General features: G+C 39.4%; 1 protein-coding gene across 1 annotated transcript; it reads right to left on the bottom strand.

The window, feature by feature from the left end:
• Positions 1–7,067: 7,067 nt before the first annotated feature.
• Positions 7,068–167,931, bottom strand: EDIL3 (EGF like repeats and discoidin domains 3). The gene is made up of 10 exons (XM_075727116.1): positions 167,783–167,931; positions 154,173–154,204; positions 152,255–152,386; positions 124,660–124,773; positions 96,373–96,554; positions 70,925–71,080; positions 69,694–69,838; positions 63,347–63,531; positions 21,293–21,448; positions 7,068–7,217 (listed from the first exon to the last, which is right to left on the bottom strand). Exons 1-10 carry the CDS (start codon positions 167,929–167,931, stop codon positions 7,068–7,070), a joined length of 1,401 nt encoding a protein of 466 aa, XP_075583231.1.
• Between the last annotated feature and the right edge of the window lie 120,427 nt (positions 167,932–288,358).

Here is a 288,358-nt window from a genome sequence, read left to right on the forward strand (position 1 = left end):
AATAGAAACAGGACATATAACAGTTATGGCTTCCATACAACAAATCCTAATTTCTCCAATCTGTTCTGCAAGAAATAGAAGAAAATAGTGAGCACAGGGGCAATATACTCAAACCATCACTGACCTTACCCACATCAAAAGGTTCACTAGAAATGGAATTAACTCTTAGGCTCACTAATGAGTGTCCTGATGCACACTGAATTTATTTGGGCAGTTCCATAAATATTAGAGAGAACTACAAGTATTTCAACAACATGGAAAGTGTAATCAATCTTCTGCTCCCTCTTTGCTCTCTCTGTTCCCACACCTATTCAAAGCAAATTGGATGACACCAGCCTGTAGAAAATGAACTTTTATATATATATATATATGCTTATATAGTCACATAAGCAATGCATGGTTTAATTGCTTATCCAGAAATTCTCCATCAGTGCCTCCCCTAATGAAACTGTGAACCTGTTATAGTAACATAAGTCACATGTAGTAAAGGAATTTCTCCAAGTCAAAAATAGCAAAGGCAACACCCTTCAAGAGAAAAATACGACAGATGTTTAAAGTGAAGAAAGAAGATTCAGACAAAATACTTTTCTATACAATTCAGTATGCATAATTCTATACCCCAGATATGATTTATGTTTTCCATTTAAAGTTGTGGTCGTTGACCCCAAATGTCATCTAAGTCCCACACAGCTGCTGGGTCACTCTCTTCCACCAGCTGGACAGGGTAGAGAATAAGAAGACCAAAAGTGAGAAAGCTCATGGGTCAAGATAAAAACACTTTAATGAGTGAAGGAAAGAGGGGGGAAAAAAACCCCAAAGCTACCAAGTGTTGCAAAGGCAATCAGTCATCACTTCCCACAAGCAGACTGATGCACAGCCAGTCTCCAAGCAATGGTTACCTTCCTGTACAGCTCCTTCCGAGCAGTGCAGAAAGGTAAATCCATTCCAGCTAGACTCAGTACAAAAGTCTGTGGTGTATCAGTTCATAATGTCTACATCATATTGTCTGACACTTTCATAAGAACATGCTGTATCACTTTTTAAGGGGCCTTTGACTCTGCTTCAATGGATCACATATATATTTTATGCCCAACAGTCTGTGTACTTAATTGTATTTATTGTGGTCAAGGCAATACAATAAATTTCTCTACAGCTCCTACTGACTTGCAGCATCTTGCAGCATCCCAGAAAACCACTGTATTTCAAGATGTTCACTGAGTCTGCTTTTGATTTTCCAGTCTGATGCAAATGTTTAGTGACCTTTCCTACCATCTTTTGAGGGCTAATATCCTTCATCTAGTCATGTGGCCATCAGAAATGTGCCTACTGACCTATCATCTGATGTGCAACCTCAGATAACCACAATGCATTAGCTTGTAAACCAGCAAGAAAGCACCATCAGAAACATTATCATGATGAACAGACTGTGCTCTGATCATTCTCTCCATTTGCTGTGTCCCACCTGTGTTTCACTAGGTTATTCATGCTTCTTATACATACCCATGCATGTGGAGCCTACTTCTAAACAGATATATACTATTTCAAAACACAACTGGTATTGTTGCTAACATATATTGGTAGAATATGTTTTGCTGGACTCTCAGCAAATTAAATTGTGAGACCAAGACATGTTTCCATGTTCTTATGTTCAGAGGCATTTAAATATATATGTACAGGTCCCCAAATGCTGATACCAATATGTATCATTGAAAGATAATTTGCGATAAATGCAGTTATAAAGCTACTCAACAATGTTATACAAGTCTGCCTTTTATGTTTTATATTCTTAACCTAAAGCAGTCTTTCACATCCTGAAGTGTATTTCTCTATTAAGAACATTATGCAAATTTTAAATAAGAAAATAAAAAGGTTGTATCAGTAAAATTATCTTCTCTTTTGTCCTATTTTATTTTATAAGGTTAAGTGATCACAGGTCACAGAGATCACTAAGTGAACAGATTAACCTCCTGTTATTTGAATCTAAGGTAGAAAGTAAGTGTCATTGTGTTTACCACAGAAGTATCAGAGACTATGGATTTTGTAATGATGTAGAGTGTTGATATGCATGTTAATCCCTTGAGCTCATTAGCAGCAGGTATGGGAGGAAGGACATTGACAAATAGTGCTATTCTGAAGAGAATTACTCATTGCTTTCTCTCATTGTCTTCATTAGAGTTCCTGGGGATATACATTATGAAGAATGAGAGGAAAAATCACTTTTCATTTCTTCAGGAACAGGTCACGTGTTTCTTGTAAGAGTTGCAATTTATAATTAAAAGTCAGAAAGATTCAAGATATATTTTTTCAGACATTTATGGTTGAAGTGCTAATATTCAGCCATCATTCACCAAGAGTAATCCTCTTTTTGTACGCACCATTATATTCTCATTTTTATGACCGGTAGAGATATGTCATCAGAAAAAATTGCAACATCAATTCTATGACTTTTCTGTTGAGAGATGATACGTTGTTAGTGTTCAGACCACATATTTGGCAGACAAGGTACCTGTCATCAGTGCATACTCATGGATGTTTTTTATCTCCAAAAGCAATTTGTGGTGAAAGGACACAAGCTGAAATGGGTTTGAAACAAAAGCATGTATATCTATGAACTTACTCGGGATCAGTAAGGAGTAAACTACTGAAGATCCATCTCTCATAGGTACACAAAACTTCAACATTTTTTAAAAATCTCAGTGTTTAAAATTGGGAGTGAATGGCTTTTCCATGCACTCATTTAACCTCTAGGCCTCCTCAGAAATTGAAATGATACAGTTAACTAAACTGAGAAATTTTGGGAAGTGGGCTGTACAGCAAATAAAGTGAAGATAGGCGAGGGTGTGAGCAAGCACTGGCCCTGCTCTGGCATCTCTGCTGGAAGCCTCACAGTCTGTGCTACAGCCACTGTTTATCTTTTCGGAAATTAATTTGCTTATGCAGGAGTGGAGAAGAGAGGATAAGGTTTGATAAATATCCCAAGAAATTTGACTTAAAGGAAATGAAATTGTCAGTTTACCTTTCTGGTGCTCATTCAGAGAGCAGTAAGATAGAAAAATATTTTTAGACTCATTCAAACCTTTGCTTTTTTATCTGAAAGAACAAAGGGAACACATTGAAGGGAGCACAGCAGCACAGTTATTTTGCCAGAAACAAACTTACCTACCACAAAGACCCCGCGAATGAATCCAGGAAAATGACACATCATATCTCTGTTCCACATTTGCTGCCAGTGAGGCTGAGATAAGTTGCATCTCCTTCAAGGTATTGCAATGTAAGTGCTTCAAAAATGACCTCATTTTTCAAAAGTTTTATTGTTAAGTTTGAAGACTAGACAAGGTCATACTGGTTTTACATCATTCTACATGATTTAAGTATATACAAAACCATTTGAATATTACACAGCTTGAAAGGTTGCAAAGGTCATTGTGTGTGAGATACTTCTGTACTTACTGACACATCAGAAGCCAGCACTGAATATTATAGTTCATATTTGTTGTATAGCAAAGATACACTCATTTAGTATCCTTAGTCTTCAAAACAGACACTAATTTGTATGCAGCCATTCCAAAAGAGAAAGTCAACCTCAAAAACAGAGCCAGTTACCGTGATAAGCCCTTAACAGAACACAGATAAAATGGAGCCTTGTGCCAGTGCTTTATTTCCCAGGCTATAAACATAGCACATTACAGAGCTGCAGAAAGGTGAAGTCTGCCTACAAATTCTTAACTGGTTCAGGGTGAAATTTAATTAGGAGAACATTCTCAGTCTTGTTCAATGCAATTGTTACAAATAATACAGAAGTCAAGGATCATTTCAGAGTGTTTCTCCATCCCCTCTTAAAGGGACATATCCTGCACTTATTTCTGGTTTTGGGATGCCAGTTGGTTTTCATGGGACAGTACAGCTGTGTTAATTTATAACTTGTCCCTTATGTCAATGGTGTTCACCAAGACAAGAAAATACAATTAAAGGAAAAAATTTTGATTCTAGACTGTAATTTAATTTTCATCTGTTTTGTTAAATCTGAATCATTCCACAGAAATCAAGAGTTATTTCAGACTTATACTGCTGACACTGGGAGCAAAATTTGGTACTATGGCTGCACAATGCCATTTAAAGAAAACTTCTTAAACTGAATAATTTCATTAGAAAAAGCTCCAGTAAGTTGATTGTAAGGGCATCACATTTATGATTCTTTTATAAATTATCACAGAGTGTTATCACAATGGATATGGAGCTTTCTTTGCAGGTTGTGAAGACTGCTTGCTGATAAAAACTGACACAGGACATAAGGATGAAAATACTCGACTCTAAATTAATACAAAATAAAATTACTATGTTAGGTATTATGACAATGCTTTTTTGTATGCAGATGAATGGATAACAGTTAAATTACTAAACCAAGAAAGAGTAATTCAAAATCAAAATTGAAGTTGTAAAGGATTAATAACATGAAAAAAATCACTTAAGAACACAGAACAAATATTTCAAAAGAATGTTAAAACAAGTTGATAAACTAGGGAACCTAATTTTCAGAAATGGCCTTCCATTTTTTGGGTACAGTTGACTTGTGAAATAGCTACATGCTATACATGCTATTTTTCATATCTGTAATTAAATTCAGGGTCAACTGCTCTCCCGTAACAGGAAAATGTTTTTGGTCCTCTTTAAATATTCTGTGTACCCTAAAAAGATAAATATTACTCTCTCTTTTTTTTTTTTGTTTTTTTTTTTGTAGAGCCTAAAGTGCAAAACATGGGCAATAGGTAATTTAGGAATACTTTTGTCCTCCCTTATTCAGAAATTTTTTTGCACTTTAGAAGTACCATCATGATTGACTTTCTCTTTAAAATTGCTCATTATGCTTGAAGACCACTCCATATATACATCATTAAGGAATGCTGTTAACACAGTTACAGACAAGACAGTAACAGTCTAGTGGTTCTTGTTATGCAGCACAAAGTAAAAAATAAAGAACAAACTTAGCAGTGTTGCACAGGACCTCAACATTTCTTACACATACTTTTACCTTTACAAGACTCTTCTTTAGAAGTCTTTAAATGTCTAAGCCTTATAAAATAAATACTTGTATAAATACAGTTTAAGGATTAAGTCATTTTATAGAGGCAGGGTGTTCTGTTTCTTAAAATGTGACAGTTTAAGTGACACTATCAGAAAACCGCCACCAATATATCCCCAATTCTTGTATGTAAAATTCCTGGCTGCTATTCTAGAGTCTTTCACAGTTCAATGGATAATATATTTTGTCTGTGGTGGAGAATGTGTGATTAAATGCAGGTTTTTGAAATCCAAACCATTTTGTTTCCAAAGTAAACTTTGCCCTTTGCAGACTGTGGGCCAACTAACTGTTTGCCTGGGAAGCAGTACCCAGGTTCATACTTCAGTGTTTTGGTGAGAATGTAATGGTGACAAAAAATAAGTTCAGTGACATTTGTTAAAACATGCAGCTGTACATATATCTATCTTTCTCTCTCCACGTCAGCATGTTATGAAATTAAAGGGTGGCACTAATCCCAAATGCTGTTATTTCAGGTAACAGATAAAAGGTCCCCTCTATCCTTGTCCCAGGATTTTTTTAGACTTTGGTGCTACACTAACATAGTCATAGGGCACCTTATTCCAAAGAAACTCAGAATGCTTTACAAGGATTGGTATCTTTATCTCTTTCATCAGGGGAAACTGAGGCATGGGGGAAGAATGTCCCCCTTACTGCTCTACTTTTCCTCTTAAAACCTACTTTTCCAACTGGGGTTCTTGCTGGTTATCATGTTGTTAAAACAACATAGCATGTATGAAGCATTTCTGTAGATGAGGCATGATAAAAATTAGCCTCCCTGTGGCTCACTGGCATATGTCTGAAAAGACATAGTTGGAAGTGCAGGGTCCCCCAGGCACAGCACAGCTTCGATGAACTCCTTTGACACCTCTTGCCTTCATGCCTGGGAGGAAGGCTGTGACAGCCAACATAAGAAGAGCCTACTAAGAGAGTTTCCTGGCAGTAAGGGAGTCATTCCTCCTGTGTGTCTTTTAGCACCTGATTCCTTCACCCCACATTTACCTCCTCACAGAAAGTAAGGAGGTTTCTGAATGAAGTAACTGGGCAGGCAGATCTGTCTATAAGGTTTTGTGCTCACTCCTGGGCAAGTCACCAAACAGGCTCAAGATTTCTGATGCGCTGTGTGCCTTTACCTATGTGAGTACTTAAGATGAGATACCAGAAGAACCCTGGCATCTCATCTCAGCCTCCCTGAAAAAGTGCTTCTCAAGCAGAATTAATAAACTTTGGCAAATTCATTAATTTCATAATATACTGATAACAGATTTTGTTCCATATGCAAACAGGTCACCTCTTTCAAGGAAAATAACATCAGTGGTGATACTAAACAGAACAGATGGAGGTCATGTCTATAGCATGCAAAATAGAGAAGGAAAATGGGGTTAGTTAGGAAAACCCTTTAGGTGCATGGACTCTGCTGTTCAGATGAAAGTGATGAAAGGTAGCTTGTAATATTACAGGTACTGTGTTTTACAGTAACACAGAATATCTTCCAAAATATATGTCATAAATACTGACAGTGTTTGATAGGCACAATTACTATAATGCAGTCATCCCCAAGTAAACTTATTGCTAAAAGCTGCAGTATCACTTTTTGCAAGTAAGATGACAGTATGATTTATGGAGAACTCGTCAGCCCAATGTTTCTAAAGCTGCAAATGAGCTTTGTCATGCTATTTCTCTTCCCTTGTAAAAAGGATGCTGCTGTTTTTCCCTAACACGTTTCAACTAGTGTGAACAACTCAAAGGAAAACTAGAAAGATAATTCCACAGCAGAAGGGACAACACTAACAGATTTCAAGGACAAAATCGAATTGGATCGTTTAAAGGGCAGGCTTAGACCTCCTTGTGAAAGACAGTTAGCGGCCTACCATAAAATGAGCACTTGTTCATGAAAAACCCACTCAGCATCCTACAGGCTTTGCACAGTTTTTTCTACGGAGGGACTTTTAGCTACACTGAGAGCTGCGATGCCTAACAGAGATCTGCCTCAGTCCTCCGCTGTGCAGCCCAGCAGCTCCGACCGCAGGGTGATCCTGCCATACCACGACCATGGGAGGATGCGGACGTGTCGGGCGTAGATTGGAGGGTCGATGACGTTCTTACGGTGCGTGTCATTGTCAAAATTTCCCTGGAACACCTGAAGGGCAAGTAATGAGAAGGTTTAAGCCTATGTGGCTTAAGGAGCAGGTGTGGTACACCCCCTGATGTCCGTGGGCACCTCCCTGATCTCCACGTTAAATTTTGATCATCTGAGCACCCAACTGATACTGCAAAGAGCACCTGCCTTTGCTAAGACCTGGGTATTTCCTTGCATGCCAGGGACCTCAGAGCTGGGTATGAGTGTGGCACGCTCAGCCACGGTGCAGATTTAGCTTTCAATTCAAAGCTTAATCTGCTGTTCTGCCAATACCCAGGGCCCCACTCTAAAAGTTACGTAAAAATCATTAACATTTAAAAAATTAAAATGTCTTTTTACTTGGCATTTGTATCATGTCAAATTAATCCCAGGAGATCCTGTTATTTTTTCCAACAAAGTAACATTAATAATTAAAGTTAAGCAGAATTTTTATTGTATCACTTATGAATGCAGCTTGGATGCAACTATATAAACCCTTGTTTATATATATAAAGTTAGTGATTATCAAGGATACTATCTTCTTCTGTCTAACAAAAGTCAGCATATGGATTAAGGTCATCAGTTTTGGATCAAATTAAAAAATCCTAGCATGGTACAGTGCATGTTACAATGTTATTTCCACTAGTATGGGTTAACTAATATGTAAATGAGTTCCCAAACAGCTGTGTTAAAGCAATGCTGGATTTTTCCCCTGGCAGCCACTATTTAAATTCAAAGGCCACGGCACCACTTTTGGGCAAAATGATCAAATTATTCTCTTGGGATATTTTCAGTTTATCTGGGAAATGTTCATTCTCTTCAAATGTCAGCCAATTCACTTCTCATTTGTAAAACCAGTATTTGATGGCTTTTTGACTTGAAATGATTGAGTTTTGTTTGCATCATGCAGAGAAGGAATATGGACCTCCTGAAGAAGGGCTTATATGACTGAATTAGTGCAGAATGACAAGTTTCCTATAAGTTCTTAGGAAAAATGTCAGAGGTTGAATTCAGAAGAGGCTGATCTACTATTTTAGCCCTTAAGCTGTTTCTTTCATGACATGTTTACAAAGCTCTATATGAAAATCTTCACTTTTTGGTCTCTATGCTGCACATTTTCTTTGAATTTCGAAAGCTTCTCTCAAGTGCTATCCATTTGGCATCTCAAACAAAACATGTATCCTCCACAAGTGATGCTCTTTCACAAGTGATAAATTTCCCTTCTCATCTGGCATCTCACTAACACAGAGATGGGAGCATTAAAGCACCTGGGAGTTAAGACAGATGGATAAAATTGCAGAAAGACTGACCACAGAAACAACAGTGCTGTGAGTCTAAGGAAAAAGTGTATTTACCACAGAAAAAATTGTTTGTTTGTTGCCCAAGTACAGTGTTGATTACATAACTGAGCTGTAGCTTGGGCTAACAGGATTGCACCTGAATTTTGATTTCATTTGTGGCAATATAGAATACAATAAAAGGCAGTAAGCTTATTATTAAAGTTACAGAGCGTCACACTCCAATGTACAATCTACAGCTAGGAAAGCTTACAAGTAAATTTTTTTCATTTGATTTCTTGTGCATGCATGCAATATATCTGTTCATATTTTTTACCAAGCTAGATGATAAGCAATGCAGAACTGCACACAATTCTTTTCTTTTGTTCTCTATTTTATTTTCCCTACGGAAGATGTATTTCAGAGAGAACATTTAAATGAAGGCTTAGAAGAAAAAACATTGTTGTTTACCAGAAGAACCCATCTACAACCCCAGTATTCATATCTGCATATAGCTATACAAAATATATAAAAGTATATGATGCAAACCAAGCAACAAATACAGCTGAACTAGGTAGGGTTATGTCATAGAATCATAGAATCAAAGAATCATAGAATCATCTAGGTTGGAAAAGACCTTTAAGATCATCCAGTCCAACCATTAACCTACACTACCAAGCCCACTCTAGACTAATCAAGGGTAGACCAGACTAAACCATATCCCGAAGTGCCACATCTACCCGTTTTTTAAACGCCTCCAGGGATGGGGACTCCACCACCTCTCTGGGCAGCCTGTTCCAATGCCTGACCACCCTTTCCGTAAAGAAATTTTTCCTAATTTCCAGTCGAAACCTCCCCTGGCGCAGCTTAAGCCCATTTCCTCTTGTCCTATCGCTAGCTACTTGGGAGAAGAGACCAACACCCACCTCACTACAACCTCCTTTCAGGTAGTTGTAGAGAGCGATAAGGTCTCCCCTCAGCCTCCTCTTTTCCAGGCTAAACAACCCCAGTTCCCTCAGCCGCTCCTCATAAGGCCTGTGCTCCAGACCCTTCACCAGCTTCGTTGCCTGCCTCTGAACACGCTCCAGCACCTCAATGTCTTTCTTGTAGTGAGGGGCCCAAAACTGGACACAGTATTCCAGGTGCGGCCTCACCAGCGCCGAGTACAGGGGGACAATCACCTCCCTGCTCCTGCTGGCCACACTATTCCTGATACAAGCCAGGATGCTGTTGGCCTTCTTGGCCACCTGGGCACACTGCTGGCTCATGTTCAGCCGGCTATCTACTAACACCCCCAGGTCCTTTTCGGCCAGGCAGCTTTCCAGCCACTCCTCCCCAAGCCTGTAGCGTTGCATGGGGTTGTTGTGACCGAAGTGCAGGACCCGGCACTTGGCCTTGTTGAACCTCATACAGTTGGCCACAGCCCATCGATCCAGTCTGTCCAGGTCCCTCTGCAGGGCCATCCTACCCTCGAGCAGATCGACACTCCCACCCAATTTGGTGTCGTCTGCAAACTTACTGAGGGTGCACTCGATCCCCTCATCCAGATCATTGATAAAGATATTGAACAAGACTGGCCCTAAAACAGAGCCCTGGGGAACACCGCTCGTGACCGGCCGCCAACTGGACTTAACACCATTTATCACTACTCTCTGGGCTCGGCCACCCAACCAGTTCTTTACCCAGCGAAGAGTATGCCTGTCTAAGCCGTGAGCTGCCAGCTTCCCGAGGAGGATATTATGCGAGACGGTGTCAAAAGCTTTGCTAAAGTCGAGGTAGATGACATCCACAGCCTTTCCATCATCTACCAGGCGGGTCACCAGGTCATAGAAGGAGATCAGGTTGGTCAAGCAGGACCTGCCTTTTGTGAACCCATGCTGGCTGGGCCTGATCCCCTGGTTGACCTGTACTTGCCTGTGGAGTTCGCTCAAGATGAACCTCTCCATAATCTTCCCCGGCACCGAGGTCAGGCTGACAGGCCTGTAGTTCCCCGGGTCCTCCTTCCGGCCCTTCTTGTAGATGGGCGTCACATTGGCAAGCCTCCAGTCATCAGGGACCTCCCCTGTTAACCAGGACTGTTGATAGATGATGGAAAGTGGCTTGGCAAGCTCCTCTGCCAGCTCCCTCAGTACTCTCGGGTGGATCCCATCTGGCCCCATAGACTTGTGAGTGTCCAGGTGCCATAGCAGGTCATTAACTGCTTCCTCCTGGACTATGAGGGCTCCATTCTGGTCCCTATCCCTATCCTCTTGCTCAAGGGCCTGAGTACCCTGGGGATGACCGGTCTGGCTGTTGAACACAGAGGCAAAGAAGGCGTTAAGTACTTCAGCCTTTTCCTTGTCCTCGGTGACAATGTTCCCCCCCACATCGAGCAAAGAATGGAGATCCTCCTTGGCTCTCCTTTTATTGCTGATGTACTTATAAAAGCATTTTTTATTGTCTTTTACCGCACTGGCCAGATTGAGTTCTAGCTGGGCTTTTGCCTTTCTAATTTCCTCCCTGCAGGACCTAACAAGATCCCTGTACTCCTCCTGAGCTGCCCGCCCCTTCTGCCAAAGGCGGTAGACTCTCCTTTTTTCCCTGAGTCCCCGCAAAAGCTCCCTATTCAGCCAGGCCGGTCGATTTCCCCTCCGGTTGGTCTTACGACACACGGGGACAGCCCGCTCCTGCGCCCTTAAGACTTCCTTCTTGAAGAGGGCCCAGCCTTCCTGGACCCCTTTGCCCTTCAGGACCGCCTCCCAAGGGACTTTCCCAACCAGGGTCCTGAAGAGGGCAAAGTCTGCCCTCCGGAAGTCCATGGTAATAGTTTTGGTGCCCCTCCGCTTAGCATCACCCAAAATTGAGAACTTTATCATGTCGTGGTCGCTAAGCCCGAGACGGCCTCCGACCTCGACATTTCCCACAAGCCCTTCTCTGTTGGTAAACAGCAGGTCAAGCGGGGCACCTCCCCTGGTAGGCTCGCTTACCAGCTGCATTAGAAAGTTATCCCCCACATGCTCTAGGAACTTCCAAGACTGCTGCCTCTCTGCTGTGTTGTATTTCCAGCAGATGTCTGGCAAGTTGAAGTCCCCCACGAGAACAAGGGCTAGCGATTGCGACACTTCTGCCAGCCGCTTATAGAATGCCTCATCTACCTCCACCTCCTGGTTGGGTGGTCTATAGCAGACTCCCAACAGGACATCCGCCTTTCCAGCCTTCCCCCTCATCCTTACCCATAAGCATTCCACCTTGTCATCACCACTGTCAAGCTCTATGCAATCGAAACACTCCCTAACATACAGAGCCACCCCACCGCCTTTCCTACCCTGCCTATCCCTTCTGAAGAGCTTATAGCCCTCCAGTGCAGCACTCCAGTCATGAGAGTCGTTCCACCACGTTTCCGTGATGGCGACTATGTCATAGCCATCCTGCTGCACAAGGGCCTCCAGCTCCTCCTGTTTGTTGCCCATGCTACGTGCATTGCTGTACATGCACTTAAGCTGGGCTGTCGATTTTGCCCCCAATGTTGCCATGCCGCCCCTGGGCTCCTTACTAGCGGGCCTGTTTATATCCCCTTCCCCCTTCAAACCTAGTTTAAAGCCCTCTCAATGAGTCCCGCCAACTCTTGGGCGAGAATCCTTTTCCCCCTTGGAGACAGCCGATCTCCATCAGCCGCCAGCAGGCCCGGTGCCGTGTAGACCTCCCTGTGATCGAAGAACCCAAAATTCCAGCGATGGCACCAGCCTCTGAGCCACCTGTTAATCAGGTGAGTTTTCCCATTCCTTTCAGTGTTCCTTGCTACCACTGACGGGATAGAGGAAAACACAACCTGTGCTCCCGATCCTGCGAGCAATCGCCCCAGTGCCCTGAAGTCCCTCTTCATTGGCCTAGGACTTCTCTCTGCAATCTCGTCACTGCCCACCTGTATAACCAGCAGTGGGTAATAATCGGAGGGCCTCACGAGGTCAGGCAGTTTCCTCGTAATGTCCCTAACCCGGGCCCCAGGGAGGCAGCAGACTTCCCTGTGGGATGGGTCCGGGCGGCAGATCGGGCCCTCAGTTCCCCGCAGGAGGGTCCTTTACTTAGAGCAGGAAAACAAGAATTAAATTCTATTTCTAACTCATACATGATTTCATTAGTACTTGAAGTCAAACTTGTGAATGATTACATTAGCACTTGTTGTTAAACTCATCTGTTTCAGAGGTTAATTTATGCAAATCTGAAATTCACTTTCCCTCAAATTTCAAGATAGGTGTTCAAGAAATTAACTAAACATGCTAGATCAGAAAAAGGATTTTAGGGAAATAAATTTATCAGAAAGTGAGGGAAGCTTTGTCAGCATCCACAAATGTGACCTGCATGAAATATAATATTCTAAGAGCCAATTTACTGGATTTTTTTTGCTCTGGACCCATGGCAAATTTCGTATGGGAAAAATGTATTCTTTGTCACTCTTCATTTTACTTCAGCCTAAGTTCACTAATGGAGTCAAGAAACTTGGAAAGAGCAGGGAGGACAAAGGAGCAAACTGGTACATCTGACTTATCAGTAGAAAAAAGCTATTTCTGTAGCCAAATGCAGCTGTTGCTTTATGCCCAAACAGTCAATACTAAATGAACCACCTAAGCATCTGAAAGCACTTGAAGAGCCAGTAGCCTCATACCAGAAATGTTCACTCCTCACATTTCTGAGAAGTTTGTTTCTGTATACAACACCTTTGAAGACTGTAAAATTTATTAGCATTTAAGAAGCTGATGTTGGAATTATGATATATAGCTCAATGTAATTTTTCAGATGAAAAAAATGCTCAATAAAACCCAAGCTGATTAGTGGTCAAGGAATAAAGAGCAGAGTGTAAGTTATTAACATGTCAGTGCATAAAGCCAGTACATATCTTCGAGTTCTGGGTAGGTGCAGATCTGGTCCTGCCTTATCTCAAACAGCAAATAGGTAGAGTGAAGTGTCAAGATGGACACAAGCACAGAATAATGTCCTTTTGCAAATTATTAAATGCAGTAAGTCTCTTCAGCCTGAAAGGAGATATGATAGATGTCCATAAAATCATAAGCGTCATGGAGAAAATCAATAGTGGGCAATATAGCACTGTCCCCTTACCAGAGCCACAAGGGGACAAGGAATGATAGCAGGTTTGTCCTGAGCCATCTAAAGGTCACGGTTCCCCACACAACACATAGTTAAACTGTGGCACAATTTCCACATCCTTTAACTACTGTTAAAGATAAGATAAACTGTTAGGGGCAAAATCAGCAGGGACTATTAAAAATACAGATAGAAGAAAGCTGGAGGCTAGTAAAGTACTGGTGAAGGGTCTGGAGCACAGGTCTTATGAGGAGCGGCTGAGGGAACTGGGGTTGTTTAGTCTGGAGAAGAGGAGGCTGAGGGGAGACCTTATCGCTCTCTACAACTACCTGAAAGGAGGTTGTAGTGAGGTGGGTGTTGGTCTCTTCTCCCAAGTAGTTAGCGATAGGACGAGAGGAAATGGGCTCAAGCTGCACCAGGGGAGGTTTAGATTGGATATTAGGAAAAATTTCTTCATGGAAAGGGTAGTCAAGCATTGGAACAGGCTGCCCAGAGAGGTGGTGGAGTCACCATCCCTGGGAGTCTTCAAAAAACGAGTAGATGTGGCACTCTGGGACATGGTTTAGTGGGCATGGTGGTGTTGGGTTGATGGTTGGACTGATGATCTTAGAGATCCTTTCCAACCTTAATGATTCCTAGTTTTTACTTTCATTATAAATAATCCAGCCACCAAGCCAGGAAACATGAAATTGCTACTCTACCCTTAATTGGTTTAGTGGTGGACTTGGTAATGTTAGGTTAATCGCTGGACTTGATGATCTTAAAGGTCTTTTCCAACCTAAATGATTCTATGATTGATTCTATGATTCTAAGGTACACTAGGGAAGAATAACAGCTTTATGGTTTTTATTTCTTTAGTCATCTGTTACAGGATTCTCCCTCCCTTGCACAGAGCTTCAGCCTCACCCAGCCCACTGGCTCCCATGTTACAAGGTGCCTGTGTTATTAAGAGTGGACCGAAGCTCCTGCATTTTGACAGTCCTGTTGTAGAATGTTAAAGATTTTACAGTGGATATATCTATTTATGTCGGTCTGCATACTTAAAAATTGTAACTTGCTGAAACATTTACTCAGAAGCTTCAGCAAGTCTACACATACACACCTGACATGCATATGTACAGCTCCTTTGTAGCTTAGTCTTACAGCTGCTATTAAAATAAAAAAGTAGAAAATGCATGCTGTTGTACTTTTAAGTGTGATAACTTATTTTATGATCAGTTCATGCAAAAGAGAACAAAAACCTGGAAAATATGTACTGATATTCTCTGCAAAAAAGATTTCTGAAATATAAACAAGTCTTGTTTAGAATTGTGTCCAACAAGCAGTTTGGATGTCTTGCCTTCAAACATTCACTAAGATTTTTCAATAGAACTGTTTTATGGCATAAGCAGCAAGTCTGAATAATGGCAATGTAAATTGATTCATCTTTTAAAAAGAAAACTATTGTATATTTTATGATAGAATCATTTAGAAGAAATACCTGAAGAATAATAGCTTGGGAAAAGTGGAATTTATTACAAGTGATGTTTGCTTTGCTCCAAATGTAGAGCTGGAAACCAGGTTTTAGGGCATGTCAATTAACAGGTAGCTGCAGTGGGAAGGATTGTTTGTGGTGCTGTGCCAATGGTTGTGTGAGGAGGATGAAAATTCACTCCACAGAGAATCTTTCTGGATCTCATGTCTTGCAGAAACTTAAATTGCATGAAAAGTCTGAATCAGCCATAGCATTATTGGTTCCTGCTATTCATGATAATGGCTGAGAATTGAGACTTTAATTTTCAAGCCTCAGATGGTGAAGTTACTATGTTGTCTGGTGTACCTTAACCATATTTTTTATTCTGAGCAGAATATTTTAAACATGTTATTTCATGGAGCAGTTAGTCTGGCTTATATTACAGGCAGATTATTTCAAAAGAATAGCTAGACCTAGCTTCTGTTTGGAGTTTGCTTCAGTGCAGATCTAAAGAAAAAGCTGCATGAAAAATAATTTTTGGCAGCCTTATTCCTTTATTTTGGCAACATTTTATTTCTTTATTGCTATTCACTGAAGAAGACTCCTGACCTTAGCCATCCTCCTTTCTTCTTCAACGAGCACTTTTCTGCAGACTGGCTGAAGAGTCAGGAGTTGGTTGGCACGCAATGGATAGCTATGCAAAAGGGTCAAGTGCCAGGACAAGGACTGTTTTTTCCCTCTGTATGATGCATGAATAAGAATATGTATTACACGACCTTTATTATTTCTTCAAGTTCAGAAAAGGTATCAGGCAGATAAAACTTTTAAACTTGCAAAACATACTATCACATTCTTGTTAATTTTTCCACTTGATCTATCTGGTGATGCTACTAAATGGGAATTTATTCCACTGTACATAGTTTATAAATGCTTTATGACAGACAGTTCAAAGCCAAGTAAAAAGAGAAATACTTTGAAGACCAACCTCTCTCCAGAAATGCTTACAGAAATTCACATAGAGACTGTTAATATGAGCATGTTGTCTTCCTTCAGCTCTTAGTGTGGTATGAAGGAGAGAGATATGTGTGCTGGAGGCACAACCTAGAATGAGTACAGCTAGATCTTTGTCTGATACAAATCATGTTAACTCAGCTGAAAGTAATAGAAGTGACTCATAATTTAAACCATTGCAGAAAAAAAAAATTACTGTTGGATTAGAAATATTATTTTAAATAATAGCATTAAATAATAATAATTTAAATAATATTAGTAAAAAAGTGTTCTTTAACTGTGCCAAGTATGTAGATTATATGTAGGAATTGAATCTATCAATGTAAATCAGGTGTTATAATAATTAAACACCATATAGAAAAACCATTCGCAAATCTAGCAGGGAGATTTTTAACCTGACATGATCTAACTTTTCATTTGTAAGTAGGTCCTGTCTTCTGTTGCTATGGCAATTAACTAGACTTGCAAAGCATATAACTTATAAGTAGTTCATCATTTTGTGCACAAATCCAGTGGCCATTTGTGTACTGGACATTGTCTACCTGCAGCTAATTGCACTGCTGATGGCTAATGATGACTGACAGTACTGCAGACTGCTAGACTCCTTTAGGCTAATTTCAAATGTTTTCATCTTATTTTAAAAAACGGCCTCTAAAATGCCATTTGGCATTGCAGCTGGCCGTGAGTTATCTATGGCAGGCTGTGCAATTTATAAATCACATGTGGAATGTGATTAAACAAAAAAAAAAAAAAAGAAAAGGGTCAAATTTGGTTTGGATGTCCTTAGCTTTGGAGACATAGTGAGCTACTGACCTCTAGTTGAGAAAAACAAGATCGCTATTAGCTCTGGTCCTTTTTCTAAAATATATTTTCTTCCTACTTGCCAGCCGGCAATGTAATTTATTTTGCTTCTTGAAGACAACAGGAAAACCTTTCATATTTTTCCAGGCAACACATTCAAACTATTTAAAATGAATGAGAGAGGCTTCACTTTTTAAAAAGACATGTTTTTTTTATCCCAAGTACCTTTTTGCCTGCATTCATAGAAGTTCAGCACAGATGTGAACTCAAATGACCGGCCGTTAAAATAGCAGAAGCCAAACAGGAGCTGCAGGAGCCACTGTTCTTGGAACAGCTTTTCCATTTGAAATGGTGCAAAGAAGAAACTGAACACCATACTTCCTTCTGTTTGAAACAACTGATTTGTTGCAGATTGATCAAAGATACAGGCTGCACATAGTGCACTTACAAATACAAGATACCAATATTTTTTTTCCTTTATAAAACAACTTCACAAATGATGAAGAGGCAGAAATGAATGCCTTCAGGAATTGACTGAGATCCACTGATACATTAGGACTCATCCTGTAAACTGCTGAACAGTGAGATGTTCAGCACCAGACAGGATTAAGCTCTCTTACTTCAATGTGTTTCAAAGTTACAATATTCATTGCAAATCATTATTACCAGACTACCAATATCCCCATAATTTCTGTGTCTGAGACATTCTTTTTATTTTTGCTTTTCCAGAATGTAAAATGACATATTTTGTTAGGACTTCAAAAGTAGTTATTTCTCTTTTATCCTGTCTTCCTTTCCCTGAAATTTTTTGGAACCATCTTTCTCCTAAATTATTGGATGATTGTACACGGATCACAGGATTACTATAGGATGAGTAAATCACCTGCAGAGGAAATAAAACAACTATATATTCTATCCTTCATAGAAGAAATCAAGATGTTCAGTTAATAAATAGAATGAATGAGGGTAAATTATGAATTATTTATGCTTGCTGCTGTTGATAGTTGCCAGTATCTATCTTTTATCTCCCTTCTGTACCTCCAGGGGACAGAAGAAACATGAAAGTTTCACTTTGCTGTGAAAACATGGTTTCTTCTACAGTGTTCTTGCATTTTGGGCCAGATTCTGTTTCTTAACTTCAGCTAAGGAAATTGTTGTGGATCCTGTGCAACGATATTACTATCAGACAGGACCAATGATGATATTTCCTTTCTGTTCCCCATGGATGAGGCACACCATTGCTTTTTCTTCGGCTTTTTTTTATCTTTGTTTTTATTTTTGTTCCACTGCACACAGGCCAGAGTGCGGCCAGTATTTCTGATGCTATACACATTCAGAGGGCAAATCCCACTGGAGTGGTCATGAAGGGTTTGGTGTCAAACTGGAAGGTTTTACTGGGTGACGTTCCATGCCTCTGGTTGAATGCAATTTACGTATTCTCAGTAATGAAATGGATAATGGAAATAGATTTGCTTGTTAAAAGTGCAGATGTGGCCAAGCTTTTCCCATTTTGAAAAGTGGGATCAAAATTCAGAGTGGCCCTGACAAATTGAAGAAATGCACAGAAGATCAATGGTGCAATTTAATAATGATGAGTAGCAAGCCAAACCTTAGGAAGTCATAACCAATGTCACAGGTACAATATGGAGAATGGTGGAGCAGGCAGCAGTTCTGCGCTAAAGATTGCAATGCTAGAACAAACTTGGGAAACCACACTTCAGGAAGAGCTGGTCCAAGCAGAATGATCTGAAGCTGAGAAAACATACCCTTTGAGGAAAGACTGAAAGAATGAAGATTATTTTTTCTCCAAGAAGAAATTGAGAAGAAATAAGTTAATATGCTTCAGCAAAAACAAACTGTCTAATAAGAGGAAGACAGAATCAGGTTTTTGTGTCCTCTGAGGGCAGATGTACTGCAGGGAAGGAGATAAGCAACCTTTCCACCTATGAGGATATTTCAACACTGGAATAGGCTGCTTATATAGTAGATTTTTTTTATCACTGGCTATTTCTACAAACATATTAAGTAATAATCTCATGGAGAATGGTGCAGGATATGAGTATTGTATGAGGTGAAGGACAGGTGAATTAATTAAGCCTTAGTTATAACAATGAACTCTTTGCACGTACTCCTAGGGTGGCAGGAAGGGACTTAGGGGTTGTTGAATCCCATTTTCTGCTGAGAAGACCTTAGAGGGAATGGGAGGAGAGGAGCATAGTCTCTTCATAGGTTAAGAGGTATATGTTTAGGTGCCGTCAAGAAATCCTTTCCAGTACTACCTCCTATAAAGTTTTCCCAAGTTCACTGACTGACAGCCAGCATTTCTGGAATGTCAGGCTCTGTCATCAGACTTTTGACTTCTCCAGACTTTTGTCATATGCAGAAAATTAAAAACAGTAAAGATATTTTGGATTACTGTTTGTGTATCAAAGACTGAGGTCTAGACTTGTATCAAGCAACCTTGTTTGTTTATTTTGTACAAATTTAAATTCAGAAGTTATAACTTCTAATTTCCAGCTAAGTGTATTTGATCTCACTGCTTTTAATTGCTCTTGATTTGTTAAAGAATCATAATGAGATGCATCTATTTTATTCTTAGGGATGTTAATTAATATGGGATGTGAGATGTTTTAATAAGACAATGATTAAGAGTTTTCCATTGTTCTTAATGGACTATACATATAGCAATTAACAACCTAGCTGATGATGAAAGCAAAAAGAATTTAATTGCCTTGGAAAATGTTATAAACAAGTCTAGACTGGAACAGTGCTGTTAAGTGAGAGAGCATTTTCTTTTAGATTTGCTTGCAACTTTTATCGTGTTTCTCACCAGAGACTTGAATGCATGTTTGTTCCCTTTTTCAATAAAATAAATGCAACAGTTTGCTAATAGAAGTTTGACTTGAAGAAGGCATTTCTTTCACACTAGATCTTTTGCTTCTGTTTTTAAATGCCATGGATTTAAAATGGGATGTGTACAAAGTACTGAAGTGACCATCTGTCATTTATATTGAATGCATTTATGGTACGTCTGTGAAAGATGAGTTGCTTGTTTCCAATTTTTATCTGACAACCAATTATACTAGACACATCCATAATCACTGGTGTCAGGACCGTCTCAGTTGGATGACTAAAACAACTGATTTTGTTTTCTCTATCTAAAATCCTTTAGAATTTGATGGGGAAAAAATCTCAGCACAAGCTAAAAACACATTTGGTTTTTAACAGTGGGACTTTACAGTGTCATCTTTGGATAATAATCTTACAAATGTAACATGTCTATGCAGACACATACATACAGTTAAATACATATTTAATCCAGTAATTTAGGACACCTTCCCTTAATAAATGGGTGTACAGTTGATCAATCATTTAAAATCAGTGACATTTAAGAGATGCAGTTATCTAACCCCTCATTAATAGATCTACCTGTACTCATACAAAGTATATCAGTACATATCAAAAGCTTTCTCATTACTTAAAAAAAAAAAAAAAAAATTGACCTGTATGAAGGATATTAATTTTTTACTGAAGAATTTTTGTTTATTCTAAGAAAAATATGTACAATTGGGAATATTTAGCACCCTGAATACAGATGTTAAAACCACCAGATTTGAGACATGCATTATCAGATGTATCAGCCACCTGGTATTTTTATTAATATATCTTTTGTTTCAATCAGACATAATCCCACTAAGATACTTAATAAATAATTCACATTTTGTCAGCTTGTTTAACATTTCCCTTAAGCAATGCATATGCTGTAATCTCTTTCTTAACACCTGATATTATGAATTCAGGTATTTGCAGTATAAAAGTGTTATACAGTTTAAAAGAAAGGTATAATGAATAATATCCTAAATAACACAAGAAAAGTTAAATGCTTCCAGGTAAATCAGTCAGCAAACCTATACTTTCTCTATGCCTCTCATTAAACATTTGCAAAGGAAGTTGTGAAACTTTTTATGTTTTGTTTTCATTTAATAGTATAATGAAAAATAATCTTTCCATTGGGTATTTGATTCCCTAGTGATTAATTTCCAGGGGAAAAAAAAAAAATCAAACCAAAATGGCTAGGTAATGAGGTACACTAAAGATGCGCTTTACAGAAAATTACAGAAAATAGTGCATACTTATCAAAAGATGCAACGAGACACTGTTTTTGAATATACAAATAAACTGCTATTTATATACCTGCTCCTCTACAGTTAAAGGAAGAAATAATTCCAATAAATGGAGAACTGTAAAGTTTTATGTCCCACATTTAATAGCATTAAATCAGGTGCATTGCACTGATGGGTATGATATTACTGCACTGTGAAAGTCATTGTGTTATATGACTCTTTTTTATTCACCTTGACTTATATCTGTGGGATCCTATGCATATGAAACCCTATAAAGCAGGCAGCATGCAATAATCTACAGGCTTCCAGCACTGGAGTTACTACAGATGTAGTCCTCTGTAAACACTTTACCTTATCTTTCTTTTGTTTTTCATCTTGGTATATGATCCAGTGCTCCCCATCATTACTGTAAGCAAGCTTGTAGGACCCCACAAACTGGACATGACCAAAATCTTTAGCTCCTTGGGTAATTATGCCAGTGATTTTTGTAGGGACAAGCAGGTCAACCTAAATAAAACAAAACAGAAATAAAACACAACACAGGAGAAAGTTATTAGAACAGTTTCTGTTTGCAGTCTGACTTTATACCGCACCAAAGCAAAATGGTGCAGTGTGTCACATATTGTTTGCAGACAGTTCTTGGATGCAGGCAGGAAAAGACGGAGTTGTTATGAAGTCCCTTAGTGCATGGTGAGAGAGGACTCAATCCAAGAGGTGGCTTTGCACTGCTTTGCAACCATGCCCACTGCATGCTGACACCATAGACAGTAACTTTCCTTCTTCAAGCTCCAAGTCAATTTATTTTTGTTTTCTGTTTGTTACTTATTGTTTATACCACCTAATGGCACAACAGGGCTAATCTCATACAATTTTCCATTGTGCTAGGTGCCATACATAGCCTCCACTGCAAATAATTTGTAGCCAAAAGGTGTTCCCATGTGCTCCTAATAATCACAATACAATATGCCAGAAGTTGATTCCCCAAGTGCCTTTCCATTTCATTTGCAGTAAGTCTGTGCTTTACTAAGTCTTTTAAAACATTTGCTATCACACCTCGTTTCCTGCTGAACTTTTCTCTCTTTAAGCCTTTATTTCTTCTTCTACCGCTAAAGCTCTGACTTTTTCATTCCTTCCTTTTTTTTTTTTTTTTTTTTTGAGTTCTTTATTTCTTTATTTTATAATCTTAGCACAAGACTTTTAAAAATGCAAGACAGGAATCTTAAAGCCTAATAAAATCTGAGCTTTCAAGTGGTTTTCACATGGGTCAGCAAATCTGTGATCAGTTCTTTTGAACCAGAACCCAACACTGAATATAACAGATTCAGGCCAGATGCCTTGGATTAAAATGACAAGGAAAAGAGTACAATAACAGAAGTAAATTGACCTAATAATGTATTTTTAGAGGAAGAATGGAGGAGTTCCCTATGAAAATTGACATTTTCTTGAAATGCGAAGGTAACACTGAGGCTTCATTCTGTGTCCTCCAGCAACGTGGCAAGCCAGTAAAAAAGAGAAAAAAGGTAAATATATTTCAAAAAATAAATTGCTGTGAAAGAGTTAGCATTTTTGATATTGTCCATTAAATCAGGCAAGAGATACTAATAGTAAAAATATTACAGTAAAATGAGAGGGGTACTGAACTCCATGAGAAGATAAGTCATATGTTTTTACAGCAAAAAATTAAAAAGAGAAGGTGAAGAAATAAAGAATCTCTGGCTGATCAGATGCTGAAGTCTTGTGATTTTGGGAAGCTGAGGCCCCCTGAGCAAACTAGATTTTGACTGGAATGTGGGGCAAGACAGAAGAACAGATGTGATACAAAGCATAAGAAATTAATCATGAGAAGAGAAGGAAAAGTAAACAAGCATAAGAAGCCAGCTAGTCCAAGCTCATGCCTTTGAAAGACAGACACTACCGTTTGGACTCTGTAAAGAAGAAAACACAGAAAAGTGTAAGAGTACATTTACAAGAAAAGAAGAGGAAAAATGACTCTTTAGAGCAGTCAGACAAGGAATACTGGAGATCCCTGCCCCAACATTTGAAGACAGGTAGCAAATAATGAGTAGCAAATTCCTTTAAGAAAAGGAGTAACTCTTTCTGTTTTTCTTTGGTCAATGGAGAGAGAGACACTTAATCAACAATCACTCAGAGCAGCAGTCCACTTTGGATGTTCTCATGGACTGCTTGAAGGGACTTTATTCTTCTGTAAGGAGTGCAGGGGGGCTTACTTCCGTAGACTAAGTGGGCCTCTGTGAAATCAACACTGCTAATTAGTATAGGTCTTTCATGAATTAATAAACACCAGTTCTCCAGACCTTGTTTCCAAATATTTTGGAGTCTAAATGAATAGTCTGTTTTTCAAAAAGGCTGATCTGGTAAGGAATCAGTAATTGGTCCACACTTCCAGGCAGCACTTGAACTAAACATTTCAGAGTCAACTTTAGCTTCCTTTAAAAATATAAAATATAAATAATTCTAACATTAGCATTTTCCAAGTGTAACCTATTTTCAGCAGAGAATGATTCTTATACTAAAAGTTAATGTCTCTCCTGTAAACTTGAAAAAATGCCTCCATAAAAAAGTTGTTTATTTTTAAAATGTTGAAAGTAATCTGACAGGATTTCACAAATATTTAACATGGCCATGACACAGAGTATTTCTCATTGAAATTCAGAACAGGGAGAAAAAATCCTCATTAAGATTCAGGGGATTTAAAAGGTAAAATCACAGTAAGTCTTTATTATCACACAGATCCAGTGTTAATAAAAATGTCCCAGTAACAATTGTTTTGTGCTTATAGGACATATCCTGTGGCCTTGTACTCTTGTTCAGAAAAATGATGTGGGAAGCTGAAAGGTAATTTGGCATATCTTCAGTCTTTTTCTGAAAGACTTACATAGCACTATGTAGAATATGTGTGTGTATTATATTTTAAAAATGAAAAAAAAAAAGGAAATAATGAATAGGCAGACTCTGTTGTAGGTCTTGACAATACAGACAACACATATTGCTGGAGATGGAGGAAAAGAATAAAAGGATACAGCACCAGAATCTCCTCATACTTTAGTATCTTATGTACTTATTTATTCATAAGCTGATGAGAAGCCTTCAGGCAATAATGATTGCTATTAACCTAGCATTAAAGAAATATAGCTTTTACTCTGTTGCTTTATTACCTTCTGCAAAGGGTTAACACCCTTGGTTTCATTCTTCCTATTTAAAGTACTTTAGAGCAGAAAGGTGAGAAGAATTTACCACAATTTCTAGGCAAAACATCTGCATTAAAATAGCTTTAACGCAAGGCATAACTTCCCATCACGATGCAGAACACATTTACTCAGTTAGCGCAGATTGCAAGTAACAGGCAATCAAACAAATTACCAGGGAGAGAAGTTCAATTAACACACAACCACTATGTAGTCTTGTGTTGGTTTTGTCTGGGATAGAGTTATTTTTCTTCATAGTAGCTACTATGGGGCTATGTTTTGGATTTGCGCTGAAAACAGTGTTGATAATACAGGGATGTTTTAGATATTGCTGAGCAGTGCTTACACAGAGTCAAGGCCTTTCCTGCTCCTCACCCCGCCCCACCAGCGAGCAGGCTGGGGGTGCACAAGAAGCTGGGAGGGGAAACAGCCAGGACAGCTGACCCCAATGGACTAAAGGGATATTCCAGAACATATGACATCATGCTTAGCACATAAAGCTGGGGAAAGAAGAAGGAAAGGGGGCATGTTCTGAGTTATCACATTTTGTCTTCCCAAGTCACTGTTACATGTGATGGAGCCTGGTTTTCCTGGAGATGGCTGAACACCTGCCTGCTGATGGGAAGTACTGAATGAATTCCTTGTTTTGCTTTGCTTGCGTGCGCAGCTTTTGCTTTACCTATTAAACTGTCTTTACCTCTACCCATGAGTTTTCTCACTTTTACCCTTCCAATTCTCTCCCCCATCCCATGGGGGTGAAGTGAGCGAGAGGCTGTGTGGGGCTTAGTTGCTGGCTGGGGTTAAAACATGACAACTCTTCAAAGCTGAATGTGATTAACAGGATCAGAACATGACTTTGGCTTTTTCAGTGCAGCAGAATTTAGAACGAGGTAGAAGTAATTAGTCTGTGACTGACAGGATCATTAGCTGGTTACAAGAAGAACCATGGTTTACAGTTTAATATACATTTCTACAAGCAGCTGATCAAAAAGCAGTTTAACATCTTGTGCTGGAAAGAACTCTCTTGGGCTATAGCTACTCTCTTTGTACATATCTGTTTCCCACCTTGCTTCAGATGTTAAAGATGATTCAGTGTGATTTGGAGGAGAATTAATTTAAGAAACACACAAAGATAAATTCATCTGAATAGGAGACATTTTTAATGAACCACTGCACAGATGAGCAGCATGAACTGTGTGTCAGTGTGCAGTTAAACGTTGAGTGACTAGTACTTGTACTGTAAGTAGATCTTCTTGATAGGAGAAAACAATCACATGCATGCTCTGTCCTTGCTCTGAGTAGTCTGAAGCTAATCTCAACTCAGCTTCTGACTATGCATATGTGCCCAGTCTTCATACAGCTGCCTTTGCACCTGAACTCCTTGAAAACTGCAACTTATAGATACAGAGACCTTCCACCTGGCAATATTCACTTCTCCCAAGAGAAGAAGCATAAGGATGAGACACTTGTATACATTTGGGACAGCTGCCCATAAACCAGTTTGGTTCTGCAAGCAGTACAACTGCATTTGCACACACTGTGCTTAAGCACAGCTATACTGTTTCTGGACTCAAGATAGTCCTCATGGTGATGCACTGCCTACCACAACCTACTGGGTTGGGTCTCTGTTACATCAGGAAGCTCTCAGTACAAGTGGAGTAGATGTGCCATGTAGTATCAGCCATAACTTTCTGAACATCCCTTCCCCACTCCCAACACACCTTTTCCCTCTTCTACATACTTGGTGGAAACAAGTTCCAGGCATTTGCTGCGACTATTAAGAAAGCAGGACGGCACATGAATGATAAGCCATGTGTGGACAGGACTCAGGAGAGGAAGTGGGTAGCTTTCATGAGATCACATGTGGAAGCTGAGTGACCACACAGTTCAAGTAGTCTCTCCTGGGACAGAAATAGATACTGTGACTCTGGCTTACAAGAAGACAAGCCTCAAGGAGATACAAATTCCAGAAATCTCTAGCACTTCAGACATTAACAGGGGAGGTGGATCTAGATGGCCCTACATTGCAACTGGATCTGGGGACCTTGCTTGACTGGGGGGCTGGACCAGATGACTGCAGAGGTGCCTTCCAACCTCAAGCATTTGTGATTCTCTAATACCCAGCAGAATGCAGCCACACTGCCCAAAGCTTTGGAGACTGGGGAATGAATAAGCACAGGTAGGCTGCATTTACACTGACAAGCAGCACAGTGCAATGGGTGCAGATCTGTAAAACAAAGCAACTGATATGGAGAACAGGACGTCTACACAGTGTGTGCTGCAGGGTTTTTACTTCCAGCTAGTCTGGACCAACTTTTGAGGCATGTCTTTTGGCTTAATTTCACCTGAAAGGAATCCATTTCATGCTCTGTAACGATACTCCATCATGTGAACCAAAGCATGAAAAGTGAAGACAGTCTTTAGAAATAATACACTCCTTATCTACACTGTAATGTTAAAGGAGAAGAAAGAACCCAAAGAATCCAGGTGGCACCAGGTCCTATTTCACAATGAAGATAATGGTAAAATGGATCACTTGAGCTTCAGCTGTGCATCTCTTCATCTCAGGACATACAATCTTGGCTTCAGTTCAAAGATGCAAAGGAGAGAGATGGGCTGGAAGATTTCAGGAGTCCTGAGAGTTAAGGTTAGTTCAGTAATGTTTTTTAATAATTATTTAAAATGTTAATTTTAGTCCCCTCCTTGTACAGATACTATGTTTCTGCTCCCAGTATAGCTAATCCTATGCCCAGTTTTTTTTTGTAATTTTAGAGATGTCATTTTTCTGACAGGTTTTCTTTTATTTACCTTTGTGGTTTTTGTAGACTGGGGGTTTTTTTATGACTTGTTGCCAGACAATGCTGATTAATTTCCGGGTAGTTCTACTCTGTTTGGCAAATAAAAGAGTCCTTGGGACTAAAAACATGAGGGATCAAAAAGAAACAAAGCTGGGTCCAAAGCACATGAGAATAAGAGGGAAGCACTGCCAAGGTGGAGGCAGTACTTACCCTTAAAACATTGAAAAAAGAAGTCCTGCATGGTGTCCAGCTGCTACTTCACCAAGGTGCAGATCTGCCTATCACTTATGCTGGTCTTGCAAGGAAGTCTCAGGTATTTTGGGATGCTTAAGGTAGAGTTAGAGACTCATGGTTGGGTACCTGCACCCCACCAAGACAGTATAATGTACTTAAGCTGTCCTGAGCAGGATCACAGAGTGCTTTGGGTTGGAAGGGACCTCTAGAGGTCATCCAGCCCAACCCCCCTGCAGTGAGCAGGGACAGCTTTAACCAGACCAGGTTGCTCAGAGCCCCGCCCAACCTGACCTGGAATGTTTCCAGGGATGGGGCCTCCACTGCCTCTCTGGGCAACCCATTCCAGTGCCTCACCACCCTCATTGTAAAAAATTTCTTCCATGTGTCTTATTGTATCAGATGTGGGTGCTTAACATTCTCCTCCATTCCCAAACCCTGGAGATAAAAGGAAAATTGGTGACACTACAGTACACTTGTTGCAGATGTGCAACATCTATATGTTTCCAACAACATTTCAGCAGCATTTCTTCTTTATAAACTATGAAGCTTAGCATTTTGGGCTGTTTTGCAAAGGCTCATATAAAAAAAAACCACCAAAACAAACAAACTATAATCCATCACGTCTAATTGCATATAAATTGAAGGAAAAAAACAACCCAGCAACTATACAGTATTGGTAGAGAAATCTAATTTCCATTGCAGCACCATAAGTAGCAAAGTGTTTTTAGTATAGTCACTTAAATATACACTATTAGGGTAAATATGTATTAATAAAATCTGACAAAAAATACAGTAAGAAAATAAGTTATGAGACAAAAGGAAATGCTTTAGAAGAAGCCATAATAATTTGATTGGAAGAAGCATTTCAGAGCATTTTGTTCAATATTCCACTATAAAGGATTTTCATTCTTTCTAAATAAAATAAAATAAAATGTATTTACATTTAATTGGATCTGTATTAGCTAGCATATGTTTAAAATTAAACAACTTCTCATGAAACCAGGTACAGATGGGTTGTTTTCAGATGAAATAAGATTGGAGTGCCATTCCTTTTTCTTCTTGAAAAATGTGGGGTTTGTTTTGCTTGCTTCTTTTTCAGTTTAAGTTTAGACCTTCAACATCTTTTTAACATTGTTAAATGTTAACATAGTGTTAAATATTTAACACTATATTTTTAACATCTGTATTCTTCTAGGCTAAGATAATAAATATGACTCTCATTTTCTTATTTACTCTTATTTGCCTCATCGTAAAGAACACATTCCCTCTGAATTGCTTTATGACTGCAGCAACTGCATATAAAGAAACAAGTTAGAAAGAATACCATGTATCATCAGCTGTCCCCAGTACAATTTAAAAGTGAGAAACTGGAGTGTGAGGTCTGTCACTTGAAATCTCCATGGACTGTCAAAAATACATCTCAGGCCATTATTCTGAAATTTTTGAAGTGAAACACATGCACAAGCTCACAGGTCACTTCATTTCCATGAGCAACTTCTTAAGGAGCCACTATTGCTTAAATAGTACAGACTGTGAATCCTTCATTAATGTATTTATGTACTTAGTAATAATGGTTATATAGGTATTATGGGAAAAAGAGAAAAAAAACACCTGAATTACTATAGCATTTTTTCAGCATTTTAGTAAAAATTCAGATAAATCAGATTTATATGGCCAACCACATAGCCATTTTAAAAGCAGCATCTATTTCTTCAGCGAAACCTTTTATAACCACACTTTCTAAATGATGACTAATCTCATTTTATTGCTATCTCAAACCTAATATGTTTGGTTTTTTTTTAAAAGTAGCAAATTTTAGCCTTAGGATCTGGATTTTCAAAAGTGCCAAAGAGATTTGCTACCCATTTCCTATATGAACAGTAGTTGATGTTCTGTGGTCATAGTATCAGCACATTGGTAAATCCCGCCTGCAGCACACACAAGATAATACTGTTTCCATACTGATCCTGCAAACTGGAATGACTTCTGTGAGTGTCAGTAACTCCCATAACTTATCAGGGAGTATTCATGTCTTCATAGGAAATGGCAGTAGCAAGTCCAGGCCTGAACATAGTCTGAAGTAAAAGAGAATTTAGTATTTCAAAACAATAACATCAGTGATGATTAAATCTATAACCTTTTCTCCTAACACTGAATATTTCACTTCTGTGTGCAGGAGTATTTTTACTGTAAATGTGCTTAGAGGATTTTCATAGAGATGACATAGTTGATTGCCTTGGTCACCAACAGTCAAGAAACCATTAATAAAACAGCAATAATCTCTATCTCCTATGGAATATTCAAAGCTTATCAGTCCTTGATGATGCTAAGAGATTTAAAAATAGTCCATTAAATTACCAGTGATTAAGCAGGCTTGGACATCTGGTGGAGTCAGAAGAAGCTTTTGAGCTGCATTAATACACTTCAAGAGTTGATAAAATCTGTAATACCACTCTGTGTTAGATCAATCAATTGGAGTTCTTGTGGGAAAGCCAAGGACAAAACAATAGTTAGCCATTAAAAAAAAAAAAAAAGAGAAAAAAAATGAATATGATAGTGAGTAGTTCATGCTATAACACACTCACAGGGTATTATGCTACCTTTCTGTCAAGGTCTTCAGCTGAACACTACTGCAAGCAGTGATTGTGCAGTACACTTTGCTAATCCTAGCACCTAGATATGGCTAGAAATAGATATGGAAACAGGGAAACAATTTCATTTACATTCAGTTCCTTACATAATGGTACATGCCTTTAAAATCAAAAGTTGCATAAAAGTGGATGATAATAAGAAGTAGCTTTCAGGAGTGTAATTTCTGGAAGATATACTTTAAAGCAGTTATTGATAACTGATAACTTTTGATCAAAAGCTTTTGACTATGACTAAAGATGAAAATAAAGCACAGAAAAGAACAATTACCAAAGTAAAAAAAAAAAAAGAAATTATGAAAATTATCGACCATTTCCATTTCTGTTCTCTTTCCTCTTATCTATGAATAAGGAACAGGTCATTCTGAGATGCTACATGGGCATGCTCCACTCTCTTTACATTACAAGAAGAGCAAGAGAGGAGTTCTGTTACCTCATCTTATTTTACTAAAATATATCTCAAGTTGATAAGCAAATTTATCAGTAAGATTTCCTGCATGCCAGTGCTGTGGACTCTGTCTCAGTGCGATTCCCTAGTTTTCTGTTAAAGACCATTGCAGGGAATCTCAGGCGCAGAAGTGGGTAAAACAGCACCAAAATACTGGCAAAACAGATAGGAGAAAACTTGAAATGTAAGCAGGGGAAGTGTGGTCTATTTAAGTGTAAATTTCAGAATGACGCTTCATAACCAGAAATCTGAAGAGCGAGGAAGTTAACATTTTATATCAGCACTTCAAAACAGCATCAGCTTTTGAACTGCAGTCAAGACAGATCTAGGTATCTCAGATTTCATTTGTCTTAGGTTTTCGGTGCACTATGGGTTTCAAACTGAAATCAAAGACTGGTGATGCAATGCCTGGGAAAGCAAAATCCTTCCCTACAAATGAATTACTGCAACTTCTGCTTGGTTTTCTGTAGGGATGATGAGGCGACACCTTTTATTAGAGGACTGATAAATATCTTTGTAAAAATGTTGGGATCATAAACGGACTCACCTATGCATGAGCAACTCATTTTATTTTTAAAATGAAAAATAATGGTGGTAATATGGAAGTTCATTATTCACCTATTCATTTTTTCTCAGGCGATTAATAATGTTGCAAATATTTTCTGCAGTACCTAAAAATGTCCCAATAATCTATGAGTATCTGGGCTATAGTTCAGCAAGTAAACTGAAGACAAGCTTGCACACAAGATACTGCAAAGTGACTAATAATTAATAGAATTACTGAACTATTGAAATACTAAAAAGCTCCTGGCTGTAAGCAAAGTTAAATCTGCCTAGAAGATAATTGGGGTTTAGGCTGAAAGTTTACCCTTGTATTTAAAAGCTCTGAGTGCATAACTCTTATTTTTGTAGGAAATGCAGCCAAGACAGCATTGTTCAGCCATTCTTTTTAAGAATGACTTTGTCCATCTGTCAGCCAGAATTATTATGCATAACCTGTTTCATACAGCTATGCTGCTGTAGCTGTAAACTAAAAATGTCAAAATTGTGCTACCAGACTTTGAAAACAACAGTAAGCTTCTTTTTTTTTCTTTTCTTTTTTTTGTGTCCCCCCCTGAAATTATAGGTCAGGGTTTTGTTTCCAGTGATACACTGTTAATGACCAGCAGAAATACACAAAACTGGTACACTACAATGCAGGAATTGGCTTTGGCTTTTTTAGCTAAAGAAGTATTTTTCCAGATTTACAGAAGAAATCAAGTTTCTTTTTCCTTTTAGACTAAATGGCTTGGCACTTCTAAGGCAATAAACTTGTAATGTACTGGCTTGAATACAATTAAAAGGTCTATTAATCTTCTTTCTCCAGGACATAAGAAAGATTATCTGTTATTAGTCAAAAGGCACCCGGGAGCCCCTATTATAGAGCTTCGTAAATAGATCTCTGGTCAAAATAAGACTAGGCTACTGGCAGGACATATCCAACCCTGGGACTCAGTTCTGCCTTTGATCTGACACAGATGTATTTTCTTGGTTTTCAAAACACCCTGTAATGCTTATCGGCTTTCTGCACCTACTGTGGAGTGCGTGGAAAGCACAAGGCATGACTGATTTAAGGGATTAACACTTTGCTAATATTGTTGACCAAGCCTGGAGTTATATGGGGAAATATTTTCCTGTTCCCCCAAAGCTTAAGAAAAAACCCAAATCACTTTGTACTCTCAGAAATGGAAAGAAAAACACCCTGAAAGATTTGTCATGAAAAAGTATGCTTTTGAAGTAGTTGATCAGGCCATTAGGCCTGCCTTGCCCAGGTTCGGTTTCTGATCTAGGTAAGGAGAAGAAGGGTCATGAGAATGGACTTCCACATTGCAGATAAAAGTGACAATTGAATAATTTTTACCATTTTTACCATGTATTCAATTTTAGAGCTTTCGTGATGAAAATTCCACAAAAAACCTGATTTGACTGGGAAATATCATAGGAATTTTCAACAAAGAACTTAGATTAAATGAACTTCCAAACAGTTCAAAAGCACATTTTGAACTGGAACCCATAGATGCAGTAGCAATTAATTCAATCTGTACTATATTAAATTAAATAATAAGTAAAGCTGATCTGGAACTACAGCTTTAGTTTTTGGATGTGATTCAGAATTTGTCTCTGAAATACAAATTATATTTTTCATAAAATTAAAAATTTCACCATTTTAATGGTGATATGAATTTCTACTGAAGAAGTTCAAAATTATCTATCAAGGTTTTTCATTTTCCTAAGGACAGATATAAAAATAAAAATATGAACTCCAAGGTATTTTAAAGTTAACTTGATAGCAAAAAATAAAATGCGGCATTTTTTACTTAGAATGTTTTCCATTTATTTTCTTAAAAATGGAAAGAGCATCTCAATTGTTGAAGGATTTTTTTTTTTTTTTTTAAATTGACAGATAGTCCATCCTTTGTACTATTAAATAATAATCAATCATGTACTGATGCTTTGGCACATAGGCAACAGGGTAAATCAATGCAGACAAATTATTTCCTAAGCTTATCCATACTCTTCTCGGCTTGTAAAAGAAAAGGACACTGGTGGTCTGTGGACATGGATGTTGGTGGTTGAAGTTACAGCTATTTTGGAATTAAGTGTCTCTTCTTATGCCTCAATGGACCATAGAATCATAGAATGCTTTGGGTTGGAAGGGGCCTTGAGAGATCATCTAGCCCACCCCCCTGCAGTGAGCAGGGATTGAACCCGTGACCTTGGCATTATTAGCACCACGCTCTAACCTATTCCTTGGGAAAATGACTGACTATCTGTGGCTGGCCCCTACAACTAAAATTAGTGCTGAACAATGTTATTATTTTTTTCTTCCAATTTATAAAATTAAAACACTCCTGCTTTTGCACCCTAACACATGTGAGAACATAAAAAGAACATAATACAGAAGGTTAGCTCATAAATATATCTTAGCCTCTCATCCAACACTACAACAGGATTTACAAATTATTTTATAATGCTAAGAAACCTAGGATCTAGCTCACTGAGGCTTGAAACAATTTAAAAACTAATGACTCCCCACAAAGAACACTGGACAAAATACTGCCAGGGTTATAGAAAGGGATCTGCAGCTAGAGCTTTTCTTTTTGATACCCCCAGAGGCCACCAGTGGTCAGGCAGTAACCAGAACTACACCATTCAAGGGTCAAACTGGACCTTCTGGGAGGGTGCACACAGGTTTTCTGAGCCTGCTTGGTCTTTTTATCCTTCTCCTTCACTTACCTCCAATTGATTCTTCATTATGCTCTACAGTACTTCCACTGAAGTAAACGACAAACAAACCACATGTGCATGTTTTTTGTAACTTAAAGACAACCTAGAGTAGGTTCCTACACATAAAGCCTCACTAAACCCTCCTAAAATAGATAGAATTAACTCAATGATTGTTAACAGGCATATCTTTGAGATGACACTTGACAGTCACATTGTAGATACATTAAAAGTATTAAACAGTATTACCACCATTTCCAGTATAAATAACTATACATATGTTCTAAACATCATGCTTGTTGCTTTCTATGTTTAACATATTAAAGATTTAGACAACAACAAATGTTATATAACTGAGCAGGTTAGTAAAAACATTTGAGTCATTTTTTGGTATAGGAAGAGTGCCAGAATATTTGTGAAATTCTACATTTGCACATGCCCACACAACCCCTACTGACATCTGTTACAGCTAACAAAAAGCTGCACACATACCACAGAGGGTGAAGTCTGGTCTGCCATAAAACAGCAGAAAGATAGGAGATGATCAATTATTAATGAAGTCAAAATCTTAACGTAAAAATTTTGAGCACCAACACATAGAGAAGTCTGTGAAATCACAGCATTAAAAAATCTGAAAAGAACATATTTTCAGCTATGGGCAATGTGTTGTAGATCCATCAGATATTTCTTGCTTTTTTTGTTTCTCCCTTGTGTTCCCAGTGTTCCCTTCTCAAAGATTAATCCCTTGAATGGCTGATGTCGCCCTTGCTCTTTCAGGTGGGTATAAGTCTAATCTCTTAAAACCCAGTGTTTACTGTCAAAGAATCTCCACCTTTGATGAAGGCTTGGCAAAACCAGAATTTTTCAGTCAACTTTAAGCATGTGGGAGATGTTGTGACACATCCACTTTCATACTTCGGTGGTTAAAAAATAATCTTAAACATATAAATCAGAGAAATAAGTTTGAACATCTACCAATTGCATCTGCCAGGAAAAAGTTTAGATAAAAACATGTCTTAATGTAAATTAACTTCTACTAGAAAGTAAAGCATTACATTGGCTGGCAGACAGAAATAAAAGATCTTTGGCTTATCACCGCAGCAGACTGTCTGCTAAGTAAAGTTTTCTATCAAGAATTCAAGTAAAAAGCTACCGTTATGCAGTTTACAGATTTTCTTCACTGATTTTCTGCACTGACTGTAAGTAATGTTTCTCACTAATGCACTGTGATTCCATGGAGTGGACTGTTTCCTAACTATTTGCTCTGTAGGCAGCAGAAAATATACCTCCATTACTATAATGCAAATCAGCAGTAATTTGTGTACTGACTTGCAACAGATTATTGCACTTATATCAGATGACTCAGTGAAAGAAAATAATTTTCAAATTTGCTATGGTATCCAATAGTGAAAATGTTAATTTTTCTCATACAAAATTGTATTTTAAAAAACACAGGCATTAATAGAAAATTTGTATTTTTTAGAGCAACAGCATTTTAAGTATTTTTCGTCACTGACTGATTCCTAGCAAGTCTTCACAGAAAGGTCTTCACGGTGAGGCTAAAAAGACACTCCTAAGGTTATACCCACCGTGAATATAACTGTCCTGTTTTTTCCCAAATGTCATGTTAAACTGACCAGATTTAAAGGCATTGTAGAACTGGGTGAGAATATTCTGCTCGGAGCAGAATGTAACTGCATTGTATTTTAGTTGGGATTAAACAGTGTCTTTGTCTTAGCCCTGAAAAAACAGAAAAAAGGGCCTGATTACCCTCTTTTATGTGTACTAATGTGCTTATCCCCATAAACTTCAATGACAACCTTGGCTATAGGCACTGCATATGGGTACAGGTGTTAGAGATACTGAGTTCACAAGAAATTACTAGCTCAGTGAACTTGACCTTCTTATATCACAGGCCAGAGGTCTCACCCCAAAACTACAAATCAGCCCCCAAGACTATTTAGATTAGATATTTCAGCTCTTCTAAACTGTAAAGCCATGGATGAGGCAGACGAAGTTCTTCCTACACATACTTTTGATTTGAGAAGGACCTTGCTGAACAGAAGGCAAGGGGGTTCACATAAACACATAAGGGTTACCCTGATTTAAAAGTACTTTGTGACTCTCCATGGTAAATGGTCCATACTCTATCCTGAACAACAGCAACAGGGAAGACTGGGAAAAAAGAGAAAGTATATACTACAAAAAGTATTGATCTTCTTAGTGGCTACTTGTCCTGGTTTTGGCTGGGATAAAGTTAATTTTCTTCCTAGTAACAGGAATAGTGCTGTGTTTTGGATTTAGGATGAGAAGAATGTTGATAACACGCTGATGGTTTAGTTGTTGCTAAGTACTGCTTATGCTAGTCAAGGACTTTTCAGCTTCCCATGTTCTGCCAGGTGCACAAGAAACTGGGAGGGGGCACAGCCAGAAGAGTTGATTCAAACTGCCCAAAGGGCTATTCCATACCATACGACGTCATGCTCAGTATAGAAACTGGGGGGGGTGTGGGTGTGGGTGTGGTGGAAATTGGCCGGGGAGCAGCGATCGCTGCTCAGGAACTGTCTGGGTATCGGTTGGCAGGTGGTGAGCAATTGCATTGTGCATCACTTGCTTTGTATATTATTATTACTGTTATGTCTATATTGTTATTATTATCATTGCTATTTTACTTTATTTCAATTATTAAACTGTCCTTATCTCAACCCAGGAGTTTTCTCACTCTTACTCCTCCGATTCTCTCCCCCATCCCACCGCGGCAGGGGGGAGTGAGCGGCTGCATGGTGCTTAGCTGCTGGCTGGGGCTAAACCACAACACTACTTTGTACACAGCAGCGGTTTTGCTGGTAGTGCTGAGGTGAAGAAAATAATTCCTAAATTAACAACAGAAAAGCTAATATATAAATTCCTAGTATTTCCAGAATTACAAATGCAGGCAGATTGTATGAACACTGGTATTATCTGCTGTATTCAGTAATTTATTTCTGAGGTTGATAATCCTATGATGACTGCATTTTGTACTTAGGTTTGAAAGAGATACTTGGTATTTATGTCTGTGATTCTGCTGGTGCACAAGGGCATAAAGGTCAGAGGCTAAATCAGGGCAGAGCATTTGGGCTTTTAAAGTTATCTTCTCTACATTTCTTTACTTCTGTTTTTGATTACACATTCAACTGCAAAAGAGAACCTTAAAGAAAAGCAGTTTTATTTTGCTTGTCCAAATAACACACAGTTGAAATGGGCAATGGCCATTTAGAAAGCAAACAAAAAAAATGCCACACAATCCCTTCCATTTTCCTGGGACTTCACATAGTTCATGAAAGCCTCATTGACTGAGATGGTAGTGAAATTATCTGCAAGCAGAAGTCTGGCTGCATTTTGATTGCTCAGAAGCCAATTGGAGTCTTTACACTGGCAGGATTTTGAAAGAGCTTTTATTTGAAACGTTGTAAGATGGCACCAGCTCTTGACAGCAGGTGGAAGGAGCAGCCTGTAGAGACTCTTTTGCTGGCTGTAGCTCAGCAAAGCATGGCAAAACATCACAGACGTGCGTTGTAGCAAGGAACGCAATTTATTCCTGATGCTACACACATGCCTCATGTAAGGCCTATTGAAAACTCTAAAAGAAATTCTGTTCAAAGTTTTGAAAGACGACCTCATTTTTTAATAAGGCAACTCTTTCAGTGCATTTGCATACATTTGACAAGTTGTCTTTTGTATGTTGAAAGTTGTTTGTAGCCAAAAAGTGTTCTTTCATTATAGAAATACTTTTATATATATATACACCCACATGTATGCATACTTACATACACAGATACATACATTCAAAAGATACTGCCTTTTTGCTTAACATTTTTCACATTGCCTGATCTGTAAAGTTGCTACTTGGGTTACACAAGCATAGTCCCAGACATACTCCTTACTTCAGTTTTCCATCAAAATTCTGAATTATTTGTCCTCTGAGACTAACCTTACTATAGCATTATGTGTCCCTATGTCAGGGATATACTTATTTATTTATGGTAAAATTAATTGTGGTCACGTGTAAGCACATGTGGAAGAAACAGCAAATTTAAAAAAGCAAAACATTGCTGAAACCAAGTAGGAAAAGTGAATTTATTGAAGTAGAAGAAATCAAAGACCAGGAGATATGATGTAGGTGATAAAAGGAAAGAAATAGTAATAAAATTCTGCAGGATTGTGTGGCTGTTTTAACTGGGGCAGCTGTAGCTAAAAGCTCACACCCATTGCGTGAGGAAGTTTCACTTTCATTATGGTGCCAGCGACATGGATACTGGATGATATTATGTCCCTAATATTCTTCACCAAAGCCATGTGAAATATTAAAAACATGTATTAACATTATTTTTATTTAGTCTACATTTAATGTTTCCTTCTGTAGGCCGTGGATGCCATAGCCATACACTATCAGAAAACAATGCAGTTGTATTTAGAAGGCTGATGCTTGGTCTAAACAAAACACTTTTCATGTTCCAGTATTTGCCAGTATTGGATAAATAATTGAGCCTTAGAGCTTCACTGTAGAAAGCACCTTCTGGAGAACATTTGTGACGACAGCTTCTACCCCTGAGCACCCACAGTGACAGCACATGTAGCAAGCAGACAGCTGACACCTTACCTGACAAGTTCAAACTATTCTACGAGTTTACAGTTCAGTATTATTAGAAACGAAAAATCACCTGTCAGTGCAGCTCCATTTTCCCATTTTCTCTATTTGTTTCATTTTTGGCCTGTGGAAGTCCTTCAGAGCAAATTTAAGAGCAACAGGATACACTTAGTCCTGTGCTGGCCCACTAGCTACAGCCAGGAATGCCTCGGTATTCCTTGGAAGTAGAGGACACTGACAAAATGAAGAATGTGATCTTCCTGTTAATGATGGCAAATATATCAGTTGGTCACATACAGAACATCTATTTCCTCTGCAAACTTTGCCTCAGCTACATTCTTACTGATGCATGCAAATGATACGTTATTTGTTATACACATCTGTGTTTCCTCAAATATTTTTGGAATACTGTAGGAATATCCTTCTTTTATCATTGCCTTCTGTACCAGTTTACATGCACTTACTCTTACCCTCTCTGAAAATCAACAAAAATAATTTATGCCAAAATAAGACAAAAAAGACTTCATAAAATTTTACCAGACACTGAAAATGTATTTAACCTGTTGACAAGTGCATTAGTTACACATAACTCACATCATGTATGTCTTAAATTCACCACTACAACAGTAAGAAGAGTACTGCATACCAACATTGTATTTCATTTGTTCACAGTGTTCATAGTTTCTCAGGCTGCATATCAGAGAACTTAGGCTTATTTCTATACAGCAGACGAAATGCAACAACCCTGGAGAAATATGGAACTAACCTTTTTGAGTAGAAAGTGCTGAACTAAAATAAATGAGATAGGACTTGCCAGTATTTTTATGTACTATTTAATGTAGAGCTCTGCAATATATACTTTTAGCTGCACAAACTCCTGGAAGAGCTAAGCCTTTTCTAAACAGAGTATTAAATAAATAAGAAGGGATATGACATATGTTTTTCTCTCCCTAAATGCTGATAATTTTATCTCTACCAAATTCTACCCCTATTGTTCTAAGGGTGTCTCTGCATGCATGCAAAGAACACTCATAGCTATGTACACAGCCCAACTCTAGCTCTATTTTTTTCCCCACTGAGGAGTAAAACCAACAGTTTACTTCTTAAAGGTAAGTATTTAAAAAGTGGTATTTGCTATTTTTCACTTATTGCTAAAATGTGTAACTCATAACAAGCTCACCGCCATAAACCTTCCTGCAGAGATCTATTGCAACACTAGCTTGCACTTAAGTACAGACTAGAAACATGTTATCATAACTGGAGATTAAATACATATAACTGAAATTGATGGTTAAGGTAACAAAAATAGGTACCATAAAAGAGAAATCAGTTATGATGTAACATGCTGTAATTGGTTTCCCTGATATTAAACAGGTTGTCTCAGAATTAAATCTTTTTCCCCAAGGTACCTGTGCTGAACTAGTGAATGCTCAGACTTCCTAGTTTAATAATTTTGCTCCTCTTTTGATGTGTAAATATTTACAATATATGCAGCATAGCTGATGTGAAATCTTGGCATCTGGCTGCCTTGTGATTTTATAAAAGCAAAAAGAGCCAAAAACTTGCAGACTGTTTGGCTAGCTGCAGTGATAAATACTGATTAGCGATAAATGACTCCACTGCCATGGATGCCTTGAGTACTGCTTCCAAAACACCATGCCCTACACATTGTATCTGCCCAAAGTAATGCAGCAGCTCTTATTATTAAAATGAAATATCTGCCCCCCTGCTTTTGATACGTAGGTGTCTGTGATCTTCATGAGTCATGAAGGAGTGGAAGGACTTGGGAAGTGCTGCGATAGAAGAACATTCCTCCTCACAGGGAAGTCTGCTGCCTCCCAGGAGCTTGGGTCAGAGATATCACTAGGAAACTTCCCAGCCTGGTGCAGCCCTTGGGCTGCTACCCGTTACTGCTCTTCCATGTGGCTGGTGATGAAGATGCAGTACGTAGCCCAAGGGTGATTCAAAGAGACTTCAGGGCCTTGGGGTGGTTAGTGAGGGAATTTGGGTCACAGGTTATTTTTCCTCCCTCCTTCCAGTTGTGGGCAGTGACATTGGAAGGAACAGGCAGACCCAATCTATTAATACATGGTTCTATGACTGGTGCCACCATCACAACTTTGGGTTTTCTGACAATGGGACAGCCTACACAGCACCAGGCTTGCTGGCGTCAAATGGGAGCCACCTTTTTCAAAGGGGAAAGAGGGTCTCAGAAGCTTGCAGGGCTCATTGACAGGGCTTTAAACTAGATGTGAAGGGGGAGGGGGAACAAGGGCTTGCCTGTGACAAGCTGTGGGATGATACACAATGGTTAGAGGGACAGGGTGCTACTATGAGCCCTCAACCTGTTGCCAAGAGGCGTGCTGGGGACACTGCAGCACAGTCGAAGTCTTGCAGAGATGAGGTGGGGGCTCCTGAGGTAGTAGCAACCAATAAGGAAACCTCCATGAAACACCTCAAGGGAAACAAGGGGTGTTCCACTAAGAAGGTGACACAGCCAACAGCCCAGATGAAATGCCTCTGCACAAACACACACAGCATGGGAAACGAACAGGAGGAGTTGGAAGCTACTGTGCTGCTAGAAAGCTATGACCTGATTGCCATAACTGAAACTTGGTGGGACAAATCCCATGACTGGAATGTGGCTATCAATGGTGACAGGCTGTTCAGAAGAGACAGGCGAGGAAGGAGAGGCAGAGGTGTTGCCCTCTACATAAAGAAATCAATACAGTGTGAAGAGCTGCCCCTGAAGAATAGCCACGAGCAGGTCGAAAGCTTATGGGTAGGAATCAGAGACAAAGGCAACAAAGGGAACCTTGTGCTTGGTGTCTACTACAGGCCACCTGACCAAGGGGAGCCTACTGACGAAGCCTTCTTCTTCCAGCTCCAGGAGGTTTCACACTTGCAGAATCTCATCCTCCTGGGGGACTTCAACCACCCCGACATTTGCTGTAAAAGCAACACGGTGAGCTGTAGGCAATGCAGGACATTCCTAGAATGCATTGAGGATGACTTCCTAAGCCAGGTAATAGACACCCCTACCCGAGGGGATGCAATACTGGACCTGATGGTCACCAGTGCAAGTGAGCTCATCATTGATGTCAAGGCTGGAGGCAGCCTGGGCTGCAGTGATCATGCATTGGTGGAGTTCACACTCCTGAGGGATATCGGAAAAGCAAGGAGTACAGTCAGGAACCTAAATTTTAGGAGAGCAAAATTCCAGCTCTTCAAGGAGTTAGCCAGAAGGACGCCCTGGGAGACGGTCCTCAGGGACAGGGAAATGAAACAGAGCTGGCAGATCTTTAAGGACACCTTCCAGAGAGCACAAGTGCTCTCAGTCCCCAAGTGTAAAAAATCAGGCAAGGAAGGGAAGAGACCAGCATGGCTGAGTCGAGACCTGCTGGTCAAACTAAAGAGTAAGAGGGAACTGCACAGGCAGTGGAAGCAGGGACAGGTGTCCTGGGGGGAATACAGGGAAATGGCCTGGTTGTGTAGGAGGAGGTCAGGAAGGCCAAGGCGAGGATGGAGCTGAATTTGGCAAGGGATGTAAAGAATAACAAGAAGGGCTTCTACAGGTATATCAACCATAAAAGGAAGGTTAAAGAAAGCATACCCCCCTTGATGAACAAGAAAGGCGAACTTGTATCAATGGACGAGGAGAAGGCTGAGGTACTCAACAACTTCTTTGCCTCGGTCTTCACTGGCAACCTCTCTCCTCACCCCTCCCAAATCGATGGACCACAGGTTGGGGAGCAGGGGGGTAAAGCCCCTCCAACTGTAAGGGAAGATCACGTTCAAGACCACCTGAGGAACCTGAACATACACAAGTCTATGGGACCTGATGAGATGCATCCCAGAGTCCTGAGGGAAATGGCTGATGTAGTTGCCAAGCCACTCTCCATAGTATCTGAAAAGTCATGGCAGTCAGGTAAAGTCCCTGGGGACTGGAAGAAGGGAAATGTTGTGCCCATTTTTAAAAAGGGAAGAAAGGAGGACCCTGGGAACTACCGACCTGTCAGCCTCACCCCTGTGCCTGGGAAGACCATGGAACAGATCCTCCTAGAAGCTATGCTCAAGGACATGGAGGACAGGGAGGTGATTCGAGACAGCCAGCACAGATTCACCAAGGGCAAGTCCTGCCTGACCAACCTAGTGGCTTTCTACGAAGGAGTGACTGCATCAGTGGACAAGGGAAAAGCAATGGATGTCATCTATCTGGACTTCTGTAAAGCCTTCAACACAGTCCCCGGCAACATCCTTCTCTCTACATTGGGGAGATATGGGTTTGATGGGTGGACTGTTTGGTGCATAAGGAATTGACCCCATCCAGAGAGTCGTGGTCAACAGCTCAATGTCCACATGGAGACCGGTGACAATTGGAGTCCCTCAGGGGTCCATACTGGGACCAGTGCTATTTAACATCTTCATCAATGACATAGACAGCGGGAGCGAGTGCACCCTCAGCAAATTTGCAGACAACACCAAGCTGAGTGGTGCAGTTAACATGCCAGAAGGATGAGATGTCATCCAAAGGGACCTAGACAAGCTGGAGAGGTGGGCCTGTGTGAACCTCATGAGGTTCAACAAGGCCAAGTGCAGACCTTGGTCCTGCACCTGGGATGGGGCAACCCCTGATATCAGTACAGGCTGGGGGATGAAGGAATTGAGAGCAGCCCTGCGGAGAAGGACTTGGGGGTACTGGTGGATGAAAAGCTGGACATGAGCCAACAATGTGCGCTTGCAGCCCAGAAAGCCAACCAAATCCTGGGCTGCATCCAAAGAAGCGTGGCCAGCAGGTCGAGGGAGGGGATTCTGCCCCTCTACTCTGCTCTGGTGAGACCCCACCTGGAGTACTGCGTCCAGCTCTGGGGCCCTCAGCACAAGAAGGACATGGACCTGTTGGAGCGGGTCCAGAGGAGGGCCACAAAAATGATGCGAGGGCTGGAGCACCTCTCCTAGTAGGCCAGGCTGAGAGAGTTGGGGTTGTTCAGCCTGGAGAAGAGAAGGCTGCGAGGAGACCTTATTGCGACCTTCCAGTACTTAAAGGGGGCCTACAGGAAAGATGGGGAGAATGTTTTTAACAAGGTCTGTTGTGACAGGAAGGAATAATGGATTTAAACTAAAGAAGAATGCATTTAGACTAGTGTCGTGGTTTAGCCCCAGCCAGCAACTAAGCACCACGCAGACGCTCGCTCACTCCCCGTGCCCTGGTGGGATGGGGGAGAGAATCGGAGGAGTAAGAGTGAGAAACACTCCTGGGCTGAGATAAGAACAGTTTAATAATTGAAATAAAGTAAAATAGTAATGATAATAATAACAATATAATAATGGTAATAATAATAACAATATACAAAGCAAGTGATGCACAATGCAATTGCTCACCACCTGCCGACCGATACCCAGACAGTTCCCGAGCAGCGATCGCTGCTCCCAGGCCAACTCCCCCAGTTTCTATACCGAGCATGATGCCATATGGTATGGAATAGCCCTTTGGGCAGTTTGGATCAACTCTTCTGGCTGTGCCCCCTCCCAGTTTCTTGTGCACCTGGCAGAGCATGGGAAGCTGAAAAGTCCTTGACTAGCATAAGCAGTACTTAGCAACAACTAAACCATCAGTGTGTTATCAGTATTCTCCTTCTACTAAATCCAAAACACAGCACTGTGCCTGCTACTAGGAAGAAAATTAACTCTATCCGAGCTGAAACCAGGACAACTAGACATAAGAAAGAAATTTTGTACAATGAGGGTGATGAAGCACTGGAACAGGTTGCCCAGAGAGGTAGTGGAGGCCCCATCCCTGGAAACATTCCAGGTCAGGTTGGACGGGGCTCTGAGCACCCTGGTCTGGTTAAATCTGTCCCTGCTCACTGCAGGGGGGTTGGGCTAGATGACCTCTAAAGGCCCCTTCCAACCCAAAGCATTCTATGATTCTATGATTCTATGAATATTGATGTTGTGGAAACTTTAGACACCTGTCTGGAAAAGAGATGTCCAGCAGCAAGGTGGTGGCTTCTGCATAGGGTTGCCATGCATATGCAGAGGCATATGGAGAGGAGGAGGCAGATGGCCAACCTCCCTTCAAGGCTTCCAGCACAGCCGCTCATGCAGGCTTTCACAAACACGATTAGGAGCCTGCCCTAAATGTGGGTGTGACTGAAATGGATGAAAAGATGGGAGGCAAGAGGACAGGTGGTAAAGACATGTAAATGCAAACCTTTGTTTATTATAAGGGGCTGAAATATCCACAAGAAAATTACAGCAGGATTGGCAACATGACTCAGGCTGCTCCTGTTTTCAAGTAAGACTAGTTATCTTAATATGAATTCTTTTTCAGGGTAGGTAGGTTGTACTGGATTTTTCTGTACTAAGACTGACTTAACTTTTAACATGAGTCTGGCACCTGTGTTACTTTTCTTTGGTAAAATGCTTAAAAGATTCTGCCCTTTTTTGTCTTGGAAGTGACAAACTTACATTACAAATTCAATATGCACCTCAGGACACCCTCATCTGCCTGCAAATTCCCACAATTTTGGCACGGTAGACAGAAGTGCAACGGTGTGGATTACAGCTATTGTGCAAAGTCTCTCCACAAATTTGAAAATAAATACAGATGCCATTAGTGACAACGTTTTTTCCCACCTCAGATCGGTAATTCTGATTTGATTTCTACTCTGGCTGTGTGACCAGTGCATGACTGCAATGTATCATCCAATCTAATGTGATGCATCAGATCAATGACTTTGAACATTATGTAAGGCTTTTGATGTATTCTGCAAAAACAGCAGTCACTTCACCCCTTGTGATACAGCTAATCAAGAACAGCTCATCAGGTCTTGCAACATGTTCCTAGTTCCCAGAGGAAGACAGCTGCAGCCACAGTCACCTGGAGCTTCTGAAAGGAAATTCAGACTCTGTTAACCTAATTCTCCAGCCAGGGAAATAGGCAAACAACTTTTCTTGCAGAGGGGTTATGAGCAGAATGAGGAAAGACTTCAGTCTGCAAAGCTGGTGAAAAGTAGGTAACACAACTTTTGCTGAGAGCTCTGAGCACCTCACCAGGTCATTCTGCATGAATCTGAATTTCCAGCCAGTGGCCTCTTCAGACTCAGGTGCTCTCAGAAAGGCAGCACTGCCTAAAATGCTCTGCAGAGCACTTGGAGCTTGTTTGTGGTGGGACCTGTGAGCACACATACTCAAACAAAACCAAAAGAAAGCTGAGTCACTGCTAGACATTATTCAGTATGTGGGATGGACAATGTAATAAATGTTAAGTGTGTACAGAACTCAGTAAAAATAAAATGTAAATGCATTGATAATGCTGTTAAGAAAAATTATATATTTTCATAAATATTTCTATATTTGTTGAAATCTGTAAAAATGTATATATGCACAAATATGTACTGATTTGGAAACTTGTACAACAATCAACGCAAAATAAATATGATGAAGAGATTAAACTGTAAAGTAAGGTATCTAAACAGGTCTTCAAACATTAATTTGCAGCATCCATGCAATATCCATTGATCCACTGTACAAATGAAACCCTTCATCCCAGGGAAAAAAAAACCAAACACCTAGAAAAAATACATCTTGTAGGCAACATTTCGTCCTCCTTCAAGTGATGACAAGAACAGATATATATAAACACCTGCTTGTTCTTTGTTGGGTGGACAAGCTCTTATTTCCATGCCAATTTCCTACTGCCTCTTCTGCTCCCTGTGAGATACCCCCACAGTTACTACAGTAGCTTATATTGTTACTATGGAGTGTCAAACATTCACTGTTTCCTCGTAACACCTTAGCCTAAATCACACATTTTTGTTGCTGTGAGTTTCAGGTAATACAAAGTGCTTTCACCTTGATCAGAGTGAAACACAGCAGAATGAAAAGTCTTTCAGCTTCTGTATGAGCAAGAGATTCCTATGAGTTCTCACGAGAAAATTGAAGCTCTTGTTGCATGAAGTTACTCTTAAGTACATGTTACAGTGCTCACACTTCTAAATTCACTCAGCTATACTTCCTGTGATATTTGTAATCCAACACTAAATTCTGCATGTCATCCTGATTTGTATAGTGTGTTCTGACAATGACATTTTACAGGTACTATTAAAGCAGGTTCATTTAATAATGGTGGTTTTGATAATAAGAGTCATGCAGACTTGGGTAATCAGATTTTAAATCTCTATTTTTTTTCCCTGCCAACATTTATAGAGGACATAGCTAATGATGTTCTATGCCTTGATTATATACTTAGCAATATGCCACAAACATGTTTGGATGTTGCAGTAAATTAAGCTTTTTGTACGTAGACCTCTATCATCATCTTGCTTATTCTCTACTCATTTATTTAACCAGGCTGAAAACTATTGTCATTTATACAAATCAAAGCTACTGTCAGTACCTTTAAAATTTCATTGACTGTCAGTAACACTTCAAAATTCTTCTGTAGAAAAGCATCTTTTGTCCATTTACAGAATAGCTCTTCATTCCTTTATGAAGTGTAAACGTGTCTGTGCAATTTTACTTAATAACAGAAAAAATATTGTGAAGATTGCTTGATGCTATCACACGTAATTGTAATTTAAGAGTTTAGAAATATTGATGATGAAACAATTAGGTAATATAAAATGTAGTGTTCTCCTAGCTACTTGCTTAATTGCTTATGTAGTTAATTCATTCTATGGTGAAGGTATTTCAGTTATATAATGCAAAATAAAGCACAGTGCTTGACATGAAATATATAAAAATCAAAAGAGGAAGACACACACATAGACCATTTGTAAGATATAAGGAAGCCCCTTGGCAGACCTCAAGTACTTCTCACCCTGTTCTAATGCAGTTCTCATTGTCCACCTGACAGTGCCTTAGGGACCTTTTCAGTCCAGTGTTGCAGATGAAACCAGCAGATCTGCTAAAAACAAATTCCAGATACTTCACATTATCTGTCCACACAATCAGGTTGCCCTGATTGCCTACCCCCAAGTTTTTCTCCATTTCCTGTGGGCCAGCTGGAAAAGGCATGTATTAATTTCAGGGGACAGCATGCTTGCACAATACTGTTCTTGGCATTGAAATTATGGTATAGGAATATATTTCTGATTACTCCACTAACAATATTGAAATAAAATCAGTTGGATAATTATATTAAAATGACGTCAAGTAAAAATACTTCATGACAAGTTGGGGTAGACTTAATCTCAACTAACTTCTTTTTTTCAGAAAGTTAGGCTCCTATCCAAAGCCAGCCATGTCAACTCAGCAGAGGGAATGGAGAGTCAATGGAGAGAACAGCCTCCTCCAGAGAGCCATTCCTTCTGCATCTCCCAGATAGGCATGTCAGGAAAGCAGTAATTGCTCTTTGCCTCCCTTTAAGAAAGACTAGAGAGATGGAGTGCCAGTGACTGACTTAGATTTAGCTAAATAGATTTAGGAAAAATACAGACACACCTGTACACAGTAAGGAATTATACTGAAATGATCTTTTTACAGGATTATAAAACAGGAAAAGTCTTATTGTAAACTGGAGCAACAGTTGCAGGATATGATTCTGCAGAAATAAACCTGAAAGTTCTATAATATTAGAGTAGCATCCATAAATAAGTCTTTTGACATTATTCCTGAGTCAATCACATTATGCAAGCTCAGTGGAGAAAACTATTTTGATTGTTATGACTACAGAAACATGTGCCCCATATTTGGTCTGAAAAAAAAAAAAAGAAAAAAAAAAGAATACCATGTTAATGAAATATCATTATGCTATCCCAACCTTCTTGTTCACTTTATTTTTCCCTTTCCTTGACTGTGGTACCTTTTGCTTGGATGGTAAATGTCTCTGTACAAGACCAACAGAAAAGGACAAGCTATAGTGGTGCAAAGCAAGGGCCTGGTATCTGGCTTCCAAAAGTGGCCAAAAGCAGATACAAAAAGCAAAATGTATACATATATGTTGGCCTAATACACCTGCTGTCTTGATTAATTTTCAGGTAAGGGAATTTCTTGAGCCTCATGTGTTTTGTTTATTTATTAATTCCTAATGGACTTCTTCCTGTAAGAAGTGGATGAATTCATGTCCAGTCTCCCCTTGAATTCAAGTCAACTTCTCACAGCCACAAAACCATTTGTCAGAATTTCTCTGGTCTATCATGGATTGTGTAAAACTACCTCCTAAAACCTGACTCTCACTGTTGATGTCCTCTAGTTCTTGTCACTCATACTTCCCTTATGCATGCACAACAGGCGTATTATCTACTTATGGGCAGTACAGAGAAGAAATGGGGGTGCAGAAAGCATGAAATTCCTAAATTCTCAGTTCATAGAGTCTATAGGTGACTAATGGTATGGACTACCACTACATTAGTGAGCTCAATGCTAGCTCTTTATGTGGATATCTTTCCTTTTATTTGTATAAACTTGCCACCTGCTAATCTCATGTGACCCCACTTGATTCTTATATTGTGAAAAATACTGCATATTGCATTCCCAGTCTGGTTTCTCCATACTCTGTTCTGAGCTTTTTTTTGTTATGTTTCATATGGAGAACGTAGAAGATTGGTCTCAAAGATAAAAGAAACCCCACAACTCAAAAACAAATTAGTAAAAGTCTGTCAAGTACTTTAGGCCACTGAGCTAGAAATCTTTTACAAGATGGTATGGACAACGAATCCTGCACTTAACAGGAATGATTGCTCTAGTAGGGTAGAGGTGTATGAACAGGGGTCGCAGTGCATGACACTGTTTACTCCCAGTCATTATACATTATATCATTATATCATTCATCCATAGGAATGTACTGTGGCAAAAATACACAGAAATAAATACCAGCATTTACACTGACTTTGCTACGTTCTGGATTAGACTCCTGATACTTAGTTTTGAAAAAAATTGATTCTTAAATCTCAGAGTGAAGAGTAGCATGCAGCCACCCATATCTGAACATATACTAGCTGGCTTCTTCTACTTCTGCTTCAAGTAGACATTGTTTATCTTGAATATTAATGTTTCTGTAAAAAAAAAAAAAAAGATGTTACTGAAATAGGTTAATTAATGTCAGTACCTGAGCTGTAAAAATCCTCCCAAACAGCTCCTACACTCTTTTGTGGGCAAGGTGGTTCTAAAGTTGGTGTGATAAAGTAATTCATATAATAAAATAACAGATCTGCCTGCCTTTGTTTTTATCCCGGCTACATGATAATTAAAATCAGGTGCAACGCAGTGAAGAGATCTATTTTACAAACAATGCCTTTTTCAAATCATGGCATTGAGTTTCTTTTTATGCATTTCCCTTTAATCTGTGAAATAATGGGATGATTCAACGCAAAGTGACAGATGATCAAACTGTCTAGAAAGCTCCTCATACAGAGTCTCTATTCCCATTTTAAAGACCACATCACCTAAATGGCTGAAGTGCAATGCTCAAATGAGATTTACAGTTCTCTCTAAAACTGAGGAACAGATTAAATTTGAATAATTAATTTTAATGTTTTCATTTATTTTCTTGTGCATTAAAGTTTAACTTGCTTATATCTTTTAATGCAGAAAATAAAAATCTAATTTCCAGAATTCAGTTCTTGTTTCAGCCAAAATGAAATGGAAAGGCTCATGCAGTGTCGGAAGAATGCAGTGTAAATTGATTAGCCACAATTTCTGCCATCCAAGTGAGCTTCCATAAGAGATGACAGACTTTTTTAAATCACAGAGTTAGATGTTACTCAACATGACAACATTCATTTTCAATTGCTCCATTTTTTCCCACAATGCTTTTATTCCATTTGAAGTTTGACTTTTCAGAGGGTCAAAAAATACAACACTGTGGTCCTTCGCTACCAATCCTTTCTTGCCCTGATAGTGGGTGTCATTATTGTTTCATTAGAACTAAAACCAGATAACATTTTATGACATTTTTCTATAAGAGTGGAATGCAATCAGAAAATTTAAAAAAATATAGTGGAAAAAGATTGCACCCTGCCCATATGCATCTGCAGACATACAAAGTAACTCAGACATGCAAAATTCTCAAAAGACCCTTCCTTCATTCTCTTGTGTTTTGTTTATGATGTATATTTTAAATGGAAAATTATCTTAGAATTACAAAAAAAATATTTTTCTTTTATATAGAGAGTCAGATTGCTTTAGTAACACAAAATTACATACAGTAGGATGGGGAATAAAGAAAATAAAGGGAACCATGTTAAAACTCTCTGATAATAACCCCCAAATAACTTTTAAATTCTCATAAAACAGAGATTTAATTTTTAATATCAAAAGACTTGCTAGGACTATGAATTATTGCTGTGAATCTTGGAAAACAAGACTTCTAAGCTCCTCTCAAATAAGAACAACCCCTCTGATGTATTTTGGAACACAAAACAAATCCTACTGTGGTCTTAGAAATTTATATTGATGTATATTTAGGGGAAGTGAAAAGAATAAACAGTTTGGTGGCAGATGTTGTGAAAAGCAGTCAACCACAAATAACTACACTAGCAGCTGTTTTAAAGAGAGATACAAAGGTATCTATGAGGTTTACATTGAGTAAAGCTACTTCCAGTGGAGATAGAGCTGCGGGCAGGAATCAGGCAAGATTGTCTAAGGAACAAAAATAAAGTATCATTTGTTCGTTAGTCACCAGGCACCTCTCTACTGGTGGTCAGGCTATCACTCCCATTAGCTCATTTAGATTTAGCTCACATTCTCCTAATGTGTGATGTCCACATGTTTTGATTGAGGTTCACCCCATTCATTGTACATGTATTAGCATGCAACACACATTTATATACAGAAGAAAATCATGGTATTTCCAGAGATCCTGTTGACATGGATGAAGAACCTTCACAGGCTCAATGAGAGACACTGAAAATAATGTGGCTTTCTGCTGTGGTGGACTTGTGTGACACTCTCAGCTATATGACTGCTGTGGTCTGAGGCCCCTATTGAGTTTGGAGGCATCTATGCTTTGCCAATTCATTTGGTCACTGAGTTTTATAGTCTCAACATTGCCATGTAAGTTAGCTGCTGAGTCAGTAAACCACTTTCTAACAATGTCTTTACTTTTATTCTTTGGCTCCATGAAACAACATCAGCTGAAGCTTTCTGGTACTTCTCCAAAAATGCAAGTCTTTAGCTACTCCTCCAACACGCTAGTGAGGTTTCTAAAAGTTCAGGATGCTCAGCGTTATGTAGGAAAACACAAAACTGAGTCCACAGTATTTACATATCTGCTATATAGCTGCAGTGTTTGAGTTCAGTGTAACTGAAGTACAAATAAGACAAACTGAGGAATGTCCCAAAGTAAAGACAATAAAAATAAATTCAGATAAAGGAACATACAGTGAGGGTCTGTTGCTATATTTATAAATACTGTATTGCACCTTTGCAATATTTTTGATGTTGCCAAAGGGAGATCATTAACCATCCGTGGTAAGGCCTTCAGAAAACATTCTGATACTTTTCTTCTTAATACTTCTTAGCTGAGAACAGTATTGGTGTGTTACATTCTCATTGCCTCTTAACAAAGATGAGCCATTAAGATAGGTCTGAATATTTTTACTTTTGTCATTAGAAATAACAGATCTGTGGTTTTTTTACCGAGGTGTTTTCCTTTTACTAGATATATATATAGAATTAACTTCTAATTGTCATAATATTTTTCATCTTAATTATACAAAAAAGAAAGGCTGGGTTGAAATAGGATTAATAGGTCTTGTGATTTATGAAACATGAAGCTTCTAAGGAGATCACTTCAACAACAAAAAGCAATTAAGACTTGGTTATGTATGCAACACAATTAGGCAGGAAGCACTTGTAATCCCAAGGACTAACTTTTAAAGTATGCATTCCTTTAAAATAACCTATTATCTGACTTATTTTAGAGAAAACTATTAAATGTGAGCACAAGCACTGTCAACACACATATTGTCTCAGCTCTTGTCCTGATGTCAAAGATGAATTATAGATTAAAAAACATGGCTCCATTCTGAGAAAATTTGCCTCTATTTCTATCTTTATGCCTGTTGAGTAAGTCTCAACTCCTGTGAGTAGATGTGCACACAGACACAAGCCCAAAACCAGTGAGGAAATTCCGATGAGAGCCTGTTCTGATACTCAATATTGCAAGTCTCAAGGTGCTCTTGAACAAGACCCAGATAATTGAAGAAATGTTTAGTTGCAGTATTTTTGTGTCTACTGTGATTTCCCTTTTAAATTCTCCTTCTCTCACCTTTTCTGCTAAGATTTTTTTGTTATGTCATGTTTTCTGACAGGGAAACTGCTCTTGCATTACTTGAGGATCAAGCAGGATGAATGCTGTTCAGCAGAGTGGAAAGAGGGTCTTGCACAACACACCTGAGTTAACATGGAAACCAAAACCAAAAAAGCCAAGCTATTAAGTATTCTGCCGAGACCGACACTAAACTATAATTGGTATGTTATTGGGGAAAAATACATGCTGAAACCTATGAACAGGCTAAGATTCAGAAACAGTAAGAGAAATGTGCATATATACTTTATGTGATGCTTTAACATGCTGTCGTGGTTTAACCCCAGCCAGCAGCTAAGCACCACGCAGCTGCTCACTCACTCCCCCTACCCCAATGGGATGGGGGAGAGAATCAGAAGAGTAACAGTGAGAAAAACTGCTGGGTTGAGATAAGAACAGTTTAATAATTGAAATAAAATAAAGTAAAATAGTAATAATAATAATAACAATAATATAATAATAATAGTAATAATATACAAAGCAAGTGATGCACAATGCAATTGCTCACCCCCCCCGCTGACCGATACCCAGACAGTTCCCGAGCAGCGATCGCTGCTACCCGGCCAACCCCCCCCAGTTTATATACTGAACATGATGCCATATGGTATGGAATAGCCCTTTGGGCAGTTTAGATCAACTCTTCTGGCTGTGCCCCCTCCCGGTTTCTTGTGCACCTGGCAGAGCATGGGAAGCTGAAAAGTCCTTGACTAGCATAAGCAGTACTCAGCAACAACTAAAACATCAGTGTGTTATCAGTATTCTCCTTCTACTAAATCCAAAACACAGCACTGTGCCTGCTACTAGGAAGAAAATTAACTTTATCCCAGCTGAAACCAGGACACATGCTGAGATAGGCCTGTTTGATTCTTCTGCTTACTGCTAGGTAAACGTCAGCCTGGTTAAGCATGTTTCCTCCTCTGAAGAAGAAGGTTGCAAGGTAGTTTGTTGCCTTATAATTTAGATTAAGTTGAAGTTCCTTTGCCACCACTACTTCTTTGTGTCTCAATTTCATTATTTACTTTGCAAAAAAGATACAATCTCTGTTCATTATTTGCCAAGCTAGGAACCAATCTGTTTCTATCTACTTTATTAGGGAACAGAATAAGAAAATGAATAGAAGATTTTGAATAAACATGTTCTGAAGTCAACCAGAATCTTGTAATACAGCTTCACTATGTTTTTAAAGTGGTGTAAAGACTAAAATCATATGAATGCAAAACTGAGAGGCCTATTCACTGAAGAATAGCTTTCCAAGACCTTTGTATATTTTACTCATAAGATTTTGACAGATACATGAAGAAAATTATGTCTTGCTTAGCCAAGAAGTAACATTTGGGAACAAACATGCAGGGCTAATAAAAATAACATAGTTCAGTTAATAAAGCATCGAGCTATCACAAAACAGAACTAGACCCAGTTCCACTCTATTCTTTTGCTTTCATCCTGCACCAGCTTTTGTCTCATCTGGTTTTACATCAGGTATTTTTTGTTGCTTAAAGATAATTGACCTTGTCAAGGCCGCTTCATTTCTCTCCCTCATCTGTGTTTTCTTTGTCATCCTTTTGTCTTGTCAAGACTGAAAGTATTGTGGGGCAGCAACTGCGCCCAATTGTGCTTGAGTCTAAAACTAATTCAGATGTAGCTACAGAAATAATGAACAGTTTTATGAGGGAAAAGTGGATGCTATTTTGAAGCACTGCCATGGAAGAAGAATGCACGAATAAGAAACACATTGGCATCCTTTCCTTCTGTATCACTATCTAGCCAATTTTGCAGCCATTTTGTTATCATAAGAGAGGACAAGGAAAATACAGTTTTGTTTCACAAACAGAGACAGAACATTATTTCAAATCAGTGGAAAGGATAGCTAGGTAAAACAGGCAGGAATTTATACCAATGAAAAACTAACATCTCTCCATTAAAATTTAATGCATGCCATTTTCAGAAGGTGCTGCTATAAGAGAGCAAAATTTCCACTGTAAACACACAATAACAAAAAATACTTCAGATTCAAATCCTATGTACATCGAAATTCAGAGCCACCAGAGAGTTTTCATTGACACTCCCACTTTAAAGCAAGATCAAAACCTGTTATTGTAATAGGAAATGGGTCATTATTCAATTTAACTTTCATCTGCAGGGGAGTGATACACAGAGAAAAACTAGAAGTCAGTAAGGGAAATGACAGTACTCTCTTGCAAAGCTTTAAAGCTAGACATGATTCAACTGCTTACGGAAACTTCTCAGACAATTTTTGTTAGTGATAATGAATTTGCTATGTTTCACAGATAGGCTCTGGAACACTGAGTTAACACCTCATTTTTTACTGAAGACTTAACAGAGAGAGTAGGGAATATAATTAGCTGAACAGAGTAGGACTTTGTGCAATGAAACATTTTTATCCTATAAAATCTTAACTGTAGCTGATTTACAGTTCAGACAGACTCTTTCCTTTGTACCTGTTTATGAAGGTGTTGTCATACAAATTTTATCCCAGGAAATATTCATGCTGTATCTATTTGTTGCATATTTCCTGGACACCTTGCAACAAAGAGCTTCTGTATTCTACCTCTCCTTCTAACAATCTCCTTGTATTAGGCCAGAGTAAAATCAATGATTCTACCAAGGCTCTAGACTTTGCTACCTAAATCATAGAATCATAGAATCATAGAATGCTTTGGGTTGGAAGGGACCTTTAGAGGTCATCTAGCCCAACCCCCCTGCAGTGAGCAGGGACAGCTTTAACCACATCAGGCTGCTCAGAGCCCCAGCCAACCTGACCTGGAATGTTTCTAGGGATGAGGCCTCCACTACCTCTCTGGGCAACCTGTTCCAGTGCTTCACCACCCTCATTGTAAATTGTAAATGATAAAAAACAGCCTAAATACAGCATTAAAAAGGCAAAATAAACCAAGATTTTATGCTGCCTTATTTAATTTCAAGGCTTAAATTAAATTACCACTATAAACATTTCCATAAAGTGAATTGCAGAAGAAAGCTTTGCAAAGTCAAAAGCAATTTAGGAAGGGCAATGCTGGAATGCACAATTTAGTAACATTATTAATGTGACTAATACATTTAACTTGAAATTATTTTGTGGAAAAACTCGGTTAGAGAGTGACCTCTGGAATGGCCGTCAAACATTTGCTGGCAGGTAACTACAACTAGGAAATGAAGGCACAGCTCTTAATACAATTTCTCTAAGCTATGTGTTTGTTAGTAGCATTAAAAAAGCATTGGCAACTTATGGAGAGATCAGAGTTAAAAAAAGAAAAAAAAAGAAAGCAAAAAAGCTTGCTGTTCATCTCGAGCTACGCACTGTCCTAAAAGCAAACAGTGACCATCTCGTTGCAAACTTAAGTCTATGGTTTATGGGCAAGTGAAGAAGTCAGTAAAGCAGCCTGTTTGGCATTCTAGCCTAGGCAGTTCAAAGTAGAGAAATTCAACGGTGTGCAATTTAGAAGTGGGTATCTCTCTTTACCTGTTTTTGTCTTTGACTAAATCACTTGGAACTATTTGTCCATTACTACCTTATTGTACCACTGGCTGTTTTTTATAGGGAAATCTATAACCTGCCTTGTTATGTTGCTGCATCTTGTGAACTATCAGACTGTGTGAACAGAATATTACTCTGTGAAGCTCCTCATCAAGGTAAGCATAAGACCAAGAGGTGCCAAAGCTGAGTGTCAAGTTAAGTCCTTCAAGCAGAAAATGACAGCTGCCTTGCCAAGAACCACAAGAAAAGAAAAAGATGACTTTGAGTTGAAAAGATAAAATGACGAATACTGAGTGTAAATAACTTTTCAGTATCCCAATAAAAAGCATGGCACAAAGAAAGGTTGATCTCTGCACGACTTGTCTTTTGACATCTGAAATCTGAGAACTCACTTTTCTACTTGTGAGAAATTATAATTAAAAAAACAGTACCAACTTTGCATGTGAAGAATGAGAGAGACATTTTGTTGCTGTACATGTAAAGGACATCGATTCCTTTCCTGATCTGTTGGTGATGGCTGTGGTTTATTGAAGCTGCAGAGAAAGATACATGCCCTTTGTTTATAATGTGTTATAATTAAACTTACAATTCCCATAGAATACTGTATCTTTCAAAGACCAGTCACAACATACTGCTTAGCAGTCCAAGCCTTCTAGAAGTCATGTAATTTCCTCATTATGTTAATTACTAGATTGGTCTTAAACTAACATTTTATCCTATTCCAGGTTTGGGTCTTTCAAGTCCTTATTTAATTAAGATGTTGTTAAGCATTTGCTTTTTTTCCAGAGTGTGGGTGTTAAAATAAAATATTTAAGCTGGTGGCCAGACAGAAACCACTTATTTGGCTACTTTAACCAGTGTTGGTATTAATGCTTGCTTTGCTAACCACACAATTCAAAAGATAATTGAACAATCCACACAATTTTCTCCTTATGAGTTGTTTTCAGCATTTAGGAAATGCTACAGTATAGTGATTTCCTATCTAGTAAGCCTCTTTAGAATTCATTACAAATAAATGGGTAAACACAACAAAAACGGGGAGAAAGAGGCAGGTGCAATAATAGACGAGAAGCAAATACCACATGAGAGACCACAAACAACATACCTTTTTTTTAGTGACAAAATGAACACCAACATTAGAATAAGCTCAGCTAAGCAATGTAAGATGAAAAATAATGTTCTTTTCCCATATTAAAAAAGGGAAGGATTCACCTCACGTAACTTTCATCATTCAAAAATTCATCTTCTAGTTTAAGCTAACTGTCTATATCTCTTTGTGGCTAACAGAGCAAAGGCATATCTCCAGGGTGATTCATAACAGGAAACTTGAGACACTTACTTTAGGGTAGGATGAATTATTCCCTGACAGTGCTGTCCTCTTTCCACTGACTATAGAAGGAGCCTAAGCAACTCATTAGAAATAGATGTTTTAAGATACCTTTAAATTGCATATGTAAATTTTATATATAGAATCTGTAAAATTAAAAATTACTGAAGTTTAGTCCCTGTGCCTCAGGTTATGTACCCAGTAACTTTGGTGAAATGCAAAAAAAGGTCTGGGTTGCCTCTCCAGGCTCATGTTAGCTGTGCTCTGCAGGAGACTGCTGGAGCTGACATAGCATTAGGCATGGTTACCCTCTGTCTTCTTTTAATCCTCATTTATCTTGGTATTTAGACAATTTTGGATGACTTGTGTTGGTGGTGCAAAGCACAACACATACCACTGTCAAGTTCTGTAAATACGGGAGAAATGTAGCACAAAGTCTACTTTCTGTAAGAATAATCTTAAGAAAAACTGAGTAGATGCTGGGTCTGGTTTAGCCTTTAAATAATAACTCTTTCGTTTGATCATTTAGAAGCTTAAACACTGTAAATAAATGCTAGACAATGAAGATAAGTATATCCTATGATGGCATGAGACTTTGTAGATAGAGATGGTTTTGCATATATATAACAAAAAGTGAATAAATATTTGGAATACAATTTTGCCTTTGTTTTAAAACAAGAGACTTTGTGATGTAAAGAAGGCGATAATGTATTATACTGAAAGAGTAAGTCAATTGCAGCACTGAGACAATTGTTTTCTAACAGCATTAATGAAAAATCTCAGTAATATTGTCTAATACTGGAGATTAGGTTGGCAGGAAAATACCCAACCCAAATGTATTATATTACTGGAAATCATCACATTTTAAAAATGTGTACGTATATATAACAGTTGTTTTGTCAATCTTTAAACAATCTGCTATCTTTATCAGCAACTGTTTTTTCCCTAAGTGCTTAGCTGATTCCATCACATAGAATCAGCAAAAGAAACATTAGAATAAGACATTGCTTGTTGCTTCACTCTACTGTTTAAGGCAGGGATAATTTTCTTAAATCATCTGAGCTCAATGGTAACTATATAAAAGAACTGTGGATAAATTGTACCAGGTTTATCACTCATGCACATCAAGCTGCAGAACCTTCCACTAGTTTTGCAGCAAAATACAAGCTAAGTAACCAGATGAAAGTAATTTTTGCAGCGAGTAAACTGTTTTAAAGTTTCAACTACAACTAGAAACATAAAGGTACTGCAGTGCTGCTGGTGACCTGAAGATAATATGGAGATATAAAAGGAACCTCAGCAGGCTTCCAAGATGGGCATCCTTTTCATCCAGCTGTGCTCTGCAGAGATACAGGCCTTCAAAAAACCGAGCATATCACTGGTTTTAAGATAAAATATTAACAATATCCATGTACAATTAAAAAGTTAGAACTAGGATAATATACAAAACAATTTATGCAAAGGAGATGGTGGTGAGGGGAGAGGGGAAGAAAGCTCCAGCTATTTGGAGACACCAAATGAATTGATATGCCTCAGCTCCAAGGAATATTGCAGAGGACAGTAGGTCAGAGAAACAGCATCAGAGAAATTACTTGCTGAAGCACCAGGCAAAGGACAAATGGACAAAGGCATTAAAGTACAAGGTGTTGCTGTCCTTAGGCAGTGAGAGAGAGTGGAAAATCAATACAATGATGGATATGGCATCTGCTGACCTAGCAGAAACAAGGAAATATTTTAAAACACCAAAAATTTTAACTAACAATAAATAGAGAAAAGGGAGTTTAAGCTGCTGTCCTGATTTCATAATTTATAACTGCAGAAAATCAGTAGTAGAGTGGGAATGGATTTTGAGGAAAATGTTAATTCTTTTGAATGACAGTCTTGGCTAGGAAAATGGGACACAGAATGGTGAAAACCTGTTTACAAGAGCAGTCACCAAGCATCTGAAAGAAATAGAAAAATGGAGTGGTTCATCTTCAGTGCGCTCAACAGGCATGTGCAGGTCAACCAGGGGATCGGGCCCAGCCAGCATGGGTTCATGAAAGGCAGGTCCTGCTTGACCAACCTGATCTCCTCCTATGACCTGGTGACCCACCTGGTGGATGAAGGAAAGGCTGTGGATGTCATCTACCTGGACTTCAGTAAAGCCTTTGGCACCGTCTCCCAGTGAATTCTCCTAGGGAAGCTGGCAGCTCAGGGCTTGGACGGGCGTGCTCTTTGCTGGGTAAAAAAATGGCTGGGTGGCCAAGCCTAGAGAGTAGTGGTGAATGGAGTTGAATCCAGTTGGCGGCCGGTCATGAGCGGTGTTCCCCAGGGCTCTGTTTTGGGGCCAGTCTTGTTTAATATCTTTATCGACGATCTGGATGAAGGGATTGAGTGCACCCTCAGTAAGTTTGCAGATGACACCAAACTGGGTGGGAGTGTCAATCTGCTGGAGGGTAGGATGGCCCTGCAGAGGGACCTGGACAGGCTGGATCGATGGGCCGAGGCCAACTGTATGAGGTTTAACAAGGCCAAGTGCTGGGTCCTGCACTTGGGTCACAACAACCCCATGCAATGCTACAGGCTTGGGGAAGAGTGGCTGGAAAGCTGCCTGGCCAAAAAGGACCTGGGGGTGTGGGGTCGACAGACGGCTGAACATGAGCCAGCAGTGTGCCCAGGTGGCCAAGAAGGCCAACAGCATCCTGGCTTGTATCAGGAACAGCATGGCCAGCAGAAGCAGGGAGGTGATTGTGTCCCTGTCCTGTCATGGAAAGGGTAGTCAAGCATTGGAACAGGCTGCCCAGAGAGGTGGTGGAGTCCCCATCCTTGGAAGTGTTCAAAAAACAGGTAGATGTGGCACTCTGGGACATGGTTTAGTGGGCTTGGTGGTGTTGAGTTGATGATTGGACTGATGATCTTAGAGATCCTTTCCAATCTTAATGATTCCTAGTTTTTACTTTCATTAAAAATAATTTAGCCTCCAAGGCAGGAAACATGAAATTGCTACTCTACCCTTAATTGGTTTAGTGGTGGACTTGGTAATGTTAGGTTAATGGTTGGCCTGGATGATCTTAAAGGTCTTTTCCAACCTAAATGATTCTATGATTCTATGATTCTATGAAAAGTATTCAGTAGCAGAGAGAGCTGCTGGAACTGATTATTTGCATTAGGTTTGGTACCAAACCTGAACAACTATGTTATTCTGTATCACCAAACTGCATAGATTTCAACTGCGACGAGTATAGAGACACTAAGGAGGTAGGTTACCTACGTTAATGGAAGTTCCTGTGCTACGAATTACGCCAGGTAACTGACATGGCTTCTGCAGCATCGTCTTTAAAGGAATGGCAAGAGTGCCTTTGAGCAAGCACCTGAGGAAATTCAGACCCAGATTATGACTGAGCTGGTAAAGTAAGATTTTGGTCATCTAATCTCATTAACTTTTCCCCCACATCATAAAAATACTTTCTTCCATTACTAATGATGGTGTTTGGTGTAAAGGAGTGTTGTGTGGGGAACCTGGAGTTTGTGAGTGAGTAGAGTCTAGATCACAACAGATTTTTCAACAATGGCAACACCAATAAGTTGAGTATTCCTGAACCTGAAAATCCACGGTCTGTGTTCAGAGCCACATAATACTTCGTATTCCTGCCCTCTGGAGCTGAATTATGGATATAGCAATCCAGAACACTTTAAAATAAAGGACATACTTGTTAATGGCTGCATTTTTAAATACATAGAATTTTCAGCATTTTCCTTTTTGAGAGAAAACCAAGTAAAATAACCTCAGCTCATGACAGAGAAGAATTTATCTCTAGGCTTCATCCAAAAGTGCTGTGAACTGCCCATAAGTAGCAAGTAGCATTTATGCATATGATGGAAGCATCACCTCTCAGCAACCATTATCACAGCAGGTGCTCTGAGGTATGTGTCAGCACACAAGCTTTTAAACAGAGGAACAGTTGATAGCAATGGCATTTGGGCATGCATCCCCCAAAATAACTGTAAGTCAGAACAGAACTGTTCAAGTCATCCACATACCATGTACTACAACAATAATTTTTAAAGGCAATCAGTAGGCTTTTAGCCAATCTCATAGGCTTTATAGTGAAAATTGTAAAAGATAAAACAAGTAAGGCATGTGGAGAAAATTCAAAAGACATGGAAAGCTAACACTGTGAAGTATCATATTGGTAGGCCAGCTACTTTGGCAAAATCCAGAAATCTATGTCTTACTTTAAGCCCATTTTAGGATACCATGGAATTGCTATTGGGATCATCCCTTGTAATACATAATTGCTGAGGGAAAAGGGCATACAAATAAGTTTGCTTTCACATGGTTTTTCTTACAACTATGTTTTGACTAAACTCTATGAAAGCAGCATGATGATAAAATTGCAGTCAGTGTGTTAAAAGGTTACAATAAAATTCGCTGAGTTTTAAAGAAAAAACAGCAAAGAGAGCAACAATGAATTTAAATGAAAGGCATGTCTGTCTTACAGAATTGTTACCTAGACTAGAAGCACGTGAGCCCATCTCTACTCGTGTACTGAATTCAAAACAATCAGCCTATAGTAGAAGTTAATGACCACTTTAAGCACTGAAAAAACAAGTGGTTTTAATACCCCCAGTTTTTTTCAAACAAGAAATGTTATCATACTGCTTTGGAAAAATATTGTAAGTACAATGACTTCCAGGAAAGGGTAAATTTGTCATATTCTTGTGAAGTTACTGAACCTATATCATAGCCACATGACAAAAGAAATAAAAGACAAATATTTCTTCACAACTTTCTTTTGACCAGATAAAAAATGTATGCCTGATACTTCAAGGACTCGCAGAGACTGGGCAAGTGGTCAGATTCAATCTGCAGGTTCAGGTAGGTTCAAGTATAGCAAGACTTAGAACAGAATGGAAAATTTTAGAATATAAGAATTAACTCTGCAGCCCCTTGCCATCTGTAATTAATTAAAAATTCACTGTCACCTGCAGGAGGAATAAAACACCACAGGATATTTCTGTGGAGTCTCTGCCCATGCGTGGTTTCTTGGTATCACTGATGGGGCTAAATATGATACAACTACCTCTCTTATATGTGAAGAAACATTTTCATCTGCTTCTCCACCATAAAACACAGCAATACAATCTTCCTCCTCTCCAGAAGTTACTAAGTGCTGTTTCAACAAGCTGCTCTAAAAAACTTCCAGCAAATCCCAGGATCTTCAGTTATTCAAATGTTAAATAGACAAGGCAACTGCTCCTTCCTTTTATTATGTGTGTAAACTTGGAGAAAAGATAGGAATCATATTGCTAAATTGCTTATCAACTGTAGGTAAAAAAAGCTAATATGTCATAATTTATATGTGAAAAGATTGCTGGGGGTTAGTAGCCACGTCTAGTGCTATTGAGGCTTCCCACTGAGAACTGCACTGCAAACTGGCAACTGACTCAAAACACTGCTATTTTCAACAGTTCAAAAAATGTAAATGTGTCAGCAACTGGTCAGATAGGCTTCCATACCAGTGATTTATTTCTATCTTTCACTTTAGCGTACTACTGACTTATATAAATCACTCCCAGGCTGAAAACCCCCATGCACAGCTTTATAATGAATTCAAGTGCTGAATCAGTCTTGCTAGCTTCAGAGAGGTGTCAGAAGATAATTTTGAGCAGTCTCAATTAGACAAAAATAATTTCTATGGGCTAGATTTGCTAATGTGCACAAAGCTGAAGTAAATATGCTTTTCCAGGGAGCTTTGAAAGGACAGAAGAGGGGAAAAAAAAAAATCATCTCTCTCAACAAAAGAGGATAAGCCAGTGAAACAGATCTGCAACTACTATTTGTGTCCATTAACAAAGGAAAATTCATGGCTACTGGGCAACTCGTAAGATTTGGCTAGTGGAGGTGAAGGTTTCTGTGAGCAGGGTTTTCTGCAACTGAGGTACCAAAGACATGAAGGTTTGTGTCAGCTATTCTAGCTTTATCATCTACATGTGGCAGAGTTAGGAGAGTTACACTCAGAAGCTGAAGAATATGAGTGTAATCCTAAACCAGTCAACCTTCCCCATATCTGAAACATAAAGAAGACAAACATTTGGGAGAACATATGTGAAACTTTACCTGCAGCCACTGTGACTGGTCATTGTGGCCAGAGGTCCAGGCATTAACTTTGCCTTGCTTGTCCAGCCGGGCTTTCCTGGGCTCCCAAGCAAACATGTCCATGTTGAGTGTTCGGAAAACACTAGAGGCAGTAATTTGGTAGTCCTGTATATGTCCTGATTTCATCCCCAGGGGTTCAGAGCAACCTGGAATAGCAAAATAAGATCTGTGACACTACCTACTTATCCCTGTAGGTGGTTTAGGTTTTCACTTATGGAAAAGAAAACTAGCAATTCTCAAAGAAAAGTCTTCAATCAAGACTATTGTTGGAGGGACTTGCAAATAAACAAACGAAAAATAGCCAATTCAAGGCATTTTATTTCAACACTACCTTGGAAGAATCAAAAAGAGGATAGAGAATTCAATGTGTTTTATCCTGCATAAATTTATGAAGGCAAACAAACAGAAAAGATGACTTTCATCTCTTCTTATCTTGGTTTTGTTTTCCTGTCCAGCAGCTTGCTATTGTTTCCCTTATTCAGTTCGATTTTATCATGCTTTTATGCCATATCACATCAACCATGTGTTTGCCTACTGAGGAAACATTACCTTTTCTCAAAGCCACTGCTGAAGCAAAATGTCAACAAGCACTGAGCCTTCTACACTTTTGAATTACTTGACACCTAGCCAAAAACTTAGAAAGCCCCAACACCCCCTGACAGTGGAAGACTACAGAAAAACAATTGTGAAGGAGAGAGAATAGTAAGAGATAATCACTTAGGGGAAATCAAGCGTTAAAGGCTTATTTGTTTAAACCAGGTGGGTGTCCCACATCACAGAGTTATTTTGATTGTAGTGAAAGATAGATTTTGGGCTTCTCCTTTCTCTGTTGGGCGTCCATGCAAAAAAAAAAACACCAAAAAAAACCAAAAAAACAACCAAAAAAGTAATGACTGACTCTTTGTTCCTCTACCTTGCTGTTTTACACTGGAAACACAGAAGGTACATTTGGACCCAGAAGAGAGAAGAAGCAAGCTGACAACAGGAGAGACACCCTTTGAGAGCAGCACTGTAACAACAGTACTGGAAGCCAAGGGAGGTAGGCAAGCTGCATGGTTTTAAGATTAAGAAAAATAAGGAAAAGACAGGCGAGTCAAGTGGCTGAGAGTGAGAGGGCTGCTGAGAAGTCAGGAAAGGTGGATTTATGGCTGGGTGGAGTAATGTTTAATGGTTGTTTGAGGAAAAGGTGAAACATGCAAATGGGAACATAAAAAGAAGCAGTTCTCATTTCCTTCCTGCCCCAGCTGTCAAAAACATGCATGTGTGCAGTTGTCCCAAAGTTTTCACTTCACAAATTTCACGAGCCAACTTAGTTCAGTAGCTGACCTGATGCAGTTAAATTGCAAATAATATTTTAATATAATCTAACTCATTGAGTAAGAGTGTGCCCAGGATCTAACATACCTGGTTTTGCAAGGGTGCATCATCACTGTGAATACACAGAACCTTGACTTTATGTATCACTGGGGAGGTTTTCCACCTGACACTCACATCCCATTTTGCTGAGCTGGTTCCTATCAGGTAATCATTTGCTGAGTAACCAGCTGTGTTTCTTAGAGCACACATGTAAATTGTGAAGGCTTTCCTGCCGGGACCATGACCCTCCTCAGATGGTGTCTCTTGATAGAGCCAGAGCACTATGTGGCCACTTAATACACCTTCAAAGTTCTTATTTTGTTTTTCACTTTACTGGGGCTAGATATCAAAGCTGGTTCTCTTTTTCTTAAAAGTCCATTTCCTCCACAGTATGTTTACCCAGATTTAAAGACCTGATTCTTTCTTAGTTTCTTTGATATTATTAGCAAAGACTTTTTGGTAGACTCCACTTTCTCTTTCTCCTACAGGTTTAACACTGTCCTGGTTTCAGCTGGGATAGAGTTAATTTTCTGCCTAGCAGCAGGCATAGTGCTCTGTTTTGGATTTAGTAGGAGAAGAATGCTGGTAACACACTGATGGTTTAGTTGTTGCTAAGTACTGCTTCTGCTAGTCAAGGACTTTTCAGCTTCCCATGCTCTGCCAGGTGCACAAGAAACCGGGAGGGGGCACAGCCAGGACAGCTGACCCAAACTGACCAAAGGGCTATTCCATACCATATGATGTCATGCTCAGTATAGAAACTGGGGGGAGTTGGCCAGGGAGCAGCGATCGCTGCTTGGGAACTGTCTGGGTATCGGTCGGCGGGTGGTGAGCAATTGCATTGTGCATCACTTGCTTTGTATATTATTATTATTATTATTATAATATTGTTACTATTATCATTACTATTTTACTTTATTTCAATTGTTAAACTGTTCTTATCTCAGCCCAGGAGTTTTTCTCACTCTTAATCCTCCGATTCTCTTCCCCATCCCATCGGGGCAGGGGGAGTGACCGAGCGGCTGCGTGGTGCTGAGTTGCTGGCTGGGGCTAAACCACAACAAACACACAGAATTAAATGGGATTATTAAAGACTCAAATCAGGAAGGAAAGGCCAGGCCCTTTGTGGGGGGTCTAACAGCAGGAGCAAATACATATTACCAGAGACTAATAATAATAATAATATGCTCTTTAGTGTAGTAACAACTGTATTTAAAATTTGAAATACTGACATGTTTCATATTCAATAAAAAATAAACAGAAAACAGAGTTAATTTTGGGGAAAAAATGGAAATTGCACAGTCTTGTCTGTAGAATGAACTACCTAGTTCAAAACAACAACAAAACAATTTTCCTCGGAGTAGGAGGGAACAATTGATAGCACAAATCAGAGAGACTCATCTGTTGCTTTACAGAAGTACTTTGCTTATTATTCAATTCTGAAGTATCACTCCAGGATCACAAGGGCTGTCAGCAAGAACGTTTCATCTGAGGAATCTGAAGGAAGTTCCTGACACAAAAACATGGGTTGTCAAAACTGTTTTTCAGTGCTGGTCCAATCCATCAAAAATAGTTCTCTTTTTTATGAGTATTATTATTGATTTATGAAACAACAGATGTGTCTGCTTGTGTGTTGTGCATGTGTGCATGCATTAATGGGATTTTACACACGCCTTCCTTCTCCAGTGCCCCAAAGGAAGGAGGAAGACAGTTGTTTAAGGTAACAGGAGAACGTGAGAACAATGAGAACGAGAAGAGACAAACATGATGCACACAGATGGCAGAACAATGTCTTAGTGCTGTGCCACAGAGAGCAGCAGCAGACCCAGTCACTTCCTTGCTCCTACGGCACCCTGCTGCAATGACAGAAGATATTAACTGTTTATTTTGATAGGTGAGCTATAACCTAAAGTGCAAAGGACAGAATCATCAAACTAGTACAAAATTTTGTGTCTGTAGATAGTCATGCCTCATAGAAGTGTATTTATAATAATGCTTATGACTCCCTGGGGCATCTCCTCTTCATGACACTGTATCTTCTTTAAAATTGCTTTGCAATGTCCCTGCGAAAGGATTCAATCTCCCTTTCCCATTTTTACAACCTGTTAAAGTTAGTGGGAGCTGATGTAGACTTACTTATGGCTATTCTCAGTGGAGCATCTTAGGTCAAAATGTTTGAGATGCTTTGGATATCACCATCTGTGATAAATGATATCTGATAACTCTATGTTTAAACCTATCTAGGTATAAGTTTGCAATTACTTCTTGTTTGATCTGGCTCAATGAAACAGGAGCAGTGAAATAATGAGGATGAGTGTGGATTAGCGTCTGAAAATTGAAAGAATCCACACGAATGTTATTCTCTGTTGAATCTTCTGAGGGCACAATATTTTAATCTTCAGCCTGCATCCTGTACCATGCCTCTCATCTACCTCTTCTTTCAAGAAAGCTGAAACCCTCAAAGGAAATATTAAATATCCAATGCAGTAGAGGCAACATCTCAAATGGATCTGCATGCAAAGGTCTACATGTGTCTTGTCTTGGGCCAGGATTCATGCAGTACTGGCAAAAGCGGCATAGGTCAATTATTTGAGGGCAAGGGTGATTTTGTTTTGATTAATACTGTGATATTTTTCTTTTCTGAAAATCAAGAGATGTAGAAAATTTTCTAACTATTAGTGAACATAGGATTCCTTTCCAGATTAGACAGTGCTGAAGACGAACAAGGGGAGGGGAATCTAGCATTAAATGAAGATGTTACAAAGTCCCCTTGTACGTGAGTTTGTTTGAATGGTACCTATAGATACTGTTAGCACAGAGGAACAGTTATCAGAGAACAACATGCCAAAAAGAGGAGAATTAAATGCTCAGAAGATTATATAAGTCTCACAGGGATGGTTAAGTTCCAGGGACCAACAATCCTCTGCAAGAACTGACAAACTCAGAACACCAAGAATTTGCTGAATCGGTACACCAACATACACGAGCATCAACAATGTATGACATGGATCACATGCAAGAAGGCAGAGTCTGCTATATGCAGATGTTTCAGTGTGTGAGTGAATTGCATGAGTGACTGTGTTGTGTGAACAGTTATCTGTTTTTAAAAACACCAGCTTGATGCTACTAATAATAACAGCTTAATGAATAAAGGCTTTCTGATAAACAGTAGCTCTGATCTCTTTCTCCCCCCACATCAATGCTCTATGAAGGGAAGGGAATTTACAACACAGAGATGTGCAAAACACAAGTAAGGCAGGAACACAAGGACATGAAAATTAATGCCTAATTTATTGATGACCAAGTCCACAAGCATTGATCATGGTTTTCAATAAGATCTGACCATAGGTCATAGAATCATAGAATCGTTCCTGGTAAGTAAAGCTATATATATTGAACATTTTGCTGACATTTGTCCTGAGAATTAGTTTTTATGATGATCTGGTGCTGCGAGACAGTCTCCCTCCCTTCAGTAGTGACTCTCTTCTCTAGCACCAGGACTTGTTAGAGAAGCCAGACTTCTCAAAGCATTTTTCTGCCTAAGACAGACCACCTGGAATTAGAGTGAATTAGTCTGTCGTTATGTATAGTTATACTCTTCTTTCAGTAAGATTGAAATTGTTCTGCTGAGCCTTGGCTGCCTGCAGTTCTAAGAAATGATGACCTTGAAACTGTTAGAAGACCACTGAAATGAATTCACTTCAGTAGCTTTCACAGTTCTTTGAGCAAAACAATTCCTGGTCATTCTGGCAAGAACTTACTTTAAATTGTGGTTCCAGAAATGGAAGACATAAAAAAACCCACCCCAACCTAATAGACTAAAGCAGCTAGACAGAATTTTCTATTTGCTCTCAAACCTATCTATATTGGAAAAGGGCTACAGTGAGATTAATGCATTAACTTTTCATTTCTGAATCTGGTTTTGATGCCAATAGAGGACTGAGAATTATTTAACTCCAGCTGTTTTGATATATTATTCGTGAACTGGATGACTATTGTTTGTACAGTAAGCAGGCAGACACATAAAAATAATTCTTAAATTAATTCAGTGGAGCGCTCCCACCAGTAAAAGGTTGATCTCTTGAAAAAGATAAAAAATTTACATGCTCTACTGAATTTGTAAGGGAACATGGTTCTTGCAGAGAGTGGCTGGGGGTCAGGCTTTACATTTTTGAGCTATAACTTCTGCTGCTACAAACCTTAAGAGGGTTTATATTGGCTCCACTTGTTCATTTACTTTTTGCTATGAGATGCAATCCCTGCTTCTGCTAGAATTCCACAAAACAAATCTAAACTGAAATCTTGACTAAAGCAGGCCAGCAAAATATACCTTACTGCACTTTGAGCGGTCCTTGATGGCAGCTGAAGCACCCCTGTCCCTCTGAGGATGTCACACAACACATCGGCGCGGTCACCCAGCAGCCAGGAGACATTACTCAAATCAGCTTTGATGCTTGCTTCTGCTGTGACTCTGCTGCACAGCACTGCACAAACAGCTTTGGCTCTCAGAAACAGTTTTCAGCGCTTAGTTTAGGCTGTGCTGAGTGTAACAGTGAGTTAGAGACTCTGCCTCATGGTCTGCTTAGTATGTAACATAACAGGTCCTGATAGCTCTTGATAGTTATTAAAACTGCTGTAAGTGGCCTTTTCTAGGTCGCATGTAATTGGAGGCCAATGAGCACAGAAAGATTTACAAAGTGTTATTAGATTGCTACCACATTACCCTACTACTATTACTGCCCTACTGCAAACAACTATTATCACTTCCATTATTTAGGTAAGTGTTGCTGCTTATATAATTTACATAAAAAGAGATAAGTAACTGTCTGGATAAACTCAGCCCTGCCACCTTCATTTCACTGTGAATAAACTGCATGCAGTTTAGACCTTGGGCACAAAAATGCGCTGCTTTGTGGTTAACTTCTGAGATGTGGTGATTGCAGAAAACCCACCTGACAGTTCACAGCCTAGAAGTTCCATTCTCAACGTGCAGTGTCTTCTGCACACCTGGGGATACAGCCGTACATATTGTGACTTAATTGGAGGGGTGAAGGAGTTAGCGTACGGGGTGTTGTTGTCCACGTTTCCACGAAACACCTGTGATCAAATAACATACTCATAAAAATGTGCCAGGAGGATTACTGGAGGTTTAGTTGATTTCCATGTCTCAAAAATATCTACGTTGTTCTTCTGGCCTTTCCTGCACATGTGTCTGGAAGTTTGTCCCAAATAGAGGCTGTTTTAGCATTTCTAGTGCCCAATGTACAAGTTCTTAAGAAAAACATACTGCCATTGGCTTGCATCGCCATGTGTTTGCACCTGCACTGAATCAAGACCTCTATTTTGTCACTCCTAGAAACTGAAGCTACTAATGCAACTAAATTATGTCTTCTTTTCTAATTAGTGTATTAAACATTCCCAACTCAATTTAGCCTGCAATTACTTATGCAGATTGACACTTATCTTTTTCCCCTCTACTTCAAGGACCTGATCCAGCTCCCACTGAAGTACACTGTAACCATCCCACTGATCGCAGGGGGAGCTGAATTAAACCTATAAGCATTATTCTGTTCACTCCTTACTCTAACCAGGTATGCTTGTACTTTGTTTTCTTCCCTCATTATATACCTCTTCACATAGCATTTTAATTTCCTAATGAAGAAACTATATCTAATGCTGCAAAGTGCCTTAGTTCTATCTTAACTTACAGAGTAAAGGGATTTTTGCTGCTTTGTATGCACAACTCCATAAAAAGTAAGTGGTAACTATAAACTGTAAATACATACTTGCTGCTGGATGATACTGTTTCTGTAGTACAGAGATTAGCACTGATGAATGGGTTCTATGCTTTTAAGGGTTAACACTAATTTGCCAATGTAATAAAACTAAATTGAAAATAGTAATGAGTAATTACTAGTAAACTAATTAAAATGAAAATCAGTTAAGTGTAATAAACAGGATTATTCTAGCCTTGGGACATAGTATTTATACAACCATCAATTAAAGTATAAGAAATTCTTAGAGAGAAAGTGCAAATTTTTTTAAGGGTTTTTTTCAGAGAAAAATAATAAGGCAACCTATATCATACTGTCAGGCAGTTATGCTTATCTCCTAGAGATACCTCATACTTCTGAAGGCAGCTAAACCATAAGACGTATTCATATACAGATGACTTAATCTTACCATATCTTCACTTGTGCCTTTTACTTTGTACATTGTCCACGACTTCCCATCATTACTGTATGCAATTTTGTAAGATTTTACATATTCTGGACTTCCAATCCTCTTGGCACCTTGAGTTATGACTCCAGTGACTCGCATCTTCTTCTGCAGGTTTATCTGAAACAACAGCACAATGTTGTCACTAACCACCTGCGGGACACAATTTTTATTCTAGATTCCTTTTTTTTTTTTTTGAATGACAGAAAGGAAAAAATGTAGTGGTTGCATTTAAGTTACTATCTTTACACTTGCATTAATTCCTTTTATCCTTCATTCATTTTGTGTACATATGCACATAAATAAATGAAAAAAATTGAACCAAAAGCCTGTACTATGCTTATGTCTTCATGTGTATGTGTACACACACATATATGTATGTATTATTGATATAGAGGATGTTACTGGTATATTACTAGCATACAGCGTATTACTGGTATACAGGATTGTTGCTATATATTTCCTTCCTAAAAAGGAAATGCAACAGTGTGATAATTTACCAAAGGCTGAATCTTCTGTTCTGTTAGAAACCAATCTGCTATCCCATACAAAAGAGACACAGTTAATTTCAGGTCAAATTTCTTTGTGAAAGTAAAAATACATGAATGTTCTGTAAAGCAAATAGACCTTTCCTTGATTCTCGCTGAAAATTCATATATGTAAAGGTCATAGTTGAAATGCTAATCCCAAAACAGTCAATAGCAAAATTTCAATGGCTATCAACAGATACAAACATTCCCTTTGTACTTGCCCCAGTTGACTGCAACATCTTGAAATACAAAATGAAGATGTATGGACAGTTCAACAATATTCAAACAACCTTAATTTTGCCTTCTTTATCCATCTATGATATGGGCAAGACAACTATATTCCCACAAAATTCAGAATCTGATGTTCAAATCAAACAATGCTGGCATCATCAGCCTTGTCCCTGCAATGAAGTCAATCATGAAGCAATCTGTGGCAATTGCACTCCCACCTTCTTGCTGGTAGGCAGCTGAAGTCTGTAACTTTTGCACCAAATGAAGCTTAACAAAGAGGTGTCATACTGTGAGAATTGCGTGAAGATGCAGGCAGATGTGTGGCAAAAGGAGACAAATGGAAATACTAGAGAGTAAACAATTGGGACAACGTAAATAATACATTAAACTACATTAACACTTGCCTCCTCCAAATTAATCTTATCTCTGCCCCTAGTTAGTGTAGCTGACCCAGTGCACCCCCTCCTATTTGGGATAGCAGCCACCGTATAGGAATTTGGAGAGTCAGAAACAGATCATGTATCTGCTGTTCAAATACTTTAATCTTTATACTTGATTTTTACAGTCAAGATTTTCTCTCACTTGGTAATGTAATCTAGCCTCTGTTAAGGATGTAAGATCAAACTTCAGTGTTTCAATAGGTTCCTGTGTACACAAGGGGAAAGTGGAGAAAGACAGACTTTTACTACTGTTTTTTTGAGGGAGTCTAGCGATTTCTCTGCTACTTATCTGATATAGTTGGGCTTCTGATATTTTCTTCTGAAGGCAAAAGAGATGTCAGCGTAGTTTTACCATAGTTCTCCCTATAACAAATTACTAAACACTCACACACCTTTAGAATAACGATGAGTATTTTAAAGGTTTGGACCCACTGAGAGAGGAGAAGCCGCCTATAAAAGATCAGATTTCTTACACGATCTTTCTCACATATACCAGAAAACTGCAGGAATTTTTGCAATTGCAATGGGGAGAATGGACTCAGACCAGAAATCTAGACAGGTATAAATTAGAAGAGATTCCGGCCTTTTTACAGTCTTGGGAAACCTTCTTTTCCCCCATTCCAGGTGTCCCAGAGGAAAAAAAAAAAAAAAAGACACATTATATTTGTAAGAGGTCAGCTCCAGAGATTACTATCAGCCCCCTAACTACATTAAAAATAGTAACCAGTTAGACTTAAAGGTTTCTGGAAGTCTCTTTTGCAGATTTCACTCTCTGTATGGAATTTAAGAAAATTAATAAACAGGCAAGTAAAACAATTTTTCATATATTTAGAAAATTGTTAATAATTAAGTGAACACCATCTCCAAAAACAAATTAGAAAGCACAGTCAAACAGAAACCAGCCATTGATTATCTGCCTTTTGCATATACTGACTATCTTCATATTTCACTGTTTGGGAAAAGGAACATATAATGCAACACCAAATAAGTTTTCTTTGATCCAGTTATGCATATACCTAATATTCTTTCAGCTTCATTCCCAATTTTTCTTTTTCCAGATAATAATTTTGGGGAGTTTTTTGGATGAGACTTTATGTGGAATTTCTTTTCCCCTGTTTACTTAGAAAGAGTGATTTCTAATGAAACCATGGCTTTAACCACTGAATGTTATATTCCCACACTGGCTCCCTTCTATGTCCCAGCCTCCATCTCTAATGCACAACAAATCAACCACTGCATTTCAAGAAGCAAAACAATGACAAAAAACCCACCTAAAAGTAGTCTGCCAAAGAGTTTAATACAATGGTTGAAACTCAAACTTGAAAAAAAGAAAAGTCTTACTGAAGGAAGGGAAGATTTGGTCAGATAATCATAAAAATGAAACAAAAATTATTATTAAATACTCATTTAATGCACATACTGTTTAACCTGTGTTCTTTGAGTTTCAGGAAGTAAAAAACCTACCTTTTTTCTGCTATATACCAGCCTGCTCTATACCTTTATCTGGATAGCTGTACTTATAAGCTACACAATTATATTTACTTTGTTTTAACAGAGAGAAGCTTTCCTTTTAGAGGTTTCTTGATCAGTAGCCATACTCTGAGCCACAAGCTGAGATTTAGCTTTAGGCAGTATTGAGCTTGATACAACACAGGAAATAAAAACAGGATACTGTGTTTTGCAATTAGGTCTACATACTCTGTCAATGTTTTCAGAGAAATCCCAATGAAAGGGGAAAAAAACCCACTTTCAAATCCCTGCAGCTTTCTTACATACAAAATCCCCATGGGGCTAGCCTCATGCCTGTGCTAGCTCCTTTCAGTGCATATGGGTACATCAGGAATTAATTGGTCCTTTGTGTCTGGGTTCTTTTATGTATTTTAAATTTTTCACGTCAGAGCTTAGCAAAACTCAAAATATTACAACTGTTCAATGACTATAAAGAAGCAGGTGCTGAAATCTTTCTTACTTAATGTACTTCAGTAGGAAGCAAAGATCTGCACGTGAAATGTGAACTAGCTTTTTAGCACTAAAAGCATTTTCAAAGGTATTTCTCTGTGGTAATTGTGAAGAAAAACAACTTAGGAAGCTCTGCTTGTGGATTCAGATCTAGGACAGAATGTTATATATTCTAATTACATGGGTGACTGTGTTTTAAAACAGAGGTGAAAGTCAGCAGGATAAGAACAAGAGTTTAACAGATCTTTTTAAAAAAGGTAATAGCTTATCCAGTTATAAAGGACCCCTTATCATTACAAAGATTAACTAGAAAGAGTCAAAGATGATAGAAGATCAATAGTATTTTGAGGGATTTACCTCAGTAATTTAAGTATTAATGCATGGTAAAGACCTTGTAAGAAGATACTTGCACAAAAATTTGAGGAAACTACTTACAGAAAAAAGAGACTAATCAGTTCTACCTGCACTACTTAAATTTAAGGTTATTTTGAGAGTAACGAATTCAGACTTAACACTCAGCCCCTGTCCACGAAGCTGTGTTCAGCCCCAGCTTAGAGGGTGCTCCTGGGTTCAGCAACTTCCATGGGACCTAATTCTCCCAATATACATCAGAGATTTGGCTGTAATATTCACAAGCAGATCTGAGGATGCCCGATGCCCTACATCCTCATGGCATGAAGCATTTTACGAAACTTGGGTAAGGGGTAAGGTGCCGTTTAACACTGTAACAGAATCTGCCTCAAACGGGTTTTGCATTTCAGTGAGGAAGTTTTCTGGGGCTAGAATAAATGATGAACGCTGAATGACTCAGGTAAAACTGCATGTAAAAGAAAGCCAGTAGTCTGACATCAATTCAATTAAGTCTGATGCTACAAGAAACAGATTATGTCTACACAATATATGGTGGGTGATGCAAAGTCACTGTGCTGATACTGAGAAAAGCACAGTTAGAGCACAGGCATGGCTGTCAGCTCAAGTTAATAGACAGTGCCAAGGGACAAGATACAGTACCTCAGAGTCAGTGCAGTATACACTGTCAAAGGCTGAATTCATGTACTGCCAGTCACTCGGTTCCTTCTATATTATGTCATACAGCTAAAGCTAAGTAAAAAGAAAATCACTTGAGGCATACTCCCTCGAGTGTGGTGTGTGCCCAAGAGCTGGGGAATAAAATCAACTCTATCAGTTTAAAAAGTTCCCAGCAGTCCTTGAAATTTCTTTTAACCTTGTTCCTTTCAACCACCACAATCATCCTGACTCCATGATTAGAGCATTTCTATCATCCCAGCAGGTTATAGAGTCATGGCCTCTTTCAACAGGAGGGGAAAAACTAACTAGCATGCCACATTTCCTGCTGTCAGCACTGATTCTGTAGGAGTAACTATCTATTAAGCAATTTTCACTAGTGTACTAATGTTTTTGACTGCAATGACTCACACAAATCTGTTGTAGGATGCTAAAACATTCAGTTGTCTGAATGACAAAGACGTAGTCAATCAAGATTTTACTGGAACTTGAAAAAATCCATATCAGAAAGGAAATAAAACAAATGAAAAAGAATATTTTCCCAAGAGAAAGTGGCAATATGAACAAGGTAGTTTTACAAGTTCCTGTAGATTGTACAGTGCATCATTTTCAAAGGCAATTCAGAACCAGTCCTGCAAATCTGCATGGTGTGTGTGTGCAGCTTCACTTTTACGTGAGTAAACGTAGGACCATAACACAGGAGGGAACTGCTTCGTGCTTGTCTTCCATAAACAGTCCAAAGGGCTCCACAAAGACCAAAACTAACTTCCCAGCATGCTTAACAAACCTTAGACTTGTAGAAAAAAGACTAAATTCACAGTCATAATATGTCACATAGTACAGCAGAGATTAGGGTCAGCACCAGTGGAAGAAGTTCATATTTCTCTTCAATTTGTGATCAAGTATTAGTATATTCAGTGTGCAGAAGCTATTATCTTGACAAAAAAGTTAAAAAAATCAGTTGCATATGTCTCATCTACATTATTACATGCAGGAGAGGAGAAGAGGGATGAGAAGATGGAGCAACTTTAGGAAGACACCATATATGATGCTCCTGCCCAGAATACATAACCATATTCCCCTCATTTGTTATTGCACTATTAGCAATAACACCACTAACATTTCATACAGAACAGGTTTGCCTGAAGTATACCTTAACAGCAAGCTTCCAAGAAATGCTCAGATTAAAGCCTTTGGGAAACATTGGGTCTTTGAGATTGTAAAAGTAGTTTTACATGAGCCTTCATTCATAAACAGAAATGCAGTTTATGGAGAACTATGGTGTTCACCTGTTTCAGTTACGAGCTACAATAGCATTGCTATAAATAATTCTCCATCTTTTCTAGCACAAAGTATATATATTTTTACTAATACTCACTATTACTCGTATAAAAATAGGGTTGAATAAAGGATCAAGGTTGTAGTGGCATTCAAAGATTTACCACAGCAACCCTTCCCTGATGATTTCATCAGTTTTTGAAGGATTGAAACTTTTTTTTGTCTTTTTTTTAAAGTCATAATTCTGATAAAGCTAGATAGAAAGCACCCACAGAAACATTTTCTGTTGAAAAATAGGGACACTTGCCAATGGAAATGTTTGTAATAAACTCAGGAAAGGATTAACCTGACATGATTCCCTCTATACTGAGAAACTTAGTGAGCTTGAAAGCTCCCTCACACATTTCCTTTTCTGTCTTCAAGCACTAGAGGCCCTGAACACAACTGAAGATTGCTGTTTCACTGATGTCATGTCAAGAGCAAGGGGCTGCAGAGCAGGACTCGGCATGTGATGAGGTGCAGGAAGGTCAGAGCAGGTCAGTTACTATTATCTTCCCTGTTGCAAAGCATTGCTGGCACCTGGATGTAAGGTGCTCATATATCTTGCTTGTCTGTGGCTTTTTGTTACTTTCCTAATCAGCACTGTCAGCAGAGCTTCTCCAGATTTAGCTGAGGGCATTAATGCAGTCAGCATAGTAGCAGTGGTATGTGTTTTAACTAGCATCCAGATTAGGTAACGCAGTGATGGTGGCACTCCAGCTGTTGCTGCCATTCTGGAAGGGGTTTTATTACATGGACAAAAGCCAACATGTTTTATGTTATAATTGTGACAGTCTAGGAGAACTAATATGGTCATTTGCCACAGGTCACTTTAGAAACAATAATTCCTAACATGATTGCGGGATTGTACTTTGCAGACAAACCAATTAAACAGTCATTTATTTCTGATCCCAAACCCTTTTTGTTTTGCTTACATGGATGCAGATCCAGCAAAGTCTCTTCACAACTTTGCTATTAAATCCTCTGTAAACTCATCGTCCCAATACTGTTGTTTCCAGAGTGCCTCACCAGAATATCATATCTTATGGTAACAACAAACATCTCTCAGGTCTTCCCTGTACTCACAGCTTAGCCCTAGCCAACCATCTAAAAGTAACTCATCACCTTTTCTATCATCAATTAGACTATTTACAAGCTTCAAGTTAGGCATGCTGAATCAGAGACACAAACTGGCCCACTAATTTAATTTGCCTTTCTGTGAAAAGACCAGAATAAAGGTTAAACCCTACTTGTACGTGTCCTGGTTTCGGCTGGGATAGAGTTAATTTTCTTCCTAGTAGCAGGCACAGTGCTCTGTTTTGGATTTAGCAGGAGAAGAATGTTGATAACACACTGATGGTTTAGTTGTTGCTCAGTACTGCTTCTGCTAGTCAAGGACTTTTCAGCTTCCCATGCTCTGCCAGGTGCACAAGAAACTGGGAGGGGGCACAGCCAGAAGAGTTGATCCAAACTGCCCAAAGGGCTATTCCATACCATATGCTCATGTTCAGTATAGAAACTGGGGGAGTTGGCCTGGGAGCAGCGATCGCTGCTTGGGAACTGTCTGGGTATCGGTCGGCGGGTGGTGAGCAATTGCACTGTGCATCACTTGCTTTGTATATTGTTGTTATTATTATTATCATTATTGTATTGCTATTATTATCATTACTATTTTACTTTATTTCAATTATTAAACTGTTCTTATCTCAGCCCAGGAGTTTTTCTCACTCTTACTCCTCCGATTCTCTCCCCCATCCCATCGGGGTAGGGGGAGTGAATGAGCGTCTGCGTGGTGCTTAGTTGCTGGCTGGGGCTAAACCACGACAGTATGAAAAACATAACCACAGGGATTGTTTGGACCACGTAATGCTAATATGGAGGAGCATATGTTATGAATATTTCCAGAAAGCACTCCCTTAATTTGGCTTTTGCTGAGAACTTTCACTTTGTGCCTCAGAGAGTTTACATAATTAGACAGACTAAAAACTTGGTTGGTCTGTTTCTTCTTATTATTAAGTCATTATTTCAGTCCCAAAGGTAGTACTGATGAATGCCATTAACTAGATTACATGAATTATTCAAATACCAGCATGTTTAGACTATCATCTAAAGAAAAGGCCAATAATCAATCTCCCATTGTTCGGAGGTTTGTAGCCCTGTAAAATTTCATCTTATTGACAAAGTATTGATTAAATGGGTATAAACTACCTAGAATTTAAGGCTAGCTAAGAAACACTAAGGTCATTTATCACTATTATTAATTCCTTCATATACCTTGAACTTGTGAATACTCTTCCTTTCTTTGGCATGCTAATGCCTCCCAGAAAGAACTTCCCCAAAATGTCTAGAATAATTCTTAAAGTACCAGTCAAAGAATGTGTAAATAAAAATATCAGAGAAAATACCCATATGAATTTCCACTTGTAAAATAGTTTTGATTAACGGTTTGTAGAGGTTAGAAGGTAGGAAGATAGACTCAGGTCACAGAAACAAACATGCACTTTTCTTTTAATCCTACATGAAAACCCTCTTTAGGGAAAAGAAGTAAATTCAAAAGGTACAATACTGAAATCACCATGAAAATATACTCAGGGAAAATTCTTAATGTGCCTATTGCAAATATGTGAAGTACTTTATGTTCCATCCTTTCCATTTGTTTTTAAAGCATTTAGGTAGATGCACTCTAGTAAAAACTCTGATAACAAATATGACCTGCCCTGAAGCCCAACAACGACAACTGGGAAGAATTCCCATTCTGACTTCAGTGGGCTTTGTCTAGGCCGTATGTAACTTCTCAGACAAAAAATGTTAAGTCAGAAGGAAATGTGCTAGAAAATGATAAGACTGTTGCCCAGATGAAGAAATCCTCTTCATCAGTTTTGAATATTAAAGCTGAACCTGGAATTAAACCCATTTGTTGAAAGATGGGAGCTAAAGCAAAAACTTCCCTGGCACTGTGAGATCCCTACTGGAGTTTTGTGATCATTACTGTCCTCGTTTCAGCTGGGATAGAGTTAATTTTCTGCCTAGTAGCTGGCATAGTGCTGTGTTTTGGATTTAGGATGAGAATAATGCTGATAACACACTGATGGTTTAGTTGTTGCTAAGTACTGCTTATGCTAGTCAAGGACTTTTCAGCTTCCCATGCTCTGCCAGGTGCACAAGAAACCGGGAGGGGGCACAGCCAGGACAACTGACCCAAACTGGCCAAAGGGCTATTCCATACCATAGGATGTCATGCTCAGTATAGAAACTGGGGGAGCTGGCTGGAGGGCAGTGATCACTGCTTGGGAACTGTCTGGGTATCAGTCGGCCAGCGGTGAGCAATTGCATTGTGCATCACTTGCTTTGTATATTATTATTACTATTATTAATATAGTGTTGTTACTACTACTACTACTACTACTACTACTACTACTACCATCACCACCACTACTACTACTAATATTTTAGTTTATTTCAATTATTAAACTGTTCTTATCTCAACCCAGGAGTTTTTCTTACTCTTTCTCTTCCGATTCTCTCACCCATCCCACAGGGGCAGGGCGGGGGGTGAGCAAGTGGCTGCATGGTGCTTAGTTGTTGGCTGGGGTTAAACAATGACAGTCCTTTTTGGCGCCCAATGTGGGGCACGAAGGGTTTGAGATAATAACAAATTAACCAGAGTGTATTAAGGAATCTGTTAACAGTTGCCAGTCACAATATTAGTTCATCTGATCTGCACCATGCCCCTGTTTTCGCTCTACATGTTAACAATTGGTGTTGGTTTTTGCAGTCTGCTGTGCTCTGCAGTGATTAGTGATGTTTTGCTTGGGATATTTGTTATTAAAACACTGACCTTGAGCATTGTTTGGTATTTGGGGTTTGTACTGAAGCTAATGCTGTACTTTGGGTACCACCTCACAGAAAGAATTAACAATTATACCTCCTCCTCTGAGAGGTTTGTTGTGGAGGAAATACAGAATGGCAGCTGCGCTACCTTCTTCTATGATGTTTCCTCCTTCATTACAACTTTTCAGTATCTTGAACACCCCTGGGCAGTTAAGATACTTCTATTGATACTTCTTGGGAATATTGTTTTGGTTTTGACAAAGGTTAGTAAGCAATTTAAGAATATCGTCCAGAGATTTACGCCAAGGCTGGAGAGTTATGAGTGGCAGGGTGTGTAGGATAGTATGGGCAAGTACCTAGGACAGTGGGCACCTCTAGTGTTTTGGAACTTCACCCCTGAATAAGTGCAGAACCCTGAAGAACTAGTAAAATATTTGGAAAAAGTATGTTGTCACCCTGGCAACTCCAGAGAGACAGAAATCATTGCAACATGCTGGGGGCCAGTCCATGCCTATCGAGCCATGGTCAACACAATTCAGTACCCTCAAGGGAAAGAGAAGGTCTCTGGATCTGATGACAAGACAACAGGCACTGTGGCCACTCCAACCCCTGCCGCAGGCACTGCAGCTCCTCCAACCACAGCCACAGGCACTGTGGCTACTCAAACCCCGGCCACAGGCATTGCGGCCACTCCAACCCCAGTGACAGGCACAATGGCTAAACCAGACAACCAATCCGTGCTGGTATCAGTTGCCCCTATACAAAAGAAAAAATACACAAGAAAATCAGCTTGTTTAGTAAGAGATGAAGATGAACGAGGGCCATCATGGTAACAGGATGAGGAAGAGGCAGAACCTATAAATAAGATGGTAACCACCCGACCTGTATCCCTGAGTGAGCTGCAAGATATGCGAAAAGATTTCAGTCGTCATCCAGGCGAGCACATCTTCACCTGGCTGCTCCAATGCTGGGATAACGGGGCCAGTACCCTGGATTTAGAGGGTAAGGAAGCCAAGCAGCTGGGATCCCTTTCTAGGGAAGGGGGCATTGACAAAGCAATTGGAAAAGGGGCAAAAACCCTCAGCCTCTGGAGGCGACTTCTGTCAAGTGTGAAGAAAAGGCATCCCTTCAAGGAAGATGTTGTATATCGCCCAGGCAAATGGGCCACCGTAGAGAAAGATATCCAGTACCTGAGGGAATTAGGCGTGCTGGAGGTGATTTATAGTGACATGAACAATGAGCAGTTACCCAAAGATCCAGATGAAGACAGGTGCACATGACCCATGTGGCGGAAGGTGGTACAGAGCGCACCAGCATCGTATGCCAACTCGTTGGCAATACTGTCCTGGAAAGATGACGAGGCACCAAAAGTGGATGAAGTGGCTAGCCGACTCCAGGAATACAAAGAAAGTATCTCTTCCTCCCTACGGGCTTGTGTCTTGGCTATGGAAAGACTGTCTCGAGAGTTCCAGCAACTCAAAGAGGTAATGTCTTACTCCCCAGCTGTACGAACCAGTATATCAGCCATTAGGAGTCAATGTCCTCATGTGCAAGAGAGAGGATGGAGAGGATACACACCATGGGGCACCCTGTGGTTTTACCTGCGTGACCACGGAGAGGACATGAGGAAGTGGGATGGAAAATCCATCTCGACCCTAGAGGCACGGGTGTATGAGTTGCAAAGAAAAACTATTACAAAAGGCGGTTCTCCCAGGAAAATTGCAGCTCCAGTTTCCAGTGAGCAGTTACCCAGACGGAGTAAAAGGGCTAATTTTACTTCTGATCTTAATCAAGGGACTCTTGATTCACATATACAAGAAGTGAACAACAAATACTATGACCAGTGTTAGAGGGGCCCTGCCTCCAGCCAGGTGGAGGAAAGGGACAATCGGGTTTACTGGACTGTGTGGATTCGATGGCCTGGCACATCAGACCCACAGGAGTATAAGGCTCTAGTGGACACTGGTGCACTCAAACTATAGAGGGGCAGAGCCTATCTGCATTTCTGGATTGACAGGGGGATCCCAACAGCTCACGGTATTGGAGGCTGAAGTGAGCCTAACTGGGAATGAGTGGCAAAAGCACCCCATTGTGACTGGCCCAGACGCTCTGTGCATCCTTGGCATAGATACCTCAGGAGAGGGTATTTCAAGGACCCAAAAAGGAACCAGTGGGCTTTTCGTATAGCTGCCTTGGAGATGGAGGAAATTAAAGGTTGTCCACCTTGCCGGTCTCTCAGAGGACCCTTCTATTGTGGGGTTGCTGAGGGTCGAAGAACAGCAGGTGCCAATTGCTACCGCAACAGTGCACAGGCAGCAATATCGCACCAACCGAGACTCCCTGATTCCCATCCATAACCTGATTCGTCAACTGGAGAGCCAGGGAGTGATCAGCAAGACTCGCTCACCCTTTAACAGTCCCATAGGGCCAGTGCAAAAGTCTAATGGGGAGTGGAGACTAACAGTGGACTATCGTGGCCTGAACGAAGTTACACCGCCGCTGAGTGCTGCCGTGCCAGACATGCTAGAACTTCAATATGAACTGGAGTCAAAGGCAGCTAAGTGGTATGCCACAATTGACATCGCTAATGAGTTTTTCTCAATCTCTTTGGCAGCAGAGTGCAGGCCCCAGTTTGCTTTTACTTGGAGGGGTGTTCAGTACACCTGGAACCGACTGCCCCAGGGGTGGAAGCACAGCCCCACCATTTGCCATGGACTGATCCAGACAGCACTGGAACAGGGTGAAGCTCCAGAACATCTGCAGTACATTGATGACATCATTGTGTGGGGCAATACAGCAGGAGAAGTTTTTGAGAAGGGAAAGAAAATAGTCCAAATCCTTCTGAAGGCCGGTTTTGCCATAAAACAGAGCAAGGTCAAGGGACCTGCACAAGAGATCCAGTTTCTAGGAATAAAATGGCAAGATGGACGTCGTCAGATCCCAATGGATGTGATCAACAAAATAACAGCTATGTCCCCACCAACTAGCAAAAAGGAAACACAAGCTTTCTTAGGCATTGTGGGTTTTTGCAGAATGCATATTCCAAATTACAGTCAGATTGTAAGCCCTCTCTATCAAGTGACCCGCAAGAAGAACAATTTCAAATGGGGCCCTGAGCAACAACAAGCTTTTGAACAAATTAAATGGGAGATAGTTCATGCAGTAGCCCTTGGGCCAGTCCAGGCAGGGCAAGATGTAAAGAATGTGCTCTACACCGCAGCTGGGGAGAATGGCCCTACCTGGAGCCTCTGGCAGAAAGCACCAGGGGAGACTCGAGGTCGACCCCTAGGGTTTTGGAGTCGGGGATACAGAGGATCCAAAGGCCGCTATACTCCAACTGAGACAGAGATATTGGCAGCACATGAAGGGGTTCGAGCTGCTTTGGAAGTGGTTGGTATTGAAGCACAGCTCCTGCTGGCATCCTGACTGCCAGTGCTGGGCTGGATGTTCAGAGGGAGGGTCCCCTCTACACATCATGCAACTGATGCTACGTGGAGTAAGTGGGTTGCACTAATCACACAACGGGCTCGAATAGGAAACCCCAGTCGCCCAGGAATCTTGGAAGTGATCATGGACTGGCCAGAAGGCAAAAGTTTTGGAATATCACCAGAGGAGGAGGTGACACGTACTGAGGAGGCCCCACTGTATAATAAATTGCCAGAAAATGAAAAGCAATATGCCCTGTTCACTGATGGGTCCTGTTGTCTTGTGAGAAAGCATTGGAGGTGGAAAGTTGCTGTATGGAGTCCTATACGACAAGTCGCAGAAAGTGCTGAAGGAGAAGGGGAGTCGAGTCAGTTTGTGGAGGTGAAAGCCACCCAGCTAGCTTTAGATATTGATGAATGAGAAAAGTAGCCAGTCCTTTATCTCTATACTGACTCATGGATGGTGGCAAATGCCCTGTGGGGGTGGTTGCAGAAATGGAAGCAGAGCAACTGGCAGTGCAGAGGCAAACCCACCTGGCCTGCCGCATTGTGGCAAGATATTGCTGCCCAGGTAGAGAACCTGGTTGTAAAAGTTTGTCACGTAGATGCTCACGTACCCAAGAGCTGGGCCACTGAAGAACATCAAAACAACCAGCAGGTGGATCAGGCTGCTGAGATTGAAGTGGCTCAGGTGGATCTGGACTGGCAACATAAGGGTGAATTATTTATAGCTCGGTGGGCCCATAACACCTCAGGCCATCAAGGAAGAGATGCAACATATAGATGGGCTCGTGACCGAGGGGTGGACTTAACTATGGACAGTATTGCACAGGTTATTCATGAATGTGAAACACGTGCTGAAATCAAGCAAGCCAAGCGGTTCAAGGCCCTCGGGTATAGTGAATGATGGCTGAAATACAAATATGGGGAGGCCTGGCAGATGGATTATATCACACTCCCACAGACCCGCCAAGGCAAGCTCTATGTGCTCACCATGGTGGAAGCAACCACCGGATGGCTGGAAACATATCCCATGCCCCATGCCACCGCCCGGAACACCATCCTGGGCCTTGAAAAGCAAGTCCTGTGGCGACATGGCACCGCAGAAAGAATCAAGTCAGACAACGGGACTCATTTCCAAAACAACCTCATAGACACCTGGGCCAAAGAGCACGACATTGAGTGGGTGTATCACATCCCTTACCATGCACCAGCCTCTGGGAAAATTGAGCGATACAATGGATTGTTAAAGACTACCCTGAGAGCAATGAGTGGTGGGACATTCAAACACTGGGATACACATTTAGCGAAAGCCACATGGTTAGTCAACAGCAGGGGATCTGCCAATTGAGCTGGCCCTGCCCAATCAAAACTTCTACGTACTGTAGAAGGAGATAAAGTTCCTGTAGTGCACATGAAAAATATGCTGGGGAAGACAGTCTGGGTTACTTCCCCCTCTGGCAAAGGCAAACCCATTTGTGGGATTGCTTTTGCTCAGGGACCTGGGTGCACTTGATGGGTGATGTGAAAGGATGGGGAGGTCCTATGTGTACCTCAAGGGGATTTTATTTTGGGTGAAAATAGCCAATGAACTGAATTGTATGATATTAATTGCTATATAATACTGTATGTTATCTCTTTTATGGTTGCTATATGCCACATGTATGGCATTACAGTAAGCATTACCCAGCTTAATGAAAATGAACTTTGATGAAACAGTGTTGAAATGAAAACTGGCTTCAGCATGCAACAATCCAGCACTGCACACCACCTCTCCTGCTCTGAAAGACTGTGATGACAGGTGGAACCCAAAGTCATAGACTAAATGAACTCAATGGACATTTTAAAGGGATGGCCCATAGATAAAGGGAATGATATCTGTGTGTATATATCAAGATAGGGAAAGTGGTGGTGATTAATTAGAATGCATTGGAAAGGGGTAGGACCTGTGTGTGACATAGATGGTATAGAATAAGGGATGGATACTGTCCTGGTTTCAGCTGGGATAGAGTTAATTTTCTTCCTAGTAGCAGGCACAGTGCTCTGTTTTGGATTTAGCAGGAGAAGAATGCTGGTAACACACAGATGTTTTAGTTGTTGCTAAGTACTGCTCATGCTAGTCAAGGACTCTTCAGCTTCCCATGCTCTGCCAGGTGCACAAGAAGCTGGGAGGGGGCACAGCCAGGACAGCTGACCCAAACTGCCCAAAGGGCTATTCCATACCATATGACGTCATGCTCAGTATAGAAACTGGGGGTGGGGGTTGGCCGGGTAGCAGCGATCGCTGCTTGGGAACTGGCTGGGCATCGGTCGTTGGGTGGTGAGCAATTGCATTGTGCATCACTTGCTTTGTGTATTGTTATTACTGTTATGATTATATTGTTATTATTACCACTATTATTTTACTTTATTTTATTTCAGTTATTAAACTGTTCTTATCTCAACCCAGGAGTTTTCTCACTCTTACTCCTCCGATGCTCTCCCCCATCCCACCAGGGCAGAGGGAGTGAGCAAGTGGGTGCATGGTGCTTAGTTGCTGGCTGGGGTTAAACCATAACAGCTTATTTTAACAGACTGGGAAACTAAAGCCACTTAGTTCCTCCACCAGAACAAACCCAGTAAGTGGTAACAGTGCTATCAAATGGTGCACAAACAACCTGTGCAGAGAGTACTTAACCATAGTTCACTACCTTGTCTTTCTTTTTATGCAGCTTATCTACAGAAATTGTACTGATTACTACTCTAAAGGAAGGGGAAGAGTCTGCTTGAAGAGTGGATCCACAGGACATGATTGTCATGGCCTGTGCAATGGGCAGACTTCTTTTCCTGTGTAATCCTGGCTGCATCAGCCTTGGGAGATGCTGCAAATCCCACTATTCAAACGAGGTCTGGATTTTTTGCAAGGACTCCATGAGGAATCAGTGACACAGTAGATCTGTATTTGCAGACTCCTTGTGAGTAATCACTTCTCATGCTATCACACTTTAGCTACTCTTCCTCAGCCAGTAAGTAAATGCTGTTTTCAGTTGCTAAATAACTCACAAAGCAGTATTTTAATTTTTATAACACTGATCATAAAATACACATCTTGACTCCCCTTCTTTCTTGGTCAAGATAATCCTAACCATCATATACCTACTTAAAACTTTCTTTTCCAATGACCCTGGCAGCCACAGCTGGCTTTATGCTGCCTATCATGCTGACCATACAAACCTTTTGCTCTTCCTGTGTGTCTGCAAAAACCTTGTCTAGTTAGTGCAGAGTCTTTTTAGTTGTCTGTTTACTGAGGACCCAAAGCACATTGAAGTTCCAGCTGTAACTAGGACTTCTGACTGATCTTGTATTGCTGCTCATAATTAGGGTAACTGTTAGACTGTGTTCATGTCATGACAAAATTTGTGGGAGAAAGACAAATGGGAAAACAGGAGTACATGAAAGCAATCCTTCCCACATATTGTCATCTTTGAGAATAATCTGTTAGTTGCTATGAGACTGGCTGTGTAAGAAGAGAGGCCAAGGTTTTAGATGGACACAAGTGGACTAAAGAGGTAGATCAGTAAGCACACAGGGGACAGATGTTTTTGTGACTGCTGAAAAGACTATGCCACTCACATTTTCTCCACCCACAGATACTACTACAGAAAATAAAAAGTTGGCTCAAATGATTAATCCCTCCTGAATCTTAAGAAATTGGCTGAATATTGGTTGAATCACAAGCACACTCATAATATGTTTTTCATTATCTCTTGAAATTAAGAATCAATAGACAAAAAAGTTGATACATAAACACAAAAGTTACCCTTAAGTGAGACTTTACAATCATTTTAATTATCTCTGCATTTGTCTTCAAAATACTTTTTCCTTCTACAAAAGCTGGCAGGCAATAGATTAGATTAAAAATGTTAAATCTTGCTTGCTTTTGTGATAGACAAAACCCCCTTAAAATCTGAAAAGTCTCGCTAAAAGACTCAAGAGTTGAATGATGTCTCTGTTTTAACCACTCATGAAATAAGAAGTTTATAAGAGCACAAGAGTAAAATACAATTCCATTTTTCAGTCCACAGAACTGATGTTCCAGTGAAATTAGAAGGTCTTTGAGATGACAAGAACATGTCATTGTTTCCAGGTGAGGTCAAGGAGTGTGGGTTTACTTTAGCCCTTGTTTTCTGTTGTAGTATCATGGTGCTGGTGACTTCCCATACTTCCGACAGCCTATATAAAACAGTAACTTTTCTCCACCAGCTGTAAATTGCAGAGAAACGGAGGTGCAGCCGCAGATCACATGCTTGCTTCTCCACAGCTAGAGCTGTATCAAGGCTTTGCCTCTATTTTCACCAGGCAGGTTGCTCTGCACTTCTGTGACCTACCTACACACATGTGAACTCAGCATATATGTGCTGCTCTGGGGCTGCTGACACAGAGGTAAGTGTATATACATGCTTATGTACCACACACACAAAAATCTTAATATATTGGCTTGTAATTTTACTTTTTGATGAACTTTGTTTCCTGAACCTTAGCTGTAATGAAGTAACTTGAAACAGCTTTTTCCTGAAGTCCAGCCTAGCACAAGTGTAAATATGAGTGAGGATCATTTGCTTTGCTGGTTTTGAAAGTGAGTGTTTACAGAATAAAAAATGACTTGTTTGACTATCACATATCAGCATAGTATCATCTTACAGATGTAGATGCTGTCTTCCCCACAGGAGGACTATGGTGCCCACACATCATTCCATTTCAGTTGGTAAGCCACTGCATAGGTGCTGGGGAATCTCCACATGCAGCTTATTACTGATGCAAGAAACTAGACAGACACAAGTTGGCTCATTTCAGTGTGTCACCACTTGCTGGTTTGATTACTTTTAATATCAGGAAGGTAAATGTGAAAAACCATTGTCAAAATAGGTGGTGTTACAGATGCATGAAACAATCCATTTAAAATCACTGTTACATCAGTCGTTCAGCCATATTACATGGAGTAATTAAGGAAAGCTGGCACACAGGCTGACAGAACATGTTATGGATAGTTGTCATAATAGCATCAAGTTTCAGTTGCCATGGGGATGTTAACTCTGAACTGACTGGTTTTGTGTATCCAAAACCCCAATCAAAAGTTGTGTGAATACATCTGTGCGTGGGTGTTTGTGTGTACAAAGAATCAAACTAGGAGATATAAGATGATATCAAATAGATACCAAGATATGGGACACAAGGGAATATCTGGATGATTACACAAAGAAATAGGCTCCCAGTCCTTTTGTTTTCTTGCCTGTTTCAAGTACATAAATTATATTTTTAGCCTGTAAGCTAAATGTATAGGTGTTGAAGGAGACCTGCAGCGAGCAGACATTGGTATTGAGTTCACTGAAGTCAGTGAACTTATGTCAGACTTTGTCTAGCTGAAGACCTCTTCTAATTCCTGCAGTTCAAAGGTCCTATGTGGGACAGTTTTGAGAGAATTCAACTGCACTTTCATTATTAGTTTCTGTTCTCCCCTGCCAAGGGCTTTCAGGTACTTACTGCCACCTGTCAATATTCCTCAAGGAAATTCTCCTATGATATTAAGTCAAATTTTGGAGTTTGACAAAAAATGCAGAGCTTTAATATTTTTTTCAGCATTTAACCTAGCAGATTAAGTCTTCCTATATGGTTTGAGTCACCTTACATGATGACTCTGAGATTGTATTTTGTAAGGTTCAGTTGGCCACATTATACTAAGCTGAGAGCTATATTAAGTAATATTAAATATCTAATCTATGATGACAGGTATTTTTGGAAGCTGATACAACAGTACTCATGAATGAGGAAATGAACTTTGACAAAATGAATGGTTTGGCAGATGGTAGTTTGCTTAAAGCTCTTACTAACAGATGTTTGAATGAATGTTCTGCAAGATCTCTGTGTATTTTGGGTTTTATCATTTTATTAGCAAATAGCTATCACCTGGTGTATACTTGCTCTTTGGAAGTTCTTGATGTGGAAGCTGCTAATTTTTTCCTTGCCTTTTTTTGAGGAAAAAACCTCAACACTTTATTGATTCCTGCTTGGGGATAAGAATGACGAAACTTAGAAAGTCTTTATTATAGGTACGTTTTTTGTGTGTCACAGAAGTTATGATTAGGTTTGTGAGACTCACAGACATGCAATTAACTATGCCAGTATTAGGGACTGCAAGTCCCGAAAATGTGAGGCTGAGTGCCAGAGGTAGGATTGAAACCACAGGTGGTGTGGGAGACACTTGTGTAAAAACCAAATTAAGCCACAAATAAAAACATACATTCTACCTAACAGAAACATTATTCCAATATATTTAGACTAAAAAAGAAAAAAAAAAAAGGAAAAAAAAGAAAAGCATTCTCAGTAATTGCTAAATAAAATACCAACATGGCTCCTGGAGTAGAAACTAGAATTTAAATTCTTACAAGGATGCAAATCACTGTGCTGCACAATTCTTGTCTTACCCCACTGATTTTAAACTATCTTAATGTAAAAATCATAACCAAGAACAGATCAAGACCCTATTATTCCTCAGATATCTTTTTAGTGAATGCTGTGTACAGGCAATACGTAAGGAAGACTCCTGTACTCTGTTTTCTCTGGATGAACATCACCATCACCTATGCAGCATGCTGACTCTGTGAACATCCTCCAAGGCACTGGACATTTCCATGCATTTCATGGGGTGCCCAATGTATTGCTTGCTAATTAATCACTCTGATTTCTGCTGCAGGAACAAGTTTTTATAAGAACTACATTTTTGTGGCTCTAACTGTACTTAGTTGACCTTAAAATTCTAAATTATACAGGGGCTTGGGAAAAATTTTACCCTCAATCTGCTCAGGTAGATCCCTTTCCATCACAGATCACCTTTTTTATTAAGTGTCTCTACAGGAAGACTATTTACTCAGAGTTTCAAGAAAGATAATGAAGACATTACCTCAAAACTGTGCAAAGTTATTAAAAAAGAGAGAAGTATTATTTAAAACAGGTGCACTGGGAAGGTAAAAATAAATAAACCCAGTGCACTTTATTTTGAACTAGAATACTAATATATTCCGATTATCCGTTAGAAGTTGGTCACCTTTTCCATCAAACTGTTGTAGCTCAAAATATGGAGTTTCATCTTAACTTTAACATATAGTTTCAGAAAAGCCATTTGGGGAAGAAATTAGAAAAATACTAGAAATGGAATGCTCTTTTCATATATTCTAAATAAGACTTCTAGCTTTTCCATTTTGAAATCACATTTGATATTCAAAAATTGACCCCAAAAAAGAATAAAAACAGGAACTAAATATTTTGGATATTTGTATGCAATTAAAAAAAAAAAAAAAAAAGTGCTAACTACCCAACCTGAACCAACTTTATTTCCCATTTTTTGATTCTGCAACCAAACTGAGCAGTCTAACTGTTTTGTAAATTAATCCTCCTCCTTCTCACAATAATAAAATTAAATATTTGAATATTTTATTTATAAACCAATTGGTAATCATACTGATGTCTCTGGAAGTTCCTGCTATTTTAACAAGGGATAACCAAATAGCTTTTTTATTTTTCTATTTAATAACTTATATTTAAATACAACAGTCTCCAGCAACAGTTCAGGTGTTCAAACATAGCTCCCACGTAGTGGTGTGATATGCAGTAACTAGTTCAATTTCTTAATATTCTCCAGATGTATGGTATGCCCAAATCTGCTTTTGGTGGCTGTGGATTAATACTGACCTTGTAAATACAATTTCCATGTCCAAAAGACCACAAAGCACTTCAAAAAGAGCTGGTAGTCTCTTGTACACCATTAATATGATTGCACCATCAGGGACATTCCTCACAGGGATCCTCTTCACAATCACACTCAGGGGATGAGCAGAAATTAAGGATCTCTTGTTCTCAGATGTGATAGCTCAGTCATGGTGCAACAGGAACAATTGCACGGGAACCAGCAGACACTGATCTTGTCCACTCCTTGCTTAATCAACTGGTCACAGCCAGGACCAGGAAATCAAATTTACCCCATTCTTTCCTTAATCAAAACTTTTCCTGTCCCCTCCTGGCTCGAAACATCACCTTTGCCAACTGTACCAATCTTTGCTGTGTAATGCTTCCTACCAGACTTCACTGTACACCCAGATTTTTGCTGTCTAGCCTTAAATCTAATACCTTCTACCCTATATCTCTTCTATGCCTTCACCCACCTTCTTTCTTTGTTCTAAGACTGTCATGTACTTCTGAGGTTGATATTCTTAGGACTCCCTGGTACATTGACAACCCAACCCAGCTCAGACCGCCCTGCGATGCAGTGGCAGGAGCCACCGAAGCTCTGCTGTGAGCTCTGTCTCCACTCCAGGCTCCCTGATGCAGCTGGGATAAATCTTATTGTTGTTGGGCAAATTAACATTTAGGAAGGCTCCTCTATGGACTGAGAACCCATTGCACTGGTATTATTTGCAGAACAAAAAGACCATACCTACTCTAAAAGTCTAAAGAAGCAGGACTATTATCATACAGGACAATATTCACCCACCTTGCCTTCTCATCCCTGAGTATGGTTCCTCAACATGCATCATTCTTCCAAAGTTACTTATACAACTTGACTGCATGACTTAGGATTTCAGTACTGTAGACCAGTCCTTATATTGCTAGTTACACCAAATTATTCTACATTGTCTTACAGTGTTCTTCACAACATTCCAGTTTATGCATTTTTGGCATATACACCATGGCTGACACCTTTGTGTATTACAGGAATAATAACTGCAGTGATATAAAAAGGTTAATATTTTATGGAAGGAAAGGGAAACCAGTTATGAATAGGGGAAATATGAGTTAAGAAATATCAGGTTTGGGTGGTGAAGCTGGGAGAGGAGAAGTGTAAGGTATAGGCATGGATCTCTAGGTTAGAAATCACTAGATTTCTAGAGGAGTAACATTTAGAACATCCTGTTAGCAGGTTTGTGTTAGCAATTAGCAGTTATTATGACTTTGGATATGGTAAAGAGAGAATATAAACAACAATCTTGCCCATGGCCATCTCTATTCTCATCCATACTGCCTTGAGAAAATATAGGTATGATGAGAAAAATATAGATATGTGCAAGAAAAGAGTACAGATGAATTGGAATCAGAATAAAAAGAAACAGCATATTTTGCAGCCATGAATGAAAAGGACAAAAGGGAAAAGAGAAAGCAATGTTCTCTTAAAGAGTTTTGACAGAAAAGACTTGTTACTGGAACAGACAAAGTGACCATTTTGGTTATATTTCAGGAACAATTAATGAAAAATAGAAGTGTGGGATTTTTTTCATTGTATTTGGAAACATTAAAAGTTAGTGTCACTAATAAAGTGTTAAACAGTATACACAGGTGTTTTTTTATCACAGCCAACCTATGAGGAGAAACAGAGGTCAGCAGAACTTTAAAAGGAAGATATGACTTACTCTGACTTTAATTTGCTTTCAAAAACATGGTCACTGACCCTTTAAATCACAAGCCAATTACAAGCATTGTAGTGCCATTACTAATTACATGCTGAGAGTGTAAATTTAAAATGGCAATTTCAATTTTCAGTTCATTGGGAGAATGGAGGAAAATGAAATTGCATACTAATTAGTTCATGTGTGTCAGACACCTGAAAGATTAGAGAAAAAAACTCTGCACTCATTACAAGTGAGTTATAAGCAAAACACTCAAACCTTTCATTTACCATAAATAAAGAAATTAAATGACAAAGAATATTGATAATGATGGAACAAGGCAAAAATAGCTACAGGCCTGTACATAATTATACTTTGGGGGAATTTGCCTATTATACACAGCTTCCTTTAGAATTCATCTAGCATTACGAACTATAAGAGGGTAACAGGCTACTGCTTTAGGTTCACTGCTCTAAATGTTAATTTACATTTCCTAAAAATGGAGTTTCTGGCTTTGTAACTTTCCACTTAATCTCTGCCAAACATTCACACTGTTTTTCAGGGGCCTTCTTCTGGACCAACTACTTCATCACTAAGACCAACATGGAAAAGGTCCCACAGAGACCCACGCAGACCCCTCACATTAGGATCTGGGAAGAAGCTGGTGATACAATAAAGAAAGTAAAAACTCAGAGTAGCCTAGAGTGAGCATTTCTCTCACAAGACCAGAAGGAAGGTAGCCAGAAACTTAGCACAAATCAGAATGGGCTGACTTTTTGTAACCTTTCACAAATCATTATAAGTATCTCCCTGGCCATTATAGAAGCTGTGCAAAAATAAGATACGGGATTTCTGTTTCTCCTCTCAACTGTTCACCCATATAAGGGTCAGGCAATGTCTGTCTCTTACAGTGTGTTTCACGCTTGAAGAACAAGACACTGCTCTGATGTAAAGAACTACTATGCAGTGCATAAAGCGTGAGTTTGTGGAGGTCTGTATCCTTGCCAAATCAAAACAGGGTTTCTGCAGGAGACTAAAAAGCACTTTTTCTCTATAAGTATCATCTCCCTGACAAATTTAGATTTTGTGTTCCCAGGTGTCTTAAGGAGAAAAGTCTTCAGAAAAGGAAAAAAAATACTCTCAAGATTTAAACGTCTGTTTTTAAATCACAGAGTGTTTTTATTTTTACTTTGAATTAAAAAGAAAAATAAAATACTGCGAAAGTTTTGTGAAAAGTACAGACCAAAGCTTATTTTTAAAGAAAAATGAGAAGAAAAAGGAAGGAATGCTGGGTGCTTAGTACACATTAATCAGATCACTTAATTAGCTTCTAGAAAGTCCTTACATACTATGGCTGTCAAAATTACAGAATAACCTGCATGGGAATGGCACTACCTAGATTAGGTCATTAACTCCAAAAAAGAACAAATTGTTAAAACCTGATGCCATGGGCTGAGATTTGTAGACACATTTTCTCCATTGGTCCAACCTTCCTTCCAGGTAAGAGCAAAGGGAAGACTTTGCTGGGAGCAAAGTCCAAGACAGACACAATTCTGGTCTGGGTAGAAAGCTGCACATCTGCTGGACAGCTGCCTCCACAGTAGGTGGTGGCTTTGCCAAGTACAAACATGGAAGCAACAGACCATTAGCCATCCCCCACCCAGTTCATCTCCTAGTAAAGACATGTCTAGGGGGCCAATGCTAAATGATTCTGAATTTTTTCTCCAGCTCATTTAATAAAGCCCACACTCTAAAGCAGCCCAAAAGCTACTGTAACACTGACTTTTTCATTATCCATTAAAGTTACATTAGCTTTCTACTCCTGTGAAAATAATTCTGCTCAAGTCCCTTAGTGTTATTCTTTCCAGTTCTTTCTCAATGTATAAATTTTACAGACTCCTTAAGCCCTCTGGTCTTCGTGGAAGAAAACTGACGTAAGATACATTGAAGGGCCTTTGCGTTTTCACTCTGCAGTGAATAACAAACAGTAACACCCGCTTCATTTTTCAGAACTGACAAAATCCAGCACTCTCACTATACCAGTTTCAGAAAACTTCATGAAACAGCACTTTGTGGCTTCTCTCCAAACAAGAAAAATGAACAGGTAATCCTGTATGCTTTTTCCTCACATATCTGAGAACTGCTCAGAAAAAATCACAAACGCTAGTCAGCACAAAAACTTGAATATGAACAAAAATTATGCCATGTACACAAAGGTAATTTCAAGAAGAGTGTGTCTGACACAGCCAAGAGACATGTGGACAGTTTGACTTACTCAGCACTGGTAGACAAGATGCTCAAGTACCATCTTTTGCTACTCCTGTGGTGGGTTCACTGGGAGGGAAGCACTGTCTTCACATACTGACTACACTCATTAGCTGAAAAGGTTTTTCAGTAAGTATCTAACATTACCTTTATCAACTAACAGCTGAAAACGCCAAAGCTTAGCTCAATTCACATATCATGAAAAGAAAACACCATAAAAGTAAAAAGCTACAGCAATCACTAAGTAATAAGTATTTTCATTAAAATACAGCCAAAGGACTTCATATTCACTGGTTCAAGACTTATACTGAAGTCATTTGCTGGGCACAGAGAAATCCAGTCTACAAAGAGGGCATTGCCATTTGAATCATTCTAGCACTAATATCCTTGAGTGGGAATGAAAAAAATGTGTCTTTTCAGCCTCACAGATGTGTTTGAACTAGCAGCTATTTCAACCTTAATTAAAACAGTTCTTGTTACTTCCAGAATGATGCATACAATACTTAACCTGTGTGCCCAGAGCAGCTCAGAAGAGAGGACAAACTATTCCTGCAGGCTCTGGTATGGCCAAAACCACATTAAAACACTCTAGAATTATGCCCAAGGAAGGTTGCATGTGTCAAGGTATCTCCACCAAGAGATATTGCTGCTAAATGCTCCTAAGGACCTAATGAGCAAATGTAACATATGTGGAAAGCATCTTCCTTGAAAAGGGTATCTGTAAATTTGCTTCCATGGATTAGAGCCACAATAGAACATATGCATGCATTTTTTTTAAATAAAAAGATTTGTGCATTTGTAAAGTTGATATTATTATTGTTTTGCAAATAAATAGTCCCTTTTAGCCTAGGCTACATTTCTGACATTGAATAAGAATCTAGCTGTTAGTTTACCACTTGTCTTCATCAGTTTCTTAAGTGACTCTGGCAATTGAATCAAGGAGATTTTTTTTTCCTCCTCAGCTCCATCTGTTACCTGAATCCATGGCCATCTGTCATTTTCTGCAGCAGTCCAAGCATTCACAAGACCCTTCTTATTAAGTCGTGCATAGTATGGGTACCATTTCTGGAGTCCAAAAAGAGCTCGATGAGTGGATGATGCAGTAATTTGTTGGTTTGACACAATTCCTCCTTCTATCCCTAGTGGGCCAGAGCACCCTGCAAATGGAAACAAGAAAATAAATGAATGCGACTGGAATGATCAACTCTTCTGAGTGCCAAGTGGCTGTAATTACAAATAGCATACAAATAGATCCAAAACATCATGTCAAATACTTTATTAGAAGAGATTTAAAGCACTCAAGTAGCATCTTCTTTTTGTAAAAATGAAAAAAAGGTATAAAAATTTTGCTTGTAAATAACTATTCCCATTGTGAGATTAATGAAATCGATTAAGCTTTCAATTTCTTTTAGTTTGTTCTAGCTGAAAAATTGTGAGTTGGGGTTTTACAGGTACACTGAAGGAGAATGATCCTTAGATTCAAATACTGAAATAGTTGCTAAAAGTAAATTTAAAATTCTGTATTTACTGCAAAGTTCTATATTGCTGCTCTTGCTATAGAGGTTAGCATTTAGCCAATATGCTACATGTTGCTATTGCAATTATCTTTAGAAATACGAAACTAGACACATGATAATGTTCAGTTACATTAAAAAAAGTTAAAGTTCTTATACATCTAATCAGCAAACCACAAAGTATGTATTTAACTGTAATGTTCAAATGTTCATAATTTTATGTGGTATTCATCATTAATTTATTCACCTGAAATACTTGTAGACATAATCTTTTTTAAAGTCAAGATATTTCTCCATAGATTATTTTCTGAAGCCACTCCATTTGGGTACAGAAACAAGAGCATTCAGTTATTGTGAGCAATCTGAACAGTGAAAATGTTGAAAATTCATTATATACAAATGTTTGGCAGTATACCTACTATTAAATACCTCCACGCATTTCCAAGCAAATAAGATTTTTTTTTCTCAACTCAGTTTTGATGCAGAGTATGAAGAGAAGCTAATTGCAGGGACTACTGTAGGAGCTAATCTTGCTCAGTTGCCCAAAAAATATTCTGCTTTGTGGGTCAACTGCACTTCAGCAATGTTGAGCACAACAAGATAGAGCAGATGTTTACTTACACTTTAGGTTTTCTCAGAAGCCTGGCAGTGTTTCACCTTAAGCAGTACCCGAGAATGAACTCTGAAATGGTACTGCTATGAAATCCTTACACCATATGGGCAGAAAGTCACAAATAATTTAATCCCTCATTAATTTAAAATTACAGAGAAGAAAAAGTGGCCACCGTAATTTGCTCCTCTCAGCAGAAGCTGAGGCAGGGAGACAGTGCTGGGAGTCACTTGCAATACAATCTTGGGTATTGTGTGTCACTGATAATGGAGACAAATATAAACTAAATTTCAGTTTTAAGTTTATTATGGAGCAAGGGCCACAGACAAGCATGTGCTTGTGCTCTGAAAAGATAAACTAAAAGCCCCAGCAAAGTGTGGTTCCAAATCTGTTATTTCTTAAATGCAAAACCTGGTTTACTTTCAGGATACGCTTAAATGAGATTTTGAAATAAATGACTGACTTGCACCATACAATGATTTCACCCACATTTTTAACAGTTGACAAAGCTCAGCTAGAATCTAAAGTCCTAGTTCTACTTTTCTGTGTCATGTATCACCCAACAACAAAGGTGATGCATTCAGCACTTGACTAATAAATCTGTTCATGCTGTACAAAACATAACAAAATGCATCTCTTTCCTGCTGCTGTGCCAGCTACATAGTAATGCCAGAAGAAAACAAATTCTTTGTCACCAACATAGGCAGGGACTATACAGGATGTATTAAAAAAAACCCACCAATGTTGCAAAAGTGTCATTTTCATTGTGTTATCAAGCATTACTTAAAAATTGAAAGGCCTATTCAAAACTTAGCTCTGTTTCTGAAATCTTTTCATCTAATCAGAATAAATTCCTGTCATATCTGCTTGCAAGCCAAAGGTAAACTACTCTATTCCCTAAGAAAATTGCATATTTTCAAAATTTTCTTATATCTGCTTATTAAAATGTCTTTGTTTTTTCATGTTGGAAAAGAAAGTGCACACATGTGTCTATATGTATGTGTAACTCACAAACACACACACCTACATGCAGGACTGATTCCAGCTTACCATGACATTAACCACCCCTAACAGCTGGTATAGATTGATAATTATTTAAAAAGAGAGATGTGAGAAAACAGAAGGGAGGTTTCCAAGGGGAGCTTAAAAAGGAGGCATGGAGGCATGGCAAGTGTTTTAATATGGACATAGAGCATACAGCTATGTTCTTTACAAATATTCTCCTCTCACAGTGAGGAGCACAGGGATGAGGACACCTGCCAGCCCTGCTAGAGTTATTCAGTGACCTAATGGGGAAAATTTGTGCACAAGGACAGAACCCCAGCATGGGTCAGGGCCTGTTTTGAGTGGGATCCAGAATAAGGGTATTTGGCTTTAGCAGATAATTTTCAAAAGAAGGACATGTATTTGATGATGAAACCCTTGATCTCCTATAGACAGCTTTGGCAGACTTGGAAGAGATGTGGATGTCCATTGGTTTTGTTTATCATCCTTTGTTTAAGGTGCAAAATTTTCTGGAAAGTTTTGATTTGAAGGCATGTTATTCTCATGCTTGAGATGCATTAAATGGTATTTGAAATATGTGTAAATTTCTTACATGAGAAAGGCAAATTTTCCTTTCTAAATTGAAGGCAGTTAAATTACCAAGTACAGCACTTACCTCCACTTTGTCAGCTATGACCATATATGGTCAGAAGCATTTACCTTACTTAGCTTTAGGAGGATTATTCCTGAAATCCAAAGCAAATCTCTCTACCTTCAGGGAACAGGGACTTCATTGTACAAGCTTCTTATTTTAATTGCACTTCCACTCTTGGTTTGTCATGTTTGTTGTTTTTTACATGTGAGTTAAACACACAGTTTACCACTCCTAAAAATTAAAACTACCACATTAAAGATACTTTCTACTTTGGTGTTCAGTTCAAGAATAATAACATGAGATGTGTAGGAAATATAAGACTGGTTAATAATTTCTAAATAATATTAGCCTTACAAAGTAATATATACGTACACACCACTAAGATCTGTCTTTAGATGACCATCTTTTTTCACCGCCCTGTAGGACATCAGATCATTCTCATGAGATGTGAAGACTGGATTAAGTTTAAACCTGCTCAAGACCTGCTTGTAGGTCCAAGCCACAGAATTTGCAATGTAATCCTAATCTGACTATAGCAGTGCTGACAAACTGAGCAATTTCCTAGGCACAGGCCTGGCAGATGAGTCTTGAGGAAGCCCATCCAAGTCTATCTCTTCCTGAGACATAAGATACCTCCACATATATCATGAAGGGTTTTTTTGAGAAATCTTACCTTGAACTTGACCACATTGAATTTAACCTTCTGTTTCACAGCCAGGTCAATCTGTATTTCAAGATATTTTTAAAACTCTTCAGTCCATTTTAATAATGCTAAGAACATTTCTTACATTATCAGAACATTTTGCTCTCTTGCTTATTTATTGAACAGCCAGGACTTCAGCAGAGGTTTTGCTAGGACTCTGTGAGTAAGCTACTTCCACTGTTAAAACTGCCCATTTACACATCCTTACACATCCTGTTCTTTATTTTTAATCATACATTATTCTACAAGAAAACTTTTCAATTTAATTTCTTTTCTCAGTTGAAAGGAAATAGCTGAACACATTTTTGGATAGTCAAATACCGTACGGCAAATGGACTTTCCTTAGCCATATGCTCATTAATTTATTTGAAATACTCCAATAGATTTGAGTCATGCTTTCTCCTTACTAAAGCTCTAATGAAGCTATTACTCTAAATTCCCAAGAAATTTACTTTGCCTGAAAACTGTCAGCTGAATAACCTACCTCTGGTTCCATCAAACATGTTATATCAGTTAACGACTGGTTATAGACTAGCTTCTGCACAGGATATTCAACTTGAGACACAAACAATACTTTCCTTCAAGTTAAGATATCAATTATTTCTTTTAGTGTTTAAGGGCTGTGAGATGCCATTGACTACTAACAATGAAGGAAACAAGCAAATGCAGCTTTTGGAGATTGTTTGTCTTTTAAATAAAACTGAGATACATATTTTGCAGAACAAGTACAAGCTGTATTGTATTTTCTTGTTATACATCTGCTTCTATTAAATCCACAGTTCATTTAACAAAAATCATGACAGCTTGAGAAACTGCAGTCTCCAAGGGAGTAATAATATCACTACAGTGACTCTGTACAATTCAGTCTGGTCAACATCAGTTATTAAATAGAAAAACATTTTTATTAGTTATGCTGACACACCAGGGTATGACAATCAGGCTTCATGCAAGAAAGCAAAAAAAAAAAAAAAAACAACCAAAAAACCCAAAACCCCAAACAGCGATTAAAAAGCTGCTCGGCAGGTCTGTGATACAGATTCACAAGGAAGATTTTGTCATCTGGAGCTGTTATTTTAGTGTCATTAAACAGCATAATACTAACTTCAGCAATATTTTTTTTGATCCTACAGTGACAAATGGTGTGCATTAAATAAAACCCTATTGATGCTTCTCTTGTTCTCATCAAACACAAACCAATGCCCACAATGCCCCATTGTCCATGAAGTGGACAGAATGGAAAGGTGTACCAATAAGCTACATGGTTGTGAATGGATCCAGTGAAGGATGGGAAAAGTCAGTAACACAGGAAAAGGGAAGGATTCATTTATATCTTTTCAGTTCTCCTAAGAATCCCCACAAACCCACATGAAGATGGCATGGTTATAAAAATGCCTTGAAGGCTTCTTTTACAATCTCAAACTCAACTAGATCTGAAAAGTTATGTACCATTTTGCACCACAGAGCAAATGATCATTAGTCCAGATTTCACTTATAGACCAAGGGTATGGGTAATCAAATAGCTCTCCAGACAAAAGATGAGTTCTGCATTTCCACCCTTATCTCTTACAACAATAAATCCCACCAGCTGAACAAAAATATTTGTGCAAAAGGAAATAGAAGAAGATGACAGTTAGCTTACTGTGTTTTATACTGATATCTCTTCAGAGGTAAATTAGAATAGGGAAATATGTCATTGATCCCCCCTCTTAATAGCGGAAGGACAAACCATTTTAAGATAAAGAATTACCACAGTAGGAGATAATAAGCAGAAAACACAGGGTAAACATGTTACTTGAGTATATTTAATTTGGACTCCTGCATTTATGTCAGTCCACAAATTTAGCAAAACCTCCAAACGATTTAAAAATTGCTTGAAAATGTGAGGATTATGCCTCTGTAAACAGAAGATTTCTTGTTATTGATGATGAAACATGCCTGATTCTGCAGCATGAATATATAGCTTTCTTTTCCTCTGTTGGTTGGTCTCTAGCTAATGTCATCAAAACAAACAGATGCAAAATTGAAGGAAGGCAGAAAACAAATCTGCCTAAGACATTTGCAATCCTGTCTTTCTCCAAGCACCTCATTTTCTGGAATGAGATTACTGTGGCTGTGCTTAGCATAGCATGGTAATTGTGCAGAACACAAACCCTGACAACGGGATTACAGATGACCTCTGATATTGCAGTAATTAATGCTGGTACATGCATAAGCTCCCCAACATACAATCTAGGCTTCAGCCTCCTAATTTTTATTCTTGTTCCTCCTGCCACCACACATCCTTGCTCAGTTTGTTCTGTCAACGATATCTTTCTTCAGATAACAGTGAATTTATTTTTATAGGAGCTGGTTAGATGGACATGGACAATCATTTAGCAGTCTGCTAATAAAGTGCCCATCCATATGCAATGTATGAAGCAATGTTCCTGTAGGGCTTGTTTTTTCACAGCCATGACAGATTAATGATAAAATCCTTTCTACTTTGTAAATACTATGTAAAGTGCTTTTGCAGAGAGGTGGCTGGGAGACACAGCCTCCCTTCCTACTAGAGGTGTCAGTGGACCCTCTCATGGTTTTAGTGACATGATGGTCCCCATTTGCCAACTTGACCATTGCACAGTGGGATTACAGATGACCTCTGATATTGCAGTAATTAATGCTGGTACGTGCACAAGCTCCCCACCATGAAATCTAGGCTTCAGCCTCTTTCTTCTTCTCCTTGTTCCTTCACACAGAGACTTCGGCTTTCTGACCCACAAGAATTTTCCCACACCAGCCAGCAGTCCCCAGGGTGTTTCACATTCCTCTGATGGTCATCCAGAGGGATCTTCTACACTGAGCAAGTCTGCAAAAACTTACACTTCCATCATAGCGCAGGAGCATATGGACATGGCGGCTCAGACACTGAAAGCAGATTATGTCTTTTTTATATAGTGCTGTGTCTGAAATAGAGGGTTGATATTCAGGACTAACTTGCTTAGTCCTAGTTTGGCAATTTCTCCATTCTGCTCTTTAAGTAGAATGGATAGGATTGCAAATTCCACACAAAATCACAGGGATTAAATCTGGGGAGCGGCAACATACAGCACAGTTGAAGAGGGGACCTATCCAACAGGAATAGAATTAAAGGAAGATACAACTTCTGATTTAGAAACTCCCTAAACTGAAGACTGCTGTAAGCTGGGAAAATACAATGGGAGAACCATCACTTAGTGCTTGTCCCTTTTCTTACACCCATTCATTAAACATTCACCTCAGATCATGGTCCAAGGAAGGACTATTGGACTGTAATCAGACCAAGCATGGTTATTCTTATGCTCAGAAGGAAGGGTACATCTAAAATCTCATATCTGTGAAGCTGTAATCAGAAAAATCACATCCACAGCTACGTTTGTGCTGAATTCCATCATGTTAATGTTATTGACAGCATCCCTAGGCACGTTCACAATGCTTTTAGTGGAACTGGCCTGGGAAGAGGACTTCCAGAATGAAGACACGCTGTTTGTGGATCCCTATCAGAGAAAACCATGGCTTCCAATGATCTGGAAAAGACTCTATCCCAAGACATGTCAACTACATCACAGCCATGCCATTCCTGACAAATATTTGCTGAATGCCTTTTTTCAAATGCTCCAGTAGTGAACATCCAAGAATCCCATTTGGTGTTTGACTGAAGTGCAACATGAATCTTTCTTATTCCATTTATTATTTCTTGTCCTGTTCTATGGATGTGGACAACAATGGCCTGTTATTAAAAAGGCCTTTAGTGTATCCGTCTCCTCTCCTATTCTCTCTTCTACCTGGGGTTGCCAAATAATCACAATTTATACCAAACACATGGCGTAGCACAAGGTGTGAAGGAGCCCAGCTGTCCTTGCTGTATGGGTTATTGGACCAAATGGAGACACAACCCAAAATGCAGAGGAGAGTTTAGAACCCAGAAAAATGATTGGCTGAACCCTGACCGCAATGCACCATATAGCCAATTTACAGACGCAGCAGAAAACTACTGTCACTCCATTCTGATTTCAGAAAGGACACACACCATTGTCTAACCACCAAATACAAAATGCTTCCTCTGAGTTTATACCATTATTCAAGTTACAGCATTCAACAATTCACTGAGACATGTTACCATTATTTTATTTTGTTTTCAAGCAGTGATATGACTTAAAAAAATATATAAATTAAATTATATTGCAGTAAGGAGTTAGAGGAGTTTAGTTTCTCAAACTCCTCTGCTGAGCTCTTATATAGAAGTATATTAATCTTTATGTGAAAAATGATTTTACATTTCAAGTTGGCACTGTGAAAAATAACATTTCTGCCATGTTTGAGTAGTGACATTAACCAGTTTTACATAACTCATAACTATTTAAACACTACTACGATCAATCTGAATAAAACAAATTATGGAGTAACACTAAAAAAACTTTTCACAAGAATTAATTTACATTCTTATTATAGAAGTTAAATTTGTGGGGGCTTTCAAGTCATACTACAAAATAATTGACATGTGGTCATACTTAACACACTTAAGGAATGGCAGACACAGAAGCCATAGACCCTAAATGCTGCATAACAGTAACTGATTATTACTATTATCTCAGATTGCAATGACATGAAAAGATATGTGATTCCAAATTCTACTTACCATTCCCAAGATTTTTTTGGTGGATCTGGACTTCACCAGCTGTGGGTGGAGGAGATTTGTGCAGTTACGGATCTGTTAATTACCTCCTTTGCTTCTAACCATTGTAAATGGTTGTGGCACAGAGTACAGCCAATTAACAATTTAAATATAACTTAGGCATGTAACAATTAAATTAGGAACCCAGCTGGATTTAAAAATAATCTTTTCTATTTGCTGCTGCTGAAGCCTATGCAATCCGTGCACTTCTCCCCTCCTTGGGTATTCACAGAAATATTTCTTTGGAGAATACAAGAAAACTCAGCATCTTTCCAGCTATGTTAGGGCATTTGCTAATGAGACACTGTATTCTGTGGAAGTTCAGCCTGATTTCAAGATGGCTACAGACAACTTCTTTCAGAGTTCCTTGGTTTTATATTTACATTCATCGGCTGGTTTTTTTGGTTTTTTTTTGTCTATGGAGCATGTAACAGACAAAAACCTTACCTATGTAGCAAATACTGTAGTATATCCCCTCTTCTCCCTAAGTTCATTCCAAAGGACATGTTTCTTTCTGTCACAGGGCAACATTTGTACTAGAAAAACCAGTAATGTTTAAATAGAGTGGATGAATAAATCTTAAACTGGTAATATTACAAATTTCAGGAACTGTCAGCACTCCCAGGAAAAAAAAAAACACAACCTAAAGAATATTCATACCAGTCCTGCAAAATGGGGAAAATCACTTGGAAAGCTCATATTCTACCTCTCAATGGGAGCGACCCACTGACGCAAATGCACACTCACAGTCATGCTGGCTGGTAGGAATGTTAATTTCAGAGGTGCTAATTGAACAGGAAATCTCACTGATTTCCTTTATAACTTTTGTTAAATCCTATCAGGAGAGGTGACATACCTGGATTCTGACCAGCTGACTGTTTTGAAGCCCTGCCTGATTCTCTGAATTAGTTACAGGAACCACATGCTGATACTACTTTTTTTTAAAAGTGCTAAACAACGACTGCTAATTTGATGACAGCTCATGACATAGGTATCTATGTGCTTAATGATGCTTCTTCTCAAAATCCGCCTGTTCCAAAAAGCAACTCTGAAAAAAAACAAACCCAAACCTTCTCTTGGAAATAAAACTGGAAAGACAAGATATAGTTACACTGAAAGACAATCTGCATTTTTCTAGCAGGTCTACAATGGAAATCAGTGGGATTACAACATAAATGTAATTAGCATTCCTGCAAGCCAGCCTTACAATGAGAATGTTCATTTGCCAGGAGAAGAGTATGTGTTTTTTCAAGTGGTAAATCTCATTTTGCTGCCTAGAGACGTTCTTTCTGTCTTTGTGGTTGTTTTTTTTTTTCCTCATCAGAAGAGCAACTGTTCCTAAAAATGACAATATTACTTGTTACAAGATGTATTCATAGAAATTGTTCAAAAACTACTAGCGGCACTAATATGAATTCTGCATTACAATGGAATGCATGTTCTTCAGAAAGAAGTAAAAAGATGGCAATATCCTACAACATACTGCCGAAGTGATATGCTAAATATGAGCTATATCCACAGTACTGAACACAAGCTGTCTGCAAAAGACTGTTATTTAAATCTGACTACCCAGAAACAACAGTTCTTATGGCCTCTAAGCTGTTTCCATCTTCTTCTATAACACATCTAACTTTTTAATAACTAGAAATTCAGATATAGGCATTTAGATCTTGTTCCTGGAAGCTACCTGATGTAGGTATAACCTTATATTCATGTAAAGCAGCTTTAAGGATCAGGGCTTGAAGCCCTGTTAAAAATACAGAATTAATTTAAAGGTCATGGACTTATATCAGGGTGGAAGAAAATTCAGAATGAAGATTCAAAAAGTTATTTTTGCTTATGTGCAGTAAAAGAAGTCTTTCATTGCTACAACAGTATAGTAAAATGAACTGTAGTTTTTGTGACTCTGTGGTGTATTATAAACATAAATCAAATCTGTATATGTACTTCTTTTTTTTCTTATCCTTTTATTCTTCCTTATCAACATCTCTTTTCACCATAAAGAGGACATTATTCCAAAGTGTTTATATTTAGAAATAGCTAACGAAACAAAGCAAACATAAGGAATACAATTCATGTGACCCAGCTTCAGCCATCTGAAAGTTACCTATCTACTCGGAACTAGCTGCTTAGGCTCTTTCTGTCATCTGTGGGAAGAAACAGGTAACAGTAAACCATGATTTCTATTTTTCCATTATCTATTAAGAAAGTGTTAAGACAGATGTAATCATCTTTTCTGTTTCTACTGACAAAGGAACAAGCCTAGAGTACTATCTTCAACTTAGTGCCTATGTTTAATGGGCTAAAATTAAGTGAAATGAATCAGGTTCATTTCACATTCAAGCACTGAAAAAACATTACTTTAAAATAGATGATGATACATTTTTCTGCAAAGCTAGATTTACTAGACAGTTAACATACTTGGGCTTCATGGAAAAGAATCTTCTTTTAAAAACAGATGCAAAGGAAGAGATGAGTATAACAGCAAATAAACAACATTCCAGACTGATTTTTCTGTTGAAAAAGATGATCACAAGAAGGTTGATGTGACTTTGGAACTGGAATTGCCAAGTGATTCAAGTTGAAATACCCACATCAAACCTCAGAAAGCTATCTGCTATCAAAATACCAAGCAACTCCTCATTCTCTCTGTATTACATCTAATGTCACTGGTGGTGTATCCCAGGGGTCGATACAGGGGCCAGCACTGTTCAATGTCTTCATTGATGACCCAGACACTGGGACAGAGCGCAGCGTCAACAAGTTGGCAGATGATACAAAAACTGGGAGGATTGGCTGATACAGCAGATGGGCATGCTGCTGTGCAGAGGGACCTCAACAGGCTGGAGAAATGAACTGAAAAGGAACCTCATGAAGTTCAACAAGGGGAAGTGCAAAGTCTTGCCTCTGCCCCTGGGGAGGAACAGCCCCATGCATCAGTACATGCTGGGGGGCCTACTGGCTAGAAAGCATCTTGGCAGAGAAGGACCTGCGGGTCTTGGTAGACAAGTTGACCATGAGACAGCAATGCACCCTCATGGCAAAGGTGGCCAACAGCCTCCTGGGCTGCATTAGGCAGAACATTGCCAGCAGGTTGTGGGAGGTGATACTTCCTCTCTGCTCAGCACTGGGGAGACACATCTGGGGTGCTGTGTCCACTGCTGGGCTCCCCACTATTAAAAAGACATGGACTTATTGGGTGAGTCCAGTGCAGGGCCCTGATGACTGAGGGACTGGAGAATCTGACCTACAAGGAGATGCTGAGAGAGCTGGGACTGCTCAGCCTGCAGAAGAGAAGGCTCAGGGGGACCTTATCAATGTATATAAATGTCTGATGAGAAGAAACAAGAAAAAGGAGACAGACTCTCTTCATAGGTGCCCACTGACAAGACAAGAGGCAACAGGAACAAATTCAAACACAGGAAATTCCATCTGAATGCAAGAAAAAAGTTTGGGTTTTTTTTTTTTTTTTTTGGGGGGGGGGTTGCTTGTTTGGGGTTTTTTTTGTTTGTTTTTGGTTTGGGGTTTTTTTACTATGAGAATGGTCAAACACTGGAACAGGTTGTCCAGTGAGGTTGTGGAGCCCCATCTATGGAGATACTAAAAACCTGAGTAGACATAGTCCGGGCAACTGGCTCTAGGTGGGCCTGCTTAACTAGATGTGCTCCAGAGGACCCTACCAACTTCAACATTTCTGTGACTCTCTGATTCTGAATAGTTGCAACTCCAGGTTATTTTCAGATCAATGCTCACAGACTGGTAAGTCCTGGTGTAAAAGCAACACAGAAGAGCCCTTCCTAGAGTAGGAATAATCTAACATTGTTCTGTTGACTTTGGAGTGTTATTGATTTACAATGGGTAAGGATATGCCCCTGAAGTACTTCACTTTACCCAGTATTATACAGTGCTACATGAAAAAAAAAAAATTATTCATTGATTTAGCACTTTTTTCTTCTTGGGAGCCATTCTTAAGCAGAACACTTTGTACAAATGTGTGTGCAGTTCACATTTTTTTGATAGAATTAAGTATGAATATATTTCAGTCACAGACAGTCACAGTCTGTTAGAATGATACCTGACATACAAAAATTCTGTCTGTTTTCCTATACCAAATTAAATTTTTGCTGTTAGCTGTATGGATAATCAGTATATTTTAAAAAGTGGAAAAATTTGTAATTGTAGGAATTACACCTTAATTTCCAGGAGAATGTAGAAGCCCAAGGAGACTTTTCATTTTCCACAAAATGCTGTCTTTGCTTACATATGCAGACCATATGTGTAAATGAACACTATGACAGACTGAAGAAGAGCTAAAACCTTAAGTTACTGGAAGCACTCTGGCATTTTACATTCTGTTTGCTTCAGTCATACTTGCACAGAGCAAACATATTGTGTGGAGGTATTGTGAAGGACGGCCACATATCCCAGCTCATTATCTGATTAATTGTCTCATGGTTTGTCTTCAGTAGGCCAAGAGCACCGATTACAGTGTACAGCGTACAGCTGGAGATTACACAGACACAGTAGGTATTTTTCTACATACCCATTTTTTGAATGTATTGGCCTCCTTTTTTTGTCAAGCACATTCTTACTGCCATCTCATCTGCTCTAAAGTTTTTCCCCCCATTAGCAGCTATTGCTTCTTATGTCATCTCTTAAAACATCACTTTTAAATAAAAGCAAAGCCTAAGCCCTCTACAGTCCCTCCCACACAGAGGCACCATTTCACTTGGAATGAATCCTAAATTGTGCCAGAGCTGTGTATGGAACACTGACTTTTTCAGTTTTAAAACTCTGCAGATCTCTAACATGAATATTAAAATCACCGTTGCCCAAAAGGGATGGTATACTACTGCATCCACATTAGCTATAGATCTGGTTTTTGCTAATCAGGCCTTTACCCATACCTAAAAATCTCTAGCTCAAGGAAAGCGGTGCTTTGGATTTGAGCTATTCAACCTCTCATTATATGAACTGGAGTTTGAAGATTGCTGGTGAGCACAATGTGGCGGGGATACAGCTGCAGACTACAAGCTCAACTTCGCACATTTTAGCTACTGGCTATCTCAATCATTCTGCAGTTAATCAAAATGTTTGCTTACTCCATGTAGCTCAAACGTTTTTACTACAATCCGATGTTCTGATCTGAGTGATACTGAGTAACTTGATTGTAGCAACTCATGCTAATTGTTGTTCTGAAGAATAATCCTACAGGCAAGACCAAATCAATGTTTTCGTTCCCACTGAAGGAGTTTAATCAGTGCTTCCACTGAGACAAGGTAACTCATCATGTATTCCTCTTTCTAGTCCATTGCAATGCAAAATCAAACAACAAAAATAGAATTTACAACCCCCCATTTTATTTTTCATTTCAATAGATTTGTAGAATATAGAATGTCAGTGAATATTTCAGATAGTTTTTATCTATTACTAGATAAAAAAAGTAAATTCACAGGATTTATAACTTCCAGATGACTTCTAACTAGACAATAGAATAGCACATTTCTGCCCAGCCCTGGTAAGTTTATAGAGACATTCAGCTCTGAAATCTGATTAACAGAAAACATTTGTCTCCATAAGTTTGTTTCACAAATTTAAAACAAAACAAAATGGATTTTCTTGACCTATTAACATTTTAATTATTATTACTCTGATTTCTGAAGTGTGATTCCAAGTATGTTAGTAGCCAGCCTGGTACTGCAGCACTGAGGTGAAGAACATGATTAATCTTGTTTCATGCTTTCACATAAAATACTGTATGTCAACAGCAAAATCTTTACCAGTTTGCATCAGCAGCAGCTAATGAGCACACAGACACTTCCAGACAAGCAAACTTTTCAAATAATGTTGTGTTAAGCCACAAGTCTCTAGGAGGTGACATGAAAATGAAGTGATTAGTTATGTTCCTTGCCACAGAAGACAGCTTTTCAGACAGTAATGGGAAGAATTGCTACCTATTTGTTGATATGTCCAAACAGATTAAATGCTTTTTATGCTGATGTAGCATCTCAGCCAACAGCAGCACATTATTCTGTTACCATACTGGTCAACACAGTTCATGTGTGTAAGCAATGGCTATCAGAACTAATCAAATATACAGAAATGGGATGTTACGTTCTACTTCTCAACAGTGACATTACCTTTGAGACTATCATGCTCCTCCATTACCAAATCCTCTCTTCATACTTTTATACTAAGGTAGTAAAAATAACTTTTGGCCTTTACTTGCTCTACAAGCTCTGTGCTGAGGACACAGACTGAATAAAGGTAAGCAATTCTTAGGTAGTTTGAGGATCTAAAAAATGGAAACAAAAGGATTTTCAAGTTTTTTCAGCACCTAATAATGACTTGCTTTTCCCAGTGGTAATGTGATTTTGTGACGTAGTGTTTTTAGGAATTGTGTCTAGATGAAAAAGTTTGATGTAGGGAATACAGAGCTGCACTGATAGATCATTGCTCCACTCCCATCTACAAAAAAACAGCTCTAGGGTGCACTGTGGCAATTACAAGCAGGTGAGTCTACTTCAACATCTTGTAAGTTGCTGAGTCTATAATTAAGATCACTAAGTACCTGGATAAAGACAATCTTTTGGAAAAGAGACAACATGACTTCTGTAAATGGCAGTCTTGCCTCACATGACAGAGTTCTTTAATGGTGACAATATGTGTAGGGATAAAGGAAATACAGTGGAAACAGCGTACTTGGATTTCCAGAAAGCATTTAATAAAGTTCCACACAAAAGCCTCTTGCCAGGGAATAGGGAAAAGGTCATACTATAGACAGAAATCTAATTAAAGAACAAGAAATGGCTTTTCAGGATGAAATGTCAGCAGTGGGATCCCCTGAGGATCATTGCTAAAGTCAGTTTTACTCATCAGTGACCTGGAGAAAAGTATGAATGGGGAAATTGTCCACTTTGAAGCTACTAAACTCTCTTGATCAAATGCCACCCTGATCACCAGCTCTAGAAGGACATAGAAAATTGAATGAGTGGTCAAAAGGGTGACAGATGAACCTCAATGTACACAAATGGAAGATACTGCATCTATGAAAAAAACCCTAAAATGTGCCTGCACAATACTGAACTTGGAAATGTCCATTACAAGCGCAAATAGAGATGTCATCATCAGTTATCTGAAGTCATTGTCTCAAAATGCAGTGGCAGCCAAAAAATCCAATAAAAAGTTAGGCATTGAGAACAACACATAAAGTATTATTTTACAGGTATATGAAACTGGTGTGACCACATACCGTGTACAGTTCAGGGCTCTACATCCCAAGAAGGTGTAGAGCTAAAGAAAGTACAGACAATGGCAGAAATTCACAGGGAATCAGCTTAACACATGTAAAAGAAAGTATTTCTCTGCACAGTGGGTAGTGATCTTCTGGAGCCTTCTAGAGGCAGATACAGGATGAACAGGTTCAAAAAGAAAATCAACAAATTCAGACACAGTATGTCCACAGATGATACTAAAGAGACTGACCAGGGGTGTAATCTCTAATATTCCTACAGGAACTGTTGATCTGGAGGAGATACAAAGGGAACAAATGACAGAAACTACCCAAGCCTACATTGTCTCCTTAAATAATATTTGTCATTGCCACAGTCAGAGACATGATGGTAAGCCAAATAGATTGTTAAACTATCTAACCCAATATGATGCTTTTTTATCTTCTTAAGAAATTACCAATAAAATGGTAGTGAAATTTAGCTAAGAATCCATTATGTTATTCATGTAAATAGTCTATTGGAAAACACCTCCCCAAGGAAACACACTGCATACATAATGAATAAGTTTACCAGTTTTACTAAGAATAGAAACTAGACTTTGAAAAGCTACTATTTCAGAAGGCCTCTCCTTTTAATACTGTTTATAAACTCTTTACTTGGTATTCTGTAAAGAAACCTAATTATCCAATAATTTAATATTATACAGGAAAAAAAAAAAAAAGTTTGCTAGGGGATTGCCAAGAAGAGAGTTGTATTTCTAAGCTGACAAACTTAGAAATAATATACCTTTTCCTGAAATTCCTCCAAAATAAACACGGCCAATGAAGCCACTAGATAGCTGTGACTTTTTCATTCCAGCTGTTTAGAGAAGAGATGGAAGATATTAGCGAACATCATCCAGTCACTGAGATCCAAATTGTTTAGCATTTTCCTTTCATAAATAAAGCATAAATAAATATTTGCATTTATTGTGGATAAAATCCTTTCACCTTATTTACAAAATGCCTAGACATTTGAAAAGTATAGATTGACTAAGTAACTTTCACTTATGACTATGTAAAGAGAACTAGTCTCAAAATGTTGTAACAAAAGGCAAATGGGAAGTTACCTGTCAGTAATACATAAATGAGCACAACTCTGTTTACAAATTCATCTTGATCCATTAGCCTCTGATGGCTGAGCCAGGAGACACCACTGTGCTGACAGTGTGTGTATTAAGAAATTCCAAATAAAGTTGCACATGACAAAATTACAATGCAATTACCAAAGCCAAGTTGTTTGATTCTTTTGATTCAGTAAAGTAGCAATAGCACTAAAGTATGTTATTATTTATCCATAATGACTTATCAAAAAACTTTAACACTATGTTATAAAAATTTACGCATCTCAGTTTAAATTCCAAATAACCTCTTCGTCCTATGTTCTCAGTGCCAGAGCAAAAAGCTCACATGACCCTGGAAACATCTTAATGCCTTTCTTGTCTAAGTCTCCCTATGTAAAATTTCTTGTGACTTGAAATCCTTTTGGCTTAACATGGACAACAATATTGCAATGTTGGATGCTGATCTGCTAACTTAACTACAGTAGGATTGACAGAGCAGGGGAATTTGTTTCTCACCTTCTTGTCTTGTGCAAGAGGACACAATCTCAGCACTAAATGAAAATTCACAACAAGGAGGAATGTGTGCACTTAACTACAGTATATCTTCAGCAGGCATGCATTTGCATCTAACACCGCAAATAAGAATGAATTGCAGTTTGGAAAATGGAGCAGCTTGAGTTGAAGGTTTATATGTCTTTCAGGAGCTATAAAGTTTAAGTGAACAAGACTAGTACCTACTTATAAGAGAACCGAATTCCTTCCTTATCTGATCAAATTTGAAATCATTTTATTCGTAGCCCAGCCCCTGATGTACTGGGAATTATGGGTTGCAACTCTTACACTGTCTTCTGAAGGTGCTCCACCATGCATAAAAGATGCCAGTTACATCAGAGACCAGAATTTGCTTTTCCTCAGGCCCCTTATTGGGTCTCAGAACAGCATGATGACATCTCTGCTTTCCCATGAGGAAACACTCTTCTGCATTACATCACTCACACATGCACTGTGGGCAGGTGCAGTTTTTGCTGTTCAAAAAAATTACACTTTTCCTCAACTTTTCATACTGGCTAACTTATGCAACTCCCTACCCAGTAACCTGTCTTGGTGAATTCCTTGGGGTCTACTTCTCCTTGTACTTTGCAGACATAGCAAAGGTGACACAGATATCACTAGGCTAGATGATGAGTGCCAATTAGGCTTTCCATATTGAATCAACCCCACTTTTAAAGTACATTAAGGTGTCTGAAATTAGGATTCTCCATCACTAAATACTAATAATGAACAACATGAAAAAAATACTGTTTCAAACTTTAAACCAATGTGCAATTAATGCTAGAGAGATTTAACTTCTTAGGTGAAAGGGACAAACCCACTACACCTCATTAATAAATCATATTTACTTCCAGTATTTATACTTCTATGTCTAAGACTAAAGCACAGCTTTTAAAAGACATCATGTAACTTGTGCCCCATCTTACCTACAGGGAACTCAGTGGGGGACCACCACCACCTTCAGCAGAGATGAGAAGAGGCAGAACAGATTCCACCATGCGCTTTCGGAAAGTAATTTAATTCTTGAGGATTTTCCACCTGACACTTTTTATTAAGGGAAAAATTTACTATGTCTAAAACTGAACAAAACCCAATACTCACTCAAATTTGCACCTGATGGAAAAGGTAAAGGTATTGTCAAAAAAATTGTGTAAGGACCAGGAGGTAAGAAAAAGAAGAGGAAGAAGTTTCAGTAATCACAGTAAAATCCATATTCAGCTTCCCATACATATGTTTTACTGCTATCCAGAAGAGAATGGACACTTTTTAGAAACAATGAAGGAAAAGAAAGAATCGTATTTGCACACAGTGGAGGTAAGGATTCAAATTTGCTTTCAAAGTTAAAAGGATACTGGGGAATATTTTTCCCAGCAATATTTGCTTTTCTCTAACATTGATGTAATGAATTACAACATGATTACGTTTATGCTATGCCTAGGATGGAATTTCAAAACACGAACAGGTAAAAGTGAATTGCACAAAACCAGGAACAGAGTAATTACGAAATTAGGTTTCAGCAACAGGAACATAAATGGGAATTGTTATTATTAGAATAACAGTAGATACAATATTACAAACTACACACTGAAACTGATTGTCAGTGAAGGCATGCAATGGTACCATCAACTGTACATATTTGCCAACAAAGGAAGATCATATTTATGGGTGATCTCTATCAAACAGATTTTGCTGGATAAGTAATAGATAATAATCTGTCCATCAGTTTTAAAGAGTAAAAGTTTTGTGTCATTCTTTTTTGTAAACAAAATTCCTAAGTAACTATACCAAACCAAGAGCTGGGCAAATTACATTCAGAATTAATATTAGAAAAAAATCACTGATACGGACGAAAAGGGTTTGAGCTAAGAGTAATTCCATCAGCCTTTCTCAGCAAATTAATAATCCTTTATGGTACTTGTGAATTTTTCAATTTTAACTCTACTTCAAACTGAAAACTCACTTGCACTCTTCTAAGTCCCCATTTACATACACCAGGACAGAAATACACAAAGTCTTTCTCCCTCAGTATTGTGGTGCCACAGAATTTTTCATATCTGTTCACCTCCTCATTTATTTTGAAGCATTGACAGCCTTGAGTAAGTAACACTGTAGCTGCTGGTCCTCCAACCTGCAAGAGTGCATCCACATGGGATGGCTCTCAGGCCGATGGCTACTGCCTGTGCAGCTGCCTGCAGCCACAGAGCCATGCCATTTGCCTCTGATCTGACAGGCAATGAACGACTGCCATTCCCTTGCTGAATCCTGAAGAAGCTAGAAAGCAGACTGAGTTGTGATGAACAACATGCTGCTTTGCCTTCAACACAACCAATGATAAGATGCTGGAGATGGTCTGAATTTCTTGTCTTGTAAGTCCTCGGTTCATCTCATGGAACACAACAAATGAGTATGGTGGTGGTCAGGGACTAAAATGGATGTAACCCACTACGATTGCTCATGCCCCTCCTACATATTTTACACACCACTGCACCAAAGCCTGGAACAGGAGCTTTGCTGGACTCTCCATCTGTCCAAAACAGCAGGAGCTATGAATCTTGCCTCAGCAGGAAGTTGATCACCGAACACGTCACATGTTCTTCTCCTGAAAACTGCAGGTTGGAGCTGTGCCAAGCCTGGAGATTTTAGTTCATTTAGGGCTCATGTAGCCATGTTTTATTCCATTTTCTCTTCAGTTGACGTGGATTCTCATCTTTCACTTCTTGGCTTGACTTCCAAGTCCAAATGAATCTCCACAATGTGAATCAACTTTCAAACCTCCAACTTTTGCAAGGTTTATGCTGTACTTGCCTGTAATTCTACACTGTGCCCGGTTTGTTAACTACTGCAAACCTCAAGGTACTCTTATTATGAGGAGTTTGTATGGCTCAAAAGATGTTTTTCCTCTCATTGTTCATTCCTGTGTCCACCAAAGGGTAGCAGCAGACTAGATCATGCTGACTCAGATGGCAAGCTACCCTCCACAGTTAATCGATTTTGAAATAAATGGCCTACATCATACAAATACTAAGCCTTGAAATAAGGCATTTTCCAGTTGGACTAATACATGAAACAGAAAAACAATGGTCCTGTGACTTGGCTTTTGGGAACTTTGTTGAGCCTACTGCAGCTGTAAATTGTTCTTTTCATGTATTTATAATCATTAGTGCTTTTATTGAAGGTGTTTTTCCATACCTTTAAGGGTTTTTTCTGGTCATAATAACTGGTGATTTATTTTCAGCTTGCTTCTACTGGCTACAGTCTGGTTTTTGTTTCTTTTATAGTACCATTTCCTTACCTGCAAATTATTTTTCATTTCTGTGAGGATGTAAAAAAAGAATCTGCTTTATTGACCAGACCAGGAACTTAAAAGCTATAGAGGCTACTTTGAGAATAATAGTGTGATGTAATTTTTCTTGTAAGGCTTAGAAATGCTGAAATATGCATTGTTATAGGCTTTGCCATGCATAAAAATGCACATAAAAATTCTTCCAAAATAGGAACAGTAGATTATTTTTTCTCCTCTACTTTTTGTGAATGTCTATGATTCTGTTACTAAAAAGGTAGGGTCGTATTCGTCCCTCAGCAGGAAGAACAGACAAGTGAAAGACAAGTAGGAAGAGGAATCCCTGACCCCAATGCAACCTTCCTGACTCTTTACTGAGGGTAATTGAGGGGCACCATGAGTCAAGAAAGATACAATGCCCAAGAAAAGCAGATCAGTAGGTTTAAGTAAGAAAACATAGCAAGAAAGTTGCCACAAAAAGGTGGTTCAAGGTGAAATGAGCTGTTACAAAGTCAAGTTGTAGATGTGTGAGTATAGGGTTGAGTTCATATTGTAGTTATTGACACAATCCAAAAGCTACTATTGCACTAGATGACTCATGTAGTAAGGAGACAATTAAATGTGTAAAATATGGCTGTTGTCTGTCAGTTTCTGTCAGGTGTCTGAGTGAAGATTGTATCCTGTACTGCCTAATCAAAGTAAAATATCGAATTTTCAAAGGGAGACTCTGCTGTACAGTACCACTGCAGCAAGATGAAAATGTACCCAAAGGCACAGGGCTGAGGACTTTGTTTCAACATCAAACACTCAGAGATCAGTCTCATTTTCCTGTTGTGTTGAACAGAAGAACTACAATTCTGATCCGTTGAGCTTAATTTTGCACACCTTTGTGTCTTACATGGGATGCCTGGACAAAGAAGGTCTGCAGTGGAAGGGCCAGAGTGTGCTTTGTTGTTTGAAGACTCAATATTAGAAATGTTAGAGTTTGATTAATATTTCTCACTTGGTCAAATACCTGGGAGAACATTTCAACGTTAACAATGTGTTCTGTCATTTCTGTAACATTTTCTTCCACTTTGCACTTTCATACCAATACACTACACAGAAATGCTAGCCAGACAAAATTCCCATAATGGTGTAGTCTCAGCAAACCTCATTAGTTTCAGCAACAGATTTGAGATGGGTTTTGTCCAATGTAAATATAGAAATTGTGTTCCGTCCATGATTAGCTGAAATAGTTAAAAATGTATATAAACCATCACCCTCACTACAGATATATTTAGCCTGTCTTTCAGCATTTATAGAACATCTTAAATAATTTCTGTTTTTATTCTTATAGCATGTTCAAAAAATGACAAATTACCTAGATTGGGTTGAATTACGTGGGTTAAAGTCACATTTAACATGTAAAGGTTTTCCCTCTTGCACTTTCAAAATGTATTTCTAATATGTTTCTGTTCTACGATACTTTTGTAATCCAGGGAGGTCATAAATCAAGTATTACCATTAAATTCATATGAAATTGATACATTTGTTTTAGGCACAACAATTTTTCCATTCTTGCTTTTGTCTGAGCATAACTACACATTATTCCCTAAACTGGCAAGGACATCATATGAATGATAAGTTAACTATCCCAAGTACATTAAAAAAAGTGAATTAATTTCTCTAAGGGCGATATTTGTGTATACATATACCTACACACACACACATATACACATACCTATAAAATCTCCTTAATTTTTCTATGCAAGTTCTGAACTTGTCATCTCAATAATGACAAGCAGGAATGTATATATTTACTGAATTTTTATTCATTGTATTCTTGGCAAATGAGCTGAGAATTCTAGCTTTTAAATTTTATGATCTTTGAAGAGAAACAAACCAACAAAAACCCCAAAATTAAAATAAATGCTTACCTTTGCCTTAAACATGAATTAAAGAACAGTTTCTACTCTCTTGATTAGACTGTGGCTTGATATACATTTTAAACTGGTGTTAAGTCTTGATGTCATGCCCAGGCTCTGTCTCCTGCCATTCCTTTGTACCAGCCCAGTATTTGTGTGTCTGTGAAGTTCACCTGATCGAAGAACTGATTGGGTTCATTAACTACTTTTTTTATTTCTTGGGTCAGTTTTTGCTGGGACAATAAAGCAAACAGGTAAAATCTGTTTAGCAAACAGGTAAGATCTGTCACATCTTTAGATAATTTTTAAGTATAAATGACACTCATTTTTGACATAAATATTTAAATATTCATTTAAATAAAAAAATGCCACTTTGATTTCCACAAACAGGAAGGCAGAAGATGACCAAGTGTGGTAGAAGCACATTAGTGTGCTAAAACATAAACACAGGAAACAAATGAAAATAATGTGAAGATGCACTGCTTAGCAAGATTTCTGACATGCCAGACAAACTAAATTGGTGCACCTGCTCTGAATGCAGTCCTCCTACATATGGGCATGTTGAATACACAGAAAAGGAGGTGAAGAGGCCATAGCATATGTAAAAAATATTTACAGTGACTAATTTGATCTATATTTTTAAAGAAAAAGCATGAGAAAATTTGCCATATGCTTTAATGGCAGCAACTCCTGGCAACCAGCAAAATACAGCTCCAAAATACACAATGGTGAAATTATAATGTGTCCATTGTATAGTACCATCTGCTAGACAAAAAAAAGTGATCAAAAATTACCTGTGGAACTCCTCACAAATTATTGCAATTCACAATCCATGTTGTCATGGGAGATTTTAACAATACAGATTCGTAGTGAATAATGCTAACAGTCTGGCACTGATGAAAGTGGCTCCCTGTTGCCTGCAGGAGAATTTTGTGATCCAGAAAGTAAAAACTTCAACCCCAGGAGAATCTGTCTTGGAAGCAGTACTTATTTATAGGGACTCCAATACTGAGGAAAGCTGTAATGGAGGTAATCATAACTGATAGCTTGTATTCAACACAGAAGCAAGAAATAGGTTCAGAGAGTGCAAGAACAGAAGGAGATGCAGCTGCATCAAGGAAATGCTGAGGCCTTAAGAAATCTGGCAAGTAATATGGAATTAATATAGTTTAGCTTTTGCTTTCAGAGGATGGGAAAAGTTGCTCTCTTTCCATTCTGTGTTTACTAAACATCTGCAGGCAAATTTTGTAAATACCAGATGCTCAGTGAAGTATCTCTTAACAGGTTGATAAGCTTATTCTAGAACAATTTAATATGTTTTGAAGCTGTCAGTACTCTTGCACTCCACATTACCTTGACTTCACCTTAACCCTGTGCTTCCAGCAATGAGAAGCAGCTGGTTTAATGATATTTATGCCTGAATGGCTAAAGATAGCAGTAGCTAGTAAGAAAGAAGGCTGAATTTAAGTCTCTCCAGAAAAAAACCCAAGAGGTCAGGCCAGTGCCTCAAAATAAGAAGGATATGTAAATAAAATGGAAGGAGACCCCAGAGGAGCAGAAGCATTGCTGGGGGTGTGAAGCATATCAGCATATCTCCATGTCTTCTGAGAACTTTCTTTCATGACTGAGCCCTTAGAAAGCAACTCCAAACCTCATCCATGCAAGAAGGAGACTCAGAAGATGGTCAAGGTGGTGCAAATATGGTTCCAAGGTCATTAGGCATTTTAGTGTTATTTTAGTATTCAGTTCCAGACAAGCCTTTCCATCGTACTTCAGCTGCACTAGTTACTAGCAAAGGCTCTTGGGACTAGTCAGAAGGATTTTGGGTGGCTGTCCCACAAGGCTCACAAGACCTGGGTGTAATACAACAGCTGTCTCACACATGGAAAGCGATAAAATGGACGTCTCACACATGAGATAAAATGGAAGGGAATTATTTAGGACATTAGCTAAGAGAAATTAATTATGGTGTGTCCTGGTTTCGGCTGGGATAGAGTTAATTTTCTTCCTAGTAGCAGGCATAGTGCTCTGTTTTGGATTTAGGATGAGAAGAGTGCTGGTAACACACTGATGGTTTAGTTGTTGCTAAGTACTGCTTCTGCTAGTCAAGGACTTTTCAGCTTCCCATGCTCTGCCAGGTGCACAAGAAACTGGGAGGGGGCACAGCCAGGACAGCTGACCCAAACTGCCCAAAGGGCTATTCCATACCATATGACGTCATGCTCAGTATAGAAACTGGGGGGGGTTGGTCGGGTAGCAGCGATCGCTGCTCGGGAACTGTCTGGGTATCGGTCGGCGGGGGGGGTGAGCAATTGCATTGTGCATCACTTGCTTTGTATATTATTATTATTATTGTTATTGTTATTGTTATTGTTATTGTATTGTTACTATTATCATTACTATTTTACTTTATTTCAATTATTAAACTGTTCTTATCTCACCCCAGGAGTGTTTCTCACTCTTACTCCTCCAATTCTCTCCCCCATCCCATTGGGGTAGGGGGAGTGAGCGAGCGGCTGCGTGGTGCTTGGTTGCTGGCTGGGGCTAAACCACGACATGGTGGAATCAAATGGTAAAATTTTAAAAAGAGAGAAAACATAGTGGGAGCATTAGAAAAAACAGTCTGACATAAACTCCTTCAAGGTGATGAGTAACGTGACAAGTCATTATTACAAACCATTGGTATCTGGGATATACCAAACTAGATACAGTATTAGAAAATGCATCCTAGAGAAAAAGCTTGCAATGACAGGAGAACGGAGAGCATGATGTATTTTTAGCCTTTTTTATTCTTGATCTAGGATATTTCACATATTCTGTGATGTGGATTACCAATCTTTGAGCTTTGTGAGGTAATTCTGAGACAGCAGTCAGTAATTTACATAATTAGTGTAACAGTATTTAATCATATGATTACTGTAAATATGTGTAAAACTCTAATGGTGTAATTAGAATGTGTAGTTACTACTTGTAATTACATAATTAGGTATGATGACATAACTAAACTTCTCATGAAAAAAAAGGACATTTACAAGCCCAGCTATAGGAACTGGTAGAGTACACAATTATATTGGTGGTAGAGAAAGAAAAGTTACCATTTCAACGCTAGCTGTGCTAAAGCTAGCTCAAAAGTAGATGAATGCTAAAAGTTTGTGAACTGTGCCATACTAGAAAAATGCATTGACTTTCCTGAACAGGCATAGTTCAGTGATTACAGTCAGTACAAACATTATTCCCACCCTTAATTTTATGGCATTTATTGATAACTCTTCATATGCTTAGCTGAATAACATGAGTATAAGGTGGTATAACAGAAGTATTTAAATATCTACATTGTGTAGCATTTTCTAATTACTGATTTAAGTAATGTATTACTTTTCTCTTAAGCCTTCAAAGCACATCTGATTTCACACTCCTCCCATGATACAGTCCCACAGACACCCAGATTGCTGGTACCTCCATATGCACATCCCTGCCCAGAGAAAGTACAGAAATGAAGCTTTTTACCACTGCACGCCAGTGCTGCATTGCCATAACCCCCCATTTACCACACTATAGAATCATAGAATCATAGAATGGTTTGGGTTGGAAGGGACCTTAAAGATCATCTAGTTGCAACAGCCCTGCCATGGGCAGGGACACCTCCCACTAGGCCAGGTTGCTCAAAGCCCCGTCCAACCTGGCCTTGAACACTTCCAGGGATGGGGCATCCACAGCTTCTCTGGGGTACTTGTGCCAGTGTCTCACCAGCCCCACAGTAAAGAATTTCTTTGTAATATGTAACCTAAACCTACCCTCTTTCAGTTTATAACCTTTACCCCTCATCCTGTCACTACTCTCCCTGATAAAGGGTCCCTCTCCATCTTTTGTGTAGGCTCCTTTTAAGTACTGAAAGGCAGCTATAATGTCTCCCCGTAGCCTTCTCTAGGCTAAACAACCCCAGCTGTCTCAGCCTATACACACTTTGCAGCTGACAAATTAATCGTTACTGCAAAGCACATTTTAAAACTCACTGTCCTTGATCTCTACACCAAAGCAATTTGACTGTTATATAAAGCCTTATTGTAATTATAAAAATTCTTTAACACTCAGCAGAATTATCTTTTCAAATAACATAGTGTTCTTCTCTACGGGCTAGATGATGGAGTCCTGGGTCACAGTTGTGAGCATTTATCTACAGAAGCATCTCCAGAACGATCATTTGACTAGGTGATTGACTTACCAGTGTAAATCCCCAAAGTATGATCCAGAAAGACAGACTGCATATTTTGCAATTCAGTAATGTTTTACTGACAGCAGAAATCTTTCACTATTTCAATATACTGGAAATTTCTATTTTTTGTGCTTATATACACTCTCTTATATGCTCTTCAAAACAAAAAATATGTATGTATATATATACACACACATATAAACCCCAAATCCAGTGTAGTGTATAATATATACAACTTCACACACAAGGTTTACTTTTATATATAATTACATATACTTCTATAAAAAGAAAAAGACATACAAAATAACAGATGATGATCCAGGAAATGCAATGATCACTTCAAGTAATAGCTCTGACTACCCCATTTCTAGCAAAACAGGAGATCGGTTTTATGTGATCTATAATCTGAGCAATGTTCAAGACAAAAAACCAGAAGGGATAAACTCTGAAGACATGGATGAGATTCCTGGTAGAATTCCAAGTGTTAGTTCAATTGAACCTTATAAGGAAATATATGAAGTGATTCACCAACAACTTTTACAGAAAACTTTAATAGAAGTTAATTTTTTACAAATTCTTTCAGGTAGCCATATAGGCCTCTAAAGTTTCTAAAAGAAAATCTTAATCTTTGATTTCTCTCTAGAAGTATATATGTTATGTTGGATGCCTCAAATCTTTTGCCTGTTGCATATATAAAACTGGGAATTCACTGAGGCTACTTCAAAAAATTCCCAGCTTGTCATTTGTGGTTATTGGTCCATGTTGTTTTCTTCTCCATTCTTCCCCATGTATCCACAACGTGAACATGGAAAAATGAATCATATTCTTTAGCTTTGTTATGGTTCATTTATTTAGCATTCAACTTACTTTTTTTTTTTTTTTTTTAAATTTTTCCTGCTACACATAGTAGACCTTCCTTGAACTAGAAATCTCATTTCTTGAATGTGGATGACTCCAGTATTTCAGGTATTTTGAATGTAGTATCTAATACGATAAATGCTAATAGGCAAAAACTTTTCTTTTTCTCCTTAAGGTACCAGACCTGAGATATCTTGGGACTATATTAGCCTTTTTCAACACCACCATCATATTAGCATCCTTTGTTTGACTAAAACACGCAGGCTTTCTTCCCACAGTATTTCAGATCCATGAGCATCTAATATCTGTCATTAACTGTTAAGTTAAGGTATATTGCATTTTGTACCATAGTAGCTTATTCTGTTTTTGTTATTTTGGTCTTCAAGATTATGCAGTCTTTCATATGTGAAAAACTCCTTTGCAGTAACAGCTTTAGGAATTGGACCTTCATAGTGCATTCATAGTCAATATTATTAGTAAAATCACGTGAGATTGTTCCCAGGGCAGAACCTGAAGGAACTTCACTAATGACTTCTCTGTAAGCCCGTGGTCCAACTTTCAGAGGCTGGAGACATGTCAGAGAAAGTAACGTATTTTTGCCCTGCTCTTACACTTGTTGATATCTGCTAATAATCACTGTTGAAGACAGGTGAGATGAACCGCTAGCCTGAATCAGTTTCTGTATTTTTCTGCTTTATACGATTTACTCCTTCCTCTTTGACTCTTAGATGACAATTTTGCATTTTGCAAATCTTTCCATCATATCAGATACTTTACTTGAATGCATGACAGATTTAGTCTCTTAAATTTCTTCCATTTTGTAAAGTTTAAGATGGCTATTTTGAGCATTATTTATTTGTAACTAGAGAAATATTTCCATTGTATACTACAGTTGTTTCTGCAAAAGGAAATATTTATTTGTTTTATTTTAAAAAATAGATGTAAAAGCCTGCAATACTTACTCTGTTGGCAGTTTCTTCCCATAAATTCCCCTGGACATTCACAGGAATAGTTGGCAACAAGATCTGTACATATTCCACCATTCTTGCAGGGTTCAGCTTCACATTCATTTACATCTGCAGGAAGAACACAAGATAATGTCAGGATTAGCAAACAGAAATTATAAAAGCAATAAGCACATATTTTAAACACTAAACCACAACATATTTACACAATTGACATTAGAAGACATACATTCTTTTGCCCAGCAAACATGCTCAGTAAAGGATGTGATTAAACAGGGTGTACTTTAGGAAAAAAACAAAGCAATCTCATATAGAATTAGCTAGTTTCATATACCTACTAAAATTTTGTTATGTCCCATCACACAACAGACTTTGGTTTTGCTCAGGGATTTTCACTGTAACTTCCAAAGGACATGAGGGCCACAAGTCACAGTTTGGCCTTAAATAAATAAATTCAATTAGTTCTAACAGAGTACTCATTAGTGAACCTTGCAACTTCAAGAAATTAGCTACTTCTTTATCAACAGATGCCAGTTAAGAATGTCTCTCAGTTCATCTTAATTCATTAAACATCTAACTGACAAGGTTGTTTAACCATCTAAAAAATTTCCTTTCTGTGCATGAGTTAGTGGACAAATTGAAACTAATAGCTTGTTCTAGAAGCTTGCAAATTTTATTAAATTCAAAAGACAGAAAAGGTGGTTATTTTCATTTGAGTTTCCCTTTCCCAGTACACTTTGTCAAACGCTGCAAGAGTAATACTTCCCTATGTTTTTCAGTGTAGTAAACTTCAAAATTAGATATCAGATTCTTTTTCTCAAATGCAATATAGTATTTTTCAGTCATCATAAATAGGCAGATGAAGGATAACGATATTGCATAATTAAAACTCTCCATCTCTGCATTTATGTTTATTCTGCATGGAGTAGAAACATTGCATGGATTTTACACACCATTTTCTCAAAGGGCTGCATCAATGCATACAGTTAAATATTTAAAAGATGGTAGCCCACACTAACTTCATTAAGAGCTGAAGTCCTCTTGCATTAGACACTGTAAACAGCAAACAGAAAAGCAGTCTTTAGCTTGTACTACAATTTTACTTCACTCAGTTTTGCTTAAGTGCATGTTCATTTTGGATTCAGTTGCTAATAAAGTGCACATGAATAAGTTCAAATGAGGAGACACTTAACAAAGATGAACTAGTTGCATTCACTGGTGGGCACAATGTCCTATGAATTGAAGTAATACTCCTCGCTGTTGTGTTGAATCTGCTTCTGTCCCCAAAAGGCAAACCTGGCTTGTACTGGCATATAAAAATTAAAGAAGATGCTACATAAATGTCTAAACTTGATGCAATAAGGCTTGTGTCTTATGAAGTTCAACAAGAGGAAATGCAAAGCCTTGCATCTGCCCCTAGGGAGGAACAGCCCCATGCATCAGTACATGCTGGGGGGCCAACCAGCTGGAAAGCATCTTGGCAGAGAAGGACCTGTGGGTCCTGGTGGACAACAAGTTGACCACGAGACAGCAATGCACCCTCATGACAAAGAAGGTGTCACGGTTCAGCCCCAGCCAGCAACTCAGCACCATGCAGCTGCTCGCTCCCTCGCCCTGCCCCGGTGGGATGGCGGAGAGAATTGAAGGAGTAAGAGTGAGAAACACTCCTGGGTTGAGATAAGAACAGTTTAATAGTTGAAATAAACTAAAATAGTAATGATAATAATAACAATATAATAATAATAATAATAACAATAACAATATACAAAGCAAGTGATGCACAATGCAATTACTCACTACCCCGTCCGTGCTTCCAGGTATCCACCCCTTATTCTATACCATCTACGTCATGCACAGGTCCTACCCCTTTCCAATGTGTTCTAATTAATCACCACCACTTTCCCTATCTTGATATATACACACAGATATCATTCCTTTCATCTGTGGGCCATCCCTCTAAAATGTCCATTGAGTTCATTTAGTCCATGACTTTGGATTCCATCTGTCATAACAGTCTTTCAGAGCAGAAGAGTTGGTGTGCAGTGTTGGATTGTTGCATGCTGAAGCCAGTTCTCATTCCAACACTGTTTCATCAAAGTTCATTCTCATTAAGCTGGGCAATTCTTACTGTAATACCATTGATGTGGCATATAGCAACCATATCAGCAAGACTCGCTCACCCTTTAACAGTCCCATAGGGCCAGTGCAAAAGTCTAATGGGCAGTGGAGACTAAGAGTGGACTAGCATGGCCCGAACGAAGTCACGCTGCCACTGAGTGCTGCCGTGCCAGACATGCTAGAACTTCAATACGAACCGCAGTCAAAGGCAGCCAAGTGGTATGCCACAATTGACATCACTAATGCGTTTTTCTCCATCCCTTTGGCAGCAGAGTGCAGGCCCCAGTTTGCTTTTACTTGGAGGGGTGTTCAGTACACCTGGAATTGGCTGCCCCACGGGTGGAAGCATGGCCCTACGTTGGGCGCCAAAAAGGATTGTCGTGGTTTAGCCCCAGCCAGCAACCAAGCACCACGCAGCCGCTTGCTCACTCCCCCTACCCCGATGGGATGGGGGAGAGAATTGGAGGAGTAAGAGTGAGAAACACTCCTGGGTTGAGATAAGAGCAGTTTAATAATTGAAATAAAGTAAAATAGTAATGATAATAACAACAATATAACAACAATAACAATAACAATACTAACAATAACAATAATAATAATAATAATAATAATAATATACAAAGCAAGTGATGCACAATGCAATTGCTCACCACCTGCTGACTGATACCCAGACAGTTCCCAGCAGCGATTGCTGCTCCCCGGCCAACCCCCCCCAGTTTCTATACTGAGCATGACGCCATACGGTATGGAATAGCCCTTTGGGCAGTTTGGATCAACTATTCTGGCTGAGAATGCTCTGCCTAATGTAGCCTGGGAGGCTGTTGGCCTTCTGTCCTGGTTTCTGCTGAGATAGAGTTAATTTTCTTCCTAGTAGCTGGCATAGTGCTGTGTTTTGGATTTAGCAGAAGAATGTTGATAACATGCTGATGGTTTAGTTGTTGCTAAGTACTGCTTGTGCTAGTCAAGGACTTTTCAGCTTCCCATGCTCTGCCAGCTGCACAAGAAGCTGGGAGGGGGCACAGCCAGGACAGCTGACCCAAGCTGCCCAAAGGGCTATTCCATACCATATGGTGTCATGCTCAGTATAGAAACTGGGGGGGGTTGGCTGGGGAGCAGTGATCACTGCTTGGGAACTGTCTGGGTATCGGTTGGCTGGTGGTGAGCAATTGCATTGTGCATCACTTGCTTTGTATATTATTATTACTGTTATTATTATATTGCTATTATTACCACTACTATTTTAGTTTATTTCAATTATTAAACTGTTCTTTTCTCAACCCAGGAGTTTTTCTCAGTCTTATTCCTCCGATTCTCTCCCCTATCCCACCGGGGCAGGGGGAGGGTGAGCAAGTGGCTGCGTGGTGCTTAGCTGATGGCTGGGGTTTAACCACGACAGCAAGAAATAAAACCTGCCAAGGGAAATGACCAAAGAACAGACCTGCTCAATTCTAAATTAAATTCTTTATATGTATTTATGAAATTTAACAAGATTTTTCAGCTCCCTATTTGCCTTTTTAAGCAAAGCCCATTAAGCTTATGTTTTCATTGGGTTATTCATCATTTCAATACAGGCTAACACATTTGTGGGAAAAAAATATCAAGGTCACTGTGAACTAAAAAATTATTAAGTGAACATATGAACTATCCCTTACTTGGTGAAATAAAGGTAGTAATTTATCCTCTTAAAAGCTTTTCTGTGTAAAGATAATATCTTCTCAAGATATTCAATTTTTTCTAATTTGCCATTCATATTGAAATATGCAGGAAAAAATGCACAAATTTCCACAATATTTTATATTGTCTATGCAATATGTAGTAAACAGACTGAAGCTTAAGTACCAAATATTTTAAAGCAATCCTCACATTCTATCCCTATGGAGCAATTAGCAGTGACCAGTGCAGAAAGATGGAATTTTTTTATTATTATCTTTGTTACTTGGATCCTACAGTGATTTTTCTCCCAGCTATTTGAGAACATTTAGTCCCATCAGTTCAAACAAATATGTCATATTTGCTCAATGAGAAGAGACTAGCACATTGTAGCATCATGTTTGATACCAGAACAGATATTTAGCTGGAAAGATAATGAACTGATCTGTGTTAAAGAAAGAAGCATAAGTTCTACAGAATTATTAATTTACTATTCATTATTTCATTTGATTGAATGTGCAGATGTAGCACATTTAATTAAAAGTGGTTCCTGCAAACTGTGGTCAGATTTTGTTCAAATTCCTAGATGTGCCAATTATGATACTAAACTTTGCACCAGCTGGTGTGTTTGTTTCTTCTGAAATACATATATTCCCTTTTAAACTTTGTCATATTGTCATGATTACAAGTAAATTTGTATAGAAATTTTAAAATGCCAGAGTTTCTGGAGTAGTTGCTCCAAAGACAATAAATGTTCTTAAAGAAAAGCTCTCTGTATGTTGTCAGATACGAATTCTTCACTGACTACGCAATCAACTTACCTACACAAGAAGGATGTGCTTTCAATGTAAATTAACTAATTCAAAGTAAAATCACTGTATGTCCGTCCTCAGAGACGGACCTAACAAGGCTGTTTAATTACTGAGTGAAATGGGCTCCTGAAGAGGTTTAGGTGCCAGCACCAGAGAAGCCTGTATTTCTAAATAGTGTCCAGGTTAGTTAAGGAAAAAAAAAACCCAACCAAAAAACGCAAACCAAAAAACCCATCCTCCCCATGTCCAGTCCCCCAAGATTTCTCTAATGAAGATGGATTCTGAAATTGATAGTGGTGCAGGAACAAGGAAACACTGACCATTTTCTGAAAATAGATTTTTCCTTGAATAATAGCTTGAAGGGCTAAGACAGTTGATTAGGAAGTAAAGGTTTCTTTTTATGTTGAAGATGATTAAATTTATACTTCCTACCTTTAAGATCAAACCATAACTACAAAGCTATTAAACATGCTTCTATTTGAAGCACAGCAATTGTGTGACCTGGAACAGAAGTATGCTGTCAGAAACTAGGCAAATAAGAGAGAACTTTGTTATATTACATAGTGATGTGGAGAATCATCGTAAGGCAGAATTCGGGGGTTTTGTTCTTTGCTGGATTATAAGGTTTTTTTTAATCCTCTAAGTATTTAATAGAACATGAATAAAAACTAGTACTGTACATGCAAACATAATATAATGAAAAATACATAATCCTAATTTTTTACTTTACCTGTTAGAGTCACGTGTTTTCCTGAAAAATTACCCCACATGAAATGGATATATAAATTATGTAACTGTTATAATAAAAAATGTGACTATTATTTCTAGTAATTTGAGTTCTTCAGCAAGCTAGTTGGTATAAATACGACTTTTAGTGATGAAGGGACTGATAAGCTCAATGAGTTGTTTTTGCCAACGCAGCTTGTGTTTTGGCTGCAAATGCACACCAGTATCTTGTTCCTGTCACCTGCTTGCTTGTTCTGTACTTAGCCCAAATTCCTGGTTGCTGCCACCTAAACCCTTGCTTCTGATCCAGGACTACCTTTTGCAGTACAGACTTCCTGAAGTTCCCTCCTGCTGACAAGCACGTTCTTTCCTTATCCTTTCATTTTATACTCATTTTGGCTTCCTGATCACACTTGGTCTGCTCATCTCAACTCCAGGTCATGTTTTTAATCATTCTTCTATCTTGATAGGATGGTTCACCCATCACAGCCACAGCATCTAGGTTCAAGTGTCCATACTGGAAGTCAACTTGGCCCTTATTAGGAGCACTGCTTTGACATAACCCAGTTATGCCTTACTAATATTGCAATTTTTTTTTTTTCCCATAATAAAGTCAATTTAGTATATAGAAAACAGATGGGAACAGAAGATCAACTGGTTATAACCTCTGTATCATAACTGGCTTCTATGAAGACCCACAACCATACACTAGATAAAGATCAAGTCACAATTTGAGAAAGAAAGCCAGAAAACTTAGAAACTACCCAACTTGGTTCTATTTCAAAATAAAAGTTGTTGATAACTAACAATGTATTCAAATACCTTTACATTTGGAAAATGGTAAGGCATGAAGTGGAGAAACACCTAGTATGGAATAATTATCTTTTAGCTGGAGCTTAGTCTAGGCTTTTCTTGTAGTTGCTTGATGGTTCTTGATAGATTTTTAAAATGCGTTCTCCATATTTTTTCTTTATTTTATATCGATCCTGAAAGATTTCATTACACAAATAAGTACTATATCAGTAAGACACACAGTGTATGATCTTGCTTGCAGAACTTTGTAATATCCTGTTATTGTTTAAACATGAGATTTCAGATATTCAAAATTTTCATTATTACTTTCCTAACAAATACCATGAAAGTAAGATTATAGACTCTTTTTTGTTATTACAGATTTGTACCAATTCGCTCAAGCACCATATATTTTTATAAGACATTAAATGGTAACCTCCATTAAAAAAAGTGAAATTATACCTGTTTTATTTGGTAAAGAATCTGACTCAAGAGATTCAATAGAATTTAATATGGCTATCTTAACAGTGAGCTACTCAGTTAAATGATAAAATTTGAAGGATTACAACAATTCACAGAAGGACACATCTCCTTTAAGAGTAGGAAACTTTTGGTAAAATATATATAGAAAAAAAAGTAATTAAAATGTTCTTTTTCATATTCTTGTTTACTAAAACAATCCTAAATTGTAAAGGTCTCCTAAACAACGACAACCTCTTTTTTTTTTTTTTTCTAAAAACCTACCAAAAAAAAAAAAAGTTTCTAAACAGAATGAATAAGCATCACCAAAAAGTTTGCAAGCACAGGTAGATCATCTTCAATTTTTGCTTAAAAGATACACAAGGTAAGTAATTGCCATGATAATAACTCATTTTCTTAATGTTAATTAAAGGTTTAAGAAAGTTTCTGACTTGTTTCTGAAGAATTTTTTGGCTGTAATTCATGTAAACAAAACATAAGCTGTAACTTCAGCTATAACTGTTCCTTGATTTAACCAGGATTATACAAAAACAAGCGCTAATACATTACTAGCACAACCCTGGTGTGAAACATTTAAAAAGAACTGGAGCATATTCCCATGAAATTTGGGAATTTAATATATATTATTAAGTCTGAACTGGATGTATTCAATGCATATTCAACACAGGACAGACATCTGTTAAAATTCAGTAGTTTGATTGCTTTTTCAAAGCTAGTTTCCTGACAACAGAAGGCTCTAAAAATGCCATGCCAAATAACCTGCAGGAACCTTCAACTATAATGTCATACTGAAGTGATTCACTATTCAGATACCCTTATTATCTGATCTTCAAAAAGAGCAGAAAACAGCTTTACCCTTGAGACGAAAAAGTACAAGCCTCTTGCCCCCCACCCTTAGAAGCTAAATATTATATTACCCTTACTCTCATTATTCTATATAGAGTTTTCCTTCTCCTGCAAGTATTTGGTACTACATATTGTGGTAAATGTCCTCCAGAATAATCCATCACAGAGCTGCCTATGAGAATTTTTCCTGAACCATTCAGTACAAATATTTCAGAAAGTATTATTCTATTAGGAAGAGAGTAAGTCAGTTAAGAGACCTAATAAAGTTCTGTTCCAAACCCAAAAGAGGCGTTCTAAATAAGCAAGACAAGGAAATAAAAATAATGTCTACATATAAGTCAGAACTTTTGGCTTGACTATGTGTGAATTTTTGACATAGCCTCGTAACCAACAATACACATTATTGTCTAAACACCTAACAAAAACAATTTTGAGAAGAGTTCAGTTGATCCTATCTAGAGTTCTGTCAGAAACTGCCTCTTAAGCATCATTTCTAATATCATATATTAGGCTTGCCTTTCAAAGCAATTTTATGTCATAAAATAGAATCACAGAATCATAGAATTGTTTAGGTTGGAAAAGACCTTTAAGATCATCCAGGCCAACCATTAACCTAACATTACCAAGTCCACCACTAAACCAATTAAGGGTAGAGTAGCAACTTCACATTTCCCGCCTTGGTGGCTGGATTATTTATAATAAAAGTAAAAACTAAGAATCATTAAGATTGGAAAGGACCTCTACGATCATCAGTCCAACCATCAAACCAACACCACCATGCCCACTAAACCATGTCCCAAAATGCCACATCTACCCATTTTTTGAACACTTCCAGGGATGGGGACTCCACCACCTCTCTGGCAAGACTGTTCCAATGCTTGACTACCCTTTCCATGAAGAAATTTTTCCTAATATCCAACCTAAACCTCCCCTGATGTAGCCTGAGCCCATTTCCTCTCGTCCTATTGCTAGCTACGTGGGAGAAGAGACCAACACCCACCTCACTACAACCTCCTTTCAGGTAGTTGTAGAGAGCAATAAGGTCTCCCCTCAGCCTCCTCTTCTCCAGGCTAAACAACCCCAGTTCCCTCAGCCGCTCCTCATAAGGCCTGTGCTCCAGACCCTTCACCAGCCTTGCTGCCCTTCTCTGAACACCCTCCAGCACCTCAATGTCTTTCTTGTATTGAGGGGCCCAAACCTGGACACAGTATTCCAGGTGCGGCCTCACCGAGTACAGGGGGACAATCACCTCCCTGCTCCTGCTGGCCACACTATTCCTGATACAAGCCAGGATACTGTTGGCCTTCTTGGCCACCTGGCCACACTGCTGGCTCATGTTCAGCCGGCTGTCAACCAGCACCCCCAGGTCCTTTTCCGCCAGGCAGCTTTCCAGCCACTCTTCCCCAAGCCTGTAGCGTTGCATGGGGTTGTTGTGACCCAAGTGCAGGACCTGGCACTTGGCCTTGTTCAACCTCATACCGTTGGCCTCGGCCCATCGATCCAGCCTGTCCAGGTTCCTCAGCAGGGCCGTCCTACCCTCGAACCGGTCAACACTCCCACCCAACTTGGTGTCATCTGCAAACTTACTGAGGGTGCACTCAATCCCCTCATCCAGATCGTCGATAAAGATATTAAACAAGACTGGCCCCAAAACAGAGCCCTGGGGAACACCGCTTGTGACCGGTCGCCAACTGGATTAGACTCCATTCACCAGTACTCTCTGGGCTCGGCCACCCAACCAGTTTTTTACCCAGCGAAGAGTACGCCCGTCCAAGCCATGGGTTGCCAGCTTCCTTAGGAGAATGCTATGGGAGACGGTGTCAAAGGCTTTGCTGAAGTCCAGGTAGATGATGTCCACAGCCTCTCCTTCATCCACCAGGAGGGTCACCAGGTCATAGAAGGAGATCAGGTTGGTCAAGCAGGACCTGCCTTTCATGAACCCATGCTGGCTGGGCCCGATCCCCCGGTTGACCTGCACTTGCCTGTTGAGTGCACTCAAGATGAACCACTCCATAATCTTCCCCGGCAATGAGGTCAGGGTGACAGGCCTGTAGTTCCCCTGATCCTCCTTCTGGCCCTTCTTGTAGATGGACGTCACACTGGCAAGCCTCCAGTCATCAGGGACCTCCCCTGTTAACCAGGACTGCTGATAGGTGATGGAAAGTGGCTTGGCAAGCTCCTCCGCCAGCTCCCTCAGTACTCTCGGGTGAATCCCATCCAGCCCCATAGACTTGTGAGTGTCCAGGTGGCACAACAGGTCATTACCTGCTTCCTCCTGGATTATGAGGGCTCCATTCTGCTCCCTGTCCCTGTCTTGCAGCTCAGGGGGCTGAGTACCCTGGGGATGATTGGTCTGGCTACTAAAGACAGAGGTAAAGAAGGTATTAAGCACCTCAGCCTTTTCCTCATCCTTAGTGACAATGTTCCCCCCAACATCCAGCAAAGGATGGAGAGTCTCCTTGGCTCTTTTTTTATTGTTGATGTACTTATAAAAACATTTTTTATTATCTTTTACAACAGTGGACAGATTGAATTCTAGCTGGGCTTTTGCCTTTCTAATTTCCTCCCTGCATGACCTAACAAGATCCCTGTACTCTTCTTCAGCAGCCTGCTCCTTCTTCCAAAAGTGGTAGACTCTCCTTTTTTCCCTGAGTCCCAGCAGAAGCTCTCTGTTCAGCCAGGCTGGTCGTCTTCCCCGCCGGTTCGTCTTACAGCACATGGGGACAGCCCGCTCCTGTGCCCTTAAGACTTCCTTCTTGAAGAAGGCCCAGCCTCCCTGGATTCCTTTGCCCTTCAGGACTGCCTCCCCAGGGGACTTTCCCAACCAGCGTCCTGAACAGGCCCAAGTCTGTCCTCTGTAAGTTCATGGTAACAGTTTTGCTGCCCCCCCTCTTTACATTGCCAAGAATCGAAAACTCTATCATATCATGGCCACTAAGCCCAAGATGGCCTTCGACTATGACATCTCCCACGAGTCCTTCTCTGCTTGTAAAGAGCAGGTCAAGTGAGGCACCACCCCTGCTAGGCTTGTTTACCAGCTGCATCAGGAAGTTATCTTCCACATAGTCCAGGAACCTCTGAGACTGCTGCCTCTCTGCTGTGTTGTATTTCCAGCAGATGTCCGGCAAGTTGAAGTCCCCCACGAGAACAAGGGCTAGCGATTGCGAGACTTCTGCCAGCCACTTATAGAATGCGTCATCTATCTCTACATCATGGTTGGGTGGTCTATAACAGACTTTCAGCAGGACATCTGCCTTGTTGGCCTTCCCCCTCATTTTTACCCATAAACACTTGACCTTATCCTCGCCACTGTTGAGTTCTATACAATTGAAACACTCCCTAACATACAGAGCCACCCCACTGCCTCTCCTTCCCTGCCTATCCCTTCTGAAGAGCTTATAGCCATCCAGTGCAGCACTCCAGTCATGAGTCATCCCACCACGTTTCTGTGATGGCGACTATGTCATAGCCATCCTGCTGCACAAGGGCTTCCAGCTCCTCCTGTTTGTTGCCCATGCTGCGTGCATTGCTGTAGATGCACTTGAGATGGGCTATCGATTTCACCCCCAGCATTGCCATGCCGCCCCTGGGCTCCTCACTAGTGAGACTGGTTATATGCCCTGCCCCCACTGAACATAGTTTAAAGCCCTCTCAATGAGTCCCGCCAACTCATGGGCGAGAATCCTTTTCCCCTTTGGAGACAGCTGGTCTCCATCAGCTGCCAGCAGGCCCAGTGCCGTGTAAACCTCCCCATGATCGAAAAACCCAAAATTGCACTGATGGCACCAGCCTCTGAGCTACCTGTTAATCAGGTGAGCTTTCCCATTCCTTTCAGCATTCTTCCCTGCCCTTGACAGGATTGAGGAAAACACTGCCTGTGCTCCCAACACTACCTGTCCTCTTAGGCTTCTTTAGACTATTTATACTTTTTTCATTATGTCTCTGTAACAAGGTCTCTTATAAAAAAAAGAAAGAAAAAAAAGACTTCATGCTACCTGTAAACACTGATCTTTTTCCTTAGTGTGGAAAAAATCAAGTGTTATTTCCCATCTTAGGCGTTTCTGAAATAGTTTTAGGTCAACTTGTTTCAAGAAAAATTGGAATATAAAGCTATGGTTCTGAGTTCACTTTGATTCATAAAGAAATCCAAGTTCTAGGAAACTGCAAATGAAAGAATACTGTGACTTTTTAAAGTGACTTTTTCTTAAATTTAATGTGGCAAGTAAAATCTTTAATTTTGACAAAACAGCATTTTTATTATGACTAATTTTTTTCCCCACCAGTTGATTTATCATCTTTTCCACCTCTAATTTACACCTTCGTTCAAAATAATGCTGTTATAGTACCAGTGAATCAGTTGTATTATCTATCCGTAAAATCACATTTTGAAATAGATTTATTATCTATAGCATTTTCCTAGCTTTCTTCATGTCCTATATTGGCATTTCCTCTATGCAACCCTCACTTAAACAAAAATTTCCAAATTAAATTTAAAGTTTTCAAGTCACTAATGAATACATTTCTATACAATAGTAACTATAACTACAGTTTTTAGAATGCTAGGATTAACTGTAGAACTAGTAGAAAAATAGTAATAAAAATTATCAGGAAAAAGACACAACGAAATATTTTGCAGAATACTATTCTTCTTTTGGCATTTTGAATTAAGGCCAGCAGAAAAAAAAATCAATTTAAGAATTGCTAGGAACCTACAGAGGCAACCTCTTTGAACACTGCAAAGTTTATGTATCACTCCAATATACACAGTTAACATTTTATATGCTATGCACATTTTATAACGTACAGGTTTTCCAGAAAGAGAGTAAATATTAATTATTTCCGTATTTTTACACTCCAAAAGTTGTTTTCAATTGTTTTCTTTAGAAACTATTAGAAACTATGTAAAAGAATGGTCAGAGCACAGAATTAATTTCATAGAATGCTAATGGGAGCTTCTAGAGAGAGTATAAAGGTGCCAGTTGGTTTCAAAGGACTTTGAGCAGATTCTAAATAAAGTAGGGCTCTATAGGAATTATTGCTGCACTAACTATACATCTTGTTGCATTCACAGCAATATTTGCAGCTTTATTTTCATACTTTTTTGTGTATTTTGAAGATATTTTTTTATCCCTATTTCTGTGTTGAAAAATCCCATAAAATAAATGAGAAAACTGACCATTGCTCTGGTCATACAACGAAACTTGAATCTGCATAGGTGCCTAGTGCCTGCCTTGCAAAATTTTTATCTTTTAGTTATAGCCACTAAAAACTTATTATAGTTTTCTCTGTGGAGTCATATTTCCAACACTGGACTATGTCAGTATTTCCTGATCTTCTATTTACCTGTATAAATGTATATTTAATAGCTTTTCATCTGAGGTAATTTAAATTTAATAGAATTTTGGAATAGCATTCCCAGAACCTTTCTTATTAGTTTTAAAATAGTTGGTACTTTTAAAGTTTTTATACAAATTGAAGCAGATTTTTCATTTTTAATTGCTTTAATGTATACTGGCATGGAAACCTTCATTCCATTAAGTAACTTACCATTCAATTTTACACTGTAGAAGCATGTCTTCAGGGCAACAATTCTTATTGTTTTCAATGAACCTTATTAAAATAATTGCCTATTTATATAACAAGTATTTGACAAATCATTTTAACAGTAGTTGAGAAAAAAAAGCTTATTCAAAAGTGAATCAACTTGTGAATAATTTTTTATTACAAGCAATGGTCCAAATATCTCAACTTCATGAGTAAACTTAAATTATCCAGCATTAGACTGTAACCTCCAACTGGATTCTTTGTTAAAATAGCGTAGATGGGCTCATGGCACAAGTCCATTTATTTTCAAAGCAAGTCTGAGTCCAGATCAGTAAATTAGCACATTTCCCTTCACATATCCCAAAATAATTGTATTCTTTCAAAATGCAGTAGCTTATGCATTTCAGAATAGAGTGAGCATAGGGGTATATCTTTTTCATATGAGTACAGATATGGCATGGGTTTTTACAGACGTTATTAGAGCAGTAAGTCGTGGAGGTTATGATGATGGGTGTTCTAAAATGACTAAAACAGATGGTTATATTTGTTCACATGCCTGTATTTGAGATACATGGAGTGAAGTGTATTCATTTATGGCCAATCTATACACATCTCATTTAAGCTCTCATAAAAAGTTGTCTGTGGGACTTCAGTGTACTTATATGCATAAGTGTGCATAAATGTGCTGCGTAAAGGCAATTTCTACTGTTTGCCTAATACCTTTCAAATTCATACTACTAGTTGCTCATAAATATATGAATGTTTTACTGTTTATGAATCTTATTACTAGATTTAATCACAAAAATAATCTAGCACTGTAAATCAGTGAACAGGTTAGATCTTTTGGCACAGTTTTCTAATGTTTTGTCCCCTCTAGTGGCTGTGGAGTACCACATTTTATTACATTTAACATACATGGATACATATTAGATTAAAAGAACATTTATAAATCACTTAAGAGTTATGGAGGGTTAAGAAATGAATGGATGGATTAATACTTGATTAACCAAATGTCTGTTCTTCACTATAGCAAATCACTATGTTCATTATAACCATAGGTATATCCTTAGTCTTATAAGGATTATACATTTGCTTATAGTATATATACACAAACATAAGAGCAAGAAGACCTAGGGAACTACAAGTCAGTCAGTCTCACTTTGGTCCCTGGGAAGGTGATGAAGAAAGCTGTCCTGGAAAGCATTTCCCAGCAAATGAAGGACAGGATGGTGATGCAAGGTAGTCAGCATGGATTTCTGAGGGAGAAACCATGCTTGACCAAGCTGATAGCCTTCTATAATGAGGTCACTGGGTCAGGGGATGGGGCGAGGAGTGGATGTTGTTTACCTCAACTTCAGTAAGACTTTTAACACTGACTCTCATAACATACTCATAGGCAGTCTGACAATGTGCAGGTTAGATAAGTGGACAGTGAAATGGATTAAAAACCAGCTGAATGGCTGGGCCCAGAGGGTGGTGATCAGTGGCAAAAAGTCCAGTCGGACGCAAATCACTGGTGGTGTATCCCAGGGGTCAATACAGGGGCCAACACTGTTCAACATCTTCATTAATGACCCAGACACCGGGACAGAGCACACCCTCAACAAGTTGGCAATGAGAGAGAGGGAGGCACAGAATCATAGAATGGTTTGGGTTGGAAGGGACCTTCAAAGATCACTTAGTTCCAACCCCTGTGCCATGGGCAGGGACATCTTTCACTAGGTCAGGTTTCTCAAAGCCCCATCCAGCCTGACCTTGAACACTTCCAGGGATGGGGCATCTGGAGTGCTGTGTCCAGTGCTGGGCTTCCCAGTACAAAAAAGACAGGGACTTTTTGGAGTCAGTCCGGTTCAGGGCCATGATGACTAAGGGACTGGAGCATCTGAACTACAAGGAGATGCTGAGAGAGTTGAGACTGCTCAGTCTACAGAAGGGGAGGCTTGGGGGAATCTTACCCATGTGTATAAATCTTGATGGGAAGGAATGAATACAAAAGAGCCAGATTCTCCTCAGTGGTGCCCACTGAGAAGACAAGAGGCAACAGGTTCTACTTAACCTACAGGAAACTCCACCTGAACATACTTTCTTACAGCAACAGTGGTCAAACACTGGAGAGAGGTTGTGGAGTCTCCATCTGGGCAAATACCCAAAACATGACTGGACACGGTCCTGGGCAACCTGCTCTGGTTGATGCTGCTTGAGGGTGGGTGCTGGACTAGGGGACCTCCAGAGGTCCTTTCCAACCTAAACAATTCTGTGATTCTGTGATATATAGATATGGTATATATACCATGGATATAGTATGTATTAGCTGTGGCAAATACACTTATTTGCTAACTTATCAGTCATTGTATCTTTTGGACTATGGTAATTTCCTTGTCTCCTCTGCAAAGGTGAAAAGTAAGACCACATCTCCCTCCCCATAAAAGATGCAAAATGTGTATGAAGTAGTTTCCTCACATCACCAATGACTGTCTAGTACAGGAAGGGAAATATTGCAGTGACTTCTGTTTCCATCTGACTGACAGCTCTGTTATCTCAGGGCACATACACCCCAGTTGTTCTTCATGACTCACAGAGAGTTATATGTCCTGCACTAAAAACATCTCTCAGAACTGGAACTTCTATTTATGGCAGCTGGCCCAGGCAATGTCACCTTTGCTTGATGATTGCATCAAATAAACCTGTTCAAATAGGTATATGCATTTTCCACAACTATGTTTTGCAGCTAAGGAATTGCCTTCCAGTCTATACATATAATCTGGACTATAACTTAGAGCCATAGGGGGTACAATCCTTGTAAAACATCTCTATTTTTGCTGAGAAATGGGAGGGTATTTTCTCTCTGTTAGAGCACTGAAATAATGAAGTCAGAAATAAATCCTATAAAATCTAAATTTTAGATTCAGGCAAAAATTCTTTTCACCTTTTACTCTTTTCTCATTTTGGTGTATGTCTTCTGCGGTGTTATTCTGAAGATCCCTTAATATTTAAGTATGACTGACAAGGAAAATACAAAGGATGAGAAAAGAGCAGACTAATTTCTTTCTAACAATGAAAACTACTGGTATTGGAAGAGAATACTGCTTTTAAATAAACTCTAAAAACTACAGGAGCGTAACGATCGTATGCATAAACAGCCCTGCTATATACACAAAAGAATCACGTAGAACACATTTTCAGAACTAGATGACTTACTGAATTGTGTTGAGAATAAAATGAAATCTGATAAGATTACAGAATTTATCTATTATTTGCAGGTAAATAGCAATTTAAATTCTCTTCTATGGTGTAATGCACATACATCTGGACCACGCAACATCAATTCACTGCCAGTGCTTTGTTGTAAGGGGACAATTCCTGAATGCTATCATTTTTGCTCATTCATGGCCAAGCACAGATCCCAGCAGAAGTCCTTCTGAGATGGCAAGCAACTACTGATGGTTAGCGTCACAGAAGCTCTGTGCACTTGGGCAGAAAAGTGTCACAGTAAGAACTAATAAGCTCCTCTGGAAACCTTAGGAGTATCTTTGCTCTTATTAACAGCAGTCACCAAAAGCGGGTGTATCAGTTTCAGTGTTATGGCTAACCTGTTAGAAACACAGAGCTGCCAGTTAGACCTTTTATGTCCCTCTGCACATTCCTGTCTCCTCACTTCTGTAGGATTAGCAGCTGTGTGGCTACATTCAGTGATCTGATCCCACTGAAAATCCCTTCTTATGGTTACGTTGTACATATCTAGACAAACCTGGCGAGATGATTCAGACTGAAGTCTGATGGGGATATATTCTCAGGGAAGATAGGCATCATCACTTCTGGCAGTATCAGGCAATCACACTGGAGGATTAAACAAAATTCTGGCCATATCATGAAACTGCAGAAAACCAAGTGCCTGTCATGATATCAGACATTAACAGGTCATAAGAAAAGGAAGATAAACAAGATCTATCCATTGTTTTCAGTGTACTTGGAGAAAAAAGTAGGCACAGACAGGTTATGTCTACATTTGTAATTAATGTGGCCTTACATAATTATAGTTGTAGAGTGAAATTATTAGACCTGAGGACACAATGTCTGCATGTCCCTACACATATCTCAGGGATGTTTTCTCTGCACAAGTCCTAGGCTGGCTGGGTGGTTGGAATGCCCATTTACCCACTGGAATGTTTTAAGTCAATTCCTAGTGTGTACACAAGGAATTTTAGACTACCAGAATATTTTATTTTAGATCATTTTCATCTCAAAGGGATCCAGCTCTTGTGCTCTGAGACTGCTGTCACATGAAGCAAAGCACAGTAAGTGGAGATAATCAAGAGATTTTCTTTAAAAATGCAATCCTGATTCAAACTAAAACACTCATCCAGATGCCCTACAGAAATAATTGTATGTTATTTAACACATCAGAATAAATGCAAGCTAGAAGAATATCCTGGGTATTCATATGCAAATGTGACAGCACCATGAGTTTTGCTTGAGATATTTTATGAATACAAAGGGAATACATTTGTAATGCAGATTGGTATATACTATTAGACTATTACCTGATTATATTGAGCTTCAACTCCAAGCACTGGTTTTTCAAGTTTTGCACACATAGGTAATAAGTCTGATGCTGTATCCTTCTCTCCTTCTGTATACCGCTTACTTACAAATAAACCCACTGATCTCAAAAGTGTATCCATATGAATAAATACTGCTTATAATTTCAAAAGAGTAGCTAGAGTATTGAATATATTTCTGGATCTTCCTTCTAAAAAGTTCTTTGGCTTCTTCAAAGTGTTCACTGTGTCTGTAGTATAAAAACAACACCTGATGACTACATTTTTTTCTTTCTTCAATTTTTAGAAAAATTGCCATCTGAATTGTTCGAGTTCCAAACATTACAGTCAGTCATATAATTTTCAACTAGTTCAATGAACAATGGAAATAGTAATATTCTATATAGTAACAGGGAACTGCACAGCCGTATGCCAGCATGAGCTCCTAACACGAATACAATATTTTAATTCTGCATCCTTGACACACCTACACACACAGATGGTTGAGCACAGTAGTTCTTACAGAAGCAAAACAATAAAAAGAAAAAACAAGAAAAGGATCTAAATTACAAAACTAATCTTTTTTCTAACAGCTGCTTCCTACACAGATGGATCAGACTGTGCCACTGTGTGACAAAATTCTAAATGATAAGTTTTGTCTCATTAAATCATGAGACTTAATTTCAACGTTTCATTTATCTTCATTATCTTCCTCACAGAAATGTGCTGGTATATCTGTAATGAATCTGTGAGTGCAACAAGGACTGAAAGAAATCCTTCCTTTAAAGCTGCGGTGCAACTGTGTTGATCCTAAACCATCACAATGGCTGAAATTGCCTTATAATTTCCTACATCTACCTAAATGGGCATAAAAAGGGGGAGAAGGAACAGATGCTTTGTTCAGCTCCGCTTTTCCTGTGTTCTTCCTCTAATCATCCATAATTCTATTGTGATTAATCTGCTGTTCTCTTGTGTGGGACTGAGTGCACCCTCAGCAGTTTGCAACCTGAGTGGTGTAGTTGACATGCTTGAGGGATGGGATGCCATTCAGAGGGACTTTGACAGGCTTGAGGAGCAGGACCATGTGAAACTTACAACGTTTAAGAAGGCTAAGTGCAAGGTCTTGCACCTGGGGCAGGGCAATCCCTAATATCAATACAGACTGAGGGATGAATGGATTGAGAGCAGTGCTGCAGAGAAGGATTGGGGACACTGGTGGATAAAGAATTGGACATGAGCAGACCTTTCAATATATAAAGGGGGCTTACAAGAAAGATGGAGACAGACTTTTTACTAGGGCCCATAGCGACAGGACAAGGGGCAACGTTTTTAAACTGGTAGAGGGTAGGTTTAGATCAGATGTTAGGAAGAAATTTTTTACGACGGGGGTGGTGACACACTGGAGCAGGTTACCCAGAGAAGTTGTGGGTGCCCCACCTCTGAAAGTGTTCAAGGTCAGGCTGGATGGGGCTTTGAGTAACCTGATCTAGTGAAAGATGTCCCTGCCCATGGCAGGGGGGTTGGGCTAGATGATCTTTGAAGGTCCCTTCCAATTCAAACCATTCTATGATTCTATGATCTATATCATCTGCTGGGTCAGAGTAGCAAATATGAACACATTCAACAATAATAATTCTGTACTGATGTAATAATGTGATTAACACATTGGCTTAAGAGTTTCTTCTTGATGTACTTTCTTGAAACAAAGTTGTGTAAGTGACAATTTGGGAACAGCCCAATGTTTTAAGTCACTTAGAAACTCAAGGCTGTGTCAAAGAAACTCATGTTCAAAGCTGTAAGAAAAGGGCTTATGGCTGTACAGAAAGCCAAGGAATGCTCTCAATAACAAGCATTCTTTGACTATTAGAAAGATGGAGTCATATTAAGAGATGGAAAGCAGGCTCATTCACAAAGTGTATTGCTTGTCAAACTGACAAACATGAAGGTAAAAGTTCACAATAACAGAAATCAGTTAGGATCAGTAACACTATTTAAAGGACCACACTAACAGACAAGGTGAGTTTAGGTTTTCCAATCACTGTTATTCCATCTAAAGTCTGCTGTCCTTTGCAGAGTCTTTCTATGCCAAATCCCTGCTAGGAGAGCATTGAGAGCATTCCCATGGAGAAGGCTAAGATTGAACAAAACCAAAATGGATAATCATCACACTTCTGGAAAGCTGCCAAAGCCAGAATACTGAATTTGGGAAATGAAATACAGAAAGCAAAGCAGTAAGAAATGCTTATTTTCTCAACTCAAGTTCTGAAAAGGGAAGGAAAGAATAGCATTTAGATATTACAAAATTACCTTTTCCAATGAAGAAAACAATCCTGTACCACTTTTCATAACAGAATTGAAATGAACATGTATTTTTTGGTAAGCATGAAAAGGAACCCAAAAAAGGACAACACAAAAGAATAAAATTATATTGAGGTCCTAGATAATAGTTTTGCTTGTTTGAATGCATAATCTTGAAGAAAACTGAAAATATTTATGTACTAGATACTGCATAGAATAATGCAGTATTAAGTGATAAACAGTAAGTGTAACTCATCAAGAGATACTGAATTCATTGTTGCTGCTCTTATCCAAGAAAACCTTCTATTGTTATAAAGGGAAGTTTGAATGATGAGTGCGTCATCATGCCTTTATCTGAAATACGCTATCTGTTTAAGTACGAGACATTATATGTAAGAAATATAAACAACCCATGAAAGTAGTATTGGAAGACACCAGATGAATCATAGTGTCCAGTTCCCTGTCAGTTACTGAAGAACTTCATGTAAGTCCTGAAATTTTCTTACATATCTTACATCTTAACATTTTCTTACAATATTTATCTGTTACAAAATGAATGTAACAACACAATCCATATATTCTTCCACATTCTTATGTCACAACCATGTAAAACCATTTACACATTGCTTTCCAAAAAGCAGTCTAGTTATTGAACATCTAAAAGGGAATCTTTGTGGGTTTTTTATATAAAAGTTTTCATGCAGCATTAGCAAGACTCATTGCTAGTATTTTGTGTAATGTATTCAGGAATATAAACAGTTATTCTCATTCTGAGGAAACCCACTGAAAAGGCATATTATAATATTTATGTTATACAAGAGAGATGTGTGATGTTGACACTACAATGGGATAACTATTATTGAATTTATGGAGATAATTTTTAATTCAGTATTTATTATTAATTCAAATATAAAGAGGAACTTGTATGCGTGAAATATCTCCATATGCTATCTTTTTAATGCAGAATACAAACAAATTTCGTTTCTTTGACAATCAAACAGCAATTCATGTATTTTTGGAACATTAATTTCTTTCCACAGTAAAATAATACTAATCCTTAAGAAAGCCAGTAATTAGGGGAAGAGAGATTTACCCTCCTACAAAAGATGTTTTTAATGGCTATTGACAACCAAGTGACTTTTGTACCCTAGAAACATACATCTTCTTAAAAGTACCATTCATTGTATAGTTCAGTCAGTGTCCAGGTCATAAGAAATCCACCCCTCTGTTCAATATCCCCATAAAACCCAAAAGCAATCAGGAAGATCTATTTCCTCCCACTATGACATCTTATGAAAGAAACTTAGGCATCAAAGAAGGCAGCTTAATAAAAGCCTCAGCTCAACATCCAGTTCTGGTTAAAACAGGAAAAATCAAAAAGAAACTTCCAACAAAATGCTGCATAAAGAATACAAAAAGTATTCTGTAAGGTTCTTCTACCAAGTAAATGGTACAGTTTTATCTTCAGTATAGGTCACTGTTGCAGTAAAATATACCACAGAACAAAAAGGGGTTTGAGAAGGCCCGAAGAAACTGTTTAAAAGTCCTGGAAAAACTCTCATGTGAAACAGAAAAGGAAACAATTTGAACTGTTTGCATAGGAAAAAATAAGAGGGAACATGACAAATGTATGCAAAATAATAAGTGGCATACAGAAGGCACTCAAAAGCTGCTTTTCTTCTAGTCTTAAAATACACAAAGAAAGAAACATTTAAAGATGCTGAAAGACAGCAGGTTTGAAATTGAAAAGAGGTTTTTTTTTCAATATACAGCATAATTAGACCACAAAAATGAATGTGTCAGGAAGTTGTTAAGGTCACTAATTCAACAAGAAAAAATAGCTATTGGAAGTGTGTATGAATGAGAAGAATAAACAGTGCTATATAAGCAAATGCTAACAAGAGTGAAACAAAGGAAGGGGATATCATACTTCCTACCTGGGATTTTAAGCCAACCTCTGGCTATTACAGAATGAAACAAAATCTTCAAGTAGGGGGCAAATTATGCCCCTTCTTTTCATAGTGGAGGTGCCTTGACCTCTGCTGTGAAGCGTCCAGTGTTGGTCTATGACCTGAGATTTAATGCTTTTATTCTCTGGGCTTCAGGTAGTCTTATCTCAGTCACCTACTGCTTTAACCAGGATATTGATTTGGATTTTGAGGAAAACAAACCCCTAATTCCAATAGCCCCAAAATTGTTGCCACTGTTGTTCAATCTCAACACACATTTGTTGTGAGAAGATTCATTATCAAAACTTCCTCTGTTTTCAACTCACAAACCCACCATTTTTTACCTCATTAGAGCATTTGCTTTTCTGGACTGTTTCACAAAAAGTTCTCCTGGACTTCTGTGAATGGAGCAAACATGTGCTGTGCTCCCACACATGGTGTTTCTGCTATTTTTGTGCCCCATGTTTTGCCCCCTCACACAGTTTCCATTTTAGGAACAGTATTTTATTGACTTTTTTTCCAATAGCCTTTATTGGCTATTTACTTTTTTCTTTTTTTAGTAGTGATCTCTCTTAGACATCTTTCAAATTACCCACTTTCTCTTACATTTAATTAAGCAAAATTTTAGAATGTTCCCAAATAAGCAACAGTATCTGCCTTCCTTCATTTCTTATCTAAGCAACTGTTTGGACACAGGAATAGTTTTCAGACTTCAGCTTGACAATGCGTAGAGGTACAAGGTCCCTAAGACAGACTTAGGCATGTAACTTACTACTACTATACTAGATAGCTTATTGCTACTACATTATATAACTTCTCGCTAGTATGATTTGTTAAAACCATGTATACGGCTAATTACAATGAACCACATGCACAAAATAAAAAGGAACACCTGGGTTAGATTTAGACTCTCCAAAATCAAACAGGTATTAAAGGAGAAGCCATAGTGAGTATTTATCAACAGAAGCATGGGATGAACATCTGGTATGGTGCAACTCTTTCTACCATAGTACAACAAATCTGCCTACTTGGCCTAAGGGGCCTGCTGGCTTGGAACAAGCTGTATCTGAGCAAGATACAGCTGGATTTAGCCTTCAAAACAAGCCAGCTGCATGAAAACCACCTGTGGGGGATGGTTTCTGGAGTGCCCTACCACCAAATTGCAGCCAGGAATGGTTTAGCAAGAGCACTCGCTCACTGTAACACACAAAATCCATGCCACAGGATGTTCTACAGCTTCCTCACATATATTTCTTCCTAGTAGCTGGAAAAGTAACTAGGATTTGAAGTTGTTGGTGGAGCTGAAGCTGTACATTATGCATCATGTCAGCTGGCCAGAAATGCATGGATACTGGCACTTCCAGTTGCAGCCACACACTAAAAGCCTCTGCCCTATGGGTAGTTGGGATGATGCCTCAATGTACTATCAAAATGTGAGCTGATGCTCTGCCACATGTCCCACATTTGTGCAGTTTCTCAATACATTAATGTAGCAGATGTGAATACCACAGACCATCTATGATGGGGAGGCAGAAAGCAGAACACTCTGTATGAACACTGGGAAAGGCTTGCTTACGTTATTAAATGTGTTTGATTAATAACCTATATTATTCTTGGAGTGCAAGGCATTTATTTATGGCTGACAGAGTTTATGATCCTCAGAATAACAAACCACATCCAAATCAAACCCTTAAATCTGAACTCTTTAGTGTTTCAAACTTGATTTTTTCTGTTTAGATCTCTGTCATTTCAGTTAGTTGATTGGCAGCCAGTAACTCACACTTCAACATATATTGTTACTAATGCCTCAGTTTCCTATTTTCTCAGCAGGCAATCTCTATCTGATGATCACAATAATGTGTATTTTCTATCTCTCTCAATGTTATGTGTTTTTTTTGTTTGGGTGGAAAACCTGTCCATTTCAGTCTTCTGTGCGTTTCCATGGATTTTGACTTGTTCTGCAGAACTGTATTTCTAGGCTGCTTTAGTAGGTGACAGTATAATCCCTCTATATGTAGATGAAGGCATTAATTATCTGAACTTCAACTATTTGTCCAGTATTTTCATCTGTCATATGAAGAGTGATTAGTGAGGTTGATAATAGTTTAACAACAGATGCTGGTTCATGAATAGCAGTAGGCCTTTTTCAGTAAAATCTCACAAGATTGACTTTCTTGAAGTCCATGGCTAAAGAAAAGGGAATTATAATGCACCCAATGATTACATGATCTTTTCTGGTGAATGACAAGGCCATGTAATTACATAGCTTTCAGTCAAAGTGATCCTGAAGGAACCAAAGTATTTGCTGCTCTTACAAATGAGTGTCACCATCACAGAGTACACCATAGTCTTCCTGGGTATGAGTTGTATGCTATTTGCAGGAATTTAAGTGCTCTAAGTTACTCTCTGGAAGAGCTGCTTTCTCAGTGTAGGGAGACTTGCCTTGCCTCAAGGTAGTTCTTGCAAACAACTGCTCTTCCCTTGTCACTAGATACTGTCAATAGCACATTTGAAAGCCAGATTGCCATACACTATCAGCATGATAAACTGCAACCTGGACAGTGTTTGGGAAGAATCTTCATAAGAAGCAGATAAGTAAATGCCTCTTAAATAAAGGAGGAATATTTAAAGAACATATTGTTCTTGGGTATCACCACAAAAATCTGCCCAGATTTCTACCTGAGGTAGACTTTCCTATCCAAACATTGGTTAGTTTATGAGCCCTGAAATGGGAAACTTTGTTTCCTTTTTTGCCACTGGGGAATCAGAATCTTGTCAGACAACCATTTCCAATTAATATCAGTTTTGCAATAAATCTAGAAGATACAATCAGTGAAATTGCTAATGATCTCTGTTACAATTTACATATCAATTATTTACGTGGGTAAAAGGTCCAGGAATCTCAGAAATATTGGCAGGACATTTGTTGATGCGAATGACAGAATACCAGCTTTGGGAATGTATCTCAAATGCAAAATCAATCTCCTAGCTTAATTGATTTAGCAACAGAATATTAGACATGAAAGAAATCCAAGATAAAAAACTTTGTACAAGAGAAGTACAATGTGATGTTTGAAAACCTTAACAGTTTAGATGATGATACATGTCTTGCCATGAGGTCATTTTAATTTACCTTTTTATGATGGAACTACTTTGACAGACTTCTTAACTGATTTACAGTGAGTTCAGAATTGGATCACTAAACTTTATGAAGCAGAGGAATTTGTATCAAAGGAACTTTGCGAATTGAGCTAAAGGGATATCATATAAAAGAGTTATATTAAGTCCACCACTGGAAGTCCCACGCTTTTTCCTGATTGCAGAGACCTCCTCTGTTGCTTCTCATAGCTGGCATCCTTAGAGACCCTCTGAACACCTATATATTGTATGTGATTTATTACCACACCTTAGATAAGATTATCTGAAAAGGACTAAATTTCATTCTCCCCAAAGGCGAAACTCTTCACATAAACTTGTCTTATCTCAAATCACTTAGCTGCCTTCTTGGGTTCTAGTCTTTCCACAGTGAATCTGAATCACCTGTGTAAGAACCTAATTTATTCTGAAGTTGGTATAGATATTCTTTGCTCATAATCAGGATCATTAGTTAACTGTTACATACCTGAATATTTTTAAAAATATGCTGGGGGCACAGCAAACAACTACGATGACTCACTCCATACTGCAGTACTGTATAGGTTTTTTCATGAATTAGGCAACAAGAGATGGTATTTTCCTGACAGCACATGTTAAGCATGCATTTTTCTTGAAAATTCATGGTGTTATTCACTTCATTGCATCCTTAACAAAGGTCACCTCTTTGACATTTAATGGAAGGAGAAGCATTGTGTATCACATGTTGACTACGTGACTGGTCTTCTGATGGAGCGTGCCTGAGAACGTTAGGCCACGTGATGATGTTTTCACATGAGCTCCTCCTTATGACTGGACATCAATGGCACACTGAAGCGGTCTGCCTGTACTACCCTCACTTAGAGCAGTCATGGGGATGAAGGTACAGTTTCCTGTCTTTCCACTCTCGAATGACTTTTGCTTCACTTCTCAGGTGCAGACTTATGTAAAATGCATGCAAGTACAAGGAACGGGGTTGGGAACCACAAGGTACTGCACTCACAATTTACCCCAGGTACAATTTTTAAGCTGGTATAACTCTTGAGTTACAGCTAGATGTAATCTTACCTGCTCTCCTGGTCTTGAGCTCATGGCTGTATGGTTTAAAGGCTAGCAAGGACTATCCTTTGCCATTATGATTACAATATGTAGTCAGTCCCCTGTCTTAACTGAGTGGTCTAATGATATGACCATTAAACCAAAAGAAAGTCTGTATGACTGTTGCTGGCAGTCAGCTCTACTAGATGGCCATCCCCATAATCATGGCTAGATGGAACAGGTCCCAAAGGAGTGGATAATATCCAGCATTTCCATGTTCCCAGTGGAAGAAGTAGACACATAATTTAACTAGATTAAGTTAGTGGGACTGCCTACGTTACTTATTATTAGTAATTAACTGAGAGAGAGAGGGTGTGTCCATATTCAGGTCTTTGGAGACACTTTCCATTGAGTATATAAGGGACATAATGAACATAAGTAGTTATTTGAGCTGGATTGTATTGGTTCCTGACACTTCAAATTATAGACAAGTATCTAAACGGAGCACTTAATTAAGGTAGACTGGATTCAGCACCTATTCACTCTGATTTGAATGAGTGGATTTACCTTTTATGTGCAAATGGAACTGGATTCTTGACTGAGTTTTTAACCTTCTAACTGAGTAACAGTTGGCTTCCAAATGCATCAATTACATGAGATTTTGAGAACCATGCTGTGCTTTATTGCACAAAATAAAATACAAATTTGGCACGTGAGTCTCTCCTTAGGCAAGCGCTTGTTCTAAATCAGTTTTACATATTAAAAAAACCAGCTTCTATTTAAGTGACAAATAGATAATGCAGATTACATTTATAGGTTGGAACATGATCTGATGAGTCACTTGCAGATGAACATGCATAGCTCTTACTAATTGGTTTTGATCACACAGAACTTCTGGTGACATTAACTGGAGAAACATGGACCCGTAATTTTCAGGATGAGCACAAAAATTGCAACATCTATTTACTTAAAATTTTTGGTTGGTGAAGTGTAGATTTTACCATATTGAAATCTCAAGATTTTTTTTTCCCATATGGCTACTTGTCAGTTCTGTAACTACACACTCTAAGACTAGGATACTGACCTGCTGTTCCTAATCTGACCTGAAACCAGGAAAAACTCTTCAAATAAATGATAACAATTAGAAAGAGGTCCAGATACTATATTTTAAACAGGATTAAATGTACATCCGATTTAAGCCTGGAATGTCTACCCTTGAATTTCAGTGTCATGATTCAAAATATTTCTTCATAATTTATAAATGCATAGATAAAGAAATTTGTATTTATTCACAAATTTCTTTTTAGTTATTCTTTCCACTTTTGTCTAGCATTGAAAAAAAAAACCCGCACAAGCAATTCCAAGATAAGAAGATATCCCTATTATTTCAAATATGCTTTTCCATTAAATCCATGCTAAATGTGGTTACCTTTCCTAGCCATGCTCTAAAATATGTGTAGCAAATTATGCACTGTTGTGTCCAGTAAACTGAAAGTAAGGTCATTTTCTAAAGGTAGTAGTAGTATTCAGTATTATTAGCTTGCTCATAATTTAAAGGCCAAAGACTGATATACTTCAGAAAACCAGATCCAATACTAATCCTCAACACTGCAAGCAATAAAACGGTTCCTATCCTTGAATACAATAAAAGTTACCATGTGGAACTTACTGTGCTGGCAGTGAATCCCATTAAATCCCTCCGGACATTTACAAACATATCCTATGAATGTGTCGCCTCGGTATGCTTCACTAATTTCACATATCCCACCATTATGGCATGGATTAGGAAGGCAGGGTCCTGAGAGAGGGGGAGAAAAAAGAAGAGTATATATACATACATAATAACAACCATAAAATCTCAGTCTTTTATATGTGTTCATTAAAGAAATAAAATCCTTATGTAGACCTTCATATTCCACTAACTGAAAAAAATACACCCTTCACTTAGTTCAGATAACTTGCCAGCACATATTTTTATGAACAAGAAAAAATATGAAGCATGTCACTACTCATTAATCACAACATTATTTTTTAATGTAAGAGAAGACAGGAGACAGAGAAGCTAAATCTTGCTCTCCTATTAAAGATAACAGGCATTCTAACTTTTATACCACTGAGGAAATATGTATTAATCAAACATGCCTGTCATGTACAGAGTGACATGTACAATATCCCTGAATAATCACTACATGTCAAGTTAGTAGTTTGAGGAGATCTTTGCTATGGCTTTGTATGACTTTCTAAATATGTGACTATCTGGGCCAGAAGTTAGCAGCTACTAAACCAACTAATCCTTTTCAACTGAGTGCCTTTTTAGCATGTACACTTCAGGCTGATTTCAAAAAGGTCTTTTCACTAAATTTTTTTCTTCCTAACTAATCACATGCTAGGACACCTAAAATTTCAGCAGTGACATCTAATTTGTTAGGTTTGCAATGACTATACATACCTTTAAATAATAGCATCTTTTGAACTGAGGTCTAAAGTTTATTCATTTAACAGCATGCATTAAAAGCCTTTTACATCTTATTATCTTACTAATACTACCTGTAACACACCTCCTACCAGAAGAAAACACTTTATCATTTTGATGATTTTTTTTTCCAACCTCACTTTAAAGAACTGGTGAGCATTGATTGGAAAGCTTCATGTGCAAGTTTGTGTATGAAAAGATTTGTGAATTAAGTATAACTTATGTTATCTGCAACCTTTGCCATGTACACAGAAAGGTGTTAATCTTTGCTTATTGAAATGCAATCTCATAACTATTCACCCACTTAAAATTTCATTAAAAAAACAAAACAAAACAAAACAAAACAAAACAGAAAAGAACTTCTTTCCACAGCATAATTTACTGACAATCAGCACTGGGAATTGAATGATTTAAACTTAAACCAGCTTTAAGTTTAATGTTTCTGAGGTTCTGCCTATTAGTTTATGTTTTCAATTACAAACCCAAAGTTTGACAGATGTTCACAGCAACAGCATTCATTTAGAACATCACATTAGTGAAAACTGCACTCTCTAAGAAAATATGAATTTGCAAAAGAAAAAAATTAACAGAATGACGAGGATGTCAGAACACATTCCCCTGTTAATAATTGCCCGGGTGGCCATAGCAATTTGAGAAACTATCCATGTACATATTTCTATTGCAACTTATGTCGTCAGCCTATTCCAGGACACAATCCTGCAGAAGTTATGCTTGTGCTAATCATTAAACACAGGATATGTCTCACTGACACCAATAAATAAAAGACATGAATAAATACCAGCTTATTCTAAATGCAATTAGCAGTAAAAAAAAGGCAAAAATCATGAAGATGAAAAGTAGAAGACTGGTTGTTGCCTTTTTTGCCTTTCCCCATCCACATTCTGCATTACACTTAAAATATAATGATACACAACATTCTTAATTCCAGACAACATATATTACTCCTTTAACAGGTCTAGGAAGACTCAAGGCTTTTAGGTATCACAGCTTCTGTTCATGTTCTTTCTCCTCTGTAATATTTTGGAAAGAAACATGTTTAATAATTTGCACTTTACATCTCTCAATGAATATGAGCCATGTATTTTTTTTCAAGTCTCTATCATAGTGCTGCAGTTTGGGGAGTACCTGCAGGTAGCCTCATATGTTAATTATTTCTACGCAAGCAGATCTCTAATCTTCCAAGAACAATACATCTTTTAATAATTACTTTCTTATTTTGCTTGCTACTTTCTCCATATGGCTGGTTAAGCACATGTTCAGCATACTTTCATTGATTTTCTTTAGATTTTGCATTTTCTCAGATCAGTGCAAAGTACAAAGGCTTAAAAGGTCATTTGAGGTGCACAGTAATAAATATACTGGTGCATGCCAGTATTTCCAACTAATCTTAGTCTTCTAAGGCTTCCTACTGAAAAAACCTCCACACCAACAATATGAACACTTTTTTTGCCTGATTATACTTGTTATTTGGTCATAGACATATAATAGCAATATTTTCAATCTAAATGTTGTGTAATTTTGCTTTTTTTAATTATTATAGAAACTGGTAGTTCAAAAATTATTTTGAGAGCAATGAAACATCTTAATTAAATGCACTGAAACTAGTAAACAGTCATCTAATTTTCACTAGTTAACATTCATTTTCTAAAAAGGACGCGGGTTAGACTCATCTGTGTTCTAAAAGAATGAATGACTGAAACTTTAAAAAGTTTCAATATCTTGTTTCTCCTAATTTTCCAGCGGACCATACTCTGAGTTGACATATCTTCAGGACATTTAAAATGCATGAACCTTCAAGCATTTTTTTTTTTTTTTTTAACTGAGTCTACAGGATCCCTGATGCAAATTGTGCGGGTTTGAGGGTCTTGAAGAATTTGGGCCCTAATCCTGCAATCATTCCATTTAAGCATCAAAAATGGTATGTAAGATCTAGGCACTGCTGCCACATGATAAGAGTTCCCAACTAACTTCCATAGGGATGTATAGGCTTTTAAATAACGTTGTATTGAATGCTGGATAATTAATTCCCTGACTATCTGATTAATATCTCAGTTACTCAGACATATAGGCAGCAAGTTCACAAGCATCCTTCTTTACCAAAAAAATAAAAACCCAAACTTGTCAACTAATTTTCAAAAAACAGTGGACTTCAGGGATTTGTTTTTTTAAAATCAATAGCACTGTAATACTTTTGCAGGTAATCTTTAAGTGGCTTCCAACACAAAGAGAACAACATCATTTGATCAATATTAATGAGCAGTGGAATTCAATGGTACGCTTTCCAGCATTTTTACCCATGTTCATATAAAATAATGTCAAAAAGATTAATTGTGCACTCAAAGTAATAGATTTATTCACTTTCCTGCTCTTTTGAGTCTTTCTTTGTGCAGTTCCAGTGGTATTAGCCAACATAATAGTACAGTCCAAAATACATCATTCTGTTATTCAATTGAAATCCCACGCTGGTTTTGAAAAAATATTGGAAGTTAACTTAAAGCATAGCAGGTTTTAAATTTTTTAGATGCTCTTACTAAAATCTCTGAGATTTTATGGGTGGACGAATCAAACAAATGCATCCTAAGTAGAGCTGCAAAGGGGCTCAAGGTAGAACCATGTTTTCTGTTTTCTTCTTTGACAAGTACAGTCAACTAAAAATTCATAAAAATAAAATCTTGTATAATGTAATACTGAAGTGGTAATTACATATTTGAGAGAAACCATTAGTTTGTCTACAGCAAGGAAAGCCTGGAAATTAAGGAAACCTTCATTTTACCAATAAGAATGTAATTTTTGACAATAGTAATATATACAAAGAGTGAACTAGCCTATTTAGGAAAACTGTTACTTTATTTTGTCTTGTAGAATATTCAAATTCTTTTGAAGTAATAGAAAGAAGTGTCCAAATACTTTTCTACATTTTTCCCCTGACAGTCTGGAGGAAATGTATTTTTTAAAATAACTGGTCTTATTTTGGGCTTCTTTTTTTTCACCGTTTTCTATTTTTGAGAAAAAACTAAACAAATAAACAAACAAAAAAAGCCTAGAAACATTGACAATTGTAAAGCAGATTTAAATACGTGTATGTGAATGTCATGACCTAAATTCTGATTATTCTTATGTCAATTATTAATTTTACTACAGACTGGCTGTACCTACATGAGCAAGCTGCACAGTGCAATAGGAAGGGATCTGAGGAGCAAGAGGGCTGATGCTGAGGACCTGATGCCCACACAGCATCCTTTCTGAGAAGGGAGTGGTAGAGTTACTCTGGTCGTAGACTAACTCTAGTGTCTGTCAAGGCTTTTCATCTGCTTAGGTTTGTGCATGTGAGGTATGACGTTAATTACTGTACCCTCTAAATGTCCAGGATGCATTAGAATTTAAGAAGAAAAAGAAAACTATTACGTTTCCAGTGCATTGCTGATGAAGCACTGCAGCCCTCCCACTCCTCAGCCAGCTGAGGACAGCAAGAGCTGTACACGAGTTCATTTGGAGTGCCAGTGCAAAATTCATCAGGGACAGGCACAGAGCCTGTCTGAAAGGGCAGGCTGCGCAGATGATCAGTGACACAATGAACACATGCAAGATTTTGTACAATACACTGAGGTGCATTATTAAGAAATCTACAGAAGCTTTGCCAGATATTTTTCTGATAAATCTTTACCTAGGACTTAAAAATGTGAAAAAGGCCAACTTTGAAGTACAATGTCTAACAGTGGAGTTGTGTAGCACTAGCTTAGCAAAATCCAAGAAATCAGAAAGTAGCTGAAATAGCAACCATAACAGGAAGAAAAAACAAACAAAGCCCCCTCAATGACTCTTTTCCTTACCACTCCCCAATTCAGTGACAGTCATCTGTAAAACAAGCCATTTCTCATGCTTCCACCAAACAGCATAAGCATTTTTTGCCAAATATAAAATCTGCTGCTGCTTTGGAGGGAAAGACATTAAAAAATACCAGGCAGTTACAGATGATGTAGTTAAACAAGAACTCTACATTAGTCATATCTTCCTCAAAGTCTGATTCCCCACACTCAAAAGTGTGCTTGCTGCTGTGCTAGAACAGGAAGACAATCAAAAATCAAACCCCATAATTTCTTACTAAGACAAGATTAAATGAGGAATATGAAAAATTTAAAGAGAAAATAAAAGAAAAAAATACGCCAATGGAATGACACATACCAAATAATCACATTTATAAAAAGTAAAATTAAAGGCAGTGCAACACAAATGTTAACACTTTTGATGGTATCTATCTATCCCTCTTCTCTTCATGTAGAAATAATGCAGCCTTAATGACAAATACTAAATTAGATATTGACCTTGATATACATCAAGATGAAGATACTGTTAGCTACAAAGCTAATTGCTTAATTTATTTTGTGGAATATTACTGCAGTAGGACTAATAGATAATGTTACTCTGATGATATAGTAAGCTCCAAATCCCATCAAACAAATATTGGAGTTATCATCAACCTAATAAAAGGTATCAAATGATTTTATATTTCATTGTAAAAGAAAAATACTCTAGCTTCTTGCCTTCATACCACTAGCTTTTCTTAAGTCCCTCTTGGCTCTATATGAATGTCAGCCAAATAGTTTTTTTTTCCCCTCTGATAACTAGAAATCTTCATCAGACATCTCTCACACAGTTTTAACATCAGTAGTTTGAAGGCTTCCCCCCTTATGCTTTGATAATTCATAATATTTTAGACGTTTCCTCTGCCAAAGCAAAGTCTTCAAAATAAGTTGTGACAGAGCTCACTTAGCAAGAGCTCTGATATTTTGATACAAATATGTGTAAAAGAAGCCAGTGGCACATATGACTTCTTTCATCTTTATGGGAAGAGAAGAATTAATCTCCTTGCTGCTGGAGCTAGCAGAATGGCACAAGCTTCCGTGGTGAAGAAGTTAAGGATTATCACACTGAATTAGACTCAGTGTCCAGGTAATCCAAGTCCCTGCTGCTCATTGGCTCCTGCAACCTGAGAAGAAAGCTGAAGAATTCTGCAGTGGGAATAATTAAAAAGCTGCATTAGATATCTTAAAAATATTTGAGATTAGCTTAATCTCTGAATCTTTATATTTGACCTTCTTTTCTAACTAATATGTATGTTTTCTCCACACTATTAAAAATTGTGTTTATGCCATCTATATATGCACAAATGAGAGACCACCTCTTTTTCAGAAGTATATTGACCTCTTTCTTTCCTCATCATCCTTTTAAAAACTCAGTTAAATGGATTTTTGAAAGGTGTGCCCTTTCAAATATGAGCTTATAGATTTCAAATTTTGGCAGACACAAATCCAAAATATAACAAGATCCTATTTGAAAGAGACTGTCTTTGACAGAAACACACAAACCAGCAAGAATGTTCCTACAGGTTCTGACAGAACACTGTTTTATTGCACAAAAAGGTCAGGAATATAACAAAAGCTTTTGACGGTTTCTGATTTTCCTCACATTTACTACTTTGTCTATTAATTTAATATGACTGTGCAAGGCTTACCTGACACAGAGGCTGGTTTTGAATGCCCCCAGCTGCATGTCTGTGTGGGAGTTGTGATACTTCAGAGACCATTTTAACAACCTGACAGAAATGATCCTGCATCTGCTGAGTTCTGGGGATTGATAAATCATGCCAAAATATATACTTATGTCTCAGCCTATCTGTAAGTTCAAGCACACAAGTATGACATACCCATTCCAGCAATGCAGCATAGGGAGTTAGATCTTACTAGTACACTTACTTTGAGCTTGTACACCACCTTTGTGGTTAAGACTAAGCTTCTGCTCAAGTATTTTGCAAATTTCACCTGTATTTAGAAGAAAACAACTGTTTCCCAGAATGCTCTTGACATAGCTGGGTCCAAAGAACAGCACGTTTGTTCACTGCTTGAAACTACAGCTACATCTCAGCTGCCTGATTTGCAGTGCACAGTTTTGAGGACATTTGAAGAGAACGTTCGCAGAAGTTGTGCTATTGACCTTCTGCCAGAAGGGGCTGTAATCATGTAAATGGTTTCTTCTAGTCAACATGCTCATTCTGCCACTTAAGTATGAAGCATCTTCTGTAATGAATGAATATGTTGTAGTCCAGCATTTGCTCTTTCTTACTCATATTTTTTTCCCTTAAAAGTCACTATGGGTTCAAAATTTACATAAATATCTAAACATTTTTGGAGCCCAACTCCCATTATACTGGTGCATCATGACATGGCGCAAAGAAAATTAAGGATTCTCTCAGTTTAACTAAAACCCACAGAAGCTGAACTTGATGTATTTTGAATGAACTCATCCTTCAAGTGTTCCGAAGAGTAATAAGAAATTCCTGCTTGCCCATTATACTGGAATATTTGTAAAACAAAGAGAAAACAAACAAACAAACAAACCACAATAGTTCCTACATACAATTTGTTTTTAGAATTTGCCACTGTTAATTCTATTTTGCTGTTAGGATACAAATGAATTTTGTATCACTAAATATTTATTTTACCTACAGCTTCATATTTGTTTGGTTATTTTAACCTGAAAAGAATAGGCATTGCAGATCATTCACAGTTTATGTGCAATATTGATAGTATTAACTGATTGCTATATATTATTCCAGTTAATGCATGGAAGTAGTAAAAATAATTAGCAGTTACACACACCTTCATCTCATTAACATTCTTAAAATACCAGCTTTTTGAAAAAATAAATCTGTTCAGCCTGGCTTATAAGTGAATTAGTGCTGTATCAGATTCTATCTAACTATATATTCATTTTAAACTGATGGCACTGATCCAGACTTAATTGCACTGTGATTAAATATTTATCTTGTTTTTAATGCAGCAAATGGAGCGTGCAGATTATAATGATCAAGGTGTCTCCATCTGGATGCAGCAAAAGCTAAGGTTCACCCCTTCAGTGCAAAATGGTTTAGGTCATTTCTTTGCATTTCCCGCTAATTCTATTCTGTGGATTTCTATTACAGAGAAGAAATTTAAACTGATGGTCCAGCCATCTCCCAACCTTTTTTTAACTAAATAACTAGAATATTTTCTGACAAGATGCTATTTAAACTTGATGGTTATACAGTGCCTTTCCTTAATAAATAGTCTTAAGCTTCTCACCTAACCCTTCCATTGACCTAGAATGACACATTATACACAAATTTGAGGTGTGGTCAGTGTAGTAGGCAATGTAGTGATACTACACAGGGTGAGATCTGAAAGTACTTCAAAAGCTGGAGGAAGTGTTCAATGCACTACAAGACATTTTCCCCAAGTCCTCTCACATTATTTCTGCTGTCACTCCTCAGCTTTCAAGCTTGAGAACTTTCTTTCCTCATTTTCAATGCTGTTTTTCAGCAATTTATACCCTTCACCATCTACATATCTGTTTCTGAATAAAGCCCACAGTATTCTTCCCCAACCAGTTATCTCATAAACGTACTGTAGGAAGTTTAATGTGAGACCTGCTCTTCACCTCTGCATGGCCTTTCACAGGAGGGTTTTATCTTCCCAAAGAATGCCTGCTTTGTTTACAGAAAATCGAGGTTCAGGCCCCTTTCCTTCTCTTCCTCTAACTTTACACTCAGGCAGCAGCATTGTCATTTTTTTCCTAGATGATACTGTTTCTATCACTGACTTCTCCCATTCTTGCAGACCCAAGTGTGGGGACTTGGTTGCTACACTCCATTGTTTGTGATTTACTTTGTGTCATCATTAAATCCAGATTAATTTTCCAATTTATGTTAGAAATATTTTCTAAATCTCTTTTTTAGTTGATTCTGGTTCACATCAAACAGAAAAACCTCTTCAAAAATGAAGAATCTTGTATTTTATAAAAATTTTGCTGGAGGCCTGTAAAGACTTGGAGAATTTTGTATGTTAAAATATTCAGAAAATTATTATAGATTGTGATGTTCAAAAGATTCAGTTCAAAAGTGCAGTTCTGACAACACTAATGTCTACAGGTTCTACATTAAAACAAACTCTCCAAATCCATTCTCTATATAGTAGAAACAAATCTATCTCTGTATTTACTGCACTGGTCTGTTGTTTAAGTAAAATATACTCAGCAATAATGAAACTATACATAGTTTGGTACCTAATGTAGAACCTTACTGACAGTTGGGATTGCTGTGCAACAGTGGTATTTTTATCATCATAATTCTTGTCATCTTATATGAAGATGTCAGTTTTCATTGTTTCACTGCACTTTAAACTGCCAGTGTTCAGGACTTCTCATCCTTTTTCGTCGTGTTCCACCAATAACTGGAAAATGGAAAAAAACCTGAAAAGTTTATGTGAACCTTAATTATAACAGCAAATAGATTAAAATCCAGTTAGTCCTCTTGCTGAGCATTCTAGTGGGAACTAAAAAATGGAACAGCCTAAACTTATGCTGTTCATATTTGTATGAGTCAGGTCCTAATTACTAGTGTCACATTAATGACATGGAAACAGCAGAAGAGAATCTCAGAGGGTGGTTATCCTCAAGACATGGAATATTATTAAAAAGTGATGAAAGAGAATTACTAAATTTGAAATATATACAGTCCAAAAAGGCATAAAGTTGTCTACAGGAGAAACCAAGCAAAGTAGACAAGACTTAACACTCCAGTCATTTATTTCCCTTAGGATGCAGGACAGAGGAAATACATCCTTACCTCTTTGCATTTTTTTCCAGCTGTCATCAAACACTTCTGATTTCATGTACCCTACCCTAAATACTTTTTAATTCCAGATCCTGTCACTATTGTCCAGCTCTTGCTCCCTTCTTAGCTATTGTTCTCTTTTCTCCTTACACCCCATTCCTGCTTCATATTGGTCTCTTGCTAACTCAGAAAACCACAAACCATCCCAATTTAAGATCACAACTCATGTTTGCAGTTATGTGCCTTCAGTTTTTAAGATACACAGTAGAATCAGTGGATGTCTGCTTCCTTTGCAGCAGCTACATCCACAGCACAAATACAAATTAATTGCTCTTGATTAATGTGATTCACATGCAGTTAGTTGTACATGGATGAAAAGACTGACCTATTTTGGTGGGTAATGGTAATAATTCCTGCACAGCAATACTGGATAATCTCCAGTCTTTTCTGATAAACAATGCTTTAACTTAAAATTCTTTTTTGGGTTATTACACACAATGCATGTGTCATTATACTTGTTCAAGTACAGTACTTTGCACAGGTGAATTTTGCCTTCAGCAGATCCTTGTGCAAGGGCTGGGGTGTAAGCTGCAGCACTCCTGAGGCCACAAATATATTCCTTTAAGGAATAGCATGGCAGAATTGTTCTGGAGCCACAAACTCTTTTCTGCTGTTCACCATCAGATGTGGCATGGGTAGCCTGTCAGACACATCCAACTTTCCTCTGGTTTGCAAGTTCCACACATCTGTGCACAGGCATAATAATGGCCATATTCATCTGAGTGACTTCAAAAGGTGAGGGCATGAACTTGACATAATTAACTTCCCCTCACCTTAGGGTAGATGACCTGAGTGCATGTTAATATTGTATTTCCAATCTAGTCTAATCAGTAGCTGAATATGGTTCCTGAAAGGGAATCCATAATATTACTGATCTGTTGATGGAACAGAGTCAGGCACGGAGGTCGTCTGGTTGAAAAATGTGGATGCTGCAGTTAGGTTCTGAATGACAGTGAATAAGACCAACAGGATATGTTATGAAAAGAAACCCACTACTTTACTAATGTAATGTGTACTTTCATCAAAGATACCCCTAGCTACATGACTTAACAAGTTTGAAGCAAATTCTTTATTTGGAATTTGTTAAGAGGTTGCAACATATTGCCTGTATTCCGCTACCAAAAACTTAGATAGAAACAAGACCTGATGACAAATACATTACATTATATCTTCTGCCCCTGCTCAAGGGAGGCTGAAGCAGGATGCTGACCTGACAGGATCATTGATTTGCATTTTGTTTCAAAAAATGACCAGTATTCCTGTTTTGCAGAGAAAATTGTTAGAATGGTTTTCTCATCTAGGAGACTGGATTAAAACAAGAAAATTGAGAAATTCCAGGCTGATATGGAAAGACTAAGAATCAAATATTGAAATATTGTCACCATTTCCCTTAGTGTATATTAATAAATAAATACTATTGTGCGGTTTTAACAGGAGAAAATACTGTAGAAAGCTTAAAACTAATGAAATTCATGAATAACTGCAACAAAGACTTGTAATGTTGCTGCAGAGTGTTAATTCATGCTTTGCAAGTAAATGTTGAAATATGGTACTGTGGGGAAATTGAACATATAAATCTATACCCAGACCTTTTTGTTCTTGGGCTATGGCTTCTTCATTGTAGCTAGCCATTTCAATAAAACTTCATGAATTCCCAGTCTTTTCTCAGCTTATTTGACATAATTCAAATGACTTCTAAGGTATATAAAGGTACAATTCATTTTAACTTTTTTTAGTAACAGACAACTAGACATTCATGGGAGCATGTTACATTTTCATAACTGTTATTTTTATCAGAACAGTTGTCATACAACCACAACTCCCATGGTAGTCCATGGAAATTGTGTGTGGAATAAGTAATGAATATACACTTCTGGACTGGACTGTGAAAGCTTCCGCTCTTTTACTTATCTCCAGTCATACTGACAATTTCCATTTGGCAGTTTATTACTTTACAGTACTGTGGTTCTTAAGTAAATATTTTTGCCACAATTTTGAACTCACATAGTATTTACTCACAGGGAGTACAACTGAAGTAAACAGTTTTATATATGTGCAAAAAAAAGAGAAAAAAAGTGTCAGTTCCAAAATAATGCTTTGAAACACTACAATTGTATAGATAAGATTACACAATACAGCAGAAGACAGCTGAATACTACACGTCATTCTTTCTTTAAGCCTAATAATGGACATTCAAGCTCTGAGGTAAAATACTGTTTATCTAAAAGACTTACAGTGGGAAAAAATGAAATGCATTTTAATTGCAGTAGTAAAGGCTTCAAAATAATATACAATAAAAAAAGAATCTATTCAATTTCTAAGACAAAAGAACAAAAGGAGGTCTTGGCTCTGGCAAATGGTCATTAGCATATGGAAAGTCAATCTATAAGAGCAACAATGAGAATTAGTACTCATGAATGAAGTGGCTGATACTTGTTATTGCAAGAAATGGTCTAAGTAGTTGCTGCATACATGCAGAAATCCCCACATCCCTATCTGAGTAAACTCAGTTAAGCCTTTGCATGATATCTGTATGCCCCTACAGCAATTAATGTTTTCTTTATGATAAGAACTACATCTGTATTTCATCTGTAATGTTGCTTCAATGATACATTTTAAAGAGGGCTGTTTAGCCTTGGTCAATGTAAATGGCAGGCAACCTGTGACTGTTTATTAAAAAATCAAGGCCAAATCTTCTTTTAATATTTTTTTCCCTGTTCAAGCAAGGACAGACTTAAAGATCTTCTCAACCCCTCAGTGATACAGCTACTGAGAGAGTCCAGCTACCTGATCCCTTACCGGCAAATAGTACTGACTGAAGCCAGAGTCAAGACAGTTTGGGATAGCAAGGCTTTTTTACTTGGTAGAGGTTTTGGGGGGATTAGTAGTAGGCAGAATAACTGTAAACACAATGCAATGCAGGAACAAACTAATTTGGATGAGAACTGACCAACAGGTCAGTAGCTGTTGAGACACAGATTCATAATAAGAAAGACCAGATGGAAGAAAACAACCCACCTCAGCTCTGTTTTAAATCCTGCTCTTGGTCCTCCAGGGCACTTAATTCCACTTGCAAATAATTCCATTATCTGTCAGTTTTAACACTTCCTGGGCTTTGATGCACTAAAAATCCACAGCAACGTTTTTGTATTATGCATATCCATGATCATGATCAAAAAAATACTGCTGTTTCAGACATGAAGAAAAACTCAAGTCTGAATGCCTGTCCATTTCACCTATCAGTTGGTTCAATAAAATATGCTACCTGTATCTACAAAACTTTCCTTGTTATAGCTTTCCTGCAACATACGTACCTACATCAGAAAACAATCCTAAATGTCATATCTTTCCCTGATTATAAAATAGGTCACAAAGGAGCCTGAACTTAACAGAAGTACCATATTCCCTCAGTTCAGCCATGGTCTCTGCTACTTTTCAAGCTTTCCTTGGCACTTCCTCCTTTCTTGCTTTAGCAACTATCCAACCTGCTTAAGCTTAGGCACATCTATAAGTTCTTTAACACCCTTACATAATAGGGTATGAATTACCAAAAAGGTAGGACAAGGATTCTGGTTGTAAGCATTAACACTTTTTTTGTTGTGCAAGTTTACAAAGAATCAGCACAGATTACCAAGAATCAGACCAGATTTTTTGTTCATTTGCTTGCTTTTTACTAAACTAGAGTTACGGGTAAAAAAAATATATTTATTTAAGAACAAGAGATATGAAGTTACTAGAACAACAAACATAACAAGATACATGACTGAACTTATCCTTATTGTTAAAGGTTTTCCTTGTCTGTTTCAGCATGTCAACCTGCTTGTAAAATTATAGAGATTATGCTATAGAGTTATTCCCAGGGGAGTTATTAGAGAGGGATATTTCCCATTCATGCCGCCATTAAACATCATAACATGGGGAGCAATAATAATAACATATAGGGACAATTTTTTCTTGGTTTTAATCTTAAACTACTATTTTTTGCTTCTCTTCCTTCTCTTGTTTATTGCACCCAACAACCCTAGGACTGGACAGTACACAGTATGAGCTTGCAATACTTACACCTTTCTACTCCTTTGTATCCTGATTAATTTTTCTATTTTTTATCTATTGATTTTATGATATTCTCAAATTAAGGCTTTTCTGGTTCCCTTCTTTCAACATGACACTGGAGCACTACAATCATGTCAATTGTACAGGGTACTTTCAAGATTTAGATTGGTTAACTTTGTTTGGGATCTATATATGTTATGTTGAGGTAGTCAGCACCAAGAGTGTACAACTTCTACCTCAAAGATCATTAAATTTCAGGGAACCTCATCACAGACACTCTTATTTATTTTATATAAGTGTAATTATTTGCAGCCTGATCTTTAGAAACTTGCATCAGTACAGTTATACATGGATGTAGCTTTTTGTAGGCTCAAAATCTTCAAAGCACAGAATACACAATGTGTTAATTGTATATCCTGGAAGGAGATACCATAAATGAATATGAAGAAAAACAAATGGCAAACATAAATCAACAACTTCACAAAAGGTGAGGTCTTAAAACCCTCAAGACAAAATCATAAATATGTGTATACAAATACATGCATACACACCATGATACTGGGCTACACAAATTCAAGATCCACTTGTGGGTCCTTCCTGTAGAAACCAGAAAAAGGGATTTACTTACATTCAGAATGTCTTCCTAACTGATGTTAACCATGTACACTCCTTCTGTAGTAAATAAAGAAAACGTGGGAATAACTGCTCTCTTTGTTTTAAATATCTAACTTACTGGTATGACTCACCCTCTACAGGTTTTTGTGTTTCTTTTTTTTGACTGCAAAGACTGACCTAGACTGGACTTTTCAGTCTTGAAGAGGTAATCAGGATGAGATGACATCTACCCAGGCTGTTGCTGTACTGCTGTCCAACAAGAAGACTACTTCCCAAACAGTCTTGGCACAATTGAGTGTCAAATGCACAACTGCCAAGAGTGAGGATTTCAAATGCAAGTATGCAAGAACTGGCACTCATAATGTATATGACACCACTAAAACCTTACACTAATGAATATCATTTGGGTTACAGTGTCTATCATGGAAGGGTCTGGTTCATTGTCCATGCAAAATATACTTAGCACCTTTACGAGCACACTTACTTTATAGTTCTTAACTTTGCTATCATGTATGTATCTTTCTACAGGACCAGTCATTCTGCAGATTGGTCATTATTCAGCACTTCTTCATCCTCCTGAATGAATATGTAATACAAAGCCTTAGTAACTAAAAACCACTTAAATTTGCACTGAACAGAAAATGAGTAAAATTTCTTCCTCAGTACTCTTACATTTTCAGTCAATCCAATGCTTTAAAGATGGTCATAAGGCAGTTTACAACCAAAATAAGCACAAAATAAGCCTCTTTGGGATGCTATTTTTGAACAGAGTCCTTTTCATTAGATTTGTTAACCTGCTTCCAAATCCTCAACCAACCACTACTCCTGTTTGTTTTGCTTTCATTAGTACTTGGGTTTTTTTCCCCCCTTTTCATGCATCTAACGCCTGGATGGCTGTCTTTGACTGCTTTAATCCAATTTAATTACAGTATCTCACCAAAGATGACTCAGGTTTTTTTTTTTTCTTCACTCTAGCTTTTGCTACATGTTTCCACAAAATTTCCCATCCCACTGAGAGCACACATTCCACTACATGGCAAGTCAGACCAAGAAGCTGAACCAAATGCACACTAACTCTATCAGGGAAAGTATGTTAGGGAAGAAGCTACTTTCAGCTGGAACAACCACCTGATGCAGCTCAACATGTAGCTGTACAATTACTAGCACAAGCATAAAGGAGAGAGCAAGAAAGCATGAGTAGGTTGGAAGAAGGAATCAGAAATAAATGGCCTGCATGAAGGAAACAACTCTTCCAACAGCAGGCAACCCAATGCAGATCACCTCACTGCAGCCTTTCCCTTTGTATGCACATATTCAGACCCACTCACTCTGTCCCCATGCACAACTCATTAATTTCATTTCTTTGCCTGTCAACTCCCTTTGCCCTCAGCAATTTCTTGTCTCTGTTTTCTTCATTTCTCAGATGAAAATCTGTCCATTCTAACAGGAGAGGATTTTGTCGTCTGTTCTCTGCCATGGTTAGCCTTCTGCCATATTTTCTCCTGTGCTTCAGCTCTGCTTCTTGGAAGTACAGAGAACTCAAGGAGCAATAGAGTATGCTGAGATTCCTGAAGCAACAAGAACAGTAGTTCATTCTTCACCTTTTTGGTTCTTGCTTCATCTTAAGAGGATGAAGCAATCAATATCAAATGATAATCTTTGACTATTTTATTCACATGACCCTGTCTTAACTGCTAGTTCTGCTTTTTTTTATCTGTCCAAACAAGTTCTAGACACCTGCAAAGCCTCTTCCCAGACAGAAAAACACCTAAGTAAATCTACCCTATCAATACAGACCTGGTACTAATAGACAGTGCTGATATTGCTGGAGCCTGAGACAAAGGTGTTGTGTTTCCCTTCCAGGGTGACATCTCCATCTGTTTTGCTCCCTGCTCAATACAGAGATGCATTGGTAGTTGGTATGGCAGACTTGATTTCACCCACCTTCAGACAGCAGTATGCACTGCTGCTTTCCCTATAACAGACTTCACTCTGTTAGGTTAGGAGCTGCCTCTGCTAATTGAGCATGAACTAAGCTTACTCCCTTAGCTGACTCTGTGGACGTTTCCATGGCAGTAATAAAAGCAACCTCTGACACCGCACTGTGAAAATGCATGTCCCAGCTCCAAAGTATCAGAGCAGAAAGGTTTCTCAGTAGAACAACTTTGAGAATCAAAATGGGCAGCAGAACACCTTTTTTCCTTAATCTCATTATGAGAAACAGTGAAATTATTTGAGCTGAGTTCAGCCTGAGGCAGACACTTGGCATGGAAAACTTCCTGCTCAAAGTTCAGCTAGGAATGTGATAAGCAGCCAAAAGAAAATGTTCATGACATAAAGAAATAGCTAGTTTAGGGGATACTATATGATCTTCCACTTGTATTTGTACATTGTTGCATACTCACCACAAATATCATTCTCTAAAACTATGCAGATTATGGAAAAATGCCCATGTGTGAGTTTCTCAGACAGCTGCCAGCACTGCAGGCTAATCTCAACCTCCTAGCACTCTTTTTGTCTAAATCTGAAAAGTGAGCTATTTTGCTGAACTGAGTTATTTTTATAATATATGGACAAACATTCACTAAGGGATAGGCTGAAAATACTAATTAATTTCCGTTCCTGACCTAAGCAAGATTTCCAGCTTTTAAATGTGACAGCCTACTGTAATAGCCTTCAGTGCCACCTGGCATCTAGAGCTATTTTGATTGCATAAGTCTCATTTCCATCAGAATAGGGTTCAATATGACCTTTATATAATGTTCTAATTTAGTCTATATTTTGTTTTGGAATATATGGAAAAGTAATTAACAAGTTAGCTTCAGGCACTGAAAAATGAAATATGCACATCAAGAAGAAAAAGAAAAGGAATTGTTACAAATGTGTAAACCAAGTCAGGCAAGAGAGTAAATCTCTGTTACAGACCCTGGGGGAACAGCAAATCCTTTCCTTTAAAATAATATGGAAAGATGCTTTTCTTCTTTGAAATGTGTGAAACAGAATAGCTTTGCATACCAGAGCAAAATTATTGTGCCCTAAAAGACTGCCTGAGAGCTTGCTGTCACAAAACTACAATGTTCTGTACAGCGGGCAGTAAATTGAAGTCCTTGAGACTAGACCAGATGCAGAAATGAAACTAGAAAGTCTCATTTCAATAAGCTAGGGACATCTGCTCGTTTTTTTTTTTTAATTTTATTTTCCTTTCTGATAATCATCAAAGGAGTTACAATTTCAACACCTTGCAATTAATACAAGGCCATTAGGGCATTATTTTCAGGAAGAAGAGATACCCTTTGTGAAATCCAGTTTCATACCCACAATCAGTTAAGTGTTTTTAAGGCACACATATATAATTGTTAGCATATAAGGACATAAAGATAATTCCTATGTAAATATTAATCCCAGCAAGATCTCAAATGTTTTTCATTTGAACTTACAATGTAGTTCTCTGAGAATCAATGACATCTTGCCAGCACTTTAACCAACTGGATCTCCTCTACTCTTTGGTGAACCATTTGATTCAGCAGCACTGTCCTGGTTTCGGCTGGGATAGAGTTAATTTTCTTCCTAGCAGCAGGCATAGTGCTGTGTTTTGGATTTAGTAGGAGAAGAATGTTGATAACACGCTAATGTTTTTAGTTGTTGCTGAGTACTGCTTATGCTAGTCAAGGACTTTTTCAGCTTCCCATGCTCTGCCAGGAGCACAAGAAACTGGGAGGGGGCACAGCCAGAATAGTTGATCCAAACTGACCAAAGGGCTATTCCATACCATATGACGTCATGCTCAGTATATAAACTGGGGGGGGTGGCCGGGGAGCAGCGATCGCTGCTCGGGAACTGTCTGGGTATCGGTCGGCGGGTGGTGAGCAATTGCATTGTGCATCACTTGCTTCGTGTATCATTATTATTATTATCATTATTATACTGTTACTATTAGCATTACTATTTTACTTTATTTCAATTATTAAACTGTTCTTATCTCAACCCAGGAGTGTTTCTCACTCTTACTCCTCCGATTCTCTCCCCCATCCCATCGGGGTAGGGGGAGTGAGCGAGCGGCTGCGTGGTGCTTAGTTGCTGGCTGGGGCTAAACCACGACAGTCCTTTTTGGCGCCCGAACAGGGACTCGAAGGGTTTGAGATAACAACAGATTAACCAGAGTGTATTAAGGAGTCTGTTAACAGTTGCCGGTCACGATATTAGTTCTTCTGATCTGCACCATGTTCTTTTTTTTGCAGCACGCGTTAAAGCTTGCTGTCAGTTTGTGTAGTGTGCTATGCTCTGCAGTGATTCATGATCTTTTGCTTGGGAGGCTCCTTATCAAAACCCTGACCTTGAGCATTCTTTGGTATTTGGGTTTCATACAGAAGTCACTACTGTACTTCGGGTACTATCTTATAGAGAGAGTTAGCAATTATACTTCTTACTCTGAGAGGCTTGTTGTGGAGGAAATACAGAATGGCACCTTTGCTGCTTTCTTCTATGATGTTTCCTCCTTCATTACAACAACTTTCCTGTATCTTGAACACCCCTGGGCAGTTAAGATACTTCTATTGATAATTCTTGGGAATGTTGTTTCCGTTTTGATAAAGGTCAGTAAGCAGTTTAAAAATACCATCCAGAGATCTACCCCAAGGCTGGATAGTTATGAGTGGCAGGGTGTGTGGGAACGTATGCGCAAGTACCTAGGGCAGTGGGGACCTCCAGTGTTTTGGAACTTCACCCCTGAACAAGTGCAGAATCCTGAAGAATTAGTAAAGTATTTGGAAGAAGTATGTTGTCACCCTGGTAGCTCCAGAGAGACACAAATCATTGCAACATGCTGGGGACTAGCCCATGCCTATCGAGCCGTGGTCAACGCTAATCAGTACCCTCAAAAGAAAGAGAAGGTCTCTGGATCTGATGACAAAACAAGCACTGTGGCTACTCAAACCCCCACTACAGGCCCTGCGGCTACTCCAACCCTCACTACAGGCCTTGCAGCTACTCAAACCCCTGCCCCAGGCACTGTGGCTACTCCAGCCACAGCCATGAGCACTGCGGCTACTCAAACCCCAGTGACAGACACTGTGGCTAAACCAGAGAACCAACCTGCGCCGGTATCAGTTGCCCCTATACAGAAGAAAAAATACACGAGGAAATCAGTTCATTTAGTAAGGGATGAAGATGAACCAGGGCCATCACGAGAACCAGAGGAGGAAGAACCCATAAATGAGATGGTGACCACCCGATCCCTATCCCTGAGTGAGCTGCGAGATATGCGAAAAGATTTTGGTCGTCATCCAGGCGAGCACATCATCACCTGGCTGCTCCGATGCTGGGATAACGGGGCCAGTAGCCTGGATTTAGAGGGTAGGGAAGCCAAGCAGCTGGGATCCCTTTCCAGGGAAGGGGGCATTGACAAAGCAATTGGAAAAGGGGCAAAATCGCTCAGCCTCTGGAGGCGACTTCTGTCAAGCGTGAAGGAAAGGTATCCCTTCAAGGAGGATGTTTTATACCGCCCAAGCAAATGGACCACCGTAGAGAAAGGTATCCAGTACCTGAGGGAATTAGGTGTGCTGGAGGTGATTTACAGTGACCTGAATGATGAGCGGTTAACCAAAGACCCAGATGAAGTCAGGTGCACACAATCCATGTGGCGGAAGGTGGTACAGAGCGCACCAGCATCGTATTCCAACTTGTTGGCAATACTAGCCTGGAAAGACGACGAGGCACCAACGGTGGATGAAGTGGCTAGACAACTCCGGGACTACGAAGAAAAGCTCTCTTCCTCCCTACAGGCCTGTGTCTCAGCTGTGGAAAAACTGTGCCAAGAGTTCCAACAACTCAGAGAGGATCTGTCCTACTCTCCACCTGCACGGACCAGTGTCTCAGCCATTAGGAGTCAACGTCCCTATGCTCAAGAGAGAGGATATAGAGGATACACACCACGGGGCACCCTGTGGTTTTACCTGTGTGATTATGGAGAGGACATGAGAAAGTGGGATGGAAAACCCACCTCAACCTTAGAGGCACGGGTGCGTGAGTTGCAAGGAAAAACTATTAGAAAAGGCGGTTCTCCCAGGAAAATTGCAGCTCCAGTTTCCAGTGAGCAGTTCCCAAGACAGAGTAAGAGGGCTAATTTTACTTCCGACCTTGATCAGGGGACTTTTGATTCACATTTACAGGAAGTGAACAGCGAATACTGTGACCAGTGTTAGAGGGGCCCTGCCTCCAGCCAGGTGGAGGAAAGGGACAACCGGGTTTACTGGACTGTGTGGATTCGATGGCCTGGAACGTCAGACCCACAGGAGTATAAGGCTCTAGTGGACACTGGTGCACAGTGCACGCTAATGCCATCAAACTATAGAGGGGCAGAACCCATTTGTATTTCTGGAGTGACAGGGGGATCCCAACAGCTAACTGTACTGGAAGCTGAAGTGAGCCTAACTGGGAATGAGTGGCAAAAGCACCCCATTGTGACTGGCCCAGACGCTCCGTGCATCCTTGGCATAGACTACCTCAGGAGAGGGTATTTCAAGGACCCAAAAGGGTACCGGTGGGCTTTTGGTATAGCTGCTTTGGAGACAGAGGAAATTAAACAGTTGTCCACCTTGCCCGGTCTCTCAGAGGACCCTTCGATTGTAGGGTTGCTGAAGGTTGAGGAACAACAGGTGCCGATTGCTACCACAACTGTGCACAGGCGGCAATATCGCACCAACCGAGACTCCCTGATTCCCATCCATAACCTGATTCGTCGACTGGAGAGCCAGGGAGTGATCAGCAAGACTCGCTCACCCTTTAACAGTCCCATATGGCCAGTGCGAAAGTCTAATGGGGAGTGGAGACTAACAGTGGACTATTGTGGCCTGAACGAAGTTACACCGCCGCTGAGTGCTGCCGTGCCAGACATGCTAGAACTTCAATATGAACTGGAGTCAAAGGCAGCTAAGTGGTATGCCACAATTGATATTGCTAATGCATTTTTCTCCATCCCTTTGGCAGCAGAGTGCAGACCCCAGTTTGCTTTTACCTGGAGGGGTGTTCAGTACACCTGGAACCGACTGCCCCAGGGGTGGAAGCACAGCCCCACCATTTGCCATGGACTGATCCAGACAGCACTGGAACAGGGTGAAGCTCCAGAACATCTGCAGTACATTGATGACATCATTGTGTGGGGCAACACAGCAGAAGACGTTTTTGAGAAGGGAAAGAAAATAGTCCAAATCCTTCTGAAGGCTGGTTTTGCCATAAAACAGAGTAAGGTCAAGGGACCTGCACAGGAGATCCAGTTTTTAGGAATAAAATGGCAAGATGGACGTCGTCAGATCCCAATGGATGTGATCAACAAAATAACAGCTATGTCCCCACCAACTAGCAAAAAGGAAACACAAGCTTTCTTAGGCGTTGTGGGGTTTTGGAGAATGCATATTCCAAATTACAGCCAGATCGTAAGCCCTCTCTATCAAGTGACCCGGAAGAAGAATGAATTCAAATGGGGCCCTGAGCAACAACAAGCCTTTGAACAAATTAAACGTGAGATAGTTCATGCAGTAGCCCTTGGGCCAGTCCGGGCAGGGCAGGATATTAAAAATGTGCTCTACACTGCAGCCGGGGAGAATGGCCCTACCTGGAGCCTTTGGCAGAAAGCACCAGGGGAGACTCGAGGTCGACCCCTAGGGTTTTGGAGTCGGGGATACAGAGGATTCGAAGCCCGCTATACTCCAACTGAGAAGGAGATACTGGCAGCATATGAAGGGGTTCGAGCTGCTTCAGAAGTGGTTGGTACTGAAGCACAGCTCCTGCTGGCACCCCGACTGCTGGTGCTGGGCTGGATGTTCAAAGGGAGGGTCCCCTCTACACATCATGCAACTGATGCTACATGGAGTAAGTGGGTTGCATTGATCACACAACGGGCTCGAATAGGAAACCCCAGTCGCCCAGGAATCTTGGAAGTGATCATGGACTGGCCAGAAGGAAAAAACCTTAGAATATCACCAGAGGAGGAGGTGACACGTGCTGAAGAGGCCCCACTGTATAATAAATTGCCAGAAAATGAAAAGCAATATGCCCTGTTCACTGATGGGTCCTGTCGTCTCGTGGGAAAGCATCGGAGGTGGAAAGCTGCTGTATGGAGTCCTATACGACAAGTCGCAGAAACTGCTGAAGGAGAAGGGGAGTCGAGTCAGTTTGTGGAGGTGAAAGCCATCCAGCTGGCTTTAGAAATTGCTGAAAGAGAAAAGTGGCCAGTCCTTTATCTCTATACTGACTCATGGATGGTGGCAAATGCCCTGTGGGGGTGGCTGCAGCAATGGAAGCAGAGCAACTGGCAGCGCAGAGGCAAACCAATCTGGGCTGCCACACTGTGGCAAGATATTGCTGCCCGGGTAGAGAACCTGGTTGTAAAAGTTCATCACGTAGATGCTCATGTACCTAAGAGTCGGGCCACTGAAGAACATCAAAACAACCAGCAAGTAGATCAGGCTGCTAAGATTGAAGTGGCTCAGGTGGATTTGGACTGGCAACATAAGGGTGAATTATTTATAGCTCGGTGGGCCCATGGCGCCTCAGGCCATCAAGGAAGGGATGCAACGTATAAATGGGCTCGTGATCGAGGGGTGGACTTAACTATGGACAGTATTGCACAGGTTATTCATGAGTGTGAAACATGCGCTGCAATCAAGCAAGCCAAGCAGTTCAAGCCCCTTGGGTATAGTGAACGATGGCTGAAATATAACTATGGGGAGGCCTGGCAGATTGATTACATCACGCTCCCACAGACCCGCCAAGGCAAGCGCTATGTGCTCACCATGGTGGAAGCAACCACTGGATGGTTGGAAACATATCCCGTGCCCCATGCCACCGCCCGGAACACCATCCTGGGCCTTGAAAAGCAAGTCCTGTGGCGACATGGCACCCCAGAAAGAATTGAGTCAGACAACGGGACTCATTTCCGAAACAACCTCATAGACACCTGGGCCAAAGAGCACGGCATTGAGTGGGTGTATCACATCCCTTACCATGCACCAGCCTCCGGGAAAATTGAGCGATACAATGGATTGTTAAAGACTACCCTGAGAGCAATGGGTGGTGGGACGTTTAAACATTGGGATACGCATTTAGCAAAAGCCACCTGGTTAGTCAACACCAGGGGATCTGCCAATCGAGCTGGCCCTGCCCAATCAAAACATTTACCTACTGTAGAAGGAGATAAAGTCCCTGTAGTGCACATGAAAAATATGCTGGGGAAGACAGTCTGGGTTACTTCCCCCTCTGGCAAAGGCAAACCCATTTGTGGGATTGTTTTTGCTCAAGGACCTGGGTGCACTTGGTGGGTGATGCGAAAGGATGGGGAAGCCCAATGTGTACCTCAAGGGAATTTGATTTTGGGTGACAATAGCCAATGAACTGAATTGTATGATATTAATTGCTTTATAATACTGTATGTTATCTCTTAACTATATGTTATCTCTTAACTGCATGTTAATATAATAATACAGTAGGTTAATATTAAGTATATAATACTGTATATTATGATTGCTATATGCCACATCAATGGTATTGCAGTAAGAATTGCCCAGCTTAATGAAAATGAACTTTGATGAAACCATGTTGGAATGAGAACTGGCTTCAGCATGCAGCAGTCCAACACTGCACACCACCTCTCCTGCTCTGAAAGACTGTGATGACAGATGGAACGCAAAGTCATGGGCTAAATGAACTCAATGGACATTTTAGAGGGATGGGCCATAGACGAAGAGAATGATATCTGTGTGTATATCAAGATAGGGAAAGCGGTGGTGATTAATTGGAACACATTGGAAAGGGGAGGGCCTGTGCATGACGTAGATGGTATAGAATAAGGGGTGGATACTGTCCTGGTTTCGGCTGGGATAGAGTTAATTTTCTTCCTAGCAGCAGGCATAGTGCTGTGCTTTGGATTTAGTAGGAGAAGAATGTTGATAACATGCTGATGTTTTTAGTTGTTGCTAAGTACTGCTTATGCTAGTCAAGGATTTTTCAGCTGCCCATGCTCTGCCAGGCGCACAAGAAACTGGGAGGGGGCACAGCTGGGATAGTTGATCCAAACTGACCAAAGGGCTATTCCATACCATATGATGTCATGCTCAGTATAGAAACTGGGGGGGGGGGGGTGGCCAGGGAGTAGCGGTCGCTGCTCGGGGACTGTCTGGGTGTCAGTCGGTGGGTGGTGAGCAATTGCATTGTGCATCACTTGCTTCGTGTATCATTATTATTATTATCATTATTATACTGTTACTATTAGTATTACTATTTTACTTTATTTCAATTCTTAAACTGTTCTTATCTCAACCAGGAGTGTTTCTCACTCTTACTCCTCCGATTCTCTCCCCCATCCCATCGGGGTAGGGGGAGTGAGCGAGCGGCTGCGTGGTGCTTAGCTGCTGGCTGGGGCTAAACCACGACAATTTCCCAGTGTCAGTTTTAAATATTCTTTATAGTTTTTAAAACAATACTTCATGCACACTTGATTCTTATCAGGACACTAACATTACAGTAGCTGAACCAAACCAATATACTAACCATCAATAAGCTATTGCTTAATAATATTGGTATTAAAGATCATTATTGCCATCCATTCATTTAAGTATCATATTAAAATACAAAGTAACATCAACAAATTAAAAGGGTTGGGTTTGGGGGTTTTTTTGCAAAATATGATGGATATAATTTTGTAAAGCATATGCTACATATTTTGCACAAGGTTACCAAAAGAAGGGATGGATTTTCTGATGAGGTAAATTGACGTAACAACAATAAAGTCATGATCTGTGACCAGTTAAACATCTCACCCCGGCTGTCAAAGATGAGGTACTTAAATCTGTTTTTATGTCACCATAATCAATGGATTTAATGTTTATCTTTGTAACATAAATCAGTGGGAGATTCTGGGCATTAAAGAACTTGGGAAATTAGACGGTTAATGTAATCATAGGTACAGCTGGTTACAAAATATTTTTGCACTCATAGAAAATCACCATAATTGAAATGAAATGTATGCATTTTGATTTGCACAAAATTTTCTGTGTCTTTTGGGTCATAAAGCTGTCCTACTGCAAATATCTCTCTGTTGCTAAAGTCGACAATGATCCAAAAACAGTAATAACATATTTCACAAATGAAGATATTACAAATTACCATTTGACAGAAAGTTAACAGTGGAAAAGGAGAAAAACAATTAGACCTTTCTGATCTCTCCTATTGGAATCAATTTGTTTTAAAACATGCCGCATGGTAAGCCTAATTTTTTTTTTTTTCTTAGGGAATGTCAGAGGTAAACAGCCAGACTCCCTGTAATAGAGTCAATACAAATCTTTTGGTAGAAATGATAAATAATGCTATTGTACATTCAGATTCCAGAGGAACAGCAATCAGAATGTATTGTTCCATAAATAATGAATGACGTGCTTTTCAGAAGAAAATCCATGCTCCTGTTATTTCTTCTTTATCCCATCTTGATAATGAAAGACCCTTAGAAGTAACTCTTCAAGTTCCCACAGGGCATTCAGCTGCATTTTAAAAGTCAATGTCCTGAGGATGCTTTTTTCAATACATTTTAACAGGCGTGCTTCTGGGAAGAAAGAAGTTAGAGGTTTTTCTTTAAAATATAATTGTATTGAATCATAAGTATTTTGCTCCAGATAAATTAACAAGCATTCAGTAAATTAAATACAGGATTGCCATGATTCTTTGTGCAAATTCGTGATTAACTGCTTTCTTGGTCCAGAGCACAGGGAAATCCCTACTTGTGTATTGTTCCAATGTTGTGAAACACATTTCCCTGTCCTGGGATAGCATGCACTGAGGTGAAGTGGGGGGGGGGGGGGGGGGGAAGTAATAACTCCTAATTCCACTCCTAATATGCTTATAACAAAGGTATCTACTACAAAGGGAGAAAAATCAACCCCACAAAAATAACCCTAAATGCTATTAGATACAAAGCAGGAGAGGAAGGAGAGGATAATTAGGCTATTAAGGAATCATAAATCTTGACTGCTTATGCATTAGTAACAGTGTACCTACTAGCTATCAAATGTTTTGTAGGCTCAAATATGGAGGTGCATTTTAAATGGAAACTTAAAAATATCCTTGGGTAACTGCATGCAGAAATGTAGAATTTCAGAGAGATGTGGGAGAAAATGTAAAGGTATCACTTGAGATTTTGATAAATGGACTATCAAGATTTGGATACTTGAAGAAAGGTAGTGAAATCTCTGCAGTATACAGTGGTAGAGGTTGGACTCGTTGTTAGAAAAATAATATAATTTCTTGATAATAATCTTGATAAATGAAGCCCAAGGTTCATGTATTATATGGTGTGATTGTTGAACACTTCTTTTAGACAAAAGTAGCAAGTGCTTTCAAAACCAAAGTATCAGCTGATTTGAGAGATGATTATAGAACATCCTGAAATGCCATTTTGTTTTACACTGGATGAAGAGAATAGCTCTGACTCTTAAATTAGGGGAAAAAAGGGGCTACCAAAGGGAGCAATTCCACTATGAAAGAACTTGTCGTATATAAAGTCTGAATGACCTTTTGATTTTAGTCTTCACTGAACCTCTTTCTATTTATTTACATATTTAAACATTTATAAAAAGTTTCTGTCTGCATGAATATAAAGAAAATCCTGCTTTTCCTACAGTCAGCAATATCTACTCATATTTATAGCATGATATATTTTGGCTTTTATGAGTATTTATAAATGCATTTTCCCATGTATAAAGTTTCAGTTATTCAGATGATGTATGAAGTAACCATTGGAACAGGCTGCCCAGAGAGGTGGTGAAGTCACCATCCCTGGAAGTGTTCAAAAAACAGGTAGATGTGGCACTTTGGGACATGGTTTAGTCTAGTCTACCCTTGATTGGTTTAGTGTGGACTTGGTAACGTTAGGTTAATGGTTGGACTGGATGGTCTTAAAGGTCTTTTCCAACCTAAACGATTCTATGATTCTATGATTCTATGTGATCATAGAAACAACAGACTTCTACAACTAATCACAGAGCAGCAACAACCAGCAAAGCAATAACTGGCAGAATAAGAGTGCAATATAAGGCACATCAGAGTTCTGTCTAATCCAGTACTCTGCTTTCAAGTGACTACAAGCAAATGACTAGAAGTGAGTATAAAGATAGATCTAATGTACCATGGTGCTTTTGGCCAAAACCATCCTATCTCTCATAATTTGTATCCCAGGGTCTTCCTGAGGTGGTTTTCATGTATGTAATAATCTTTCATGGACTTCTTATCTATGAATTTTCAGTTCTTACCTTGAACACAAATAGGCCACTGCTGTTCATAGTATCCTGCAGCAAGTACTGCTGATTAACTACATACACATTAGGTGTTCGAACCTGCCTACTGATAGCTCTGATAACTAGTTCTTCTATTAGAAGAAACAGTGAACAATTGACATCCTCTCCATGCCACTCATATTTTCATAGATTTCTACCAGATCTCTTAGTAATTTATTTTTTAAACTGAAGAGTCTTAATCTGTTTAATCATTCCACATACAGAGGCCCCTTTATAATTTTTATCATGTGTGTCACTGCTGTTGAGAAATCAATGAATTCAGGGTCCATATTCCTTCAAAGACTTCAGAATATATTTTGTGTTATACATTGTGAGTAATCTACTATACAGTTTCTTTAAGCCTACTCACAGGTTCTGAAGATAAAGAGGAAATTATTATGAATATTTTCAGAACTGAAGCCAATCAATTGTTTGTCTGGTGTCTGAATAAAAAGGCTACATTCATTATAAAGAAATTAACTCTCTTGCCCTTAACTCTGGCAGTTATCATATACAAAGCATTATGAACCTCCTGCCAGTGACTGCTGGCATGAAGAGTTGATTGGTGTACAGATAAATGGCGCTATGAGATTTTCTTTTTCCCTGGACTCCACTTGAGTACTTGGCCTCAGGGTTTTCTGGAACAAGACAAGTTTCCATTTTAGCAACACTGATCCATACTCTACTGTCCTGGTTTAGGCTGGGATAGAGTAAATTTTCCTCCTACTAGCTGGTATAGTGCTGTGTTTTGGGTTTAGGATGAGAATAATGTGATAACACACTGATGTATTAGTTGTTGCTAGGTACTGCTTATACTAAGTCAAAGAGTTCTCAGCTTCCCATGTTCTGCCAGTGAGGAGGTGCCCAAGAAGCTGGGAGGAGGAATAGCCACGACAGCTGACCCAAAATGGCCAAAGGTATATTCCATGCCTTATGACTTCATGCTCAGCATATAAACTGGGGAGGAGTAGCCCAGGGGGCAGCAATTGCTGCTCAGGGACTGGCTGGGTGTTGGTCGGTGGGTGGTGAGCAGTTGCATTACTTGTTTTTCCTGGGTTTTGTTTCTCTCTCGTTTTTGTTGTTCTCCATTTCATTACTATTATTATTATTATTATTGTTATTGTTATTGTTATTGTTATATTTCAATCATTAAACTGTTCTTATCTCAACCCACAAGTTTTCTTACTTTTGCTCTTCTAATTCTCTCCCCCATCCCACTGGGGTAGGGGAGGGCGAGCAAGCGTCTGTGTGGTGCTTGATTGCCAAATGGGGTTAAACCACAACAGTCCTTTTTGGCACCCAATGTGGGGCTCAGGGGTTGAGCTAATGACAGATCTGACCAGAGCGTGTTAAAATAAATTTGTTATAATCATTCATTATATTAGTCACTGGTCACAATGTTATTTTATTTGTTCACATTGTTGTATTATGCAAATCTTTACTTGTAGTAAGTATTCCCTGCAGTGCTGTTTATCATTTCTGGAAGTTGGATCAGGATTATCATTTTGCTGTACTGTGTAACATCAGCTTATGATATGATAACATTACTCATCAAGAGACTAATCTGGTATTTGTACTTTGTATTGCTGTCATCTCCATACCTCAGGTGCCATCTCTCAGAAATTATCAATAACCACACTCTTCACCTTTCCTCCTCAGAGAACCAATCTATGGGAAAGACAAAGAGGGATTTTTTTCTTTGGTCTTTCACCTTCTCTTTCTCCTTCAGGCTAGTTACACCAGGTCTGTAGAATTTTGAATAACCTTGGGATATTCAAGCCAGCATGCTCCTATTGCCATGTCTGCTGGATGCATTTCAGGTCTTGTTTAGGGTTAAACAACTATTTACAAAAAAATCACTCAGAGATCTGCCCCAAGGCTGGATGGTTATGGGTGGCACAGCATGTGGGAGAATACAGGCAGGTACTTAGAGAACTTGTCACCTCCAATGGTCTGGAACTTCGCTCTGGAACAACTACAGGATCCTGCTGAAGTGATACAATGCTTGAAGAAAAAATGTCATGGTCATTCTAAAGAGGCACAACTTACCACACTGTGCTGGTCCCTGGCTAGTATCTACCACACATTGCTCAGTATTATGCAGCACCCTCAGGCAAAGGAGAAGGAAAGCAAACCAACAGGCACTGTGGCTCCTCCAGCACTGGTGGCGGGCACTGCAATTACTCCAACCCCCACAACAGGCACTGCAGCTGAAACGGAGCCAACTCATACCAGTATCAGTCACCCCCATACACAAGAAGAAATATTGGAAGTGGAAGTCAGCTGAGCCAGAAAGGGATGAAGATGCTCCTTCTAAGAGGGAACAGGAGGAAGAAGCATACTGTCCCAACAGTGAGAGGGCAGACTACTCTAAAACAGGGCCATCATGAGAACAGGAGGAGGAAAAGGAAGAATTCCCCACTTCCCCCCCAGGAAGAACTCAGTGGGAGGGTTCCTCCTTTTTCTGAGAGAGAGGAAGAACTCATAAATGAGACAGTATCCACCCAATCTCCATCCCTGAGTGAGCTGTGAGATATGCGAAAGGATTTCAGCCGTCGTCCAGGCAAGCACATTGTCACCTGGCAGCTCCGATGCTGGGATAATGGGGCCAGTAGCCTGGAATTAGAAGGTAAGGAAGCCAAGCAGCTGGGATCCCTTTCTAGGGAAGGGGACATTGACAAATGATTGGAAAAGGGGCACAAACCCTCAGCCTCTGGAGGCAACTCCTGTCAGGCATGAAGGAAAAGTATCTCTCAAAGGAAGATGTTATATGTCACCTGGGGGACCACCATGGAGAGAAATATCCAGTACCTGAGGGAATTAGGCATGTTGGAGGTGATTTATGATGACCTGGACAATGAGCAGTTATCCAAAGATCCAGATGATGTGAAGTGCATGCAACCCATGTAGCGGAAGTTTGTAGAAAGCACACCATCATCGTACACCATCTCTTTGGCAGTAATGATCTGGAAAGATGGAGAGGAAGGAAAGGTAGATGAATTGGCTGGCCAACTCCAGCAATACAAAGAAAGTCTCTCTTCCTCCCTTGTCTTGTCTGTGGAGAAACTGGTCCAGCAACTCAAAGAAGATAGATCCTACTTCCCACCTGTATGGACCGGTATCTCAGCCATTAGGAGTAAGCGTTCCTCTGCTCAGGAGACAATGTAGTGGATACACACCACAACATACCCTATGGTTTTGCCTGCATGACCACGGAGAGGACATGAGGTAGTGCAATGGAAAATCTACCTCAACCCTAGAGGGACAGGTGTGTGAGTTGAAAGAAAAACAATCAGAAAAGGGAGTTCTTCCAGGAAAATTGTTCCTCCAGTCTCCAGTAGGAAGTTCCCCATACAGAATAGAAGGCCTGATCTTACTTCTGATCTTAATGAAGTGCTTTCTGATTTGTATTTACAAGAAGTGAGTAATGAATACTATGACCAGTGTTAGAGGGGCCCTGCCTCCAGCCAGGTGGAGGAAAGGACAACCAGGTTTACTGGACTGTGTGGATTCAATGGCCTGGAACGTCAGACCCACAGGAGTATAAGGCTCTAGTGGACACTGGTGCACAATGTACCCTGATGCCATCAAGTTGTAAAGAGGCAGAACCCATCTGTATTTCTGGAGTGACAGGGGGATCCCAACAGCTAACTGTACTGGAGGCTGCAGTGACCCTAACCGGGAATGAGTGGCAGAAGCACCCCATTGTGACTGGCCCAGACGCTCCGTGCATCCTTGGCATAGACTACCTCAGGAGAGGGTATTTCAAGGACCCAAAAGGGTACCGGTGGGCTTTTGGTATAGCTGCTTTGGAGACAGAGGAAATTAAACAGCTGTCCACCTTGCCAGTCTCTCGGAGGACCCTTCTATTGTGGGGTTGCTGAAGGTTGAGGAACAACAGGTGCCGATTGCCACCACAACTGGCAGCAATATCACACCAACCGAGACTCCCTGATTCCCATCCATAACCTGATTCGTCAACTGGAGAGCCAGGGAGTGATCAGCAAGACTCGCTCACCCTTTAACAGTCCCATATGGCCAGTGCGAAAGTCTAATGGGGAGTGGAGACTAAGGGTGGACTAGCGTGGCCTGAACAAAGTTACACTGCCACTGAGTGTTGCTGTGCCAGACATGCTAGAACTCCAATACGAACTGGAGTCAAAGTCAGCCAAGTGATATGCCACAATTGACATCGCTAATGTGTTTTTCTCCATTCCTTTGGCAGCAGAGTGCAGGCCAGTTTGCTTTTACCTGGAGGGGTGTTCAGTACACCTGGAACCGACAGCCTCATGGGTGGAAGCACAGCCCCCCCATTTGCCATGGACTGATCCAGACGGCACTGGATCAGGATGAAGCTCCAGAACATCTGCAGTATATTGATGACATCACTGTGTGGGGCAACACAAGAGAAGAAGTTTTTGAGAAGGGAAGAAAATAGTCCAAATCCTTCTGAAGGCTGGTTTTGCCATAAAACAGAGTAAGGTCAAGGGACCTGCACAGGAGATCCAGTTTTTAGGAATAAAATGGCAAGATGGACATTGTCAGATCCCAGTAAATGTGATCAACAAAATAACAGCCATGTCTCCACCAACTAGCAAAAAGGAAACACAAGCTTTCTTAGGTGTTGTGGGTTTTTGGAGAATGTATATTCCAAATTACAGTCAGATTGTTAGCACCCTCTATCAAGTGACCCGGAAGAAGAACAATTTCTAATGGGCCCTTGAGCAACAACAAGCCTTTGAACAAAATAAATGGGAGATAGTTCATGCAGTAGCCCTTGGGCCAGTCTGGGCAGGGCAGGATATAAAAAATGTGCTCTACACCGCAGCCGGGGATAATGGCCCTACCTGGAGCCTCTGGCAGAAAGCACCGGGGGAGACTCGAGGTCAGCCCCTAGGGTTTTGGAGTCAAGGATATAGAGGATCCAAGCCCCACTATAGTCCCGCTGAGAAAGAGATATTGGCAGCATATGAAGGGGTTCGAGCTGCTTCGGAAGTGGTTGGTACTGAAGCACAGCTCCTGCTGGCACCCCGACTGCTGGTGCTGGGCTGGATGTTCAAAGGGAGGGTCCCCTCTACACATCATGCAACTGATGCTATGTGGAGTATGTGGGTCACTCTGATCACACAATTGGCTCAAATAGGAAACCCCAGTTGCCCAGGAATCTTGGAAGTGATCATGGACTGGCCAGAAGGCACAGATTTTGGAACACTGCCAGAGGAGGAGGTGGCATGTGCTGAAGAGGCCCCACTGTATAATAAACTACCAGAAAATGACAAACAATATGCCCTGTTCACTGATGGGTCCTGTCGTCTTGTGGGAAAGCACTGGAGGTGGAAAGCAGCTGTATGGAGCCACAGAAACTGCTGAAGGACAAGGTGAATAGAGCCAATACCTAGCTTTAGGTATTGCTGAATTTGCTGAGTCTGGCTGGGATAGAGTTCATTTTCTTCATAGTAGCTAGTATGGGGCTATGTTTTGGATTTGTGCTGAAAACAGTGTTGATAACACAGAGGTGATTTTGTTATTGCTGAGCAGTGCTTACACAGAGTCAAGGCCTTTTCTGCTCTTCACCCCATCCCACCAAGAAGTAGGTTGGGGGTGCACAAGAAGCTGGGAGGTGACACAGCCAGGACAGCTGACCCCACTGACCCAAGGTGTCATGGTTTAGCCCCAGCCAGCAACTAAGCACCACGCAGACGCTCGCTCACTCCCCCTACCCCGATGGGATGGGGGAGAGAATCGGAGGAGTAAGAGTGAGAAACACTCCTGGGTTGCGATAAGAACAGTTTAAGAATTGAAATAAAGTAAAATAGTAATGCTAATAGTAACAGTATAATAATGATAATAATAATAATGATACACGAAGCAAGTGATGCACAATGCAATTGCTCACCACCCGCCAAACGATACCCAGACAGTTCCCGAGCAGCAATCGCTGCTCCCTGGCCACCCCCCCCCCCCAGTTTCTATACTGAGCATGACGTCATATGGTATGGAATAGCCCTTTGGTCAGTTTGGATCAACTACCCCAGCTGTGCCCCCTCCCAGTTTCTTGTGCGCCTGGCAGAGCATGGGAAGCTGCAAAGTCCTTGACTAGCATAAGCAGTACTCAGCAACAACTAAAAACATCAGCATGTTATCAACATTCTTCTCCTACTAAATCCAAACCACAGCACTATGCCTGCTGCTAGGAAGAAAATTAACTCTATCCCAGCCGAAACCAGGACACAAGGGATATTCCATATCATATGGTGTCATGCTCAGCACATAAAGCTGGGGGGAAGAAGTAGGAAGGGAGGAACGTTGGGAGTGATGGCGTTTGTCTTCCCAAGTCACCATTATGCATGATGGAGCCCTGGTTTCCTGGAGATGGCGGGACACCTGCCTGCCAATGGGAAGGAGTGAATGAATTCCTTGTTTCGCTTTGCTTCCTTGCGCAGCTTTTGCTTCACCTATTAACCTGTGTTTATCTCAACCCACAAGTTTTCTCACTTTCACTCTTCCAATTCTCTCCCCATCCCATGGGGGTGGAGTGAGTGGGTGGCTGTGTGGTGCTCAGTTGCTGGCTGGGGTTAAACCACGACAGTGACCAAGAAAAGTGACCAGTGCTCTATCTCTTTACTGACTCATATATGGTGGCAAATGCCATGTGGGGGTGGTTACAGCAATGGAAGCAGAGCAACTGGCAGCGCAGAGGCAAACCCATCATGTGCTGCAATCAAGCAAGCAGAGCGGTTCAAGCCCCTCTGGTATAGAGGACAATGGCTGAAATATAAATATGAGGAGATCTGGCAGATTGGTTATATCACACTCCTACAAATATGCCAAGGCAAGTGCCATGTGCTTACAAGGGTGAAAGCAACCACTGGATGGCTGCAGACATCCCATGCCCCATGCCACTGACCAGAACACCATCCTGGGCCTTGAAAAGCAAGTCCTGTGGCGACATGGCACCCCAGAAAGAATTGAGTCAGACAACGGGACTCATTTCCGAAACAACCTCATAGACACCTGGGCCAAAGAGCACGGCATTGAGTGGGTGTATCACATCCCTTACCATGCACCAGCCTCCGGGAAAATTGAGCGATACAATGGATTGTTAAAGACTACCCTGAGAGCAATGGGTGCTGGGACATTCAAACATTGGGATACACATTTAGCAAAAGCCACCTGGTTAGTCAACAGCAGGGGATCTGCCAATCGAGCTGGCCCCACTCAGTCAAAACTCTTGCGTACTGTAGAAGGGGATAAAGTCCCTGTAGTGTATGTAAAAAATGCACTTGGGAAGACAGTCTGGGTTATTCTTGCCTCAGGCAAAGGCAAATGCATCCATGGGATTGCTTTTGCACAAGGCCACTTGATGGGTAATACGAAAGGAAGGGGAAGTCCGATGCGTACCTCAAGGGGATTTGATTTTGGGTGAGAACAGCCAACGATTTGAATTGTATGATGTTAATTGCTGTATAATACTGTATGTCATCATACTATGGTCATTATATGCCATAAGAACAGTATGATTACAGTAAAAATCACCCAGATTAATGAAGAATGAATTTTGATGAAAACCAAGAAAAGTGCAGCAATGATAGAACTGGACAAGCACAGTGGTGATGGAACTGACTTCACCGTGTAATAATCCAACACCACACACCACCTCTCCTGCTCTGAAAGACTGTGATGACAGATGGAGCCCATAGTCATGGACTAAATGAACTCAACGAACTTCAGACTGATGGCCCATAGATAAAGGTACTGATATCTGTGTGTATATATCGAAAGACAGGAAAGGTGGTGGCCATTACTTGGAATGTATTGGAAAGGGTAGGACCTGGGCATGACATGGATGGTATAGAATAAGGTGTGGATACTGCCCTGGTTTCAGCTGGGACAGAGTTAGTTTTCCTTCTAGTAGCTGGCATAGTGCTATGTTTTGGATTTAGGATGAGAATAATGTTGATAACACACTGATGTTTTAGTTGTTGCTAGGTACTGCTTATACTAAGTCAAAGACTTTTCAGCTTCCCGTGTTCTGCCAGCGAGGAGGTGCCCAATAAGCTGGAAGGGAGCATAGCTGGGACCGCTGACCCAAACTGGCCAAAAGGCTATTCCATACCATATGACATCATGATCAGTATATAAATTGGGGGGAGTCGCCTGGGGGGCAGTGATCACTGCTCAGGGACTGGCTGGGTGTTGGTCGATGGGTGGTGAATGGTTGCATCACTTGTTTTTCCTGGGTTTTGTTTCTCTCTCTCTTTTTTGTTGTTCTCCTTTTAATTACTATTATTATTATTATTATTATTATTATTATTATTATTATTATTATTATTATTATTCAATCATTAACTGTTCTTAACCCATGAGTTTTCTTACTTTTGCCCTTCCAGTTCTCTCCTCCATCTCACAAGGGGCAGGGGGAGTGTGAGCAAGCAGCTGTGTGGTGCTTGGTTGCCAAATTGGTTTAAACCACCACATCTGCCTTCATTTCCAGCCACGCATGGCGACAACCTGATCCACTGAATCTAGGAAATGAGAGTCAGTGCAAATCACAAACCAAGAAAACCTGATCTTATCTTGCCTAACTTGCTTTGGTATCTGACTTATATCAGTACATTGTTTTCTTTGTGAGTTCATCTGCTGCTTTTCCATGAGCATGTCAGGTTTTTTATTTCTCTGCATTTGTCCCTAGCCATTTATGCCTTTTAATATTGTGATATGAGTTCATTTTAATTAGGTTTTTACAAAGGTCATAAGAATGTTCATATTCTGGTAGAGCATTTGCATACTGCCAAATGCTTGTTCAAAACATTAGAAATATCAGAGACTGATCTTCTTTGGTTGCAGATTTGTGTTGACTAGCTCAAAATCAGCTGAGCTGACAAAATATCAAGCTGGATCAAATTGCCTTTTGTAGTCACATCAGAGCCTTTTGCCCAACTGGATCATTCAGGTGTATGTCTGTTTTCTTCAGGCCTTTTGAGATTGCCCCACTAGACTGAAGAGGGACCATGAGTAAACAGATTTTTACTAACGGGTATTTGCTTGTGGATTGAGTCAAGTTCCTAATATAGAGGTATCATGATCACCAGAAGAAAAAAAAATCACTAGGTTGACAGCTTTCTTTACAGTATAACCAGAGAAACTACAGGCTGAAAAGATATAGAGACAAAAGATTTCTTTCCATCTCACAAGCTGTGTCCCTGAAGCATGTAGTGTATTGCCTTCTGAAATATCACTGACCTTATTACTACTCTTTTGGAAACAAACAGAAAAATCTTATTTCTGAATTTACCCATTTTATTCATAACCATCACTAACTTCATGCTGTAAAACAAGTACAGTAACTCCTTCTCTTCAGCATTTAAATGAAATTAAGATGTATGAAGATCCTGGCTGCCATCTCTAGTGGAACAGTGTTTCACATCACTCAGCAGAAATATCTGAAAGATGACACTGATGACATTAAACTGAGTCATGAGGTGGACATGTCAGAAGGGAGAGCTATCCTACAGAGAGACGTGGACAGGCTGGAAGAGTGGGCTGGCAAGAACAGTATGAAGTTTAGGAAAGACAAGTGCAAGGTCCTGCACCTGGGATGACATAACCCAAAAGCCCAGCACAGGCTGAGATCCATGTGGCTGGGGAGCAGCCTTGCTGAGACAGAGCTGGGGTCCTGGTGGACAGCAAGATGAACCTGAGTCAGCAGTGTGCCACTGCAGCAACAAAGGCACATCAGATCCTGGGCTGCATCCACAGGGGCATTGCTAGCAGACATAGAGATGTGACCATCCCACTCTACCCAGTTTGTCACTACAGCAGGAAAAGGATTCAAAGGTGTTCTGTTTTCTGGAAAATGTGCACCATGTATAAAGTCAATGAAGTGCATTACATCAATACTGAATGTTACAGTTAATTGAAGCTCCCAGTAGGTTGGGTAAAAGAGACAGCACTACAGAAAAATAAAACTAATTGTTTTCATTTGATTATGAGTCCAAACAGATTATAACCAAAGCCCAGGGCAATTTTTTTATGATTAATTAATGATGGGCTAATTTGCTTTAGGCCATAAAGTTTTCCAGCCACTTATTAATCTCAGAAAATGCTATGGGCTACAGTTGTTATGGTTTAATTAAAAAGTATGTCACAGTTGCAAAGCTGCAGAAAGCTGTAAATGTTATCCTTTGCCAAGCATTTGCATATCCAGGATAATCTGTAGTCAAAGAAGGAGTGCAAGAGAAAGGAAGAGCTAAGCAGCAGATGCTGTAGGCTGAGGTAACCTATTTTTTGCACTGTGATTAGATAGGTCTAAATTTATACACTTGTGCCACCTCTACACAACAGTTTTTCATCTTCGTGTCTGATTCGTGATTCTTTATGATTATACTGGCCTCAAGTGAAGCCAAAGGAAAGACTTCTGTTATCTTTTATGAGAGTTTGGTTGTGCCCAGACAACCATGAAGGTAAGGCACAATTTCCCCTCTAAAAGTCAAGAGAAGATGTCAGGATACCTCCAAAAGAATACAAAAAAGTATTTTAAAATTATTTCTGCAACGTTTATGGCTCTTAAAATCTTCTGGATGAATAGAATATGATGCAGTTCTGCAACTAGAAAGGTACATATTGATGTTCTTCAAAAGAAAAAGTGAAACACAAATATGCACTTAAAACTACAGAAATTGTTTATTTCATAAAGCTCTAATAAAATCCTTTTTTTTCTTTGAATAACATAAATATCAAAAAAACAGACTGTAAGAATTTTAAAGGTGAAGTGCAAACTTTTTCTTATCAGAATGTAAAGTTTCTTACATGAAAGTGTTGCCAACTGAAGAAATGTGATGGTACTTTGGTCAGAATAGCATAACAAATTAGTTGTTACACATTAATTCACTTAGAAATAAAATTACAATCTAATGAACATCTATTATTTCTCTCACCTCTATTTCTTTTGAGGAATAAAAATTCCAAGAAAATTGGGATGGGTTTTATATTTAATTTTATTTTTGTAATCTTCATTCTAATAGAAAATAGTAACATTTAAAAGCCACTAAGATAACAGGTAATGAAGAAGGAATTATTTTGTATTAAGGCCCATATTCCCATAAGTTGATACAGACTGGCACTCCACCACAAAAGCCACTGTTTCTTACTCATAATTTCATCAGAAAAGTCAAAGAACAACAGTACTATCTACTTCATAGTGGATTGCTGGTAAGCTGTTTAGATCAAGGTTGAGACATACCAAACATGGTTTTCATTTATCCAGAGACCACTTGTGACATCCTCTCAATGCACAGGAACCTTGAACTGTGTGTTACATGAGAATCTTTTTAACTGCCAAAGCAGCAGAAAGGAGCCTTAGTATCAGGTAAGTTGTCAGGAAAATAAATGTGTGTTGTTCTTTTCTCTGTAACACATTTGTTCATGAAATTATATTCCAAAACAAAGTCAAGCCTAAAAAGAAGAGTGCAGAATTGGGCCCAAGAATGTATTTTCATTCTTTCCTGCTACTCATGCAGTATAGTAAAAGTAAGGAAAATGTCTAAGTGTATCTGTATATGTATGTATTTTGTTTTTAAGAACAGGATCAGAAGTGAAGTTGGTCTCTAAGAAAACTCAAATGAAGAAGTTAGAACACCAAAGCATATAGAAAAAGGAAACAGAAAACATAACGAGATTACCCAGAAAGAAAAAAGTGCTAAGATCTGGCAAGAAAAACATAAATTGGCATATACTGAGAAAAACAGTAGAACAAAAATAACCATAGAAACATTAAAAATAAGGGCAGAACACAAAGGAAAACTCTTCGTACAAATCAAAAAATACCGTAAGCTAGTTACCAACACACACACATATTCACAAACAGAAGGGAAAAAGCACAGAAAATGACAATCCAATATACAAAAGAGAAAGATCAAAAGAGATTAAAAGGAAAATGGTTTGCTGAAGATAAGGATGCAGCAAACTGACCAAAGTAAAAAACATACAGAAACCACAGAGATAAGGAAAAGTCACCACAGAAAAACATAAGAAATGAAGTGCTAGAGATCACTAGACAAACAAGTAATCAGTGAGGAAAGAGGTTTTAAGAAAAAAATCAAAAGGAAACTACAATATACAAAAAGACAAAATACTATGTCTTCGAACTTGGTGCCTAGGCATCAGGAAAAGCTTTAAAAGTTAGATTTCTCCACCTGCTGGCTCTATCTGTCTTCTGAACTTGAAGTGCATGATGTGCATCGCTCAACCATGAGAAACAGCCAGCTTCAATCTTGCAGGCAGCGGAGATACCCTGAATGAGTTAAAGAAGCACCTCATTATAATTGATCCTACAGGAACTATTAGATATGTGCAATTGCTATTTGCTCTATACCTCATTAAGAATGATACCAAAATAGAGACAGAGGTTAAAAAATACTGCAATAGAAAAAGACTTTTTCCTGTATTCATCTGGCTAATTCTATGTAAAACCCATTAAAACAAGCATACACGTGAAGCATAGCCATCCAACTTTTCCACAGTTCCTGTACATCTTATAGAAATGCAATTACTCTGCATACTGGTCTACATACAGCAAAACAGCTGTTCTTGTTGTATTGTATCCAAATCAAAGAAACCTTTTAGTGCCATAGCATTCCTGGCAGACAGAGAAAAACAGCTGTAAATTACCAGAATTAACACTTTCCCTACCTAATTCATCAAAGTTAAGTTGGAGTCATTCTAAACCATCTAGGTAAGACTAGTCAAAGGAGCTAAGATCTCCTGGGAAATAAAATGGATACTTATGACTGAAAGCAGAGATATTCCTGCAAAAATCCCTCACAACAGTCTGAACCTGGAGTCTCACACGTGCCACATGCAGACACCCTCATGCTGGGAGATGGATAACCACACCATACTAATTTTCACCACGGCTGAAGAAGGCAAGTAAGTGCCATTTTTTTCAGAATAGTATATAGCTTTTTTAATTGGAAATCCTTTTCATAAAGATCTCATATTACCTTTCCAGTTTGCCTTAGTAAGTCTACAGCAGCTTTTGTGCTTGTAGCCTTAGATTTTACAGCAATGAAACCAGTATACGTTCATGGCCCATCCACATGCAAACTGGAATCCTCTTAGCAAAGTGTATTGGTCTCTTGTCAAGGAAAGAATTCACTACTGAAATACTAATGTTTTCATCTCACTGCCTCCACAGCAGTCCTGGCACAATACCATGGCAAAGAATCCACAAAACAGGGGCAGGGGCCAGTCTTTATCCCTACATCTCACACAAGTGAGTACAGCACCTGCATGCAGCAGCCTGAGCATATCTTAGAAATACAAGTGCTCCTGAGGCCAGTGGTGACAACTTTATCCTGATTTTTAATCATTCAAATCAATTCTAGGAGAAGGACATCATCTCTGAAAACAACACTGAAAGACCTTCAATTCTGCTGGCACAAAATGAATTGCAAAAATCTTAAAGGACAGATTTTGTAAATTAGGCAGAAGGATACACATGCTCAGCACTAGAAATGAGGTCTCTAGTGCTTATAAACAATTGAAGAAAGTACAAGATCTATTATAGGAGATGAAGGGAGAAGCAGGAGTGAGAGATAGTGCTGAAAAATACCATATTTTGTGATAAAAAAGCCTATGTTTTCCATGGCACAGCAGAGAGATAACTAGGCACAACTGCTATATAAAAGTGTTTACACACAAATACAAAAGCTTGTATGTAAGGAGATAAAACCAAAATTTTCATATACATATAATGGGAAACAAGGTAAGCACTAAGTTTTACAACATTATTACTATTATGGGAGATGAGATTTTCAGCTGAAGAAACCCTAAACAGCCAATTTCTCTTGAAGTTGTTTCTGATCCTCTAACACTGCAAATACAAACTGCTTCCAGGAGCAGTTAGGACCTTCTTTGCCTGCATAATACACAACTGGTGAGTCCTAGCACCTCTTATATTCAGAGGCTAAGTAGCAAAGGAAATTTGGTTTTGGTCCATCAGCTGTGATGGTGGGTCAAAATGGTGTTCTGGCAGAGCAAAATGGTAAGATCAGAATTAAAGTACAAGAGGGAATTGGAAAAAAATCCTAAACTTGAAAAGGTTCTTAGCTCTTTTAAAATAACTGTGAACACTTTGCTTTAAGGAAATACATAACAGCAATGTTTAAAATTGACTTCAGGAAGTTACTTATCTCAGTGTGCAAGATTTGGATATTTTGGAAAAATACTGATGATGACATGTTAATATGGATATTGCCTTGATCATGTGCAGAAACATTCAGAACAGATACTCTTGTCGGCATTAGGGATTTTTAGGTACTTTTTTAAAACTCTGCAATGAAACCTATCTTGCTCTTCAGGGTTAGATCTCAGAATTCTTTTTAAGGAGGATGGCTTCATACCTGTGGTGGTTTAACCCCAGCCAGCAGCTAAGCACCACGCAGCCGCTCGCTCACTCCCCCTGCCCCGGTGGGATGGGGGAGAGAATTGGAAGAGGAAGAATAAGAAAAACTTCTCGGTTGAAATAAGAACAGTTTAATAACTGAAATAAAGTAAAGTAAAATAGTAGTAGTAATAATAAAAATATAATAATAACAGTAATAATAACATACAAAGCAACTGATGCACAATGCAATTGCTCACCACCCGCCAAACGATACCCAACCAGTTCCCGAGCAGCGATCGCTGCCCCTGGCCAACCCCCCCCCAGTTTCTATACTGAGCCTGACGTCATATGGTATGGAATAGCCCTTTGGGCAGTTGGGGTCAGCTGTCCTGGCTGTGCCCCCTCCCAGTTTCTTGTGCACCTGGAAGAGCATGGGAAGCTGCAAAGTCCTTGACTAGCATAAGCAGTACTTAGCAACAACTAAAAACATCAGAGTGTTATCAGCATTCTTCTACTACTAAATCCAAAACACAGCACTATGCCTGATACTAGGAAGAAAATTAACTCTATCCGAGCTGAAACCAGAACAATACCTAAAGAATCAAGTATATTTATTTCCTCTTCTCCAGGGCTATCTTTACCTTTATGTATGACATTAAAGAGTAATCCAAGATAGTACATAATCACTCCTTGAAACTGAACCTTGAAGTGTCCTTTCTCAAGGGAATGCCCTAAAATCCATCCCACAATCTCCTGCTCCCGCCAGTGCCTCCTTGCCCTTTGCTACCAAATTAGAAACTTTAACAGCTTTTTGGCTTTGGTTTGTTTTTTTATTCCATCCCCAACCTCACACTGTGATAGCATAACCTCACAGCCTGGTGCTTTGCAGAATCCTGAGAGCAAGAGATATGGTTTCAAAAATCCAATGATAGGATGGTAATTGTATCTGATCAATCTGTTCCTTGAGTCAGGGCTTGAAACTTCTGAAAAGCTGGCAACAATATCATCTTTTCCTATTGCATTTTGGAAGGGACCTGAACAATTGTTGGCTACTATCTTCCTTTACAGTGAATACTCTGCTAAAATAGCTCTATATCATGTTCCACTGTACTTGATGGAGGGGGGAGAAATGAATTCTTCTTCCTCCTTGAAGTCCACCATTTTATCTGTAAAGAATACGGACGGATCCAATAAATGCTTTTCAAGGGGGACAGAAAAAGGAACCTTCTACATCATAGATTTTGATAGTGATTAGAAATACAGAAGGTATTCTAACTAACCAAAGCTGAAAAGGCTACCTCTGGGCAAGCACAGAGATGCCCAGAGAAATATACAGAAAAGCACATGCATTTTGGGGAGTAGAGGAGGTGCTTACCTTTTCTATATCCAGTCTCTATTTTCCCATAGCTTATTCTGTTCCTCACTTTTCCTACTACCAACGTTTACTCCTCTTTGTTTTTATCTGTCACCAATCCTTTATATTTCATTCTCTCTGGTCAATAATAAAAAACCTGTGTTTTGCAAATAAATGCCTTCGGAGAATGTCTTCACATGCTCACAGTGAAGTGTGCTTATGGTTATAAATTACATTCCTTTATGGGGAACTTTTAGCTAAGCAGATCCCACTTCATGGTCCACTCTGGATGGAGAAGGGAGCTGGAGCTTTTTCATCCTGATCTTCGTGACTTTCTTTACAACAGGCTGCCTTTGCAGAATCAGACTTGCCATAGTTTAGTCATTTGTATCTTGCAAAATTATGGTAAAACTTGCCTATCATCCACAACAGTGTTAAACTAATGCTATTTCCCAAACAGTTAAGATAACAAGTGTTACTGTTACCTAAACTAAGATCCAAATATCTTAGAGATAATCACAAAACCTAACCCTGGGCATCTATTTCAGGTGCCTAAATTAGGAATTTGGTCTTTCTACACAAATTATACTCATCCAAAAGCAATGGATCTGAAGCACTGAAGTCAGATCTTGCTATGAATAACCTGTATAAGGAAAATGGATCCACAACAGCCTAAAACAGTCTGAATTTTTTTGCCCCATGAGTGGCCAGCAATTATTTTGCTTCTCTAAAAATCAGGTTGACTAGGTGTCACAACCCTGACTGGACTGTCCAGAGAGGATTGTGGAGGTTCTACGATTCCCTTGGGCTAAATTAAGGTGAAATGACACCAAACGACCAATTAAACACTTTATTGACAGTAAACACCAACCTGAACTTGGAAAGCACCACAATATGCAGGAGATAAGGGGGACCCTCCCATTGAGTCATGAGGTTCAGAATAGACCTCCTTGCTTTCTAAACTCCTTTCCAGAGAGGAGTCTAGGTGTGGCTAGGTCTAATCTTAGTCTCAGACTTGGTCAATGGTTTATGTGAATAAGGACGCAACCTGAACCAGGAAAGCACAACGATAAGCAATGTGGGTTCTGATCCAAATACTTACAAAAGGAAAGGAAAAGGAAGAAAGAGGGGAGAGAGAGAGAGAGAGATCACCACTGCTGGATCCTGTGATGTCAACGATAAGCCTGTCCCAGAGCACAGGGCCCTGGCTGCGCTGGCAGCGGGCAGGGGAGGCTGGCCCGGGGCAGGGGTGGCAGCAGCGTGGGGTCCCCTGGGGGTGGGGGTGTGCACGTGGCTCCTCGAAGTTGTGTCTGTGATAGGCCAGGCCCAGACTCTAGTCTCGCTCCCCCTGAGGCTTGTTCCAGAATGTTCTCCATCTTCTACACAGGCACCACTGTGGGGGACAGGGTGGTCACAGCAGGTCTTTTGGGGGTCTTTCTGGTGGTCGTGAGCCCCTTCCTCAGATGGACTCTGCATGACCTTCAGCCATCCAAGGGTGGAACTGCGAGTCCTCCAACAGCCTCCCAGCTGGTACTGACTCCACACCTATTGGCTTCTCACCTGTGGTCCTACGAAGATACCAGTTTATCACTATGGAGACCTTACTTGTCTCCTTGCAGACCTTAACTTGTCTCACCACAATGTTTGAGGCATTAACTCTTTCAGTCCCTGAGACTAAGATCTATCGGAGGGGGGTTCAGATAAAAATACTATCAGGTTTTTCATGTAACAGCATGGTATTACTGTTAGCACAAACCTCGTGATATTGCTACTACAAAGCCCCACTCCTGTGTTAGAAAGTTAGAGAAATCTAGCGTTTTGTGAAAAGTTCATTGACCTATCATGAACTTTTTATTGTTATACTAAGAATTATTTTTTCTAATTACCAGGATGTTTTGAAACACTAATCAGTCTGCATACTGCTCTTCTTCAGTTGTGCCAGTTATTTCCATGATGATTAATACAAAAGCTACTTTCAGTAGCTTACTGCAAATCTGGTAATGAAGTCTACAGAACCCTGAGTTTCCCATAAATTGACCAAAATAAAACACTGTATTAGGCATGAAATATGATTCAGTGGAAATTTTATCACTGAATTTAATGGGTGGAATGATAGGTGCTACCGATAAGCCATATCAAATGCATAAAAGCAGAAACATAAACATATTAGAATAAAGAAAGATTTGATTTGCAAATATGCATGGGGTAATCAGGAGCAAAGGTAGAGGTGCAGACTAAAAATGTTAAAAGCAGATTACGAGCTGATATAAAACTGCAATGCCCTAAAACATCTCTACAATGTTAAGAAACATTCCAAATTATTTTACTTTTTAAATCACCATTGAGCTGGAAGATTAGATAAGCATATTATTTCTGAACAAATATAAGCAAAGCATTATCAGCTTCAGATCCAGAGCAAAAGAAAACAAACAGCAAAATACACATTGTGTACGGATATCTCTGTTCTAGTTAAAAGACTAATAGGGCAAGAAGATGCAACTTTAAAATACACATTTTGAATACATGAATTCTAAGGAACATCATTACTGAACAAAGACACATCAGCATTTAAATTAAAACACAAGGTCCTGTGAAAAGAATAATAATAAAAAGAGGATCTGATACAATTCACTTTGCTTTTGAGGTTATTTGTTGTAGCAATTATGACTCTACAGACAGAATATTCATATTCCCAGTAGATCTCAAAAGTTTGAAATGAATGTTACATTACATATGCTACTCCATTACCATATCTACAGGGAAAAGTCTGAGTAATAGTCCTTTCCAACCAATTCCTTTTTACTCATGTATGAATGATGAAAGTAGCAGGGCTCTGAAGGAGAGGTAAATGGCAGGAAAAATACAGAACTAGAGACATACAGGGATAACAGCAAAAAAAAAAAGGCCCTGTGAAAGGCTCATGTGCTGGCACTAAAGAAAGGAAAAGATGAGGAGGAAAAAAACCCCAATCTTATAGCAAACTAGAGCTTTTGAAGGATTTCTAGGGACCTCTCTGAAATATGGTCTGAAAGTGTTGGAGAGTAAACTTGAATCCAGTCTGTGCTGAAGAAAGTTTTTGATAAATATTTTAAAAATTGCTATCTATGTAATCAGAGAGTAGAAGGGGAAGGAGAAAAAAAAAAGAAAAAAAACCTGGTTACTTTGGGATTTTGAGTTGTGCCATTGCATTAGAGAAACTCCACAAAGTTCAAAAAGTTCTACAGTTGGCATCAAAGTCTGCAGACAGGAGGCATATTTATTTACATAAAAGTCAGACGATACATTAGACTGTGCACCTTAGAAGCAGATAGATGGAATGGAGTCACAACTCCAAATGAATATTAATCTACTACTATGGCTAATTTTAACAGCTTGAAAGTCAACAAACACATTTGTCTTAAATCCAGAAGGAATAGATGTGCTTTTGAAGTGAAGTGATGAAATTATTGCAGGAAATAAAAAGCTAAATATTGTAGCAAGTGTTAGAAAAATGAAACAGTGGCTTGTCAGGTATCTAAAGAGAAATGAATGCAGATAAATTATAATTAAATGTGAGCATTCCAACAATTTTTTATGCTTCAAAGCTATGCATTACACCTCATCTATCTTCACTTGTTCACTGTTCTTAATGGGCAAAATTGGTTTTTACTAGCTATTACTTTCTAACTTTATGAAGATGTTTTTTTTCTCTGTGTGTCAAAGCACAGGTCATAAAAATGCTGTCCCTGACCTAAAGGTATTAGTGCCTGAATCGCTGATGAAACACAACAGGAAGCAGTAAACAGGGACTGAGTTTCTTCTTCAGTTCCTACTGAAGCCAGTGGGAAATACTGCTGATGTCAGTAGAACTGAAATTGGCCCTTAAACAAGTTTTATACTGACATTGTTGGACTTACATTTTTCCACTTGTCAGTAAAGGAGATATTAATCAAACTAATTGGCTTTTTAATTCTTTTTTTAAGTATTTTTTTTTTTTCTCCCATGAAAAAGAGGGTTTTCAGACAGAACTTAAATGTGCATAAGGTTAGCTTGATAAATGGGGGAGAAAGACATTCCATACTTGAAAAAGACAATACAGAAAAATACACAAGATTATGAAAGAAAACATATACAGTGCACTTCAGTGGAGCAATTAGGAGAGAAGTCAGCAAAGAAGGGATGAGATCTGAAGTCAGGTTCTGATCACAGTTTGCAATTAACGGAGGACATAACAGACTGAGGACCTCGGACTGGAGCACTGTGTTATCACTGCATAAGACAGTGTTAAATGTTGTAGCCTTAAACACCTTGAGTTCCTTTAGAATGATAACACACTCAACAATCATAATAACATGAAAAATATCTATGGACTTCTTAGACATCGTACTTCTCCAAAACTAAATATGGTTCCTGCCTTAACAACCACCTGTATTGGGTTTGTGTGGCAAGGTTTTCGTAGCTAGGGGGGCTGCAGGGGTGGCTTCTGTGAGAAGTGACTAGAAGCTTCCCCTATGTCTGATAGAGCTAATGCCAGCCAGCTTCAAGATGGACCCACTGCTGGCCAAGGCTGAGCCCATCAGTGACAGCGGTAGCACCTCTGGGATAACATATTTAAGGGGAGAAAAAACTGCACAACAGCAACGGTAGCAGAAGAGAGGAGTGAGAACAAGTGAGAGGCACAGCCCTGCAGACCCCAAGGCCAGTGCAGGAGGAGGGCAGGAGGTGCTCCAGGCACGGAGCAGAGATTCCCCTGCAGCCCCTGGTGCAGCCCCTGCTGAGGCAGCTGTGCCCCTGCACCCATGGAGGCCCACGGGGGAGCAGAGATCCACCTGCCCCCGGGGAGGGCCCCACGCCGGAGCAGGGGGACGTGCCCCAAGGAGGCTGTGACCCCGTGGGAAGCCCACGCTGGAGCAGGCTCCTGGCAGGGCCTGTGGGCCCGTGGGGAGAGGAGCCCATGCTGGAGCGGGTTTGCTGGCAGGAGCTGTGGGCCCGTGGGGGACCCACGCTGGAGCAGTCTGCTCCTGAAGGGCTGCACCCCGTGGGAGGGACCCACGCTGGAGCGGTTCATGAAGAACTGCAGCCCGTGGGAAGGAGCCATGTTGGAGAAGTTCATGGAGGCCTGTCTCCTGTGGGAGGGACCCCAGGCTGGAGCAGGGGAAGAGTGTGAGGAGTCCTCCCCTGAGGAGGAAGGAGCGGCAGAGACAACGTGTGATGGACTGACCCCAACCCCCATTCCCCGTCCCCCTACACAGCTCAGGGGGAGGAGATAGAGAAATGGGGAGTGAAGTTGAGCCCAGGAAGAAGAGTGGGGTGGGGGGAGGGTGGGTTTTTTAAGATTTGGTTTTATTTCTCATTACCCTTCTCAGTTTTGGTTGGCAATAACTTAAACTGATTTTCCCCAGGTCAAGTGCGTTTTGCCCATGATGGCAACTGCTGAGTGATCTCTCCCTGTGCTTATCTCAACCCATGAGCTTTTCATTCTATTTTCTCTCCCCTGTCCAGTTGAGATGGGGAGTGATAGAGTGGCTTTGGTGGGCACTTGGAGTCCAGCCAGGGTCAACCCACCACACCACCAAACCACTCCGGGGAGCCTGTGTCTAAACTCTCTATGACCTGTGTGATGGGATCTTCCATGAAACATTTAAAAGGTGAAAATTATTAAGGAACAGACTTTATTTCTAATGGATAATAAACTAATTCTAACTATGATTACCAGGAATTTTGTCAATAAATAATACATGAGACGAGCCTTTAGCCTATTCAGTTACAGAATTTTAACACTCACATTTATACGTTAACTTACTCTGTTGCACAAATGTTTATCTCTGTTCTGCTAAAAAGATAAGTATGTGAATGCTCCACATGACTAAGTGTAACGATACCTTTAGATTTGTTCAACTTTTACACAGCTCTAAAGGTCACATACATTCATGAGGTGAACGTTATTTTTGAAGACACATATTTTTTTAAAACAAGCCCTCCAGGTAAGGTTTGTAATATTTCAATATCTACAGCTTAGCTGACAGCCTTTAAGTTAATTGAGCACACTTCACCAGTAACAAATCTATCATTACCTGGTTCACAACGTGTTGCATTTTTTATAAGGCTTTCTAGCTCCGTATTTTTTAATGAACTTTCATGTCCCTTTCTGGTTCAGAGGAGTTTGTTCTGCACAGCCTCATCTGACCCCTTAAGACTCTGCCCACCCACACAGGCAGACCATGTGCTTCAGGAGATTATTTCTATGTTAACAAGGGGAGCAAGACTCAAGTCATCTTTCTTTTCATTTCACAGTCTTATTAGTTCCTTCTTCCTCCACTTCCAGAACTGAGCTTTTCCAAGGACATTGCTACACCACATGAAATCCTTTACCAGGTTGGAGCTCCCCACACAGTGGCAATGTTTTCATTAGACATGTGCTTCGGTCTCTCTTCTCTGATCCTTGGTACTTCACAGTCCTGTTAAATCTTCACTGTGCTCACACCGTAACTCCCAAGCCCTTGAATGAACTGTCAGAACCTGAAGAAAATGCTTTTTCATTCTTTCTCTGTAACTTCATCTTCCCAGCATCCCAACATCAAAATGACAAATACTTTTTTCAAAACTAGATTACACATAACCATTAAAGTGACTTAACGCTATTTCTCAACTCTGCTTGAACTTAAATTTACCCTGCTTGTTACAGGGAGTTACATCAGGTTCGTTCATTTTTAACAGTTGCTCAGGGTCAGCAGCAGCTCAGAAACAGATTTCAGCTCAACAAAGTAGATGTACTCTCTTTCTAGCAACATTTCTCTTTTCAGAACTACATTTTAATGTTGTGAGTAAAAAGTCTGGTGAAAAACATAGACTTTGTTTTAAAAAAATGCAGGTTTTATCACAAGTCAGGCAATTACTTGACCAAGTAATCATGGATTTTTGTTTTCTTTGTCATGCTAAAGTATAGTTATTATAGTTATTATTACATTTTATTACTCATTTTGAGGAAATGCTCCGGATTCCCATATGCCAGCACAACATAGATCAAAGAAAAATGGCCAAAACCAGTGTACAGGGCAGAGATGTGTAAGGCACCATCTCCCCAGGTGATCAGACAGACACAGCACAGAACTGGCTACTGGAGGCGCGGATGGGGCATGTCTGCAAATGTATTCCCCAGGGCTTCATATGCCAAGGCTAACCTTTAAGGAAATAAATCAGACACTTCCACAACCAGAGGAAATAAAGACAGTACTACAAATAGGTATTATGCTGAACTTCTTGCCTGGAATTTTATATCACAGAAGCGTGAGGAATCATGCAAGAAAACCAGGCACTGAAAATGCAAAGTTTCAGCAGTTTGGAGAATGCGACGTGTATTTCAGGATTTTTATCAACAATGTGGCCACAGAATGGGCAGCATCCATGGATCCTGTGCTGCAGTGTTGACCTGGGAAGACTGTCTCTGGTATCCCTGTTGCTAAAAGAATCAAAGAATCATAGAACAGTTTGAGTTGGAAGGGACCTTTAAAGTTCATCTAGTCCAACCCCTCCTGCAATGAGCAGGGACATCTTCAACTAGATCAGGTTGCTCAGCTCCCTGTCCAACCTGACCTGGAATGCTTCCAGGGATAGGACAAATAGCTTCAGCCACATCATCTGGGATCCACACTGTACATTTCTTTGTTTAGGACTACATCTCTTTTGCAGTTTCTGAAAAGGAAACAGACATATTAGCAATGCAAAAGATGCTTCTCCTTCCTTCTTCCCCCACAATTCATTTAAGGGGGGGAAACAAACAAGCAAGACCCCAAACCTGTTCATAACTTCTGCTGCCACTTCTGACGCACTGTCAGTTCCCAAGCCATCAGAAGAGAAAACTGCATTGCATTCCCAGTGTTCCCAGGCACCAAGCCAACACTGTAGCTGATTACTGGTTTCATATTAACATAAAGCTGTAATAACTCAGGAGGAAAACAAGCCTTACATATTTTTTTAAAACCTTGCAGAGAAGTCTCCTTTATTGTAGAGACAAGGAAATTACACATTTTATAGCTGAGTTTATTAAAACAATTTTGTGAACACTGGAACACTCTGTTTAGATATGCAACTTCTTTTCCCACAAAGGTGTTTTGCTTTTCTTAAGAGTTCCTGTATTTAAATATATCATGCATATTTTATGAAAACTTAAAAAACAAATATATTTTTATGGAATTCTCTCTGAGACTTTTGAGAGAAATGGGACTCTTTGTTCTAGTAATCCTGCACATGTTTTTAGAAGAATCAGTGTATCATTCCTTCATATTGTATTTTCAAACATGCTTTTTTACTCTGCACAAGGGTAAAACATCTTTTTTTTTTTTTTTTCACTTGTGGACAGTTTCTAATGCCATCACAACTTAAAAAGCTAGATTCTTTTTTTGTTTCTCATTAAGGTATCAGCAGCTTTGCTCTTAAAAATTACTAAATTAAGCAGTAACACCAGGTAATAATCTACTCATACGCACACATGCATAGCTACTACTTTCACACACTTAATAACAAAGAAACATTTCCAGTATGGGTAGCCCCAGGTCATACCCCTACGTCCTCCATTTGGCTGGGGAAATTTGAGGTGGAACAATTAAGTGGATTCAGCTTTGTGCTGTCCCCACATTAGATTGAAGAAAAAGATTATTGATTGTCTTTACAATCAATGCCATATTGCCATCTGCCTTAGGTCCTGACCAGTCCTCTCCAGCCCCATCTCATTTTCAACATCCTCAACAGGGAAAGTTCTCTGCCTGCCAAGACATATAGGCTATACTGGGTTCTCCAGCTCCTGAGCAACCACTGGCTATTTCTGGTGCCTACAGCTCAAATGATTGTACCTCTTACAGTACAGTTGTGGATGTTGAAGTAACTTCAAATTCCTATTTTAAATAGAAAGTTATGCTTTACTTTTATGCTTTTTAAACCATAATTTGAGGTTCTAAGTGGACCTAAATGATGTGTTGGCTTTCCTGCATGTAAACTTTTTCTGGTTTTCACTGTTCTGTCCAGTAATCGTATCCTGGGGGGGGGAAGGAAAAAAAAAAAACCAAACCACACAAACAAACAAAAAAACCCACCTAGATCCTACTCTTTCTCACTAAAGTTCTGTATTTTACCAGCTGAAAAAATGATATGCTCAATATTTAACACAACTTTCATAAAACTGTGTAATTTCATTGTACTCAGCTACAAACAAGAGTTCACTGTATCGCAACAATTAAAATCACAAAAATAACTTTAACTAATTCAGTATTTTCAATGTATAAACACAGAAATACTTCACAAACAATACTTCAGTAATCCCTGGAGATATATTATAATCTGATTAAATAAAAAAATGAGTAGGAGGCAAAAATCTAGCAAATGAAGAAAACACAGCTGCTGGAAACACTATGTTATCTCACATTTCTTAAAAAGTCTGAGTTTGACAAGAATGGGTTATTTTTATTAAGCTTAGATGCTTGTTTTCCATATTTTCCTCCACTTTCACACTATAATGAAAATTATGTAGTATTACATTAAGGGGAATTCAATAGTCTAGAAAAAGAATAGTGTTATTAAGCTCAAATATTCATTTACTGATAGTAAGAAAAAAGTTTAGTAATACCAGGTGAGTAAGAACTTTAATTTACTCGAGATGAACATCATGCACTAGAATCTGTTGTCAGAAATGCGTCTTTATGTAGCAGCCATATCTATTGAGTTTATGAAGTAAAAAGTAGTCTTTTAAAATAAAGTTACCAGATGATATGTGAATTCAGGAAAATGATTAGGCTTTCATTTTATTGCTTAATAAAGCAGATTTAGATATTCCATTTGTATCCAGTTGGGAAGTGTCCAAAATTATACTAATCTTGAGGATAACAAGCATTTAATTGAACTTTCATTCACAGATACCACAATTTCTTCTCTCTTCCCTACCTTCCTGGTTGCATTATGTACATGATGTGAAACAGATGAGAATATTCTTCCTGCAGAGTCTATAGTATGAGCATTATTGTAAGCCATGACCAGCTATTACTGTGAAATTTAATTTCACTCACTCTACTGTCTTTTTCACTGTTCAAAAAATATATTAGCCCTTCAAGTCTCTGATTTTTTAAAAGGTTTGTTTCAGATAAAGCAGTACTAATCATTAAGAACAATATTCTATACCACATCTACTAGTTTAGGCAGTTTTGGTCTCACTTTTATTGTCCTGCTTGTGTCTTGAGCCAGCAAACATGATAAACACTTTTGAAGCATAGAGTACTTTAAGATGGAAAAAAGAGACATTGTTTTTTACCAATTTTACAGAATCAGTTCTGGTGGTAGCATCTGCCAAACTTACAGCTTCCTTACCCTTCCAACCTACCTTCCATTCTCAGTGTATTTAAATAAATGGATAGTCCAGTTACCTCAGAGTGTCTGTGTTTCTTCCATGTCACACTTACCTTGAGCATTCAATAAAATCAAGACAGGAGGCTACAAGAACAGAGTCCTTAACTAGCCAAATATAGACTTCCAAAATTGCAAAGTAGTTAGCATTCCTAGTCCAGATTCCGTTTTTTCCATGGAGAATTTGGGGAAAATTATCATGGATAGTTTCCATGGTGTGGTGATTTGATCCTGGCTGGATGCCAAGTGCCCATCAAAGCCACTCTATCACTCCCCATCTCAACTGGACAGGGGAGAGAAAATAAAACAAAAAGCTGGTGGGTAGAGATAAGGACAGGGAGATATCACTCAGCAGTTACTGTCATGAGCAAACCAGACTCTACTTGGGGAAAATCAGTTTAATTTATTACCAATCAGAATTGAGTAGGGTAATGAGAAATAAACCAAATTTTAAACCACCTTCTCCCCACCCCACTCTGCTTCCTGGGCTCAACTTCACTCCCCATTTCTCTATCTCCTCCCCCTGAGCTGTGTAGGGGGACAGGGAATGGGGGTTGGGGTCAGTTCCTCACACCTTGTCTCTGCCACTCCTTCCTCCTCAGGGGAGGACTCCTCACACTCTTCCCCTGCTCCAGCATGGGGTCCCTCCCACAGGAGACAGGCCTCCATGAACTTCTCCAACGTGGGTCCTTCCCACGGGCTGCAGTTCTTCACAAACTTCTCCAGCGTGGGTCCCTCCCACGGGGTGCAGCCCTTCAGGAGCAGACTGCTCCAGCGTGGGTCCCCCACAGGGAGTCCTGCTAGCAAACCCGCTCCAGCGTGGACTTCCCACAGGGCCACAGCCTCCTTCGGGCATGCACCTTCCCTGGTGTGGGGTCCTCCATGGGTGCAGGGGCACAGCTGCCTCAGCAGGGGCTGCACCAGGGGCTGCAGGGGAATCTCTGCTCCGTGCCTGGAGCACTTCCTCCCCCGCCTTCTTCACTGACCTTGGTGTCTGCAGAGTTTTTCCTCTCACATGTTGTCACTCCTCTCTTCTGCTACAGTTGCTGTTATGCAGTTTTTTCTCCCCTTAAATAAATTATCCCAGAGGTGCTACCACTGTCACTGATGGGCTCAGCCTTGGCCAGCAGTGGGTCCATCTTGGAGCTGGCTGGCATTGGCTCTATCGGACATAGGGGAAGCTTCTAGCAGCTTCTCACAGAAGCCACCCCTGTAGTCCCCCAGCTACCAAAACCTTGCCATGCAAAGCTAATACACATTCAAATTTCCCTAGGGATTTGGGGAAACTAGGCTGAGTATTGACCAGCAGCCAGGACCCTCAAAAGTTATCCAAAATATGTTGTAGCATCTGGATAATGCTGTCCTTGGAAATGGATGAGTGATTAGTTAAACTAGTTAAGCAGAGGTTTTGGTATGGAGCATATTGGTATGAGGCATTAGTCACAGATAAAAGAGCAGATTGGAAACCTCAAAGGGAGACTCAAATCCCAAGATAAATGTTCAACTAAACTGAACAGTACGGCAGTGAGATTTTTGTTGTCAGTAGAAAGAAGGAGGACGGACAAAATGTGGCAACTGTGGGACTCGTGTGCTGTCCAGCAAATTCAGAGCATTGTGAAATTCTGCTAGTAAAGGCAGAAATTCACCCATAGTACATTGCTTTCTGTGGCTGTTTCCCTAACTCCTACACTGAAATTCATAGTGTGACTACATATGAGAATTAACTTCATAATTTTCTGTCTACAGACATTCCCTACTGTTCAGTTAAAATATCCTCTTTTCACAAAATGTTAGGACACAGAACCTGTTCAGAGTGTCCACATAATTCAACCAGAACCAATAACTTAAAAATAAAATAAAACCATCTCAACATTTTTTGTATGAAACATCCATTTCTTTACAATATTATGTTAAATCTGAAGCAAGGTGATTGACATATTAGTGACATGTCTTCCGTAGCACATAATGGAGCAGAGTTTCAAGAAACAATGGAGAAAAGAAAATGTCCTGCAAAGAAATCATGCAGTAATCAGATTCATTTATTTTTCTTATTTTTGCCTGAGCGCCCTTTAGTGTGTCTTCTCTAAAATCAAACCAAATTTAATAACAATAGAATACTGAAATTGAATCACAAACATTCTCCCATTAAACTTCTTGAAGCTGTACATCAAAGACTTAATGAAAGATAAGTTATTTCATTAATTATATTTATTTTTTAATTCCTTGATGGGGAGGAAGATGGACATTCTCTTATTCCAATATCTGGTATATTTGTTAACTTTCACAGGAGATTTAAAGCCTGGCAGAGGAATGATAGCATGAATTTAGAGTGATACATCAAAGCATTCTGAATTAGTTCACATCCAGGATAACAACAGCCACTTTTCAACTAGGTAAAGGCTAATAATAGGGAGGTAAAACACATGAAGTAATAGATTCTTATTTGTAGGTTGAAAAAGATACTCAGTATCCTAAACAAGATTTCTAGTGGAATATTTATGTGTGGGCAACTTTGTTATTATAATCAAACACTGGGAAATCTCGTGGATTCACATGTGATGGAAGAGTAAAAAGTCGGTAAATCCTGAAAACCTACTAGAAGTCCTGTTACCAAGTGTTCAGGTTAAGTGGCATGGGAGTGAGAAAATTATGCCTGCGTGATTTAATAACATAAGTATAGAGATGGCAGATTAGGACTATTGTGTTTTAAATCAGAGCAGTTTTAGGGAATTTTGGATTAACTGGAATATTGTCATTAACAGAAGGCAGTAAGTATTACCGGATTCAGGACAGTAATGGCTATGAAGCTGAGGACAAGCCTCAGATGACAATCAGCACATACAGAGAGGTGGCAATCACCTCTCAAAGCCCAGTCATAGAATTCAGAGAAAAATTGTCACTTATCAGCTATGTCTGATGTGGACTAGACAAACACAAAAAGGCTATATATAATAGACCACTATCCAGCTGAAAATGCCAGGAAGAGAACAGAAGAAATAGAGTTGACAAAGAAATTAGAGGCTGAATCAAAAAATATCCAAGAAAATTAAGGAGCCTAACAGATTGCAATGAATAATAGTGAAAGACAGATCCCTATTATGCAATATACTTCAGTAATTCTGGTGCTTGTAGATCATCAAATGCTTGCACAAATAACAGCAACAAACAAGGCCATGATCATATTGCCTTCTGCAAAGAGTGAGGAAAAAAAGAAAAAAAAAAAAAAAAACCAAAACCAGAACAAAAAAAAAACCACAAAAAAACCCTCCAACAGAACTAAGTTTTTGGAGACAAGAGTTTGAAGTAGATGCCAGTCTCCAAAACTAGAATATTAGCTGGTCCTGTAGTATCTCTGTAAATCACTCTTAATCAATACAGTGACTTTAATTTTACAAGTAGTCTATACTTGTAAAGCTACGTGACCATGTACATGATGACAATTTTCCTCTGACAACTGTAATTTCATCAAAGTGTTTGAAAGATACTCTTTTTCTTCAGAGAAGAATGAAAATAGCCTCAAAATGCAGAATAGAATTATCCTCTGATTAGCTAGAACTGTAGCACAGGAAAAAAGAAAACTATCCAGTTTAGTATCTTGGTGTTGTCTTTCTTCTTTCTGTTAGGAAACTGAGAAAGCGATGATTCAGAGAAAAAAGGTATCTATTATTCTCCTTTTCCGACTGGAACACTATAAACAGTCATCCTTCTGACTTTGTATCCAACTTCATCCATCAGCAGATTGCAAAAGGGTGCAAGAATCTCAGGCACAATCAAAATCATGATTCACATATGCTCACGTTAAAAAAAAAAAACAACACACTAGTTGACACCAGAAAAGGGCTCACTTCTAAAAAAACTATTCATTTCTAAATCAAAATGTAAGCAGTTTCAAAATAAATGTTGCCTAACATACAAGATTCTTCTTACTGATTCTAGTTTACATGACTTTTTTCTTCCCTCAGTTTGTGTAGAGATCTCTAATGTGACATGTCAAGATTATGTTTCTCTAGTGAAATCTAACCAAAATCATACACTCATTTCTGAAACAAAGGCTAGGAAATAATACACTCCTTTGCCTATGACTTTATATCAGCTGACCTTTACTGTTTCCATAGAAGATCCCCTCATTTATCTTGGATTATATCACTTAAAATGGCCATTTTAAATAGCTGTGAAAATAGTATTTTTTCCAAACTGTTGTTTAGGCTGCCTCTGAGGCTGCCTTGCAGACAGGCAGTGCCATAACAGTGCTTCACTTCAGGGGTCGCCTTCCAGATCAGGCCACCTGAAACTTTACTCCACAAAAGCTGAAAGATCAGTTAGGTATCACCTCACTTTCTAAGAGCTAGCTTTGCTGCCAAGTTAACTGAGGGGGCTGGGAACTAACACACACCTGGAAAGTTTTTGGAGATTTACCTTGTTCTTCTGTCAAGGCTGATCTCTCTCTCACCCTGGCTTTCAGCATTCATTTTTTTCCCCAAAAGGGAATGGAGGTATACGCTTACACCAGACATGACCAAGAAGACACAAACCCCCTTTTCACACTGTTCCTCCTAGCTGAGGTCAGAGATACAAAACAGAAATGCAGGAAATGGGACAGGGACTTGAAAAGTATTGTCCCATTTTTTGGGTTTATGGATGTGAAAGTTGTCGGCAGATAGAGTTGGTGCTACTGCTGACACTGAAATTCTGCCCAAATCTGTATTTCAGGGGAGACTGAGATGTTTACACATAGGGATTCAATTTTATTTTAGATTCTGTAGTGTATCTCACTTGAACTCTACCTTCTGCTTTTCAGTGGCACCGTTTCTCTGTAGACTTTCCCTCTGATGCTTCCCATGCAAGGTACCTAGATAATCCAGAGCAACTAATATATTTAGTTGCCTGGGTTTCTCCACTGAATTCTTTCTTAAAAAAATAAAAAACAAAAAAACACAGTTCACACAGCTGCAGGGACAAAAATACACTAACAATCCTTCTACGAGTGGTGAAGAGTCAATTTTTTCCTTTCAATTGAAGCTGCAGGCTTCTGTGGCACATGCAGTTTGTAGGCAAAGGCAATGGGAATAACAAGTGAAGAGCTGTTCTCTGCATGGCTGAGAAAGCTGGTGGATTTGAATATGTAGATAACAAACATCTTGGTAAGTGGCATGGGATGGAATTAAGCGTTGTTGGATAACAACCTTTGAGAATAAAAAGATAGCATGTAGAGATGTTCCTTTATTTTTCTCCTTTTAATTATATGCTGCAGGTCATTAAATCTTCTTATCACACTCCTACACACTCAGTTCTTAATGTAACTTGAATGTAATTGCCTGTTTTACCAAACCAGATTCAAAGTTAGTCTTTCTTTAGCAAATTTTTATTGCAGGAGCAGAGGAACCAGACAATATGGTTTGAGGGTATAATTTGGATGCATTATATCAGAAGGCACATTCAGTTTCCTGGGAAATAGAACAGAAATTGGACCCAGCTATTGGTACTGCTCTGTGTCACTCCTGGAAGACAAACTGTCATATTTCTTTACTGTCTTCTGCCATAAGCATACATAGGGTAAAAGTCATCATATAGCTTATATTTTACATGAACTTCTCCCAGCACAGTTAAGCACTTTACCTATTGACATTTTTCTGAAAGCAGCTAGGCAATATCCTAGGTCCAGACTGGAATGAATTTTCTGCATCAGATGAATGTTGACATCAGCTTTTGACAAGCAAAAAGCTCTGAAATGTCATCTTTGAGAGCAAAGGATCATTAAGTGATAAGGCATATGTCTTCCTAGAAGGGAAAGTTTTAGTCCACATAGTTCAGAATCTACTGTGTATGGCTTCTTTCAAGTTATCTTAACAATATAAAAAGGACACTAATTCCAGAATTCAGTGTGCTGTTTGAAATTCCCGTTCCCACTTCCAGCCTAGCTACAATACGTAGCTAGGCTAACAGTGAAGAGAAAAGTAAGTCTCAGCTACTAGCTCATTAAAAAAATAAGTGTAACAAAGAGGTTTAAGATAAAAGAGGAAGAATAAAAAATAGGTAAGTACGAGATGAGTATATATGACCCAATATATATTCAGACAGTGTACAAGGTTCATAGTCGTCGGTCCAGGGGAGATGACACTTAATTATGTAACTGGAAATTCTTCTCCAAATGGGAGAGAACCACCTACTACTGTGATCTGACACATTGGTGGTGTGGTTGCATAGCCCTAAAATACATTATATTCTGCTCAGACTGTGCAAGCTCATTTAAGTCATCTTAGAATAATTTTTTTAGAAGAAAATGTAGAATTTTCAAATTTCAACTGATTTTTTGGGAATGAAGGTAAAGGAGCAGTGTTCCTATCAGCCTTATTGCATGAAGGTAAGGACTCAAATGGGGATAAACATAAGTAAAAGCATATCTGCAGATACAGAGAAAAGGATTACAGTTTTCCTGACTAGGGAATAGTGACTGCTGTAGGTGAACCTTCTGGTGAAGAAAGGGATGCGCACACTGACTCAGTAATCCACTCCAAAGAGCGGCTCAGGATAAACAACCATGGGAAAAAGAGAAAGGAAGGAGTCATATTCAGAAGAGTATGCCTGCCCTAAAATCCACTAAAAGAAGAAAAGCAGGTCCATTGTGAGAAATAATACACTGCCAAAAATCCTACAAGCAATGTTCTATGCAAAAAATAGCTGGACTTTTTAAAGCCTGGAATACAATCCTGAAGAGGGATGATACCATTGAAGATATGGAATGATGATAAAGAGATGTAGTAAGAAACAAATTGGGCTGTACAATGAACACATTAACAGCTCCAAAATCTAAAAGGGATCTTAAAAAGATAAGGTTTCAGACTAAGCCTAAGATTACAGCACAGTCACATTAGGTTTAACTGGAATGACTATAGTGCAACTAGCAGAAAGCATAGAAAATCAAGGAAAAATACTAGGAAATAACAGAAGCAAGTAAGAAAGGTAAAAGAAAACACAGGTGCACCAGATGGAGAAAGGACACAAAGAAATGAGGACACCAAAAAAAGCTAAGTGTATTCAGGACCTTTTTAGCTGCTGCTACCACAAGAATAGTTATTATTAAAATCTTTTAAAAAGTTTTAAAAATAAGAAGAAGGAAAGAAATAGATCAAGGCATATGTGGATCTCCCTTGCATTCAGGTCAGAAGATCTGGTGATACTTATTTTGATACAATTTCTCAATTATTAATGAATATATATGCGAAGTAATGGGGAATGAATGAGAGCCTAGAGGACTGAAAAAGGGCATAGATACTATTTGTCTTCAAAATATGGCTAGAAAGAAGACAAACTTCTCTAACTTTAATACTCAGAGAGATAGCTGAACAAATTACTACACAATCAATATGTAAACAATTTGGGGATTAGAACATTTGTCCATAGCACACAATATCAAACCAATTTAATTTCTTTCTTTGAAAAGGTCATTTAATCTATCATAAAAAGAATGCATCAACTGTAATGTAATTTGAATTTTGTTGGAGTCCCACAAGAGATTTAAGCAAAGAGAGTATGTTTTAAATAAAATCTCTCTGAATGCACAGCTGATGTAGTTGAAAAATCTTAATAAAAAAAAAATTGTTGTAAATGTTACCAGTTAAACTTTGGAGAATTCCTCACAACTCAGGCAAATGCAAAGTGTTTGGGAGGTTATAAAAAAGTGCCAATATAGTCCTCCTCTTAATATATTTATGAACATATTTTGGTATTATTTAATGTCCTTTTTACTTAAAATTTATTTTGTATCTTAGCTGTTTTTTATTTTATCCCTACAAACTTACATAATCTTTTCATAGTTTACCTTAGAAAAAGTATTACTATTCTGCATTATTTCTTTCTGGCCTTCACATCTTGATGCAGCCAGCATGGAATATTCATTATGCATCTTAATTTGCAATTGTACGGGGAAATGTTGCAGTTGTGCATAGTCTCAGTAACTTTCATCTCATCTGAAATATGATCGTTTCAGACTTTTCTTGTGAGATTTTTTCCTGCTAATTCCTTGGTTGAATTGAATGCTGCTTTTCCAAAACCTAAAATCTGTATTCTACTATAATCACAAACAACTTTCCTGAGAATAAATGACTGCTTACATTTCATGATCACTTTCGCACAAATTACCTTCAGCCTTTCACATTCTCAATCAACTGCATTCTGCTGTGTAGCTGCTCCTTAATTACATTCCCTCACCGTCTGAAATACATCTCCATCTAGATGTATTGCCTAAGATTTTGGGGGGTTGTTTTGTTTTCCAGTATATAGCTGATAATCTGATAACTTCCAGGACACATCCATTATCACTAATCTTGTTCTTGGACATTTCCAGCAGTTGCTGAAGTAGCTTATATAATCTTTTTTTCTTCCTAGGCAGCAATCCTAAAAACAAATGCTTATATCACATTTTCCCTCTTCTTTTCTATCCTCTCCTTCACTGAAATGGATTCAACAAACTTTTGTCTCATCTCTTTCAGACAAAAAGAAAATATGTGTACATTAGCAAGTAATGCAATGCAACAGGAGCAGATCTAAAGAGCAAACCAGCCGATTTTAGGATTTAGCATTTATACTATATACGCTTGAAAATTTTACTTTGGACTAGCTCTAATCTGATCTCATAATCTGAAATCTCATTAGTAAGTAGGATGCATTAGATATTGTTGAAGTCTATCTTCTGGAGTGATTTCTTCAAAATAAATCATTTTCCTTGTGAACACGGCAGCCACAGTATGTTAACCATGGATGATCAACAAAACTACTTCATAATTATACTCTTGATTCAAAATAGGTGTTAAAATAGAACTACCCATATGGACATATAGCTTCATTTTGTCTTCTCTTTTCTAATACTAAACCATGGTCAGAGGCCTGTGTTTCCACAACACTGACTGTGGCATGGCATTCATTCTGCATAAAACTCTTAGTTTTTGTTCTTTATTCTACTATTTCTGCCATTTCTATCTTAATTAAGTTACTTGATGTCTGTATGTTTCCTCGTAAATATGTTTCCTTGTTGATAAGTATGTACTTAACTTTGTGCTTAAACACTGAAGGGTATAAGGAAGCCTTTCTTCTTAAATGATCCCAAAATGACATGCAGCAATGGCATCAATGTCCTTTCTACTCAGAAATATTTTTCTTATATACCAAAATAATAGCTTACACCAAATTTCAATTATTCTTTTCTTTTCTGTATCATTTGGACCATCACTAATGCTTGTGTCAGCGTAATGATGTATCTCAGATCTGAAGAAAGGTAAACTTATGAACATAATGCTTTAAGTTTCCATTCTAATATTTCCTTTGAATATGGGCATCAGTGGGATCCCAAAGATGCTATGAAAGAAGAACTAACTATGAATAGATATTTTTTGTTAAATTATTTTACTCTGCTTTAGCAACATCAGAGCGGATTTCAGCAGGAACTTCATTTACAGGGGCTCAAAACATCTGAAAAGATTCATGTATCACAGTAAGTCATTTTGCCTCTGACGTGAGCTATTTTCAGTAACAAGAAATACAGACTTTGTCGCATAAATATGTAGTGAAAGCAAGGACGGAGTGAAGGTGTTGGCAATAGCAATATTTAATCAGCAACTAGTAGTTCGACTGCCAGCTGAAGTATCAGATAGAAAATACATAGTAGCTTCTCCTATATAAACCCTCTGCTTGCCCTATGACTACAAGCTGATCTTTGAGGGCACCAGCCCTACATTTGCTTTCTATTAGTTTTGCCAAAGTTTTACTTTCAATATAATCTTTCTCCTCCACTCCTGAGCCTTCCCCTCCTGCTGCTGAAGTTGTTCTCCACAAGAAAACTTACAACCAAACCAGCTGACTTCCCCCCACTTACCCATGTCATGTTTTCAGTACAAATTAACAGGCTTAAATTTCTGTACCAACTAATTTCATCAAACTCATATCTTTTATTTATTTGTTTAGCTAGTGGTGGAGTCTTTCCCCTAGACATAGTTGTCTATGTCTTGGTTGCATTCCCATAATTTTCAGGGACTGAGTAACAAATTATTTTCTTGCTTGACTGAGAGCATGGATAGTCCCACTATCATTCCTGCTCATGGTGAAAATTACACTTGTCAGTAGTGAAATACTGGAATTACAGGGTGCATTAAATATGTAAAAAATGAGTCGCTAATGAATTTTTTTTAGACTGATTTGAATTGATTTGGAGTATCCTCCAGTACTGAAGAAGCAAAACAACTCTGACACTGGTAAGACTGAAGGAATAATTTTTGTCATGTTTCAGAAAGTGAAATCTTCTTATTTTCTTTGCAGTGCCAAAAAAGTAAAATGTATTGGCTCCTGTTCATATTGTACCTTGTACTGTAAAATGGTTTTATTTTTACAGTGAATTGTAGATTTGTCCCTAGAGATTCCAGCTATTTATGTACCCATTTCTATTCACCAGGGAGTAAAACCATTGATTTCATTTTATGACAATTTTTGAAGTTTTGTTTTCCTTGCTTCTGAGTTCCAAAGGACAACTGAAAAGAAATATGAGAAGTGGAGAAGGCACAGATGGCAAATCATTTTGGCTGAAAGACAACCAAATGCCTGTTACTCTGAGAGAAGAACTTTTGTTTGTTCTTGAGAAGTAAAAAGAGTTCCACAAATCTGAAAAGAAGTCCTATTTACATCATAGGAGTCCCTGGTGTTAAAAATATGCTGTTAGCTAAGAACTACCTATAACTGAATTGCTATAATGTCACTGAATATTGTGTGCACTGACTGCAGAAAACAGCAGGGCATATTTTCCTCTTCTTCCTCTCTACAGAATTTTCTTTTAGTAGTGGTATTTATTATAGACACCACAGCAATAAGTTGACTTGAATTCTATTTTTAAAATCATAGTCACTTATAGCTACTCTGAACATTCATAGATAAAAAGAAATTGTATCCCTTTTGAGATCAATGGAGATTTCAGCCTAAAATGAATGATAAATTGTATTGAGATATATTGTTACTGGATAATATTTTCATTAAGAAACAGTTTACAGTCAACAAATACCTTACAGCAAACAGTTCTAATACCTTTACTTGCACTGCTCCTATGAGTAAGGAGTGGAGGTGTCTTAAATAGCAGCAAAAGTTAAAAATTACAATAACTGAAAACTGAACACAGCACAACAGCTGCAGTTAGTGCTGATATGTAATGGATACAATGATCTAGAATTGTAATGTTAATTGGAGGCATTTCTGAGTGTAACTAACATTTTAAATAGCTGTAAACAAAACCCAGGGAGATATGCATGTGTTTTTCTCTTTACATGAGTCTTGCATTAGCATTAAGTTTTGAACAGGCCAACAATCTAAATACAGATCACCTTTCTCTTCGCTATCATCGTCTTATCACAAGTATTGAGCTCACAAGTTTTTCCCATCTTTGTTATGTCAGAAGTAACAAATGGCCCATGGACTCCAGGGCACTGTAGGGTAAATAAACATATCACCAGAAGGACAGAATCACCCCAAGTGCATTTCACAGGCAGGATAATAATGATTTGAAAGCCCTTTGTACTTGCTTCTTGCAAATTTTCCCTGAATAACACTTGCACATGGAATCTGTCTGCAAAACCACAACAAAGCCTGATCTCAGAGGGTTTAATTAATTCTAAAAATAACCATTGCGGGGAATATGAGAGGAAAATATCCATTTCATGCAGATGCACACAAGTTTACAAGCAAGCTGGAGGTCAAGGGGGAATGATGGAAAGAGTATTCTGGAAAACAAGCATTAAGAAAGTAAACATCTGCGAGGAGATTCTGATTTTTGCTCTGCTCTCTGAAGGAAATACATTGCTTAGCTATGGGAATAGATAACAACAAAACTTCCTTCAGATTGTTTTTCAGGTGGTTATGCCACATAATTAAGGGAAACAATTTTCCTGGGTTTGATGATGGATGTAACAACAGTAGGTTGTTGTTGCCTACTAGATTAGCAATTTATTTATGTTAATGAAGGGAAAAAAATCCAAAAAGACAGAGTAATGGAAGAGGAGACAGTTATGATAAAGGAAATATGTTTTCTTGCCCAAGTTGCATTTAGATGCTTGAGGCATACATGGAAATGAATAGTGACATTCAATTTCTCTCCTCTATATTGCCTTTATTTTAGTCTTATCAGGTTTGCAGCATGTCCTTGAAATTCACCTACCTCATGTCAGAAGGGGCTCTTCTTACTAAGGAATATATTCTTCTGGACAATTCATGGCATTAGATTCCCAAACCATGTGGAGAAACTAAAGACATACCCAGTATGGGATACAGAGCAAGGAGAGGAAAAGGGAGAAGGGGACTCTTAGCTGCAGTGCAATGCTGTTTAATTTAATAAGTGGCTTTGCTAGCAATAAGGAAAGCTTCTTAGACAACCCAGCCCTTTTTACACAAAGAGATGGGGAAGGTAAATCTGTTAAGTAGTAAGCAGAAGTGACACCCACCTACTGGATGGACCAGAAGGAGCATCTGGGGAACTACAGGCCTGTCAGTCTGACAGTGCCACGGAAAGTTATGGAGCAGATCATCTTGAGTGGCACATGGCAGGTCCTGCTGGACTAACCTGATGTCCTTCTATGACAAGGTGACTTGTGTAGTGGATGAGGGAAATGCTGTGGATGTTCTCCACCTGGACATTAGTAAAGCCTTTGACACCGTTTCCCACAGCATTCTCCTGCAGAAACTGGCTGCTCATGGCTAGGATGGGCATACTCTTTGCTGGGTAAAAAACTGGCTGGATGGCTGGGCCCAAAGAGTTGTGGTGAATGGAGTTAAGTCCAGCTGGCAGCTGGTCACAAGTGGTGTTCCCCAGGGCTCTGTTTTGGGGCCAGTTCTGTTTAACATCTTTATCAATGATCTGGATGAGGGGATTGAGTGCACCCTCAGTAAGTTTGCAGATGACACCAAGTTGGGTGGGAGTGTTGATCTGCTGGAGGGTGGAACAGCTCTACTGAGGGATCTGGACAGGCTGGATCAATGGGCCAAGGCCAACTGTATGAGGTTGAACAAGGCCAAGTGCCGGGTCCTGCACTTGGGTCACAACAACCCCAGGCAATGCTACAGGCTTGGGGAAGAGTGGCTGGAAAGCTGCCTGGCGGAAAAGGACCTGGGGGTATTGGTCGACAGCCAGCTGAACATGAGCCAGCAGTGTGCTCAGGTGGCCAAGAAGGCCAACAGCATCCTGGCCTGTATCAGAAACAGTGTGTCCAGCAGGAGCAGGGAGGTGATTGGTACCCTGTACTCGGCACCGGTGAGGCCACACCTGGAATATTGTGTCCAGTTTTGGGCCCCTCACTACAAGAAAGACATTGAGGTGCTGGAGCGTGTTCAGAGAAGGACAACGAAGCTGGTGAAGTGTCTGGAGCACAGGTCTTATGAGGAGCGGCTGAGGGAACTGGGGTTGTTTAATCTGGAGAAGAGGAGGCTGAGAGGAGACCTTATTGCTCTCTACAACTATCTGAAAGGAGGTTGTAGTAAGGGGAGCATCAGTCTCTTTTCCCAGGTCACAAGCAACAGGACAAGAGAAAATGGCCTCAAGTTGTGGGGCAGGGGGTGGGAGGGGAGGTTTAGATTGGATATTAGGAAAAATTTCTTCACTGAAATTATTATCAAGCACTGGAACAAGGCTGCCCAGCGAAGTTGTTGAGTCACCATCCTGGGAGGTAGAATCATAGAATCATAGAATTATTTAGGTTGGAAAAGACCCTTAAGATCATTGAGTCCAACTGTAATCCTAACAGTGCCAAGTCCACCGCTAAAGTATGTCCGTAAGTGCCACGTCTAGATGTCTTTTAAATACCTTCAGGGATGGTGACTCAATGACTTCCCTGGGCAGCATGTTCCAATGCTCCAATGTGCCACATCTACCCTGTGGCAATTATGGACATGGTTTAGTGGGACTTGGCAGTGTTAGGTTTATGGTTGGACTCGATGATCTTAAGGGTCTTTTCCAACCTAAATGATTCTATGATTCCGTGATCACAGGGAAGCAGTAGAAGATGTAGGAAGCAGAGCAGTACTCCTCCTCCCTCCTCCATCTCTCACACACATGAAGAAGTGCTATGACCTGTGATCCTAGGGCAAGTAGCCAGACTGGGAACATCTCTTGAGAATGAAAGAAATTAAAAACATATTTATTATTAGCTTTATTAAGTAGTTTTTAAAAGGGAGCTACTTTTTCTCTGACTAACTACTTTCCTTCTCTGAGAAATGAACTTGTGAGTAGCTTGCTTTTGCTATAGGTTGTGGGAAAAGTGCTAGTCATACACAGGAATTTTCTTCCCAGGTGCTCATCAGCAAGTCTGCCCCTTGATCACAAGCCCATCTATATGTTGCATCTCTTTCCTGATGGCCTGAGGGGTCATGGGCCTACCGAGCTATAAATAATTCACCCTATTTTGCCAGTCCAGATCCACCTGAGCCACTTCAATCTTAGCAGCCTGATCCACCTGCTGGTTGCTTTGATGTTCTTCAGTGTAATGTTAACAGATGAGGTTCAGAAATGCTATAATATTTTCATGTTCTGGAAATGTGACTTGTTGAACTAAGTCAGACCAATTTGCTGCTGCTTTGCTCAAAACAAATTTGCATTCTCTACAGACATGTCAAGCCATATGAAAGTTGTAATCTGAAGATCTCACCTTTGTTACTTTCAAAAGTCTCAACGTTACAAATACACTTCATTTTCTATGATACTCTGTCAATTAACTGAAGAGTTTAAAGTGTGCTATTACAAGTCCAGCAAAACTTCCATAGAAATTACGTGAATTTAAACATAACATTAAACTGCATACATACTAAATACTATGGGGTCTTAGAAAAATACAACACTGACAAAAATATGTTCAGTTCTCCTCAAGCAAATTATTTAAGCTTTTCTAATGGAAAACTTGAACACTACAGCAAAATTGAAATTTTATTATAGCAAGTTTTATGTATGGGAATTTTCCAACTACATCCAGGGGATACTACTTCACAGGGTATTGAAATACTTTAGGAAATGGTGGCAGAGTGCTGCCATTTCCCTGTTATTAGTTCTATTTGCCCATGCTATTTACTCCTACTTTATTTCTTACTGAATCCAGACTTAGGGGTTTTGCGTGAACTTCATTATATTTACCATCAATGTTGTTTTAGAGGAGGTTAATTTTATAGAATAAGCATTTTTAAAAGTAAATACAGCAGGTGACATTATTTTCGGAGACAGTCTGTAAAGAATCCTGTATAAATTAGCAAGTGGTTCCACACTATTCTCGAGTTTCTCACTATGCTCTAACAATTCAGATAAGACAATCTGTTCACTGGAAATAAACATTTTTGTTATAATTTTTAGAGTGCTACATAATGACAGCTATAAATTAGGCTTATAAAGATTGGTACATCACATTTCCAAATACATTTTCAGTACTTGAAAGATATAAGGAAAAAAAATTACTGCAACTACTTCAGATCTTCAGGTTAGATCTAACATAATAGAGAGAAAACTTAATGCAATCAGGGCTTCATTTCTTCTGCAACTTGCATGTTCAGATCGTAACACAATGATCACCTGAACACAATTCACTACATCTTTCCCCTGTATTCTCATGTGTTGTCAGAGAAAAAAGAATCAATGACTGAATTTGAAGGGAGAAGGATGACAGCTATGGAATAGGAAGTCTCTTATTTCTATGTGCCCCATGTCAGGGAATCCTTGACACAATCAATTTGTCAGAAACAGGCTGTTAAACTGCTTTTAGGTTGACAAAATGCAATCAATAAATCTTAAAGTAGCGTTTATAAGGACTTCATTTTTTTAACCTATCCTGGTTTCAGCTGGGATAGAGTTAATTTTCTTCCTAGTAGCAGGCATAGTGCTGTGGTTTGGATTTAGTAGGAGAAGAATGTTGATAACACACTGATGGTTTAGTGGTTGCTAAGTACTGCTTATGCTAGTCAAGGCATTTTCAGCTTCCCATGTTCTGCCAGGCGCACAAGAAACTGGGAGGGGGCACAGTCAGGACAGTTGATGCAAACTGCACAAAAGGCTATTCCATACCATACGGCATCATGCTCACTATAGAAACTGGGGGCTGTTGGCTGGGGTGGGGCAGCAATTGCTGCTCGGGAACTGTCTGGGTATCGTTTGGCAGGTGGTGAGCAATTGCATTGTGCATCACTTGCTTTGTATATTATTATTACTATTATTATTATATTGTTATTATTATCATTACTATTTTACTTTATTTCAGTTATTAAACTGTTCTTATCTCAACCCAGGAGTGTTTCTCATTTTTACTCCTCCGATTCTCTCTCCCATCCCACTGGGGCAGGGGGAGTGAGAGAGCAGCTGCGTGGTGCTTAGTTGCTGGCTGGGGCTTAAACCATGACAGAACCACACTGAAAAGACAAGAAATAAAAATATCATTCCAGAAGTAAAAGTTTCCTGTCATTATTAAAGATATGTATCAGCACTGAGTTGATCCTGGAATACTTAAGAAGAAGGAAACTTAGGAAAGTATTGTCAGGAACAAATTTTTATGTTCATTCTCCTCATTTTTTAAAGTGTACTGTTAACTTCTGGGTATTGTTTTTTAAAATAAGCCTTGCCTGTCAGTGCTTATTTTATTAAGTTATTGCTTTTATGCATAATATCTAAAAAAAGTTCAAAGATCAGAAGTCCTAAATTAGATTTTTTTAAAAAAATCTCATTCCCCTGAAATGTTGTTCACATATCAGTAGGGATTTCCTTATTTTACATTTAGGGTGGCTAATAATGGTATAAAGATGAAATGTTATCTCTATGTCCAAGCTGAAAAAGAAATAAGATTCCTTTGAAGAATGTGATGCAAGGCTAAATCACCTAGAAATGGAAATTAAGAGTGCTCGAAGCATAACAGATCTAGCCAGGAATGCTTTGCAATCCCGTATTTGTCTCTCAGGGCATCTGAATTAGTTCTTCCAAAAATCAACAAACTTTGATAAGAAAATCATATGGAGTACAGACCTCTTCTGCTCATAAAACTGAAAAGCTCAGTGGAAACAGCCCTGAAGGACTTCTACTAATTAGTCTGAATCTATTCTCTTTTAAAAAAAAAAAAAAAAAAAAATCTGCTAATAGAGGTCTGGAATACACTTCAGATATAAACATAAACAAAGCTTAACTATTTCAGTGCATATTTGCCATGTGAAGCACCAGGCATATACACAATTTGACAAAGGACCAGGGAGACTTCTACATTGTAATGCAAGGTGACAAACAAGAAGCAAATCATCTAACATTGCATGAGAGCAGCATAGATAAATAGATTGGAAGAGTCTTAGCGAGGTTGCATAGACCACCCACTTCCCCACACATTTACTCATCTTGACAGAGAGCCTAATGTGTACTTAAAGATCTTTCTGGCTGAAACCTAAACAATGTTCCTAATCAGTCTGCTGCAGTGTTTCATGTATTTTCTGAATACGTGAATTAAACTCTCCTTCTCCAATTTGGACTTATTAGTTCTTGTCTTATTCACAAGAGACATGAAACACAACCCATTTCTTTCTCCTCCTTTTGACATATATGAAATTAATTATGTCTCAACTCCAGCTTTGTTCACAAATAATTTTTCAGGAGTCTGATCATTTACTTTGTTCCCTTCCAGACTTTTAATAGTTGGTTTCACCTCTTTCCTGAGGGCAGCACGCAAAACTGGAAATATATTCCAGGTAAGGTCTTCACATTTATCAGTACAATATACAGATTCATGTGATCTATACACAAAGTCAGAAAAATTATCCTTTTATGGCTCTTCCTTAACAATAGCAATAGAAATAAAGGAAATCAGTGCAGCTTTCAAAATATTTCACAGAAACACCACTGCTGAGCTGTATCAATAAGATATTGATACTCTTTTCTGATAATATATTGGCTCTGCAATGTTTCTTGGATTTTATAGTCCCCTGCCCTACAACTGCACAAACAGCTTTGTTGTCTTTCACTTCCAGCAATGATTCATCTGCACAGTCAGTAGTGACTAAATGTCCTCACCTTTCTCACTCTTCCTTTCTTCATGTTTTATTTATTTATTTTAAATTAGAAATTAGTTTCTCTGATTATATCCCACAAATGTCTGTCATTCAGGTTTTTGTGTGTGTGAAGAACATTACAAAGATTTAAGACTTCACATTGTATTTTCACAGCACATGTATTTTCACTCATTTGAAATGAAGTTTCATTTACTTAAAAAAAAATGAAAAGGATACATTTTTAAAATAAAAGAATTTGGGGTTTTGACATTTGTACTTCTAGTAAGAAGGTTACTTATCTGAACTGTGGGTGTATAATTGTAGCCTTTCAGCTTGCAGGTACTTCGTAGGTACCTAATGAAATAAAGTAAATATGCATATTTTCTATGTACTCAAGAATACAGGTAAGGTAACTGTGAAAAAGCCACAGTGAGGTGTTTTTTTTTTTTTTTTTTTTTTCTGGAGATCAGACCCTAAACTTAGCATATCCCACTCAGAATCTGCCTGTTTGTAGAAAATTAAGAACACTGATTTCTTCATAACATCATTCATAAGGTCATTACCCCATAAATTCTAAGAGTCATCCAATATATTTTGTATTTTTGCATTTATTCTGTTTGTTGACTAGAGTATACTAGTATTCATTGACTGTGTATCTAGATTATGTCCAAGTCAGACTGAAGGCCAGAAAGCAGGAAAGATCTACTGTATTGGCCACAGTAATTTATTCCATGGAAACAAAAAGCTGCCATTTAATACAAAAGCTGTTTTTATTAGAAGAAAACTGCATATTTGCCCTGAAAGAACCAAACAATTTGAGGGCTCTGAAGGATATTACTAAATTCAGTTGAAGTTGTATAACACCTTTTCCCCCTTTGGGTTCAAGCCGTACCGTGAGCAGTTCCTAGGTCTATAAAATAAAAAGGTCTAATCACTCTGAAACAAATTATGTATGCTGCAGATTCAGTGTTGTTCATTTACTAAATTATGCACATTTCCAAAACAAAATAAAAATCATATGGAATCTATTCAAACATAGGGATTTGCTCATCTTATTTTTTAATGTAATTAAAGTGAGAAAGTGCATCTTCTTGTGCCAGGTACTTAGCTGGTCACTTTTTCTTCATTTTTTATCCCCATGCAATGTCTGAGGTCGATGCCTTCTCAGAAAATATTTCCTGCTTCATGCTTTCATCCTCCGAGATACCAACTCTCTTTGCAAGCTTCCTAATGCACACAAATCTCTGTATTGCATGTTAGATCTGAGATTTGTATTCACCAGAGAAAGCTCCTTGACCAGTCCATGAAGGATGACCTTACTGATCATTTTGCACCTCAGCTCAAAGTGGTTCTGGCCCTCAATGCATTTGTTACCTGGCTGTGACCAACTACAAGATTTGAAGACAAAGCCTCCTTTCAATAAAGTTCATCAGAATACTTCTGTCTAAAGGAGAAATGGGAGGTAAGAGGACATCATTACAGCAATATATTTAACCAACCATCTTTATAGAAAGTTTTCTTCCAAGTGAAATTTTAATGAATAGATATATTTCTTGAGTACCCTGGCACACAAGCATATTTGTGTAGTAAAGAAGTCCTTCTCATACAGTAACAGACACTTTTTCTATTTTTTACTTAGTTGTCTTTATTAAGGCAGAACAATCTCTACTTACATAGCAGGGTTCTCATCCATAGTCAAACCTTTGTTAAATCACAGTCCTATGAACCTGGCCATGCCACCTGCCAAGTCCCTCCCAATGTTTCCTGACTTGTAGTGTCATTCTTCTCTTCTTGTTAGATTTACACCTTCAGAATTTATTCCACGTCTGCTATCTCTTCATCTTAATTTCCTCTTGATATTAAGCTTTCCAGCTTTCCCAATAAATACATTTTTAAAAACAGTTTTTCTTCCTGACCTCCTTCTATCCTTGCTTCTCTCCTACAGTGTTTTGAACTGCACAGATGTCACCTCTGGCTCCAGATGTGCAGTCACAGGTCTCTGGAGACTCCAAGAGTTCACTGAGGAATAATTGCAACATGTTTAGCTTATTTTTATGGTCTTCCCTGAACACTTCCTATTGGCTCCTGTCAGGAACAAAACGGGTTAGATATCCCTTTGAGTGGACAGGAACAGTCAAATCATATACAACTTCTCCAGTGGCACTCAGAGTTTTACAAATAATGACATATGCCACTGCATTTGTTTCTTTTTCACATTGGAGAGTCCTAGACTACTCAGCCATTGCATGAAAAGGAACATTTAGTCATTCTTGTTGCCATTTTTTAAAGCTTTCCAGGTTCTTCTATATCCTTTTTGAGACAGGAGGCTAAAAATTAATGTGTTTTCAAGTTGTAGGCCAACCACAGATTTCTATAATGTGAAGTGATGCTGGTTTGTTCTTTATTCCTTTCGTAATAATTCCTAGCACTAGATTTGGTTTTCTCCTTTTTATTCACTATTGATCCAGTTTTCATGGAGTTATCTATCATAATCCAAAAATATTGCTACTGAATGATAACAACTACATTTTTATATGTGAAATTAGGTGTCTTTTTCACCATTCACACTGCTTTACATTTATCTACATTGAATTACCAGACATATTACTACCAGTCACACTGTTTCATAAGGTCTTCCTATAATGTTTCATACTATGCCCTTGTCTTTACTGTTCCAACTAACTTAGTACCATCACAAAATTTTGTTTCCTCACTGCTCATCTCCTTTTGCAGGTATTTTATGAAAAGATTAGAAATCTTCCAGTGCAGAGCTCTGTAGAACTCAGATGACCTCTCTGTCCAGAAAGAACTGGCTTTAATGCTTACTTTTTTATCATTTACCTACCTATTCAGGGACCTTCTTTCTTACACTGAGGCTGCTTAGTTTCTCTAAAGTCTTTGATCAGGGACTTTCTGTAAAGTCTTTTGGAAATCCAAATAGAGTGTATCAACCAGATAACTCCTATGCCATTTCAATTACCATCTCATTTCCTTTTTCTTTTAAGTTGACTGAATATGTTCTGTTGCTGTTTGGAATTTCAGTTTTATTTTTCAAATCAGTTTCTACCAGTGAAACTGCTACCCACATCTAAACTAATATCTTTTTACCTGCTCTTATGTTCAAGATTTTTTACTGCTTATTTTCTCCTGAGATATTGATTATTGCCTACAATCTACTCTTGATAACATATTTCAATGCCCAAGTGAGATTGTTTTAAAATCTCCTCTTCACTTTCCTCCTTAATATTTCTCCTATGTACTCCAGAAAACATCAAGCTCCTTTAAATTAAAACTCTCTTTTTCTGTGAGTGTTAAAACACCGACAGTGGTGAGGCTGTTGCTAAGACTGTCACCTCTAATTCTTACAGATGTTCTCATTGACTTTTTGTGATTCTCCACCTGCCTGTCTATAGCTATTTGCGAGCTATTGTCCTTGAATGGAATCAAAATTTGTTGAGACAGACATTTTGTTTAGTACTTCCTAGTATGTGACTTTACAGACCCTTGGCATACAGTGAGCTTTCAATCCTGCCTAAGTCCACAAAAATAAGCAAATAATATTAACACTTATTAATACCAACAGCTCTCTCAAACCTGGGTAATGACGCTCAGGTAGGACTCCTGCATGCAATACTCAGATGGCCACTTTGTCTGCCCCTTGACATACCCTGGCCAGCATGTCTTACTCTGTGTGGTTCCTGCAAAAGCAAGGTAAATGTAGTACATTCTGTACAGACTGAGGTAATTCTGGAGCCACTGTAGATGCCTTTGGCGTGGCTCTTGAGCTCACAAAATCTGCCAGGATGTGCTCAATCGCTCCTGCATCCAAGTTACACCTAACTCACACACAGACAATCTGCTTATAGGTAACTGAGGCTTAATTGTAACAATAGTGTATTTTTTATATATTTATCATAAACCCTGTCACCTCACAACCATAGATGACCAGCAGAAAAGATACCTTACTGCTGGAAAAGCAAACTCCTGATTAGTTCCATACTACAGTTCAGAAAATCAACCACTAGTGGAGAAAAATATCTCCTTCCTACACCAAGCTGTTGAATAAGCTCTCCCAAAAGTGTTGGGAAAACACAGAAGTGCAATATTCAAGGATCTCATGGAGTCAATAAAGTAAGAGCTATGTATCATTGCTAACACTTCACAGCAGAGCTTCTCAGGACTTAAGGAAAGGATGAAGCAAGGGAAGTATTAGGAACACAAGAATAGTAATAAGATTTTTTTCCTGCACTTTCCATATTGATTCTTAGCTGAAATTCCCCTTTCTCTTCTCTTCCCTTTTTATCTATCTGAATGCAGCTGCTGGATTTTCAATGCAAACATACATCATGACCTATCAGATGACACTACCTTCTCCTGCTAAGCAACTGCTGGTGGTGTGTGGTAGGGCCAGGCAGGCATCAAAGCCCCTTATAAATCTTCATGTGTGAGACTAAGGAGAATACAGCATGAGGAAGAATGTAAGAAAGGATAAAAATAAACTTTGCCACAAGTTAACCATTCTCAGTTAAAAGTAGATTATTGCTGGAATTAAAGTGCTTTTCTTGCTCACTTCAGCTGAAATTAAGAGAAAGGAATTGAATAGATGTGCTGCTCTGTCATATGGGTAATCAATCTACCCATTTGTGCAGCCCTGCCTGATAGCTTCACTGGCACAGGTAAAACTGTTAATCTGAGAAAAAAAGAAAAAAAGAAAACAAACAAACAAAAAAAAAACCACTCCAAATGCATCTTATAATAAATATAGTCTATCAAATGAACATTCTCCTGTCAGATTCTACTACACAGAATAAATTTTGAACATGAATTGCTTCCAAGAAAGCAGTTTTTGGTATTCACACACATTGTCATCTACTGGAGCTGGGAGGTCGGGAAAGGGGGCAGAAAAGGAATATAATTCATTCTCTAGCTTATTGAGGAAAGTTACTGTGCTCACATGCTAGTAAGTAATATCATTATTACAGCTGCAATTTCATATTCTGACTAATACTGTACACAGCCTGACTGCCATTAGCCTGTCTTTGAAGCATTTCCTTCCCTTGTAAATGGCTGAAGGGTTGTTCTTGATAATATACATTTGACAGCACAACATTAGGCATGTAAGATATTACACCTCTATGCCTCCTACTCATGTATTTTTTCAGACTTAGCTATCATAAGGCAATTTTTAAGATTCAGAGAGCTTTCTTCCAGTATAAATAATCAAAGGGAGATTTTGCTGACTGAAAGCTTAAGGCTTTTTTTTTTGAAGGTATTGAATTGTCAAAAAAGTTACGAAATATTTGTAACAGATAAGACCTAGGCTTATGAGTAATGAAATTCTACTCAAATATAGCTTCAACTTTCATTGCATCAGTGTTTCTGTGCTTGTTCCTGACTAACTCTGAGGAAGGTCCAAGTATGGTGTCACCCAGTTTTGAGTGTTTTCTTCTTGCACACTCCCTTCTCTGAGATAGCCAGGGCTCTGGCTGTACAGTACGTGCTGGACATCAATGTTTACTAGGACTCTTCTCTGGAGAGGAATGAACTTGTCAGATGTATTTAATCAAAGATATCATCCAACAAAAACAGTCTCCTGTATAAACCGTAAATCAGAATTTTTATTGAAAGGTATAATTTTACTAAATAAAAAGCAAATTGGCACATTTAGTCCAGTGAAGACAAACAAAAACAGGCCACAACTATTCATGTAACAAGACAAAGAGCTGAGAAATTATTAGAGTCCAATTGATAGGTATTGATAGTTTCATAACAAAGTATTCACAAGTCAGATTTCATTTGCAAAAAACAGAAGAAAACATTCTTAGATTCTTTTAAATTTGCTTTTTCTTATTCATTTAATAATGTTGTTTTGCTAAGCAAGCTAGCAGAAGTGTGAGGGCTGATGTTCAGAAACATCACACCTAGGAGATTCTCCATGACATAAAAACATCTACTTTGCCTATTTACTTGCTAAGCAGTTCTTCGCCACATTAATTAGTGCATTAAAATTTAATTTTTCTTAGCTACTGAAATCAGTTGCTGAAACCTATCTCAGCAAGTATTATCCCATTACAATGTCTACATTATTGAAATTTAACATTGTGGTGGTGTTAACCAAGAGCAATCCAATGTAACGAAATACTGTGTATTTATTTTTCCTCCTAACCAACAAGCAAGGTCACTGAAACCTTTCTGGGTACTAAGATAGCTATCAATATATCTACAATGCAGCTCACTTCTGTCAAGAAGTATTTTAAAGCCAGATTTGCCATGCCTGTATTTCTGCCAAGCTAAAACACTTCAGTAGGGCCACTACGGTCCAAACAAGCTCCCTGGTATCGAAGACCTTTCTGAAGCGAGACATCCCAGCAAGGCTGGTAGGTAGGTAATGCTCCCCAGTTCTGTAGGAAATGCCACACAGGTGGCACGTGGCTTACTTGATTTCCCAGCCTTGCTGCATCTAGTGGACTACCTTAATCCCAGACTAAGTCTCTGACTCATACTGTTAAAACCAAATGCCTCACCTCATCGTCCATAACGCATTATGGTTTCTGGGGATGCATAGGTATATTTTGTAAAACTTAAAAATTTTGGAAAGAAGATTTATATGTTAGCCTTGCTTTTAATGGAAGCTGCCGTGTTCTAGGTAACCCTTTCATGTAATTCCTCATTTCCTTTTTCCCTAATTTCTCATTAACATAATTATCAGATTTGCTAAACGGCTTCACTAGGCTCAAGAAAGAACACCATTGCCAATGGAGTGTCTTATAACAACATATCTTTAAATCAACAAAATCAGGCTTACATAGACTAAAACAGTTCTCAGCAATACAGTAAGAATAGGTATATGATAACAATATGATATTTTATTTTTCTCTAGACTTAATGCAGATTAGCAAATAACTGCAGTAGTAATTTTCTGTGCTGACTTTGATTTAGGGACTACCAGATATTAATGACGATTTGTTTCAGTCATGAAGTCTGTGACAGGTACACTCTGCCCCCCCTTCCCCATGAAGATTGAGGCTTTCAACACGGTGATCACCAGCTTTTCGCACCTCATTTTCGCGCCTTGCGCTCCACCATGCCCTCCAGGTACATCTCTCCGTAGGGGGAGCAGGAAAGGCAGGGCCCCTCAGTTGGCAGATAGGGTCCACAGCCAGTGAGGCACCTTAGCTCAGAGAAGCTTCTAGATCATGACCATTTATCACCACAGTGCACACCCAACCCAGGCTATAAATGAGGAGCTGCCAGAGACCCCTTGGAGTGGTCTTCTCAGAGCAGTGGGTCTGTGTTTGAAACCTCTCCCCTTGTGCTGGGATGCCACCTGAGGGAAATTCCTGGGACTAAGTGCCCTCACCTTCTTTTGGTGAGCGATTCCTTCCAGATACATCCTTGAGTGAACCCTCCCCGTTCCCCCCAGGTGAGTGATTACACCTTCTGGGTACCCACGAGAAAGGGAGTTTCCCTTTGTGAGTGTGTGCATGCACTTTGGATCGTCCTTCTTGTGTGTGTTGATGTGTAGTAACAATATCCCAGCTGACACCTCGAACCTGTTATGTGTTATATGTTACCGGACTGTTGGCTGATTTTTGGTTTACCCGTTTCTCATTGTTTTCTATTGTGTGGTTTTGTCTGTTTTGTGAAATAAAGTTGTTTGAGTTTGTCTATGTTTGAGTTAGTCTTAGTGTACCTCCATGACAATGTCCAACTATCATTCTAGCAAAAGGTTTTCTCCAGTTAGCTCTCAAGTGCTTTATCCTTGTGTTTGACAAGTGGAGAACCTGCCATATTACAACAATCAAAAAAATTGCTTTTGAAGACTGAGAACTCAATTTAAAAAAAAAAAAAAAAAAAGACAGGAAAAAGAGAGATAAAGAGCACTTTGGAGCAAAACAAATATGAGAAGAATCCAAATTCTATATCTCTCAAAGCTGAATTATCGTAAAAATTTAAGTATCACAAAATTTTTCCTTATACCTGCAGTATAAGGTTTCAAGTACTACTTCAGAGGATGCAAATGTTTAAGAAAATCATTATGGGAGGAAAATAAGACATTTCCCTGACTTCTAAGGAGTTCTGAAATAGACCAGCTTTAAAAAAAATTGACATATGTGAGAAACTTCTTTAGAGAAGCTGGACAAAGAGAGAATCTTCTCCTGCTCAACATGATTTGCAGGGGTGGGGGGTGTCTTGAATCCTTCTTTGTTTCTTCTTTTTTGTTTTGAAAACATCATACAAAGAAAGGAACAAAAAGCAGAAATTATCTAAGTGTTACTATTGCTCAGTGCAGAAATCACTTTTAAGCTAATTAAACCAAATCATTGTTGTGAGCTGTGTCTTCTTTTGATAAGAATTTGGAAAATGAAATATTTGTTTAATTAGAACTATGTGCATTTCTTGAAAAATCAGTGGAGTTTAATAACTTTTCTGGGGTTATTAAAACCATAGAGGAATAACTGGAGCAACAATTTAATGACCGATTTGATCACTATATCAGATATCTGGTGTGTTGGGGGGTTTTGCAGGGTGGAGGAAGGGTTTGCGTTATTGCTTCCTGCAATAGCCAATTTTTTCTTTTCTTACATTTGAACAAGGTTTCAGTTAAAACTATAAATTTAGTCTTAACTAAATGACCTTAAGCTAATGACCTTATTCAAAAAGGGATGAACTGTGATATTATCATGTAAGGATATTTTGAGCAATAAAGATGCACAAAAAGAGTAAACTGGAGTGTGCCACATGAGAAAAGTAATTTGATCCAAACGTCATCTGATAACCAAACCTGTATATTTAATATGGCAATTATTAAATCACAGTCTCAGATACTACTAATTTTCTGTAATTTGCCTGCATTACTTTGATGATAAGATAACGTAAAATTTAAGAAGAAAAGTGCATCAATCTGAATGTAGTGATTTTCTGAGCAAAGGGCAAGTTTAAGAATCTATAAAAAGAATTTATGACGCTTATTCTTAAGCAACTGTAGGGAATTGTGATTACTTTTGTGGATAGTCACTCCTTCAAGCTCATTTCCAATTGTTTCATGCATAATTTAGTTCCTATATATTCACCAGCATGTTTCAGAAAGGTCTAGAGTGATACCTGCTAAAAGAGATAAGCTTTACTGCAGGCTTTCATTCCTGAGTAGAATTTGGTTCCTTCTTTTTTCCCAGTAAGGTTGTAGGTTGTTTTCATATAGGAAGATTCTTTTTTCTTACTTGACACTAGAAATTCTGAAGCTGAGCACTCACAGACCACATTGCTGCAGTATGACTAATAGGAATGAGTACGCTGTTGCAATCAGCCACAGAACTCACATCTTGAGCAGTATGAATCTGATAAAGTAAATGTAGTGTTAAACAACTGCCAGAGTTTATTGTTGTCATGGTTTAGGCCAAGCCAGCAACCAAGCACCACGCAGCTGCTCACTTATTCCTCCTGCCCCGATGGGATGGGGGAGAGAATTGGAGGAGTAAGAGTGAGAAACACTCCTGGGTTGAGATAAGAACAGTTTAATAATTGAAATAAAGTAACATAGTAATGATAATAATAACAATATAATAATTATAACAATAATAACAATATACAAAGCAAGTGATGCACCATGCAATTGCTCACCACCCGCCAAACGATACCCAGACAGCTCCCGAGCAGCGATTGCTGCTCCCCGGCCAACCCCCCCCAGTTTTTATACTGAGCATGACATCATACGGTATGGAATAGCCCTTTTGGGCAGTTTGGGTCAGCTGTCCTGGCTGTGCCCCATCCCAGTTTCTTGTGCACCTGGCAGAGCATGGGAAGCTGAAGAGTCCTTGACTAGCATAAGCAGTACTTAGCAACAACTAAACCATCAGTGTGTTATCAACATTCTTCTCCTACTAAATCCAAACCACAGCACTATGCCTGCTACTAGGAAGAAAATTAACTCTATCTCAGCCAAAACCAGGACAATTGTCTGTGGTGAACACAAATGCATTCAGTCTCAAGCACTCACAAAAGAAACCCACAACAAGTGAAAAGTGTCCCAGGGCCCCGTGAGTTGACATACTCCCACAGAGTTAGCCAAATTACATGGAAATGTTTATTTTTTTAGTAATACTGATCATTTACTTAGCATCCAATGAGGTGAGCTCTGCAGCCAAAGAGCATGCAGAATAATGTAAGCAAGCAGAGAGAATATCAAAATCAAAACTCTAGAGGACAAAGACTACTTTTGGTATCTTATATCTACCTTGCTTGTAGTTGAATTTAGAATTTTTAAAAGTACACTAAAATGTGCATATGCACTTCTTTGCTTTGCAGGAAAAGGAGCAAATGTTCTCTAACTTAAAAGCCCTAAGGGAGAGGATTCCTTTTGACTCTGCAGCTACCTGATATGATGGAAAAAGAGAGGAAGGTGAAGCATTCTTCTGACAAAGGTACCAGAATTTGATACTGCTATAAATCATACAGGAGGCATATATTCCTAAAAGATGATGAGCTTCACATCAAGATAAATTAAGAATATCTTCAGTCTGTAAAGAACATCTTGGTAAACCCATTAAAGTATTTGAATAGCCACATACAGGTAGCATATCTAATTTTCTAGTACAGGAAATTATAACTTGGATAGCTTTCAAGCCATATCTTGAACGCTGATAGTTAAGTTCCTGAGTCAGACATCAGGTACAAGTATGCTGAAACTCTGTATGATCACATTCCTTTATATTTCATTGCTCACAAAAAGGCAATAGTACCACACATAGGAAATAAGTTTTGTTTAGGGTTTATTTTAGGGATTTTTTCAGGGGGGGTGGGGAGAGATGCAGGGGGTGTACAGCATCAGCATTTCAAAACAGATTTAGAAAAACATCTTCCGTTCCAAAAACCTTCATGACTACAAGGACCAGAAGATGATGCCACATACTGAAGCAACAACAGAAGATCATGCCACATCCCTTTTTCTTTACCAGAATGACTGGTATGTTATTGAATACCTCGGAATCATTAGTTATTTGTGATGTCTCCATAGATATTATTCAGTATACTAGCCACAGTTTTAACCATCTAGTGGGACAAGCTCTGTCAGCTGACTTGTTTCTTAAATCTTGGATTCCTGGGGAAAATCTGGAATACTGTCAGCTTTTCAAAAGACGAAGCAGATGAGCAGAAGAGCATTAGGATGCTTAATTGGATATCAGTCCCTATAAACACGGCAGAAAAGGCTACAAAAGCCTCAACAGAGTAACAATTGAAAAGCAACTAAAAATGAAAACAATCTTACAATTTACGTCTTTCTAGAAAGATTTTTCAGGAATTGGTGTGCAGTTCAGTGCTGGACACTGAATACTGTCAGCAGGTGTCCTCTTTCAGATGCCCTCTGTTCAAAACTTAATGCCTCCTGAGAGGCTCACTTTACCCAAATGTGCAATTCCCTGGGTTCAACACAGAGAAAAACTAGTGAGGTGCAATAGTCTGTGATATACACAAAAGCTGAGAATACATGAGTTAATGATCTCTTCTGGCCCCGGACTTTGTGAATCCATTATATTTTAAGATACCACACTACCTAGAGCAGACAGGATGTTTGACTTAAAAAGGATGAAGTAAGCATAATTAATATACAGTACAGAGGAAAAGTTAGGCAAATATCTTACAAGTTCTGCAACCTTTAAACAAAAGAACACATTAATTCATGTTAGTTGTTTTTTTACATGTGTTTGTTCATTTTGTATAAACATTCTAACAAATGCTTTTCCTACTCTACTGCATAGAGACAAAAATGGCAAATAGTTAATTTTAAACTATGATGATATTCATGGGAATGAATTCCAAATTCTGTAAAGATCACTGCTTCAACAGAAATTTGATTCTAAGAGTTATATTTGTCTAGTGAGTTAATGAAAGCAAATGATCTCTGCTGTGAGAGAGATTCTCAAAAGGGCTGAGTGTTGATCTAACTTTGAAATTACATACTGAAATTAAGTTCAACAGCATGCATATTCTCATCAAATCTAATCAAAAACTGCCAACACAAATTCAGGTTTTATGAACAAGTGCTGATAACTACTTGCAGATATTCAACAGACCAGCAATAGTTTGTAACTATTCTATAGTATGCAATTTAAAATAATCAAATGTGAAAAACCATAGCTGCTTATAGATAACTAGGGAACGGAAAACTCTTATTTTAATCTTTTAAAAATTATCTTCTCAATTTAGAAACAAGTAAGCATGTAAAGGAGGGCTACTCCAAGTAGCCTACTCCAACTTTCAAGTTGTTTAACATTCAGAACCAAGAGATATCAAAATAAATGTATTCACCCTATATACTTTCATCTCTTAACTTGCCAAAATAGGCATAAGAAAAGACACCCTAGTGTCCCTGAATTAAGTTTAGTTTACTCATTTTTCAACCTTTTTGGGATAAGCCACATGACTTTAGGGGTTTTTATATATATATAACAAAATATATTTATATAAATATATTTACATATATATTAAAATATATTTATATAAATATAAATGTTACATATATATATATATATATATATATATATATAAATTAATCAACTAAAGTTCATCAATGAAATAAGAAATGCTTCTATTGTTTTCAATGGACCAGGAGCTGGAATAACTGCCTTCTGTGCAGTCTATAAAATGTAATTGGGAGGGGTGGTGGTGGTGGTGGGTGGTATTTACTAGTAAAAAGCTATCATAATTTGTATTATATACCTTTTTAATCTTCTTTACAGTTTAGGAGTAGTAAATCATCAAAAGCACTTCATTCAGTGAATTCAGAGCTATAAGAATTGTGTGATAAATATCAGCCTGAGACTCAGGGAACACCAGATTGTTAAAAAAACAATTTGTTGATTTTTTTCCAAAGTTATGAATTTAAAAAGACACATATTTAATTATACTATCAGAAAGGTGTGAAAATTAGCTTCAAACAAAAGAAGAAATTATACTGTGTTTTCCCCTTTAAGTAAAAATAGCAAGGAAACTGTTTCTTTTGTTTAAGGAAAAAAGGAATTTGTTCTATGGTTGATGCTATTTCTACACTTGTATAAAATATAACATTAAAATAACAGATGTGAGTTCAAGGATACTTTACCAGAATTAAGTCTTTCAAACTGTCAAATCCTCTCTAAAAGTCAGTGTAAAGCTATAAAAGGAGAAATTGATTCCCTCCTACATTTGAGTATCTCTGAGCCTGTAAACATGCAAGAAGATAGAGAGCAAAATGAGTGAGATGATTAACTAGCAATTTCCAAACAGTTACTTAGAGCAATGCTGCATGATTTGCAACACTTAAGTGATTACTACAGCAGCTCTTTTAGAGTTATCACATTAGTGAAATAGATCATTCAGATTTGACAATCCAAATCAGTGCACTGAGGTCCGTAAGATAATGATGACATAATATGCTCTACTTACGACATCACCTAACTCCATGACATTCAAAAAAATATATAAAAAGTCCAACCTCAACAAAGTCCCTTGGCATCGATAATTAAAATGTCATGTACACCATGCTTGTACACATTCATTTTGCCTCTCTTCCCCTCTAAAGCTACAGGAAAATCAAAGCTCAACTAAATATTACAATAGGATCTGATTAGGGCTGAAAATTATAGGAAGACATGAAGAAAATAGTGCACTGTCGAGTCAAGATGGAAGCATGTACTGAGGGCCTCCCAGATTTACAGACTCCCTACCTGCTCCTTTTCCTCTAGTTTTGATACATCTGTATTAGGAAATGAAACAATGCATGGAAATATTTATAACGAGTGCTCTAGCGCAGCTGATAACACAAGGTACCTTCCCGAACAACTCTCAGGAATGTTCCACAGACAAAGGTCAACCTGCCCAGGAGACAGTTTACACGAGGTCATCCTGTTTTAGAGACTAAAACAATTTGCTAGCAATGATGTGAGCAATTCTGTGACTTTTGCCCTCAGAACCAGGACATTTTCTGGGATACATTTAATTTACTTGCACAGACATGGCATTCTTCATTCTTTGCCTTCAGGTTTCTGTTGAAATCTGCATCACCATTTGTCCTTTCACTAAGCAGCTCTTCCACAATTGTCTCTTGTGTAGGCACTCATATACACACAAGGTATTTACCAGGTTCTTCTAACTTTCTTCTTACAGAAACCATTTTTTTTCCACCCTACCGTTCCACTGAGACAGGCAGGAAACTGCTGGTAAGGTCCTTCCTATTCCAGATGGATGCTGGTGAGGCAGGTAAACCCTGGATAACTGAAGAAGTCTGTTTAGGGGCTTCCAGGATTCCAGTCTTCTTAAATTTCACAGAATTACAGGTTTGTACATTTGCTCTTAATGTGGACAAACAGGTGTGTTGATTATGGTTACATGTTAGAGGAAAATAGTAACAATGAGACCATAAAACAGAACAGCACTGAAAAGTCAGCCACTCTGGCAGGGTTAGGGAAAGAGCAAGTAATGGTGTGTCCAGATGAGAATTTTAGTTCAGAAAGATCAGCAGTAGAATTTTGAAGCCAGTTTCCCATTTAGCCCCACTTCCCATGCTTCGGTTTTCATGGTGCGTTAGTGTCACACTAAAGCTCTCTTCCTTTAAGATGAAAGGAAACCAAAATATGAGGTTCAGGAATGCACTGAAGTTACTTCAACTGCTAATGGTCATCCAGTCCAAGAGGCAAAGCTGGGCCTTGTCTGAAGAAACACAGTGTGGATGCCCCAGCATCAACTAATCCCCTCTACAGACCTACTTACATTGAGCTGTGCTATGTGACAATGTATATACATAGCCTATATAATAAATTACTTCACATCTCTCTTGGGCGGGGGGCGGGGAGACAGGGAGAACCAAGAAACTAGACCTTTTTCTAGCAAACTGCTTAGGACTGAAATTGCTTTCTTTGCCTTCAACCTCCATAAACCAATGAAGGAATGATAAATTAACAACAAATATGCCTTCAGATAAAGGGAAAATTCACATAAAATGTTTGAAAGACAATTTTTCACAGAATTACAGAATTGCTGAGGTTGAAAGGGGCTCTGGAGATTGTCTTCTCCAAGTTTTCTGCTCAAAGCATTGTGAATTAGAGCAGCTTTCCCAGGACCTTGTCCACATGGATTCTGAATATCTCCAAGGATGGGGACCTTACAGCCTCTCTGGGCAACCTGCTGCAGTGCTCAATCACCCTTAAAATAACAAAGTTTTCTTACGTTTAGGTGGAATTCCCTGTATTTCAGTCTGTGTCCATTGCTTCTTGTCCTGTTACTGGAACCATTGGAAACAGTCTTCCTCCACTTCCCTTACCACCACCCATCAGGTGTTTATACACGTGACTAAGATCCCCCTGAGCCTTCTCTTCTCCAGGCTGAGCAGTCCCAGATCTCTCAGCCTTTCCTCATAGGAGAGATGCTCCAGTTCCTTCATCATCTCAGTGTCCCTGAGCTGGGCTAACTCTCTCTTGCACTGGGGAACCCAGACCTGGACACAGCACGCCAGATGCTCCAGTACTGGTCCTCAATCTTCTAGTGACTGGCCTCCAGCTGACATTTGTGCTGCTGATTACAACTCTCAAGTCCAGCAGTTCAGCCAGTTTTCAATCCACCTGACTGTCTATTTTCCCAGCCTGCACTTCATCAGTTTCTCCATGAAGATGTTATAGGAGACAGCGTCAGAGTCTTACTAAAGTTGAAGCAGCATTCACCACTATCCTCTCATCCACTAAGCCAGCCTTCTCATTGTAGAGCGTTACCAGGTCTTCTTACACTTTGGGCTATTTCAGTGACTGGGCTTGAATTCCAAAACTGGAAGCTTACCTAAGTCTATGGTTTTATCTTTAATAGGCCTTCAACATCACTTTCCTGAAAATCAGTCTTCAAATGATACTCCCTATTTTTCATAAAACTGTACAATATACCTAGACAACTAAATAGCCTCACATTACTTTAAAATCCGTTATGTTTTTTAATGAAATTTTAAAAAATTACTAGATATTGAATGACAGTTGCATGTTAAGATATTCATACATTTGTATTACCTATAAACATGATCATGATGAAATTATAGAAATAATGTATATAATTTTTCATATATTTTATGGCTACTGTATACATATGAAACACTGAGAAGTGTTGTGTTTCAGATGTTAATTTTGGTTTTTGCATCCTAATCCAAGATTTTGTTTCTGACTTTATGATTGTGGAAGGTGGGAAAAATGAGTAATAAAATCTACATTTAATTACTTTGGCACTAGTGTGTTTCACGGTTAATTAAAAAAAAATGTTAGTGTAATTTTTTTCTCAGAAGGACAAAAAAAAATCAGGAAAGTGGCATTTTTATGTTGATTCTTTGAAACTATTGTCACAGAATAAAATGTGATGCATAAAGGGGAAGAACAAACTCTTACATCTCTGTAGCATTTGAGTATAGAAACTAAATACAACTTTTGAATCTACCCCAGACACAATGTATTATTCTCCTTTCTTTCAAAGGAGAACACCACAGCCAGCACTGCATGATCTCAAAACAATAACAGGTTTGACAGGACATATAGCAGTACAGCTGCACCAATACTTCAGGAAACGTTTCCCCTCCCCCCTGAATAGTTGAAAGAAGAAATATCAATACCATTCTTACATATGAGCAGTGCAAAATATAATAGAAAATAACCTGTTTCAGACTGTTTCTTACCATTTTATTAAAGATTAAATTGAACTTGTCTATTCTCAGTACATCCACTTTATCCCAATACAAGAAACACAAAATTGTATTTTAAAGCATAGGAGAGTACCCACCTGTTGCATGATGATTGACAGAAGTCCCATTTCTGAAAGCTGAAACGGCAGATGGCTTTTCTTGATCTTCATCAGATGGATTTCTCATAATATGAAATGTGTCCTTTCATTTGACATGCTCTTTCTCATTGATTTCCAGATGACAAATAAGTAAGAAATGCACTGAGAAATAAACAAACAATGGCCTTGGACCTTGATTCATAAGGACCGGAGATTTTCTTGAATTTTAATTTAATTTTCAATTAAATGAAGATGTACTGTAAGAAAGTTAGTTTAATAGGGGTTTTGAAATGGTGGCTTTAATTGCCCCATATAAGAAATGATTCTAAAAGCTAACCTTTTGTTGTTATTGCTGTAGAGTTCAGGTTGCAGGCAACTTTTCTAGAAGCTGACCACACATACCACAGTAAACATATTTACCTTATTTCAGTGAAATTATTCAGAATGTGACTTTAGTATCTGTTTCTTTCTGTATACTTTTATTTCTGAATACAGTTATCTATTTAAGTCATATTTTAGGTTTTATTTATATTCTAAAGCAGGGAGAAAAATCTTGCCGTACATAAGGACATTGACATTTCCTAAAGAAAAAAGACCATATTCCATGACCATGGTTAATCTGATACCATAAAAGACAAGTTACAATCCAATCCTGCTAGGTATGAAAAACAGTTTTCTATACATCCAGTCTTGTCACTGGAGTTTACTTTGTAAGGCTTTAGAATACTAAAGAAAATGAGAAAAAAATTGCTGTCTTTTTTTTCCACAATCATTGTGTCATCTCAATATGGACCAAAAGGGGTCTGAATTTGATTCATAACAGGAAGTGCCCTTGAAAGACTGCTGAAGGTATATACGCGCAGCTTACCTTGTCACCTACTTACAGCCAACATGATGGAAATTACTCAGAACAATGTCTTTATACACCAAGATGGCATACAGTTATCTTAAGTGTGCCTTCTACACAGAAGCATGTTTCTACAAGAGCGGTTAAAACATTGGTAATAATAAATTAATTTCAAAAGTGATCCTCCTAGTAAATAATGCAGCAATGATGTAAAGTCTTCCTTGCTAACTGTTCTTGTTGCTGGCAAATCTAAAAAGAGATTGTCTTCTTTTGAGGTTCCCTTTTTGCCTCCTCCGCCATGGTAACTGAGGGAAATAAACATGAGCAACATATGTAGAAAAGCTTCTATAGCCAAGGATACAGCATAAAAAGGCAGTCTTTCTTTCTGTAGCACTGTTAAGAAGTGAGAAGAGAGTCAGTGCAGAAGCATAGAAAGGCCATAGCAGTGGATGTAGTGAGAAGGCAAGGAAAAAGACAGACTAAGCAAGGAAAAAGAGAGATTTGCCATACACTACAGTAATGAGAGGTTAGAGTTAAACTGCGATGCCCTAGGAGTTAGGGCATACACCAACGGAAGCCGGAGTCCCACATCGTTTATAGTGGACCTGAGACTGTGGCTGGGAATGCAGTACTACCCACTTGATAAATCTCCCTCAGATACACTGGAGAGAGACAAGGAGAAAAAAAACCCTAAAAACCAGAGCAGAATTCTTTTCACAATGAATTTCTATGCTGTATGTGATGTAGGATCAATTTCAGTCACAATGGCTAGGAAAGAAGTATGTCTTCATTTTAAAGGAATGTAATAATTTTACAAGTCTCAATCTTTTCAGTCCTACAGCACTGCAGAACCTGAAAGACTATTTTAAACAATATGCATCAATTCAAAAATATGCGCAGAGATTTCTCTCTTTTCATTAATCTCTTGTACTGTGTTTAATATACCATTTGATCTTATGACAATTTCTACTCCTAGGCTTAGAAGCATCGTCTTTAACATTCTCCTTCTTCCAAATGCACAACCTCCTGAAAACTCACATCAAGCAAATTTCCAAGCTCGAAGGCCAAGCTTTCAGTACACATACTTACCGAACTGTATTCATCTGCTGGTAAATTTAGCTGGTAAATTGGAAAGTGCCAGCACTGCAAGAGTTAGCCCATCATTCTATGCAAAAATAACTTCTTCTACTGTAGTACGTGCCTTTGTCTGGACTCTTTGTATTTGCAAAACTGTTGTACCTGTGCTTTTGACCATTAAGAGGAACAGATATTCCAGTTCACTTCCCAAGGACTCAATAAGGTCCCTGTATTAAGCATCCTGATTTGTTGAGCCTTTTGCCACTCCATGGTACACTGAAGTTACAGTCAGGTTGTTTCTGAAGGAGACTGTAGCCTTAACGAAATGAACAGCAAATCTTCATTCTGGAGTCAAGCTCAAGATCTATCACAGACTCCATTAACACCCACACAAGATGCCTGCCCTAATGAGTAATCACAGATGTGAAGGCCTAGAAGAAGAGATGAAAATGTCAGAATCAGATGTTTGTGACTTCTACTACATTTCTGGTGAGCATTTGTATTTGAGCACAGCATGTTGAAGAATCCAAGAAAATAGAGCACAAAAAATAAATTCACCAAAGCAGAAAACAAAAGAAAATCTCACTCAGGTGTTTTTTCCTTACTATTGATATTACTCTTCTTTCCATAATATTAACTGCAACTAACTACCAGTTTCCTAGCCCTCAAATAATGAATACATATAAAAGAATAATTAAATATTCAATTGAATTTCAATAGTTGAAAAGGACAATAGAAGGTTTTTCCTATAAAAATAAATTAAATCTCCTCACTGATTTGAATTTTGAGATCATTTAATACCAAGAACTTCTATTGATTAGTTAATACTTTATTGTTCTTGGAAACATTTTATAACACAAGTACTTAATGTCCATTAAAATAAATTATTAGAACCAGATTTAGACTAACACTAAGGTTCCATCTTGACTTTGTCTGATCTTTAAACCCATGATTCTAATTGAGGACAACATGTTTCCTGGAAAGTGACAGTGAAAGATTTGCCTATTAATCCCATCTGTTTCAACTAAACAGATAAGAGCACCAGAACTTTACTAATGGAAAGGATACAGAATCCAAGCTGTAATCAAGATGTGTTTATATACAAAGTAGTTTTAACTCTCTAAATTGAATCCAGTATTGTAGTTGTAGAAGCACGGAACTCCTAAGACCTGCAAAGGACCTTGGATAAATGCAACCAGGCTGTGTTAAACATCACGCTACCACAGAAACTCTGCTATCAGTAGCCATGGCAGATCAGGGAGCTACAATTCCAATTCTGGGCAAAACCAAAGTAATTCTTCTGCATGCAGCACTTACAGAAAATATAATTTTCACAAAAAGGCTGCCAAGAAGCACTTCAACCAGCAAAAATATCTAAGATTGAGAGGGGTGTAAAGATATGATAAAAATTTTCAAGTGTTTAAGAAGCTGAAGAAAAAAGAAAGAAACCAGTGCTTCTTCCATGTCTGCAGCAAATGGGCAGAAAAGTATTGGCCTGATGCCATAGCACAGAAGTTTCTGAATTATAGTAGAAACAAAAGCACTGGAATAAACAAGAATAAACTGCTCTGTCACTAGAGAACTTTAAAAGTGGGTCAAGAAAAAACATCACTGAAGACTGATTGTCATCGGAGCAGAGGGCTGGACTATATCTCCTCAAAGATACTCCCAGACCCATGATTTACTTCTAGATAACATATCGTAATAAAAAAAGTAAAAGTATGCAAACAATCCACACAGCTTCACTGCTAGATATCTTTTCTGTCATGTTAGAGCCTATGACAAGAAAAGTAGTGAGTTATTGATGGGAAAAATCTGGTTCTGGTAACTATCTGCAAGATTTTGAATGACATAAAATTTTAAAAACATATGCATTTGAGCCACGAAAAGAGAGGCCTTAATCCTGACATAACCTAACCAGAGATACATGACTTTTCTGTGACAGAAAGTTCATATTTTGCTCCCCAAATGGAGAGACTTTAATACAATTCCATTTTAGTGACAGCCAGGGACCATTTTCTTTGGCAGGGCTGGGAGAGCAAACCACATCTTATATGCTGGAAGGACAGTTGTACAGAAAATCTGCTGTATTCAAGCACTCTGAAAGAAAATTAGACCTGATTTGTTGCAGGAACCAGTCGTAATACCTCACTAATAAATAAAAAAAACACCCTATACTCCTTTGAAAGAGGATTGTGCTCTGGCCCCCCTTCTTGCTAAAAGCCACCTGATATGCTTCCCAGCAGGATTAATTTAGCTTCATGCTAACATGTCTAAGTGCCTTTGGAAAGCACTGACTTGGAACACGCCAGCTCATAGCATGGGTGCATCTAGCATGCAGCTGTCTACATCTGATCCAGCAGGCATGTGTTGTGTTACTGCAGAATACTGCCAGGCAGAGTTATGTTCAGAACACACTATTTTGCTATTGTAGTACCATTAAGATACACCAGGCACTTTGCATACATTTCAACTTTCCATTTTATAACACCTACTTTTTAAAGCAGTTTCAAAAAATGCACAAAGCAAAGCTTAATTTTCACATAAGAACAAAGACATAATAAGCCTTAATGAAAGAAAATGTGATCAAACCTGCTTAAATGATCAGTCCTTTTGAAAAAGTTTAATTTCTCATCTGTGTTTAACTTGGGTACATGACGTCACATACCCTCTTACAGGAAAAGTCAAAAGCAGCACTACAGGCTCCTCCTACCAATGGGAAAATGACTGAAAAGGCAGTATCCCTACTGACGTGATGGAAACACCTATGGTTTAAAAGTGCGTGTGTACCACAAGGTGGTATGAACTCATCAGTGACATCAAGACTGGAGGCAGCCCGGGCTGCAGTGATCATGCGTTGGTGGAGTTCACGCTCCTGAGGGACATGGGAAAAGTGAGGAATGCAGTCAGGAATGTAAATTTTAGAAAAGCAAACTTCCAGCTCTTCAAGGAGTTAGTCAGAAGGACCCCCTGGGAGATGGTCCTCAGGGACACGGGAACAGAACAGAGCTGGCAGATCTTTAAGGACACCTTCCATAGAGCGCAAGAGCTGTCAGTCCTCAGGTGTAAGAAATCAGGCAAGGAAGGGAAGAGACCAGCATGGCTGAGTCGAGACCTGCTGGTCAAAGTAAAGATGAAGAGGGAACTGCACAGGCAGTGGAAGCAGGGACAGGTGTCCTGGGGGGAATACAGGGAAGCTGCCTGGTTGTGTAGGGAGCAGGTCAGGAAGGCCAAGGCAAGGATGGAGCTGAATTTGGCAAGGGACGTAAAGAATAACAAGAAGGGCTTCTACAGGTATATCAACTAGAAAAGGAAGGTTAAAGAAAGCGTACCCCCATGATGAACAAGAAAGGCGAACTTGTATCAACGGATGAGGAGAAGGCTGAGGTATTCAACAACTTCTTTGCCTTAGTCTTCACGCGAAACCTCTCTCCTCACCCCTCCCGAATCGATGGACGACAAGATGGGGAGCAGGGGGGTAAAGCCCCTCCCACTGTAAGGGAAGATCATGTTCAAGACCACCAGAAGAACCTGAATGTACACAAGTCTATGGGACCTGATGAGATGCATCCCAGAGTCCTGAGGGAATTGGCTGATGTAGTTGCCAAACCACTCTCCATGATACTTGAAAAGTCATGGCAGTCAGGTGAAGTCCCTGCTGACTGGAAGAAGGGGAACAGTGTGCCCCTTTTTGAAAAGGGAAGAAAGGAGGACCCTGGGAACTATGGACCTGTCAGCCTCACCTCTGTGCCTAGGAAGATCATGGAACAGATCCTCCTAGAAGCTATGCTCAAGCACATGGAGGACAGGGAGGTGATTCAAGACAGCCAGCACAGCTTCACCAAGGGCAAGTCCTGCCTGACCAACCTAGTGGCTTTCTATGAAGGAGTGACTGCATCAGTGGACATGGGAAAAGCAATGGATGTCATCTACTTGGACTTCTGTAAAGTCTTCAGTGCAGTCCCCCGCAACATCCTCCTCTCTAAATTGGGGAGATATGGGTTTGATGGGTGGACTGTTTGGTGGATGAGGAATTGGCTGCATGGTTGCATCCAGAAGGTTGTGGTCAACAGCTCACTGTCCACATGGAGACCAGTGACAAGTGGAGTCCCTCAGGTGTCCATACTGGGACCAGTGTTGTTTAATAGCTTCATCAATGACATAGACAGTGGGATCAAGTGCACCCTCAGCAAGTTTGCAGATGACACCAAGCCGAGTGGTGCAGTTGACATGCGAGAAGGATGAGATGTCATCCAAAGGGACCTGGACAAGCTGGAGAGGTGGGCCTGTGTGAACCTCATGAGGTTCAACAAGGCCAAGTGCAGACCTTGGTCCTGCACCTGGGATGGGGCAACCCCCAGTATCAATATAGGCTGGGGGATGAAAGGATTGAGAGCAGCCCTGCCGAGAAGGACTTGGGGGTACTGGTAGATGAAAAGCTGGACAGGAGCCCAGAAAGCCATCTGTATCCTGGGCTGCATCCAAAGAAGCGTGGCCAGCAGGTCGAGGGAGGGGATTCTGCCCCTCTACTCTGCTCTGGTGAGACCCCACCTGGAGTACTGCGTCCAGCTCTGGGGCCTTCAACACAAGAAGGACATGGACCTGCTGGAGCGGGTCCAGAGGAGGGTCACAACAATGATCCGAGGCCTGGAGCACCTCTCCTAGTAGGCCAGGCTGAGAGAGTTGGGGTTGTTCAGCCTGGAGAAGAGAAGGCTGCGGGGAGACCTTATTGTGGCCTTTCAGTCCTTAAAGGGGGCCTATAGGAAGGATGCGGGCAATCTTTTTAGCAAGGCCTGTTGTGACAGCACAAGGAGTAATGCTTTTAAACTAAAGGAGGATAGATTTAGACTAGACATAAGGAAGAAATTTTTTACAGTGAGGGTGGTGAAGCACTGGCACAGGTTGCCCAGAGAGGCAGTGGAGGCCCCATCCCTGGCAACATTGCAGGTCAGGCTGGACGGGGCTCTGAGCAACCTGGTCTGGTTAAAGCTGTCCCTGCTCACTGCAGGGGGGTTGGGCTAGATGACCTCTAAAGGTTCCTTCCAACCCAAAGCATTCTATGATTCTATGATTAGAGACCGTTTGTTCATATATCTCATCACACAATGAAAAATACAGCTCATATGAAGAAAATATGCATTTTGTAAATCCAGCCACAGACAAGGAGTTATTACACTCATGGTCTTGTTTATGGGTAGATATCTATACACTTATATATATTTGTGTATATATGCATATACATATTGTCATGGTTTAGCCCCAGCCAGCAACTAAGCACCACGCTGCTGCTCACTCACTCCTCCTACCCTGATGGGATGGGGGAGAGAATTGGAGGAGTAAGAGTGAGAAACACTCCTGGGTTGAGATAAGAACAGTTTAATAATTGAAATAAAGTAACATAGTAATGATAATAATAACAATATAATAATTATAACAATAATAACAATATACAAAGCAAGTGATGCACAATGCAATTGCTCACCACCCACCGACCGACACCCAGACAGCTCCCGAGCAGCGATCGCTGCTCCCCAGCCAACTCCCCCCAGTTTCTATACTGAGCATAACACCATATGGTATGGAATAGCCCTTTGGTCAGTTTGGGTCAGCTGTCCTGGCTGTGCCCCATCCCAGTTTCTTGTGCACCTGGCAGAGCATGGGAAGCTGAAAATGCCTTGACTCTCATAAGCAGTACTTAGCAACAACTAAAACATCAGTGTGTTATCAGCATTCTTCTCCTACTAATTCCAAACCACAGCACTATGCCTGCTACTAGGAAGAAAATTAACTCTATCTCAGCTGAAACCAGGACACATATACACATGTATAAGCATAAAGTCAAGAAATTATTGTAAGAATAATTGAAATCTTAAGAGTCTTCTAATTATCAGTCCAGTTCTGTTACAGGGAAAGAAATAATAATGTAGTTTAAATTTTTACACTCACTTCTTGATTTCTTCCCTTTTCCTGGTGTTATTCTCATGCTTCCACTGCTCCTCTGGGTCACGTCAGTGAGAGTGGGGGGCATTAAAGCAAGATGTCAGCTTCTGAAGTCCTTTGCCAAAAGAAATGTGTTTGTATTGGTGGTTTCTTCTTCACTCTAGGATCCACTTGTGGTCTTTCATACAATTTCCACAATGCTTATACACATTTTGCTTTCTTCATTGGTCTGCAACTTCATGCTACATCCCAATTTACTATAAATGGTGAATTTAAGATATGTTGGCTACTACTCCTTTGTTTGCTTTACTACCGTTAAAACCAGTTTTGTCAAGCTCCAGATCTTCATTTCTTTAACTGACTATGGGTGAGTTTCTCATAGCTATGGGGTCTCCAGTGCCAAGCCTATGCCCCATCCTTTATAACCCCATCCCTGCACTCCTCTATGTCCTGTGCCTCCAGTTCTCCATCTGCTCTCAAACTAGGCTGGTATTTTTCAGTGCTACATCATTGTGTTACATTAGTAAATATCTCACTCTACCTAGAAAACCTACTTGCTCCTCTTATCTATATAAATCTACAGCTGCACCACAAAAAAAAGCAAAACCAAAAACAAAACAAAAAAGCAAACAAACAAGCCAAAAAAAATTCCCCAAACAAATTAGCCACAGATACCTGGTCAATTAGAGAAACTGATGTCTCAGTTAAGACAAGTAAAACAGAGCTGCAGACAAAGCTCAGACAAAGCCTAAGTACTAAGACCTTGCTAATGCAATAGAAAGCTTATGGTCTGCTACCAGCAATGGCAATACTGCCTTATAGGCCTATATGGTTATGGAGCTGAGAGCTATGGTGTTTGGCTCTTCGGTGCTTCTTAGTGGCATGGGGCTCAGCCTGACCAAAAGACAAGGCACCTTTTCCTTACGTCATTTGTTTCTTACATTCCACTTTTTTTCACCCAAGCAGAAACATTTCTTTGCAAGTTATTTGAAAATATTTGCAAAATTTTCAAGATCATTTTTAATAGTCGAAGTTAAATTTGGAAATACTTCTACTGGAAAACAGAATGCATTACTTTGAAGAGCTAGAGTTAAGAATTTTGGTTTTTAATTTATAACTTTTTTCCTTTTTCTTTCTTTTTTTTTTCTTTCTGGTAAAATCATTAGCAGTTTCTTGTGTTTACTCTCAGGCTTAAACAACGTGACATCAGAACATGTCCTCTAGTAACAGCTGACTAACCAACACTGTCCTTTATGTCAGCTTCTGACATATTCATTCCTTGCAGCACCTTGCTGTGAAAGCCTCATGGTCCCTTTCCTACCAACAACTTCGTACCCCCTTCCACACATTTGCCCCTTCTCCTTCCCCATCAGTAATTAATGAAAGCAGTGACACAGCCCAGTTGAGTTCTGCCTACTTTTCTTTGTACGTTGCTCCCTACTTCAGGTTCCAGCTATCAAATCCATTACTAATACTCTTTTCTGCCTTTGGATATCTCACTCATCCTCATGAACTGTTTGCAATCCAGGGCTTACTGTGTTTCTATTCGTAGAATCATAGAATTGTTTAGGTTGGAAAAAACCTTTAAGATCATCCACTCCAACCATTAACCTAACATTACCAAGTCCACCACTAAACCAATTAAGGGTAAACTAGACTAAACCATGTCCCAAAGTGCCACATCTACCCATTTTTTGAACACCTCCAGGGACGGGGACTCCACCACTTCTCTGGGCAGTCTGTTCCAATGCTTGACTACCCTTTCTGTGAAGAAGTTTTTGCTAATATCCAACAAAAACCTCCCGTGACACAGCTTGAGCCCATTTCCTCACTAACTACATGGGAGAAGTGACCAACACCCACCTCACTACAACCTTCTTTCAGGTAGTTGTAGAGAGCCATAAGGTCTCCCCTCAGCCTCCTCTTCTACAGATTAAACAATCCCAGTTCCCTCAGCCACTCCTCCTAATACTTGCTCTCTAGACCCTTCACCAGCTTCGTTGCCCTTCTCTGGACACACTCCAGCACCTCAATGTCTTTCTTGTAGTGAGGGGCCCAAAACTGGACACAGTATTCAAGGTGTGGCCTCACTAGCGCCGAGTACAGGGGGACAATCACTTCTTTGCTCCTGCTGGCCACACTATTCCTGATACAAGCCAGGATGCTGTTGGCCTTCTTGGCCACCTGGGCACACTGCTGGCTCATGTTCAGCTGGCTGTCGACCAACACCCCCAGGTTCTTTTCTGCCAGGCAGCTTTCCAGCCACTCTTCCCCAAGCCTGTAACATTGCATGGGGTTGTTGTGAACAAAGTGCAGGACCCGGCACTTGGCCTTGTTAAACCTCATGCAGTTGGCCTCGGCCCATCGGTCCAGCCTGTCCAGGTCCCTCTGCAAGACCATCCTACTCTCGAGCAGATCGACACTCCCACCCACTTTGGTGTCATCTGCAAACTTACTGAGGGTGCACTCGATCCCCACATCCAGATTGTTGATAAAGATATTAAACAAGGCTGGCCCCAAAACAGAGCCCTGGGGAACACCACTCATGACCAGCCACCAACTGGATTTAACTCCATTCACCACAACTCTCTGGGCTTGGATACCCAACCATTTTTTTACCCAGCGAAGAGTAAAATTCATGATTTTCTGGACAAATAGGTGTGAACATGTGCAGTGGAGTAATTCCATTGAGAATGCATCAGATTTATTACTCATGCATAAGCTGTCTGCACAGTATGTCTGAAGTGCAGCTGTTCAGGGCTCATGCAATGAACTGTAGAGTTGATCTGTAAAATATCAGTGCTCAGGAATTCAGGATGTTCGTAGTGCTAAGCAGGTTACTGGATTCCTGCAAATCCTAGATTTTATCAAATAAATCCAGATTTGAGACAAATGCTCACAAGTCCCAGGGTAAGGCAAGGAAAAGGACATGTCCATGGACACTAGGGTAATGTGGTCACCTTCTGAGTTACATCTATTTTCTTTTCACTCTCCAGTTCCTCCACACTTTTTGCCAGCCGTGCTTCTCTCACAACATGACTCCTCCGGATCTGTAGCTGCGTGTCCTTGTCCAACACACACAGTTATGCATCTCGGTTCTCTACTATTCCCTAAAACGTCCTCCAGACTTGTCTTTATTTTCTGCTTTGCACAAAACTGTCTCCTTTCTCTATTCCATAGTCTTTCTATGATCCCTCCCTGTAAAGCTTGCTTCATTCCTCTTGGGGCTCAAGATACAGTGAAGCTGCTGTCTCTGATGTGTAAGCAGCAGAAGATAGCAGAGATTCTCGACCCTAAACTCCAGAAGGTTTGCCCTCTCCCTGCTAAGTTTCCTCCTAAACACATTCTAGTATTTTGTCTGCAATAGGGAAAAAAAAAAATCAATTAACTTGTGTTCTCCAGCTCCTTGAACTTCCACTGAAGTTACAAAATTGATCAGTTTTAAAGTCATTGTGTTACAAACAAAAAGAAATGCAACTGAGACAAGGTAGACTCCTCCACCTCTGCTTTTAACTGAGCCAATTCTTTGCTTCATTTACCCAATGATTATTACACAACACTGTAATAGCCAAGCAGCTCAGGTGGTCTGAGAGTCCCTTTTTATTATGCACTTACAAACAGTATCTCCCTCTGGGAACTCAAAAATCTGTTTTAAATAAAGTGAAGTAAATGACTAAACAGACCACAGAGAAAAGGGATAGCAAAATATGAGAAATGACTACGTTTGAATTAATAGTTAATATTGCTTACTTACATACCTAACTAACTAATGTGAACAGACAAATAAAGTTTTAAGCATTTACACAGTCATCAGCTTCTACTTATTAGAGAGTTTCACCCAGCAATGCATAAAATAATTACACACTGTTCTATGAATTTGCAATTGTATGTTCAGCTTGGCAGTTCATTAGTTCTATTAAGTTCAAATGCTACAATTTGCATATTTACAGTATCCTACTGCTTGTATTATTAGCAGCGATCAAATACTCAGGTACTGAAAAAACATGGAGACAGCTAAAGCATTAGTTTTTTAATAACGTAAATAAATAATCAGCCATACAAATATCTCACTGCATTGTTTATATTGCAGATTGCTTTACAAATGATCTCTTTGTTATCCGGTGTCCTCCACCTCATTACTGACATGAACCATTAGACAGTCAGTCAAATAAAATATGCCAATAGCATCAAGGAGGTTTCTATATCATAAGGACAAAATGACATGAAAACCAAAATACTCTTCCTGACTGATGGTTTCAAATACGTGTATTAATTATGAAACACTAATTTATGTATGGTAATCTCTGCTGCCTTCCAGTAATTGAGATTAAATCATATTACTAGAGTTTAGTTTTTCAGGGAATGTACATACTTTTAAAATGTGCAAGACTTGGCAAATTATGGAGGTTCTACATCTTTTAATGTGACCACAGCTGCACATTAACAAATATACTGCTATGAGCTGGTGAGACCAGTTTTCAAAACCTCAGATTTTAAACAACCATCTGGCACTCAGCAAAGTCCCCTTTTGGCTAGTACTCTTGACAAACACACAATCCTAATACTTAAATGAATGATGGAGGTCTGCCTACTGCTCTGCCAAAAGGGAAAATTATGCCCATTGATTCCAGTGGGACATTTGTGTTGCATTCATAGAATCATAGAATCCTTTAGGTTGGAAAAGACCTTTAAGATCATCCACTCCAACCATTAACCTAACACAACCAAGTCCACCACTAAACCAATTAAGGGTAGAGTAATAATTTCAGGTTTCCTTGCTTGGTGGCTGGATTATTTTTTAATGAAAGGAAAAACTAGGAATCATAAAGGTTTGAAAGGATCTCTAGAGATCACGAGCAGTGATGATGATCTAAGATCATCAGCAGTCCAGCCATCAACCCAACACCACCATGCCCACTAAACCATGTCCCAAAGTGCCACATCTACCCATTTTTTGAACACCTCCAGGGACGGGGACTCCACCACTTCTCTGGGCAGTCTGTTCCAATGCTTGACTACCCTTTCTGTGAAGAAATTTTCCTTAATATCCAATCTAAACCTCCCGTGACACAGCTTGAGCCCATTTCCTCTTGTCTTATTGGCTAACTTACTTGGGAGAAGAGCCCAACACCCACCTCACTACAACCTTCTTTCAGGTAGTTGTAGAGAGCCATAAGGTCTCCCCTCAGCCTCCTCTTCTCCAGGCTAAACAACCCCAGGTCCCTCAGCCGCTCCTCCTAATACTTGCTCTCTAGACCCTTCACCAGCTTCATTGCCCTTCTCTGGACACACTCCAGCACCTCAATGTCTTTCTTGTAGTGAGGGGCCCAAAACTGGACACAGTATTCAAGGTGTGGCCTCACTAGCGCCGAGTACAGGGGGACAATCACTTCTTTGCTCCTGCTGGCCACACTATTCCTGATACAAGCCAGGATGCTGTTGGCCTTCTTGGCCACCTGGGCACACTGCTGGCTCATGTTCAGCTGGCTGTCGACCAACACCCCCAGGTTCTTTTCTGCCAGGCAGCTTTCCAGCCACTCTTCCCCAAGCCTGTAGCATTGCATGGGGTTGTTGTGGCTGAAGTGCAGGACCTGGCACTTAGCCTTGTTAAACCTCATACCGTTGGCCTCGGCCCATCGGTCCAGCCTGTCCAGGTCCCTCTGCAAGGCCATCCTACCCTTGAGCAGATTGACACTCCCACCCACTTTGGTGTCATCTGCAAACTTACTGAGGGTGCACTCAATCCCCTCATCCAGATCATTGATAAAGATGTTGAACAAGACTGGCCCCAAAACAGAGCCCTGGGGAGCACTGCTTGTGACCGGTCTCCAACTGGATTTAACTCCATTCACCACAACTCTCTGGGCTTGGATACCCAACCAGTTTTTTACCCAGCGAAGAGTACACCCATCCAAGCCATGAGCTGCCATCTTCCCAAGGAGAATTCTGTGGGAGATGGTGTAAAAGGCTTTACTGAAGTCCAGGTAAATGACATCCACAGCCGTTTCTTCATCCCCTAGGTGGGTTACCAGGTCATAGAAGGAGATCAGGTTGGTCAAGCAGGACCTGCCTTTCATGAATCCATGCTGCCTGGGCCCGATCCTCTGGTTGACCTGCACATACCTGTTGAGCATACTCAAGATGAACCGCTCCATAATCTTCCCCAATTGAAATGAATGATGACAAATGAAAGTTTTGAATATAGATGTTTGGGATTTTTTTTTATCTCAATTTTTTTCTTTTGTTCTGCATATTATGTACAATTTACAAGATATATATTACAATCTGTCAAGGTATTAATTTCAAATGTTATCTTAATTAACATTCTGTAAAATATAGGAGTAGTGGAGAATGATTATCATTCACAGTAGATGTCCTCCCTCCCACCAATGACATAGTGTAGTACCCCAAAAGAAAAATAAGTATTAGGAAGATTCATTGGCAGAAAAACTAGAAAATGCACAGCCAAAAATATATTTGTTTTTAAAATGAAAATCTCTGTGTCTCTGTGTATAACAAAACAATTCTGGAAGATTCCATATTTGCAGAGTTAAAGTTCTTCAAGCTTTATAACACTGTAAATGTTACCAGCTCCATGAAATGTCATGGGACTGTAATTTTAGATGGATTTGAAAGATGCAGTGGCATTTCCAAAAGCACCTAACTGACTTTAACAATAAATCCATAAATGGACTTAAAAGTTAGTTATTGCAGTATCTAAATGGTCTGACACTGTCTTGAATTTGAGTTATGCATGCTAATCTCAACAAAGCACAGACAAAAAGTTAAGGGCTCTATCTAAACTGCAGATGCTCTCTATCAGTGAGGTCCACAATCTTGGTTCCCAAATTGTTGATGCCAAACAGTTTGAGCGCATCATGGCTTCCATGCGTTCTTTTGCTCTCTAGACAGGTACCTAGAGTTCCTAAAAGAGTCAAAGAAGATCAATGGCAAGCATCAAATGTCCAAGAAGCTTGGATTCAGGACATGGAGAGTTTGTATAGCTAGACCTAGGAGACAAGAAATGCTCCCACATCTGACTACTTACAAAAATGCCTGCCCTGCAGAAGCCTAACTAAACTGTCAAATTAGAAATGCAAAGGAGAATTCTACCCACCTCAGTATTTTAGTTCCTATCTCTTTCCATTTATGAATTTTCTTCTGCATGTAAATCCCACAAGAAAATGAGCATTCCCCAGTTAACACAAAACAGACTATATTGTGGCAGGAATCAGCAAGGTAGAACATCTGTTTTCAAGTCACCATTTTCACTGAATTAGAAAAAAAGATTGCATGCCCTTAAACTTGGAAAGTCTCCTATGAACTGTTCTGGGAGCAGCTCTTCAATCTGCTCTACTGAAGTGGTCCTGCTTTCATAGTGGGTTAAATAGTGTTCAGTATGAGCTGGACCCTGGCTTTCACAGTGTGTCCTCAGCAGCAGAAAACTGACACTACAGAGTGGCAGGTGGTGTGCAGGGAGTAAACTCACATTAAATATGGCTCAGAATTATTAATGTTAGTATTAGCATCAGGACACTAAAAATCACCATTGTAGAGTTAAGGACTGCTTAGAAAACTTTCACGGTCAATGAGCTCCATCAGGAGACAAATCCTGAGTCTTCAGCTCAGCAGTAAGGCAACTAAGGGGAAACTCTTATTCAGTTCTTGCTGAGCGTCAGACAGAGCACTACAATGAATGCAAGTTTCCTGCATCTCAGCAGACAGCCTTAATCACTAGGCTATGGGCAGCACAAATTTCTGAAATTAACCTTTCCATTTTCTGTCTTTCCAGTCCTGAAAGACCTTCCCAGCAAGCTCCATGGAAGGTATTTGCATTTTCAGGAAATATTTGGCTTCACAACTCACTGTTTCTTGCCGGTAGCACGTACCTAAGAATTTCCTGACTGGTACTAAATTCTCTATGTAAGCAACACATATTAAAAATATGTTTTCCTAACATGTGTAGATGCATTCAGGACACTAAATACACATTTGTAAGGACATGACTGCATACCATACAAGCATATGCAAAGCAAGTTAGTTTAGGGTTGCTTAAAACCACAGACCCAGCTCTGACGGTTATTCCAGATGAAACCAAGGATCAAGAGATGTTGGAAAAGGTTCAAATTTCTGTTAGCAAGTTGCTGTCTTCTTTAAACATACTGTGTCAAATAATGAAATATTCAATAATATTAATAAAGGCTGGGATTTTCAGTGAAACCTAAGGGAGGTTTCTACCTAAGCAAATCCCAGCCAAAAATACTAACATTTAACTGCAATTGAATGGAAAATATTGTGCAGTGGATTTTTGCCATTTACCCCAGAGGGTTCAGCAGTATGCCCAAAATCCACAGAAAACTACTAGTCCCTGCCAATCACTGCATTAAGAATGTATATATTCTGTACAAAGAGCAATATATATAACCCTAGATATTCTAATATCTCCATTTCAAATATTAAGACAAACAGATTTTTTAAGAATAAGGACAAAAAGGAAAAGAAATCTCACCCAAAAGGCCTACTATGAAAAATATGAGCTGACCTGAAAAGAGTAAATGCGTCATGAGAAGGACACTCTGTAATGACACAGTCCTTATTCTGCAGTTCCTCAGTGATGGTGGCCATCCTGGCTGACATGAGATACCGAGCCACAGACATCCAGCCATCGATAATTCCGTCAAAAGCTTTTAGTTTTGGTAACCTGAGCCCCCAAAAAAGCTTTCCAGTGTACCTTAAATTGGTGGGCATATGTTTTACTTTTAAGTTGCTGAATAGTTCCATTGCATTCAGAGAGAGCTTGCACACTTGCATACATACATTAAATATAGAGGAATCATGCTTAACACTCAACTTTTATGTGACACTACAATCCACAGTCATCGCTCATCGAATAAGTTGCAAGCAATATATCTCTTATTATGATGCAATACATTGCAGAAGATGGGTTAAACAAAGGTCAAATAAATAGTCTGGCAACTATTGGCAGGTCTCACTGAAGCAGCAGCAAAGATCCCCTATGCTGAGATCACATCCCAATCAAAAAACATACATATCTAAGAAAACCAAGTAAATTTTGCTGTATGTTTTCTTTCCCATTTTTTTTTTTTTCCCCTGAAGAAAGCAAACAAGGATTACACGGAGGGAGATAAGTTGAAAATGACGGTGTGTCTGCCAGCAGATGTCTAGATGCCGGGCTAGCTAGAATCGACACTCTGAACATACAAAAAAGGAACAGTTTCCTTAGCAACCAGGGTAGAAACTCTAAGAACATCTCTTCTGTTCTGTGTTGCTTTGCCCTTACCCAACTCAGTCTGCCACCTGTCACTCACAGATTTAATTTAGTTTAACATTTTATAAAGGCTCAGATGGGAGAATTCCCGCTAGTGGAGAAACCACTAATGCTAAAGAAATTTGTGTGGGGGAGAAATCCATCCTCACAATAAGAGATGCATGTGGTTTGCACACCAAACGGGGTGTAGATGAGGCACTGTGCATTGAATAGTTCTCTGGTTTATCAGACTGACACCAGCCTTTTCAAATACCAAATCACCTCTCCACAGAGCCTTTGCTCTCCCCCAGATTTTGAACCTCTTCCACTCACCTATCTTTGCACAAGCCTTTGCAAGGCAGCTTACAGGCTCAGCTGCTGTTTCTTCCCTTTTAATACAACTATTACCAGAAGGTATAGGAGATAATATCTACATCTCTTTATATTTTCAAAGGTATGGCCAAATGTTAACCCATGCATGTGATTTTTAGAAACTAATACATTCTAAACTATCCTATAAAATTAATTACCTTGTTTTATGGTGCAAGGAGAGGCAAGGGAGTGGAAAGGAGACAACGATCAATTTTATCATCAACACTTTCCCATCTTCTTGAATAATTGTTATTTACATGATTTTTATATTATAGTTCCCTTTTTTTGCTATATCCAGACTTCTTAACTCTTTGTACACTTTCTCTGTGTAAACTTGAATGCATGAATTCAGCTTGCTTAATCTGTTTAAAAAACCTTCAGTTAATATATGCAGAGACTCCATTTTCTCCACTAAAAACTTAGTGAAAAGTCTCTGTAGTACGAGCTATTTCACTTTATGAGATACACATCACATTTCTATTTGGGATTGTATGTCAGGTAGCATATAGACTAGTAGTAGCACTAATACATGGTAAGGATGGATTTCTATGTGAGTTTGATCCCTTTTATCAAGGAACACAAAGAAATTGAAATTGAAATTGAAATTGAAATTCAAATTCAAATTCAAATTCAAATTCAAATTCAACTTGAAATTGCCTGCACACAACCAGCAAGGAATTATTCTTCTCTTCCTCCCTGCTACTGGGTATGCAAAACTTGCTGCATCCTTCCTAAGACATCTTACAAGAGAGACACCCTGTGTAAGGAAGGTATCACTTTAGAGACACAAGGACTTATGGTACAGAAAACTACACCTGTGTTCAGGCCTCTAGAAATTATCAGCTTCTGTAAGTACTGGCAGGAATAACTTATGAAAAAGAGATGGAACTAACCTTGCTTACTCTGCTTTCACACCTGACATGGAAGTCATACAGAGAAGCAATCTCCATTTCATAACCTAAACAGCTTCCCCTTTGAACAGATTAAGAGTTTTAAAAGTGAAGCAGCATGTTACATGACATGGTAACATGTTGCAAGCCTACTGAACACTTCATTGAATTTCATATTTAAAAAAAAAAAAAAAAAGAAACAGCAAACAACAACACTGAACCTGTCCTGGTTTTGGCTGAGATAGAGTTAATTTTCTTCCTAGCAGCAGGCACAGTGCTGTGTTTTGGATTTAGTAGGAGAAGAATGTCAATAACACTCTGATGGTTAAGTTGTTGCTAAGTACTGCTTATGCTAGTCAAGGACTTTTCAGCTTCCCATGCTCTGCCAGGTGCACAAGAAACTGGGAGGGGGCACAGCCAGAATAGTTGACCCAAACTGACCAAAGGGCTATTCCATACCATATGATGCCATGCTCAGTATAGAAACTGGGGGGAGTTGGCTGGGGGACAGCAATGGCTGCTCGGGAACTGTCTGGGTATCGGTCAGTGAGTGGTGAGCAATTGCATTGTGCATCACTTGCTTTGTATATTATTATTACTATTATCATTATATTGTTATTATTAATGCTACTATTTTACTTTATTTTATTTCAATTATTAAACTGTTCTTATCTCAACCGACAAGTTTTTCTCACTCTTACTCTTCTGATTCTCTCTCCCATCCCATCAGGGTAGGGGGAGTGAGCGAGCGGCTGCGTGGTGGTTAGCTGCTGGCTGGGGTTAAACCATGACAGTCCTTTTTGGTGCCCAGCATGGGGCTCAAAGGGTTTGCGATAATAACAGATTAACCAGAGTGTATTAAGGAATCTGTTAACAGTTGCCAGCCATGATATTATTTCATCTGATCTGCTCCATGTTCTTTCTTTTGCTGTACATGTTAAAGCTTGGTATTGGTTTGTGCAGTGTGCTATGCTCTGCAGTGATTAATGATGTTTTTCTTGGGAGATCTGTTATTAAAACACTGACCTTGAGCATTATTTGGATTTGGGTTTTGTACTGAAGTCATTACTGTACTTCAGGTACCACCCCATGGAGAGAATTAGCAATTATACCTTGTCCTCTGAGGGGTTTTTTGTGGAGGAAATACAGAACAGCACCTTCACTACCTTCTTCTATGATGTTTCCTCCTTCATTACAACAACTTTTCAGTATCTTGAACATCCCTGGGCAGTTAAGATACTTCTATTGATACTTCTTGGGAATATTGTTTCGGTTTTGATGAAGGTTAGTAAGCAATTTAACAATATCATCCAGAGATCTGCCCCAAGGCTGGATAGTTATGAGTGGCAGGGTATGTGGGATTTTTTTTAATCACACAATGTTTTTTGCTAAAATACCCTAACACTTCTTAGAGATGTCTGAATGAGACATGCATAGAAAGAGAGAAGATAAGAATCCCTCTTGACTTTAAACCATCCATGATAAATTTCTGAAAGTTAGTTAGGTGATGATATCCCTGGATGTTTTAATCACAGTGGTATTCTATCACACACATATTTGAAATATCCATTTGGAAAGACTGATCTCATCTGTTCCTAACTGATCAATCTAGGAAGCCCCTTAGAAATAGATACATTGTGTCAGTTTGGTTTTCAGAAGTTAAATGATTGGAGTGTTTCCAAATACATGTTCCAAATTGAATTTCCCCATTTGCTGAAGCATTCTGCAGGATCACAGCTCTCAATCTGAAAATCTGTCCCTCCACTGTTGTAAGCTAATCAAATATTATGTCAGGCAAGAATTATTTATAATAGTTATTACTTACAGAAATTTATTTCTTGCTGGATTTGATTGATAGTATTGAAACAACTATTTGCTGCAGAAGGTTCTTCTTTCCGTGTGTTCTTGCAATGCTACATACATTGTTTTTACGAAAAAATGTTTTGTCCTGGGTGAGGAAGCTCCCCTGATTTTACCATCCAACCATAGCCATAAGGACCATAAGAGCCAGCTGACAAAACAGTTCAAATAGCAGGGAAAGGGAAACATCCTTCACTGTGTCCTTTCCTCTTCCTTTCCACAGTCTTTCTTTTACTCCACATTCCTCTAGCTCAGGGCGTGGCATGTCAGATGGACATGGCACGGCAGTTTGTGCAGCAGTTCACATAGGTGGGGCGTGTGGGGAAGGCACTGTCCCCCTACTAGCTCAAGAGGTAGGTTCAGTAAGTTCAGCTGGTGCGAGCGAGCCTAGGCATGGCCATGGTATCCACCCGGCGGAAGGCTGTATCCTCTGCACCAGCCAGAAAGGCTGTATCAACCCAGACTGAGCTCCCAGGGAAACACACAGCCGTCCAGGTCTCGGGCTGCAGGGAGTGCCACCAGCTTGCTCTGGGAACAGATGGCAGTGGAGGGAACAGCTGTGTAAGGTGTTATCAGGTGGACTACCTACTTGGCCCGGTGGCAGAGCTAAGAGAGGAAGTAGACAGGCTACGGAGCATCAGAGAGTCTGAGCAGGAGATAGACTGGTGGAACCATGCTCTGAGCTCCCAGAAACCTGAGCAGGGACAGCCTCCAGAGAAGGCCTGTGACCAAAGGGAGCCAGTACCCTCCCCACACCAGGATGCAGGCAGGGTCTTAGAGGGAAGCAGTGAGTGGAAACAAGTCCACAATGAGGGTGGGAAGCAAACCATTTCCTTGCCCACCACGACTTGCCAGGTGCCTCTGCACAATAGGTATGAGGTTCTAGATGTGGAATACCAGTCAGTGGATGATATGGGTGTCAATCCATCTAGACCAGAGGAGTCGCCAAGACCACAAAGACCTACCCCCCATATTACTACCACCTCCACAAGGAAGAAAAGATGGGTCATAATTGTAGGAGACTCCCTTCTGAGGGGAACAGAGGGTCCAATATGACCGGTGGACCGTCCTCATAGGGAAGGGTCCCTGGAGCTTCCTCCCAGGAGGCTGGGTCAGAGATATCACTAGGAGACTTCCCAGCCTGGTACAGCCCTTGGACTACTACCCATCACTGCTCTTCCACATGGGTGGTGACAAAGTTGCAGTGTGTAGCCCAGGGGTGATTAAAGAGACTTCAGGGCCTTGGGATGGTTGGTGAGGGAATCTGGGTCACAGGTTATCTTTTCCTCCCTCGTTCCAGTTGTGGGCAGTGACATTGGTAGGAACAGGTGGACCCAATCTCTTAATACATGGCTCCGTGTCTGATGCCACCATCACAACTTTGGGTTTCTTGACACTGGCATGGCCTACATGGCACCAGGCTTGCTGGCATCAAACAGGAGCCACCTTTCTCAAAGGGGAAACAGGGTCTTTGCTCAGGAGCTTGCGGGACACATTGCCAGGGCTTTAAACTAGATGTGAAGGGGAAGGGGGAACATACCAGGCTTGCCTGTGACAAACTGTGGGATGGTAGAAAATGGTTAGAGGGACAGGGTGCTACTATGAACCCTCAACCTGTTGCCCAGAGGTGTGCTGGGGATGCATGGCAGAAGTCTTGCGGAGATGAGCTAGAGTCTCCTGAGATAGTAGGATCTAACAAGGAAACCTCTGTGAAACACTCCAAGAGAAACAAAGGATGTTCCACTAAGAAGGCAACACGGCCAACAGCCCAGATGAAATGCCTCTACATGAACACACACAGCATGGGGAAAAAACAGGAGGAGCTGGAAGCTTCTGTGCTGCTAGAAAGCTACGGCCTGATTGCCATAACTGAAACTTGGTGGGATGAATCCCATGACTGGAATGTGGCTATCGATGGCTACGGGCTCTTCAGAAGGGACAGGTGAGGAAGAAGGGGTGGAGGCGTTGCCCTCTACATAAAGAAATCAATACAGTGTGAAGAGCTGTCCCTGAAGAATAGCCATGAGCCGGTCAAAAGCTTATGGGTAGGAAACAGAGACAGAGGCAGCAAAGGGAACCTTGTGGTTGCTGTCTACTACAGGCTGCCTGATCAAGGGGAGCCTACTGATGAAGCCTTCTTCCCCCAGCTCTGGGAAGCTTCACACTTGCAGAATCTCACCCTCTTGGAGGACTTCAACCACCCTGACATTTGCTGGAAAAGCAACGTGGTGAGCTGTAGGCAATCCAGGAGATTCCTAGAATGTATAGACAACAAATTCCTAAACCAGGTAATAGACACCCCTACCCAAGGGGATGCAATACTGGACCTGATGGTCATCAATGCAACTGAGCTCATCAGTGACATCAAGACTGGAGGCAGCCTGGGCTGCAGTGATCATGCGTTGGTGGAGTTCACGCTCCTGAGGGACATGGGAAAAGTGAGGAATGCAGTCAGGAATGTAAATTTTAGAAAAGCAAACTTCCAGCTCTTCAAGGAGTTAGTCAGAAGGACCCCCTGGGAGATGGTCCTCAGGGACACGGGAACAGAACAGAGCTGGCAGATCTTTAAGGACACCTTCCATAGAGCGCAAGAGCTGTCAGTCCTCAGGTGTAAGAAATCAGGCAAGGAAGGGAAGAGACCAGCATGGCTGAGTCGAGACCTGCTGGTCAAAGTAAAGATGAAGAGGGAACTGCACAGGCAGTGGAAGCAGGGACAGGTGTCCTGGGGGGAATACAGGGAAGCTGCCTGGTTGTGTAGGGAGCAGGTCAGGAAGGCCAAGGCAAGGATGGAGCTGAATTTGGCAAGGGACGTAAAGAATAACAAGAAGGGCTTCTACAGGTATATCAACTAGAAAAGGAAGGTTAAAGAAAGCGTACCCCCATGATGAACAAGAAAGGCGAACTTGTATCAACGGATGAGGAGAAGGCTGAGGTACTCAACAACTTCTTTGCCTTAGTCTTCACGCGAAACCTCTCTCCTCACCCCTCCCGAATCGATGGACGACAAGATGGGGAGCAGGGGGGTAAAGCCCCTCCCACTGTAAGGGAAGATCATGTTCAAGACCACCAGAAGAACCTGAATGTACACAAGTCTATGGGACCTGATGAGATGCATCCCAGAGTCCTGAGGGAATTGGCTGATGTAGTTGCCAAACCACTCTCCATGATACTTGAAAAGTCATGGCAGTCAGGTGAAGTCCCTGCTGACTGGAAGAAGGGGAACAGTGTGCCCCTTTTTGAAAAGGGAAGAAAGGAGGACCCTGGGAACTATGGACCTGTCAGCCTCACCTCTGTGCCTAGGAAGATCATGGAACAGATCCTCCTAGAAGCTATGCTCAAGCACATGGAGGACAGGGAGGTGATTCAAGACAGCCAGCACAGCTTCACCAAGGGCAAGTCCTGCCTGACCAACCTAGTGGCTTTCTATGAAGGAGTGACTGCATCAGTGGACATGGGAAAAGCAATGGATGTCATCTACTTGGACTTCTGTAAAGTCTTCAGTGCAGTCCCCCGCAACATCCTCCTCTCTAAATTGGGGAGATATGGGTTTGATGGGTGGACTGTTTGGTGGATGAGGAATTGGCTGCATGGTTGCATCCAGAAGGTTGTGGTCAACAGCTCACTGTCCACATGGAGACCAGTGACAAGTGGAGTCCCTCAGGTGTCCATACTGGGACCAGTGTTGTTTAATAGCTTCATCAATGACATAGACAGTGGGATCAAGTGCACCCTCAGCAAGTTTGCAGATGACACCAAGCCGAGTGGTGCAGTTGACATGCGAGAAGGATGAGATGTCATCCAAAGGGACCTGGACAAGCTGGAGAGGTGGGCCTGTGTGAACCTCATGAGGTTCAACAAGGCCAAGTGCAGACCTTGGTCCTGCACCTGGGATGGGGCAACCCCCAGTATCAATATAGGCTGGGGGATGAAAGGATTGAGAGCAGCCCTGCCGAGAAGGACTTGGGGGTACTGGTAGATGAAAAGCTGGACAGGAGCCCAGAAAGCCATCTGTATCCTGGGCTGCATCCAAAGAAGCGTGGCCAGCAGGTCGAGGGAGGGGATTCTGCCCCTCTACTCTGCTCTGGTGAGACCCCACCTGGAGTACTGCGTCCAGCTCTGGGGCCCTCAGCACAAGAAGGACATGGACCTGCTGGAGCGGGTCCAGAGGAGGGCCACCAAAATGATCCGAGGCCTGGAGCACCTCTCCTAGTAGGCCAGGCTGAGAGAGTTGGGGTTGTTCAGCCTGGAGAAGAGAAGGCTGCGGGGAGACCTTATTGTGGCCTTTCAGTACTTAAAGGGGGCCTATAGGAAAGATGTGGGCAATCTTTTTAGCAAGGCTTGTTGTGACAGCACAAGGAGTAATGCTTTTAAACTAAAGGAGGATAGATTTAGACTAGACATAAGGAAGAAATTTTTTACAGTGAGGGTGGTGAAGCACTGGCACAGGTTGCCCAGAGAGGCAGTGGAGGCCCCATCCCTGGCAACATTGCAGGTCAGGCTGGACGGGGCTCTGAGCAACCTGATCTGGTTAAAGCTGTCCCTGCTCACTGCAGCAGGGGTGGGATAGATGATCTCTAAAGGTTCTTTCCAACCCAAAGCATTCTATGATTCTATGATTCGTACACAGGACAGTGATAGTATTGAGAAAGTGAAAAGTGTATATAAGGGGCAAAGGTGATTTTGTGAACCAAGTAAAATTCACGTTGATTGAGGTAAATCAATCAGTTGATGGGAGGAAAGGAGATGAACTATCTGAAAGGAAGCAAAAGCAGAATGAGGACTTTATTTTGGTAGGAAGAGGAGTATGCAGAGAGATGCTTATAAAGCAACAGCTTTTCTGGTCCCATGGTAGTTAATGGGAAATTTGCTTTTGAGAGTCAGGATATTACCCATGTTGTTTAAATAGCAGTTGGCAGACATTTAATCTGCAGATGGAAAGAAAATTAGAAGAAAAATGAGAAAATAATGTCCCTATAGCTGTTCAGCAGTGAAAAGCTCTTCCTCATTCATAGGCTTTCAGAAGCTACTGCTGCTATTTTCAGTTTATTGTTTAGATTGCATTTAGTCTATTCCAAAGACAGTGACCTGATTATTAAAAACAGGTTTAAACATGGAAAGAGCTGATTCACATGAAGTGGCAAGCTAGCTCTACCATTCTCACAGCCATACCTTCCAGTTCAGTCCCATCCACACTCGGAGCTTATAGCACTGGCAGCATAAATATGGAAAAATAGCATAAGTGAATGACACTTTTCAATCTGGTAGACAAAGGCTTAATTAATCCCCATGTGTTGTTGAAATGTGAGAGCAGGAAGCCAAGAGCAGATATGTTAGTTCATAAGTTCAGTCAGGAGCTGCAGGTGAAAATGTTTGGAAAATGAGGGAAAGTAACATAGGGTGGAAGGAGGAGGAAACAGCTCATCTGAGAGGATTCATTCAGATTATAGAAGAGAAACAGCCAAAACAAGAGATTGGTGTGCCATTAATAATGTGGTTATGTTCTTCAGGATAGGAAGCAGAGTTTTCCCTCTAATTCCATCCCCTTTTAGGTCCTGAGCCTCTGTTAGTGTTACTATCACCTATGATATTACTGGATACCTGAGAGACCTACTTAGAGAAGAAAGGTAGGCACTTGTGAAATTCTTTGGTTTAGATTTATATCCAAAGAGAAAGAGAGAAAAAAGTGGTCATATTTGTGTAGTTGTCCATGTAAGTTCTGCCCGTCACTATACAAAAAAAAATAATCTAAGACTGTGAAAATTATGAGGGCTGTACATAAACTCTTTTATCCAAAATGAAACTGAATTGGAAGAACAAGTGCCCTTTCAGGAACATAGGTATCGTCACAGGAAACAGAAGATAAAACATAAATATGTACATGAATCAATAACATTGAATAAAGCTGAAAAAAACAGCAGTACAATGGCAGGTTTAGAGGGAATATTTCCATGTCCTTATTCACAGCCTTCTGAAAACCCATGGATTACTCTTCACTAAAATTTTACTAGTATTGCAATATTGCAATACCAATTCCTTGAACAGTGCTACACAAACATTGTGAAAAATTCATATGCTATTGCCCATCACTAATTCAATTCCCTCTTCTTGTCTTTTCCATTTTGGATAAATTGTTAAGGCTTTCCTTTGGAAAAAAGTAGTTAAAAGACAACAGAAACTATAAATCTCAGACAGACTTGAGCGTCTCACCACAGGATACATTTCTGTCCTCCAGTTACAAACTTATTTTGATGCTTTACTGAATTAACAGCTAATCCCTGTCGTGGTTTAGCCCCAGCCAGCAACTAAGCACCACGCAGCTGCTCGCTCACTCCCCCTACCCCGATGGGATGGGGGAGAGAATCGGAGGAGTAAGAGTGAGAAACACTCCTGGGTTGAGATAAGAACAGTTTAACAATTGAAATAAAGTAAAATAGTAATGATAATAGTAACAGTATAATGATGACAATAATAATGATACACGAAGCAAGTGATGCACAATGCAATTGCTCACCACCCGCCAAACGATACCCAGACAGTTCCCGAGCAGCGATCGCTGCTCCCTGGCCACCTCCCCCCCGCCAGTTTCTATACTGAGCATGACGTCATATGGTATGGAATAGCCCTTTGGGCAGTTTGGATCAACTATTCTGGCTGTGCCCCCTCCCAGTTTCTTGTGCGCCTGGCAGAGCATGGGAAGCTGAAAAGTCCTTGACTAGCATAAGCAGTACTCAGCAACAACTAAAAACATCAGCATGTTATCAACATTCTTCTCCTACTAATTCCAAACCACAGCACTATGCCAGCTGCTAGGAAGAAAATTAACTCTATCCCAGCCGAAACCAGGACAGTATCCACCCCTTATTCTATACCATCTACGTCATGCACAGGCCCTCCCCTTTCCAATGTGTTCCAATTAATCACCACCGCTTTCCCTATCTTGATATACACACAGATATCATTCCCTTCGTCCATGGCCCATCCCTCTAAAATGTCCATTGAGTTCATTTAGCCCATGACTTTGCGTTCCATCTGTCATCACAGTCTTTCAGAGCAGGAGAGGTGGTGTGCAGTGTTGGACTGCTGCATGCTGAAGCCAGTTCTCATTCCAACATGGTTTCATCAAAGTTCATTTTCATTAAGCTGGGCAATTCTTACTGCAATACCATTGATGCGGCATATAGCAATCATAATATATAGTATTGTATACTTAATATTAACCTACTATATTATTATATTAACATGCAGTTAAGAGATAACATATAGTTAAGAGATAACATACAGTATTATAAAGCAATTAATATCATACAATTCAGTTCATTGGCTATTGTCACCCAAAATCAAATTCCCTTGAGGTACACATTGGGCTTCCCCATTCTTTCGCATCACCCACCAAGTGCACCCAGGTCCTTGAGCAAAAGCAATCCCACAAATGGGTTTGCCTTTGCCAGAGGGGGAAGTAACCCAGACTGTCTTCCCCAGCATATTTTTCATGTGCACTACAGGAACTTTATCTCCTTCTACAGTACGTACAAGTTTTGACTGGGCAGGGCCAGCTCGATTGGCAGATCCCCTGCTGTTGACTAACCAGGTGGCTTTTGCTAACTGCATATCCCAATGTTTAAACGTCCCACCACCCATTGCTCTCAGGGTAGTCTTTAACAATCCATTGTATCGCTCAATTTTCCCGGAGGCTGGTGCATGGTAAGGGATGTGATACACCCACTCAATGCCGTGCTCTTTGGCCCAGGTGTCTATGAGGTTGTTTCGGAAATGAGTCCCGTTGTCTGACTCAATTCTTTCTGGGGTGCCATGTCACCACAGAACTTGCTTTTCAAGGACCAGGATGGTGTTCCGGGCGGTGGCATGGGGCACGGGATATGTTTCCAACCATCCAGTGGTTGCTTCCACCATGGTGAGCACATAGCGCTTGCCTTGGCGGGTCTGTGGGAGTGTGATATAATCAATCTGCCAGGCCTCCCGATAGTTATATTTCAGCCATCGTTCGCTATACCCAAGGGGCTTGAACTGCTTGGCTTGCTTGATTGCAGCGCATGTTTCGCACTCATGAATAACCTGTGCAGTACTGCCCATAGTTAAGTCCACCCCTCGATCACGAGCCCATTTATACGTTGCATCCCTTCCTTGATGGCCTGAGGTGTCATGGGCCCACCGAGCTATAAATAACTCACCCTTATGTTGCCAGTCCAAATCCACCTGAGCCACTTCAATCTTAGCAGCCTGATCTACTTGCTGGTTGTTTTGATGTTCTTCAGTGGCCCGACTCTTAGGTACATGAGCATCTACATGACGAACTTTTACAACCAGGTTCTCTACCCGGGCAGCAATATCTTGCCACAATGCGGCAGCCCAGGTGGGTTTGCCTCTGCGCTGCCAGTTGCTCTGCTTCCATTGCTGCAGCCACCCCCACAGGGCATTTGCCACCATCCATGAGTCAGTATAGAGATAAAGGACTGGCCACTTTTCTCTTTCAGCAATATCTAAAGCCAGCTGGAAGGCTTTCACCTCTGCAAACTGACCCAACTCCCCTTCTCCTTCAGCACTTTCTGCGACTTGTCGTATAGGACTCCATACAGCAGCTTTCCACCTCCGATGCTTTCCCACAAGACGACAGGACCCATCAGTGAACAGGGCATATTGCTTTTCATTTTCTGGCAATTTATTATACAGTGGGGCCTCTTCAGCACGTGTCACCTCCTCCTCTGGTGATATTCTAAGGTTTTTTCCTTCTGGCCAGTCCATGATCACTTCCAAGATTCCTGGGTGACTGGGGTTTCCTATTCGAGCCCGTTGTGTGATCAATGCAACCCACTTACTCCATGTAGCATCAGTTGCATGATGTGTAGAGGGGACCCTCCCTTTGAACATCCAGCCCAACACTGGCAGTCGGGGTGCCAGCAGGAGCTGTGCTTCAGTACCAACCACTTCCGAAGCAGCTCGAACCCCTTCATATGCTGCCAGTATCTCCTTCTCAGTTGGAGTACAGCGGGATTCGGATCCTCTGTATCCCCGACTCCAAAACCCTAGGGGTCGACCTCGAGTCTCCCCTGGTGCTTTCTGCCAGAGGCTCCAGGTAGGGCCATTCTCCCCGGCTGCAGTGTAGAGCACATTTTTAATATCCTGCCCTGCCCGGACTGGCCCAAGGGCTACTGCATGAACTATCTCACGTTTAATTTGTTCAAAGGCTTGTTGTTGCTCAGGGCCCCATTTGAATTCGTTCTTTTTCCGGGTCACTTGATAGAGAGGGCTTACGATCTGGCTGTAATTTGGAATATGCATTCTCCAAAAACCCACAATGCCTAAGAAAGCTTGTGTTTCCTTTTTGCTAGTTGGTGGGGACATAGCTGTTATTTTGTTGATCACATCCATTGGGATCTGACGACGTCCATCTTGCCATTTTATTCCTAAAAACTGGATCTCCTGTGCAGGTCCCTTGACCTTACTCTGTTTTATGGCAAAACCAGCCTTCAGAAGGATTTGGACTATTTTCTTTCCCTTCTCAAAAACGTCTTCTGCTGTGTTGCCCCACACAATGATGCAATCAATGTACTGCAGATGTTCTGGAGCTTCACCCTGTTCCGGTGCTGTCTGGATCAGTCCATGGCAAATGGTGGGGCTGTGCTTCCACCCCTGGGGCAGTCGGTTCCAGGTGTACTGAACACCCCTCCAGGTAAAAGCAAACTGGGGCCTGCACTCTGCTGCCAAAGGGATGGAGAAAAATGCATTAGCAATATCAGTTGTGGCATACCACTTAGCTGCCTTTGACTCCAGTTCATATTGAAGTTCTAGCATGTCTGGCACGGCAGCACTCAGCGGCGGTGTAACTTCGTTCAGGCCACGATAGTCCACTGTTAGTCTCCACTCCCCATTAGACTTTCGCACTGGCCCTATGGGACTGTTAAAGCGTGAGCGAGTCTTGCTGATCACTCCCTGGCTCTCCAGTCGACGAATCAGGTTATGGATGGGAATCAGGGAGTCTCGGTTGGTGCGATATTGACGCCTGTGCACAGTTGTGGTAGCAATCGGCACCTGTTGTTCCTCAACCTTCAGCAACCCTACAATCGAAGGGTCCTCTGAGAGACCGGGCAAGGTGGACAACTGTTTAATTTCCTCTGTCTCCAAAGCAGCTATACCAAAAGCCCACCGGTACCCTTTTGGGTCCTTGAAATACCCTCTCCTGAGGTAGTCTATGCCAAGGATGCACGGAGCGTCTGGGCCAGTCACAATGGGGTGCTTTTGCCACTCATTCCCAGTTAGGCTCACTTCAGCTTCCAGTACAGTTAGCTGTTGGGATCCCCCTGTCACTCCAGAAATACAAATGGGTTCTGCCCCTCTGCAGTTTGATGGCATTAGCGTGCACTGTGCACCAGTGTCCACTAGAGCCTTATACTCCTGTGGGTCTGACGTTCCAGGCCATCGAATCCACACAGTCCAGTAAACCCCATTGTCCCTTTCCTCCACCTGGCTGGAGGCAGGGCCCCTCTAACACTGGTCACAGTATTCGCTGTTCACTTCCTGTAAATGTGAATCAAAAGTCCCCTGATCAAGGTCGGAAGTAAAATTAGCCCTCTTTCTCTGTCTCGGGAACTGCTCACTGGAAACTGGAGCTGCAATTTTCCTGGGAGAACCGCCTTTTCTAATAGTTTTTCCTTGCAACTCACGCACCCGTGCCTCTAAGGTTGAGGTGGGTTTTCCACCCCACTTTCTCATGTCCTCTCCATAATCACGCAGGTAAAACCACAGGGTGCCCCGTGGTGTGTATCCTCTATATCCTCTCTCTTGAGCATAGGGACGTTGACTCCTAATGGCTGAGACACTGGTGGGGAGTAGGACAGATCCTCTCTGAGTTGTTGGAACTCTTGGCACAGTTTTTCCACAGCCGAGACACTGGCCCGTAGGGAGGAAGAGAGCTTTTCTTCGTAGTCCCGGAGTTGTCTAGCCACTTCATCCACCGTTGGTGCCTCGTCGTCTTTCCAGGCTAGTATTGCCAATGAGTTGGAATACGATGCTGGTGCGCTCCGTACCACCTTCCGCCACATGGATTGTGTGCACCTGACTTCATCTGGGTCTTTGGGTAACCGCTTGGGTAACAGTAATTCAGGTCACTGTAAATCACCTCCAGCATGCCTAATTCCCTCAGGTACTGGATACCTTTCTCTACGGTGGTCCATTTGCTTGGGCGGTATAAAACATCCTCCTTGAAGGGATACCTTTCCTTCACGCTTGACAGAAGTCGCCTCCAGAGGCTGAGCGGTTTTGCCCCTTTTCCAATTGCTTTGTCAATGCCCCCTTCCCTGGAAAGGGATCCCAGCTGCTTGGCTTCCCTACCCTCTAAATCCAGGCTACTGGCCCCGTTATCCCAGCATCGGAGCAGCCAGGTGATGATGTGCTCGCCTGGATGACGACCGAAATCTTTTCGCATATCTCGCAGCTCACTCAGGGATAGGGATCGGGTGGTCACCATCTCATTTATGGGTTCTTCCTCCTCTGGTTCTCGTGATGGCCCTGGTTCATCTTCATCCCTTACTAAACGAACTGATTTCCTCGTGTATTTTTTCTTCTGTATAGGGGCAACTGATACCGGCGCACGTTGGTTCTCTGGTTTAGCCGCAGTGTCTGTCACTGGGGTTTGAGTAGCCGCAGTGCCCATGGCTGTGGTTTGAGTAGCCGCAGTGCCCATGGCTGTGGCTGGAGTAGCCACAGTGCCTGGGGCAGGGGTCTGAGTAGCTGCAAGGCCTGTAGTGGGGGTTGGAGTAGCCACAGGGCCTGTAGTGGGGGTTTGAGTAGCCACAGTGCTTGTTGTTTTGTCATCAGATCCAGAGACCTTCTCTTTCTTTTGAGGGTACTGATTAGTGTTGACCACGGCTCGATAGGCGTGGGCCAGTCCCCAGCATGTTGCAATGATTTGTGTCTCTCTGGAGCTACCAGGGTGACAACATACTTCTTCCAAATACTTTACTAATTCTTCAGGATTCTGCACTTGTTCAGGGGTGAAGTTCCAAAACACTGGAGGTCCCCACTGCCCTAGGTACTTGCGCATATGATCCCACACACCCTGCCACTCATAACTATCCAGCCTTGGGGTAGATCTCTGGATGGTATTTTTAAACTGCTTACTGACCTTTATCAAAACGGAAACAACATTCCCAAGAATTATCAATAGAAGTATCTTAACTGCCCAGGGGTGTTCAAGATACTGGAAAGTTGTTGTAATGAAGGAGGAAACATCATAGAAGAAAGCAGCAAAGGTGCCATTCTGTATTTCCTCCACAACAAGCCTCTCAGAGAAAGAAGTATAATTGCTAACTCTCTCTATAAGGTAGCACCCGAAGTACAGTAGTGACTTCTGTATGAAACCCAAATACCAAAGAATGCTCCAGGTCAGGGTTTTGATAAGGAGCCTCCCAAGCAAAAGATCATGAATCACTGCAGAGCATAGCACACTACACAAACTGACAACAAGCTTTAACGCGTGCTGCGTGGTGCAGATCAGATGAACTAATATCATGACCGGCAACTGTTAACAGACTCCTTAATACACTCTGGTTAATCTGTTGTTATCTCAAACCCTTCGTGCCCCACGTTGGGCGCCAAAAAGGACTGTCGTGGTTTAGCCCCAGCCAGCAACTAAGCACCACGCAGACGCTCGCTCACTCCCCCTACCCCGATGGGATGGGGGAGAGAATCGGAGGAGTAAGAGTGAGAAACACTCCTGGGTTGAGATAAGAACAGTTTAATAACTGAAATAAAGTAAAATAGTAATACTAATAGTAACAGTATAATAATGATACACGAAGCAAGTGATGCACAATGCAATTGCTCACCACCCGCCAAACGATACCCAGACAGTTCCCGAGCAGCGATCGCTGCTCCCTGGCCACCCCCCCCCCCGCCCAGTTTCTATACTGAGCATGACACCATATGGTATGGAATAGCCCTTTGGTCAGTTTGGATCAACTATTCTGGCTGTGCCCCCTCCCAGTTTCTTGTGCGCCTGGCAGAGCATGGGAAGCTGAAAAAGTCCTTGACTAGCATAAGCAGTACTCAGCAACAACTAAAAACATCAGCATGTTATCAACATTCTTCTCCTACTAATTCCAAACCACAGCACTATGCCTGCTGCTAGGAAGAAAATTAACTCTATCCCAGCCAAAACCAGGACATCCCCCTAGGCAACCAAAGGTGACACAAATCTGTGTGGAACACCCTTGTAAAACCTCAGCAACCTTCACTGTGTTCACAAATGCATCCCAGAAGCAGGAAGGACCCTAAGAGTCATTGCAAAGCAAACAAAATATTCTGAGTAATGGAAAGCCTGAACAAAAACAGAATTTAGGCAATTACAATCCAGATGCAGCACAGGGGAGAAAAAAGCAAACACTATAGTCCAAGCCTACTGCAGCACTTCTTGGCAAAGAGTAATTGCTCCTTTATGTAAAAGCAAGGACCCTCAGCAAGAAAAAACACCCTAACATTAAGTAACTCCATTAGCTGAAATCATTAGCTCAACTCAAGTGTCTAGAATAGCGCTACTTCAGAGTCAAGGTTTTCCAGGCATGAGGAACAGCTCTAGAGAAATACCATAACATCACTGGCAAGAGCTTTCTTTAGTACTCCGCTTAACAAGAGTGTTCTTTGGATTAAGCTTTAATAAGTCCTCTGAAAGACTTTCACTGTTCTTCTCTGCAGGTACAACCAAATGTCAAAATGAATTGGAGAAAGAAGAAATCTCAAAAGTTACAGAGCCTCAGTTCAGTTGAGATAACCAACAACAAAATCTTTTTTTTTTTACCCCACACCACCTAAATCTCTACAGCCATGCTTTACAATTCCTCAAGAGGTTTGCAGAGCTTCCTGCTCCAAGACAGAATGGAATAGTACCAAAATAACCTCCTTTGTAGTTAATCAATATCACTGCTCTGAGACTTTGCAAGAACACTACATCCAGGTTAAACAAATATAAAAAAAAATTTTAAAAAAATTAAAAATAAAAAAAATTAAAAAAAAAAACAGGAGGAAAAATACATTGAACTTATCAAGCTTGAAGAATAATGAGTTTCCCACTTTTAGGTGACTCCTTCCCTATATTCTGAAATAAAGAGAATGTTTGTAGATGTCTGCAAAGCTAAGCAGCAAAATTTAAAGGAATAGCAGTGATTAAAGACATGAAGAAATTAAAAAATAAAACTACTTTGGAAAATCTCCTTTATCCTAAATCTAACATGTACATATCAGAAGGGTATACTAAATTCCATCCCTACCTCTCTTTATAGCATGCAGTTTTCCTGCACCCATTATTTCAGTCAGTTGCATTGTTATCTGGCATTCTCAAGGCTCATTAATAATTTACATATGCCATATTTAAGTCTTTTAATTAGACTTTTAATTATAATAGCCAGTAAAGCATCATTACAAATGATCTCCTTCATCAGAGTTCTCCAATCAATTTTATCTCCTTTTACAATATCCTAAGCACATAAGAAATTAAAGGGGGTTTTTTAGCTTTTTTTTTTTTTTTTGTCACATTAGGCATGAATCAAAAATTTAAAGCCACATGTTCTCCATGCTGGTACCACCAACATTCTGCAGTCACTCAAATTCTCCCACGTTCCTCCAGAGCACTTCTTAATACTTGATCCAGATCTCAACTACTTTGACTGGATTCTTCTCCCACATTATAAAATACTGAGTCTAGATTACACATCTATATCCAAGCCTATAAGAAATATATGGATAAATACATCATAATTTATATTCAGGCTGATCCTACTCCTTCAGCATTTGGGGTGCAGTCAGCTATCTAAAAGCCACCATACTCAGTCTCCCTTTGAATGAATCTCATCCTTACGTTACTACACTTACGCCAGCACAAACTTGGATTTAAACTGCAGTCTTGAATTTTTCCTTCTTTACATTTTGTCACACATTGAGGTAGAATAGTACAAAGTGATCACTTAATTACAAGAGCAAAAGAACAAGCTTGTTCTGTTAGCTGCCAGGGAAAAAACATCACTTATTAATTTATCATTCTCTTTGCAAGTTGGTGTAAGCAATAGTTAGCAAACACTTATAAATCTTATTAAGAGTACTCAAACTGTGTGAATGGTCACGTTTATTGGTTTTGCCACCTTGCTGGAAGACCTGAACTTTTTTAAGAGGGGGAAAGAGAGACCTGTCCATAATATTCAGAATTTAAGATTTTTGTGGATAATTTTTAAATGGTTACAAACATCTTTCTCTTGTCACTCATCTGTATTTACTGTTCTTTTATTTCTGAATAAGCATTCACAATAAATTAAATAATTATTCACAAAAATTAAAAGAAAATGTTTGAATATTGAGAAGTAATAGCATGTAAGTAATTTATCTAGTATTTTTAAGTAACTTTGCTGCTGACATCTTTCAACTTAATTCAGCATTGACAATTTTACTTAAAACTGGAAATTCTTATACCAATAATTTGATATACATAACCAGTAACACAGGAACTCCATGGTGTATATAAACTTGTTCAGGTAAAGTACCAATAAAAGTTCTTTAGGCAACAAGAAAACCTTGAAGTTTGAGATTACTGAGTCTGAGATTACTTGAGAGGAGAAAATGTTAAAGCAAGACCCAAAGGGCACTTTCTTTTTATCAGGTATAATAGGTAGTGAGGAGGACCTTGGAAAATAACACAGCTTCCTTTTCAGTGTAGTATGAGGCCCCGATAATTGCTGACATCAAACAGGTTAGCTCATACAGAGTGGTACTGTACACAGAAGAAATACAATAGTTTTCTTGAGAGTCAGAAGTAGTATAAAGTACATGAAAGATGATAACTATTTATATATTTAGGGTGAAGATCACCCTTTAGGAAGAGCAAGAAAGAACTGGATTCCTTGGTAAGGCTTCAAGCCCTTTCTTTAATTGCTTATGGTTTGGGGATTTCTTTTTTGTCTTTTCTCTTTCAGCCTGAGCTGATTAAATGGAAAATCAAGTATGACCCACCACTGGCTACCTCTAAATCTCTGTTCGGCTCCTGTCAAATGGCAGGGCATGCTTTGCATTCTCGACAACTTACCTGCTGCTCGTGGAAAACTGATCAAGCATCTATACAGAGCTTCTAACTGATATATTGATTTCATAGCATTACTGTTTTTTCCTTCACCCACCCCTCCAGAAATCAGGGTGCTTTGGCTCCCTTTATTCCTCCTTGAAGGTGTGCTTCAACTGCTCAGCCCATCCTTCCGCATCTTTTCATGGAATTAACTCTGCGTTCATGTGCTCTAAAATCAGTTCCCTGAACTATCTTCTTCTGCTTACCAGCCACACATATCAAATATGATCCCTCTTCCATCCAGTTAAAAATATTTTTTCTACATGAAAACATTTTTCATCTTTATAACAGCTACCTGCACACCAAAGGCTAACAATAATTAAAGACTGAAAAACATGGTTATACTGCATCTATGCTGATTTCTCAACTTCTCTTTTTTTGCAAATTATCCTTGGCCAAGGCAAGCTCAGCGTAAGGAATAATAAACATGGCTTTTCAGTCTGATTTCTCTATATGCTCCCTTGCCAGCCTCTTTCCTTCAGTCTTCATGATCCTATAAGGATTAGGGAACCAGGTCCTATGAAATTTGAATATTTCCTTTGAGTGAATTAAATCCTCTCACCTCTGGAAAAACTATGGTTATGGAAGGAAGAAAATTGTGTCTTCTCAATACGAACAGGATATACTACCTATACCTGAATTAAACAGTAGGGAAGATTTTTTCATTGGCATCACTGGTCTTTGGGTATGCCAATAGTGTTTTATTGAAAAATCATTCTGGCTACCTACAATAAATACATTAACTTATATCTCAAATATGGAGGCCATAAATATGTGGTACATGAAAAGCATGCACTTAATGGAGAAGTCTTTTTGGAGTCTTTTTATCTTGTTCACTATCAGAAAAAATAGTAAACTTGTCTGAATTCTAAATAACCAAATATGTCTCTGATGATAAGGGTTTCACAAAGATATCAATAAAATAAAATTTATTATAATGATAAATGTATTATTAGTTTTAAGGGATATCCATGTAAGCTATATGGCAACAGAAGCTTGGTCTGACCTGTGTGATCATTTTAACAGAAAACCAGTGGTATTACCATTCAGAGTTCTGCTGCTTGTTTGGCACATACAAATTTATTTATTTTTTCCCCTGAAGCAGCCATTTTCCTGATTTGGTACAGGTAAAACCTTCATATATCAGTCTGGGTTTCTTCTAATCTTACATTTTATTTTTCTGTAACTTACAACACCAGGAGCTGTCAATTGATTTTTCCATTCAGTAGTCTGAAGTATTAAAGCTAACATCTTGGAAACAAAACAAAAAGCAAGTGGGACTATTACCATAAATAACTGAAGTAAATAGTAAGGTACAACTGGCCTTTGGCAGAATTCTGCATTAGTTCTGTATTCCTCATAAGAATTTTAGGTATTACAAAGCCAAAACATGAGAAAACATTGAAGCTACAGCAATGCACCTTATCTCAAGTATCCTGCTAAATACAATCTTTTAAGTCAAGAACAAACTGCAGATAAAGTAGTCAAAATCTTAGTATGTTAGGCAAAGTCACTGGCCCAGCAAAGGAAGCAGTGCAGAAAGCATGATCTAATTTAAGAAACAAAAAATGTATTCTCCATTCAAATTGTAATGCCAGCCAGAAATTCAGTTAATGAACTGTATCAAGACACTGCATTTAATAGATAGGGGTGTAGGGTCAGACTGAGTCAACTCCTCAGTCTTACACATGAAGATTAGCAACTATCCAACTCTGGGCCCTTTCACTTTTTTAACCTTATGCAGCATATTTAACTTGTCTGTATGCTGTGCAAGCTTCATTTGCAATCCTTCACTCTCCGAGCAGGGTCAGTAAGCAGAAACAAAAACCTCCTCTCTTGTTGACTGGAAAATCATTGATCAAGCAGGCACACAAGCGCATCTGTGATTTTTGCCAAATTATTACACAGACAGGGATGGGCTTCAGAAAAAGGTTTCCACAGCCGTACTGTAATTTTTATATAGGCTTAGTTCAGAGGTATATGTCAATGGGGAAATCACTGTGGTTCTCAAATCAGAAGATGGCCTTGATGCCTATCCATGCTCCTCTTGCCCCTGAATGCACTACTTTACAAAAGCTAAGTTTATTTTGATTTTTTAAATACTTCTCACCTTTAAAAAAAAAAAAAAAATCTAGGAGACCCTCAAGTTGTCATTTCTTAATGCTTGTAACTTCTTACCCATGGGGTTATTATCAGGAGGCAGATGATGATTAGCAACTACCTTACCTCTGAAGAGTATTAGCAGACTATTTAGGACTGCATGCTATTCAGACACTATGCTAATAAGGGGATAATTAACTTAGATATTGACTGGAAGGAAATATAATTACCTACAAGGTCAATCCATCACTGTTTCTGTGAATATTTTTGAAATTATTTCTTCAGAATTAAAAGAAAAAAAAAAGGTTTGATATTTTGGCACAATGTTCTGTTATTTTGATTATGGATGAAATAACAATCTTTTCATTTCCATACTAAGCTTTCAGCAAGTAACACACATCCATTTTAGTAAAGTGAATATATTAATATGAGAAATAACTTTCTTATGTATCCTATCTATGAAAACATTATTTTTGGCAAATGTTAGCAGAAAATTGTTTGTCAAAATATGTTAAATAAGTAATTTGTTAACAACAACATAACATGAACTTGGATTCATGACAGTGTAAATGCTAGCTCCTGAAACAATAAAATAGGGCATTTAATTCAGTGTATCCAATCCAGAAAAAAAATTATAGAAAGTGTACTTCTCATGTTCCTTATTTTCATCAGCCTTACACTGTAATTCTCAAAAAAAACCCTTTTTTTTATGAACTGTTGATATTTTAATGTGAATCACAAGGAAAATATCTGTTGTTTTTCAGATTTAGCTTTTCATGGAAGGAAAAAAAAAAAAACATGAAAACTTTCATTGTAAATGTTGTATTAGAAAAAGAAATACATTATGGAGACTGTGCCATTATTTCCTTACCACTGTCTTTTGTTGTAGTTTATTTTTTATGTCTCAGCCAAAATCTAATGAAGCAATAGTATTATTTTAACAACTTTCAGATTTGTTCCAGAACTGCTTGTTTATAATGTAAATGAAGACACCAACAGTTATGAACACAGAGCTAGAGAACCAAAGAGCAAACACTCACGGAAGCAGAAGTAGTACAGTGACATATTTTCCCATGTTCACCTACTGATAGATGCTACATTGCAGACTGTTCTTCACAGTTTTTTGCTAGTTTCCCCAGATTTTCATACATAATGATCCTAATTCACACAAGTAATCCCACTGGAGTGAAACAGGGCAACTTTCTGAGAAATTAGATGTGTATTTCTTAAACATTAATGTTCTGCTGTTAGATTTTACACAAAAGTCAGTGTTAACAAAAGACAAGAATATTTAAATATCATCTCTAATTTATACTAAGGGAATTTGATTGAATAACTGGATTGCAGTGGGAAATTCTGAAGTCAAAGAAAAATCATTATAGTCTATAACTGAATTTGAACTGTATAGAAAGGAATGAAAATACAGTTAATGCCATTTTCATATTAAAATTAGGAATCTGAAGAAATGTCATATGCAAAATTCATAGAGAGAAAAACCAATAATTTTTTTCCTTTCTTAATTGTCTATTTGTAGTTTCCAAATACAGTCACTTGCAGCAACTACTGTAATTATAATTAGGGAATCTGGAAAACTCTTATTGAGGTTCAACAGTTCACACACCTTCCATACTCTTCAGAAATTTGACAGAATTGGGTGATGTTACACCTGGTTAACCTACTTTCTTCTGCAGTCACTCTTCTCATTGTAATTATCAGCTTGCTCACTATGCCAAGAGAAATCAGCAGTACCATTGATTCTGTTCCTTCTTGTTATTTAGTCTTTACATTCCAGTTCCTTGATCATTTTTTTAAAAATGAGGTAAACTTTGTGTTACAGAAAAAAGCATACAAGCTCATGAAAAAATTTAAAGTGGCAGGTTAAAAAAAAACTCTAAGTCAATCAAAAAACTTAAAGGTCATTTGATCCTAACAGCTCTAAACTTCTGCATATCACCTTAGTGTGACACTGCTCCCTTTGCCTGTCAAAACAGAGTTGTGCTCTTAGATTATGCAGTTAATGCAGTTTGTGATGGTGAAAGAAATAGCTTGGTGTATAGTTGGTGTTGTTAACACCTATCTCATCATCAGGAAATGCCTTATCCATTAAATACCTCTTTAGATTTCTTTTGTCCAAGACAAGGAACAAGAGTATCTCTGACAGCAAGCTAATTTGGCCTTAAACAAGTGACATCTCCCTGACCTTGAGCAGCCTGACCCTGCAAAATCTGGTGAAGAAAATGAGGAAGGAAAGGTGGGGGGTGGAGGCTGGGTGATAAAGAGACAATGGAAAGAAAGGATAGCTTCAGAGTTGTCACTGATAATCTCTAAGAATGTTAGCAATTACTTTTGAATACAGACACCTAAAATTAAGCCTCTAGATAAAAAGTGTGATTGTGTGAATTAGGAAACTCATAAAATGGCTTGGAATTATTTCTTTGGGATAGACAAGATAAAAGAGGGGTCCACATAATCCACAAGGCTGGAGGAAGTTGGAGGCATGAAGGAAAGAACAGTAAGGACAATAGAGGGGACTTGCACTTCAAGAGTGCTCTTTTTCTTCCCTAAAGAAATTCTGGACAACTAGCTCAGATGCAGATGTGCAGATAGTAAATGTACAGAGAAGCATGACGGATTAATCATCTGTGCAGATACTTTTGCTCTGTTTAGCAGAAGTGCTCATGGCACTGTAATTGATGTAAGTTGAAAAAGACAAGAGTTCATCAGGAGACTTTCCTTACCCACTAAGGCACAAATGATAGGATTTACTCCTGTGATTAGTAACAGCACCAGGTGTATTTAGCTCTTAAGTTACACTCACAGTTAGATTCAAGCAGCAAGCAAACCTTCCAGTAATAGTTTAAAAGTCTTTGTAGAGTCTTGTGTCTGTATGACTTGCACTGAAGAAGATGAACAGTCTTGCAGATCCTTCCTACATGCTATGTATTGTTCACAATGTGATATTGAGAGATAAAGATATCAATATCACAATGTAATATCGATAAGACAAAGAAAGCTAAAACTCCTGGAAACAACAACTTCATTTAAAAGGTCTTAATTTTAGATCTTAAAAGCAAGGAAGACCAAGAAAAGCAAGAGTCATCAAACACACCCAGATCAGTCATACTGTTTCCAGATCATCTTCAGCTAGGTCAGCTGGGAAAACAGCAGAATGGGAACAAAGACAGTCAAAAATAATATGCATTTATTTTACAAGGTATCTTTGGCTCCTTTGGCTACAGTGGTCTAAGCAAAGGTATTTTGCTCGGATATGCAAGCAGGAATAGTGAAAGCATTTTTCTCTACTGGCTGGAAAAAAGGGAATCCTCCACAGCCATGCATTTCTGCAACTACTCCTGCATCTCTCTGATCACCTATGTAAGTATGATCTTCCATAGACAGCCTTTCAAACTGATCCTTGCCCTTGCAGCTGTTGCTTCACCTTCAAATTCCTATTCAGAGCACCAGCTACTTTCAGGAGAGTCTCAGACAAAATCTGAAATTCTTTGTGCCATGCTTCAAACTATCTAATCATTTGTTATCAGTCACATGGCTAACCCCTGTACGTTATCACTGTTAATGCACTCTATATATTGAAAATACCATGTTGGCTTTTTTCAGCTGAATTCAATGCACACATGGACACCAATTTCAAGCTTTATGGGGAGGCTTAAAATAAAGACTGTACACTCAAAAATTTGCTTGGTGGAAGCTGACATGAAACTTGTCATAATTTTTAAATGATCTGGTAAAAAAATCATTCCCATAGAAATGCTATAGGAAAGGTTTTTCTACATCACTGGCACTACTGGTCCCAAAGGAATAGAAAACTGGGAAAAATATAAAAGACAACAGGAATTTAACATATTTTTCAAAACTGATTTTTTTTTTTTTTTTTATAAGATGGATGGGCCTTAAAAAAGAAATTTCATTTCAGGCAAATATGTCTCTGTGGTGGATTGACTCCAGCCAACAACCAAGCACCCACACAGCTGTTCACTCGCTTCCGTCTCCTGCAGGACAGGCAGAAAGTAGAAGGTGAGAAGAATTGTGGGTTGGGATAAGGACAGTTTAATAGGTGAAGTAGAAGCCTTGCATGGAAGGAAAACAAAAAAGGAATTTATTTACTATATCCCATCAGCAGGCAACTGCTTTTTCCAAAGCTAGCTGAATACCATAATTATTTGTTAATTATTTGTAAGAAGAAAAGCAAAATGCCCAAGAGAAATTATTCATAATAAATAATTCAGTCAGCTCTAAATATGACTCAGGGAAGGTTTTAAGTGCTGTGGGGCAAGTTCCTTGTGTAACACCTGAAGTGTTACATGAACAACTAATGTGTGTTTGTTACTTACATCTAAGCTAATCACCCTAATCTCCTGTATTCAAAAGGAAAATATTTCTAGTATGCGGTATACTTCATTTTAAGCAGACTGTTTAGAAATAGGTCAGGTGCCGCCTCGTCTGTTATGACTACAGAGACAGCCTCAGGTGGCTAACCTGGCACAGACATCTACACTGTAAACTTCTAATGCCAAAGGAGATGAACACCCTGCAAAGTGTTGAGAGTTTTTTTTCACTTTTCCTGGGCATTCTGTACTAGTCCAAAGAACAATTCTAACTGCAAGACAAATATATATTTATATCAGCCATAGCCAAATATGACCCACCGAAATTATTTACATTGAAAAATCCTCTAGTGAGAAATTGAGGTTTGTGTGTCCTTCTTTAAACTTCCTAGAAAGATGTGGTGGTGCAGCCCCCTGGGCCACCCTGAGATCCCAGGATAACCCCTACTGTGCTGTTATCTTGGTCATAACAACTTGGGCATCAGGCAATCTCTGTCCACACCTGGGCTATCTGCTCCCTGAGTTGGGTACCAGAATGACCCAGCAGGAATTGTGGACGGAATGTAAAATACTGACCAAAGGCAGTCATCTCGAGATCCTATAAATAGAAATCCAAGAGGGAGATCTTTCTGAGCCCTCCAGAACCGTGGGAACTGCGGGCTGTGTGACCCAGTATCTCCCCCTGAGCTGGGATGCCTCTCAGGGTAGATATCGTGAGGATTGAAGGATTGTCCATCAATTTTGCAAGGTCTCAAAGGCCTGACTTCGCGACGTTCACCGACTGTCTGTTGATGAATGCCAGCACATAAAAGTGAGTAATTCATGAAACTCATGAAAAGGGAGATTTTAATCACAGGTTAACCTCGGGGTGTGTGTGTGTGTGTGTGCAGTTTGACTATATATAAACCATTGACCAAGTCTGAGACTAAGATTGGACCTAGCTGCACATAGACTCCTCTCTGAAAGGAGTTTAGGAAGCAAGGGGGTCTATTCTGAACCTTGTAACTTAATGGGAGGGTCCTCCCTATGCCCTGCGTCCACAGTCCCTCTATGAACCATTCTAACTCGAGTGTTACTTAATTTTCCTTTGTGCACTTCTTCCATGTAAATAGTAGAGTAAACCTTGCCATTCTCGAATCTTTAAGTTGCTATCTTGATTGTAACAAATTCCATTAAATTGCTGGTTTAAATTGGCTGATACTTAAGTGCTGTTAAGAATTACACAACCTAATACTGTGATCTATCTCAAAAATATTAATAAATCTTAAACTGCTGCTAAACCAAAGGTATGTAAAAAATCATATTTGCAACAAATTGGTGTAGTTGGCAGGATCCACAAATCTGTATTTGCGACAAAAGACCATCTTGTTGGAATATTTCTCTTAGATAAAAATGTAATATCTAGTGAACTGTCTCTCCAGCATCTTCCCACAGGCCAGAACAGAAGGTAATATAATGGCTGGACAGAAAAAAAGCAAAGACTGAATTTGGAACAGTCCCACTAAAAGAAAAAAAAAGTTGTATAAAAGCTAAATATGTGACTAGAGCTTACCCCATATAGATCATATAACTGTCTTAATGCTGTGCTTTTACAACTTGTATCTCCAAAAGCTTGCAAAATACTTCTCTGTTCGGGGCGGGGTGCAGAGTGGGGGAAGAAAAGCATAACAGGTGCAATTTCGCATTTATTCTGTGTAAGGAAAGTAAGCAACTTTTTATTTCCTTTGCCTTCTTTTCCTCTACTTAAAATCACCTTCAGTATGATAAAATTCCATTGTAAAATGGAACAATATTATACAGCCAAAAAGTAAGCATATTGTAAAAGAGGTATTCTGCTTATATAAATCACTTAACACAGATCATTTACCTGACACAGATCTACCATGCAAATTTACCTTTACGTATTTAAAGAGGACAAGATATATTTAAACAATCCACTTTGTTTAAATATATTTATTTTGCTTTCATTTAAAACATTTGAAGTCTTCTCAGTTTTATCGAGACTGGTATGCACTGTTTGTTTTCCATAATGTTTTGTACTACTTCTTTCCTTCTTCCCTGAAACTTTAAATCTTCCAGCACCCAAGGGGATTCATAAAAATGAGCAGTTCAAGTTGACTCTTTCCATCCTGAATTATCCATTTCTGCCTCCTCCAGATTCCAATTTACATTTCAAGAGTCTTGGTGGCTGGCATGGGATTAAGTACTTTGTTTAATTTAAACCTTGTGTATTCTATTCCAAACACTACTATTTCTAGGACAGATTCATGCATCAAAAATTCACAACAACAAGAATATAAAATCGCCTTGGGATGACTATTTCTAGGGCACATTCAAGCGTTAAGTTTGTTCATTACAATAAGAAAATGAAATTGCCTTGGAGCCTAGCATTTAACTATTTTTAAAACTGTCCTGTTGAGGTGATGTGCAGTAATCCCCTTTTGTCTACTATAAAGTGAACTGCATTAATTAAATAATTCTCAGTTCCCTAATTAGCTATATTTCACTCCTGGCAGCATCAAAACAGTGGGGTTTTTTCTCTTAAAGGTTGTTGCGTCAAGAAGGTTTTGGAAGGTACCCAATTTATCGTTATAAGTCCAGTCGCGTTCAGTGCACTGAACTATCAGGATTACGGATGCACAAATGACGTAGGCACCTTTCGTCTAGTCGTGCTGCATGAACTATCACGGCCACACTTAATGCATCTGATTGTGTTCAATGAGAACTATCATGGCTAGACCAATGAATCAAAGCAATTTATTAAAGCAACAGACACACAGGTTCTTTGGATTACCGGTGATAAATTCACTGACTGCAAGGCACATGCAAATACCAAAGCATGGATAACACAGATGCATCAAAAGATATAAAGCAACTCTATATAGAGGTTTCTAAGTTTCCCGGGGAGGCACTTGGTATAACCAGGTGTTCAAATCTTACCCAAAGGCATCCCAATGGGGGGGAAGAGAGGCTCAGCCCGTCCACTGATCCCAGAAGTCAGAGTGGCACGCGATGGTATCTTCCCTAACATCCCCTCTCTCTTAGGCTAATTTATACTATTTTTTACCTTTCAGGTGGAGCTTGAGTGACTCTAGTTATACACACTGTGTTATGATTGGTGTAAAACTTTCTTGCTTCGCTTTAAAGGTATAGGTTAGGAAAAGCTCAAAGCGCAAGCTCAGTGAGGAGTGGTCGCACTTTAGAGGCGGGTAGGTTTTGGGATGGAGGTGTGTTTTGGTATTATAATGATATTATAATGAGCAAAGTTTACCAAAGGGCAGCATTTTGTCAAAACCACGACAGGTTGTTGGCCCAGGGTCTCATATTATACCCTTTCCTATTGTCCTTCTTCATTCATCCATCGTTTGCCCAAGTTCTCACAGTGTTCCATTATACTGCACTCTGTTCCTTTGGTAAGTACATCTACAATAAATTGTCTGCCATTTTCGGTCACAGTCAGGACTATACAGGGACTAAAAGCAGCAGCAATATGGTGACAAATGCTTCATCTTTTCATGTCCGTAGATAGACCAAGTCTCCAGGCTTGACGGAGTGTACTGGGGAATCCAAGGTCTACTGAATAAATATACTACAATCCAAAGCCCTTTAAAGTCAACAGAAATCTTTCTGCAGACTTTAGTGAGCTTCAGGTCAGCTCAAACTTACTATGTTTGCCTTGGAAGATTCCTGAGAATTCTAGGAAAAAGTACAGGAAAATGATCAGAGAGAGTTCCTGGACGTATTTTTTTTAACCTACATGTAAAAAATGCCTCTCTTCACATTCATCTGCAAATTACGATATTCACAAAGCAATTTCAATACAGAAAAGTTTTAGAACTACAGAAAATGTAAGTAAGAACACTCATGAAACAGCACACTATATCAAAAGGGTTAGAAAGTTAAAAGCTACATGCAGACTGCCTGTTGCAGATTAAAGGTAGTCTGAGAAACTATAAAAGACAGAGTCCAAAGAAGGCAGAAAGTAATGCAGTGTAATAAGCTTTTACTCCTTTAAGTAGTTTAGGAAAATACTGACCAGAAGAGGTCAAAATACTGAAATTGCTTAAAAAAATTTATTACATGTTAGTACAAGGGAAACAGATTCTGTTAGATCTTAGTGTTGCGACTAGAACTGAAAATAAAGTTATGAAAATTATGCATGAGACCACTAAAGCTAGAGATTCAAATCTCGTATTTCCTCTCACTTGGTAAGAACACTCATTTCCTATGACCCATATGACTTTAAATCATGGGTCACATAAAAAAATTTAATGGTAACCATAGCACAAGATGCAGAGGTATATATGGTAATGTAAATATGATTTTGAAAATAGTAAACGGAATAGAACTTTTAATATCCCTGGTAATAAAAGAAGTGTCCTGGTTTCAGTATCCCTCTGCTTCTGGACCAAATTTGCTAAGAGATCTTAACAGTAGCTCAACTGCAATTTTTGGGGAGTGGTTTGTTGTTTTTTGGGGGTTGGTTTGGGTTTTTTTTATCACTTGCAAAATCAGAGAGCTTTTAGGAAATAAAGGAATCTTTATGCTAGTTAGATAGGACTATAGTATTTGTTCACCTATTCAGAATGTCTTCAACCTACCCAATATGGGAACCCCAGCTTTGCACATATCAACACAAGACATACAAGGTCAACCAGAGCCCTGAGAGCTTACTCAGAAGATTAGCCTCCCACTGAAATCCACATTTCCATGTTCTTACTGCTAAGTAGCTAGTTTCAACCTAGCATGTGTATACTATGTAATTGAATTTACAAATATGAATGCAAATGTTTAAAAGCTATTCTTGTTGTGGAAGAAGAAAAACAACCAGGCAATGGCAGTGGTTTAGCCAGCTGTGGTATT

The sequence above is a fragment of the Pelecanus crispus genome, chromosome Z (genome assembly GCF_030463565.1).
Source record: "Pelecanus crispus isolate bPelCri1 chromosome Z, bPelCri1.pri, whole genome shotgun sequence".
Classification (NCBI taxonomy): Eukaryota; Metazoa; Chordata; class Aves; order Pelecaniformes; family Pelecanidae; genus Pelecanus; species Pelecanus crispus.

What these genes read in the sequence shown, in the direction of transcription:
- EDIL3 (XM_075727116.1), bottom strand. Translation starts at nt 167,931, where the DNA reads ATGGCAGAGAACAGACGACAAAATCCTCTCCTGTTAGAATGGACAGAT. An exon ending in AAGGCACAAGTGAAGATATG is followed by an intron (nt 69,839 to 70,924) that starts GTAAGATTAAGT and finishes ATTTGATCACAG; the next exon opens with GTGTTTCGTGGAAACGTGGA. An exon ending in ACCAGTCACAGTGGCTGCAG is followed by an intron (nt 21,449 to 63,346) that starts GTAAAGTTTCAC and finishes TGTTTTATTTAG; the next exon opens with GTTGACCTGCTTGTCCCTAC.